This window comes from Echiichthys vipera (assembly GCF_963691815.1).
Source record: "Echiichthys vipera genome assembly, chromosome: 1".
NCBI classification, from domain to species: domain Eukaryota; kingdom Metazoa; phylum Chordata; class Actinopteri; order Perciformes; family Trachinidae; genus Echiichthys; species Echiichthys vipera.
In genome coordinates, this window is record NC_139826.1 from 4,397,695 (window position 1) to 4,655,703 (window position 258,009).

The window sequence follows — 258,009 nt, forward strand, 5'->3', positions numbered from 1 at the left end:
AATTCAAAAGTTATTAAAAAATGGTCTGATATAATAGGATTCTGTGGAAAGACTATTAAGTCATTCATTTCCACACCATAAGCCAAAACAAGGTCGAGGGTGTGATTAAAACAGTGAGTAGGTTTATGTACACTCTGACTAAAACCAATCAAATCTAATAGAGAGATAAACGCAATACTAAGACTATTATCGCTGTCCACATGAATATTAAAATCACCTACAATGATTACTTTGTCAGATTTAAGGACTAAATTTGAAAGAAACTCTGAGAATTCAGACAGAAATTCAGAGTTTGGACCAGGAGCACGGTACACTATAACAAATATAATTGGCTGCACAGTTTTCCAGGTTGAATGTGAAAGACTAAGAACAAGACCTTCAAATGAATTATAATTTAGTTTAGGTTTAGGGTTTATTAATAGGCTTGAATCATAAATAGCTGCAACGCCTCCTCCTCGACCACTGCCTCCAGGAATATGAGTATTAATATGACTGGGAGGAGGGGATTCATTTAGGCTAACATATTCTTCGGGACGCAGCCAGGTTTCGGTCAGACAGAGTAAATCAATATGGTTATCTGATATCAGATCGTTTACTAATACAGCTTTAGATGACAGAGATCTGATGTTTAAAAGTCCACATTTTATTTTCCGATATTGTTGCACTGTCGCAGATTTTGCGTTGATTTGTATCAAGTTTTTCTTTATAGCTCCTCTTCTGTTCATTTTTGATCTGTTTAATTTAAATGATCGTGGGGCAGACAGTGTTTGTATACTAAACTGAGCTGGAAAATGCTCCACAGGGAGCGCAGAGAGGTGTGTAAGACTGCCACTTTGCTTCCTGGGCACCTGCGATAAGGGCAGCGCAGAGAGGTGTATTAAACTGCGACTCTGCTTCCTGATCCCAACACTGGGTTGTCATGGTTTTAGACCGCTAACAACTGCGTCCAGGTTCTTAGATATGAGAGCGGCACCCTCCAAAGTAGGATGAATACCATCTCTCCTGATAAGACCAGGTTTTCCCCAGAAAGACTGCCAATTATCTACGAAGCCCACATTATTTACCGGGCACCATCCAGACAGCCAGCGACGGAATGATGACATGCGGCTATACATGTCATCGCAAGTCAAGTTCAAGTTTTACAGTATATCACAGTGGGATGTGTTTTATTTTGCATGAGAATGTTTATGATATATTATTTATGAGTTATTACAAAGCGAACAAATAGTTGGAATGCACAGATGCATCGTTTTCTATTGTTGCTATGGTGGTTGCCACGCACGCTGCGGAAGCCGGAAGTGGCTATAGAGACGGCGCCAGTCCGCTACATGCAAACCCTTATTTACTTAAAACTAATAAATATTGTTGTTCAAACACCTAGCATCTGAACTGTTTCTTAACATAAAGACCATATATATGAAGAGAAATCGGGAGTTAGGCTATATTCAAAATTTAAAGTATACGACACATTATTTACTACCCTTTTTGCAAACCAGAAGACTGCATACCTATTTCAAGAATACATCTTTACTTTTTGTTGACATAGATCATCTTTATGTAATCGAATTACTAATCCAGCTGTTCTAGGTATTTGATATATGTAATATATATATATATATATATATATATTTATGTATTTTGCGAACCCATTTATTTGCAAACCGGAAGAACTACAACTATGGCAGATAGTAGTACTTAGCGTTATTGCGCGGCTCATTGGAGTTGTAGTTCTTTAATTAGGGTTGTATTTTTCATAGAATTGGAAGTTGTAAATGTTGAATTGAGAATACATTGAGGAGTTTAAGGGCATAGTTTAAAATCAAATGATTTCATAGGGGAAAATTAATTTGACCCATAATTGACAAAACCCAAAATTGTTGATTGTACTCATGTTATAGCTGGGGTCTCTCTATAACAGTTGGTCCCATTTCTGTATTTCTTTTTATTGCAGAATTATAAGCCCTCAAACAGGCCCTGAGGTCAAGGTTCAAAGTTCATTATTTCAAGCCATGTATAATATTAATACTAACATATTATTACTCCCCAGGTCGAGACCTTTCCAATGATGTATTTGGTTTAGCTCTACAGCAAAGTTTTAATTTTTTCATATCATGGACTCAGGTCATCCAAACCCTACATCCAGACAGCACATTGAAGGCTCTACACATAAAAGTTTGTTTGTTTGTTTGTTTCTTTCATTCTTTGTTTGTTTGTTTGTTGACTGACATGAGTCACCTTCATATATCACAATATTCACTGTGTATGTTATTATTAGCAAATGCAAGCATTAAGAATGATGTTTTATGTATGACGCACAAATGCCGCACGCACACACACACTCACTCACTCACTCTCTCACACACACGCACGCAAACACACACACACACAGTGCTTTATTTGATGATGTAGATCAAATATCCACAGCAACATATTATTACATATATAGATTATCTGATTTTCAAACCTGTGACAAGCTGCTTGATAACGAGCACATCATTAGAATCAGGTGTGTTGGAGCAGAGAGAAACTTAAACATGCAGGACAGTGGCTCTTCAGGACTGGAATTTGGGACCTCTGATATCAACCTTTTTAATGGGATTCCATTGCTGGGCAACAGGAACGGTCATCGGAAAATGTCAAAGTTGTAAACATAAACATTCTAAATGTGTCCAAGTTTATTGCAATTATTATTTGTTGTAGTGAATGTGAATTACATCAGCTGATGGTAAGTTAACAAGGACCAAGGCTGTTGCCTAGCGCGGGAATTACATTAAAATGTCTATAGCCTGTTATCTATTATTTAGTATTTACCTTTTATTTATTTTTTGGTCTTTTTCCTTTTAATATGACAATATGATAATAAAAAGCCATTCTTATTCGGATGTGGTTCAATATTAATTGAGGAAGACACATACGAAATACGATTTTATTTTAAATATAATCAGCCATATATTCTTGAAAATATAATATTAAATTATATTAATGAGCCACTATTTTACAATCACTGGCTATAAAATGTCTCATCAACAGAGCTAGGGACGCTGACCGGCGGCAATTTGAGTTGGAATGGAGCCCATCCACGGAGGACAGCTCAAAATAGTATTCGAACACATCACTTCCGCCTGCAACACAAGCCAAACAAGCGCAACGGTGGCTGGGGGTAAAAACGTAGCCTTCCGTTATCCAACACTGACAAAATAAAACTACATTTCTCAGATCCGAAAGAAATAATTATAATCGATGGCCATTGCATTAACCCATCGTATTGTGAAGTTATCAAGGACTCTTTATCAGGAGATTTGTTGAAAATAATACTTCCTGGAGGCGGGTCCTCGGTTCTCCAATGGGACTGCAGGATGATTTAAAACCCATGTCAAGTCATAAATGTATTAAAAAACAAAAGCCCAATTATTTACTTAGTAAAGGAAAACAATTATGAGTCTAAGCTAAGTGATTCTATACGATAAAAACGTTATCCCTCTCTGGCATCTTCTTACCTTAATCTTCTGGGTGTTATTACACAGGCCAAGAATGAGCATTTCAGATGAATCGATAAGGTGCCTGTAGATCATGGTGATTGTGAATACATTTAAATGTTTTAATTTTAGCTGTGTGAACAGGATGTACTCTTCCTCTTGTCTGGGTATTGTCTTCAGCGTACAAATACATAATACATAGAAAGAAACCCAGGGGATGGAAAATTATTTCTTCTTCAAGAAATGTTGAGGGAATAAGCCAAAAAATAATTGTTTTGAATCCACCTTTTTTCAGTAAATCATTGAAAGGTTCTCAACGATCATAGAAATCAAGTCTATATGAAGGAACACAGCCAGTAACTGGTATATGTGATTTAAAATTTTAAACATTTATTTTTGCAAAACATTTTCTTTCGGCTCCCAGGAGTTTTTCCATTTGTCCCCACTGTAAGACAGAAACACAGCAAGAAGTACTACTGTTAAATTTTTCATAATTTTTGAGAATATAACTGACACTGTACTATTTACAATGAGACATGGATTATACAGGTATGCATGCATTCTTTTTTGAAAATGAGCTTTTCAATATCATGTTTAGAAAGTGTATAACAAAACTCCCCAACGTCTGTGTGAAAGGTATGGAGAAGGAATGGGGGTGACAGAACTGTTACACCTCTGAGCTGGCATTGGAGGTAGTCACAGAGACGCAACAGCACAGAGTCGAGTAGTCTGTGTAAATGGGAAATTTATATGGGGGAAAAAAAAGTAAATTTAGGTTTCATTTGCCCAAAGAATATATTGCGGGTAAGAATCTTTTTTTCTTCATGTTTTTGGCCAAGTTAAATCTTGCAGTTTTGTGCCGTTTTATGAGGAATGTTTTTTTTCTTAGATTGCATTAGACACCAGGCAAAAACTGAGAAAATTGTGGCGTTCACTTTTATAAGGTGATACAATTTTGAATCATTTCACGTTAAAGTGATATTGCACAGGGGGTTTCTTGATTTTGTTATATACTGTACTGTGAATTTATTTTAAGTCCAATGCACAATACAATGCCCAAAACATTTGACTGCTATGTGACTTGCTTGACCCTCAGACTTTGCTGTCCCTTATTAAACTGCAGTTAAAGTTGAAGACATTTTTCTATTTTAATTTTCCTCATCTACAGTAAAATAAACTTAAGAAAACATACACATCATCCAGAGCAAGGCAGCCACTGCACCAACACCTCGTCATGGTCCTTAAAAAAGAAAGAAAGATATAAGGAACAATAAGTGTGTGACACTTGATTAGAGCACAAAACAGTTTGCTGTACAAGAACATGTCAGTACCAAATGAAAGAGACATAATACCACTATGGAATCAATCAAGATTCGTTATTCCACATCAAATTGTGGAAGGACACAGTTAAAGACTGATGGGTAACCAGGTCTGCATTTTCATCCTTAGCCATGTTGTTCACGTGTTAACAAAGAAAAAAAGACTTTGCTTTGCTATATGCAGAAATATATGGCAAAAGCAGTATCTCAAAGGAGTCTTGAAAATATAGCATGCACTGTGTACATTACCGCTAAGAAGACTTTCATAAATCCTCTTAATTGTAATAAGGGCATTCCTGGCATCTTCTGTGTCCATTTCCCATGGACAGACACACTCGGCTGTAAACCCATCTGGAGCTCTGCTGGCAAGGAGGATGGGATGTCGCTCTAACAGTTGCCACTTGTGGAGCTGAAACAAAATTGGCACACAATCACAAGACAGAAAATTGGATAGATAAATGGAAGGTCATTATACATAAAAAAATATATTTTATGCTTTGATACCTATACATATAAGCTATACATTGAGACTCAGAGTGAGGTCACTATAAACTGTTTTAGTAGCAATGTAAAAAACAAAAAACCTTGGTAAAAAAGACAGCTATTCCAATTCAGTGTGAGACAAGGGAAGCATCACATGCTTCTATATCTAAAAACACAGCTACTGCTACAAACTATCCAATTACATTTTATTCATGGTATCTAATCATAACAGAAGTTGTCTCAGGACACTTTTCATAAAGAGCAGGTCAAAACCACACTATATGATATCAAAGACCGTCAGATATGCATTACGGAACAACTTCCGAATTCTAATCCGGCAATGTAAATGTTCATTTTCAGGTTTTGCTATGTATTTGAAAGTAGCTTGAATCAATCTTGCATGCTATTACATACTTTCTATGACTAAAATCTTGTCAAACAATACAATATCATATGTATGATCATATGTTTATACTCAGCTAGATTGGGCCCAGTTATTGTGGATATTACATATTATTTTTTATTTCGATCCCAAGAATTTTCTATTACATTTTCTCCTGTTTTGCCCAGTTAATCAGTCGAACAACTGTATTTTTACTTGCCCCAAGCACCTTTTAAAATATATATTTTAATTATTTTTGAAGCATGAATTTAAGATATCTAGCAGGCTAAATATCTGGAACTGTGGGGGGAGCCAATTAGAGTGCAACGCGAGTTTTGTTTGTGAGGCTTCCTCTAGTTTTTTCTGAACCTCAGCCGAGGCCAATGTGTTTATATATACGCAATAACAGCAGGATCTGGGGCCTGTTTCACAAAGCAGGTTTAGTGAAAACTCTGAGTATGTTAACCCTGAAATGAGGGAAACTCTGAGTTTTCCGTTTCACAAAGGGAGGTAACTCAAACCAGAGACAGAGGGGTAACTCTAGCCTGTTTCACAAAGAGAGGTAACTTAACCTCTTGGTCAGTTACCATGGTAACATGCTCTCTGAAACTAACCTGGTCGGGACCAGGTTTTTCTCAGAAAACCTTGAGTTTCTCTCTGTCTCCGCCCTCTTTCAGCCACACACGGTGTTTGATTTCCTCATTCATTCAGTCAGCGGGCGAGTTTTGGCGTAGTATAGTTCCATCTGTTTTTTCAGAAAATCACTGCAAACATCAGACATTAGAAGTTATATTAGGTGGTGACTATTTCACTACCATGGCATGTCCTTTTGATAATGATCCTGTGGTGCAGAATTAGTGCGCAGAGAATTAAATATTGGTCGGGAGATGATTATCAAACTATTGATTATAGATGTGCTTGCATTTCCAGGCAATTCTCTTTTTGAGCGGTACCGTTTCATATCACAGCGGATATTCTGTTGCGCTGCGTTTTTTTGCAAAAAGGAGTTTTTTTTATACAACGTATAAAAATCATTCAGTAGGCCTACAATAGAAGTTATATTAAGTGATGAATATTTACACTACCATGGCATGTCCTTTTGATAACGATACCGTGGATGAAGCTGACGCATTACTGCGCAGAGAATTAAATTTTCGTCCGGAGATGATGATCAGACCGCGCATAGACGTCCTTAATATACTGCAGCCATAATTACAAAATGAATGAAATGGATCTTTTGAGCAAGTTGAATGTATTTGACTTAGCGTTTCCTAAATATAATCCCAGCTTTTCTTGCAATTCATAGGTTCAAAAGTGTGTGCTTTTAATTGGGTTACCGGTATATAAAATACTCCTATAGCTGGAAACAACAGCCTTTTGATCCAGAATATCACCTATAATGCGAGGGGGCTGAATACGGCACAACACCGTTTCATGTCACAGTCCATCTCATCCCTCCTTACATTTCCAACATTAACAACCAGTAATGCTCTTATATCACAGCAGATATTGTGTGTTGCGCTGCGTTTTTTTGCAAATGGGAGTTTTTTTGCAACATATAAAAAAGCTACTTACGGTAATATTTACTTTACAATGCGTCACCATGAGACAGTGCTGAGGTTTTACCTGTTTGAACAATGTTTTTATGTTTCATCTTAAGCTTGCGCCAAGTGCGCTTCTCCCCCGCGGGGTTGCACTTAAATGAAATAAACTAATAGGCTCCCACTCAAGCAGTTTCCCCTGTGATATTACTGTGATTGCAACAGGACTACATTTAAACTTATGCACTGACCCGAGCAGCAATGTTCTCCCGCACCGTCTCCCTCTCTTTTGCTGCTGCAGCGGTGTAAACCTGCTCAAACTCTCCGTATCAGCGCATTAATATTTCCATTTCCAGTTGTAGTGTAGCCCTTCGCTTCCCCGTTGCCATGGTGACTCGTCGAATCAGGGCTCCACTGATGCTGTCTTTTTTTACTTGTGGTGCACGCGCTTAACTCCAGGTCAAACTACTCTGAGTTGATCAACCTAACGGAAATCTGCTGTTCTGGAACCGAAAACTCAGAGTTTCCTATCTCAGAGTAAATCAACTCAGAGTTCAGGGTTAAACTCAGAGTTTTTTGAACCTGCTTTGTGAAACGGACCCCTGATCTAGTAGTACATAACCCTGTTCACCAGTGACTTAGGGCGCACTCACACTGTCCTTCTGCACCGCGCCTCGGGCGTTAGGGTACTTGTCCCCCCTCCCTCTCCCGCCGTGCCCCAGGCCCGTTTGTACTCACACTGCCTGGGCCTCGCGCAAATGCTTCACACGTCACACGCATTGATTGACGTCATCGCGATGCGTCTCTTTGTTTACAAATCTTTCCATAGACCTCAGAGGTATTGTGCGTCTTGTCGACTGTTTTTGAATATTTTCATCCGACCAAATCTGCAGTAAACACTCCATCTCCGCATCACACCAACGTGAACCTTTCGCCGCCATTGTTGTTGTTGTTAAATGTCCGCGCATGGTCCGTCCTTCTATTTACTATGTCCGAACAGGCGCACATAAATGACGTCAGAACCGCCGTAGGCATCGTGCTCGTGCTCGTACATGTGCGTGTGCTCGTACATGTGCAAACGGGTTCTACAAAAGCCCACCTCTCTCAGGCTGGCCGTAGTTATGCGCGGAGCGGGTGCACTCACACTGTCAAACGCACTAGGCTTTAGCCAAAAAAACAGTTTTGGCCCGGTGCGGAAGGACAGTGTGAGTGCGCCCTTAGGTAGAGTGAAAACAAGACAACAAGACAAGACAATTGGGAGTGGTACAGTAAATCGAGAATTAAGGATTGTCTTGCACAATAAAACAAAGATGAGTGTTAAATTGCTGCAAAAGCAAATAATGTAAGAGAAATATAGCAATGTAAATGTAAAGATCAGCAATTAATTACATATTACTAACTAATAACTGTCTGAAAGAAAAAAAATAACCTACCAGTAGATTTGTTGCATCATACATTTTGTTGATGCTGCATTTTTTTTGTGTGTGTGTTTCCAATCGTGGCCAAATTTCTTCTTTTGATTTTCAATTTTTTTTTGTAAGGCTGGCAGGCTAGCGACGTTTAAGGAGCGTGCATTGGAATGAGTTGAAAGCCCTCTGCGTCGGGTTTGTACGTTTAAGGAGACCTTTTTAGTCAGTAACTAACGCCAAAGGCCCCTGACCAATCATCAGTTTTTGACACGTTGGGTGTGAGACTGTGTTAGTAGTTCACATACCAGGCCTGGATGTGGAGCTGTAACTGCCACAGAAATACACCAACAACAGAGAAGAAGAGACGGGGCGACACTGTGGAGAATCCAAACACTGGAGAGTTTCTCTCCAAATCTGGAGACTTCCCAAATCCTAACCCATCCTAGAGAGAAATGTGTCACTGTTTCTGGTGTTGGTGGAGACTTTTGTGCTGTTTTGGACTCTGGTGCACCATTCAATCAATCTCAAGGTGTGCTCAGACAATGGCATATAATTTAAATGGAAAAATTCCCATTACTTCATTACTCCGAATAATAAACGCTGAAAGACTTAGAGGAAACATGTTTATACTGTATGTATGTATGTTGCTAGTTAGTTACGGGACAAGCCTTGTTTTGGGCCCGGATACATTAAATTACCAAAATAAATAAATGAATCATATACATACATATTATATAAATAGAAACCTCCATATCTACTTTATTATTTCACTTAGATTGAATTAAAATAAAGTGTAAAAATATTAATAAAAAAATGTCATGAAGTGCAAAACATTTATTGAGTGTAATGGTTTGGCTTTCCGTTTGACTATTTCATCCTTAAATAATATGTAAAATACCAAACAAAATTACATTTTAACTTTCTTGGCACATTTTTACGAGTGTTTGGATTGCAATATTTAGACATTGAGTTATTGTTATGTTTCGATATTGAAATCATGAAGGGACTTTTGTCCCAAAGAGTAAGTTCATTAGAGGTTTTTCACTGTAATGAGATAAAGAAGCCAATTTAAAATCATATCAGAAACTGATTGCCATGTGACATCTGTGACATCATCAGAAGGACCCCTGAAGTGACACAGCAAAGTGAGTTTAGCTCTCTTAAATATTGGATATTTTCTTCTTTTCATGCTGTGGTAACTTGATATAGAAATCCACGTCATTCAGTGAAATGCCAGAAAACACTTTTATTGTTAGATATTCTTCTAAATAAGTGTTTTTAGTAAAAAACTGTTATAAACTCAATCAAAATCATTATTTATATAGATGGCTGTTTGCCTGTAAAATATGTTTACTTATTCAAATGTCATTCAGTGTAAAGCAGTGCCATTCATATGAGTAATAATAATGTAGTAATACAGTAATAATAATGTAATAATGCAGTATTAAATATAATGTCATAATAATATATTATTATTATTATAATTATTGATGTTATTATTACATTATCATTATATAATAAAGATAATTAAACATATTACCCTAATAGTATCTTTAATTGACATTTAAATAAACAATGTGTTTAAAGTTATTAATTTTAAAATGTTTTTAAACTTTAAAGTCACTCTTTATTGATTTTCTATATGCCTTCCAACAAATCAGCAGTCGCAAAGCACAAAGAAAAGTAGCATGTTTACACAGTACATGGTTATTTTTAAAAACAGACACATGTACCTGCGTTTGTGCCCTTTGCTTACACGCAAACGGAGAATTCGCCTCTAAAAACGATTATTTCTGAAAAAAACTCCGGCCAGCATTGAGATTCTGAAAAACTCTGGTTGCAGGTTTGCATGTAAACGGAGTTTTTGTCAGCTGATGTCACAGTATGCTCCAGAACTCGCACCTGTGTCGAAGGTGCGACCTGTGTTTCCATTTTTATTTGACTGTAGTGATCATGGATCATTGGCATACGTGGGCTTGATGATGCTACGTGAACCTTTCTGATCAGATAGTATTTTCTCAGCTTGTCTGAGCACAGACTGCTCATAGATGAACTGAAGCTTTTCAGACCTCCCCATCACCTTCATAGCAGAATGAATCAGGCGCCCAATTTTTTATTTATTATTTCATCCTGTACCTCAGAATGCTCTCTAACACTGCCTGATAAAATAAAACATAACTCTCTGATTGTCACCAAACACCGTGAGTCTGCGCAAGAAGTACAGTCTTTGCTGGAGACGAGAATACAGTTAATCAACGTGAACCTGCCAACTGAAAAGGTTATCAAGACGGATACCAAGAGACCTGTAGGAGTTGACTTGGTTGATTTCCATTCCCATGGATGCACAGTGAAGTATGGTCCCCTATTGATTTCGGTTCCAGCACGATTTCCACTGCCTTTTTAACGTTTATAGTGAGGTGATTCTCGTCACACCACTTAACAAAATTCTGTATTTCAGAAAAGTAGGATGAGGGGGCAGTGTGCTGGTACTGCAGGGGCAGTGTTGTCAAAGAACTTGAAAATAAATAATCTGGGTGGCTGCAGATACAATCATTGGTGTCAGTGATCAGTAGATAACACTTGCAAAGCACAATACATGAAGAACAGTATAAGAACAGGTACAGTACTTGAGTAAATTTACTCTCCACTGCTAACCAGTAATACTCTTATGCCATACACATGGGCTGGTTTGGCTCAGCTCAGCTCAGCTCGGCCCTCCAGCCCAGCACAGCAGGGATCTGTGTTTCCATTCCAGTGGGGCTACCTGCTTAAAGGAGTGTCTTCAGTGTCTGAGCGGTCAAAGAGCTGCTGCGAAATGGATAAACACATTTCATTTCCTCTAAATTCTTCACATTAAAGTTATTTTTATTGAAACATAAAGGTGCTCTACTCGAAATAATGGAAAAATGTTTGATTGCCTCCACACGGCTCTCACCCCAATATGTGAAATACTTAGGCCACATGACCTAACATCTACCAACATATACTAACATGATGGCCGGACTATCTATCACAACAAACAACAGAGAAACTGGGATAACAACACACCATAGACTGTCTTTAATGATGACAAGGCGTCTCCTCTTCCTCCCACTGTACAAAAGTGAAGTCAAAATATCCTGGATACGGGCGCTGCCATTTTTAAATTTCGCAACCAGAGTCTGTGCAGTAGTGACTGGACGATGGAGCCAATAGTGAGTCAATCACAGTTGTCAATCAGCATATTTCACCTTATTTTTAGAGTCAGATAAATGTAATAAAAATGTATTTGAGGTGTATTTTGAGTTTTTGGTTTGGCCCATGTCCCATCTGCTAACATGGAATGGGCGGGACTTATGACCTATACTACAGTCAGTCACCAGGGGGTGAAAGGCTTTGACTTCATTCTCTGCTCAGGATGCCATCACTCCACTTTATCTTTACACTTAGTATACTCTATACCCTGTTTTCTTGAATGAGACCATGAAACCCTTGTGGTTACAGGAACATTTTAATCAAAAAACATCCTGACAAAGCATCCAAAGATCCAGCATACGTCTCTGAAGGATCCGCATTAATGGTGTCCTACAATCAACACCATGTTCGCCAGTAACGTCAGTCAAAGTAAAAGCGGGATGGTGGCGCCTTACAATATTGCTGTATTACCATTCAGTGTGTGCGAGTCTCTGGTTGATCAAGGTAAGGTCAGGGGGGCGCTTGCTCAAAAAAGGTTGAGAACCACTGCTCTATAGTAATGTAGTAAGGAGAGAAAGTAAACTTCAAAGCACAGAGATTCAGTTAGAAGCTCAAAAAGTACTGAGAGCTGAACACAGAGACTTTTAAAAACCTCTTTCTCTCTGCTCTCCTGCTCAGACATGAGTTGAGTCTCGTGAGTCTGAGAAGGAGGGTCATCACAGGTTGGCTGATTAAATGCAGCTTGTTCTCATCAAAGCAGGTATCTGATGCAATACTCTTCAAATGTATTATCTTAAAATGCTTTTAGCAAAACAGTGATTTAATTTTATCTACTGATGTCAGAAAAAGCTAAATAATGACAGTAATGTGAGTTAGGCCTTTACTGTTTGCATTTATTTCTTCCCAAGGCCAGGAGAGACATGGGCCTTCTTTTAGTCAATCTGTGACCAGGGGAAGTGAATTCCATGTGTTGTGCATTTGGCTAAAAACACTTGTCAGCTCTTTTCTGCAGAGGGAAGATTGCTTCCTAATAATATGGTTTATGGGGCCAGTTTCTGTGGGCCTGTGTTGGATGTTTCCATTTTAAACGTATCATTAGAGCCTGCTCTCTCCACATTTACTATCTTGCAGCAAAGCATGTGTTTAAATGTCAGTGTTTCCAACAGGACCACATGAAATGAGGCTGCACTTCAGCACAGGGATGGGGTTGGGAATGGGGGAGGGGAGGAACAAGCAGAGGGGAAGAAACTGCTCTGTAATGACACACAGAAGAGGATTCTAAGCCAGGCTCATTCTTCATACACACAGTCAGTGTGTTTCTCAGTGCAGGTTTTTCATCTGCGCATGTGCCAGGGTTATAACTCCCCCTCCCCACTATGAAATAGAATAAACCAGGAAGCAGCAGTGCCGAAAAACCACGTGAAAAAAACAACAACAATAGAGCGTTACCTTTAAACCAAGAAAGGACTTTGCAACGGCAAGTAACAGCCCTACCAAGAAGACCCGTTTCTGTCCAAAAGTCGGCTATTTGTGATTTTGACAAAGATGAACCGGAAAAAAAGCCGTAATCAGTCCAGCTGTATGTTGGTGGCGCTCCATCTACTGTACCGGAGGTAGAGTCATTTTCATTCAACCCCCTCTGATGTATACGTGGGAACTTCATCAATCAAACTGCATCATGGCAAAATGTGGTCCTGGAGACTCCTGGAGGAGGTTACCAAAAAGGTGGTTTGGAGTATTTGCCAGGTGTTTATGTCTGTCTGTTTCCCTGTCTGTCTGTGGACATATTTTGCAAGATACAGTCACAAAACTTTACAGATGTGTAGTTGAGAGCAATATGAAGGCTGAGTTTAAAAAACGGTGTAGTCTGAGTAATGGTGCTGGAAGTTGGGGGGTAGAAAGAAGGGCAGGGGCCCTGGACCCCAGCTTAACACCCCTGGCCCGATTTGCTGTTGGAGCTGTGTGATCCCATTGCAAGATGGTCCTTGGTTACAATTAGTTTAAAGGTGTTTCTTTGTAACCATTGTGAAGTCCACTTTCTTTCTTCACAGAACAAAATGAATTCCCCCTTCAACAACACATGCAGCTCACAACAGGAGATTTTCCGTCTAAGGTGTGTTCTCACATACTGGAAATACATACAATACAATGTATGCTACATGTCATTTTATAGAAGTTTCTTTTACAGCCAGCGTGGTCCAATTCTGTCGCTCTGCAAAAGCAAGAACAGTATTGCAGATAAAATGATATTCTAACTCAGATTTTCTGCATCACAAACTGAAGGCAGTAGGTTCACATGGTGATGAGTACAGTTTGCACTACTGTAATATCATGGCTTCATTCTACGGCATTCCTAACGTATGACGTAAGGTTTGTAGTAGTTTTTAAAAACTGATTTAAATCCAAAACTTTGAACATCACCTGCTCTGGATGAGGTTGGCTTCAGGCTCAACGCACCTCACTAACCCATTCTCCTCCCTTCATCGTACGCCTCTCTGACATTGTTTGTATATGTTTATGTTCTGCCATACTGCCTCACCACAGGTTTACTGTGTGTAATTAGAACAGAGACAATTAGTCCTTTAATCATTTAACCCGCTGATGGAGAGAAAAATAAACTATTCTCTTAATTTATGAGTATTTGTTGCTATTTTCTGTTGTAGTTTATTTTTTAAAAATAATTTGATGACATCACTGTATGCTTTACAAAATGATGGACAGTTTTCATAATTTTCTGACGCTTCAATAAGTTATTAATCAATTAATAGAAATATATTATATAAATTACAATTTTAAATTATTAAATTAAGAGACACCTTTGCCTAGTTGATAGTCAAGCCAACATATTTCTTTGGGAATGCAGTTTTCTAAAAGCTTTTACAATTTAACTACATTTTTAAAAATAAACATGTTTAATGTAAAGCTGCACAGATTAAGCAATGAATGTTGTCAGCTATTTCAATAATCTCCAAATATTTGTTCTAACAGAGTTATCAGTTTAGGTAGTTTTTCAAAGAGAAACATTCTGATAAATAATAGCTCAAATACAAGTTTTGAGTGTGGCCGGTGGTACAGTGGTTAGGGCAGTCACCCCATGTAAAGAGGTTGAAGGTCCTTTAGGCAGGGGCTGCGGGTTCAACTCCGACCTGCGGCCCTTTGCTGCATGTCTCCCCCTCTCTATCACCCCATTTCTGTATATACATCTGTCCTGAATAATAAAAGGCTAGAAAAACTGCCAAAAGAACTTAATTCATCATTTAGTCTTAAAATAGAAGTGACTGGCAAATGATCATTACAAATTCCCGTGGTGTCGTAAAATGTCTAGTTTTGTTCAAGCAAAAGTCCAAAACCCAAACCCATCTCTAGCCAGAAGAAGCAGATTGTGGTTGTATAAGAATAGGTCACACAGCACTTGTAATTAGTGATGAGCCAAGCCAAGTCCCCCCTCTGTGTGACCGCATCAGCCTACACTCAATAATTAGGCCACAGTGATAATCCTGCTGCCTCCAAGCTTCTGTTAGGAAACAAGAGAGGTCAAATGTTCAGAAAACTATTAGAGTTGAGCAGTGGAGAGCAGCCTCCCTGCTTGCGACTGTGCGCTCCCTCCAACAGCAGAAGCAAACACATCAGGTCAGGAAGAACACGAGAAGCACACACATCGTCAATGTACCATTTTTATTGGACTTATATAGAAATACTTAAAAAAAACATGAAGTAGCACCATTACTTAAGTTTGACTTTTTATCATGTATAACTTTAAATGTCAGAAAAATAAACTCTTGATACATTTTTCAAATCTTGTCTCAGCAAATATAATATTAGTATTTGACCATGAGGTTAAAGGCCATTTATCATAAAATAAAATATACTTTGTTCTTAAACTTTGCTCAATAAAGTACATTTACGCTCAAGTAACTTCACCTACATATACATAAACAAGTGGTAAACAAATGTAGTAAAATAGAAATACTAAAACTATAGTGGTGCAACAGAAGCCTGTAATTCCCACTGGAATCTAATTCATACAAATTTTTTAGAAAGCATAAACGGTTTCTTTGTGTTCAACTTACTAAGTTTTGTACATTTCAATGTTTCATAATAATATAGAATAAAATATGCTTTATATTACTGAATAAAAAATATGCTGGGTGAAGCAGATTTAAAAGACATTTTTTGCTGAACCTATAAAAACTCCATCCCAACAGAATACTGTCAAATACAATACACATTTTGTGGACTTGGATTTCCTCCCACAGTCGTGTGATATTAAAATAATACAGTGATCGATGCCATAAGGCCATACTAAAAAATAAACAATATTTCAACCCAGCTACAAAAAGTTCACTGAACTTAAATTAAAATATCTGTAAACATCTTTGCAATAAGAAATATAATCTTTCAAGTCAAAAAAGAATAAAATACTTCAATCTGTAGTAATGTCATTTAAAACTTTCAACTTGTGGAAATTGATTCTATACATATATATGTAGGATATGTTGTTGCTCTCCCTCCTGTGGTTTCTGACCTCCAGCTGCAGTATCTTTGTAAGTCAATAGTCCTGTTTGTCCGGAAGCCCTCCGTGTTTCCCAGCCATGGCCTCCCTTCTTACTACATTCGATTGGCAAAACTGGAGGGCTCAGCCAGCTAACAGTCTACAGTTTGACCCACGTACCTACGTCCTGACCCCACTGTGTCTCTTCACTTCATAAATATAGGGTACAATTTACTAGATCTATTGATTACTATGCTGTAATATTTAAAACATGCACATAGATGTTGAAAATATTTCCCCAAGCTACAGTATATAATTAACAACTACTACGGAGCCCAAAAGGGTGTCTGTCCCTTCTTCTGGATACTGCAGCCTCTTACATACATATGTATATCTATATACACTTTCCAGACTGATGATTGATGATCCCATTAAAGCAGTATGAGGAGTCTATTTGTTGCCATCGTTGTCTGCCTCGCTGATGAGACAGTCAGAGAGTTACACTTCTTATGAAAATATACGAATAGCCTGAGTGACGCCGGTGTTGCAGACGGGGCATTTGGGTTCGTTCCTCTCGCAGATACGATTGGCACATTCCATACAGAAGAGGTTGTGCCCACAGGGGACCAGGGCAGCGATGACCTCACTCTCGAAGCACACTGAACAGTCGCGGCTTCCTTTTCGGCTGGTGCTGGAGGAGGTGGAGGAGGAGGAGGAGGAGGAGCACGAGGCGGAGGAGTCGCACAGAACCCCGGGGAGGTGAGGGCCTGGCAGGGAGGTGATAGTGCAGGAATAACCAGGGAAACTGAGAGGGCCTCCGCCTGGGTCGCTGCACACCCTCCGAGCTAACGGGTGCTCGCTGGGGCCTCCGTTTTGGCTGTGGAGGGGAGGTGACAGTCTGGGATGTGGGGTACAACCATTAACCCTTCTCTGACTCGCCACTATCCCGTTGGCATTATTGGGGGTGTTGGTGGGGAATATGGCTGAGGTGGGGGAGCTTCCTCCGGTGGAGGAGGGGGTCATGCGACTGTCGTACTGGGACCACAGGAGACCTGGGGGGGTTGATGCTGTGTCAAACCCTGACGGGGAGTCAAAAGTCTGATCAGTGCAGTCGGGCGAGATCACCTCACTTCCGTAAATAAATCCATTGCCGTTGGTGTTTACATTGATGTTATTGTTATTGTTGTTGCCATTGTTGTTTGTGGTGGTGTAGCTGAGTGCGGGGCTGGGTGGGCTGTAGTCGGCCATACGTGAGCCGTTGTTACCAAAGTAAGAATCTGTGGAGGCACTGCCCAGGGAGGAGGACGAGTCATTGCGGTAGTTGGAGAATGGTTTGCGCACTGAGGTGGGGGTCATCCCGGCACTGGGCTTGGACCACAGGGTGACGTGCCCATGCAGATCAAAACCCACATCAGTCCCATTGGCGTGAAAGTCGTTTTCATCCTGAAGCTCGATAAGGCCCCCCGTCCTCATGGCGATGTGGGCTTCAATCTCTTCGCGTGCTCTGTCCACATTCTCCGGCATCCCCGTCACCTCAAACACTGGCTCCTTGTCTCTGCTGGGCGTAACGATGTAGGTGTGGGTCTGCTGCTGGATGCGCTTGATGGTGGCCCCCTTGGGACCTACAACCAGCCCCACAACACGATATGGAACCCGCACCTGGATGGTGGTCTGTCCAGGCAGGTTAGGTGGTCCAGGGACTGGGGTTCCGCTCCCGTTTGGGCTTGTGTTCTTGTTCCTGGAGGCTCGGATCATGGAGAAGTGCTCTGCAGCAGAGATGATCTCCCTCCTGGCCATGGCAACATCCTCCCTCCTGCCTGTCACCACAAAAACAGGCTCCTCGCCTCGAACTGGGGTCTTGATGTAGGTGTTGGTCTTTGCTCGCAGTGCTTTGATCTTGCAACCTGGGGCATGGAGACAAAAGACCAGAGTGAGGACAGGATCCAAAATAACAGCTCAAAATATGTCATGTGTGAAACCATTACTTCTGGACTATTCAAAACAGCTGCTCGATGTTTATTATTGTTTCTCAAAAGGCCAGTGGCCTCAGAAATCGGATGAAACCACCCTTTTGGAGAAGAACAAATTCAAACCACATGCTGCACCACCACCAAACATACAGCAGGACAAAAATAACTCACAAAGGAAAGCTCCCTTCTGGGCATGTGATCCCTGTTCCTTTACCACAATATTGGTGGCATCTACAACAGCCTCCGTTAGACTCTTTATCTCTATTTTACACTAAGAGCACTATGGCACACACACACCTTTATCAAAATGGGACAGGCTGAGGAAACATCCAGAGCAGAATGACATAATTAGCAGAGCCAAGCCAGTAGAGTGGGAGAGGTTGATGTAAGCAGGGATGAAGAGGAGGGTATAGCACTTAAACCAGCCTATTTAAATCACTGAATTAATAATAAATTCGCATCAAACTGATTGGAGGTTAAATGAGGATAGGGTCTTTTCCAGTAGAGGCTCCCTTCCTTTTAATAATTCCAGAGATCACGTTTAATCCACTACTTACTTTCTCATTTATAACCTGATGTAACCTGACAAAGGGTTATATCAGGTGGTGAAGGGTGTCTGTTGAAAATAGATCTGCCACCACAAATGTCCCACTGTAGTCGCTTTAAAGTGGAGGGTGGGAGGTTGTGGTTCCTTTGTTTTTCTGGGAGCAGCAGCAGCAGCATTACAGGGAGGGGAGAAGATTCCGCATATGTAACCAGGCACCGAGTACCGCCCTCCAGCTCTGCAGCTTGAAGACTGTCAGCTCTGTCCGTGCTGCTCTGGGGCGTCTGCTGTCCGTGGCAGGGAAAGATTGTGACCTAATTCGATCCCGCACATCTCATTGTCATAATCACGAAATAAGGCTGGGGATTGATTTTCAAAAGCCAAAGAAACACCTGGAGTCAGTGCGATACAGTGTTCGTCTGAGCTACATAACGTTAAGGATTCAAATAACCTGTCAAGTCAGTGGCCATTGCTGCACTTAAAGGTGAAATTCCGGCATTAAATTACCCTAGGGTCTTTTTTGACAGATACACCCATCAAATAAGCCATTACGACATTTTTTTTTCCATGCAACAACTATTAAAGGAGAAATCCCGGACAGTCGCTAACACCCGAATGCTGCTAAAACTGATTAGCTCGGGGAAGCCTGTTGAAGGCATTATAACATCCTTTTAAACCACTAATACTGATGAAATAACAGCAAACCTCTGCAGTGGCATAAGAAAAGTCCCTACACAGAAAACAAGGCACCAACAACGTAGTTAGAGAACCCAGAATTTATTAAGAGTGTTTTAAAGACTTACCAACTGGCCCCTGTACCAGCTCCTCTCATAGTAAAGTCCATTCAAGTGGATTACCAAAGTCAATCCAAAAGGAAGGAGCCCATTAGTGCTTTGTTTTATGTGTAAGGAGTCTTATCGTGCTGCTGCAGAGGTTTGGTGTTATTTTGAGCAGTATTAGTGGTTAAAAAAGACACTTTAATGCCTTCACCGCACTACCCCAAGCGAATTAGTGTTAGCCGCATTCAGGTGTTAGTGACTCTCCTGGATTTCGCTGTTAATAGTCGTTACACAAAAAATTGCCTCAATGGCTTGTTTGATGAGTGTCTTTTCCATAATTCCTGGGATGATTCTACGCCGGAATTTCACTTTAAACCACAGGTTAGGATGAACCAACGATTGAGCTTAGAAACAGGGAGTGAGTTTAGCCTCTGTATTGCTGCTCTCTTTCCTCAAAACGAATCTCTATTCAAATATCTACTATATCTTGTGTATTTACATTGATAAACACGCCAGACAGCATGATTTAGTGACGGCTCAGAGTTGTTTCGGGCACTTTAACAGCTTGGCATTTATAGAAGCATTGCTTATATGTCAACTTTTTGAACGTGCCCATGCTGCTCGCTGCCGCCCACTGCTGTGCCAGTCCAGAGAAGGAACAATGAGACTAACGGGCGACACGCGAACACAAGTTCACTGTTCCAATCCATTGGGATTAAAGATGCCGAATCCACGCGTGGTTTCTACACGTTTCGATATTATTTGTTCAAAAGCAGTTGAAGCGCTCGAGCAGACCCACGAGACTGCTGTGTTTCCTCCAACGGGCGAAAAAGGAGCTGTGGACGGGCTCCTACCTGGAGTGTTTGGGGTCGTGCTCGTGTCCTGCTCGGCTCTAACACAAGACTTACACATCATCACTGAAGAGTGTAGAAAAGAGAGAGAGAAACACACACCCTGTCTGCCCACAATCTCGGCCACATGCTCGGAGCTGGGGACCGGGACGCATTCCGTCATGTTGACGCTCTTTCTTCGCGGCTCCTGGTTGTCGTACAGGGCGTTCTCGTCGTTGTCCAAGCCGAGCAGGGAGAGCTGGTCCAGGGCGATCTGCAGGGCTCTCTGTTCGTCCAGTGCATCTCCCTGGACACCGCTGTCGGCGAAGAGCGAGCTGGGCATCTCTGCGACTGTGCAGCGGTGCAGGCTCGGGTAAAAGGAAGGAGGGTGAAGAAGGAGTGATAAGGGGTTAAAGAAAGGAGAGGGGAGGTGAAGGGGAGAGGCACCGTACCAGGTTTTCAAAGACAACTGGTCAGTGCAAATAATTCAGTGCCGCTGAGGGGAAGGAGGGGGGGAACAAAAACAGAGCAAGGAGCTACAAAAAACATCCACCCCCTTTGTTCTCCCGATAGTAACTGGATGTCCCGGTCCGAGCCGATCCGGGCTGTGCTGCTGCACGGAAAGACGGGGACGGAAAAGCGTGTTTATTCCAGAGCCGGCGGTTGCAGATATTGCTAATATTCCTCCCTGACAAAGGGCCCCTCCCCGGCTGTCTTCCCTCAGGTCCTCCGGTGCTTCTGTCTGAGTTTTTGCAGAGCCAGACAGAGAGATGTGCGGTTGACGTCACCGCCTGGGCAGGGACGATGCGGTGCTGCGAGCTCATTTGCACATCCGCGAGCTGATTGGATAGACGGGCGATGAGTGGGCGGGGTTGGTCCAAAGACACGCCCCTTCTTTGTTCCCAGTCTGTCTTTGTCTCTCACTCTATTTGCTCTTAACGCTTCTATATGATCTTTTATTGGTTTGACATGTACAGTATGTATTGTCACATACAGTTGGAAGTCACAACAAATGTAAAATGAACTCAATAAATCAAGACACATATTTATGGACAAAATCTGTATGTTTTTCCTCCAGGATATAAAGAATGTTCAAAAAGCTCACATATTTTTTGTTGTGTTTAAGATACCTTCTCTCCCTTTATAACCATAGACTGTATAATAGGAAGTGCCTGACACCAGCATTGTTTTTCATTTATGACAGGGGGGCGACTCCACTGGCTCCAGTGTATAAAAGTCAATGAGAAAATAGGTGCGTTTCCATTAGGGTCAAATGTGGCCGCTGGGAAAGTTTCAGGCCACGCCCTCCAAATGGCCGCTCACTTGCTGTGTTTCCATTAAAAAAAAGGCCCCAGAGGGATTTGGGGCGCACTCACACTGTCCATCCGCGCTTTAGGGTACTTGTCGCCCCCTCCCTCTCCCCCCACTCCCCCTAGGCCCGTTTGTACTCACACTACCTGGGCCTCGGCGAATGCTTCTTGCCTGCCTATACGTCATCACGCCGTAACACGTCACACGCATTGACTGACGTCATCGCAATGCGTCGCTTTGTTTACAAATCTTTCCACAGACCTCTGAGTTTTTGTGCGTCTTGTCCAACTGTTTTTGAATATTTTCATATGACCAAATCTGCAGTAAACACTCCACCTCCGCATCACACCAACGTGAACCTTTCGCCGCCATTGTTTTAAATGTCCGCGCATGGTCCGTCCTTCTTTTTTCTATGTCCCAACAGGGGCACATAAAATGACGTCAGAAGCGCCGTAGGCCTCGTGCTCGTACATGTGCGCACGCTCGTGCTAGTACATGTGCAAACGTGCTTTACAAAAGCCCACCTCTCCCAAACGGGCTGTGGACAGCAAGCGTACCACTCCTAGGCACGGTACGGTTGCACTCACACTGGTCAAACAAACTAGTGAAACGTGCTTGGGTACGGTACGGATGGACAGTGTGAGTGCGCCCTTATTTTGATCTCCAATGTATGTGATAACACTATGCACTAACACTCCCAAATTCTAAATATGTCTATTTGGATTGGAGTTTTAGTGCAGTTTGTGATGAGGTCTCACAGGGAGTTAGACCTGTCTTTGGTTTAATTTGAAGAAGAAAATTGGTTGATTATTTATTCTTTTAATTATTCTTTTTAACTTTAACCCCAAATGATGAGGATGTAAATCCATGTTGACCAAAACAGGAGTTAGAAGAACATCAAGATAAGATTATGGTACTCAGTCAGTCGAGAATTAGATTCCATTAAATAACACATTACATAATACAGTGAATTACTGCCTGATACTTAAATACAAATAACTGTTCACACAGAACACAAAGGCTATAAAAAAGTTCATTTGCTCATGAGAACATTTTGAGAATAACAGAAATAAAGGCATAAACACCAAGACATTTACCATTTAATAGTGTTATTTCCAGTATCTCCATGCAAATTGCATGTGCTGAAAGAGACTAGCAGATGCTGTTGAGAGCTCTGGGAAATGAAGTAAGTGACTCTGGAGTTAAGCTTAATTTTGAAAATAAAAATGTCTATTAACATTGGGACTTGCAGTTTTGGCCTCCCAGCCTCTATGCAATAATGTTCTAAAAGGCATTTAATACACCTCAGATGCAGCAGTGCAGTCTTGATGACAATAGCTACAGGCCGTTTGCATATGATTTCTGCCTTTTTCTCAGTAACGTGTGGGATTATGAAGCCTCAATGTTCAGAACATTGCAGGGTGATGGGTTGGTCGCCTTTGTGAATGGCTATAGACCAAGAGAGGCGGGGGGTGCAACACAAAGGGGATTTCAAGCTGATTCAAAACCGTTGAGACCAGAAGCACTTTGTTTTGTCACCTCACTCCTGGAGCACAATACCAATGCTAATGAGGAGTCGCTCAGGAACTGGAGGAGGTGATGGGATGGGAGCCTCTTGTTAATATTTGACACCTCAGCCCCCCCACCCCACCCCCTCCCAATTCCTAGCAGTCCTGAATCTATTCCATTCTATTTAGGCAAAGTGTTTCCCATACTTTCTTAAATCGTCAACTCCAAAAAAGACGAACATCAGACCTGTGGTGACAATTGTTTTCAGAAATGAACTGGTGCAGAATGATTTTAGAAATGCTGTGTCCATGCCTTCTCCACACTGCTAGAAACAACTTGCAACCCCTTGTGAGGATCCCAACCACTGATTCAAAAGAGAATTAACCAGTGTTATACGTATATTCTTTACACATAAAAATACCATACAACTCCACATTCCTGTACTATGTTGGAGGTGGAATTATTCACAGTATTTGTTGGCGAAACAATCTCACTTTAAAGTCCATATTGTTCTGGAGCTTTCCATAATACCACATATTCTTCATAAACAGACACGTAGATGTCCAATTTCCATGTTTTATGAGCACTTCAGAATTTCCTGTCCATGTTTGGCTTAAAATTAGATCTTTATAGCCCCTGGTAACTGCTGAGAACCACTGAAAGTTAATTTGTTGTTATAGCACAGGATAGGCTATAAAGTGGGACATGACCAGCCTTCACAACTGTCACAATGTTATTGTAGACATACAAATAAGATCTTAGAAAACAATGCACATTTAAAAAGGAATCAATATTTATTTTATGTAGGATATACATATCCTATATCTCTCAGTAATATCATGCTATCTCAACACCAAATCTGATATCCATGTCATTGAGAATCAGATGATTATGTAGCTGAGATATCTAGCTAAGCTAAGCCACTGTCAGTTTGTTTGAATAAAACCCTGTATTGCTGTTGGCTGCACCTGACTCTTTTCTGAATACGTGCCTCTGTTCCTTGTAGAGAAATGAGCCAAAAGCAACACTTCTTGCAGCTGAGTTTATCTACATTTCCTTCTCTCTACCGTTTGTGGTCACAGCTCTGGTGTTAAATTCTCCCTGAGCTTTGAAGGCCTGAAATAAAGTGCAACTGAATTTAATTAAGAGCCTGGTGTTGTCGTGGCATTGCACTGGCCCACAGTGTGTCCCACTGCTGCTCTTTCTTAAGCCCAGACAGACGCTGATTGCAGCACCATCGCTGATACTTGTTGTTTGGTATTAGGCGTTAGCTGGCTGCTTAGAGGCGATTACCCGTATGCCTTTTAATGAGAGGAAGAAAAGCTTAGTCTGCTCTTACCCAGAGAGCAACAGAGACAGACAGGGCTTAGTGATGGCTCTGCCAGTCACTGCTGTAACTGCAGAGCTGCAGACACAGACACTGGGTCATGTTAAACAGCAGGTCACAGGATATAGAGTAGCCTGTCTGCACACTGCTCTGTGACATGCTGACCTCATATACACCCATGCATTCAATTCATTCAATTTAATTTATAGTGCCAAATCATAACAAAAGTTATCTCAGGACACTTTACAAAGTAGGTAAAGACCACACTCTATGACTTATTTATGATTTACATAGACCCAACAATTCCCCCGTAGAGTACAGTGGCAACGAAAATCTTCCCTATAACAGACAGACCCAGCTCTGTGGAGGACGGACATCTGTCTTGACCGGTTGGGGAGGAAGAAAGGGAGAGAGAAAGAGAGAGAAGACGGACAGATGGACAGAGAGAGACAAGGACAGACACGAAGACAGAGAGACAGGCACACTTCCAGAGATGCAAGCAACCAGAGAGTAACTATAATAATATCTATAGTAATGGGAATACTACATGCATTCTAGGGGGTCCTGCTTAATCTTTTATGCAGATCCCAGTATTGTGTTGTTTACAAACCGTGGCTGGTTCAACTATAGTATCCAAACAACTACTACTCCACAGCACTGCTTATAAACTGCCTCTCATGTAATTTTTCCCTGTAATGGACTCCTTAAAGCTGATTGAAATGGTGCTGTTCATAATAGATCAAACTTTTGAGCTTATGAGCCATTTTTGTGGATAGTTTAGGTTCTTCGGCCAGCAAACACCTCTCATTAACCTTTATATTCCAACAGCAGTTAAAGGCAGGGACACACCAAGCTGATGGTCGGCAGTTGCTCAAAGTCGGGCCGATGGTGAGCGACTATCATTGCAGTTTTTGCTCTGTGTCCCGTCACCATCCATAGACTGTATAATTAAGATGGATGTGGGGCACCTGGTGGCTCAGTGGTTAGAGCAGACACCCCCATATACAAAGGCTAAGGGCACACTGTGCCCCGTGCTTGAGGGTGAAACAAAATATGACATTCCATTTAACGTTGTGAATCAGTCACGGCTATGGTTAAGTTTAGGCCCCAAAATGATTTGGCTTAGTACAAACCCCAATTCACATGAAGTTGAGACGTTGTGTAAAACGGAATACAATGATTGGCAAATCCTTTTCAACCTACACTCATCGGCCCCTTTATTAGGTACACCTGTCCAATGGCTGATTAATGCAAATTTCTAATCAGCCAATCACATGGCAGCAACTCAATGCATTTAGGCATGTAGACATGGTCAAGAGGATGTGCTGCAGTTCAAAGCGAGCATCATAATGGGGAAGAAAGGTGATTGAAGTGACTTTGGACGTGGCATGGTTGTTGGTGCCAGACGGGCTGGTCTGAGTATTTCAGAAACTGCTGATCTACTGGGATTTTCACGCACAACCATCTCTAGGGTTTACAGAGAATGGTCCCAAAAAGAGAAAAGATCCAGTGAGCGGCAGTTCTGTGGGGGCAAATGTCTTGTTGATGCCAGAGGTCAGAGGTGAATGGCCAGACTGGTTGGAGCTGATAGAAAGGCAACAGTAACTCAAATATCCACTGGTTCCAACAGAGGAATGCAGTAGAGCATCTGTGAACACACAAGACCACCTACTTTCTAGCAGATAGGGAACTGCAGCAGAAGACCACAGTGACACTTCATTAAGAACCAGTAAACCTAATAAAGTGGCCGGTAAGTGTACATTCAATTGAATGAACTACAAAGACAAGATCTGGAGAAAGCTCTGCAGGTAAGCAGCAAGGCTGAAAACCAACATTGAATAACTGTGACCTTTGATCGCTCAGGCTGCACTGCATTAAAAACCTACATCATTCTGTAAAGGATATTACCACGTGGGCTCAGGAACACTTCAGGAAACCATTGTCAGTTAACACAGTTCCTCACTACATCTACAAGTGCAAGTGAAAACTTTACTGTGCAAAGTGAAATCCACATATCAACAACACCCAGAAACACCGCCGGCTTCTCTTGGCCCGAGCTCATCTGAGATGGACTGACCCAAAGTGGAAAAGTGTTCTGTGGTCTGACGAGTCCACATTTAAACAATTGTTTTTTGAAATCATGGATGTCGTGTCCTCCAGGCCAAAGAGGAAAAGGACCAAAGTTTAAAGCCAGCATCTGTGATGGTATGGGGGTGTGTTAGTGCCCATGGCATCATGGGTAACTTGCACATCTGCGAAGGCAACATTAATGCTGAAAGGTACAAACAGGTTTTCGAGCAACATTTGCTGCCATCCAAGCAACCTCTTTATCAGGGACGTCCCTGTTTATTTCAGCAAGACAATGACAGGACACATCCTGCACATGTTCCAACAGCGTGGCTTCGTACTAAAAGAGTGCAGGTACTAGACTGGCCTGATGCAGTCAGCACCTGTCTCCCATTGAAAATGTGTGGAGCATCATGAAGTGCAATATACGACAACAGAGACCCGGGACTGTTGAGCAACTGAAGTCGTACATCAAACAAGAATAGGAGAGAATTACACCTACAAAGCTTCAACGGTCTACTGACAGGACTCTCCCAAAAGAGGATCAAACAGCTGCAGCTGGAGTTTGAAACAGAATCAATAAATCAGATCAGATCACCCCAGTTCTTAAGACCCTACACTAGCTCCCAGTCAGCTACAGAATAGATTTTAAAGTTCTGCTACTGGTTTACAAATCACGGCATGGTTTTGGTCCAGAATACATGAATGACATGTTAGCAGAGTATAAACCCAGTAGAGCTCTTAGATCTACAGACGCAGGTCAGATAGTGGAGCACAGAGTTCAAACTATGGTGAAGCTGTTATGATGCACACAACTGGAACAAACTAACTGAAATCAGCCCCAACTGTGAGCACTTTTAAATCCAGGTTAAAAAACATTTCTCTTTTTCCTCTCTTTCTCTTTTCTGTTTTTTGTTTTTATGCTGTTTTAAAAAAATGTTTTGTCTTCATGTAAAGCACATGGAGTTGCCTTGGTATGAAATGCGCTATAGAAATAAAGATGCCTTGCCTTGCCTTCAACAGCTTCAAGCTGGGGCGGCTGTCGATCAGAGGTAGAGTGGGTCGTCCTCAATTCAAGATTGGTGGTTTGATCCCTGGCTCCTCCGCATGTCTAATGTCCTTGGGTAGGACACTGAACCCCAAATTGCTCCCCGGGTGGGTGAATGTGGTGTGAATAGTTAGATTTGATTAGATGGTTTGTAGATGTCCACAATATAAATGTCCGTGTGAATGGGTGAATGTGGCACTAGTGTGAAAGCGCCTTGAGTAGTCAGAAGACTAAGGGCGTGATCACACTGTCCTTTTGGCCGCGGCCAAAACCGTTTTTTCAGCTAAAGCCTAGTACCTTTAAGAGCGTGATCACACTGTCCTTTTGGCCGCGGCCAAAACCGGTTTTTCAGCTAAAGTCTAGTACCTTTAAGTAGTGTGAGCGCACCCGCTCCGCGCTCAACTGCGGCCAGCTGGCCCTCCACGGCCCGCTTGAAATAGGTGGGCTTTAGCGGAGTCGTTTGCACATGTACGAGCACGAGCGTGCGCACGTGTACGAGCACGAGCCCTACGGCAGTAACGTTATGTCCGCCTGTTCGGACATGTAAATAGAAGGACGGACCATGTAACAACAACAACAATGGCGGTGAAAGGTTCACGTTGGTGTGATGCGGAGGTGGAGTGTTTACTGCAGATTTGGTCGATGAAAATATTCAAAAACAGTCGACAAGACGCACAAAAACTCCGAGGTCTATGGAAAGATTTGTAAACAAAGCCACACACACGCGATCAATGCGTGTGACGTGTTACGGCGTGATGGCGTATGGACAGCAAGAAGCATTGGCCGTGGCCCAGGCAGTGTGAGTACAAACGGGGCTGGGGCGCGGGGGGGGAGAGGGAGTGGGGGCAAGTACCCTAAAGTCCGGGTCGTGGTCCGGGAGGACAGTGTGATCACGCTCTAAGCCATGTGCACCCGCTCCGCGCTCAACTGCGGCCAGCGGACCGCCCACGGCCCGCTTGAAAGAGGTGGGCTTTAGCGGAGCCGTTTACACATGTACGAGCACAAGCGTGCGCACGTGTACGAGCACGAGCCCTACGGCAGTAGCGTTATGTCCGCCTGTTCGGACATGTAAATAGAAGGACTGACCATGTGCGGACATTTAACAACAACAACAATGGTGGTGAAAGGTTCACGTTGGTGTGGTGCGGAGGTGGAGTGTTTACTGCAGATTTGGTCGGATGAAAATATTCAAAAACAGTCTGGCCAATGCTTCTTGCTGGTTAACCCTGGTTGTGGTTACATCAGCAATACATTTGCTGATGTAGGAAGTGACAGTATCTGTATACTCCACAATAGGTGCATTTCCACTATGGTGGACTACCCTGAATGAGGCGGGTTTATCTTGCCAAAAACACCCCTAATTTATTTAAGTTTGACGCCTAAACCATGTTTTGAACATGGCTCTGTCGGAGAGCAGGGCCTCCTTTGTTCCCTGAGATCTACCTGTCACGCCACAGTGAGGTCACTTGCCCTTCCTCTTGTGTCACTGGTCTGACGTCATCCCCTGATCCTTAATTGTTTCCACCTGTGGTTCCCCTCCTTTCATGTGTATAAAGTCTGTGTCTTTTCCCCTGTCCTGTGGCCAGATTATTTGCTTTACGTCGAATGTTTCCAGCACTTATTCACAGCCTTGCTCAATTCATAGAGATCTTAGTATCCTCGCGCAGGTGATTGTATTCCCTGTTTCTCATAGTAAGTTTAACCTTTTTTTGAATGCTCTTTTTTCCATTGTTTTTTCCTCCTGGTCGGAGCGACTTTGTTTTTGTCTCTTATTTTGTTCACTTTAATTATTGTTATTCCTCCTGGACGGAGCGACTTAGTTCAGCGTTTAATTTGTTAACTTTGCAGTTTGTTTTTTCCTCCCGGACAGAGCGACTTTATTTTGTACTTTGTTCTTTAACATCAATTATTGTTTGCTCCTCCTGTACGGAGTGATTTTTTGTTTGTGGCTTTTTTGCTCTGTGCCACGTTCTTGCCTCAAAGAATAAATTTCAGTTTTGATCTGCGAACCTCCGCATCTGAGTCCTCATTCCTGCCTGGGTCTGACACTACCCAGTTGCTGATTCGATGTAGCCCTCAGTTGGATGTGATATGTGGTTGTACAGACACCACAACAACACGGCAAAGTAAAGTAGACACTGTTATTCAGTGGTGTAGAAGAACACAAGGATGCTGGATTGAATTTCCTATTGACAGCTGTTTTACTCCATAATTTCCGACCTGTGGTCCTTTGCTGCATGCTCCATACGTCTCTCTCTCTCTCTCCCATTTACACACAAATGCGCGCGCACACGCACATGCACACACACACATACCGTACTGCAGTGGGGTGACAGGCTGTCAACAAACACTTTTACAGCGCCTCAAATCTTTAAGGTGGAATGTTTTCTTTCATGTTACTTGTACATAAGTTGACGTTGTGAATAATACCGGCCACTTGAAATCAAATTACAACTATTCTGTATTTCTCTGGAGGAAGAACGCGTTGCTGTTTCACTGGCGATCCAAGCCCATTCAGAGTGCTACGTCCCCTCCAGAGTCGCCTTAATCCCTCTGGGGCCTTTTTTATAGCGACTGTGGCTACGTAGTAGAGTGGATAGTCCTCCATTCGAGAGATCGGCACTTCGATCCCCAGCTCGCCCGATCTGCATGTAGAAGGGCAAGACACTGAACCCCCGAATTGCTCCCCGTGCTGTGCATGTGTGAATGTGGTGTGAATGGTTACATTAGATGGTCTGTAGATGTCCACTGTCATCAGTGTGAATGTCTGTGTGAATGTAGTAGTAGTACAGAAGTAGTAGTGTGAAAGCACCATGAAAAGTCAGAAGACTAGAAAGGTGCTATATAAGTACAACTCCATTTATAGAGCTAATGGAAGCGGTGTAGGTGGGTGCTTGCTTGAGCTTTTCCCAGTCTGTGGTGTCAAAGCAGTCCTGGAGTGCAGCAGATACACACGTATCTGCTTCAGAACTGGTTTGGTGACTTTAACCTTTGGTCTGTATGCAGGCACTAGCATGACAGTGAGGTGGTCAGAGGGCCCGATGTGTGTGTGTGTGTGTGTGTGTGTGTGTGTGTGGGGGGGGGCTTGTACTCACCTTTGTGTGAGGTGTAAACCAGGTCCAGAGTGTTACTTTCTACCCCAGCGATGATGAAGAATCTGTCTGGCTGGGCTGTCTGTCGCCTACTGATGGAATAATAAAGTTCCCAGAGTGTGTCAACTCTATCAGCATTGTTGGTGGTGGGGGGGATATAAACATCAACAAGAAGAATCGCTGTTATCTCTCTTGGCTGATAGAAAGGACGGCACTTTAAAATCATAAACTCCGCCAGCGGTGAACAGTGTTTACATACCACAACAGCGCCCCGGCACCAAGCATCACTGATGTACGAACAGACTCTGCCATCTCTCTTCTTTCCTCCTTTAACAAGGACTCTGTCCAAGCGGTGGCATGTTAGCCTCTCCCGCTGAACGGTGGAGTCCGGGATGTGGTTGGTCAGCCATGTCTCAGTCGGCTGAGGTAGTCCGAGTGCCTGCAGCTGTACTGTACTTGTATTCAGCCGTAGACTAACAAGAAGAAAAGTCATCGCCTCCATCACACCAAAAGCGATGGAGGCGATTAAATCTGCCGGAACGCGAGTATCGCGTCACTTGCTCACATTTATCCCATTTCTGATCATCGCTTCATTTGTGTCTATCGCAGGTAGCAGCCAAGGCGGCTAGCTAACTGAAGCTAACCCCCAGCTCAGCCTACTCTGCTGTTATGCTAAATGGAAGTTATGCTAGTGCTAACCAGGGGTCTAAATGCTTCTAAAAAGAACAGAAATGAGCTCTCAGAGGAAGTGTGTGGCTCTTAAAAGAGACGTTGTGTTGTAGTGAAATCAGGCCGTCAGTGATTTAACCTCCGTAGCTGTACAGGTGCTGCCCGATCTCCAGTAGATCAGACCGGAATACTCTTCACTCTTCACTGACGGCTTTCTTCTTCTTCTTCTTCTTCTTCTTCTTCTGGATTTCCGGCAGACTAAATGCCTAAAAGCACGTCGCTGCCACCCACAGTTCATAGTTATATCCGTTCTTTTATAGCCATAGGAACAGTCTAATTTCCCCCAAGGATTGCAACAATGGTGGCTTTGGTGAGTCCGGTGAGCCACTGGATGTTTCGCGGAGAACTTCGATGATGCTTACCTCAATCTCAACGCTGATTGGCTGTCACGCGATTTCGCTTGAAAAGTTCAAATTTTTCAACTTCAAGCGTCACAAGCGATGAGGCAATGGACGGGATGGATGCGATGAACGTGATGAACGCTTCATCGCATCGATCTTATCGCTCGGAAAGCGTCACCCAAAGTGACATCGCGTGTCATTGCGTCATTTACATTGATTTTGAATGGCAGCTTGGCGCTTTCATCGCCTCCATCGCTTTTGGTGTGAATTCCCAGTTAGAATTAAAAGAAAAATCTGTGCTATCGGGACAGACACACACACAAACAAGAGGGTTTTCACTTTGTGTTACAGACATTTTTCTTTTGTGATTCTGCAAAAGGTGAGCTAGCGGTTTATGTCTGGTTAACGGGGGAAAAGTGAGGTATGCGTGTTTGTTTGAGAGAGTGTTTGTGTAAACCACAGACTAACCTGATCCAGACTCAAGGTTAAACAAACAAAAATGGAACAGTTTGGTCCTGGTTGTGGTGCATTGTTACACAAGAAAGCTTCTCTCCTTACAGGTTTTTTACATCACTGGATGCAATCAGTGAAGGCCACATTGTTCTAATCAGGTTAATCATGTGGAGTGTAAACGGTATTAATCTTCCCGCCACTAATTCAAACACCACAGAAACCAGAAACAAACAAAAACCCATGAAAGAGTTGAGGCCTGGAAGACGGGAGCTGTCACTGAGGATGTCTTCAGTAGGATGAAATTGTTTTTAAGTCCAGAACATAATTAGTGCGTGTTCTGTATGACATTCAGGCAAATAACAGGTGACAAAGGAAGGATGATTCATTTCCTCTTCTTGTTGACAGCTGGAGAGGTACAGGTAACTGAAAGTGGATATGAGCTCATCAGGATGCATGCATTCTCTTTGTGTGCTTTCTCAAAAATATACTCCTAGATGTTAGTGCTGGAGAAATGAAAAAGGTTTTATTCCACATAAATGGTATGGCTGTAGCGCAGTCTGCCTCTGCCACTCTTTTCTCTCTCTGCCTCCTCCCATTCCCATCTCCTCCTCTTATCCTTTTCTCCCCCATCTGCTTCTTCCATGCCTCCCTCTCCCTCCTCTTGTCTTCCTTACATCTCTGTATCTCCTCCATCCCTCCCCTGTTTGCTCTGACACACTGAACTGAAGTGGCACTGCTTCCCTGCGCTGTGATTGGCAGCCTGCCAGACGCTTGTTGAGCCAAGCAGCACAGCAGCAGGGCAGCTGGAGTCGCCGGCCCACAATTCACCACAATGGACCGCTCACCATCCCCTCATCCTCTTCCATCATCCCACCATCCCTTCCTCCTCCTCTTCCTCCACCTTCTCCTCGACAGACAGCCACAACCCAGTTCTTTATCTTTGCCTCCCTCTCTCTCCTTCTCATTGTATATTCAGTCAATTGCTGACCAACTCATCATGTGTCATGTAGATAATGACCGTCATGTCTCATCATGGAGGAGGTGATGATCGGATAGGTCAGGTTTGATGATCACAATCAAAATCTTTCCCTAACCTTAACCAAGTATTGTTTTTCAGTATAACCATGACCTTAAAGTGAAATTCCGGCGTAATTCCATGTAACAACTATTAACGGAGAAAACCCATAGAGTCGCTAACAGCCGAATGCGGCTAACACTGATTAGCTCGGGGCAGTACGGTGAAGGTATTAAAACGTCTTTTTTAGCCACTAATACTGCTCAAAATAACACCAACCTCTGCAGTAGCATGAGAAGAGTCCTTACACAGAAAACAAAGCACCAATTGGCTCCTTCCTTTTGAATTGACTTTGGTAATCCACTTGAATGGACTTTACTATGAGAGGAGCTGGTGCAGGGGCCAGTAGGTAACACTCTTTTAATAAACTCTGGGTTCACTAACTAAGTTGTTGGTGCTTTGTTTTATGTGTAAGGATTCTTATCATGCTACTGCAGAGGTTTGGTGTTATTTTGAGCAGTATTAGTGGTTAAAAAAGCTGTGCTGCCCCGAGCTAATCACTATTAGCCGAATTACATTACATTAATTACATTTAGCAATGGTTAGCGATTGTCCAGGATTTCTCTGTTAATAATTGTTACATGAGAAAAATTGTCTTCATGGCTTATTTGATGAGTGTTTTTACCGAAAAAGACCCTGGGAAGATTTTATGCCAGAATTTCACTTTTAAAAAAACTAAGTTTTTAACGATTTCCATCTTTCCCTTTTTAACTACGTTCAATGTTTCCTGTAGGATATTTTTCAGCAGCGGGGGCATGCCAATAATGTCCCATTCCCCTTGTGATAATCCTGATGTGTGAAAGTACTCATGAGAAAAACAAAAGTTCAAAAGAATATATTGACGTGCGATCTAATCGTGTGAACAAATAATACTTTTACAATACTCTTCCTAACCTAAACTGAGTAGCATTGATCCTGACTATCTTCTAATCTTTAGCTGTTTTTTTCAATCATGATCACGCCTTTTCCCTTTGTTTTCATGATCGCAACCATTCCATTATAACCATAACTGACATCTTCTTATCTTCAACCATTATTGTGATCTTCTCTGTCCATTAGCAAGTTTTCGGAAGCTTCCCCCTTTTTGCTATGATTGCAATCTTTAACATTTTCACCACAATTTAATATTTTCATATTTTTAAAATCACGATTCATAATTTTTTCCCATCACAATCTGTGCTGAGCATGATCTTTCCCTTTTTGCCTATGATCTCAGTCCTGTTTTTTCCTGTTTCGCCATGATTGCAATCTTGCCCTTACCATGGCCAACTGGTTTGTGTTACCTAAACTCACAATAACCATAGAGATGGTTGGTCAGTTAATGCTTTAGTGGTCTGGCTTACCAGATGTACAGTGTGGATAAAATTCCTGAAAGCTAGCATGTTAAAGTAAGGGCATCGTTGCTGCATCCTTGGCTTATCACTAACTAAGACAACTGTGATTGGTTTAAAGAAATACAAACAACCCAGGGTTTTCCTCGATACCGGAATGTTAACTTGTGCAGCCGGACTTTTCCCTAATGCTGACACAGAGCTGTAGAGATAGTTCTGGCTAGGCTAGATTAGGGTAAGCCCACAGGAGCATAAATTACTCAAAACTTTTTAGTACACATGCCAGGCCTGGGTGTGGCGCTGTAACTGCCGCAGAAATACACCAACAGCAGAGAAGAAGAGACGGAGAGACGCTGTGTAGAATAAAAACACCGGAGAGTTTCGCTCCAAATCTGGAGACTTCCCAAATCCTGTCCATCCTAGAGAGAAATCTGTCCACTGCTGTTATAGGAGACTTTTGTGCTGTTTTGGACTCTGATGCACCACTCACTCTGCAGAGAAATATATGGTCGGCCTAATTCATTCCCATGCATGTGGCTCAGCATACAGTTCAGTCTGTGGGTCCGTGTCTCTCTTCACGCAGCAGCACTGCTGTTGTTATGTGACGCCGCAGGGGGTTAGAGGTCTTGAGACTTTTGTGGTGTTTTGGACTCTGATGCAGGAATCACTCTGTAGTTAGTGTCCTCAATGAGCAAAGGGTGCTGCTGTGCGACTCTTCCCCATACTGCTCTTTCCACGCAGAAGCACTGTTGTTGTTATGTGAAGCCACAGGGTTAGAGGTCGGAGGTGGGGCGATGACAGCATCGTTTAACAAAGTATGCGGTTTCGCTGTCCAGACGACAATGCCAAGGGGGGCCTTTTGAAACCTTCCCACTCTGGGACCTGGTTTAAAAAAAGACCGTTTTCAGGCTCCAATAACTCCGGCTGTTGTGGATGGTCGGGCAAAATTATACTAAAGTTGTGCGGTTACAGGAAAACGCGTCTCCATATGGGAAGCATGAAGAGAGAAACAAAGCTGCTTTTCTTATGTCCTGGAAAGTAACATTTGTAAATAAAAGGTTTTCACTTAAACAGCAGCAAAATGTTCCAGAAAGAAGCACTATTTTCCACTTTTCCAGAGCCTAATCAGTTCCCTTCTCCCAGACCCAGAGACCAACCACCAAACCCCTCCATACCCTCCCACGTCCCTCCATACTGCTTGCCGGTCACTTGGCAGCCCAGCGGGAAACCCCTTCCCTCTTCTTCACCAATTCCTCTGCCATATGAATATTCAAGGCCGGTGTATAAACAGTAACAGATCTTGGAGGAGGAAAATAACGCTCCATCGCGTCTTCTCCTGGCTCAGCAGAAATTAGTGGCCTGCACTTATGAATGAAGCGGAGAGAAAAAGGAAAACTCTTTTTCTTTTTTAAAAAAACATCCCCACTTCGAGGCTTAGCTGAATGGTTAGAGCAGCTGCCCCATGTAGGCTGAAGGACCTCAAGGCAGCAGCTGCGGAACAACTGCAACCTGCGGCCCTTTGCTGCATGTTTCCCCCTCTCTCTCTCACCCCATTTCCTGTCTGTCCTATACTGTATAATAAAGGTTTGAAAAACTGCCAAAAAAATATGTGGAGTGGCTAGTTTAAGAAACTCAACAAAACAAAACATCCCCACTTCAAAGGGAGTTTGCTCTTTGAGATGTTTTTTTCAGTGTTTCATTTTCATAACCTGCTGTGTGATGGATTAGTGTATTTACAGTGCTACGGTGTGCTACAGTGAGAATGATGAATAGTTTTGCAGATGTATGCTGCTGATACAGGCCTCTGGTTCAAAATATGTTGCTTCATATCAGACAGAATTGTCAACTAGCCACACTCTTTTTGCATCTTCAGTCTGACATTGCCTGCACTCTAACTGAATTACACGGGGGGGATTTGATTTCCTCTAACAAATCACAAGAGACTTCCGGCCTGAGACATATAACTTCCAGAATAGTGCTATGCTAACTTGAATGGGGATAAAATAATTAAATCGTGCTGCTCTTCTTCTCACTTTCCAAATCTTATCCAGCTGAATTGATCCGAATCTGACAGTGAAATAAGTCATTTTGCGGAGGCTGTGACGCTACAGCTGCAACAGTAGCGACTATAGACTGTCTAGTCGCGACGGAGTCAGATATGGAGGAGCACGGCAGAGCATGTCATAAGTATATTTTATTTTATTTAATTACTTGGTTGTGATTGGCCAGTGAGTGCTATCTAATGCTGCATTCCAGTTGAGCTTGGGAGTTGAAATTTCAACTTTAATGCCTACAGATGTCGAAATTATCAACTCCCCAGTCAGAAATCCAACATGGCAGCGCCCGTGATATACTGTTCATTCGTACATCAGACTACAGGAGTTTCAGGATGATGAATCCCCAGTTCACCCCTTGGCTTGACAGTCGGAGGAGAAATCTGGTCAGGGGCCTTGGTTGGTACTAGTGTTGGGCCCAGATTATCTGGTAATGTGGGCGGTTTACAGATCCAATCTTAAACCCCCCTAACTGCTCCACTCTCATCAGAGCCAGCCTGATAATATCAATCATGTTTGATATTTTGGAGTTCAAATCTTGATGATTACGATTATGATTACGTCAGTACAGGGACAGACAGTGTTACCAAGTAAACATTATAGCCCTTGAGCCTAACATTGGCTAGCATACTACTGACATATTAAAACTGACCTCACTACCAGGTCTCACTTAAGAACCAACAATCCATGTTGAGTCAGTCTGCTAACAATCCATGTTGAGTCAGTCTGCCTTAGAGTTGTAATCCGTAAAATTGAGATACGTTGTTTATTAGCGGTTGCTTTGGCGGTCAGATGTAACTACAGGTGAGTCTCTGGGACCTCATCTCCAAGAGTTCCTTTGGAAGCCGATTAGTGTCAACCGTTGACGTCAGCAGATTGACAGATCTTACCTGCTTGATGCCGTCACATGCTCCACACTGATAGTAGAAGAGAGAAGGAGACCGACATAAAAAGCATCACTTGCTGAGAACCACATCTGATTTTAGCACAGGAATGTCGTCACAGACACTCAGATCGTATTTTGTCGGCAAAAAAGCAAATACAAGTGCTTTCATTAGTGGGCCATATGATCAATCACCATTGTTTTAACTCACTCTGTGATGGATAGTAACTTAACAGACAATTAAATAATGACAATCTTACAGACTACAACTTTAACTCAGTGCTGAAGATTCAGAGTAACTTTGGACTGTATTTCTACATGGAAGGAGGACTGAGTATTGTTTTACCCTGAATCAAAAATGAAGTTATCCTTTATAGAAAGTATGATATGATATATGGTTAGGGGTCGGAATCTTTGGGTGCCTCACGGTTTGTTTCCATTCCGATTCTTGTGGTCACAATGCAATTCAGAATCAATTTTCCTTTAGAAACAATTTTGGGTTCAAATTCCATTCTCATCCTCAAAGCAATTTCAGTCAAAAACAACTGGACTGGTTGTTTGTCTAGGAAGACGTTTCACCTCTCATCCAAGAGATCCAATCTGAACCAATGGCTTTGTCCTACGATGTGACTTCCTTGTTCACCTGTATTCCAACCATGGAGGCCTTGGCCACGGTAAGAGAGCGGCTCACACAGGACAATTCCTTACAAAACCGAACAAATCTCAAACCAGACCACATTTGCCAACTTCTGGATTTGTGCCTGAATACCACATATTTCCAGTTTAATGGCATTTTTTACAGACAGAAACACGGCTGTGCCATGGGTTCACCAGTATCCCCTATTGTGGCAAATCTGTACATGGAGGAGGTAGAGGGCAAGGCTTGAACTCCTTTAAAGGAGTAACCCCAAGCCATTGGTTCAGATATGTGGACGACACATGGGTTAAGATCAAATCCAAAGAGGTGCAAACTTTTACTGAACATATCAACTCAGTGGACAGAAACATCAAGTTCACCAGAGAGGAAGTTAAGGACAACAGCTTGCCCTTCTTGGACTGTGACGTCCATATGGAGAATGACAGGAGCCTCCACATAGGGGTATACAGAAAACCCACTCACACGGATCAATATCTACTTTTTTACTCTCACCACCCTTTGGAACACAAGCTTGGCGTTATCAGAACACTGCAGCATAGAGCTGATAACGTACCCACTAGCTCACAGGCTCAAGGGGAAGAACGCAAGCACCTGAGAGGCGCCCTCACAACTTGTGGCTACCCCAGCTGGACCTTTGTTAAAACGGCAGAAAGAAAAAGATAACAGGAGAAACAACATCGTAATCCCATATGTGGCTGGGGTATCGGAGAAACTCAGGAGGATTTTCAACAAACATTGCATCCCTGTGTATTTCAAACCCGGTAACACACTCAGACAGAGACTAGTACATCCGAAGGACAGAACACCACACCACCACAAAAGCAACCTGGTTTATGATGTCCAATGCAATGAGGAATGCAAAGATCTTTACATTGGAGAAACAAAACAACCACTGCATAAACGCATGGCCCAACACAGGAGAGCTCACTCCTCAGGCCTGGACTCCGCTGTCCACTTACACCTCAAGGAGAAAGCCCACTCCTTTGATGACAGCAATGTCCAAATCTTGGACAGAGAGGACAGATGGTTTGAAAGAGGAGTAAAAGAAGCCATCTATGTAAAAGTGGAGAAACCATTGCTCAACAGAGGAGGGGGTCTGAGACACCACTTATCTCCAATTTACAATGCTGCCCTTTCATCCCTTCCCAGGAGATTCAACAATCTAACCCCAAAGGACAACTGTTCACACATGGCCCGGGTGACCCCAACGACTGTCGTTCAGACTCAATAGAGCACTAACGAAGTCGAAACCAACTGCCCACCAACGACTGTCACTCTAACGACGGGCGTGGGCACTTGGAGCACAAAGGGTGTCAGTGACATCATCGGCCTTGTGAGAGGTTAAATACCTGGATCTCCACACCAGTTAGTTGGACCAGTCCCAGCCTGGTCAGATGCGTACATGAACTGATGAAGCCTCTTGGATGAGAGGTGAAACGTCTTCCTAGACAAACAACCAGTCCAGTTGTTTTTGACTGAAATTGCTTTGAGGATAACGATGACCTGGACGAATGAGAACATTCACAGGCTTAATTCCATTTTCAGTTCATAACTATTCAAAATAGATTCTCTATGGGGTTTAGATCTGGACTCTGGGCTGGCCATTTCTTGTTTCAACATTCTTAGCTTCAAGGAACTGTTTAACCTTGTTTTGCAGTGTGACAGGGGACATTGTCTTGCATTAAAATTGCAGCTGATTGGGAGACATTTGCAGTGTTTTATTGCATGTTGCTGAAGGAGGATCACATAAACATTTCATTCAGGCCATGTATCTGTACAAGAGGCCCAACTCCTACTGCAGGCGCCATTGCTTCCTGGTTTATTCTATTCCCGGGTCAAAAGCCGCTGCTGCGGAGTGGGGAGCATGCGAAGACAAGAAACATGAGAATAATCCGAGAACGCTGTTTACATGCGCAGATAATTGGGGAACTGAAGGAGTTATCTATGTCTGTTAACCAGGGAATCAAAACTCAGATTTTACCCCAGGTATGGTGTTTACATGCTGTTTAAGAAACCGGGGTATGCCCTTAACCAAAATGTAATCAGGATTTTTAAACTGCATGTAAACGCACTGAATGAGAGCCTTCACATAACCCCGTCCTCTCGTGCACTTGTTTTACGTGGACGGCCGGCCTTTTTGAGGGACTTAAATGAATCTGTGTCCTTGTAAAGTTTCAATATTCTTGAAATCACAGACTGTGAACGCCCAACCTCTCTCTGATGGAGGGTCATCCCTTTGGCTTTCATCTGGACAAACTGCTGTCTCAGGGTTTCAGTCACCTTAGAGCAGCTCGCTATCTTTCAAAGTAACCAGAAGAGCTGCATATAAATAGGGTGTGTCCAAAAATTAAGTCAATTTTCACCAGGTGCCAGATTAACACCAATAACTAGAAGGGATCTGAAAGTGTTCTTTTACTCACTGTTTTTTTTCACAAAATAAAGGTTTTTGTTGAAGTGCCTTGGTTATTTAAAAAATAAAAAAAACATGCTAGTACAGCAGTGGTATAGCCACAGCTGATATTCTATCAAATTATGAACAATAAAAAATAACAGTATTAATACTTTTCTCTCTAATTTTGATCTCCAGTGTATATACAAAATGTGTTTTATACCATACCACTGGAAACAACGACTCTGCTGAGCTTACGTTTATTTGCTCTGGTGGTTATGTCTGGTCCCTCTCCCATTCAGACAGAACGCCTCATGGAAAGAGACTGAAGGTCCTCGAGGCAGCGGCCGTGGGTTCGACTCCGAACTCTGGCTTATTGCTGCATGCCCCCCCCCCCCCCGAAATAAAGGCTTGAAATACTGCCAAAAAAAATCTTTTGGGAGAGGAGCGTCGGGTCTGATGAAATGAATCAACATTCTATTATTGTATTGTATTTTTTTAAGTTTGTGACCCTGCCGCCATTTTCTTCCTGCTTCAAAATGGACCATGCACCGCCTCAGCGGTTCTAGTGTCGCTCAGGGCTACGTTGACTGGTTGTAGGTCTATCCAATTCAATCCAATGCCAGACTACCGTAACACTATACTTGCTGACATCAGAGAAAGTGGGGATCACTTACAAGGCTAAAGATTGGTTTAAGGTGGTAAAACAAAATAAACCAATAAACGATAGTTTTCCTTTAGAGCAGGTCAGGCTGTGGAGTGGAGTGAGGGGCAAGTAGCAAGCTGAGATTGTTCATCTCATCTCATCTCACCTTCAACCGCTTATCCGGGGTCGGGTCGCGGGGGCAGCAGCTTTAGCAGAGGACCCCAAACTTCCCTTTCCTGGGCCACATTAACCAGCTCTAACTGGGAGTTCCCAGGCCAGTGTGGAGATATAATCTCTCCACCTGGTCCTGGGTCTTCCCCGAGGCCTCCTCCCAGCTGGACGTGCCTGGAACACCTCCCTAGGGAGGCGCCCAGGGGGCATCCTTACTAGATGCCCTAACCACCTCAACTAGCTCCTTTCAACGCAAAGGAGCAGTGGCTCTACTCCGAGTTCCTCACGAATGGCTGAACTTCTCACCCTATCTCTAAGGGAGACTCCAGCCACCCTCCTGAGAAAACCCATTTCAGCCGCTTGTACCCGCGACCACGTTCTTTTGGTCATGAGCTGAGATTGTTGGGTCTCTGTAAATTATGAATAAGTCATAGAGTGTGGTCTTTACCTACTCTATATTTAAAGAGTCTTGACTGAACTTTTGTTATGATTTGACAATATAAATAAATTCGAATTGAATTAGATGAAATACTGAAATACCACCACTAAAAGTCATCAAGTTTCATATTCCACTGGTTACCTCTTTAAAGATACTATAAGTCAGCTGCTGGCAGCTTTAGTGTCTATATTGCTTTAGTGTCTATATTGCTTGGGAAGAAAACTCCTCTCCAGCTGAAGTGTTATTCTTACAGCACCACTGCACATTATACAGCACTAAAAAAAAACATTGGTATTACTACTGGCCTCAGAAACGGTCAAGTCGTGTTCCTAAATCCCCCCTCCTCAGCCAGAGAGCTGCAGGCTTTCTTATATAAACATTAGATCATGGTCTCTGGCTCGCTTTGGGTGGGGCTGCCTGCCCAACTGCATGCAGAGATGAAGGGATGATGGGGTGGATGGATGATCGCTCCGGGCAAGCTGGCAATGATAGTACATTACAGACGTGAAGACTGAGAATGGACTTTGAGTGATCCATGGCGGAAATCAGATCCTAATGGACTGGAGAATGGCACCAGTGGGCGAGATGCAGTAGAGCTCAGAAGCTGCAGCAATGCACTGAGAATAAAGGCTGCCTCCATTAGTGTTTGATAGAGATAACACACAGTCAGCTGCTATGGCCCTTTGGCAAACCCTTAAATCATAATGGACAGGCGACTTATGATCATGTTTTAATAATAATGAAAGTTTGCCTTAGGCTACATCCACACGACCACATTTTTATCCTAAAACTGCGTTTTAAAACAAAAAACATTTTCTGTCCACACAAGCGCCATAGCTCCGTATGAGTAATAATCTCTGTCCATATTAACAAGCCTGATAACACATATCGGTTGACCATACACTGGGCATGTGCTGTAAACAGGAAGCAGATTGTCTAACGTTACTCGGTGGTTCAAAATGATGGCTGTATATTATCCATCACTGGAGGAAGCCATGGCAAAGGGAAAGGAGCACCCACACAAGAAGGATGATCTCACAGAAGGTATGTCAGCCTACCTAACTGATAAGACTGACTGACGTGGGTGTCTGCGTCATTGTTTTAAAAAATCTCTGTTTCTGCCTGTCTAGACTAAAACATAACCCAGAGTTTACAAACTAAAACGGTGTCAGCAGCATTTCCACAGAGAGGCTTTGAAATGCCAGAGTAGTATGGACGCCAGGCATAGATGTAACAAAAGTTGTGTGTTTTTAAACAAAAAGGTAGTAGTGTGGATGAGTCTGTCCGACTGTCTCTTCTCTTCGCCACATTACCCAGGCCCCTTCATTACCATTTTCCATCCATTCACCAGATAACATCAGTCTTCCCCTCCTTTCTCCATCACCTGACTGCTCTGCCCATCTACACACAGACAACGTCGCGTCGTCATATAATGTCAAATCACATGTAGTAAAATCTGTACTACAATTGCTGAAAGGCTCAACAGCACATCATACAACAGGAGGATGATTGATTGGTTTCACTGAGGTATCAAAAGTTAACCTCAAATATATTTTAGATGAAAAATAAAGATATGTATGTCAGCTGGAATCCGTTCAAGAGCACCTGAGCATCTCTTGCTTAAGCGCTGTCTGCTGTAATCCACCAACATTACAGCTCCAGTTTCATTGTACATGTGTCATGACACGTGTGAGACGTTACATCTCCTCCTTTTACCCTCTTCACATCTGCTCAGCAGTTGCCTGTTTTTTCACCGCCCACCCCTTCACCTGCATCAGTCCCTCATCAGCCCTGCAACACTTATACCAGCCTCTTTGCCTCAGTCAGTGTCAGATTGTTGACATTTTTATGTTGCAAAGTTTGCTTTTGTCTTTGAGTTTGAACCACCCTTACCTGCCTGAATGCCAGCTTACCCGCCTAGTTTTACTTTAAACCTCCACCCTGGAACCTGTGCCTGCATGCATGTAAGCATTTGCATGTTCACCTCTACAATAAACCCCTGAACTGTAACTGTTGGCCTGCATTGTCACACGAAAATACTTTTTGTCAGGCTCCAAGTAATGTGTTTGTGCTTCAGCAAGGAAATGGAAATAGAAATGGAAAACCTTTCGACTTTTGGCGCCTGTTGGCTCAGTGATTACAGCGGATGCAACATACAGAGGTTAAAGTCCTCGACGCAGCGGCCCTGGTTCATTTCCCACCTATGCCCCTTTGCTGCATGTCACCCCCTCTCTCTCTCCTGTTTCCTGTCACTCTTCAAAAGCTGTCACTATCAAATAAAGGCATAAAAAGGCCAAAACTAATCTTGGAAAAAAAAAGGAAATGGGTCTTATTGTTAGTAATGTTACTTGCCATGGCGAAGTCCTCCCTCAGTTTATAGCTAAAGCTTGTGTTGTTGTTGTTTTTTCATGTTGTTTCGGCGCTGTTGCTTCCTGATCTTTTCTTGTTCCGGTTCAGCAACCACTGCTGCAGAGTCAGAAAGGGCAGTTATAACCCATGGAGCATATGCAGATGTCTAACCCTATCATAATCTGGGAATGCTGTTTATAATCAGGAATAATCGGGGTACTAAGGGAGTTCCCTGGGTCTCTTAACCGGGGTATGAAACTTTTACCCTGGGTACAGTGTTTACATGGCGTTTGAGAAACCAGGGTATTGCCTAAACCCGAAAGAGTGGTTAGCACTGTCGCCTCACAGCGAGAAGGTTCCAGGTTCGCATCCCAGCTCGGGCCTTTCTGTGTGGAGTTTGCATGTTGTCAGCATGGGTTTTCTCCGGGTTCTCCGGTTTCCTCCCACAATCCAAAGACATGCAAGTGTTAGGTTAATTGATGACTCTAAAATTGCCCGTAGGTGTGAATAGTTGTCTGTCTCCGTTCGTCTCTATGTGCCCTGCAATAGACTGGCGTACTGTCCAGGGTGTACCCCGCCTCACGCCCGATGTCAGCTGCGACCCCGACAGGGACAAGCGGTTGAAGATGAATGAATGAATGTTAACACACTGAATGGCATAAAAGGTTGGCTTAGATGCTGGAATAGCATCAGTTTAATCATAATTGGAGAGTTTTCATTTATTGAAAGAAAAAAACACTGAAGGTATTTCTTGATGGAAAAAAGGTTTTCTCTATCTTGATTCCAATCCAATCACCTGTGAGGTATGTTTTGAAAGTGCCTGCCCTTTCCCAATCAGTTTATAATGAGTCCTTCTCAGATGGTTCTGTGTGACAAACCAGGTTAAGAAATCTAGTCAATTTCTTTCTTCAATTAGACATAATATGTATGATATTGTTGGCATTTCTGTACACTTTTAACATCAATGTTTGTTTTATCAATACAATATGTGAGGACACACACATAGAACAGCTGAGGTTGATGGGAATGTCATTGATTTGAAGGTTTTTGGTCACTAACCAAAATTTAGGGCACCATCTAAACCAAATTGCATAAGATTCCATCCAATGGTTGTTGAGATACTATAATGGACCGAGTGGTGGGCCGACCAACACTGCCATCCCTAGAGCCATGGTGTTAGCAGTATACATGCTAATACAGTAAAACAGAAATGATTGACAATACGTTAATAAGTTTGCGAAAACTTAGCTACCATCAGTTTTTAATGGAGTTTTAAAGGAAGTCACAGAGGTAGCATGGCAAATTTGGAGTTTGACTTTAATGGCAGAATAAGTAGGATTTGTGGATTGCCGTTTGTAAACACAACATTCAAAGTTGGCCCTGGCTCAAGAAGGGTTACGGCGCTCACCAACTGGTGACTAGGCTAGTCAAAATTCACTCTGTTTTGGAACAAGCGTTTATCCGTCTGACGTTTTACCTCGCTATATTTGTGTTTTGTCAGCAGTCTGTCACCCATTTTTGTAGCTTACAATAGGGTTCTACCTGTGCGGGATTAGAACCCTTATCTAATATTTCTTTTCTTTAATACTTGTCTGATTGTATTTTTGGTTTAAGATTGTCAGGACAAAGGGATATGATACATTTCAACAGTATTTTGAGAGTATGTTTTACATTTTTTTCTACACTTTGTATTAATGCCTTTTAAAATTTGTCGGTTTTTATTTGTGTCGGGACTACAGGTGTAATTAGCTGTTGAGGTCACCCCAGCCCATTTATAGTGAAGTAAGTGGCAATGATGAATGTGCACTGTCTATCAACAAACAATACATTTTGAAAAAGAATTGCCAAAATTGATGCACCTGAGGCAGAAATATCCTCACCTTGGTATGGGTCATGCTCCATAAACTTCTACAATTCCCATTAAGCAACTGCCTGGCAAATGCTCATGTTTTTCAAACTCCAATCTCAAACACAATCTATGATAACTTTGATTACAACATCAGGTTTCACAAATGTATTATTTCTGTAAATGTTCTTATTTTGCCATGAGCACAACAAATACAGTTCCACTTACCTCCATTGTATTGACGTGGAGGCCAACATCTCATAAGCGTGGGAAATAAAACTGTCTGCAGGGCAGAAGTTAAATGTTTTATTGTGATTTGGTTAAAGGGATGCCTTAAGGTCAATGCAACACTGTCGGTCACAATGATGTAAACTGTCTTTCAAAGGGACCGACGGATGCAATATATATATGTGTATATATATATATTTCTGGGTGTTGTTGTTGATATAAATATATAACAACAACAACACCCAGAAACACCGCCCACTTCTCTGGGCCCAAGCTCATCTGAGGTGGACTGACACAAAGTGGAAAAGTGTGCTGTGGTCTGATCAGTCCACATTTAAACAGTTGTTTTTGAAATCATGGAAGTTGTGTCTCCGGGCCAAAGAGGAAAAGGACCAGATTGTTATCAGGACAAAGTTCAAAACCCAGCATCTGTGATGGTATGGGGGTGTGTTAGTGCCCATGGCATCATGGGTAACTTGCACATCTGTGAAGGCAACATTAATGATGAAAGGTACAAGCAGGTTTTGGAGCAACATAAGCTGCCATCCAAGCAACCTCTTTATCAGGGACATCCCTGTTTTTCTTTCAGCAAGACAAAGACAGGACACATTATGCACGTGTTCCAACAGCGTGGCTTCAGAGTAAAAGAGTGCAGGTACTAGATTGGCCTGCTGCAGTCCACCCCTGTTGTATTCTATTATTTAGGTTTTACACAACGTCCCAACTTAATTGGAATTGGGGTTGTAGTTGCAAACACTGAATAATTGAATTTACTGGTATGAAAATTGTTAAATTTAAACCTTATGAACAGCCTTTTCTATCAGCCATAAGCAGCTTTTAAAGACTGAAGTATAAACCTTTGAAATTATCTTATGCATCATGAGAAAAACTTTAAGAAGTGCTACCAAATAATTCACAACATTGATATTGCCATGTCGTCTCCTTGTCAGCTCCAAATTCTCCTGCTCAGGTCAATATGCTGACTGGCTGCATCTATCAGCCTCTGTGCAGAGACTTCCACTTGGGTGCACCGCATGAAGAGGTCTCCACCCTTAACTCAGCAGCCAGCTCAGATCCGAAACAAGCACCTAATTTACTGCCATGTTTTGCTGCTGCTCAAAGTGTTTTTTTTTCTTCTTCTTTTAATGGGGAGCTGACTGTAGCAGGTTTGGCAGCATGAATCCAGTCTTTGTCCCAGTGACTGTGCCTGGTCGCTACTTTGAACTGCTTTGGGTGTGCGTGTGTATGTCTCACTGGGTCCCCCAGTGCTGGTTGGATTACTCTGAAAAATGTATTCTGGGTCAATTCCAAATGTAGTCCTATACCAAACACTGCCTTTTAAAGATGTGGAATAATGAGTCACAGTCATTGACAGGTGACCAGGGTTAGGAAGAACCTTCTTAGCTCAAATTAGGAATCTGGGTGTTCTTTTTGATCAGGATATGTCCTTCATTTCACACATAAAACTAACGACAAGGACTGCATATTTTCACCTGCGTAACATTGCGAAAATTAGGAACATTGTGTCTCAGAAAGATGCAGAAAAACTAGTCCATGCATTTGTTACTTCTAGGCGGGACTACTGCAACTCCTTGTTATCAGGCTGCTCCAAAAAGTCCGTTAAGAGTCTCCAGTTGGTCCAAATTGCTGCAGCTCGAGTACTAACTATAACAAATCGAAGAGAACATATTTCTCCTGTATTAGCTTCTTTGCACTGGCTACCTGTAAAATCTAAAATAGAATTTAAAATCATTCTCCTTACCTACAAAGCTCTTATTTGTCCGGCTCTGTCGTATCTTAAAGAGCTCATAGTACCGTATTACCCGACTAGATCACTGCACTCTGAGAATGCAGGGCTACGTCGTTCCTAGAGTCTCCAAAAGTAAAATGGGAGGCAGAGCCTTCAGCTACCAAGCTCCTCTCCTGTGGAACAAACTCCCAAGTTTTGTTCAGGAGGCAGACACCATCCCCATATTTCCCCAAACTTGAAACTTTTCTCTTTGATAAAACTTAAAGTTAGGTCTTACGGGCCCTTAATGATGCTGCTATAGGCCTAGTCTGCCATGGGATAATCCTGTTCCTGATACTCTGAACTTCTCTCCTCTCTGTTTGTATCATTCATATCTCATCAATACATGTTACTAATTCAACTTCTTCCCGGAGTTTGTGCTTTCTCTCTTTCTCTCTCCTTTTCTTCCTCCCCATCAAGACAGATGTCTGTCCTCCATAGAGCTGGGTCTGTCCGACGTTCCTGCCTGTTAAAGGGAAGGTTTCCGCTGCCACTGTGTGCACAAAATAACTGTTGCTGCTCAGTGGGGAATTGTTGGGTCTATGTAAATCATATATAAGTCATAGAGTGTGGTCTATATCTACTCTGTATTATTAATGTATCCAGTGTTGTGCCCGAACGCGTTCATTGAACTATAGTTCATGAACTCATTCATATTTTGGGCGAATGAGAACTGAACTAGGGATGACCGAGTACAGCGTTATCTGTATTTGTATCCATTTACCATTTGAATAATCCATATCTGTACTCGACGTGGGCGTGGCCTAACCCAGAAGTGGGAGGGATTTAACCCGGAAGTGGGTCGAGTTGTCTTGACCCACTTTCAGGGTTCCAAGACAGACACACTTGAGATGCAATACTGCCTCAATGGTTTAACAATCACTTGTTCAAACCAGCACGGATGGATAGAGAGTTTCTGGACTGGAGGGGAAAGGGGCGGTGCAATATAGACGATCTCTTCATAGATAATAAATTCATTCTCTTCATTTGTTCAACTCCAAGTCTAATATTGCCTTCCTCAACAACACTTCTATAGCTACCATCAAGTCAGGCATTTTATATGGGAGTGTTTAAGAGTCAGATTTTTTATGATTTACTTCTCTCACAGCCTGACTCTTAATACTGTCTTTCCAAACAATGTCGAATAGATATGCCACCAGATCTGCCAATACAAGGGCCCTTCCATCCCACCTGAAGCAGATTCTAAGATCTGCAGCAGGTTGGTTGCAGCTAATTAAAATAATATTACTAAATTGAAAAGTCTTTGCATTCCCCATGTTTAGTTGTTTTGTTTTTGTTTCTTTAATTGTTGTTTTTTTGTTATCTTTCTATTGTGACTGTTATGATAAAATTTGAAAATAAAGTATTAAAAATTGTATTAAACTAAAAATAAACTTTGATGAAGTGAAAACACACAGAGAGAGCGTATAAGTCCTGAGACTTTAACACAGACAACACCCCAAAACAAGTTAATGTCCCCAATTGCCGTGGATACACATTACTAAGCCTCTATCCTGATTGACAGGTGGCTGTGTAGCCCCACCCTAAAGCATTCAATTCAATTCAATTAAATTCAATTCAATTCAATTAAAAAAACTTTATTTGTCCCCGGGAGGCAATTCAGGGCACACAGAGCAGCAAATAACGACAGTGCAACTATACAAAAACATTTTAACCTAACAACAAGAATAAAGTGTAGCAGAAGAATAAGTGTCAGGATGTTAGTGTGTTAGTACAGGTAGAATAAGTGTCAGGATGTTAGTGTGTTAGTACAGGTTAGATACAGAGAACATCGTCGGCGTGAGATGTAGAAAGACATGCGTGTATCTGATGTAAGCAGACATGTGAACAGGTGTATATGATGTAAACAATGTAAATATGCAGTAGACTGTTAAAGCAGGTATGAACAGAACTGTAGTGCAGAAAAGATATAAGTGGACAGTGATCGGATTCAGATGTGGTAAGACGTGATACATGTGTGTAATGAGCAGACGTAAACAGAACTATAGTGCAGTGATAGAGTATAAATATAATATATGTATAACTATAAGCTATGAGCAGATACTAAATAATAAAGTGATAGTGGTGCATGGCAGGAAAACAGCAGTCTAAGTATATGCTAGCTCTGTGTAACAGATGAATACTGAAAAATAAAGTGACCATAGTGCTGTGATGGATACAATATAAGACCTGATAGACAGAATAAAGTGGAGTAGTGCATTAATACCATGACAGAATCAAGTAGACCAGTAAGAACATAGTAACAGAATAAGTCTGGTGTGAACATAATAACAGAATAAATAAGTAAGTGGAGTGGTGCAACAGACCGGAGTAGCATAGTAAACAGAATAATAAGTGGCGTGGTGCAATAGACCAGTAACATTATAAACAGAGTGAACAGAATAAAGTGGAATCGTGCATTAAACCAGTAGTTCACAGCTTTGAGGACAGGAGTGGAGGTAGATAGCCAGTTAACTTGTCCGGTAAGTGTCCAGGGAGGGTGTCTGGAGTGTGTGGGGGGGGGCTGATGGTGTCCAGGGAGGGGGGGGGGGGGGGTGAAGTGTCCAGGGGAGGGTGTCAAGAGTGGGGAGGGGGATGGTCAGAGGGGTCAGGAGTTGAGGAGCTGGACAGCCCTGGGGATGAAGGTTGCTCTTCTCCTCTGTGTCCTGCAGCAGGGACAGCGAAGGCGGCGTCCTGAGGGGAGCCACTCAAACGCTGAGAAGAGAGCATGAGAGGGGTCCTGCATGATCCGACCAGCTAACCTGAGTGTCTGCTGCTCATGGATGGTCGACAGAGTTCTTACAGGAAGTCCAATGATCTTAGAGCAGACTGTGGCTATGCTCTGCAGGCGGTTTCTGTTCTGGAGGCTGGTGGAGTAGAACCAGCATGTGTTGGAGAATGTGATGATGCTCTCGATAAAGGAGTAGTTAAAGCTCAGGAGGATGTTCTTGCGGAATTGAGCTTCCTAAGGAGGTATTTCCGCTGCTGACATTTCCTGAGAATCTCCTCTGTGTTGGAGGAGAATTTCAGCAGGCTGTCGAAGATGGTGCCCAGGTACCTGTACTCCTCAACTGCTTCAACAGGCTTCCCGTGGATCACGGTGTTTGCTGATGCAGCCAGTTCCCTCTGCTTGGATGAGAAGGTCACCACCATGTCTTTGGTTTTGTTGACATTCAGCTCCAGGCAGGAGCTGTCACACCACTCCACAAACTCCTGAAGAGCTGGTCCGTGGTGAAGAGATGGGCCTGACAGCAGAGACAGGAGGACGGTGTCGTCAGCGTACTTCACCAGATGACAGTTAGGCTGTGTGGTTCTGCAGTCATTGGTGTAGCACACAGCCCTGAGGGGAGCCGGTTGAGGTGTGCTGGAGGTCGGAGAAGGTGCTGTTGACCAGGACTCTCTGTGACCGGTTGGTCAGGAAGTCCAGTATCCACAGGATTAGCTGTTGGTCCAGATGAAAGAGGGCTGAGAGTTTGTCAGCCAGGATGTGGGGCTGCATGGTGTTAAATGCAGAAGAGAAGTCTGCAAACAGGAGTCTGGCTGAGGTGTTGGGGCGCTCCAGGTGTTTGTGAACAGTGTCTATTATGAATGTTTTTGCATCATCGACGCCCCTGCCAGCTCGATAAGCGAATTGGAGCAGGTCCATCTGGGAGTGGGTTTCCCTGATGATGTGTTGTTTTATGATCCTCTCCATGGCCTTCATCACAAGAGAGGTGAGGGCCACCGGCCGGAGGTCATTCAGACATTTGACGGTGCTCTTCTTGTGGATGTGGATAACTGTTGAGTGTTTGCATTGCTGGGGGACTATGCTGCTGTCCATGGATCTTTGAAACAGGGTCTGAAACACGCCCCCTAGCTGCTCAGCACAGTGCTTCAGGACGCGGCCGCTGATGTTGTCTGGGCCAGGTGAGCTGTTACCTTGTCTTCCTGAGGGCTTTCACCACGTCCTCTGCGCTGAAGGTGAAGGCTGCTGGGTCACTGGGCTTGAGCTTGGACATTGCTTTTTCCAGCTGGGTGGTGTTGTCCTGCTCGAACCTTGTGTAGAAAGAGTTAAGGTCGTTGGGGAGAGATGGAGAGCTGCTGCCTGAAACCTGGATGGTTTTTGTGTTGCTGGCAGCAGTGTTCACAGCAGCCATGTTCTTGAGTCCCTGCCAGGCTGAGCGGAGGTTACCCTGCGTGAAGCACTCCTCCACTTTGTTCTTGTACTCCAGCTTGGCAGTTTTTATGGCATGCTTGACCTCTCTGTTGACCTCCTTTTTCTCCGTTTCAGAGCCGGTGAAGAAGACCCTTTTCTTCTTGTTGAGGATCTCCTTGAGCTCTTTGGTGATCCAGGGTTTGTTGTTGGGGTAGATAGTGACCATTTTGGAGGGGATGATGTTGTCCACACAGAAGGAAATGTACGATGACACAGTGTCCACATGTTCATTAATGTCATCAGAGGGGGCCAGGAGGTTGTCCCAGTCAGTGGATTCAAAGCATCCTTGGAGTGTGATGATGCTTTCGTTGGTCCACTGCTTGATGTTCTTGACAACTTTCTTCACCCTTCTCTTGACAGAGATGTAAGCCGGAGCAAGCAGGATGGTATGGTGATCAGCAGAGCCCAGAGGGGGGAGGGCGACAGATCTGTATGCGTCGGGTACTGAAACATAGCACTTGTCCAGTGTCTTCTCCTGGCGTGTGTGGCATGTGATATACTGTTGATAACCTTTTAATGATTTGTCCGGGGAGCAGTAGTTGAAATCACCCAGGATGAATTTGGGAGAGTCCGGTGAAATGTGGTCCAGTTTGTTTAAAGAGTCTGTGATGTGTTCAGTGGCTGTGACTTCGTTGGCTCTGGGGTGGATGTAAACCAGGATGACAAAGAGCTGAGGAAACTCTCTGGGTAGGTAGAAAGGGCGAAGGGAGACAGCCAGAAGCTCAATGTCAGGGGTGCACAGTTTCTCCCTCACGACGATCGTTGAGCACCAGCGTGTGTTTACATACAGACACACGCCGCCGCCATGTTGTTTACCGGTGAGCTCACTGTCTCGATCAAGTCTTAGAGGGGGCCCGAAGCCATCAACGTGCAGGGCATTGTCATCGTCGTTCTTATTTAACCACATCTCAGTGAAAGCAAGAACCAAGGCAGTCCTGTACTCATGCATGTGGTTAACGTTAGCTTGTAGCTCGTCCGTTTTATCCCGGAGGGATCTAACATTAGCTAGGACGATAGATGGAAGTGGCCGTTGTTTACAAGTCTCCCATTTGAGCCTGGCCCTGATTCCGCTCTTTCTCTTCCCCCTTCTGGTTACCTTATAATTCTTGTGTGTGGACTTGTGTGTGTGGTCATGGCTGGTTGAGTTACTCTGCAGTAATTCCTTCGGTAGCAAGTCTACGGTGAAGGCGTGTAGAGGTGTCTCATTGACTTCTATACAAATGGACTTCCTATTTGGAGCCAGTGCAGTCGTCTCGTGCTGATCATTAGAAAGAATGCAGGTTTAGGGCACTTCAGCATTGGCTTCATTTTCTGATCTTTATGATATGTCTATGATCCTGACCCTCATGAAAAAAATGACACAGATATAAATAATACAAAATGAAATAAAGTTGCGATACTACTTAAGTACTTTGCTTAGGTAAAAGTATGGAAGTATTAACAGAAAAATATACTTAATTTATACATAGAATTATTATTATTACCTAGAGTATTGTTATTATATACGGTATATCATATTATTCTGTCAGTATTACTTCACAGTATAAGGATTTAAATGTTGTGGCAGGTCAAGGTGGAGCCAGGTAGAGTTTAGGTACAACAGTAGCTCAGTCTGTGGTAACTTGGCTTGGGAACCGGAGTCCCCATCAGACCATGTAGGAATCTAGCAGATGACATAAGTGCAGACAGAGAGAGGTAGAGATGTATGACTTTTTCACAGATTGTCTGTCTCATTGTGCTCTCGGGAAAAAGTGACAGAAAGTAGTTTTTGCTGAGATAACCACTAATCAGCATTCAAATAAACTATTGGAAACAACAAGGCATGATGGAGATCCATGGCCACTTTACCTACTCAGTAAACCAGCCTTCAGCAGCAGTGTGAAACATGTTCATCCGTGCAAATGTAACATATCCTGGTAGTATAATAATATACAGTACAATACAATGTAATTATTGTATACTAAAACAGTACACTGTTAACATGAGTACATTGTGGCTGTCCAGCCTAGGAGATCTTTATTAAGAAAACACTCATTCATATGCAGCCAAAGCCAGACAAGTACCTCAAGTCAAAATGGAGACAGGGGAGAAAAACAGGTAGCGTCCTTTAAAGCAAAGGTAAAATGAGGGAACAATAGTGAATAATTTCCAAGATGGGGTGATGCATATCCATGCTGTGCAAAGAGACAGATGGCTGTACAGAAAAAAAGGAGCTGTGATTCTTGTTTCCATTGACTCCAGGCTGCATTGATTGGCTGCTTGGCAGATATCCAGGACGAGGCGTGTCTCCTGGCCTCTCAGCTCTCCCAGGAAGGCACTACGGCAGCGGAGGCTCGCTGGAGCTCAATGCTGGGTCTGTTCTCTCCACGTGGGTCAGGCCACCATCTGATGACCTAGCAGGTCTCAGCACACAGTGGATGGCCAAAACTCTTGTTCCTCTCCTTGTCTTATCCTTAACTGTAATCCTGAGTGTGTATATAAAGGAATGGAAGTACATTACTCTACTTGTTCAGGATTGTGCAGACAAAGAGCTAAACACTGCAGAAAACAGATAAGCTGTAGACATGTTTTCAGTTTGAAGTGCCTGAAAAAAAATCATTGTGAATTCATATATTGAAAATGTCTCTGCACCAGCCCACACAGGCCCTTCAAACAGGAAGAACTAGCTTATCTCCATCTGATCAGGCAATGACGAGCACAATGGCAATAATGAAATGAAATTATCTGTGCAGTGCTCTACCATTTGGATAAATGTAGAGAAATTACAATGAATGATGGCAGGTGGGAGCAGCTGTTCCCCTGGCTACAGTTCTTACACTCTGTGTGATTGACTCCAAGGTCCTGTTGTGAGTGGGGGTGTCAGTTCACCAAGAAAGCACTAAAGGAAAACCAGAAAATCAGGAGCCATTCAGTGATGAGGCTGAGCCTGCTACCGTCTCAGGTTTGACTTTGTCTTACATGTTCCCTGATTCACTTCACATCAGACATTTTTGTTCCCATGCTCTCACCGATGAAGGTCTCAGGACCCATACGCTGTATTTCACAATAACCTTTATTTCAAGTAAAGGGACAGCGTGCAGAAATTCTCTCTTCTTTAACCTTTCTTTACAGACAGAATTAATATTGTTTGCTCATTATTTTCCCAGATGTTACAGTTGGGCCTTCTAAGTTGCTGAGCGAATTCCAAACACCTGATACACCCACTGAATAAAACCTGATAAACTGAATTAAAAAAACTGAACAGGCCATTTAATTATGCAATAAAAAAGTTAGTTTCTGTTGTTATTTGTACCTGTGTGTGTACCTTATATCTTCCAAACAACAATAAGCCATGAAATCCGGCATTTCTGAAAAAAACCTGCTACAAACAGTAATAGACAGACCCATTAGAAGAACTGCAACAGATGTGTTATGATAAGTTATTTTGTCAAAGTTGGACGTCTATTAATCTACAGTACGTCACTGTATCACCAGTGGTGTCACACCGCGGTGAGAGGTGTCTTGTATTGGGTTTTTTGTCTTGTGAAATTCATGTTTTATTTTGAAAAGTAATCTTCTTCTGGTTTCAGGTCATTTGCCCTTCCTCCTGTGTCTCCGGTCTGCTGTGTTCCCTGATAACCTGATTGTGTCCACCTGTGTTATCCTCCCTCATGTGTATATAGTCTTCGTCTTCCCTTGTCTTGTTGTCAGAGTATAGCGTCTTGTGGTGAACCTCCAGCATTACCACAGCCTTGTATTTTCGCCGGGAATTGCCTGGCTTTTATTTCTGTTCCCTTGTGTTCCTCTGAAGAAAAGTGATTTTAAGTTTATTTGTTTGGTGTTTATAGCCAAGTCTGTTTCCTTTGTTTATTCCCTCATCCATACTGATGAGTATAGGTTTTGGTAGCCTATTTATTTATTGTTCTGTCTAATGAGAATACCCAGTGTGTCTGAATTAAAGCCTGCATTAATCGTTCCCTGACTGCATTTGAGTCCTCCTTTTGCCAAGGCCTAACAAGTGGCCGTTCGCTGTTATGGTCCCTATGGTCCTGGCCGCAGTTGAGCGCGGAGCGGGTGCACTCACATGGCTTAAAGGTACTAGACTTTAGCTGAAAAAACGGTTTGGGCCGCGGCCAAAAGGACAATGTGAGCAGACCCTTAGGGTCCCCATTACCAGCAGATGAATGGAGAGTGGGTCTATCTAGTCTGGAGGTATCAGAAGTGTGTTCATGTGATCTCAGTGATCCTCAGGAGTATCTACGCTGTCAGTGTCTCATGCTTTAGTAGGGACTCAATGTACCACTGACCCTTTCTGTGTTATGATTAAAATCAATGAACAAGGCCTCATCTGGGTTACCAAAACAGCCAAATGTCTTTCTCAGAGCATGGTTCTTGGCACACCAACTAGTTTTAATGATTGGAGACAGCTGTCTGTGTCCCTTGTCATCACTCACTTTCTCCCACATATTCATATGTTTGTTTGAATCCTTGATAAATACAGCCACATTATTCACAATGGAGAAAACTGATGCACTTTTTATCACAGCGACTGTGGTGTCTCCGAAAACCAGATTAAGCAACATACTGTATGTGCATTTGGGTAGGAGACCGAAGACGGTAAATTAGATTTCTAATTGCATTGGCCTTGCATGTTTGCGGCTCCATTTGTTGAGTTGCAATTATTGAATATCAGTATCCTGTCATGAACGGTGCAGGGAAATAACACTGGGAGACTGGACCCAAATGCAGACACGGACACGGGGTAAAAGTACAAACAAATTTTTAATAGACACGATAGAAACGGGAACAATACAGGAGAAACAGAAACACTGAAGACTAGACGGTCGAGGGTAACAGGAACGAGGAAACGACGGACGGTCAGGAAACAGGAACGAGGAAAACAGGAATGCGGGAAACTACGAGAAGAAACAAAGACAACAATGATTAACACAAACAATCAACGAGGAGCGCAAACACTAGAACGAACGAGAAACGGGAGCCAATCTGACGAAGAGTTTACCAAGGGGGGATAACAACGGTCCGGCGCTGCATGCCTGTCAGCTCAGGGTTCTTATACTCCTCAGGTGATTAGCGTAACAGGCTGCAGCTGGGAAGGAACACGACTACCCGTACCTGGACAAAAAAACACAAAGGGGAGACACATGCAGGGAAAAACAGACAGAGGGAGACAAACTCACACAAAAGGGTGAGAGGAGGGACTGAAAGAACCAACTCTTGACATATCCACCGTTTCCAGAGCTTCTTTAAGTAGCTTCACAAAATATTCCTCAGTTGCTGACTCACATTCAATCACATAATTCAATCACAGTACAGAGGGCACACAGTGCACGAATGTCAGTACACTCACTGAAGTGCACGATTTGGGACACAGCAATAGTTAGCCTCAAACTATCATTTGCTAGATGCACAAGTTTCAGATTCTCTTCCTTCAAGCATCCATTTTTTGACTGAAAGTTGAGAGAGGCAAATGGATGTGGTTTCAGCGCCTCCGATAGATGTTTCAGCGTTTCAGAGCCGCTAAGTTTTTATGATTTTGAAACCTTATCTTGTCATACTTGCCGATTCTTTTATTCATTCAAATTTAGCTGGGTGGTTAATAACACATTTTCTGTAGCGTGATAAACTGATCCCACTTTGTGATTGCTTTACACAGACTTTAGTATGTTTTTGTGTTTCAGTGTTTTGCAAATCATCACATTCTGTTTCTATTTACATTTTACACAGCATCCCAACTCTTATATAACTACAACTGTACATCGATGTAAAGGTCTGATGATGTCATTGACGTGCATATTAATTAGCCATGAGCTGGTACCGCTGAAAGAGGGAGGAGGGGCTGGTTTGTCTCAGCAGCTAAGCTGCCCAATTTTATTATCGTATACATTTTATTTATTGCACTTACAGTAGCTTTTGGTACCCATCCCTATTAAACCTACATATTGTGCCTGAATATGCTATGCCATTTTCTGTATATTGGTTAGGCCGGCAAACTAATACTTTTTGATATGTTCATACTTTAATTGGGTTTTTGTAGTTTTATACTTAAATGCTTTCCCCCTTCAACTGTAATTCTGATTTTGTCTTGGTCTTTCCCTTCTTCATCATCCCTTAAATCCCCATTATGGTTAAAGGACAACTATACATATTTGGTTTGTAAAAAGAGAGTTGTTTTTTTTATTAATTCAGAATAATGCTACTTCCTTACAATACCAAAATAGAGGTTAGAATGCCCCAATGTTAAAGCATTTTCTAGTAGGTAAATATCTGTAAATTATAATGATATAGTTCTGATGGAGACATCAAAGGTAGTTGTGTAAATGTAAGAACAAACTTCATGGGATAGAGTTGTCCAACGAATGATCCCATCTTGAACAGTGCTGCAGATATTTTACAACAGAACTGTTTTCTTGTTTACTGCATATCAGGCTATTAGCACAGCATCCTGTTATTTATGAGTTATCAGAGATGCCTGCTAGCTTGTCAAAGACACTTTTTTTGCTTACAGTGTTTGTCATTAGGAGGGAATAGTACCTGCATGGTCAACAGCAGGCTTTCAGGATCTCAAGCTTTGAACATGAAAGCAGAAGGACACTGCGGTAAAATTAGGCTTGCTTGGTAGAGCAAACATAAACTGACAGCGCAAACGAATGAGGAATTATGCAGAATGACAGCAATTTGAGGTGTGCCCAGTTGGATTATTAAATGTGTAGTAAATGTGATATAGTGCATTATATGAAATTGTAAAATTGTTGAATTTTCTGGTTTTGCATCTCTGCAAAGTCAGTAACCATTGTTTTAAGCCTAAAACACAACTGACCAAAGCTGGGAAGATCAGCAAACCACAGAATTAAAAGCTTTGTTTACAATGGTGGAAAATTCTGGGAAAAGAATAGCTGGCCAAAAACAGACAAAACACATTTTCAAACGTATTCTCCGTGTGCACCTTGACTGCACATATATCTGGTATCAGTGGTGTGGAGTGGGTGAGGGGACGATAGAGGAAGTGTTTTCTCTCCCATTGTGGTATGAAATGAACAGTATTCTCAACTTCTTATTTACTGAACACTGCAGTCATGTTTGTTAGCCATATTTGTACACACGAGCTAACCCAACCTCCCGCTTACTCTTCCTGTTCACTTACCACCTACTCATCCACCCACACACTCCCACAAAGAGTTCCAGGCCTACAGCAACCTCCCTGACTGGTAGTTAAAGCTCCATAGCTTCCCTTGAGGCTAGAGGCAATCGCTCCCCCCAGCCCCCAACACCATTAACAGACTGATGTATATTTCTGTCAGCTAAGAGCATATTGTTTACATCCTCTTAAAGGCAGGGACACACCAAGCCAGCTTCAAAGAACGAGTGGCAATCAAGGCTGACTGTTGTGTCACCTCACTGTTTCTTGTGAACAACTGGAACCTGAATACACTGCAAAGACTACAGCCATTCCAAAGATCGCCAAGACATCAGAGGCTACCAATCCAGCTCCACTGAATGGACTCATTCACTCAGTCATTGTCACACATAATGATTTGCATTGAAAATACAGTTTAATCTCATCTAAAGAAGTCAATAAAGACTAGTGAATTCAGAAAATTCCAAAAGCAATGCATACATGATTATGTTCAAGTGACAAAGCTCTCTGGTGGCTGAAGTCATTTTGATGGGAGCAGAGGAGGAAGTCAGATGACATAAATACATTTCCGTCTTTGACGTGAGGGGTGGGAGGGATCTGCTCCAAATCTGAGCAGCAGACATGTAGAAAACTGCCTATGAACAACTGAAGATGCCTCAACTTCTCCTGAAATCTATTCTTCCACATTCTCAAACTCTCAAACCTGCTTTGGCACTTCTGCTCATTGCCTTTACCTGTGGCTCTGAATTTGAAGATGGTCCTGCAGCTGCTGGCTGAGAGAGAGAGAGAGAGAGAAAGAGAGGGAGAGAGGGTAGATTTTAAAATCTACTTTATTTTGCGGTTATTTTTCAACCGTACACAATGTACAAGTTAATGCCTAATAAAATATCTTTTAAAAACGCAGTCTTGATAAATAAATAAATAAAACATTTACATGAGGAAAGAAACAACAGTTCTCCAGCTGTGACAAAACATAACATATTTTGGAAACACCACATATCTTTAAAAGAGTCCAGGTCCCCTGAAGTTTTCTAAAAACTAAAATCCACCAGCAGTCTGGCCTTTATCATGTTCACGCAGACAGGGATTAACTTTTTTTTTCCTCCACCTTTCTCTTCCTGGTGACATACACATCTTAGCCTGCCCTAAAACAAAGTTTAAAAGCTGGCTCTTGTGTTAGTGCTGGCGAGTGTATTTAAAACCACAAATAAAAACCTGCTTACTAAAACTCTCTTTAAAACTGGTAAAAACAACAAAACAGTGCTGACAGACGGTGAAACACATTAAAACAGTGGAAAATTGTCTCTCTTAGTCCACAGAATGGGCATTTCTCCTCCATAGTATCATTTATCATGGCTACAAAGGAGTTAACTGCCATGATGCCGTGGAGTAGCCTCCACTGTAAGTCTCCGTGTCTCTTGCTCAGTGGAGGCTTGTAGAGAGACCTCCACTGAGGCCTTTATATAGAGTTTTCCCCGAAGCTCCCTCCAGGGAGGCCGGGTGTGTTGCCTCCAACAGAGGCCCAGTGCAGTCTTTAAAATCCACAGCCAGAAAAGTGGCAGGAAAAGGGTGCTCCATGCTGGGGGGGGGGGGGTCTGTCTGTGATAGTTTTTAAAGCAGGGTGTCTTGACCAGTCAGTTTGTTTTTCCAGTGGTCAAGCACTTTTTGGATTACCCTGGTGGATCTCAGGCCCAACTTATCAGCCAGCCCAGTAGGGTCCTCCAGCTGGGGCTCGGCCAGCTCCACCACCTGACCCAGCGCGGAGACGCCTGCAGTCTGCAGCAGCCTGGTCAGGGAGGGTCCTGCCCAGCTTGGGTGGTCCAGCACCGACCCGTACATCACGGGCTCCTGCAGCAGCCAGTGAGGGGAGTCCCCCTGCTGATGCTTCTCTTTTTTAAGCAGGTTCCAAACAATAAAAACACTTTTGTAAAAACCAGGAAGAGATGGTGAAAGGACCTTTCCATCATTCATTAAAAACAAATTAAAATCAAGACCCAGGCTGCTAAAATGTCTCAGGATGCACCGGGATTAAGGTCTCCACAGGGTGTCCTCTGGGCCATCAGTAATCTTTGAATAAACTGCAGTCTGAAGGCAGCGCCTCTGCTGGCCAGATGGACCAGGCCCTGGCCACCCTCCTCCTTAGGAAGGAAGAGGATACTCTGTGGGACCCAGTGCATCCTGTCCCAAAAAAAATCAACTAAAACCTGTTGTATCTCTGCCAGGAGAGAAACTGGGGGATGGACACAGGACAGCCGGTGCCACAGGGCGGAGGAGACCAGGTTGTTCAGGATCAGGGTGCGACCTCTGTATGACATTTTTGGTAAAAGCCATTTCCACTTGTTGAGGCGCCCCTTCACCTTCACAACAACATTCTCCCAGTTTTTCCTTTTTATGGGTCTTGTCCCCCAGAAAGACCCCAAGATACTAGAGTCCTCCTCTTTTCTAGTGTAGGCCCCCGGCAGCCTGAGCCGAACCCCCAGCTCCTCCCCAACCATCAGAGCCTCGCTCTTCCCCCAGTTCACATTTGCAGAGGAAATAAAACCAAAGTCTTTCACAGTATCAGTTAAAACATCTATATCTCTTTGTGTATTGACCAACACAATAAGGTAATCATCATAAACAGATAGTTTAAAAGACACAGTCCCCCAGAAAGACCCCAAGATACTTGAGTCCTCCTCTTTTCCAGTGTAGGCCCCCGGGCAGCCTGAGCCGACCCCCCAGCTCCTCCCCAACCATCAGAGCCTCACTCTTCCCCCAGTTCACCTTTGCAGAAGAAATAAAACCAAAGTCTTTCACAGTATCAGTTAAAACATCTATATCTCTTTGTGAATTGACCAATACAATAAGGTCATCAGCATAAACAGATAGTTTAAAAGACACATCCCACTGGGGGAAACACACATCGTTTAAATTATTCCTAAATTTATGGAGCAGAGGCTCGATGGCCAGAGAGTACAACATCCAAGAGAGAGAGCAGCCCTGCCTCACCCCTCTCTGGACGCCAAACGGAGCACTCAACCCGCCATTTATCTTCAGGACACTCGCAATGTCCTTTTAGGGAACCCGGATCATGGCTATAAAGCCTTGGTTGAACCCAAAAGCAGCCAGAGTCTGCCATAAATACTGGTGTTCAACCCGGTCAAAAGCCTTTTCCTGGTCTATGGAAATCAGACCAGTTTCTACAGCCAATGAACTGGAGAGGTCCAAAACATCCTAAATTAAAGTGACATTATCACTTATGAGCTTGCTGGGCACACAGTAAGTCTGGTCAGGGTGGATGATGGATGCCATCACCTCCCTCAGTCTCAGGGCCAGAGCTATGGACAGGATTTTATAATCCGTGCACAGCAGTGAGACCGGCCTCCAGTTTTTCAGGTTCTGCAGGTCTCCCTTCTTCGGCAGCAGGGTGATGACGGCCCTCCTGCAGCTCAGAGGGAGTCTTCCAGTCAAGAGACTTTGGTTTATCCCCTCCAGCAGGTCCTGTCCTATAATAGACCAAAAAGATTTATAAAAATCAACAGGAAGGCCGTCCATCCCCGGAGCTCTGCCATTTTGCATGCTGGTCAGTGCAGTGAGAAGCTCCTGCAGAGTCATCTCTGCTGCCAGCTGGGAGTTTAGGTCAGCACTGACCTGAGGGAGACCACTGAGGAAGCTGCTGTGCTGGATTATTTGTCCACTCACTCTTAAAGAGGTCTCTGTAGAAACCAGCAGCAAACTTCCTGATCTCAGAAGAGTCTGAGACTTCAGAGCTGCCACCCGTGCGTAAAGAATGAATGGTCTTCCTTTGTCCATTTTTTTGCTCCAGTCCAAAAAAAAACTGGGAGGGCGCGTCCATCTGCGAGATGTTCATGAAGCGAGACCTGACCAGAGCTCCCTGTGCTGAGACGCCCAGCAGGTTGGCTATGGCCGATTTTTTTAACTTGAGGGAGTCTAAATGCCCTCGATCTCCTGTAGAAGCTGCTAAAGACTGCAGTTCTCCGACCTGTCTCTCCAGTTCCTTCATTGACCGGGTTAAGTCTTGTGACATTGTGAGTGAACTGCTGGCAAAGTTGTTTGATTTGGGTTTTCCCAAAATCCCACCACTGCTGAATGCTGGGGAAGGCAGGCCTGCTCTCTCTGTGGGAAAACCAGAACAACTTAAAAGCAGTTCTAATAGCCTGGCCCTTTAAAAGGGTCATGTTAAAATGCCAATAGACGCTCTTTACAAGAACATTTTTAATAAAAACAGAGCAGGAGACAAGACAGTGATCAGTAAAACCCACAGGCTGAATAAAACACCTTTTAAAAATATTAAAATGGTGTTTAAAACAGTAGAGGCGGTCCAGTCTGGCCAGAGATAAAAGGTTTCCCCTTGTGTGACTCCAGGTGTACTGTTTGTGATTACTGTTAAAAACCCTCCACAGGTCGGACAGCTCATGCTCTTCTATCAGCTGTCTGAACCTGTGGGATGAAGCAGGTTGTGGTTCTGGGTGATTCCTGTCTAAGGTTGGATCAACTGTGCAGTTAAAATCCCCCCCTAAAAACATAAAATCATCACTACCACCAGCTCTAGCAGTATCGCTTTAAATGTTTAAAAATGCCACCCTATCCACCCCACTGGTGGGCGCGTAGACACTTAAAAACACAAGCTTCACATTCTCAAAAACAGCCGTGACCTTTAATAAAACACCTGGGATGATTTCCTCAGTGACACACAAAACAGGTAAAAAACTGGCAAATAAAATTCCCACCCCTCCACTGAGACTGGACTTATGACTTAAAATCACCTCACCATTAAAAGCCATCCTCCAGTCACTCTCATTATCTGCTGTGCTGCAGGTTTCCTGTACAAGCATCACGTTTATTCTCCTCATCTCCATCAGTTTAAAAAGAGCAGCTCTTTTAAAATCAGCCCTGGCTCCGTTCAGGTTTAAAATGCTGATGTTAAAATCACACATGGGTGGAGAAAAGCTTAAAAAGAACACAACAGTTATAAAAACACGTCAAATAAAAGCACCTATGTTTAAAAAGCATCTTCATCGTCAATGATTTGTGCTTTCCCTCTTACTAATAATTTTCCTAATCGATAAATTTCCTTGTCTGTGAGCACTTCTTCAGCCTTCCCAGACTTCCTGGTGAGAGGCCAAGCTGACTGAATGAAAAATCTCAGGTCATCAAAATGCTCCTCCACTGCAGGAAATATGGCACCTTTTGTGCTCTCTAAAACTTTTTTATATTATCAGGAGTGTACAGGTGAGTGTGCTGCTCCTCCTGAGTGAGGCAGAAGTCACTCTCTGACTCTGCAGCAGCCTTCACCTCCTTCACTACTCTCCTGTTCTTAGATGATGATGCAACACACTAGAGACTTTTCCTTTTTTGTGAGATTTAGAAGATCCCTTCATCAGACATTTCCTCATTAATTAAATCAATATCCATTGTTTCATTATCACTGTTCTCAATACAACTATCCGTTTGTTTGTTTTCTTCACTCGTCATTTGTTTTTCAGTTTTGGACTTTTCATTTGAAGCAAGATCAGCGCTTAAGGCGCTTAAGGAGTCAACCCCGACCCCCGAAGGCTTGGCAACCTCCGCGGGCGGGCAGCGGAGCGCCCCCCGGTTACCTGGTCGTCACCGCGACGGGGAGACCAGCTGGCCATAGCGAGACAACTCTTTAGCCAGCACTTCATTCTAAATGAACAGCGGAGCATTGGATATCCTTATCTTCGTGGCCAGACTAACGAGGGGAAGAACGGGAGTGAAGGTGTCGTGTAACACTACACCGTTCTCCACCACTTCGCTAACTTTAGCGGTACTGTCCAGGAAGATAACAATGGCTCCGTTCATGCGGGAGGCAGACTTAATGCTGCTGTACCCCACCACTTCTCCCACTGCTAGCCCTGCTTCCTCCACAGAGCATTGCACTGCCGGGATGAGTTTGACGGCATGACGGCGTGTCAGCCGTTCAAACTCCGAGGCAGCCGCCGCTGCCACAGGCATTGTGCCAAACAAAGTTAATTACACCCACCACCAAAACACCAAACACCACAAAAAACACCTCTAACTAAAGACAAACTGTGAACACAAACACAAAAAGAAGAAATAAAGTTGGAAAAACTCACTTACACTGCTGAAAAGTTCAGCACGCACCATGCTCTCAGCCTTCACCACCCTCACAGCACTCCGTCCTCCATTCACTTAGAGAGAGAGAGTGGCAATCTGTTAATCACAAGGTAGCCCCACCCTAAAGCATCCCCTACTTTATGGTCTGTTTGGCTCTACTAAATGAACATCATGCTGTATTTAAGAAGATGTGAAACTAGAGATTGAGACATAAATCTCACTCATTCAGAAAAAGTTTACTGAGGTAATAAATCAGTTTAGTCTCATTTTTTCATTGACTTCTATACAAATGGACTTCTCTTTGGAGCCAGTGCAGTTCTTCACCATTGGCTTCACTTTCCAGAGCCAGAAGATATGTCCATCTCTTTTTTACAGTCTTTTTCTGAGACTAATCTGCCAGATCTGTCATCACAATATCCATATTACAGTAAGATCCAATTACAGTGCAGACAGAATCAAGATAATAAAAACACTTGTTAATACCACTTATAAATGCAGGCCCAATGATCAAATTGCATTATCCATTTGTCATATCTAATTATAGATGACACGTTGTTACAGGTAGAAATGGGGTTAGAAGTATAGAGAGTAAATGAAGCCAGAAATCAATCAAGATAATGTTGAACATACCAATCTTGTTCAAATACCAGTTTTACATTCCAGATTAGGCAAGGCCAGGCAGCTTTATTTGTATAGCACTTTTCATACACAAGGCAGACTCAAAGTGCTTCACAGCACAACATGTCATGAATTAAAATGCATTACAGAAAGACAAAGAGAATAAAAACATAGACAATAATAAAAACAGCGCAGACGTTAAAAGTGCAAAGATTTAGCAGAAAGCTAAGGTGAACATAAAAGTATTCAGTCTAGTTTTAAAGTGGTCAGAGTGGGGGAAAGTCTTACATCTTCAGGAAGTTTATTCCAGCTGTTTGTTGCAAAAAGATTAGGCTCACAGTATGCAGGCAGGTTGGGGTGAAAGGAGGTTGGAGTCTGATAGGTAGCCTGACTGAGCTCACAGAGCCTAAGGATGCTGGTCTGAGGTCATCTTAGCTTATTCACCCTTCCTGCTTTTAGGTTTGGGATTGGAGAGTGCACAGGCTGACTTGAGATTGGAGCCTTGAGGCACTTTGTGAGGCAAGTATTTTCACAGTCTGCTCTTAGCAGGAGCACAGCTGGAGGTTGAGTCATGAGGTTGAGACACTTATATCCACCACCTCACACACCCACACAAAGACTACACATCAAGTACTTTATGTGTGTGGATGTATATATATTTCTTTTAATAAACAGCTCCAAAAAAGAACAACAAACATTTTAACTAAAAAACAGGGGCATATTTTCCAATATCATGAATACGACCTTTGTCTGATGGTTTTCTAATTGGCTGTTATTGTAACCTCATTGCCTACATTCAATATACACAGACACAATTTCTCATTGACAGTCAGAATATGCAAAAAAAAATGCAAATAAAACATATCAAATGCATTATTCAAATGACAGTTTGTTAAGCACTTGAGAGCAATATGTTTTCAGAGAAAATTAATCTGAAGCTCAAGAGTACTCTGGATAATTTCTAGCTCTTTAAAATGCAAATACTTATTCTACTTTGCATGCTAAAAAGATAATACTTATGCAATGGTCATTTCAGTAACATTCCTTTCACTCGACAAAGAAGGCTAACTCTTGCATGAATGTAGCTGTGTGGGTGGATAGAGAGCTTGGGAGAGATTAAGCAATTTGAGGGGAGACAGATATGCAGCCTATCAGAATCCAAACAAGCAGGCTGAGGGGATGAGGCAATATACAGTAAAAAAAAAAACATCCATCCATCCATCCATCTTCAACGGTTTGTCCCTATCAGGGTCGCGCGCGGGGGGGTACACCCTGGACAGGACGCCAGTCTATCACAGGGCACACATAGACAGACAGAGACAAACAACCAACCACTGTGTCGCCCTAAAAGATAAACAGTCCGAAGGAAACATGTTTACAGTTTTTTTCAAATCAAGTAATTAATCAGGTTGACCAGCGGAACTTATTTATTCAACTCTATAAACCGTTTGTGTTGGCTCAAAGGCAGCCTCAGTCACGCAATCACCTCTCTGAGCTTGGTGCACGTTAAACAAGTTAATTACAGGAGCTCGGAGGAGTTTTGTTGAGTGTGGGGCATGCACTGCAGCTTGTAGCTCTTAAAATGCTAAATGAAGTGTAACGGATGGCTTCAGATTGTCATTTGTAAGAGACAGGCAGTGGAAAGCAGGAGGATTGTTCTGCAGGCTGACACCACTTTTGACACACAAATCCTGAAACAGAATAATAAGCATGTGCTCAAACTGTTTTCATATTAAAGAGAAATAAATATAATAATAAAAGAGAAATAAAAATAAAAGAGAAACATAATGACCTCAAAGAGAAACATAACAACTAAAAAGAGGAGGAAAACAACTACAGAGAGACACCAAATTACCACAAAACGACCACAAAGAGGCACAAAACGATCAGAGACACAAAATGACCACAAAACGCCCCAAAACAGACACAAAACAACCACAAAGAGACGCAAATTGACCCCAAAACGACCACAAAGAGACACAAAACAACCACAAAGAGACGCAAATTGAACCCAAAACGACCACAAAGAGACACAAAACTAACACAGACACAAAATAACCACAAACCGACCACAGAGACACAAAATGACCACAAATACACGCATAACAACTAACCTAACCTCTTGCAGAGATCTCCAAAGAGAACAATGTTTTGACAGGAGCACAGTGTGAACCCTTCACAGATCCTCGCTGCAGGGGCTATCAACACAACAACACATACTCTAGACTCTCAAGCTGACAAACTCCAAACAAAATCGAATTTGGCGTTTTTTTCGCAAAGGCTGTCAAACTGCTGTCGTACACAGAGCTGTGAGCAAATCTCAGAGCAAAGTCTTTTTGACAGAGCGGATGGAAGAGCTTGTAATTCACAGTGGGAGGAAATGATGAAACTGAAAAATGAAACACATTAATGACCAATTGCATTGGGGCAGCAGACTTATGTGACAGCATCGTGCTTTATTTAATTGCAAATTTGGTCTTCTGTCTGTTTAAACGCATGACATGAATCATTAATCAAATTAATGTCTAAAGAATAGTTTGACATTTTGGGGAACACACTAACTGTGTCATCCTGACCTTCCTAAATCTATTGAATGACACGTTTCTCTGACTGAAAGAAGGCTGTTGTTGGGTTTGCATTCCTTTTCTGATAGCCGGGGTCCAATCCAGTGAGAAGGGGTGACAACTAAGCATGGAACTTTCACAGTGATCAAGATTTATTAAGTAATTTGTCGCTAATGAGATGATGCGACAGATAAAGAAAAAAAGACCAGCAATCACCTGCTGGCTACTCTGCTGTGTGTTTAGTATATTGTCATTTTCTCGTTCAGTTGTGATAAGTCACTACAAGTCACTATGGCTGCTTGAATTTGGTAGGGCATCTGGTGTATGCGCGGTTTAAATGATGAGAATATTCTGCCTACTTGGTATGCTAACAGTGTTTGCCAGCGTGGTAATGGTGCCTGCGTCATTACCATGTGATCTGTTACTGCATTGTTTTTTTGAATCCGTATAGCCATGATTTGACAAAGTCTGTTATTACGGCTGCCATTATTTTCCTGCTTCAAAATGGCGACCAAGCACCACATCAACTTGCATGTGTCACCCAGCACTCGCCGTTTCATTGCTGTGATTGGTATGACATCCCGTTTTGTTGCTCTGACTCGTTGTTCGTCTATCCAAATGAGTCCAGAGGGATTTTGCTCTGCACTGTTGATAACGGCCTTTGGAAATCAAAGATGAATGGAGAGGTTCCAGATTAATGCACTTTGATGATGTCAGCCTAGTCTGGGTGAATGCCCCAGGAGAAACAGCCCTTCTGAGCAATATAAGCCACTGGAACAATGGCATGGCTCCCCACGTAGTTTCAATGACCATATATAGAGGCCATTATATGTGGGTTATTACATGTTTATTTTATGATATATCAACTAATAATGTTACATATGTAATCAGACTTTTTTTTATTTTACCACCAAGCAAGTTACAAGAAAATTTCCAGCCAACAAAAGATGTAAATGCAAAGTTAATTCGTCGGCAATGACTAAATGGTGGCAGCTACAGCAATGAGATTGGAACCCACCAACAGCAAACACCTTAATAATGCAATCAGCAGCGCGATTACATACGCTTCACTCGCTAGGAAAGTGTGAGTTGAAAATATTGAACTTTTCAGCTGAATCACGTGACGCTGTGGTGCATCAGCCAATCAGCGTTGAGATTGCGGTAAGTGTTGTTGAGGGAATTTGGGATATTTGTAATTCATAATCATAGTTTTGTCAGGTCAGGCGCAGTTCAGTGTCTCCTCTGTTTAACCTTATCATATGACTAGTACATAGCTTGTTTGTGCTAAATGGATAACGTAAATAACTGCCTCATGACAAAACAGGCAAACATGGCATGTTTTGTTTGGTCTAAAGACGTCACCCAACCAAGGCTTAGCTTGTTCTATCTGAGGAGCTCTTTTCCAAAACGATATAAATCCATTTTAATAGTTTTCAGGAAAATTACATTTTTTACCTAGACCCACGCATTTGGTTTATATTCAATTTATCTTGTCAAAATGGTTTATTGGTTCAGTCTGAACATGTTGAACAATAATTGTTAAATCAAACACCAATATTGTTGATAATAAATCCAATGTTTATTTTTTTTTTCAAAATGCTATAAATCCATCCTTTTTTTTTCAAAACGCTGTAAATCCATTTGTTTGTGACACAAGAGAATATATGATATCAGGGACTATAAATGAATATAAATCAAATAGATGCAAATGCATAAAATAAATAAATAACAGCTAAATAAAATAAAATAAATATTTTCAATTTCACATTTTTCAATTTCACATTTAGTGGTATTTGTATAATACACATACAAATGCCACTAATCAAATAAAAGTACAAAAATGTTAACAATACTCAAATGATTTAGTAACACATTTAGGCAAATAGTCATTCAGTGCCGAACCTGTAAAAAGTACAATAGTATTGATGACAATATTCAATAGGCAAGTTAATATATTCAGAGTCTTTTTTTTTTTTTTTGGTAGTTTCAAACCTGTAACAATTAGAACAAATTTGTCCGCTACATATGCATGAAAAAAACAAATGCTTAAAAATGTTCAATAATGACAACAATATTCAATAGGCAAGTCATTAAGTAATACATTGGCGTTCAGTAAAGTGTCGAACCGGTAAAACAGTAGGACCACTGTCCACTATATATAAAACTAATCACATAGTGTGTGTGTGTGAGAGAGAGAGGACAGAGAGAGAGAGAGAATAGCCCCATTCACACTGTCATTTGGATGTGGCTTTAGTACTACAATTCCCACCTCGGTCTGTGTGAATCTCTCGAAGGTTGCAAGGCCCATTCACACAGGAGAAGACGCATAAACGCCACAGCAGCAGTTCGTCAATTCTCCGCCGATGGTGATTCACACAGAGCGAAGCATCTCCGCCTTAAAGACGAACTGCCGTGGATTCACACAGAAAGCCAGTGCTGGGGCTCCTAAAGAGGGCGTGATGGTATACGTCATGATGAAGACGTCGGTGTGTCTTCAAGGTGTTTCCCTGGTTTCCCCCCATCAATCTGACTCCCTCACTAACGGGGACGGAGGCTGTTTTCTAGGGGAAAGTTAACTAAAGTCTCCGTCCGTCCACGGCAGCTCGTCTTTAAGGCGGAGATGCTTCGCTCTGTATGAATCACTATCGGCGGAGAATTGTCGAACCGCTGCTGCGGCGTTTATGCATCTTCTCCTGTGTGAATGGGGCTACTGGTTCAGTTCACCAATAATACTGCCCTGATAGTACCTTCAGAGGCGTGAGGCCTGAGCGAAATTTCACCCCTCGCCACCTCCGAGAGATTCACACTGAGTGGGAAACGCCGTGAATGGGCCTAGTGTGAGAGAGTGTGTGTGCGTGAGAGAGGTCTTCATCACTTAAGCATGGATCACTCTCAGTCTTCATCACTCTGGCCTGCATCGTCAGTCACCTGACACAGTGCACCCTCATAGAAAACCCTCACAACATCAGACACACCTATTGCTCCCAATAGTGCCAGCACATCGCGCTTCTTTGCGCCCTTCACAGAGGTCTGCTTTGGAAGTAACTCAGGTTTCAGGTCAGCCCACCATTTGCCCCGCTTTAATACACCATGGAAACACTACTCCCCATTGTAAGCGGTCTTGAAACCAACCTTGTTGGTACTCAAGTCAAGCATGCATGCTTCACTGATTTTAAATCTCCTCTGAGCCTTAACACAATCTGCTGTTGCTGACTTATAATCAAACGCCTCCCAGTCTGTGCCATACACGTGGACGTGGCCAAACTGCTGCAGGATGGCATGGTATTCCTGTGGTAGCAGAATTGTGTCCATTTTCCTGATCTTCTGCTCAATTCTGCCAAAGACTCGGTCTGCTGGGAGATAACTGTGGCCCCTTACTAGAAAGGTGTGCTCTATGCCAAGGTTTGGAAAACACTGGCGAAGTTCCATGAGCATGGACACCATGTTCATGTTCTTGTTTTGCCCAAAACAAGAGTCGCTGAACAGCCGAAGGCCCCTTGATCTGCTGACTTTGTCCTGAAGTCAAACCTTGAGGCAGTCACTCAGCCCAGATGCAATCATATTGCTGTCCTTGCTACCCTCATTTTCCTGCCACACGTAGAGATGAACATCATCTTTTGTCTGTTGACTGTTCTCTTACTGGTGCACAACAACACCAAACAGGTACAGATACATCTGCCGTGAGTAATAGGCCTGTCCTATTGGGGTTTTTGGAAGGACCATGTTTTGCATCATATCGAAGCAGAGGGTCACGTGACCTTCAGCAACCCTGCCTAACAGGTCATAAAACATGCAAGCTCTCCGACGATGCAACATGAATGATGCAGATTCCATCCTCTTCTCTGTCAACGTTAGGTTTGGATCTTTAATCCTGACCTTGAACTTGGCACAATCAGAGCATGCATCTGTAGCTGGGTGACCGAAGCCAAGATTGAAATCTTTAGAGAAAACCGAGTAATAGATGGAGTAGCTGGTCTGAGCATGGTTCTTTCACCTTTTCACTCGCTCCTTTTTACAGATCTACAGCCTCACTATCTCTCTCTCATATTTACAGACGTCCTACAGTGTTTAACCTCAAAGCCATTAGGGGCGCACTCACACTGTCCTTCTGGTGTTAAATTCAGACAAAACTGAAGTTATTGTATTACTGCCCGATGGCCTTCGAAATTCATAAAACTAACGACAAGGACTGCATATTTTCACCTGCGTAACATTGCGAAAATTAGGAACATTGTGTCTCAGAAAGATGCAGAAAAACTAGTCCATGCATTTGTTACTTCTAGGCTGGACTACTGCAACTCCTTATTATCAGGCTGCTCAAATAAGTCTGTTAAGAGTCTCCAGTTGGTCCAAAATGCTGCAGCTCGAGTACTAACTAAAACAAATCGAAGAGAACATATTTCTCCTGTATTAGCTTCTTTGCACTGGCTACCTGTAAAATCTAGAATAGAATTTAAAGTCCCTGTAATTATTAATAAGTCAGACTGTGGTCTTGACCTACTCTATATGTAAAGTGTCTTGAGATAACTTTTGTTGTTTTAATTTGGCACTGTAAATACAATTGAATTGGATTATATTGACACAAACACACACACACACACACACACACACACACACACACACACACACACACACACACACACACACACACACACACAGAAGATTCCAGTCATGTGTATTCTGTGTCTTCGGTGTATACAGTAAACAAGCAGGAAAGACACTCTCAAACAACTGCATGAATGGACACACACACACACTGAGCATATCTTTGTATCTCTCAGCAGAGGTCACAGCTCTATTCACTTCAGCCTGTAATGATAGGACAACTCATTTTACAGTCCATTACCTCGGAGTCCTGGACTTGTGCTGCAGCTCATCTTGCTCCATTACAAATTGTGTCGGCTGCCACACAATGGAAACTGTAACCAACTACCTAGGTTCTGTTTTTCATTTTCCTTATTGTTTTGTGTGGGAACTGAACATGTGAAAAACTTTCCCCTCTATATCAAAGCGATCAGGAATCAGCAGTGTGTTTCATTGTGCAGAAATACAGTGTCAGGAGGGCTGCTTTAGTGGAAACTGAAAGCAGTCTGCCGGAAGGGCTGGGGTCTTCAGAGAGTGTCGGCAAGTTGGCCTAGCAGAGTTTGGCACAGTCAGTGCGAAAGTTTTTGTGAAGGAATGTACTGTATGTGTACGTGCGTGCATGTGTGCTCTACTAAGAATGTACTGCACAACACAGAAAGCTTCTCTCACACACCTACACATGATTTTACCTTTTAAACCTGGATTTGTCATGAGGAGAATCTGCAGGTTTGAGAAGTGTTTAGGAGCTTTTTAATGCTACCTGGGATCTATGTCAGCAAAAGGTGTTGCAACCAACTGCTTTCTGAAAAGTGTTATTGCATTTAATGTTTCCAAGTGTGTCTATTTGCACGGTAGTGATTCGACTATTTACAGCCGACCCCATACCCACTACATTCTACTAGTATAAGAGCCAAAGTGCAGGATGGTTACTATGGGTGAGTGGGTTAACCAGTGGACTATCACACTGGAGACCCAGAGCCAAATCCAGCAAGAAACTAATCATGAAATTTTGTTGACTTATAAATTGTTACAGTTTGGATAGGTTTAGGAACAAAAACTTGTCTCAGATAACATTGTTGACTACTGACAAGTAGTATCTGCCTAAATGTTTTAATAACTGAATTTACTTTGAGATGATGTTTGAAATTGGTCATAACACATACAGTGGAGATCAAAATTAGAGAACAAAGCCTTAATTATTGATTCATTCTGAAATACTGTTATTCTTTATTGTTCATAATTTGATAGAATATCCACTGTGGCTATACCACTGCTGTACTAGCATGTTTTTTTTAAATAACCAAGACACTTCAACAAAAACCTTTATTTCGTCAAATAAAAAAAATAAAACAGTCATCAAAATGAGAGAACATTGTTTCAGAAGAGAAGATTTCAACAATGTTTTCTTCTCTAGGATTCAAAAATGAACAGGAAGTGTAGAGGCCACAACTGTGAATGACTTCAGCACATCTGCGCCCACAGGACATCACTAGTTTCTACAGGTGAGCGAGTACAGCATTATATGTATCTGTATCCATTTACCATATGAATTATCTGTATCTGTACTTTGAGTGGAAGGGGCCTAACCTGGACATGAGCAGGATTTAACCAGGAAGTGGGTCGAGTTTTCTTGAAATGGACAGGGCTTTAACCAGTATTTCATTTTAAACATGCAATTGATGTGGGTTGATCAGAAATAATTATATTTATTGCTGATTAGAAAACTATTTACAGGGCAGCATCAGCATTGAGCTTCAGATCAATGGTTTTGATTATGACAGCAAACAAACTATTTACACAAGTTTACAACAATGAATAAAACACATGAATGTAATGAACAAGAGTTTTCATACTCAACATAACTTTCTTTTTTTTATAACTTTTAATTTTTTTATGATCAGTTTTTTAATGTTTTTGGTTATTTTTTAATTTCCACACCAGTTGTGTTTGTGCAGCTTAATTAATTTGTAATATTTATACCACTACAACTTTTATTTTTATGGAATAGAGCAAGAAAGTGTCAGACACTCAGGTCCTGGTCACACGATCGAAAACAACCTTTTTCCCCCCCTCCGTTCTTGAAAAGTTTTCCGTCCATACAGACTCGGCTCAAGAAATATCTGCAACCACACGAAACCAGTGAAACCAACTGAAAACGCTGTAGTACACATGCCGGGCCTGGATGTGGCGCTATAACTGCCACAGAAATTCACCACCAACGGAGAAGAAGAGACGGAGCTCCACTGTTGTGTAGAATCATAATACAAACAACAGAGAGTTTGTCGCCAAATCTGGAGACTTTCCAAATCCTCATCTATCCTAGAGAGAAATCTGTCCACTGTTTCTGGTTTTATTGGAGACTTTTGTGGTGTTTTGGACTCTGATGCACGAATCACTCTGTAGTAACTGATCTCAACGAGCAGAGGGTGCTGCTGTGAGCCCCTTCCCCCCCCCAAAGCACTCACAGGCGGCACTGTCTCGCTACTTTTTGCTAATTTCTTGGCAACTTTATTTATAAAAAGCTACTAGCGACCAATTTTGCGCCTTATTCAGACCATTAGGGAAAAGGGAGAACTATACAGTGGGCCTAATTCATTCCCATGCATGTGGCTCAGAGTACAGTTCAGTCTGTGGGTCCTTGTCTCTCTCCATGCAGCAGCGCTGTTGTTGTTATGTGACTGGGGTCACTAGGGTTAGAGGTCCGAGGTGAGATGACGGGCATCGTTAACAAAGGATGCGTTTTCGCCACAGGAGCATTCTCAAATATTCCCACTCTGGGACCTGGTTACAGAAAAGACCGTTTTCAGGCTCCGATAATGCTGGCTGCATGTGGATGGTCGGTCTAACCGGTAATAAAAATGTGCGTATATAGGAAAACGCGCTCTCGTGTGACTGGGCCCTCAGTTAAAAAAAGAAAAAGAAAACAAATCTCCACAGGCAGAGACGCAACATGAGTCCCATTCTACCAAGCAGCACGTCTGAACGGACCAATGTTTACAGAACTCTGCTGTAAACCTTTGTGACAGACGGAGAGACAGAGAGCTGCTCTGTGAGTGTGTGAGCAGAGTGGGTATATGTGTGTGTGTGTAGCAGAGGGGTACACAGCAGCAGAGCGGATACTCGTTTCAGCTGAGTATCTGGCTCAACTATACTAGTTTCTCCCACTGCTCTGGTTTGATCTTGGTCCATTCTTTTTCAGTCTCTTCCACAGTTCAGTAACTGTAGTGGGTTTCTTAGACATTACTGTGTCACCAAGCATTTTCCAGAGATTCTCTATGGGGTTTAGATCTGGACTCTGTTCTGGCCATTTCATTGTTTCAATAATCTTAGCTTCAGGCAACTGTTTAACCTGTGTTACAGTGTGACAGGGGGCACTGTCTGATGTTACTGAAGGAGGTTCACATAAACATTTGCATTCACCCTGTCATGTAGATGTACAAGGGGCCCAACTCCTGCTGCAGAAAACATCCCACAAAAATGACACTTCCTCCTCCAAATGTAACTGTTTTCTTTACACACTTTGGGTTCAGTCTTTCCCCAGTGCTACGCCCAACATAATGTTTCCCATCAGACACAAATAACCTGACCGTCCTCTCATCACTGAAGGCACTCTGGACCAGTTCTCCTCTGTCCACACAACATGCTCCTCAGCAAAAAGTCTAGCCTTTTTATTATTTCTGCTGATGAGGTTTGGTCACTGCAGGGTGGGCTTTCAGTCCAAAACGTCTTAAACAATGAGACACTGTCTGCAGAGACAGATCCTTGTCCTGTTCAGCACTGAACTGGTGAGCAACTCCAGCTGCAGAATTGAACTGATTCCCCATTGAGAGTCTTCTCATAATCCGGTCCTCTGGTACACTTGTTTTACGTGGACGACCGGCCTTTTATAGGGACTTAAATTAATCTGTGTCCTTGTAAAGTTTCAATCTTCTTGAAATCACAGACTGTGAACGCCCAACCTCTCTCTGATGGCTGAGAGGGTCATCCCTTTGGCCTTCATCTGGACAACCTGCTGTCTCAGGGTTTCAGTCTCCTCAGAGCAGCTCACCATCTTTCAAAGTAACCAGGAGAGCTGCAGATAAATAGGGTGTGTCCAACAATGAAGTCAATTTTCTCCAGGTGCAGATTAACACCAATAACTGGGAGGGATCTGAAAGTGTTCTCTAATTTTAATCACTGTTTTTTCACCAAATAAAGGTTTTTGTTGAAGTGCCTTGGTTATTTAAAAGTACTGTTAGTACAGCAGTGGTGTAGCAACAGCTGATATTCTATCAAATTCTGGACAATAAAGAATAACAGTATTTCAGAATGAATCAAGAATTAATACTTTGTTCTCTAATTTTGATCTGTACTGTATGTATGTATGTGTAGCATGGAGTGGCTACAAGTATTTCATTGTGGTGTCAAATGAGAAATGAACCTTGTTACAGCGCTATCAATATTTTCTGATCTTGTAAAATATTATTGAACATGGAATATACATGCACATTGTACTGTACATGTAATCAAATCTGTGAATTTCTATTCAAATAAGTTCCTTAAATATATTCGGACTTGTAGGGAACGTGCAGGCAGCCTGCACGTTAAAGTGATGTAGAGAGAAGGGAAACAAAAGATGAGGAAAATAAAGAACTTTTACTTACAAATCACATGGCAATGCAACAGGGTGAACATTTGCTTAATGGATGCAGACTAAGGCGATAAAACTTACACCAAATCCATTACATGGATGTATAGAAAAGCAGAGTAGAGGCGCACACTGTGTGCTTTTCTCATCATTGCCTATTAGACCAACTTTAAAACCTTCTGTCACTTTTCAAACTCTCAGCTGCTTCTCCAGTTTCTGCTCCTCCACACTGAAGCCAGTGGAATACAGTCCATTCATCATCATCATGGAGCAATGTGATCTAATAGGCAAAAGCCTGACTAGTAAAGTATACAGTAAAATAATCATCAAGGTCTATTTGGCTGAGCTGATCTCAGCATGCCTACACACACGCACACACAATTACTAATGTTGACACTTCAGCAGCGTTGTGAAATAATCATATGTAGGTTATCAGCATCATCCAAAACCTAAGAAAATAAGATCTTAGAGTAATTCTGACTGTGTAGTTGCAGTCAAATGACATGATCCAAAAGCTGCAGGAGCAGATGTAGGGATTCAGGAGTCCTAGGCAAACTCATCGAACATAGTGACTACACAATGGGGCAAATTCACAAAGAATGGATTGTGGCTGCTGTATGTACCATGAATTGCAGAGGAAACCAGTCAAGTATTATACATACTTGTTTACAAGTAAATGGCATTTAAAATGTTACTACTTTTACTTTCTATGTACTTACAGAAACAACTTCTACCTAAAGGCATGTTCCTTTGCAAGACATAAGGGAAGTTTATCTGACAAATGGTGTAATGCTTCTCTCTGGAAACTAATGCAAATTAGTTTACAGAATGTCTGCCTGAATGCATGGTGGTACTATTTTTTTTTAGATGTGTTTAATGGTACACTGAACCCAAAGAGAGGGGGTTGAAGTTGTGATTGAGCCAGCCCAGTGTCAATTTAGAGAAATAACCAATAGGTCATTCTATCTGTTTAATAGACTGATCAGAAGAAACGACAATTGTGTGAGCCAAAAGGCAAGTCAGCCCAGACGTCCAGTCCAGTCCTGCTGACCACAGTTGCCATTTAGGATGTGGGCATTGCTGGCCTTAACCCAAACTCATACTCTGAGGCCTGGTAGAAGTCAGATGTAGATATCTAAAACATTCACACCAGACCTCAAGCATAGAAATAGAAGAACACACACACACACACACACATTCACACGCACACACGCACACGCTTCACACTGGCCTATTGGCCTGGCACAAGCTTGCACACTGGTCGGTTTATTGGCCTCTCAACACACTCCACTCCTCTACAGCATGAACAAATGAGAATGAATGAAGGCAGAGTCAGCTGACACATGAATAGAGAGCCCGCCAAAGATTTCCCTAGTAGACAATGCAGCGTGCAGCGTGACAAAGTGTTCACTTAACCACATCACTGTCCTGGCATCCATGTGAGTCTGTGAGTGTGTGTGTGTGTGTGTGTGTGTGTGTCTGTGTGTCTGTGTGTGTGTGTGTGTGTGTGTGTGTGTGTGTGTGTGTGTGTGCGTGTGTGTGTGTGTGTGTCAGTGCCTTGTCGTGTCACACCAGATGGACAGCAGAGTGTAAGGGATCTTGTGTTTTGTGTCTTTTGGGACTTGCCAGAGAGCTCCTTCAGGGCATTTCTCCAGGAGAGAAAATCAACTGTGCTCTGCAGAACACATTAGCAGAGTATTGTCTCAGCACTGAGAGATGGAGAGATGTTGAGGAATAGAAACATCTGGCTGCCTGTTGAATGAGGAAAGATAAAGACAGTAAGGTCATTCCCCGTGACAGCAGACAAAACAAGCCTTATGGAGAGCAGGAGGAGGGAAAAATCATCTGATACTACGCTCGGTGTGAAGCTTTCAGAGGTTTCACACAACACATTCCTCTTTGACTAATATATTGATTTGGCAGTATTGACATCTTATTGAAAACCTGGAACTGGATGAGTAGTTCTGTAATAACCCACAGTAAGATAGGCCTGCAAATCCTGAAATAAACAAACTGTTTGCTTTTAATTAGTATTTTCTAAGTAATGAGGGTCATAACATAAATTCAAATATGTTAAAAAAATAGTGGATGTTCTCTGAGGGTCCTCTCACCACTTACTAAAGGCACAAAATGGTTTAGTCGGCCATCATGACTCAGCACGAGAATCTGTCAGCTGATCTACTGACCAGTGACGTAATCAGGATTCTAAATACACACCTGCCAAGTCGCCAAATTCGGGTAAAAATTCATTGTGGCGGTTGTTAATAATAACATACTAGCCAGTTTGGCCGGTGATGTAGAATATGAGGCATTACATGCATAATACAAGCCTCTGTTCTCGGTCATTTATCTTGCGGTACTTCCTACATTTCCCATGAACGCTGTGCCGTAATGCTGCGTGATGACGTTTTCCATTGACTCTGTGCAATTTGCAGTGAAACCAGCGTGAGAAACCACGGAAACGAATAGAGCATCCAACAGAATACAGATGGAAGAAGAAGAACGAACAGAGTCGAAGCAGGAAAATAGACTGAAAGAGGAGGGAGTTAGCTAACGTTTGTAACGTAAAGTCAAAAGTTCAGATTAAACTAAATGACTAAAGAGGAGGGAGTTAACTTACGTTAGTAAAGTGAAGTCAAAAGTTCAGATTAAACTAAATGACTAAAGAGGAGGGAGTTAGCTAATGTTAGGAAAGTCAAAAGTTCCGATTAAACTTAATGACTAAAGTGGAGGGAGAAAGACCTAAATCTTTGTGATCAGCTCCAGGCTGGAGGAGATTCAACTGCACACTGCTAGGCTTTCAGCTGTAAACTCATCCGTGTCAAAATTAGATATCAGAGCCACAGACTCACATCAGGGATTCTTACTGGTGAAAGATCTTGTCACCATCAGAGCTGGTAGTGTGAAAACCGTAGACTGTATAAAAAATGGATGTACTGTCTCCATCGAGGTCCGTTCTCTCAACTTGATCCAATTGTCCTTGCCTACGGGATTTGCCATCTTGTCAGACTCATTTCCTCTTCCCAAAAAAGGGCATGTATGTGACGTTGGGAGGAGGGAGATACGTCCATCTGGCTGACATTTACCTCTGAGGAGAAGTGAGGGGCTAGCTGTCACTCAAGACCCAACGCCCCTAATTCTTCATAAACTTTAACCTCCAATAAAATAACAACGAGCCTGGTACAAAAATATTTTATTGTTTTTTATTACCAGGCCTTAAATAGGTTTAATGATGCTGTGAAAACGGCCTGTTTAACATGGGGGTCAATGAAAAACCGCTCTATTATAAAACCTGCCTCTAGTGGACACTCCGAGAACTGCAGTTTTTGGGACCACAATTCCAAGACTCCTGACACAAGACAGATTGTGTAGTGTGGACAGTAAACTGACCACTTTGGAAGTCTTGTAGTTGAAACTTGGCCTAAGAGGGTAGCCATCTCTGCAGTGTGTCCCTGCCCTCTCTTCCTACTCTACTTCTTCCTCCTTCTTCATCCCTCCCCTCTGACATCTGCCCTCAGGCAGGCTATGAAAGGGTGAGCCTGCCTGGGGTTTAAAGAAAATGACAACCCATAACCATGGCCGTATCTAGTTTTCTTAAGAAAAATGCGGCAATCTAAAACACCTAATTCTCCAAAAATGTTCAGCACTGCTGTGTGCAGCTTTAAGCAGCTGTTTATTCCTGCTTTAAAGGGTAAGTTTACCAAAATTAAAAACCCTTTCCCACTAGTGGCATCTAGCTAAGCAGAAATTAAATTTGAAATTTGTATCCTGAGAAAATAGTTTCTTGTATTTAGCAAATTTGTAATTGACCTGACCCTTAGACTGTCCTTTAAGGGCACACTCACACTGTCCATCCGTACCGTGCCCAAACAGGTTTTACGGGTAACGCCAAGTTCGTTTGACCAGTTTGAGTGCAACCGCACCGCGCCTAGCTGCGGCCCGCTTGCTGGACACGGATTGTTTGGGAGAGGTGGGCTCTAGTAGAGCACGTTTACACATGTACGAGCACGAGCCAAGGCCTACGGCGGCTCTGACATTATTTTATGTGCGCCTGTTCGGACATAGGCAAAAAAAAAAACGGACCATGCGCGGACATTTAAAACAAAAGGTTCCCGTTGGTGTGATGCAGAGGTGGAGTGTTTACTGCAGATTTGGACGGATGAAAATATTCCAAAACAGTTGGACTAGACGCACAAAAAATCAGAGGTTTGTAAACAAAGCAACGCATCGCAATGACGTCGATCAATGCGTGTGACGTGTGACGTGTTACGGCGTGATGACGTATGGACAGGCAAGAAATATTCGCGCCAGGCCCAGGCAGTGTGAGTACAAACGGGCCTGGCCCGCCGGGGCCGAGGGAGGGGGGGACAAGTACCCTAAAGCCCGGGCACGGTACGGACGGACAGTGTGAGTGCGCCCTTAGTCTCAAATAGTCACAGACACTCATGCTAACACTGCATGGCCCCCTCAGCTCAAAAAGAGCCAGTGTGGTTAGTGCTGGAGAAGGGAGGCAGGGGGGAGAGGGAGATGTATGAGGTAATGGCAGAGGTAGCCCAGCTTGGCTCACAGGAAACAAAGGCAATTAATTTGGGAGCGGCAGCCTCCAGCCAAGCATCGCCTTACCTCACTTCTCTGAAGACATGAGAGACACACAGCCTGCTACTGCACACTCGACACAATCGCTGCTCCACTGTGTTTTCCACACATTTCTATACTCTTTACAACCACAGTAAGAGGTTTTCTGTCAATGCTGATGCTGCTGCTGACTTGTCTGTTGAAAAGTACAGCTGTTACTAACATTAATAATGGCTCTATTAATGTTCTAAACATGTTTTTAACATGTTTACTATATCCTTTAAATGAGTAACATCAAGCACATAGCCATGTGAAACAGTGAAGCCGTTCTGTATTATTATTATTATTATTATTTTTGGACAAGTTCAATCCAGGAAAGCAGCAAGAAAAGAAGAAGAGGGAGACAGAGCAGACCTGTTTTCGGTTACATTTAGGGCAGAACAGACTCCATGATGTAAAACAACTTAGAGTGAAATTCCAGCGTAAAATCTTCCCAGGGTCTTTTTCGGCAAGATTCAAGATTCAAGATTCAAGAAGCTTTATTTATCCCGGGAGAAATTATTGTGCAACAGTTTCAATACAAAGGTGGGAAAGGATTAGAGTGACAATAAGCTAACATAATCAAATCAAAATAAAGCTAACGTAAAATAAATCAAACAATAATTAAATGTGACAGAGTGCAACGGACATTGTGGTTAAACTTAGGTATATACAATATACAACAATACGCACCGTGCAGTTTAGCAGCAAATTGAAATAAGATAAGTACAAACTTAATAAGTGAGTGATAAAGAGCGATAAGTGATAACAGTGTTAAAAATGTAGCAGCATTCCTTACTGGACTAAGTTACAGTAAAGTACAGTAAAGTGTAGCAGCATTTCTTACTGAAGTAGGTTACAGTTAAACTAAATAAAGTGATGTAGTGATGATATAAAGTGACGAAGTGACAAAAGTGACATTTTCTCAGGACACAGTGTCTCCACTGTTCCTTACCTGACCGGGGGGAAATGAATTATACAGTTTGATGGCCACCGGAAGAATGAGTCTATGACTGAAGGTGCTTTTGCTGGAGGTCAGCAGCTGTTGGAGAGGGTGAGAGTTATTGTCCAGGATGCTGTGCAGTTTAGACAGCATCCTCCTCTCAGACACCGCCACCAAAGAGTCCAGTTTGACCCCCAGGACGGAGCCAGCCTTCCTGATGATCTTGCTGATCCTCTTGGCGTCTGCTGCCTTCAGTCTGCTGCCCCAGCACACAACAGCAAAGAAGATGGCACTGGCTACCACCGACTGGTAACATCCTCAGCATGGTGTTACATACATTGAATGACCGGAGCCTCCTCAGGAAATAGAGACAACTCTGGCCCTTCTTGTAGACAGCCTCAGTGTTCTTGGACCAGTCCAGTTTGTTTTTCAGGTATACTCCAAGGTATTTGTAATCCTGGACAAGATTCACAGTCACGCCGTTGATGGAGATGGGTGTGGGGGCAGATTTACTCCTGCGGAAATCCACCACTAGCTCCTTAGTCTTGGTGGGGTTTAGAATCAGGTGATTAGCTGCACACCAGTCGACGAAGGAGTCCACAACGCCCCTGAACTCATCCTCCATCCCCTCACTGACACAGCCAACAATTGCAGAATCGTCAGCAAACATCTGCAGGTGGCAGGACTCAGAGAGGAGCTGAAAGTGTGAGGTGTTCAGGGTGAACAGAAAGGGGGAAAGAACAGTTCCCTGTGGAGCTCCAGTGCTGCTGACCACAGTGTCAGACACTCCGTCCTGCAGTCTGACATAATGTGGTCGACCCGTCAAGTAATCCGTAATCCAGAAAACCAGGAGAGGGTCCACCTGCATCGCCGTCAGCTTCAGAGGTTGAAGATGTACTGCAGGAGTCCACTCAGCTTCACATCCACATCCCGGACAGTCGCTAACAGTTGCTAACAGCCAAATGTGGCTAACACTGATTAGCTCGGGGCAGCCCGGTGAGACATTAAAACAGCTTTTTTGACCACTAATACTGCTCAGAATAACTGCAAACCTCTGAAGTAGCATGAGAAGAATTCCTACACAGAAAACAAAGCACCAATGGGCTCCTTCCTTTTGGATTGACTCTGGTAATCGACTTGAATGGACTTTAGTATGAGAGGAGCTGGTATAGGGGCCAGTAGGTAAGTCTTTATAACACTCTTTTAATAAACTCTGGCTTCACTAACTATGTTGTTGGTGTTTTGTTTTCTGTGAAGGGACTCTTCTCATGCTACTGCAGAGGTTTAGTGCTATTTCGATCAGTATTAGTGGTTAAAAAAATACATTTTAATGCGGCTGTTAGTGACTGTCCAGGATTTCTCCTTTAATAATTGTTACATCCAAAAAATGTCTCGATGGCTTATTTGATGAGTGTATTCGAAAATTTGAAAAAGAGCCTGGGATGATTTTATACTGGAAATCACTTTTAGACTGCATGAAGGGATAGTTTGGCTATTTTAAACTGTGGTTGTATGAGGTTCTTCTCCACAGTAGATGATGGTTAACATGCTGTCAGTTTGGAGAAGCAGACAGGAGTCCTGAAACAGAAGCTGCTGCAGACGAGGGCAGCAGCTAAACGGATGTTAGCCACTAAAAAACAGCGCACACCTAAAGGAAATCCATGCCTAGTGCACATTATATTTAGAATGTTTTCACAGCTTTAGCTTGCTCGTCTCTCTCATTCAGCCTTTCAGTCTCCCTCTGCAGAAGTTCTTCTTTTGACGCTGAGTGTCCGATGGGTGGGACAAAGCTCAGCATTTATCCAATGAGTGTCTAGTTTCGCTGCAGTGGAACAACCTGCTCTACGCTTCCCCATTGAAGTCATTAGAAGCTGAGCGTCCGACTGTGTAAAGCGCTGTGGAGCTGTGGGGATGAATGAGGAGGGAGTTGCTACGGATACCTGTGATAAGTAGCTGATTGAACAAAAGATGAAGGCTTTCTAGTGCGTATTTGATAAATGAAATGAACACACAGCAGTACATGTTTCACTACCTTTTCTTTTTGTTTTTGGTGACATTTTAGCTGAGCTTCCCCTAAAAAACTGATGTTGATTGTTTTAGATGGGCCTTTTTTTAAGGTGACTAAAGTACGTTTTACAGAAGCTGCTGCAGACAGGGGCAGCACTCTTCCTCAGGACTGACAGCATGCTAACAGTCATCTACTGTAGGTTACACACTGACTGTGAAGAAGAACCGTATATAAGCACACTTTAAAATATCTGAACTGTCCCTTTAAGGAAGCACAGCACTTCTCTCCTGCTCTGTGTGAAGAATATACACAAATTAAGTATCGTCTTTATCAGACACACAGCTCGGCAGGCGTGACTACACAGTGTGTGTTACTGTTTTTGTAAATGATAGGGAGACCTATTACGAACCACTCAGTTAGAATCAGCAACACACTCCCTGTGTGTGTGTGTGTGTGTGTGTGTGTGTGTGTGTGTGTCTTAAGTGCTCTCATGTTACCTCTCTGCAACCATTCATATACACATCTTTACTCAGACTGAAATTGGGAGTTGAAGGGGTGTGTGAGGACAAGCGATGAAAGAGGGATTAGAGGAAGGAAGGAAAGAAGAAAGGAAGGAAGAGTGTGTTGATGCAGATCAACAGCAGCCTGGTGTCCAGACAGTCCCACTGCCCTCAGAAACTTGAGAAGGCCACAGATAGAAGAATTAACTTCATGTTATACTGCATGCACTCAATATTATACTTGGCTTTTTATTATATAAAAGGTCACTTTACTGCTCATTAGGAGTACAATATGTGAGAAAAGTTGTATTATGCAGTATTGTTGTATTTTCTGCAGCTCTGGTTGGTCAGGAGGAAATGACCCTGATGATGTCATCAGGGCTATCTCAGTTTGTACATTGTGCATTTGACAGAAATCCTGTGTTACAAAGCAAAGGTATGGAGTTTGGAACTGGAAGACATGGGTGTTTAGGAAGGAAAGGTGAAATGAATGATGCTAAAGGGTTGCATAATGGGAAGTGGAGGATCCGGTATATTTGGAGGCTGTGGAGCTTGTCTCATTCTATCACAATAGGATGATGATTTTTTTGTTAATCTGTTTCACTGGAATAACACTGTAATGATGCCATCATGTCACACAAACACACACACACACACATACACACACACACACACAGGTAAAGCAGCCACGTCATTTTAGATTTGTGAACATACCTTACACTTAGAACCAACCTGCTGTGAGCCACTGGGATCAGTTCCTGCAGGCAAGTGTTCATTTTGGCATGCTTTTTTATTTGATTTAGTTTTAGTAGGTATTAAAGCAAAAAAAGATTGTATCTCTAAATAATGGACAGAGGAGGACCCCACCTAGGACAAGCCCTGGGCAGATGTTGTGCATCCTTTTTAGAGTGGAAAGTTATCAATTCCGGATTCCGCAACATAAGATGTCTTTTACTTCTGGTCAGAGTGGATTCTATTATTTATTTATTTATTTTTTGAAGATTTATTTTTTTTAGGCAGTTTTCGAGCCTATTTATTGGATAGGACAGACAGGAAATGGGGTAAGAGGGGGGGGGGGCAAGCAGCAAAGGACCGCAGTTCAGAGTCAAACCCGCGGCCACTGCCTCGAGGAACTTCAGCCTGTTTACATGGGCAACTGCTCTAACCACTGTCCCACTGGCCGCCTCGATTCAATTTTGATACCTATCAAATAAACACTTCAGGATACATACACATGTATTTCGTTGTTTCTCTCTCATTTAATGTTCACTCTATGACCCATGCTCATATAGCTCCTTCATTCTACAGAAATGACCCAACTCTAGAAACAGTGTTCATGATTATTAACATTATGACATTCTTCACAAATATACATTTGTATAAGCCCCCACCAGGGTGAGACACTGGAAGACATGAGCAGATGAGTCCATATTGTACACAATAAACACAATAAACAGAACAGTTATTTAACTTCAAATGTGACGCTCTGAATGCTGGCTTGAAGTGAAATGCTGGCGTAAAAATCATCCCAGGGTCTTTTTCGGCAAAAACACTCATCAAATAAGCCATCGAGACAATTTCTTCCGCGTAACAACTATTAACGGAGAAATCCGCTCGGTGGCAGCACGGTGAACGCAATAAAACAGCTTTTTTTATCACTAATACTGCTCAAAATAACACCAAACCTAGCACCAATGGGCTCCTTCCATTTAGATTGAATTTGATAATTGACTTGAATGGCCTTTACCATGAGAGGAGCTGGTATCGGGGCCAGTAGGTAAGTCTTTCAACACACTCTTTTAATAAACTCTGGGTTCACTAACTACGTTGCTGGTGCTTCGTTTTATATGTAGGGACTCTTATCATGCTACTGCAGAGGTTTGGTGTTAGTTTGCGCAGGATTAGTGGTTCACTAACAAGACCATGCCATGGTACGGAATTAGAAAGGTTTTAATTTGAAATGACCAAGGGGTGCAGGAAAAAAAGGAGTTTAGGGATGATAGGGGTCGAAGCGGAGGGATGATGCTGGTTGAAGGGGGGGGGTCGGTCAACATTGGATGGATAGGGGATGATGGGGTCGGTCGTCATGGGATGGATACGAGTGAACTGGGTTGAGGTGTGGATGTGCGTAAGGAACCTGGGGAGCCCGGCTCAGGGTGGGGTTACGCCGTCATGGTGTGCTTGTCCATTAACCAGTAAGTGATTTTCCACGGATTAGGTGATAATGGGCTGTACGGATGTCGCTTAGATGACTGTGGATGTAGCTGTGGTAGGCTTGGGAAGACCAGCGCCGGAGAATTTTGATGGTGTGTTCTGGTACCCCTTGCCTGGATCCGAAAGGAGTGACTGGAGTATCGTTCAGGAGAAATCCCTGATTTTGACAGGATTTGGCGGAGGTGGTGGAACCAGGAGCATGTTGCGATTTGGCTGGATTCTGTGATGAAGAATTGGGTCTTATGGAGAGGCGTGGTTGGATATTCTCTGATTAATGTAGGTAAGAATGGGTTCAAAGGGGCTTAGGGGAGAGTTGAGATGGAAAAGGTAAATGGGGTGAGAAATGCCATACTGGTCGGTTTTGCTTCTTTTGAGTTTGAATCTGATGGTTTCCAGGGAGTGGATGGAGATGTGGTTGAGGCTTACATGCAGCAATGGGTTGTAGATAGATGAAGAAGTGGTGAATTCTGAACATCTGAGGAACCCGAAGAATGCTAGCAGGAACATGGATTGGATGCTCAGCAACACTGGGGATCTGAGGAGGGTGAAAACACCTTTGACCCCTGTCTCCATTCAGGGGGTCCCTGTGGACACTGTAGAGGAGAATAAGCACCTGGGTGCGGCAGTAGCTCAGTCCATAGGTGACTTGGCGGGCAACCGTAGGGTTGCTGGTTCAAGTCCCTGTGTGGACCATGTGTGGACCATGTGTGGAGCGGGGACTGGTGGCTGGAGAGGTGCCAGTTCATCTCCTGGGCGCTGGGCACTGGGCACTGGCAGCCCCCTCGCTCTAACGTGCGTGTGTGTCATAATAACAGTGAAAAAATTAAATTTCCCGTTGTGGGATAAATAAAGTAATTCCTCTTCTTCTTTCAATAATAAGTGTAACTGGACTAGAAACGCAGAGGCTGTCTACAAAAAGGGCCAAAGTGGACTCTTCTTCCTGAGGAGGCTGAGGTCCTTTAACACCTGCAGCACGATGCTGAGGATGTTTTATGAGTCTGTTGTGGCCAGTGCGATCTTCGCTGTCACATGCTGGGGCAGTGGGCTGAAGGTCGCAGACACCAACAGACTGAACAAACTGATCAGGAGGGTTGGTGATGTCGTGGGGGAGGAGCTGGAAACCCTGACGATCATGGCAGAGAGGAGGATGCTGTCCAGGCTCCGGTCTATCCTGAACAATGTCTCCAACCCTCTCTACGACACACTGGCCCAACAGAGGAGCACCTTAAGCAGAAGACTCCTTGCACCCAGATGCACTACATGACCACAGGAAATCTTTCCTGCCTGTGGTCATTAAACTATGCAATGCATCTCTTGGAGAGTCTGTCACCTCCTCTCTGTAATACAGACTCAATCATAAACAATCTGTTCTTTGCACATTTGTACGGTACTTTGCACATTATTACAGTACTTTTGACCTGTATATACATAACCTTTGTAATTTTTATATTTTATATATACAGTATATATATATATATATATATATATACTGTTTTATATTTCTGTTGTTGTTAAATATGTTGTTTGTATAGCTGGAGTTTGTAACAAAAAAAATTTCCCCCTGGGATTATTAAAGTATTTCTGATTCTGATTCTGATTCTGATTCTGAGGGTTGAGTCAACAGAGGAGGAAAAGGGTCCAGCACGGAGGGACTGAATGCAGCGAAAGAGGAGGTCGGCTGTCAGGGGTGAGTGTTTTGGAGTGAGATGGGGTTCTGATTTTTGTAGGCCTTTGATTAACATGTTAATGTGTGGATGTGAAATGGAGGGGGTTGGAGCTCCAGTGAGGAGTTGGATGAAAAAGTTGATGTCGCTGAGATGCAGCTGAGGTAGACCTGGATGGTGGATGTTCTTATTTTGAGGATTGAGTGGGCGTGGGTGATGAAGCTGGTTATTGATATGTTGTCAATGGAAGGGAAGGGTAAGTTGTGTGTGTTATGGAAAGATCTGAAGTTGCACCATTTTGTATAATATGATGAAAGGGTTTTGGGGGCGAGGCTTTTGAAGACTGCTTGCTGGGATGAAGGTACCAGGGAAAGCGGAACATCTAGCTGGAGGAAGGCGGACTTGAGGGTGGAGAGGCCAAGTGAAGGGGGCGAGAATGGCTGCATGACAATGAGGAAATTGTCCAGGAGGTACGTGGTGTACGAAAGTGGTGAGCGGGGGCGGAGCTGTGGGTGCAAGAAGCCAGGTCGACCCTAGTGGAAGGAGGGGAATGAGAAAGGATGCTGGGATGGAGGGCTGTATGTACAAGGGGCGGAAGTGCAGCCTGCGGACACAGGGATAAAAGAAAACACGAAAACCAATCAGACACAGAGGGAGCAGGCACATGGGGCATACGACCTGGCCCTCGGGGAGGGCTGCTGGAGGCTGTGATGTGACGTCATCAGTGACATAATCGGCAACGTCATCGGCAACGTCATTGGCGACGTCATCGGCGATGTCATCGGCGACGTCATCAGCGTGCCGTGCGTTGACCAGATTTTACCTGGCATGTGTCAAACCCCCAAAGCACCGCCATCTTTGATTGGTGCCTTAGCCTCTTTGTACTAGTCTTGTTCACAATTAGCTTCACTTTTCAGACGTCCATCTTTATTATACAGTCTATGATTGGGACATACTACTTCTTCATAATATTGCACCTTGAACTTACTACATAAGTAGTATGTATGGTAGTATGGGTATTGGAATGAAGGATTAGTTTGTCCTAGCTGGAAAGCAAGATGCTTACTTATGTCAGTGCAAAACAGTCAAGCAGCTAAAACAACTTCTGAACAAGGGTTTTTTTGGGAACTGCAGATGACGCTTTTTCACTCATCAGGAGCTTGGCTCTACAGTTTGATTCCGCTGATGTGAGCAGGTCTTTGAATGAGACTTGGCATTATAGTCTTTATAGTCATTATAGTCTTTATGCGCTGATGAAATACGTCATACATTTCACATGACCTTTTTGTTTTTGTGTTTATATGCAAACCACTTCAGCAAAACATCAGAACATTAGCATCATTGAGGTTAACTTTTTTTGACTATTTCATTGCTGTACTGTGTAAACAGCCCCGGATGCTCCCATCCCTGATCATTAAAAGACATCTCATTTCCCAATTTCCACCTTATTTGTGTTTTCCAAATTAAAAAAATGTTCTCAAAGTCCAAGTTATGAAATTAAAAAAATCAGGAGCAGAAGGGTGGCGGAAGGCGGATGTTGAGTTCATTTGAGTCACTTCAATATAGCAAAACTGTCATATTTTGCTGGGAAAAGAGCTCTTCAATTATGCATGACCGTAAATGACTCTTTGATGCGAGTCAAGCCTGTCCTTTTTGTTGCATTAGCTGAGGGCTCACAGGAGGAGCTCATCAGCCATTAGTAGTCAGTGGACTGCAGCACAGCAGCATGGGCCTGAGCCGAGCCGGAAGGCAAAGCTCTCGATCTACCGGTCAATCTTCGTTCCTACCCTCACCTATGGTCATGAAAGCTGGGTCATGACCGAAAGAACGAGGTCACGGGTACAAGCAGCCGAAATGGGTTTTCTCAGGAGGGTGGCTGGAGTCTCCCTTAGAGATAGGGTGAGAAGTTCAGCCATCCGCGAGGAACTTGGAGTAGAGCCGCTGCTCCTTTGTGTTGAAAGAATGCGTTGAATCCTTACATCTAGTAAGGATGCCCCCTAAATAAAGACGAAGTGCTTGTGCAGGCCAAAATCCCGGACCTGAAACCGGTGCGCACTTCAAATCTCGGGAGGAAGAAGTCCGGACACTTTTTGATCAGGGCAGAACTGCTGCAACAGGGCAGACAGCTGCTCATAATGCAAACTTTAGCATGGTTTCAAACATGGCGCGGTGTACAATGTCTGCCCGGATATAAGACAGGGCTCATGACAGAGGGGGGAAGAATGGTTAGCTCAGGTGATTTTATAAAGGGTCTCCTGGGGGCAGCGCAAGTAGCTTTACCCCTGGAGCAGGTCCACCTGGTAGGGCGTCTGGTGAGCCTGCCCCGGAGCGACGTCCTCGCTATCGCAGCGGCTGCAGCTGCCGCTGTGGAGCCGAGCTGAATCCAGCCCGGGGCTCCAGTCGGACCGTGGTGGTCCATGATATTCCTCCATGAACATGACCGAGGCGTATTATTGTTGGTGGGCGAGGGGAGTGAGAGACGGGGATTGGTTACCATCCGTGAGAGGAGACCGCTCTGAGCCGCCTGCTCAGCAGAGCGGATGAGCAGCGTGTCCACGGGACTCTGGTGACAAGTGCATTGGGCGAGTTTTGACTAAATCTCTACCTGTCTGTTTGCAAAGCCATTACCATGGTATTATGAAGTGATATTTAAAAAAAAGCCCCAGGTGAAAACGAGTGTTTTATGCGATTTTCAGTGGAACTATATGGATAAATGTTTTGTCCCTATCAGGAGATGAGATCCCATTGGGATAAACAGAATTATAAGGTGCAGACAGGGGATCTTTTAGGAGCCTGATGTTCCTTGCAAGAGCCACCTATCCACAACCTATGAACATTAATACATGATCACATTCAAAATAAATCACCCAAGCTAACCATTCTTCCCTCCTCTGTCTTGAGCCCTGTCTTTTATCCGGGAGGAGATTGCACACGTACACTCATCATTATTTAAAATAGCTGCAACCAAAGCACGCACTGACCACATCTGCATGGGTCAAAATACAGGATGGTGACAGTGCCTTGATGACGTCATTCAAGTTTCATTCCATATATTCAGAGTTTTACTCAATTAAGGTTCATTCAATATATTCAGAGTTTCAGTCCATATATTCAAAGGTTCATCCCATATATTCAAAGTTTCATTCAATATATATTAATTTCCTGAATGGCATGCCATAATATATATATATCATCATATCGTCATTAGATAAATGCTGGGCTTTGTCCCACCCATCAGACGGTCAGCGTCTCTGGGGGTCTATGGGGCAGTGGGCTGGCCCGGACGCTCAGCTTCTGCATGATGATTGGATGAGCTATCTGAGGCTGAATCCTTTTTTGATTGACAGCTAAATGAGCGGATCAGCGATCTTGAAGAATAAACATTCAGCGAAGCATTTTCATTCCGTTGTTCTGAACTGATCCGGAGACTTAACCAATCCTCAGAGACTTTATCTTTGTTAAAAACGACTAGCGTTGTGTTTGGCGACTTTTTTCTGTCACTCTGCGGTTTCTTTCCCCAACGAGCAGAGGCAGCTGTGGAGCTTCTCCCCCTGTCACGATCACTCACATTCACAGGCGGCCACACTTCACAGTAGCCTGGTGCAGCAGCTCCAGCTCGACCAAGGCTGTTTAAGCAGCCTAGCTCTGCTGGGCATTGCGAGGACACTGGTCAAGTCCCTGGAAAAGACGCCTAGTTGGTACGACAAGGTCACAGATATATATATATATATATATATATATATATATATATATATATATATATATATATATATATAAGATGTAATAGCCTAGTTTTAGGATAAAAGTATTTTGACAAAATTGTTGTAGTGTTATGAGAATAATGCTATAAATTGAGGAAGAAAAGTCATATTATTCTAAGTATTAAGGACAGGCATTATGTTATTATAGAGTTCTCACACAAAAAAATCGATTGTAAGAATAAAGTTGGAAACACGTTTTTAAGAAAGTCTTGAAGTAGTGCTCAGTCATAAGATTTGTTGTCTTCAACCACCAGTGCCGATGAAAATCTATGTGGGCGATAGCTGGACATTTCCTGCAGTTTTCTGATCCCCAGTCACCAAATTAGTAAAATGTAAAAACTTGATTAATTAATGGGTGACAACTTTGTCTCTTTTAATTTCTGTTACCAGTGGGGGAATTAACAATCTACCTAGCTAACAAGCCAGCCTTCCATATATTACGGACCTGCTGTCTGCAGAGGGACAGCGGGGTGTGCTAGCTAGCTTACTTGCTAACTTGCCATTAGATGAATTGACTACCTATCAACTGTAGCAAACGTGATGAAATAAAGAGGCAGCTCATCGCTGTTATCCCTGGTCAAAACAGTAATACTAATAAAAACTTCCTGAGTATATTGAGAATTGTTGTAAAGTTATGTTACCGTATGCATCCCTAAAGGGTAAAGTTATAATTTTTCCTCTTCAAGAATAGCCACATGGTTATTAACGTCACATGGTTTGTGCGCCTCTATGACCCTGGGAGCTGTTTTGTCAGGGGCAATTTCTCCTTGTAGGGTCTCCCAAGGCAAAGTGATCCCAGTGGAAGTGCCAGTCAGCGCATTAAATATTTTTTTCTTTCACCATCAGTGTTGGAGCCATTTCAGTGTTGACCAGGGTGGCGCTGTAGGTAGCCACCATAATTTTTTTAAAGGCCCATCCACACAAAGACGCGTATTGCTGAAGTTGCACAACTTTTGTATTGTTTTTGGCCGACCATCCACACGGAGCCGGCGATATCGGAGCCTGAGAACCGGGTCCCAGAGTGGATACATCTGAAAACGCCCCCTTTGTGTTGTCATCTGGACGGTTGGATTACTCTGAGTGGCATGCATGGGAATGAATTAGGCCTACCATATATTTCTCCCTTTTCCCTGAATGAGTCGCTTAAATTGTCACTAGTTGCTTTTTATAAATAAAGTTGCTAAGAAGGTCAGGAAATGGGCTCACATCAGCACCCACTGCCCGTTGAGGACAGTAACTTTTCTGCTGTATTAACTGCCATAACATATAAGTCAAATTCACATTACTATAGATATTATAGTTACTGTTACGCTTTTGTTGCTTGCATCTCTGGAGGTGTGTCTGTCTGTCTCTCTCTGTCCATCTGTGCGTCTTTTCTATCTTTCGCTCTCCTTTTCTTCCTCCCCAACTAGTCAAGACAGATGTCCGTCCTCCACAGAGCTGGGTCTGTCCGACATTCCTGCCTGTCATAGGGAAGGTTTTCGTTGCCACTGACTCTACGGAGGAATTGTTGGGTCTATGTAAATCCTAAATAAGTCATAGAGTGTGGTCTTTACCTACTCTGTAAAGTGTCCTGAGATAACTTTGGTTAGGATTTGACACTATAAATAAAATTGAATTGAATTAACTGCAGAGTGATACATGCTTTCACATCAAAGTCTCCAATAACACCAGAAACACTCTCTAGATTTGTCTCTAGTCTCTTTGACAAAAGAAAGTCGCCAGATTTAGCGAGGAAGTCTACGGTGTTAGTATACATCGTCTCTCCGACCCTTCTTCTCCGTTGTTGGTGTATTTCTGTGGCAGCATTTTGAATCGTTTCAATGGTTCCGTGTGGATGCAGATATTTCTTGAGTGGAGGCCGTGTGGAAGGAAAACTTTTTAAGAACGATAGCAAAAAAAAAGATTGTTTTCTATCGTGCAGTACCCTAAGTGTGCCAGTAATGAACACAGGTGCGCACATGGAGGGATATACTGTAGTTATTGACCATGAGTTAGTAAAGTTGGTTTGGTTTCTTTATTTTGAGAGATGTTCTTTTGTTTTACTTCATGAATCAATGGATTGACACATCCGACCAAAGTAACTGCCTTTTGACACATTTGTTTTTGATGAAGATGGCAGAACAAAGATACTGGAAGGATGCCCTCTAACTGCCCCCAGGTGTGCATTAATGACCAAAATCAAATGGTGCGTCAACAATCAGTTCTCTGAAGTTAGCTCGGTGTGTCCCTGCCTTTAATGCTCTGTAGGTCTCTTGCTAAGTAAGCTCAATGAGACAGACACCTGTGGCAGAGAGTTGTAAACACAAGTCTTCATCTTAAAATATTCTTCCCCAAAAGAAGGGAAAACACAGAAAACTATAATTAATTTAATATTTTAATATGTATCATAATGCACTTTGACCCTGGGGATTACAGCCATGTCATACAATAGTACATCTGTAAAGCTCCACATCCAAATTCCAACACTTTTATTTATTTACTTATAATTTACCATCCATTAGGGCCTCTGATTGGTCAGTATTATTGGACCACACTATCTTTATGCATCAACATTTATTATCAATAAAAACAAGTGAAAATCAGATTTCTAAAAAAGATAACACACTTTGTAATACACATTTTATTCTCAATATTTGTCTATCATTAATCCCTAATTTATCAACTCCTAAATATGTGTATTGTGAAAGGTTTTCTGTGTACAAGAACAGTCATTACTGACTGCTGAATGAAGAGTAAGAATGTAACTCCAGTTTGTAACTGCTGCTGTGATGGAGGCATCTTTGAAAACAGAGTGGGTGCTGCATTTGAAAATCGCATCTGTCCCTTTTTTTGATGAATGTGATTGCTGGAAGAGCACAGTCCATGGTGTACAGTATGTGTCTGCAGTCCTGGATGGATGGTCTCAGACAGACTGGAGGAGCTTCTCCTGGAGGTATATTCTGTCTTTTCTTATCTACTTGTTCTTGCCAAGTGTTCTCTGCTTCTCTGCATGCTCTACTATCTTCTCCTCTACATAGAGGCCTTTGCGGCGACGGACAGCGTTCATGTATTTGAGGGCCTGGTTCGCAGAGTCGGCTTTCTCCCCAAAGTGCAGGTATTCTTCCTCTGTGGTGGGAACCCAGTATGGATCACTGCTGATAACCTGGGGCACAGAGAGGAACAGAGGGATAGAAATGTTATAAGTGATAGTTTTAAGACAACATTCCACATGTGTGCATGTCATTTTGATCCTTTTTGGTTGTTTTTACTCAAGTTTAACCACTTGTGACAGATCTTCATTCTACCAAAAGATGAAAAATGAGGCACCTGGGAATCAAACACAACAGAGCTGGAGGTATGTGATAGTGATACAGAGCAGAGAGGAAAGGCAAAATGATATGCTATATATGATGAACAAAGGTACTCAAAGGTGTACAGTACATTGGAGACACAATACCTATACAGCAGGACAACGTGGGCAAGTTTACTCCACCATTGAAAGCAACACCACATAAAGTTGCGAGTAAAACAGGAAATGGTTGAATCTCCAACAGTAGCATATTATCAGAGGAACACCTCAAGAGAAGCCTCAAGACATAAACAGTACACAGGAGGGTTAGGGTTATCGTTCATTTCAGGTTTAATGTGCATGTGTGAAAGGGGCTTAGGTTGAAACCGTGGACCTTGTATGGTCAATGTGCTAAACTAAACTAAGCAGTGGGAGTGTCTTTTATGTGAATACCTTTATATTAAATGTTCATCTGGAATTTTCTGTAGTGGTTTTAGTCATATTTAATTTACAAGAGCAACGGCCAGTGGTGAAACTCCAACACTTGACTGACCAATGGTTTAATTTCATCACTCTCAGGGAGTCAAGGCCAGGATTTACGCTCTAGCGCCACCATGAGGTTAACAGTTTTGGCATCTAGTAAAATTTCTTGTCAATTATTGGATGAATTGCGGCACAGATGATCTCCAACTTTTTATCTAGCGCCACTAGAAAGTCAAAACTTCCACTTTGAAAAGTGATTTAGTGGAGACACACACACACACACACACACAAGCAGCATATGACATGACTACAATGAGATCAAGACTGACTGTATTGATGTTGATGGATGGATGGCACCATAAAGGAGTTCAGCTGTTGAGTTAGTGTTGGCAAGTAAAGTTCCACCTACATGACTTCAAAGTTGTCAGTTCACTGTACTATTCACACTTCATTACCTGCTGTCTTGTTTTCACACTACCTGACTGACTGGCGACAAGGGCTGAAACACTTCCAGCTGCAACCATAGACTGTATAAAAAATGGACACTGCATACCCGTCGGTGTCCTCACCTATGATATTTTGTCTTGACTCTGCCTCTCTTACCAAAAAAGGGCATGTATGTGACTTTGGGGGGAGGGGCATACATCCATCTGGCTGATGTTCACCTCTGAGGAGAAGTGAGGGCCAGAGGCTAGCTGTCACTCAATTATTGATCAACTTTAACCTCCAATAAAATAAAAACTAGCCTGGTACAAAAAAAAATTAACCCCTCAGTGTTGTCATGGAGATATGACCTAAACATACAGACTAGAATGTTTTTTTGTCCCAGGGCTTAAACAGGTTTAATGATGCTGTGAAAACGGCCTGTTTAACATGGGGGTCAATGAGAAACTGCTCTATTATGAAACCTGCCCCTAGTGGACACTCAGAGAACTGACATTTTTGGCACTGCCATATTAGATCAACCAGGAAGTTGCTGTGGTGGGGGCTTGGCTGCAACCTGTTCTCATCCTAACTTTTGTCAAGACCCTTTTGCGTCTCTTGTCAATGCACTTGGAAGCCCAACTGTGACACTCCACTCTGATCTCTTATATCACCATTGATGGCTCTACAGGTTACAGTCTAGTGTGTTGATGATGTTTCTCTGCATACAGAAGGGGGAAGTGAACTCAGATCACAAGTGGTCACTGAAGACGCATGTAGAGACACATTCTACTGCCAGGTGAGAACAGACATAGTGAGAGCTGAACACTTGCAGTATTGGGCTCGTTACTCAAAAAATGTAACAAATTACAAATTACTCGTAACTCATTTCAAAATTAATATTATTACTTTATTTGTTACTCAACGAGAAAAGTAATTTGTTACACTACTCATTATATTACTTTCCCTTACCTGTTTGTCTTGAAAATTAACCATTATAGTCCGTGAACAAGCTAAAGAGCTGTCTGTATGCCGTGATATTTGACTTGAGGCTTGAAGGCAAAAGTTACCTGACTTAAGCTAGTAACTAAATGGACAAAGTAATATTGAAAAACGCTGAACTAACAGTAAAATGTGCCTTCTGGAGTGCTGCCAAATTGTCTTGAATGATTAATAACATGACGAGATACACAACAAGCTGCTGCATCACCTGAATAAAGCAGAGCAGATGTTGGCAGCTGTAGAGACAAAGTCTATATTTTTGAAAGCGTTCTTCAACTCAGCTCCCAACACAGTGGATTCTTTGTCCAGACGGCTTGCAAATCACTTTTTACCTGGGAGTCCTATGTCACCTGTGGCTAGCATTTTCTCAAGGATCTGTCTAAAAGACGGCGAGTCAACTGTGGAAATGGACATCTCATCCATCCAATATCCAGCCACAGGCTTCATTAATTGTTTGTCGCTTGTGAGATGGACTTGGTTAATGGTAAATGGACTTGTACTTATATAGCGCCTTTCTAGTCTTCTGACTACTCAATGCGCTTTCACACTACTTGCCACATTCACCCATTCACACAGACATTCACACTGATGGCTGATCTACAAACCATCTAATCTAATCATTCACACCACATTTACACACCCATGCGCAGCACGGGGAGCAATTCGAGGTTCAGTGTTTTGCCCAAGGACACTTCAACAGGGATCGAACTGCCAATCTCTCGAATGGAGGACGACCCACTCTATCACTAAGCCACAGCCGCCCAAGATCTGCGTAATGTTTCGGTGCTGCTGCTGTGTGGGACTTTTCTAAACCGTTTACCATCCATTATTAACTTATATTTCACCAAACTGGGACAAACCACAACGTTTACCTGTTTTGCTGGAAAAAAATCATCAATGGGCTCCTTCCTTAGGGATTGTATTTGGTAATCGACTTGAATGGAGTAGCTTGTATCGGGGCCATTACGTAAGTCTTTCTAAACACTCTTTTAATACACTCCGGGTTCCTTAACTATGTTGTTGGTGCTTCGGTTAATGTGTATGGACTCTTCTCATGCTACTGCAGAGGTATGGTGTTATTTTGAGCAGTATTATTGTTTAAAAAAAGACGTTTTAATGCGTCCAACTCGGCGCCCCGAGCTAACCTGTGGCACGCTGTAAGCGACTCTTCCGAAAAACTATGTTGTTATTTCAACATGTTACTATGTTATTTCATTTTAAATATACACTGATAAAGAGATATCCTTGATAAGCTAAAATCAGGTCAATCCATCAACCATGTAGGGTCTCTGTATTAGCAGGCCTTAGTGTACACACGCACGCACGCACGCACGCACGCACGCACGCACGCACGCACGCACACACACACGCACACGCACACGCACACGCACACGCACACACACACACACACACACACACACACACACACACACACACACACACACACACACACACACACACACACAGTGATCAATACAAGTCTTATTCACACGATTCTTCAGTCTGCAGATGGACAAAAGCGCCATTCTGATGGAAATCTAATGTAAACGTCCTCACAGCAGCCACTAACCCTCCAGTTACACAACAATACATACTGCCTCTGTGCTCATTCATATGTTAATCTGATATCCTGGCCATATGAAATCACTGTCAGGAAGAATGTTGACATCAGCATTGAGAAGCAGGCGAGTCCTGAAGCTGAGAGGGACGGGGGACCGAGGGGGGTTCAGGACCAACTCTTTGTGAGGAAGCATCTGCACGTAAATGAAATCAGACAGACAACGTTTAATGAAGCAAAGACAATGGCTGCAGAACAATGCTTGGGCTGGGCTGGGGTTGGGGGGTTTTGTTTGTGTGTTGCACGATGCTGTGAGATGGCGGGGTTAAAATGATGACATGATAGTCATGGTCCATGCAAAGGGCCTCTAAAGGCTCCCTCACCTTCTTGTCAAACTTAAATTGGGTTTCTTCTACCGAAATAAATGTTGTTTCTCTTTTGAGGTGAAAAAGCGGCTTGTCACTGCAACCTTTTTAACCATTTTAGATTATGGAGACCTGATGTATATGAACACCTCAGCTCAATATCTAAGGAAGATTGACGCTGTTTCTCATGCTTCTCTGAGGTTTAGAACTAACTGTAGAGCCCTGACTCATCATTGTGAGTGGTATGCTCCAGTGGGACGGCCTTCTTTGTCCACCAGGAGGCTGGGACACTGGTGCACTTTTATTTACAAGGCCATGCTTGGGCTACTGCCATCCTACATCTGTAATTTAATCACACTGAGAAGTGTTAATTTTTATGGTTTACGTTTAAATGATCAGTTGTTGCTGTCCGTTCCATTCGTTCGCACAGAACTGGGAAAAAGGGCTTTCTTCTACTCTGCTCCTTCTACCTGGAACATGTGGCAAAAAGACTGGAAATAACTGAATATTTCTTTATATGCTTTTAAATCCAGACTGAGAGCACTTGAGAAGACCTCCTTTACTTGTAACTGTTTTTTATAATTGTATTTGTTGTCTGTATATTGGAACTTTGTAAACTTTTGCTGCCTCTTGGCCAGGACTCCCTCGAAAAAGAGGTTTTTAATCTCAATGGGACTTTCTTGGTAAAATAAGGGTTAAATAAATTTTTTTCAAAAAGGCTCTCTGGAAGCTACTGTTCACTTAGTACATTTAAACCAATAATACTTTGCCTGTCATGTGAATTCAAGTCACAATAAGACTGTTGTTGGAGTAGGTGTAAAAGAGCCGGATTACTGTTTCTCTTTCTTCTTCTATCTTTTTTTTTGGAAATGCTCTTTGTATGTGTGCTGCGGTTTCTTTCCGTGCTCTGATACTTCAGACACAAACTCACAGTGAGAGGATCTACTGCAGAGGCTTTCTTTATTATATTATTATATATTAGTCAACCAAACGTTAGTCGACCAGAAAGGTCATTCACCGGACCTGGGTACAATCAGCAGAAGTCCACGTTAGGTAGCTTGTAGCCTAGCTACCAATGTCTCGCAGTGAATAGGCTATATGCACTTCCACGCACTTACTTCATTGTGAACAAAACAAAGGGCTCACTTCTCCCCAACAACGTTGACAAACTTTGCTCAGAGCAAAGGGGTAAAACTGACTGAGTCCTGTTGGCTATTGTTAGTTGTTGATAAACGTGTGCGTTATTTTATTTCGCTTTGAGATTCTGACCACAGAAAGCTCCATGGTCTAACTCACAAACCCGTGAATAAAATCAAGTATAGTTTAGTACACTAAATTGGAGGAATCTCGCTGAGTTTGGTAAGAAAGTCTAAAAAACTATAGGAGAATAAGAACAATCCTAGATTTCGTTTCAGCACTGTAGCCAGGCTGACAGAGAGCCACAGCTCTATTTAGCCATGTATACCTATAACCCTTAGTAGTAATGACTTCATGACCTTCTTTAATGACAAAATTATAACTATTAGAGACAAAATCAACTCAACTGGCACCAATTTTTTTTCAAACCCAGGAACCTTAGAAACAACTGTACGACCTGTTATATTCTTGGACTGCTTTTCTACAGTCGACCTTAACAAATTAACATCTACTATTTCTGCATCAAAGCCTGCTACTTGTCTCCTAGACTCTATTCCAACTAAGTTACTTAAAGAAGTGTTACCTTTAGTTAGCACTCCTGTATTAGATATGATTAACATGTCTTTATCAGCAGGTTATGTACCACAGTCTTTTAAAGTAGCTGTAATTAAACCTCTTCTTAAAAAGCCCAGTCTTGATCCTGAGGTTCTAGCCAACTATAGACCTATATCTAACCTTCCTTTTCTCTCTATGATCCTCGAGAAATTAGTCGCCAATCAGCTGTGTGACTTTTAACATAATAATGAGTTATTCCAGTCAGGATTTAGAATGAATTATAGCACTGAGACAGCACTAAATCATGAATAAGTCATGTGGAGTGTGGTCTATACCTACTCTGTAAAGATAGGACAGACAGGAAATGGGGTGATAGAGAGAGGGGGAGACGTGCAGCAAAGAGCCGCAGGTTGGAGTCGAAACCACGGCTGCTGCCTCGAGGACCTTCAGCCTCTTTACATGGGGCGACTGCTCTAACCACTGTGCCACCGGTCGCTCCTTTCAGAATAATAAGTTGCTTTTATTGTTCGCCAGTGATGTTAAAAGGCGACATGCTTTGTGTGTGGAAAGCTAGTTTAAAGTCATTGTCTTGGTGTTACAAGTTAATAAGATGTCATTATATTGTTTTTAAAAAATCAGCTAAATGTTATATTTTCCTTTGCTGGCTGTTCGACACATTCATTACTCACCCGGACACAGGATTCCAGGGAAATGTGTCACTCCTGGTCCTGTTTTACTGTTTTTCATTGATTGATTGATTTAGAGGGTATTTTTCATTATTAGCAGCCTGAACTAATGATAGATACTCAATAGCGTTGTGCCGATGAAATGCGGACACCGTAAATAACGTGTTGCTCAGTGTGTGACGTGCACTTGTAAATAAACATTTAGGCCATACATAAATTCTCATCTTCTGAATAGAGGACGACCCGCCGTACTTTACAGACAACGTGACTCATTACCCAACTAACCTTGTCCATATGGCCTGCAGTCGTTGAGACCCAGGCGTGTCTGCGTGGGTTTTTGCTGAGACTTGAGCAGTCAAGCAGCAGGTGTAACGGTCTAACACACATGTTGTCTATCACAGCTTTGATCCCAACTCCTCCCCTGAGGGAACCATCTCATTAACCAGAGGGCCTCACTGACCTACAGCCCTTCAAAACCTCCAGTCCCACTCCAGCTCTGTGTGTGTGTCTGTGTGTGTGTCTGCATATAATGGCTTCAGAAAGCATTGATTTGATTTCCTACATTTTTTTGTCTTACAGACTTAATTTGTCTGTCTTGAGTCGTTCAGTTGTTTACAAATGTATATACACTGGATATCAAAATTAGAGAACAAGTTATTAATTCTGGATTTATTGTGAAATACTGTTATTTTTTATTGTTCATAATTTGATAGAATATCAGCTGTGACTATACCACTGCTGTACAAGCATGTTTGTTTTTTTTAACAATGAAATGGCCAGTCCAGAGTCCAGATCTAAACCCCATAGAGAATCTCTGGAAAATCCTCTGTGACAAAGTAATGTGGAAGAAATCCACTCCAGTTAGTGGAACAGTGTTAGAGACTGAGTCAGAATGGACCAAGATCAAACCAGAGCAGTGTGAGAAACTAGTGATGTCCTGTGGGTGCAGATGAGCTGAAGTCATTTAAAGCTGTGGCCTCTACACTTCCTGTTCATTTTTGAATCCTATAGCCCAAAGACAGGGGTCTGCAAACTTTACTATCAAAAGAGCCACTTTTACCTTTTCGACCAAATAAAAGTTTCTTGAGCCGCAAAACATATTTGATACAACAGCTTATAAAGTTTTATATATAGTTATATGATATATACAAAAAGTTTAGTTTGTTGCATTTAGGATATTCTAGAACAACAATAAAGAAAACCATTGACTTTGTATTCCTTTTATTATGTTATAACAAAGGAAAACATCAAACTCTTATGAAGAGGATGCAAAAAAACACTTGCTTGCCTTTTTAAAATGAAAATAAGACACATAGCTGCAGCCGAATAGCTTTTTAAAAAAGAAACTATGTTAAAAATATATAAATAAATAAGTATAAATAAATATGCCAGTTTGTATTTTAGTTTGACTAAAGTTTATGTTTTTTTTATTCTTCAGGCATGTACGGCAATGAAGCGTTGTACCTGAACATAAAACACAACTATCATCTCTGGTCTAAAACAAATATTCTTTGCAAAATAAAAGCCTATTAAATAATAGTGTTCTTGCCTGTTTAATGTGATTTCTGTACATCACTGCACATCTTGTAAGATGTGACTTTGATTTCCATACAGCCTCTGTGAGGCGGGAGTGATATTGGATTTATGTTGTTCTTGCTTGAGAAAACCTGCTCACATAAGTATGTTGATCCAGATTAACTGCATAATATTAACAGAACTTTTTACTGTGGAATTTCAGAATAAAAGATCTTTCAAAATATACTGTAAACTAAAATATTAGATTGTATACAAAACTACAAACAGGCAAAATACCAGTTTTGCAGTATTTGTTTTGTAAATTTTTTGGGGAAATGGCCAAGATTCTGAGAAATAAGGCAGCTACTAGCCTACTGTATGATTTTATCTATGTTAATAGCACTTTTATTTTTTAAGTCACTGAGAATTAAGATATATAAAAAAAATTGTGGAAGTTTAGCATGAATAAATAACATTTGGTCATAGATTTGTGTGACTAGTGTGTTTATATTATTACAATCAGTTGATACATTTTTCAAAAAATAAAGTATAATCTAATGTTTTCTTGCCATAATAAAGATTGGAGTAAATCCTGAAGCATTTACTAATTCAAAAATTGACTGTGAGTCGGGAATCATTTTGAATTGAGAATCGATTCTGAATCGAATCGTGACAACAAGAATCGGAATCACCTCGTGATACACCCAAAGATTTCCATCCAGAATGAATAACAAGGTTCATCACCTCCATACATTCGGGGGAAATGTGGATGACCAGAACACTAACAGGTTGTGTTGTTGGAGTTTCTGCTTCTGTCCTCAGATAAATCATCGTTAGGGGCTAACAGTGGATTTAAAAATCGGCCCACCGTCACCAGGGTTCTACTGTACACCTAAACACTAGGTCAGATTAAGACATTTGGGGATGTCAGAGTAGACTTTCAACTGAATTAGCAACACCGCAAATTCTGTCTCACAACAACAATCCTCTTGATGATTTTATTTCACCCCAAATCAAAGCTGAATATTGTTATGGTATTGTCATACGTGGGTATTATAACACTCTGCTCATGTAGACCAACTGTACTCAAAACGATGGCCTAAATTGTGGCATATTTGGTACATGATTTTGTTGTGACCTATATAGCTAAGTATTGAGAAAGACATCCAATGGATTTTGGATTTCTGGATTTTAGTGCAGTTTGAGGCAATGCGTTGCTGGCAATAATTGTGTGTGTGTGTGTGTGCATTGGCGCTTGTTGTGCAGCATGTTAGAGCTGCTCACATCTTTAAAAAAAATCCATAACAACAGTACGACTTTGCGACCTTGAAGGCCCAGTGCCAGACCTCATGGTTCACTGCTTGAACTCTCTGCATTACAAAAATACAATCTTAACTGTTACCTAGAACTCCTCTCTCTGTCTTTCTTACATAACGGCGAGGCGACGACTATTATGAAAAACTTGGCAACTGTTAAAAATCTGTGGTTGTGAAACGGGTATATGTTTTTAATTATCACCTCCCAGTGGCTGAAGACCAGCTGTGGACTGGCCAATCCGCTGGTCCTCTTGCGGATCTCGTCTGCAAATCCAAAGCTCTCGGCCACAGGCAGAACGGCCTTGATGATGAACATGTCCGTCCCTTCCTTCATCTCTTCGTGGAGGACGCGGCCCTCTCGCTTTCCCAGTACACCATATACCCGGCCTGGTTTAGGAAGAGAGGTCATTAAATGGTTATTAATTTATTAAATGTTGAATTATGTTATTCAATTCAATTCAATTCAATTCAATTCAATTTTATTTATAGTGTCAAATCATAACAAAAGTTATCTCAGGACACTTTACAGAGTAGGTAAAGACCACACTCAATGACTTATTTATGATTTACATAGACCCAACAATTCCTCTGTAGAGTACAGTGGCAACGAAAACCTTCCCTATAACAGGCAGTCGCTGAGGCTATCGATTAGTCGACTAATCGCTCTAAATGATGACCACTGGTTGACCCACTTCATCTTCAGGGCGAGTATGAACAGGAGTGATGATTACAAAGACCAATAACTTTCAATAGAAATGGCATGTGACTATTGAATTAAGACTTGAAAGCTTTGAAAAAAATGGACCCCATCCTAAACCCCAACCAATGGCACAAAGTTATACAGCTCAGTAAAGCAGCTCATATAAGTGGACACAGGTTAGAGGTATCGGTGCCTCTCAAACAGCCCGATGGAGCAAAAAGTCAGGAGATTTTAAGATATTTTTCAATTAGTGAGCCTGCTGACCATTGTAAGACCAATGATATTTTCTTTGTGTGGCAGAAAATGACAACGCTCTCTTACCCAGCACCTCAGCAGTGGCCATTATCTCGCAGGTGTACATGGCAGCCATGAGCCTCTGGGGCTGAGCCTGGAAAGCGTGACGGCAGGCCTCCTTCATGGCAGCGATCAGCTGGCCAGACACAGGCCCGTAGCAGTCTGCAGAGGCTGCCTCTGGCCTGCGCCGGGCCTGACCTGGCCCTGCTGTTGTGCACTCCGCCTGGGCAGACGTCTCACTGCTTGCTTCCACTTTGCAGTCTGCTAAAACCTCATGGGATACGGAGTCTTCCTCCAAGGAGTCCTGATGTTGTGGCAGGGCTGAAGCCTGGATGTCCCACCTCTCCACAGAGAAGCAAACTCCCATCAGGGGCTCCTCACACAAGGGCCCAGACAGAGTTGCTAGCTGGAAGCCACTGACGACGCTGTTATCCAAGTCTCGTAAAATGGCGGCCTGAGCTCCTGCCTTGCCAGCTTTGTCTCCCCTGCCCAGACACTGCCAGACAGAAGGCCGCTGGTAGCCCTCCACACTGTTCAGCAGAATGTTGGGACCGTATCTGAAAACAAGAACAGTAACATGATGAATATCAGTTTACATGTCAACAAGTCATTCATTTGTGTTAATGCAAATCCAAAGTATGCAAGACAGCCTTATTTTGAAGGACTTTTTTTCAGACGACATATAATTTTAAACAAATGCTAGTTCTTATCTGCTTTGAATTGTAAAGAAATACTATAATTCAACATGTACTTAAAAGCTGCATTAACAAGCTGCATGTTTCTAATACAACCATCCAGCAGACCAAGGGCTACATTAGCATTTTTCAATATTCACCCTCTTTTTAGCTCTGTTTAGGTCTCCACAAATGACTGCATAAAATATGGATGTGCATGTGATGTCTAAAATGGACAAAGAGATGGAGGGTGGATGGAGCTAGGCGGACTGAATGAAGCTGGCAGTCTAGCCACCTGTCACTCAAAGCAGTTAGTTATGCAGAACTTTAAGCGTGTGAAATTGACTACAGTGGAGATCAAAATTAGAGGACATATCATAAATACTTGATTTATTCTGAAATAGTTATTTTTCATTGTTCAGATTTGATAGAATATCAGCTGTGATGTACTAGCATTTTTTTAAAATTACCAACTCACTTCAACAAAAACCTTTATTTTGTGAAAAAAAATAGAGAACAGTAACCACTGTGTCAGTGTCAGAAGATTTCAACCATGTTTTCTTCTCTAGGATTCAAAAATGAACAGGAAGTGGAGAGGCCACAGCTTTGAATGACTTCAGCACTTCTGCGCCCACAGGACATCACTAGTTTCTCACACTGCTCTGGTTTGATCTGCGTCCATTCTGACTCAGTCTCTTCCACAGTTCACTAACTGTAGTGGGTTTCTTACACATTACTTTGTCACAGAGGATTTTCACTACAAAATGGGCTTTCAGTCCAAATGGTCTTAGACAACGAGACACTGTGTGCAGAGACGCATCCTTGCCCTGTTCATCATTGAACTGGAGACCAACTCCAGCTGCAGAGTTGAACCGATTCCCCATTGAGAGTCTTCTCATAAGCCTGTCCTCTGGTGCACTTGTTTTACGTGGACGACCGGCCTTTTTGAGGGACTTAAATTAATCTGTGTCCTTGTAAAGTTTCAATCTTCTTGAAATCACAGACTGTGAACGCCCAACCTCTCTCTGATGGCTTTTTTTCACAAAATAATGTTTTTTGTTTAAGGTGCCATGGATTTTTAAACAAACATGCTAGTACAGCAGAGGTACAGACACAGCAGATATTCTATCAAATAATGAATAAATCAAGTATTAACTTGTTATTTAATTTTGATCTCCAGTGTATAGAGACTGAAAACAATTCATGTACCAGACTCTAAACATGTTTATTTCTGCTGTAAAGTCGAGTTTTTGGCACTTCTACGTTGGCTTAATTTATTTAGCACCAGAGGTTTCCGCTTGGTCTGCACCAACTCCTATGGAAAACAGGAGGCACCTGTGATTCCAAATGCTCCACCAGCTAGCTGCTGACTGTGTTTGTCTGCTGTTTGGTGCTGAGCAGGTTGTGTAAGTGGGTTATCAGAGCACTGACACTGAATCCAAGCATCACAACAAGTGAGGTGAAAGATGGTAAAACTCTTCTTGAGCTGAAAGGAACTACAGGGTTGGTGATATTCTTTTTATGTTTATTATGAGCGACACTTTTCATATAACAGTGCCCTAACACTCTGTAGTGTTAGGGTACCAGTGTGGCAGTTTAAGGTTATTACATGTTTTGTTTTTTCACGACTGGGCCTTATTATAGCTCTACTGTGTCTTATGCTGTTGTCAGGGGTACATAGAATATAAAATGATGCCATTCTGCGGTGTAATTGTTTATTTGACACAAACTATTGTGTGCCGTGGTGTTAGTTGTGGATTATTAACTGTAGTTATAACTATTAGTAAGAAGAGTATGCAGTTAACTCCCTTTAAATACATGCACAGTTTGTCCCGACCGTAGCACATATTACAGTATATATTTTGTTACCTATTGAAGAAATACAGCAATTGTGTCAGCTTTGCACTAGGGCTGGACCCGAATATTCAAATATTTGTTCATTGGGTAATTTTGATATTTGTCTTTTTTTTACTGCTTATAAAAAAATAATGCCTTTAATTCAACTGAAATACACATGTTGCAGCACAGTGTTTATATTACAGCTCAGTGTGAGAGTCTTTACTGTCATTTACAGTCGCTTCTCTCTCCCTGTCCTCACACTTGTTGCTGTGTAATCAACAGAGAGCAGCTGCAGGACAGTGGCTAACTTGTTGTTCTACTACCAGCGTTTGCTGCTCTGGTTCAACAGGGTAGGTTTAAAAGACGTGCAAGAGCAAGCTGATATGAGCCGCGTTGTTCAGAGCAATAACCACAAATTAGCCACTAATTTCTGAACTCCACTGAAACACTGCAGCCTGTGCACGTCGGAGTCAGGTTATAACAGAGTTGTCTGGTATGTGTGTAGAGGACTGTGTGCTTCAACTGTAGCAGACTGCTGTTGTTTTCAGGAGATTTAATGAGGATAACACTGTCTACGTCCGCACGTAATTACACACAGAGCTGTCTGGGTGGGTACTTCCAGGATTCAGGCTGCGGCTCACTTCAACACCCCATCCCACACCCCCAGAGCCGGCCACGAATATCTGGATATTTGCTTTTGAATAGTACAGAATATCCAGAGCTAAAAAATGGTATAATGGTATAGTATGGAATAATTCATATCATATGAAAAATTTAAACCAGCTGATGTGGGTATTCCATCCAACACTAGTAGTAGGCTAATTCTCATTCACTGACGAGCAGAACGGAATAATCACGCTTTCAGTCCTTTCTGCTAGTTGTTCAATTACTCTAATTCTCAAATAAATAGTTATGTATTTTCCAAAGTTCATCTTTTTAGTATGAAATTCCCCAGAGAGTGTTTCTTTGTTGAGCTGGGATGAAGCTAGCTAAACCTGTCTAACTCTGAACTACATCTCATATTAGCTTCAGCTAAATGTTGGAATGCATGTCTGCACAAAACAAGGGCCTTGTCTCTGATCACTGGAAAAGCATTATATCCAGTAAAAAGTGTAGAGGATGATTATAGATAGGCACCTGACTATTGTTTTAAAATGGACAAAAAAATGTGAACCTATCCATTAATCTGAATGTATTGAGACCAAGCAAATTAGAAATATAGACCTGTCTCAAATACAGGCCTGGTTCCTGGTTGTGCAGTTGAGGTCAATAAAGGCCAAAGTTCCTCCATTAAAGGTCTATTCTGTTCTCTGCTCTTATTACCAGCAGAATGTTATATGAATATATTTTACCTCCCCCGATTGTCTTTAAATCTATCCTGGAGGAGTCATAGTCCATATGAACCATGTCCATGTCACTAAAGCCAGAGTCAGACCTGCGAGGCCCGAAGGCCCAGATACGCTCCACGACATTCCTCCACTTCCACCCCTGCAGCAGGCTCTCCAGCTGGGTCTTGAATCCAGCGATGTCCTCCAGGGTCCTGAGGCTGACCTCCAGACTCTTCCCTTCCCTCAGGGACATGTTTACCTGCTCCAGAGTCCGAATCAGCTCTGTGCTACTCTCCAATAGCAGGGTCACATCTGACAGGAAACACATTATTGACATAGTTTCATGGAATAATGGAGTTACAACAATTTACACCTGTCAGTCTTAATTTTTAAGGGCGCACTCACACTGTCCATTCGTACCCTGTCCCGTACTCATATTACTTGAAATAATCTGGGCCTCAGCTCAAATGCGTACTGCTAATAGGTCATCCCCAAATTTCATCCGTCCAAATCTGCAGTAAACACTTCAAGCGTGCTGTGCCTGGGCGCGGAACAGTTGTACTTACACTGGTCAAACGAACTAGACTTTAGCCGTGAAGCGTGCTTGGGCATGGTACGGATGGACAGTGTGAGTGCACCCTAACTCCACCCAGTGATTGGCCAGGTGTGTGGAAAGCAGGCAGGGACTGAACCTCTCTCTCTTTTCATGTTCAGGAAACAATCGAGTGCAAAACAATGAATGCTTGTGTCTTTAAATGTGTGTCATTATTCCATTGGTAGGATTCATGGTGTTTAACCCCTCAATGTTCATATGACAAAGTTTGTTTAACTGTATACTGAGACCTTTAGCCTGCTTGGTGAGTCCAGGTCTTACCCTGTGGCAGAGGGAGCGCCCGGACGCTGACAGTGGCTAGTCTGTTGGGAGTGGTGAGGGTGACCAGAGCACTGGGGTCCACCTGTAGAGTGTCAGAGGATCGACCCCGAGAGGCCTCTTCTTTCACCTGGCATCACACGAGCATATTAGAAAATCAATCATTTGTACTGAGAGATGATTATTCAGTGTAAATGTTGAAGGCTGGTTTCTGAGTTTATCAGTAAAGGATTCCCCCTTGGTAATGTAAAACATGTCATTTCAAAAAACAACTGCAACAGGAAACAGAAGCGGTTTATGAATTGGTTATCTGTTGATGTTGGCTACAGTTCAGTGACTGTGCGGCTGACTGACCTGGTGAATGATGGCAACTTTCTGCTGTCTGCCCAGGTCTTCGTTCACCATGTCCACTTTGGGAGGACGTACCACTGTTTCTCTGAATGGAATGATGGGCTTTGACGCACTGATCTCAATTTTAGCAAACCTTTAACAAGACAAGTATGAAAATCCTGTTATTGGTGCTTATGACAGATAATTTGGTCTCCAGTGTCCACCATCAGCGGCACGCCAGTTTCATTCATATAAGAGCATAAGTTACAAATGATAGAACCTGAGAAATGAGAGTCAGATACATTTTCGAAATGGAAACAAGGCTGCTAATGTGTTCACGTCAGGTGTGTTGTGATTGTTTTACATACAGATATAATGCAAAGATTACTGTGGCCGACAACACTGTGTCATGAAAGCCTATCAGCATTTCTTCTGATGCTGCTTATTTATTTTGATTTATTTTTGCAGGGACAGTGCACAATTAAAAGAAACTGCACAAGAGTTAGATTGCATTTGATATCTCCGGGTAGGAAGACAAATAACAAAGAAACACTAATATATTATATAAGATAGCTCAAAACATTAGAAATCCATCATGGTGAGAGAATAAATATATGTAATATGTAATATGTTGTATTAGCGAGATTAATAGAATAAATACAACAAGGAAATTATTGGTGGTGACACTTTGACCTTAGCCAAGTTTCATAACACTGCAAAGCTTCCGGAGGAATTCCAATTCCTCACTACTTTAATGGACGAAGCGCACTGAGCAAAGACTGTTCTTCTGAAATGCCGTTCCCAGTCACCCCGTGTAGATGTTCTAGTACTACAGGCACTGCCAGGAGGGAATGCCATACTAAAATAATTTTAAACATCAGGCATACATCAGAGTAAAATAAGAAATTATCAAAATCAAGAAAACTGATATCACAGTGATAATGATCCCTTGGCTTTTTATCTCAAACTTTTAGGATTTGTTTGTAAAGTGAATAAACAGGTTGGAGTGTATGACAGCTACCTGTGACCAGGTTGTTGTGCAGTAGGACAGATGGGGGAAAACAGTGTACAAAAGGTTTTGCTGGGCTTAGTTTATTTGCTCTGGCAGGTACGTCTGGCCCCTCTGCCAACCATGGCAACCATTTTCAAGACGATGACTGACACAGGAGCATCATAGTTACTGATGTAACTGGAGTTCGCAGTTCAGTGCAGTTTACCAGGCTCACATAACTCTGATCAAACTGTGAAACTAGGAAGCGCTGTTCAAAGCATACTGGTGACACACAGAACAGCTGATCACAATTGTATTGTATAGTATAGTGTCTTGAAACACCGATATCTCCAAAGCGCCATTTCTCACAAAATGTTCTTTTACCATGTCCACACTGAACAACCGTTCCCATTTCTAAGTGCTTGTCTACAGACTACAGCTGACACTGCAGTGAAAGCTACAGCTGGCTTTGGCAACACAAGCAGGAAATACAGACTACAATTCAATGAAGAATTCTGAATGAAGAAATGTCTGCCAAGTTTATAGAACTTTTGAAAGATGTAAACATAAACATTCTAAATGTGTCCTAATTGATTTCCTGTTGCAGTGAATGTGAATGACATCAGCTGTTGCCTAGCAATGGAATTCCATTAAAAAAAAGTAAATATCTCAATTACTGTCATAGTTTTGAGTAAAACTAGACCTGCAAGCAGTTATCAACGGGGTCCAAACCCCCCGCAACTCCGGCTCTGTGACTTGCAGAGGTCATGCAATACGGGCGAAACGCAAATTGCAGCTTGGGCGCAGCACAGGCAGTAGTTTGAAAAAGAAACTGTTGGTATTTGTATAAGTAGATATTGCATTTGTTGAGGTTCAGCGCCTTTCAGAAAACATGTGGGTGTAAGAAATTTAAACTTGCAATATACAATGTGGAAGTTAGAGGCCAAGACGCCTTTTCTTTGATTATAGCGCCACCTTGTGATGGGCATGTGTCATTTTTGGTTAGTTCTGTGGGGGCACCAGTCTATATCTCCCCTGAAAGGTTTGTTTCCATAACTTGTACAGTTAATGCTCCAGTATGAGTGATATTCAAAACAGCACCACCTCCTGGCTGATTAATGTCATATGTTTCTCAAAGTCTTAGACGAGCATCAGAAATTGTTCTAAGTTTCTTGTTAATCTGACTTATAATTGCTAAGATATGATGAATTCTGCATAACAGCACCACCTCCTGGTTGGTTGGTGTCAAATTTGTAGAAGGCCTCAGTAAGACATAGGAAACTAGATTACCAAGTTTGTGTTGATCCGACACATTTGGAGAAGATACGCAGCACTTCCTGTTTTGACTGTAATCTATAGGAAGCTGTTCCTTTATAACTTTGGCATTTATAAAAGTACTTTGGCCTAGGAAGAGTTCGATGAAGTAGCTTTTGCATATATCGCGATCTGGTGGAAAAAAAGTCTAGGTGGAAATGGGTGTGGCCTATATCCCGAGATTCATGTAGATTCAGGGAACGCCTGAATGTAAGAATTTTGAATGTGCGGGGTAAGATGTGGGAGTAACAGGCAAAAACACGTTCAACTTGGTAATAGCACCACCTTCTGGTTGACGTGTCATCTTTGGTGTCTGCTGTATGTGCAGGGGTCTGAACCAAAGTTCAAAGTTTCACCTCTATAACTTGTATGGTGTAGGCTGCAGTATTTTTTACCAAAGTAAAAATGATTAAAAAAATATTTGCGAACACAATAGAGTTCCCAGCACCGCTGGTAGTGGGGGCCATGCTGCTGCTTGCATCCCTTGGCCCTAGCCCCCTCGGGCTTGGACCCCTAAAAACAAACTGTAAATATCCACATCAACATTAAAATGAAATCAAAAGTCATACTTGTCTGTCTACTAAATATTTTCAAGATCTTGTCAATTGTTTCTGAGTTATCCTACTGACAGAAAGAAGGGGTTACCACAAAACCCCTTTCAAAGAGGGAACAAGATATCATTTCAGATATATGAGAGAACTTGCCTATTTAATATCCCAAATAGATGTTTACATTCTGAAAGACATATGGAGCCAAACTGAATATATTATGCCTCCCGATTCATGTCCTTCGCCGTGTCTGATCCTGGAGGACTCACAGTGTATAAACAGCACAGAGCAAGGTTGAATATAATCCATGTGACACGATAAATAAATATTAATACAAACAATAACACATTGGACCTCAGAATTCATTCTAAATCCATTCACAGACACAGTGTCCACATCATTACTGTTAGCTAAGTAGTGACTTAAAATGCTAGAAAGGTTAAACTAAATAAAGCAAATGCTTTAAGGAAATCAATACAAGAGTCTATGCAAAATATTAAAATGTCTGAGGTAAAAAATTCTTTACATGGGTTTACTGAACTTTGTGATGAAATAAGATGTTTGCATGATTCTTTGATGATTTTGTTGCCACAGCAGGAAAAAGAAAGACATGAAACGTGGTTCAAGGCTAAAATGATGTTCAATGATGAATTTACTGATGAAGTTGAAATGTGGGTCAAATCAAATGAAAATCAGATGTCTGAAACTGAAAATAATGGTGATAAAGGTGTTGAAAATGATGATATAAAACCAAACGACAGTGTTTCTAATGTGGATAAAAATTCAAACAAAAGTGTCACAAGCCACAGGTCAAGCACTGCTTCCTCTGTAAAAATAAAGGCAACAGCAGAAAAAGCTGCAGTCATGGCTCGAATGGCAGCATTAAAGGAACGACATGCACTGGAGTAACAAGAGCAAAAAATAAAAAGGAAAAAGGAACAGCTCGAATTGGAGACAGAACTCGCTGCATCTTGACGCCATGTTGGCAGTTTTGCAAGCTATGGATGGACAAAGGCTCTCTCAGGCGCCAACAGATGGGATGAACTCTTATTTTGGAAAGGGAAAAAGGAAATTGGCACAACAAACACTCAACCCATTGGCCAAGGAGTATCAGCCGGACGACTGTAAAACACAAAGGCAAGTGGATTGGTTAATGCAAAAAAATAAAAAACCCTCAATGGATATGCCAACAAAACACAATAAAAAATTGTCATCTGTGGAAACATCACAAGATTTGCTGCATGATCAAACAACTGCTTGGGTGACACAAAACAGGAGACAACACTTGAATCATGGACAAAGTGATCAGACTCCACTTGGTGATATTGTGAGTATTATGTGCAAACAAAATGAAATCACAGCCTCTTTGGTGAACCAACAACGCCTGCTTTCCCTGCCACCGTGTGACATACCTGTCTTTGAGGGAGATACATTTCAATACAAAGCCTTCATAAAATCATTTAAACAAGATGTGGAGGACAAAGCAAGTAAGGCTGACTGCTTGTACTACTTGGAACAGTTCACCAGAGGGCAACCAAAGGAACTGGTGCAAAGTTGTCAACACATGGATCCTGAACGTGGCTTCATTGTGGCTAAAGCTCTGCTTCAGGAACATTTTGGGAATGAGTACAAGATTGCTAATGCATATATTGAAAGAGCTTTAACCTGGCCAGCAATAAAGTCAGAGGACGTTAAATCTTTGCAAGCCTATGGTTTGTTTCTACGTGGGTGCTGTAATGTGATGGAGGAGCTTCCTCATATGCAGGAAATGGACATGCCAAGCAATATGAAAACAATGGTTTATAAATTGCCATATAAATATCGTGAAAGGTGGAGAGCTGTTGCACATGATATAATGGAAAAATATAATCAAAGGCTGCATTTTGTTGATGTTGTTGCATTTTTGGAGAAGCAAGTAAGGATCCTTTCAGATCCACTTTTTGGAAACATTGAACCACCTGGGCTACACGGTGGCCTCGGCCGTTCTGTGCGGAGTTTGCATGTTCTCCCCGTGACTGCGTGGGTTTTCTCCGGGTACTCCGGCATGTGTTAGGCTAATTGATGAGTCTAAAATTGCCCGTAGGTGTGAATGGTCTGTCTCTGTACGTCTCTATGTGCCCTGTGATAGACTGGCGTCCTGTCCAGGGTGTACCCCGCCTCACGCCCGATGTCAGCTGGGATCGGCTCCAGCCCCCCGCGACCCCGACCTGTTAAGTCATCTGAAAATAATCCTCACATAAGCAATGCGAAGAGACAGGACATTTTGTATTGTTCTTGCTGTTCACATGCTCACCTCTTGGAGAAATGCCAACAGTTTCAACGTAAAAAGCACAGGGAAAAGATCCGGTTCCTAAAGGGAATATGCTTTGGTTGTTTAAAGGTGGGACATATAAGCCGTGATTGTAAGAAACGCTTGGTCTGTGAGGTTTTTGATCACATCCCACTGCACTTCATATCCCAAAGACCAGTGCTGATTTGCAACGCACATTGGAGCCACCTGAGGAAAATCCATCAACTTCTTCCCAGGTGCCGGTAATGATCGTTGCATTCTCTCCATTGTCCCAGTGCAAGTCAAATCTACAAAGGGAAATGAAATCATTCAGACATATATACATTCTTGGATCCTGGGAGCACAGCCACATTTTGCTCTTAACAACTTATGCAGCGATTGAACATCACAGGAAAAAGAACACATTTTCTTTTGAAAACGATGGGACAGGAAAAGGTTGTTCCCACTTTTGCTGTGTCAGGAATGGAGGTTGCAGATCTTGCAGGAAAAGGTTTTTATCCTTTGCCTGAAGTTCTCACACAGAGGGAGATGCCAGTCACTCCAGACAACATTGTCACTGCTGCTGATTTGGAAAGGTGGCCTTATTTGTCCAAGGTTCACATCTCTTCCATAAAGGCCAACGTGGACCTACTGATAGGAACCAATGCTCCCAGGTTACTGGAACCATGGGAAGTGGTGAACAGTCGTGGATATGATCAATACGCTATAAGAACAGTGTTGGGCTGGGTTATCAATGGGCCTTTAAATGGAAACTGCAGTAATAAAGTTAAGCTTTCCTCTGTCGTGGTAAATCGAATCTCAGTTTCTAATTTGGAAATTATGCTGAACAATCAGTATAAGCATGATTTTAATGAACGGCCCTCAGAGGACAAAGAGATGTCTAGAGAAGACATGAAGTTTATGGAGATAATGGAAACCTGTGCAACTCTACAGGAAGGGAGATACTGCCTCAAGTTGCCCTTCAAGAGACCAGATGCTCACATGCCAAACAGCTTTAAGGTGGCAAGGCAAAGGATACTTGGACTCAGGAAAAGGTTTGTGAGTAACCCGGAATTTCATAGGGAATATTCAAGTTGTCTGAATAATGTCATCGAAAAGGGCTATGCAGAAAAAGTGCATTTGGAACAGTTACAAGGCAGACCAGGAAAAGTGTGGTACATACCCCACCACCGCGTCTATCATCCCAAAAAAGGTTATCTTTGAGTGGTGTTTGATGGTGGAGCAACATATCAAGGCACGTCGTTGAACAGTGAACAATTGCAAGGGCCAAATCTTACCAGTTCACTGCTTGGAGCCCTCACTCGTTTCAAGCAGGAACCTGTGGCATGTATGGGTGACATCCAGGCGATGTTTTATCAGGTGAAGGTGGCAGAAGAGGACAGAGACTTCCTGCGCTTTCTCTGGTGGCCGGATGGAGACCTCAGCAAAGAACTAGCAGGCATGTTTGGGGCCGTGTCTTCACCTAGTTGCGCTAGCTATGCGCTAAGGAAACTGCTGATGATAATAGCTCTGATTTTTCTGCAGAAACTGTTCAAGCTGTTAAACAAAACTTTTATGTGGATGACTGTTTGCTGAGTTTGAGCTCCGAAGAGGCAGCAAAGCAACAAGTGAAAGATCTCAGTTCTCTCTGTAAGAGAGGTGGATTTGTCTTGGAGAAGTGGGTGAGCAACAGTCGTTAGGTGCTGCAGAGCATTGCTGAAGATCAGAGGGCGAAGGATCTGAAAGAGCTTGATTTGGACAGAGACAAACTTCCCATTGAGAGAGCTTTGGGTCTGCTCTGGTGTGTCGACTCAGACTCTTAAGTTCAAAATGGAAGTCAAACAGCAGTCTCTAACCCGACGGGGTATGTTGTCTACAACCAGCTCTGTATATGATCCTCTGGGATTTCTGTCGCCAGTAACTCTGTCTGCTCAGATGCTACAACAGGAGCTCTGCAGAAGAAATTGTAGATGGGATGATGCAATACCACCAGACATCTTGCAGCAATGGGAAGTGTGGTTACAGGAGGTCAAGCTATTGTCATCATTTAAAGCTGAACGCTGTTTAAAGCCAGAAAACTTTGGTGACCCCGTATGTAGCCAGCTGCATCACTTTGCAGATGCCAGCAAAGATGGCTATGGCACTGTAAGTTACATCAGGTTGAAGAACTCCAGAGGTGAGGATCATGTTACATTCCTTTTGGGCAAAGCCAGAGTCACACCTTAAAAGGCTGTAACAATCCCAAGATTAGAATTGACTGCTGCCGTCCTAGCTGCCAGAGTGGAAGTCATGCTAAAGGCCGAGCTTCAAATCCAGCTGGATGATTCTGTGTTTTGGACGGACAGTACGTCAGTGTTGAAATACATCAATAATGAACATAGGCGGTACCACACGTTTGTGGCAAATAGGATCTCAGCCATACGAGAAATCTCAAGCCTTGCTCAATGGAGGCACATCGGTACCAAAGACAATCCGGCCGATGCTGCATCGCGGGGGTTGAAGGTGTCGGATTTCCTAAAAAATCAAAGCTGGCTCGAGGGATCCAGTTTTCTATGGAAGTCTGAGGCAAATTGGCAAGTAAGTCATCATGATGTCAGGATGGATTCTGAGGATCCAGAGGTCAGAAAGGATGCCTATGTGAATGCCATTGTTTATGATGCACTGAATGCCACTGACCATCTCATTAGTTACTTTTCATGTTGGAGAAGACTTAAAGTGGCAGTGGCTTGGTTCCTGAGGTTGAAAGGTCATCTGTTGGAGCTCAGACGTCAACGAAAGGCCTCTGGACCACAGACTAGTCAAGTGGGAGGAAAAAAGGCTACTGTCAAACAGCAGAGCAGTGTCCTGACACCAAAGGATTCGGCGGAGGCTGAACTAGCTGTCATTTGCTACTGTCAGCAGCAAAGGTTTGCAACTGAAATTTCCTCACTGTTGTCTGAGAAGCGTACAGTAAGCAGACAAAGTTCCATTTACAAGCTGGATCCCATTTTGGAAAATGGACTATAAAGAGTGGGAGGGAGATTAAGCAAAGGAGCGATGCCGTCAGAAGAAAAACATCCCCTCATCCTTTCTAAGGATCAGCATATCTCCAAGCTTCTTCACAGGAACATGCACCAACTGCTGGGACACAGTGGGCGAAATCATACACTGTCTACACTCAGGAGGAAATATTGGATAACTAATGCCAATGCGGCTGTGAGGAAGATCATATCCCAGTGCAGCTATTGCAAACGCCTGAATGGCAGGGCCATGGAACAGAAGATGTCCTAAGGAGAGAATTGTGCCAGATCTGCCTCCATTCACGAACGTCGGAGATGATTATTTTGGACCTGTGGGAATAAAAAGAGGAAGAGCGACTTGCAAGAGGTATGGAGTGTTATTTACCTGTATGGCCAGCCGAGCAGTTCATCTAGAGGTAGCAAACTCATTGGAAACAGACGCTTGCATTAATGCAATACAACGCTTTATCAGCAGGAGAGGTCAAGTCATTCACATCAGATCAGACAATGGAACAAATTTTATTGGAGCCGAGAGAGAACTACGTGCAGCTATTGGTGAGCTGAATCATGAGCGCATTCAAGGAGCTTTAATTTCAGCAGGAGTTAAATGGAGCTTCAATCCTCCGGCCAGGTCTCATCATGGCGGAGTTTGGGAACGCATGATACGCATACGTCAGGCGTGTTCTCAACACAGTTTTACACCAGCAGACACTTGATGATGATGGGCTTCACACTGTTATGTGTGAGGTTGAAGCTATTCTTAATGATCATCCTATTACACAGCTGTCGGACGACCCAAATTACTTGGAAGCGCTCACTCCCAACCATCTTCTTCTTCTGAAGGGAAAACCAGCCTTACCGCTGGGACTTTTCAAATCTTCTGACATGTATGTTAAGCGGCGCTGGAGACAAGCTCAGTACATTTCGGATTTGTTTTGGAAGCGTTGAATCCGGGAATAGCTGCCCCTATTGCAAGAATGACAGAAGTGGAATCAGAGGAAACAGAGTTTGGCTGTTGGAGATGTTGTTGTTATTATGGGATACCTCAGCCCCTCGTGGTTCCTGGTTTCTTGGGAAAGTGTTGGAGATTTTTCCTGATGCAAAAGGCATGGTGCGTTCTGTGAAGCTACAGACTAAAAATAGTGTTATTGAGAGACCTGTGACTAAACTGTGTTTGGTGCAAGACGTGTAAATTTTGCATTGTCATATACTCGTTGTGCTCTTATTGTTATTTTCTGTATTGAATTGCCATGTCTGCCGGCCATGACAATTAGGGGCCGGAGTGTAAGAGCAGATTTATGTTAATTGTTGTGTGTGTATGGTCTGATTGTAATTGGCGGGTCATCCTACATAGTGTAGGAACCTTTGGGGGCTCGTCAGGTGTTTCCAACCGGAAAGGAAAAACAGTTTTTGACCGCTACGCTACGCTGCAATGTGCAGTATGCTCCGTGTGGATGTGTGATTTAAAGCATGAGAAGTCAAATAAATCGACTTGTTTGCATCTCAACAGGACTCTCATTCATCCGTCATGGTATAGTAAAAGCGCGTCAATTAAGTTTCCTGTTGAAATGCCTCAGTGGCTTAAAGCATTGGCTTAGCTTCTACACAAGGTATGAAATTAGTTCTTGACCCTTAACTATTTATTCTAGGGTTATATCCTGATAGACATCACTTGTCTAGAAAAATAATCACGGCCCTGGATTTATGTTTACTGCTTGCAAAAAGAGTCATAGCACTCTCATGGAGGAGTACCATTAAACCAAAACTTATCAACTGGGTTAAGGAAATATCCACAACTTTACCTATGGAGAAGATAACTTACATAATAAAAAGGAAAACTACCAATATTTCAAAACATTTGGGGTCATTTTATGGAATGTATGAAGAGTGTGGATTTAAATAATGTGGGGAATGAAGCTGACAGTCATTTCTTTTCTTTGATATTTGATTTCTTTATTCTGTGTTGACTGTACATCTAAATTTGTGTTTTTGATCCACGCACAAAAGTGAAATAACTTGGGACAACTATTGATAAAGCAGAGAAACCTTTATTGTTTGGGTTGTTGCTGTGTTTTTTTGTTGTTGTTTGTTTTGTTATACTTATACTTTCACCTAAGTGCTGCACTATGTTTTCTCATAAATACCTGACCTGTAAAGAAGGACAATTTAACTGCTGGACAACAATTTAGTTATCCCTGACGTCTTCCTTGATGTGATAGCACTCTTATTTCTGGATATTTATGTATTTTTGAAAACACTGTGAAAACTCAATAAAGATAAAAAAAAAAGAAGAGGAATTAGCAGATTAATTAATAATGAAAATAATTGTTGCAGTAACTGTTGCAGTAGCTTCAACCTGCATGGTTACTTAACTTGGTGGTCATAAATCCTCATCATAAAAATTATTTTACCGTTTTATTTCCTTGAAAATTTAAAATATTTCTGCAACTTACCCCAAAGACCGCAGTCAAAAGAGCAGTCCAGTGCGATTCTAGAATTTTCTTCATGTCCACAAATCCCATTAAAAACTAACTAAAAACAATAGTGAATTAATCCTACTACATATCAAAGCCTGATCTATCTTCTACCTCTGTGCCATAGAGCTCCATTATTGTCCATTGTTGTCCATTGTCATCAAAACACATCAATGAGCCACACTGTTGCACTGGGTGACACGTTCCTGCATTACCACAAACACACACTGGAGTTTATCAGGGCTGGGGCCCGCGATGCAAACAGCAACGTGGCTCCCAGTACCAGCGCGAGGATTTTTATATTTTGGAATTAGAATAATTTTTTAATTTTTCCATAGGTAAAACTCATACTGCAGCCTACACTGTACAGGTTATGGAGGTGAAACTTTGGACTTTGGTTCAGACCCCTGCATGTACGGCAGACACCAAAAATGATACATGTTCACCGGCAGGTGGCGCTATAATCAAGTTGAATGCCTAACTCCCACATCGCACCTTGCACATTCAAAATTCTCACATTCAGGCGTTCCGTGAACCTACGTGAATCTCAGGATTTAGGCCTTTTTTTTTCTCGCAGGATCGGGATTTATGCAAAAGCTACTTTTTCTAACTCCTCCCAGGTCGAGTGTCTGAGAAAAGTAAATGTTTGAAATTTTGCTGTTGTTTGTGCACTTACACTTGCACATAGGCCCTTCATATCCGCTATGCAGCATAGTGACAATGGGCCACTATATGTACAATAAAACTTTACAGTACTATTATATTTGATGGCCGATTAATGCTGAGTGAGCCGCAGCACACATTGCATGTAAACAGAGCAGATTGAAATATTGCTTTTCTACATGTTTATGCCTGTTGAAAAGAGTAGTATAAAAGTATAAAAGTATTGGCTCTTTACTCACGAAGGAAGGTTTTATTTCACTTACATCTGCACCAGGGACCATTGCTAAGCATGCGTTGCTAAGCATGCGTTGCTAAGCATGTGTTGCTAAGCATGCGTTGCTAAGCATGCGTTGCTAGGCATGCGTTGCTAAGCATGCGTTGCTAAGCATGCGTTGCTAAGCATGCGTTGCTAAGCATGCGTTGCTAAGCATGCGTTGCTAAGCATGCGTTGCTAAGCATTTCATACCTTATCAATACACTTGTTCAACAGGCATACGTTAAACATGTCACGTTATAACCAAGCCGACTGGTGTGTGCAGGGGTTCACTTCACTATCAGCATTAATCGCGCATCAAAAATAATAGCGTCATTAAAGTTTTATTGTACTAAGTTATAAGCGCCACAATGCAGTCTCATCCGCTGCCACTGTTTTACACACACAGTGCGCTATTCCACAAATAGCGAAATTTTGAAACAAGTTAAGGTGAAAGCTGTCTGTATCTGTTCTAATTGTTTTTTTCTGAAGTGCTATAAAGAAGCTGCTGACTGAAACAAACCAGCACATGTCTCTAAAAAATAAGTGCCACTAGAGTTTCATACATATAACGCTAGAAGCGCCACAAGAATCTCATGATTCTGCAACATTTTTTCTCAAAATGTTATCCCTCTCAGCGGGTATATATTTATGAGCTGTTTTATTTACCTTTCAGTAGGAATCAAGTGACTGAGAGCCACAGGTAGTGAAGTCAGAAAGGAGACGGACAATGTTGGTTTTGGTCTTTTGCTGACAATAACATAAATATTGAAACTATCACTAGCCTTAGCTTTTAATCAGCATATGAATACCAAATGTATTCCCCTTATGGCATTTTAAATCTCGTTGATATTAACTTGCCTCAAAAGAACAAAACAACTAAACTGTTTGCAGCCAGTGTCACTTAACGTCATAGTCCCATTACAAAAGAGCATGTTGGTGTTCCCCACGGCATGGAACAGCTACACCGATTAGGCTGTCTGTCTGTATAATAGGCTTTAGAGGTCAGGGGTCACTGGGTCATTCCTGAAGAGATGTCTGCGTCTATGTTTGTGTAGAGGTGGTGCAGATCCAGGATGAAACCATGCAACAACACAAAACACTCACAGGCCCTGCTGCTGATACATTCTCTCACTCAGTTAATGATGATTCGCAATGAGTAAAACACATTCCTAAACCCATTTGGCCGCAAGCTTGACACGTTTTCTATTTGCACGTCTTATGCATACAACACACTTCCATTTGAATTTAAGCAGTGCAGGCTTGTGTCTCAGCCACGACCTGAAGCTTGCATTTACACTTCAAATCTATTACTTGAAAATACGGTTGATGCCTAATAAAACTCTACTTCTTTAATACATTAAGACAATTTAATTCATATTTGAGCGTTTTATCATTATTTTATAACTTTAATTATTAAACTTGTATTGTATTATCTTTCATTTATATTATCTGTACCTGTTCTTTAATTTTATTATTTCTGATGGCACATTTTCTCTTTTATTGTCTTTGTTACCTCTCTAAATATCCAAATGGTATCCAGCACTGTCCCCCTTAGCTCTGATACTGAGCCTACAGGAAAATTATTGGTTGAGGTACGGTGTTTTAAAAAAGACCTTGGCCTGCCTTTAGGGACACCAGCATATGGTTCTGAGTAGTGATCAGTTCTATATAAAAAAGGCATTTTTTCAGCTTCTAAAGCGAGGGTAGTGATAGAAGCAACAGAACCTCATTCTAATGTGAGCATGGACAAATATGCAGCCTACTTGTTCGTCATAAACACCATGACAGCAGAGGTCAACCTGCTTTGGACTTTAAAGAAATGTTGCGTTTGTGTCAACTCTTGAGATCCCCAAAACTGTATATTCCTGGATGAACTGAATTATTAATCAATTGCACTACTGAACACTGTTCAACATGACAGCCTCTGAATATCTGGCACTTGACCCAGTTCTAATGGCAGAGAGAGAGAGAGAGAGATAGATAGAGAGAGAGAGAGAGAGATAATCCTCTCAGTCAGAGTGCTGGAGCTGTGATGTCACAGTCTCGTGCTCACTCGAGTGGCTGAGAAGCGCTGACCTCATTCTAAGCGTGACACGCTGCAGGTCAGGCTGTTTGCCAGCGATGTCACACAGGGCTCAGACTGCCATCGACCAGACGAGGGGCCGACCCATCACCTAACCAGCCAATGAGCCAGCCAACCAAACTGGTCAGTCATGTTTATGAAATAGTCAACGAGCTAAGAAAACATGTCACATCAAGCCATCAACGGCCTTTTCCATACAATGGGCTGGCTCGACATGTCATTTGCATTTCCATTATCTCAGGGATACTCGCTTTAAAGAGTCTCTTCAGTGGCGTGACTTTTCAGGCTATGGCTCTATAGCAGCTGTGGACATTTGGGCAGATTTTGAATCGTTAAACATCAGTATTTTGAAAGTATTGCTCATGTGACAGAAAACTAATAATTTCATAAAATGTACCTGAATTGACAAATGTGTAGGATACTGGGTTACCATAGACAGTCCTATTCTGGGCAGCCCTTTGGCCTTACTCCATCTTGGGTGTGGCCCAGTGCATAGTGGGTAATGGGAACGCAAAATCAGTGTGCCATGCTTTGGCTGGGTAGCTTTCAACTTGGCCAAAAGTGCCAATGGAAAAGGCCTACAAGTCATCCACCTATCCGATCAGGAAGCTACCCTGCAAGACAAGTAGCCAGCCAGCAGGCCAGGCCATATCCTCCTTTGCCATCTCTGTCCCGAACTGTCTGGCCTGGTTCTAAACATAGCAGCAGCGTTACACATGGCCTCCTTCCCACAAATACTGTGCGACAGGCAGCAGAGTGGAATCCTCATCCATTGACAGACAGAGGCTTATTCCCAAATCATGCCTCAGACAGCAGTAAGAACCAATTGACCTTAAGATCACTGCACTTCCAATAAATAGTGAATCTATTCATTTCTATCTTATGTCACATATATACTGTGACTAGAAAAAGAACCCCCGTATATTAAAGCAATCAAATACAACAGTCCTCTAACAAATCCTACTTTTTGCTATGTAAGCAAGGGCTTGATTGAACAATGTTTGTGTTGTAGCTTGGGGGTTGTGTATATATCTGTGTGTGCAGCAGCCACGAGCCATTTCTAGAGATGTGTTTGACCTTGTTCTGCCCACACCTGTCTGCTGCAGGTTCTCAATCCTTCCATTGACACTCTTTTCTTCCTCCTCCTCCTCTTTTGGAATTTAAAGTGTTTCTTTGAGGCTGATGTTTCCTCTTTGAAATGTGCTTGATTTCAATCCAATGAGATTAGCTTTTACGACTTCCTTTAATGGTTGATTCCACACTGCTCACAGATACCAGGCATCAGAAATTGCTGAGTGTAACACCATCCTACAGACGAGAAGTGCTGTGTCAGTGTTCTTGAGCTTCTGTGTGTGTGTGTGTGTGTGTGTGTGTGGGTGGGGGGTTAACTGAAATGCCCCTGGAACGCTGCATGTATGTTCGTCTGTCTCATAATTATAGTGCGAATATATGGACCTCAATTATGCATATTTAAAAAAATATTCTGATCTCTGAATCATCTGAAGGAGAATATTAGGGCACACTCACACTGTCCATCCGTACCGTGCCCAAAAAGGTTTTACGTGTACAGTCTAGTTCGTTTGACCAGTTTGAGTGCAACCATACCACGCCTAGGAGCGGCACACTTGCCGGCCACGGCCCGTTTAGAAGAGGTTGGCTTTTGTAAAGCACGTTTGCACATGTATGAGCACGAGCGTGCACACGTGTACGAGCATGAGGCCTACGGCGGTTCTGATGTCATTTTATGTGCGCCTGTTCAGACATAGAAAAAAGAAGGACGGACCATGCGCGGACATTTAAAACAAGTACCTTAAAGCACGGGGCACAGTACAGATGGACACGGGGCACGGTACGGATGGCAATATTCCTAATGAGATAAGCCAACAAGCACGGCCCAGAGACACCTCCAAACTTTGAAAAGACCCCAAAAGAAACAGACTTTTTTCAAAGCAAAGAAAATACTTACAATGTACTACTGATGTGTTACGGTGAGAACATATTTGAATAAGATGAAGTTTGCTTTAAAATGTTGATTCTGTAGCAGGAATGAAACTGAATCTGTTTTGGGGCTGTTGCCTCCTCCTCCTCCTCATTCTGGATTACAGATTACCAATTTGCGCTGATTTTATGTTATTTCACCCAAATTACTGTGCACTCACATACTACATCTAAGTGTATATACATGCCCGCTGTAAACCCGTTTTACAGTCTGTTTATGATACAAATCTGCACTTAGGAGGACGGTAAAAGGTTGTACTGATGTTGATGTTAATTTCAATGTTAAATCCCAATTAAATAGTTGAAGCTTTGATGGTGTTAAAGTGTGGTTTTGTTAATAATAGTTGTGTGTCCTGATTGTGAGCTGTAATTGCCCACGATTAATTAATATTTCACAAGAGTAGTCAGCTTGTGAGTAACGCTTGTTGGTAACTGCAGTTAGCTCTCAGGTACCTGGCTACAGTTAGCACCCTGTTAGCACTCTTCAGCTTCTTCTTCTCCTCCGGTAAAACACGACCGCATTGCATTGCGGTATGCGGGAGAACAATGTAGTGCACATCATATGTACACTCAAATGACTTGTGTGTAGCCTGCATGAGAATCAGTAAAAAAGGTCCACATGTGAACGTTTATTTCAACAGGGCCCTTGAGTGGTTCTTTGTTAAACCAAGGAGGATAGCCTGTAGCGACGCTACATGTCAGCTCTGACAGAAGTAGTGACTGACCACCTTTGCATGTTTTGCACTTTATTTAGCTACAATTTCATATTTTCTTCTTGTTCCAGTTGCTGTTTAGCACTTTATTTATTTATATTTGTATTATATTTGTTCTTGTTACCAATTTTATTTTGAAAAGCTTTTATTCATTTATTACAATATTTTATTATTATGTAATAATGATAAAATAAGATGGGAATATCAGGTCCCTGCACACCTGGGCAAGAGCTAGCAACCTTCGAATTATGAAACTTGAATAAGTATGACCATCATATTTCATAAATTTGTATTCTATGGGTTGTGCTCCAAGGTCATAGATTATTATTATTATTATTATTATTATACAGTATGTTTTTACAACATAGTACTGTAGGTAAAACTGGCATTCCACAGCTGATTGTTAATTTCTAAATTAATCCGGACTCTCAGGACAAAGAGAAGGCCAAAAGCCTGTTTCTGACCGCACGGTCCTTTGTTTAGCATAAAAAATGGCCGACCACCATGGTATCCTGATGGATCACACAGTTCATACTAAGGTGTGAAAACTTTCCAAGGCAACCCAACTGTCAGCTTCCATTGGTCAAAAGCCTGACCCATGACTGATGACATCACCAGGTCTATAAAACCGGTAGATGCTCCATTCGTCTTTATCTTGATCTCCACTCTTACGCTTGCTTCCAACTGCTCTCCCTTCAACTTCCTTGACTGGCTACTGGCCATCTTGGAGCCCGGCGTGGGCTGCACAGAGCATCTACAGGTTACACACTGAACCTCAACGACAGGAGTGACCTGGCTACCTTCGGTGTTTAAGAGCAACACAGAGAGGACTTTCTAACCACCATCCTTCAGCCCGGTCTCCTGACATCCAAGCACACAACTTGTGCATTTGACTTCCATTTGACTTCCTGGGTTCACACTATAAGGCAGATTGAAATTAAGCTAAGTACTTTTTTGCTAGGCCTTTCTGCTTGACTGTTACTATAGACTTTTCTGCTTTGTTGTGCCGTTTTTGATCTAGGACTATGTTACTTAGATTTTTAAGCTAGCTAGTAGCAGCTAGAGTTAAGGATACCTTGATTTGATTTGAACTCAGACTAGAACTAAGTTCTGATTTACTTTCTACCTGTCGGGTAAATTGACTATCTTAGACTTGTACTTCTTAGACCTAGACTTCTGTTTATTGATCCTTTGGGATGACTCACGCAAGGAAATTGAGATCCATTAGGTTATTTAGATAATACTCTCCTTAGTAAATAGTTAGTTTCTCCTGCTCAGTGACTCTCACTATATATCACTAATAGCTACTTAACACAGTTTCAGGGGTGTGGTCAGCACTTCTGTAGCCAACCAGCTTCAAGGATGGTTTTGGCAGCCTTTTCAGACGAAGACTCAGGAAGACAAAAACAAAGGAGTCTACACAGGAGTCTTTGTGGGAGGCTAAGTGGGAATAGTATATTCTTGTCATTGCTCCTCTCCTTCTTTAGACATGTGCATTTTCTCTATTCCTGTTCATGTGTCATCTTGCAGATACTACAAGCCTCGTACTCTTTCAAAACTATACCATAATGTTTCCACCTTAATCTATCCCACCCGCTCCACCGGTGAGTTGACTGACCATTCACTGTATCTGCATGCACTGTATCTTGTAGGTCTGTCCACCGCAACGAAACCAGGCATGTGAAACTCTCAAACTAGACCAAGATTCTCTTACTCCATTGCATATTTCCCCTAAAAATGTTTTCAGAAACGTATATTGTTTACTGTTAACCTTTAAAATGAGAACATTTGTGACCTGGCCACCATGTTGAAAACAGTAGAGCCAAAACCAAGAACCGCCGACTGGCCAGAGCGAACTGGACTGTCTTGGGTTCCAACACGTCTTTCTGTTAGTTGGACGGAGTTGGTGGATCTCCATCATTAGTCCTGACTATCTACTCACTTAGATCGATTTTATTTCTTATCTTCATTATCCATTTTGAAAGTTAAAGTTTCTTCTAGTCAGATTAATTAGATATATGGCAAGTAAGTTTCCCGGCCCGGTCAGCTGTTTTCATAAAACACGTCATATCCGGGAGAAAACAGCAGCTCTGAGTAAGGCTGGAGTACAGCCGAAACTGTCAGCTAAGAAAAGATAAGAAGACATCCTTACCTTATTACAAATTTGTCTGACTAGAAGAAACTTTATCTACTCATTTACTAAATTGACAGAGTTCAATGGTGGGGTGCATTTAAAGGAAATGAAAGAAGCAAATATGATCAGCACCAGCTGCTAATGCACTGCTCTATAACGCTTGGTAATGAAATTCTACCATTCCGTATCATGACACAAAAATACCATGTTGCACAGGGGATGGTGCACTTGGCTGCTCTTTGAGCCTTTTCCTTTAATTAACCCTATTCATTTGCTGAGCAAAAGCAGTCACCATGTTATTAAAATCCAGGGATCCAGATCCGGTTTAATTGCATAATGCACCATTATCAGTGAGGTGACCAAGAAGTCAGTGAGCACTCTAATACTGAAGCTCTAAAGCTGTGTTCAGACCGGCTGTAGGCTGCTATTTAATTGCAAGAAACGGCAGAATCGCATTGCTTTATCATATTTGGACCATCGCTCCAATCGTGTCAACCGTGTGACTGAAGCATCAGAAAGCCAAACGAGACTGATGAGGCAGTAAGATAGCAGCCGCCATGAGCGAGACCGAGGCGGCTAGCTAGCTGCAGCTAAGCCATCTCACCCTGCAGCTATACCCAACTCTGCTGCTGTGCTAAATGGGAAGTTCTGCTAGTCATGGGTGGGGGAAAAAATCGATGTGGAAGTGGAAGTTTGGATGGATGTGGAAGTTTCTGAATCGATTCACAAATGTCAAAAATCGATTTTCTAAATTGCAGCTCCCGTGGAAGTACGTCTTCCCAACTTGGAAAAGGCGAAGCAAATTACTAGCTCTATTGCAACCTTTAAAGTCAAGGTTTTGTTTCCGTACTATAAAGTCCTGTCTCAAGGACATTTTACTGACACAGCAATCCAATCAATTGGATATTCTGACCAAGCTGTGAATTTACTGAGGTTTGCTCAATCCAATTTAAATTGACATCCATTGCCACAGAATGTAATGTCACCGTAACTGCATTTTATTACTGATGAGAGATCACTGTAGTAGTGACATCCATCTGAAGTATAGGAGGCGGGATCTGGAAGACAGGCAAATGGAAAGAGCCAAATAGAGAGAGATATTTGATGAAAACATGCTTAACTGAATCATTTTCTTTCAGCTAATATGTCTTTCAGTGTCCCTGCTCCCTTTCAGATCTGTTTTGGTTGAATCGATCTCCACTGTCTCTTCAATTCATTTAGAAGTGGATTTGTTGTGCTTTGGGTCATTAAGCACTGTCTGTCAATCAAATCCAATCATTCAGGCTGCATATCAGGAGAAAGAAGCAAAATCTGGCATATTTGTGGTAGTACATTTAGTTTGTGCAGTTGTCCAGGGGGCGATACTATTTTCTTACCTTTCACAGCAGCAGAAGATCACACATGTCACATTAAAATCCATCTTCTTAGGCCCCAAATAATGAGTTTGAGTTCTGATCAAAAGCCGAGTTAGCCAATCAGCATCTGGTGAGGGGTTACTGGCAGTTGAGGGAGAAGCAGGGGGTGATGATGACACGAGAGTTGATGGCTCGTTCAAAAATTGCTGCTCTTAATGAGGTTAGCTTAGATGCTGCAATAGCATCAGTTTAATCAGAACTGGAGAGTCTTTATTCATAGAGAAAAGAGAACGACACTTAAGGATTTTCTCTCTTCATCATTCATTCTATCACCTGCCAGGTATGTTTTGAGAGTGCCTGCCTTTACCCAAGTCCATTGACGCCTTCTCAGATGCATCTGTGTAACTAACCATTACAATGCCAACATGCCAATATCTTTTATCAGGTAACATTTACCATTGTTGTTACCATGCTATTCTGTATCACATCCTTTGCATAAACAACATCTAGAGAATCTTCATGTGTAAAAAATGTATCTTTAAGCTTCTTCTCCCTTTCATAGCTGAAGTCTATTCGATAGGTGAAACCAATAAAGGATCAAAGCTTTCATTTGATTCAGGACTAGAATTGACACATACACACAGCTAACTACCTAATATAATGTGTTATTATCATTTCAGCAGTTCTACTTGGGGAGTGAATTGAGTAGGGCTGCCCGATCTTAGACGATTAGTCGACTATTCGAGTTCTTTTGGTCTTAAGGCCTTTACACACACACTCCCTTCAGCAGTTTCCCCACTGGACTTGTACCCTGAACAGGCCTTGGTAGATGAGCTGGTGCAAATATTGAAACCTTTTACTGAACATATGTCGCAAAGTGCAAGTTTTTTTTTTAAAGAGAAAAAGAACAGAGACAAAAACAAAAAAAAAACCAACACGAATCCTGCCATCCCTCCCAACAACCCCTGTCAAACACGGTCACAATAAACCAAGCCAGCAACCAAACAACACATACCATAAGTAGATAGGTAAAGTAAAAAAAAAAAAACTAAAAGCAAAAATAAAGTTATTCAAGAAGGAGGAAAGAAAAAAAAGAAAAAAAAAAGGGGGGGGGGGGGGGGTATTTACTTCCATTATTACTAATAAGGGCAAGCAGTGGATCCCAGGTTTTGTTGAATGCTGTCAAAGATCCCCTCTGTGAAAACCTTAACTTCTCTAACCTTAGACATTGTAAAATTTCACGTTTGAGGGTTTGTGTGTAGATACATCCTAGGATGCGCTGGGACACATCATCAGTGATGTTATGACCTGAGATCGACGGGTGTTTCGGGTCTCTCAACATCAAACACTCTCCCTCAGGCGACCCCGGCTTGTGCCCCAGCAGCGTTAGCCCACTTTTCTGACCTTTTAATCCAGATCCACCTGGAGGCTCTCTCTGCAGCCTCTGTGGCGGACTTGACAGCTCTCCTCCTAGCAGCACCCGAGATGCCAAGAAGGCTGTAGGCCCTGCACAGAGAGCGTGCAGCGAAGCCCCGACATCCCACCTCTATTGGCTTGCAGTAGGCTTTCCAGCCTCTCCTCTCAATGAAGTTGATGTTACACATTCTGGGAAGTTGAGCTGCCTGCCCAAGTCAACTCGCAGCTCCCAGTCTGATGCAGAGGAGAGAAGGCCGGCTGATGGTGTTGGCTTTGAGCGTGGCTTTTCTCCAGCTTTCACAAATGGAATTGACTTCCGGCTGCTGGCCTGTTGTTAGCCACTGCACTGGAGATGGTCTCGGCCACTGCCTTCAGCACCTGGCCGTGTCTCCAGCTGTAACGACCTTCTCCAAGAGCTACAGGGCAGCTGCTCATGATGTGCCTCTTCCTGGACAGTGACCGCAAGTTGGAAATTCGCTCTTCCCCCAAACATGCAGGTTGGCTGGGCTTGGTAGCACGTCATAGACTGCTTGGACCAATTTGAAATATATCAGACCAAAATTCAGAAAGCTTCGGGCAAGTCCAGAACATGTGTGCGTAAACAGCCGGGGACTGCTAACATTGGTTACAAGATCACTGTGACTAGGGTATATCTAAGCCAATTTAGCGTTGGTGAAATGGGCTCTATGAAGCACTTTCCACTGTAATAGGATGGCCTGGCACAAATCGAGGATGAGTGGACTAGTTTTAGAATGTCCCTCCACTGGACCTCAGTAATGTCTACCCCCAAATCCTTTTCCCATGCACTTTTAGGCGATACAGTGGGGACTGGGCTCAGAAGAGCAATCTTATGATAAATGACAGATATCAGTCGTTTGTATTGTACGTTAAGAGCCATAAATTGGTCCATCTCAGCTTCAGGGGGGCGGTTCGGAAAATGTGGGAATTGCTTTTGGATAAAATGTCTCATTTGAAGGTACCGAAAGAAGACTATTAGGCAGGCTGTATTTGTCCGACATAAATGCAAAGGACGCAAAAAGTAACTAGTTACTATGGAAAGTAACTATTGCCCTACTTTTAAGTACATTTTTTAAATGCTCAAATGTGTCAAAGAATTTAGACCCCACCTTCAGCCCTCTTTAAAGGAACTTAAAATACTGTACATGAAATGGACACTTAATACAATAAATTATTAACAGAAACAGTGTACACAAATCTTAACTATTTTAATGTTGCTGTGGGACAAAGTGAGACTAGTCTCCAATCCAATTTCATGTATTATTGTAGATATTATAATTACTATGTTAATAAATTGCATCAATAAAAATAGCACAATAGATATTTTGGAACGTATAATAACATTATCATATTATATAATGACATTGAAACCGACCCAAAACGCTGTAGTACACATGGCAGGCCTGTATGTGGTGCTGAAACTCTGCCACAGAAATACACCAACATCGGAGAATTGTGTGTGCGCAACCAAGCATGCTTTTGATTTTGTGTCAACAACACTCGCCAACTCTGATTGGCTTACCATGAAGTTTTGTTTTACCTCAGCCAATTATCATCACTGCGGTTGCCTCACCAAGGAAGAACAGTTTTTGCTGTCGACTTAGAGATCTAGTTGGTCTGATGAAAATATTTAGGAAAATAAAAAAAATAATTGTAGTACCGCGGCCCTTTTTTTGGCAGTAACGGCGTCATAAGGATGGTTTTAACACCGTTATTCCCATCACTGGTAAAGGCCTTTAGTCGACTAAGAGCGTGATCACACTATCCTTTTGGCCGCGGCCAAAACCGGTTTTTCAGCTAAAGTCTAGTACCTTTAAGTAGTGTGAGCGCACTCGCTCCGCGCTCAACTGGGGCCAGCTGGGCCGCCACGGCCCACTTGAAAGAGGTGGGCTTTAGCGGAGCCGTTTGCACATGTACGAGCACGAGCGTGCGCACGTATACGAGCACGAGCACGAGCACGAGCACGAGCCCTACGGCAGTAGCGTTATGTCCGCCTGTTCGGACATGTAAATAGAAGGACGGACCATGCGCGGACATTTAACAACAACAACAATGGTGGTGAAAGGTTCACGTTGGTGTGGTGCGGAGGTGGAGTGTTTACTGCAGATTTGGTCGGATGAAAATATTCAAAAACAGTCGACAAGACGCACAAAAACTCTGAGGTCTGTGGAAAGATTTGTAAACAAAGCCACACACACGCGATCAATGCGTGTGACGTGTTACGGCGTGATGACATATGGACAGCAAGAAGCATTGGCCGAGGCCCTGGCAGTGTGAGTACAAACGGGGCTGGGGCGCGTTGGGGAGAGGGAGGGGGGACAAGTACCCTAAAGTCCGGGTCTCGGTCCGGGAGGACAGTGTGAGTCCGCCCTAAGGGCGCACTCACACTGTCCGCCCGTACCGTGCCCCGGGCTTTAGGTTACTTGTCCCCCCCTCCCTCTCCCCCTGCTGGCCAACCCGTTTGTACTCACACTGCCTGGGCCTTGCGCAAATACTTCTTGCCTGTCCATACGTCATCACGCCGTAACACGTCACCCGCATTGATTGACGTCATCGCGATGCGTCGCTTTGTTTATAAATCTTTCCATAGACCTCGTAGTTGTTGTGCGTCTTCTCCGACTGTTTTTGAATATTTTCATCCGACCAAATCTGCAGTAAACACTCCACCTCCGCATCACACCAACGTGAACCTTTCTCCGTCATTGTTTTAAATGTCTGCGCATGGTTCGTCCTTCTTTTATCTATGTCCGAAAAGGCGGACATAAAATGACGTCATCGCGATGCATCGCTTTGTTTACAAATCTTTCTAGAGTTATTGTGCGTCTTGTCCAACTGTTTTTAAATATTTCCATCCGACCAAATCTGCAGTAAACACTCCACCTCCGCATCACACCAACGTGAACCTTTCGCCACCATTGTTGTTGTTGTTAAATGTCGGGGCATGGTCCGTCTTTTTTCTTTTTCTATGTCCGAACAGATAACACATAAAATGACGTCAGACGCTCGTGCTTGTACATTTGCAAACACGCTTTACAAAAGCCCACCTCTCTCAAGCAGGCCGTGGATGGCCAGCTGGCCGCAGCTAGGCGCGGAGCGGTTGCACTCACACTGGTCAAACGAACAAGGCTTTACCCGAAAAACCTGTTTGGGCACGGTATGGAAGGACAGTGTGAGTGCGCCCTCAGATTTCTTTAGTCGAATAGTCATTTCTTATGCTTTTTTATGTTGAATGACTTATTTCTAAGAAATGTATGCGCACATCTCTGGTAAATACAATCTTTTAAGTGGTGCTTTTGCAATATTTATTGTAGCGAAACTCAGTTTTACAGATCCGTCCATAAAAACAACTAATTGATAGTCGACAAAATGGTACTGTTAGTGAGTGCTAGTCGAATATGACTTTCTTTAATTGAAGACAGCCCTAGAATTGACTCATTTCTATTCCCCTGCTGAGATGGCAACAGCTGAGATGAATGAACACAGACGCACAGCTTCTCAAAACAACAACCTATGATGAAATAGATGGCATCAACACACTGATGAATAGATGTTTTTTTCCCAGCTAAAGCTAACAACATTCTGTCAAACACGGTTTGGGACAAACAAAAGCTGATGATACAATGTACAGGCAATCTGTTGGATAATAAGGTTAGTAGTTACAATTTATAAAATGTGCTACCCTCAACCTCAAGAGAGTCACGCTAGTTCCATAAAAGACAACCCACACTACTTTGATGGATTACATTCATGACAGATGCATTTTCCTTTAATCAATACTCTGCGTTTTACAATGCAGAAGAGGTTTAGAAGAAGATCAGGCTGAAGGGCAGGGGAGGCCATCCATCTCTGAGGGGATTTACCACAGTCTGTCTGCAACCAGCAGCCTTTTATAATGTCACATGAGAAAATAATTTATCTCCAATTTCCCACCTATGCATTATATACAATAGGTCCTGGTTGTTCTGTATCTTGGTGACATAAGCAAGCTGTATCTTGGTGTACTGTGTGTCACTGATAAGAGGGCCACTGCAGGCAGCTACATTGAAAGACGAAACTAAGGTTACAGTGCCTATCGAAAGTCATGATACCCTTTTGAAAGAGTCACTTTTTCGTTTTACAGCCGGACACGATAATCTCATCTCATCTCATCTAATCTGCAAATATATTTTTACAACGTGATTTACACATTTTGAGTGAATTTTTTTTTTCTAAATTAATGAAATTCCTAAAAATTAAAAACTCCCCAGATGTAATACTTTGTGTAGGCACCTTTTGCTTTAATTAGATCCATCAGCTGTGCGCATGCGCAAAAAGTTGCATGCTGCCTGTTTCTACTCCAGCCTTTGTGTTCGCTTTTTTAAACTTTCTTAACATTTATTCTCTTTTGTTTGTTCTATTACTTCACCCTAACTTCTGTGAAGTTCAGCCCTCTACAATGAGGTTACTTTCGCTAGTTTTCGTGTTGTTTTTATCAATGTCGCTTCCACCGGGACACGCTGCCTTTGTTTACTCCGAAGAACAGCCGATCGCGCTATTGCCGGCCGGCATAGTGGCCAGACCTGCTTAATTCCACCCAAACTCTTGAGAAAAACACACCAGGGACGCAGAGGTGGGAAGAAACATCGGGGGGCTATAGAGCAGGGTCGAGACGGGACGGGCTTATGGAGAGGAGAAGATTTAAGCCGTGTCTCCCCTCTGTTGTTATAGGCAATGTACGGTCTCTGTACAACAAAATGGATGAACTGACGGCGCTAACATGGAGCCACGGGGAGTACCGTGAGTGCAGTCTGATGTGTTTCACGGTGACATGGCTGCACAGGGACATTACGGACCAGAACGTCTCCGTTGATGGCTTCTACACCATTCGGACTGACCGGGACTGCACAGAGAGCGGCCATTCAAGTAAACAGCAGGTGGTGTAATCCTGGTCATATTACAGTTAAAGAACAGCTCTGTAGACATGTCATCATCGTTGTTTTGTACATCCCTCCCTCTGCAAACCTGACATCTGCCTGCAGCATCATACAAACCACCATCTCCAGACTCAACACCCTAGCGCCCTCATCATCATTTACTTTAACCACTTCCAGTTCTGCCGACCTTCCAACAGTACGTGAGCTGTTCTCACAAAGAGGAGAGGACTCTGGACCGGATGTATGCTAACATTAAGGATGCATACATCTCCTCTTCTGTCCTCCTTCTGGGCAGGTCAGATCATAACTTGGTTCACCTCAAACCCTGTTATGCGCCTCTGGTGAAGAGGAAGCCTACAACCACAAGAACTGTGAGGAGGTGGTCTGAGGAGGTTTATGAGACACTGCAGGGCTGCTTTGAAGTGACTGAGTGGCCTGCACTTTGTTAGCCCCACAGGGAGGACATTGATGGACTCACTGAGTGCATCGCAAACTACATACATTTTTGTGTGAACTGCAATGTCCCAGCTCGGAAAATACCCTGTTACGCTAATAATAAACTTTGGATCAACAAGGAGATTAAGGCCATCCTGAATGAAAGAAGAAAGCATTCAGAGATGGCAACCGCAAAGAGATGAGGAGAGTGCAGGGGGTTCTCAGATTTAAAATCAGGGAGGCTAAAGACAATTATAGGAGTGAGCTGGAATATAAACTCCAACGTGACAACACAAGGGATGTGTGGAGTGGCATGAGGACCATCACCGGGTTCCAGAAGACTGGTAGCATGTGGTTGGAGGCAGGCCAACGAACTGAACGTATTTTTCAATAGGTTTGATACTGCGGCCCATCCCCCACATGACTCTGCTGCTGGCTGCCCCTCAACTATTGCCACTTTACCTCCCCATACTCCTCCTCCTTACAGACCCCTTACCTTCCCCTCACTTCACACCTACCAATTCCAACCCTCCCCCCTGCTCTACATTATGTCCTCCACAACCTGACGACCTCAGCCCTCCCCCAACGGACACCTCCACAGTGTCCTTCACGCCTGACCTGGTGAGAAGACAGCTGACAAGATTCCACTCTGGCAAAGCTGCAGGCCCCGATGGTGTATTTCCCAGGGTGATAAAGCCTGTGCCCCCCGGCTGTGTGGAGTACTGAGTCAAGTCTTCAGCCTGAGCCTGCACCTCCAGAGAGTCCTTGTGCTATGGAAGACGTCCTGCCTCATGCCTGTGCCAAAGACGCCGCGTCCCAGTGGCCCTCAGGACAAAAGACTGGTGGCCCTGACGTCCCACATCATGAAGACCAAGGAAAGACTCGTCCTCGAGCAGCTAAGGCCTATGGTCAGGCTCTTCACTGATCCACTACAGTTCGCCTACCAGCCCCGCCTGGGAGTTGAGGACTGCATCACCTACCTGCTGAACAGAGTCTACACTCATCTGGACAAGCCTGCGAGCACTGTGAGAGTCATGTTCTTTGACTTCTCCAGTGCATTCAACACCATCCGTCCGGCTCTACTGGGTGAGAAGATGGCTGCGATGCAGGTGGAGGCCCCCATCGTGTCCTGGATTGTGGATTACCTGATGGGCAGACCGCAGTATGTACGCCTACAGAACAGTGTGTCTGACAGGGTGGACAGCAACACTGGGGCCCCACAAGGGAATGTCCTCCCTCCCTTTCTCTTCACCCTCTTCACCTCAGAGTTCAACTATTGCCACTTTCAGAAGTTTTCTGATGACTCAGCAATAGTTGGCTGCATTGGAAAGGGGGATGAAAGTGAAGACACGACTGTTGTGGGCAACTTTGTCACTTGGAGTGAGGTGAATCATCCGCAGCTCCGCGGATGTGATGTGTCTTTTAAACTGTCTGTTTATGCTGATGACCTTATCGTGTTGGTCAATACACAAAGAGATATTGATGTTTTAACTGATACTGTGAATGATTTTGGTTTTATTTCTTCTGCAAAGGTGAACTGGGGGAAGAGCGAGGCTCTGATGGTTGGGGAGAAGCTGGGGGGTCGGCTCAGGCTGCCCGGGGGCCTACACTGGAAAAGAGGAGGACTCAAGTATCTTGGGGTCTTTCTGGGAGACGAGACCCATAAAAAGAAAAACTGGGAGAACGTTGTCATGAAGGTGAAGGGGCGCCTCAACAAGTGGAAATGGCTTTTACCAAAAATGTCATACAGAGGTCGCACCCTGATCCTGAACAACCTGGTCTCGTCTGCCCTGTGGCACCGGCTGTCCTGTGTCGATCCCCCAGTTTCTCTCCTGGCAGAGGTACAACGTGTTTTAGTTGATTTCTTTTGGGACAGGATGCACTGGGTCCCACAGAGTGTCCTCTTCCTTCCAAAAGAGGAGGGTGGCCAGGGCCTGGTCCATCTGGCCAGCAGAGGCGCTGCCTTCAGACTACAGTTCATACAAAGGTTACTGACTGGGCCAGAGGATACTCTGGGGAGACCTTTATCCCGGTGCATCCTGAGACATTTTAACAGCCTGGGTCTTGATTTTAATTTGTTTTTAATGAATGATGGAAAGGTCCTTTCACCATCTCTTCCTGGTTTTTATAAAAGTGTTTTTAGTGTTTGGAACCTGCTTAAAAAAGAGAGGCAGCAGCAGGGGGACTCCCTTCATTGGCTACTGCAGGAGCCCGTCCTGTATGGGGCGGTGCTGGACCACCCAAGCTGGGCAGGACCCTCCCTGACCAGGCTGCTGCAGACTGCAGGCGTCTCCACGTTGGGTCAGGTGGTGGAGCTAGCTGGGCCCCAGCTGGAGGACCCTACTGGGCTGGCTGTAAAGCTGGGCCTGAGATCCACCAGGGTAATACAAAAAGTTCTTGACCACTGGAGAAATAAACTGACCAGTCAAGACACCCTGCTTTTAAAAAATATCACACACAGATCCCCCCCCCCCCCCAGCATGGAGGACCCTTTTCCTGCCACCTTTCTGGCTTTGGACTTAAAAGACTGCTCTGGGCCTCTGTTGCAGGCAACACACCCGGTTTCCCTGGAGGGAGCACCGGGAAAAACTCTTTATAAACTATTGGTAAAGACACTTAACAGGAATAAACTGGATGGGCGAACAGACACTCCTTGGAGGACTTTTTTAGAGCTGGACCTGGGATCCAGGCCTCAGTGGAGGTCTCTCTATAAGCCTCCACTGTGCAAAAAACACGGAGACTTACAGTGGAGGCTGCTCCACGGCATCATAGGGGTAAATGCCTTTGTGTCCATGATAAATGATGCTGTGGAGGACAAATGCCTGTTCTGTGGCTTAAGAGAGACAATTTTCCACTGTTTTTATGAGTGTCACCGTCTGTCAGCACTGTTTCTGTTTTTACAAGTTGTTTTTACCAGTTTTAAAGAGAGTTTTAGTAAGCAGGTTTTTATTTGTGGTTTTAAATACACTCGCCAGCAAAAACACAAGAGCCAGCTTTTAAACTTTGTTTTAGGGCAGGCTAAGATGGCAGTGTATGTGACCAGGAAGAGAATGGTGGAGGAAAACCTGCAGGTGGAGTCGGTCCCTGTGTGTGTGAACATGATTAAGGCCAGACTGCTGGTGGATTTTAGTTTTTATAAAACCGCAGGGGACCTAGACTCTTTTAAAGATATATGGTGTTTCCAAAATGTGTTGTGTTCGGTCACAGCTGGAGAACTATTGTTTGCAGATTTCCTCATTTAAATGTTTTATTTATTTATTTATTTATTTATCAAGGTTGCATTTTAATTTTTTTACCTGTACATTGTTTACAGTTGAAAAATGAATGCCAAATAAAGTAGATTTTAAAAATCAAAAAAATCTCTCTCTCTCTCTCTCTCTCTCTCTCTCTCTCTCTCTCTCTCTCTCTCTCTCTCTCTCTCTCTCTCTCTCTCTCTCTCTCTCTCTCTCTCTCTCTCTCTCTCTCTCTCTCTCTCTCTCTCTCTCTCTCTCTCTCTCTCTCTCTCTCTCTCTCTCTCTCTCTCTCTCTCTCTCTCTCTCTCTCTCTCTCTCTCTCTCTCCACTACCGTTCAAACGTTTGGGGTCACTTAGAAATTTTAGCTGGTTAGAGAAGCTATAAAACTGACCTTCCTTTGGGCTAGTTGAGTATCTGGAGCATCACATTTGTGGGGACGATTAAACGCTCAAAATGGCCAGAAAAAGAGAACTTTCATGTGAAACTCGACAATCTATTCTTGTTCTTAGAAATGAAGGCTATTCCATGCGAGAAATTGCCAAGAAACTGAAGATTTCCTACAACGGTGTGTACTACTCCCTTCAGAGAACAGCACAAACAGGCTCTAACCAGAGTAGAAAGAGAAGTGGGAGGCCCCGCTGCACAACTTAGCAAGAAGATAAGTACATTAGAGTCTCTAGTATGAGAAATAGACGCCTCACATGTCCGCAACTGGCAGCTTCAGGGCAGAGTGGCAAAGAAAAAGCCATATCTGAGACTGGCCAATAAAAGAAAAAGATTAATATAATATTAATATAAGTTTGAGGTGTTTGGATCACACAGAAGAACATTTGTGAGATGCAGAACAACTGAAAAGATGCTGGAAGAGTGCCTGACGCCATCTGTCAAGCATGGTGGGGGTAACGTGATGGTCTGGGGTTGCTTTGGTGCTGGTAAGGTGGGAGATTTGTTCAGGGTTAAAGGGATTCTGAATAAGGAAGGCTATCACTCCATTTTGCAACGCCATGCCATACCCTGTGGACAGCGCTTAATGGGAGTCAATTTCATCCTACAACAGGACAATGACCCAAAGCACAGCTCCAAGTTGTGCAAGAAGTGCCCATCCAGCCAATCCAACTTGTGGGAGGGGCTTCTAGAAGCATGGGGTGAAATTTCTCCGGATTACCTCAACAAATTAACAGCTAGAATGCCCAAGGTCTGCAATGCTGTAATTGCTGCAAATGGAGGATTCTTTGACGAAAGCAAAGTTTGAAGGAAAAAAAATATTATTTCAAATAAAAATCATTATTTCTAACCATGTCAATGTCTTGACTATATTTTCTATTCATTTTACAACTCATGGTGGTAAATAAGTGTGACTTTTCATGGAAAACACAAAATTTTCTGGGTGACCCCAAACTTTTGAACGGTTAGTGTATATATATGTACACTGTTTTTACAAATATGTTATCTGTATAATATTGTTGTTGTTAAATATGTTGTTTGTATAGCTGGAGTTTGAAACAAGAACAATATCCCCCTGGGATTATTAAAGTATTTCTGATTCTCATTCTGAGTTTGATCAGTCTGTTTCGATATGTCTCTACCAGTTTTGTGCACCTAGATTGGGAAATATTTCCCCATTCTTCCAGCAGAACTGTTGGAGTTCAGTCAGATTCTGTGGTGAGCGGTGATGGACCACACTCTTCAAGTCCATCCACAGATGTTCTGTAGGATTCAGGTCAGGGCTCTGACTGGGCTACTCTAGAACATTCACCTTCCTGTCCTTTTGCCACTGCGTTGTTTTTGTGGCGTTGTGTTTTGAGTCGTTGTCATGCTGGAAGGTGAACCACCTGCCCATTTTCAAGTGTCTAACAGAGGGCTGCAGGTTTTCCTCAAGGATTTGGGTGTACTTGGCAGCATCCATTTTCCCTTCAGCCCTGACCAAGTGCCCAGTCCCTGCTGAAGAGAAACAAGCCCACAACAAAATGCTGCCACCACCACGCTTTACTGTAGGGATGCTGTGTTTTGGGTGGTGTGCTGTGTTTGGTTTCTGCCAAACAGCACTTGGAGTTCAGCCCAAAAAGTTCAGTATTGGTCTCATCTGACCATTTAACCTTTTGCCACATGGCATCAGAATCTTTAATATAATTTTTATGAGACTCACAAGAGGCTTCTTTCTTTTCACCCTGCCATACATGTAGAACTTGTCACATGCACAGATCGACCAACCTCTGCCATTAAGACTTGTTACTCCTCGGCCTCTTGGTAACTTCCCTGATCAATCTTTTCCTGGCTCGGTCATCTAGTTTGGAGGGGTGGCCCGAACTAGGCAAGGTCTTGGTGGAGCCATATGCCTTCCATATCTGGACAATGCTCTGAACGGTCCTCAGAGGAGGAGTTAAAGCCTTTGAAATCTTTTTATATCCTTCTCCTGAATTGTGCCTATCCACAACTTTATCCTGGAGTTCTTTTGAAAGCATCTTTCCAACCATGGTGAATTCTTTGTGTTACCATGCTCTACTAGGAGTGGAATCCTCAAGGAACAGCTGATTTTATTCTGATGTAAAATCAAAAACACCACAGTTGATGTCAGGTGGAGGCCAATTACCTTGGTGTGTGATCTGGAAGGTGATTGTTATACCTGAGAATGTTTATAATGGTTATTCTAAAGGGAGTATTCAGTTTGCCAACACTGCTATTCTAGTTTCTTATTTTTTATTAATTTTCAGAAACTTTGAAAAACAAATTCACTTGAATGTTGTAAGGCAAAATGTGTAAATCACGCTGGAAAAATAATTTCTTTATGTATTATCATTTCAGGCTGTAAAACAAAAAAAGAGACTATTTCAAAAGGGTATCATGACGTTCTATAGACACTGTAGAAAAAGACACATATGGAGAAGAATGAAAATGGAACACAAGGAAAGCAGACCCCATGTAAGGAGCAGGTATTAGTAGTGCTACACTAAATGAGATGAGACAGGTGTTAACTTTCTCCTGACTGTGGCACAGTGATAAAAGCACACAGGCACAGACACAGCAACGTTTATCTATCTATCATGTTGTATAATTCCACTATTTATCATTCAGGTGAATCTAGTAAGATAAATACATATTGAATCATTAAGTTAAACCTAAAGGAATAGGTCATGAAGGAGTGAGAGAAGAACAGCAGGCCAATGTGTGTGTGTAGGCTGTGCCTCACGGAGGATACTGAGAGAGAGGATGGTTCCACAGTGTATAACAATCCAGATTAAGATGAGATGATCCTGATTGAGACCAAAAGATGGTAGCATGTGATACATGTGAGAAGTAAAATGATTGGTAGATGGTGGAGGCTGATAGACAACAAGATAATTTCAGTCATTCTGTCTGATCAGACTTGGCTCACTGATTCATTTTGGATGTATTTTTCAAGACTTCCGGAATAAATCGCTTCACCTCAGAACTCTTCAGACTCCAGCCTTTTTCTTCAAAGTGCTTCTCATATCTTAAAAGTGTGATTTTAAAAAAAGTTTTCTTTAGTGTTTTTCTTGCTATCTAAACTAAGACAACAAAAGAGACAACAACGACACACACACTGACCGGTCTCTGAGGTCGTCCAGGCAGCGTTGGAGATGAACCTCCCCTGCAGTGACTAGAACATGTTCTCCTGTTTCCTGGATCAGAACCTCAGCACAGGGATCTGCCTGGTTCAACAGTCGCATCCCACGCACCAGCTTTGGCATCTCACCTAGCACACAGACACATGAGGTGGACCAGTTTATTGATTCGTCTGTATTAGTAGTTTATTGGTCATAACATCTGGAAAAATGGAACCAGTGTAACTCTAGTGCAATAGAAGGTGACTCGTCCTATTTAAATGATGCAAACACAATGACCATCACAGACTGGCAGGTCTTGGGCACACTGACAGCATTGGCGTTACTAAGTGCGTTTATATGAAGTTTAAAAAACCTGATTGTATTTTGGATTCAGGGCATACTTTGGCTTCTCAAACGCCATGTAAACACCATACCCCGGGTAAAATCAAAGTTTTCATACTCCAGTTTCTTAAACATCATTTAAACACCATACCCCGGTTAACAGACCTAGATTACTCCTTTAGTAACCGGGGTATTCCTGCATGTAAACATCTTACCCAGAGTAATATCAGGTTTCCGGTCCACGCATGTGCGGGGCTTAGAACTCCCCCTCCCCACTGGCTTTTGACCCGGAAATAGAATAAACCAGGAAGCAACCGCACCGAAAACAACGTGAAAAAAACAACAATAGAGCGTTACTTTTAGACCGAGGGAGGACTTAGCCATGGCAACTAACATTACTACCAAGAAGACCCGTTTCTGTCATAATTCTGTCCAAAAGTCATTTCTCCCCCCCCGTTTGTGATTTTGACAAAGGTGAACTGGAAAAAAAGCTGTATTCAGATCAGCTGTATGTTGGCAGAGCTTCACCTACTGTACCGGAGGAAGAGTTACTCTGTAATTTTCCTATTCAACCTCCTTTTCATGTGCACAAGGGGAATTTAAATAATCTGATTATTCCCTTAACCGGGGTAAGACCATTTGCATGTTACTAATGTGCATGTAAACGCACTGACTGATGTTAATATTGACTCAATCCCACATACACCGTCCTGCTGCCCCAAATACTCACTAGAGCCCCAAATAGGGTATTACTCCTCCGCTGAAAATCGACGCCAACAAATGCACTTTTTCTTCATGTTTGAGTAACATTTGCCAAGTGACCAGCTGTTTAAGGGAAAACACTAAAACTATATGTTTGTGATCGTTTTTTAAAATGTAATGTTTTCATTAGGATCCAATGTGACTGGGAGAGAATGCCATTGAAAGCATTGAGAAAGGGACTAACACAATGTTGGTTTTAGTTTATGTGATTTGTTGACTATAAGGAAAGATAAACAAAATAAAAAAAAAATAATAAAAAAAATCACAGGGTTCCTACACCTTTTCCAAAGTCAAATTCATGCACTTTTAAAGCATTTCCAGCGCCTTACAGCTGTGGTAAACTACATATTTGTGTACTTTACAACACTCAGTATTCAGTAAACTTATTATTGCACTTGTTCATAACATTACATTAGACATTATTGTCCTACAAACAACCAACATGATGTTTTGAGACAGCTTTCTACAGAGGGGTGACAAATGAAAGGGAAACTAACTCAACAAATAGATGGACAGAAATATAATCACCAACTATTTTGATCATCTGTTAACTGTCAAGTCATTTTTCATGCAAAAATGTCAGAAAAGGCTGTATTTAGTCCCTCAAATATGCAGATGTTCTTTTCTCTGTTATATCAAATATTCAATCCTATATAACATGAATTTCAAGCAGTTTCAGGCCCTTTATTCAAAATCCAAGTACTCTTCAAACCTTGAAAACACCACACTAAAATTTAGGGCTGCACCCAGATAATCGACCAAGCACTGGTTAACCAAAAAATCATTAGCATACGAAAAAAACAACAACATTAAACATAGTAACGTTAGACGAACATGACCTACCACCTTAAACATGTCAGTAACGTTAGACAAACATGACCTACCACCTTAAACATGTAAGTAACATTAGACGAACATTACCTTCCACCTTAACATGTAAGTAATGTTAGACGAACATGACCTACCACCTTAAACATGTAAGTAACATTAAAAGAACATGACCTACGACCTTAAACATGTTAGTAACATTAGACGAACATGACCTACCACCTTAAACATGTATGTAATGTTAGACGAACATGACCTACCACCTTAAACATGTAAGGAATGTTAGACGGTCACTAAATGACGATTGGTCGACCAAGAAAACCTTGGTTAGGGGCAGCCCTACTAAAATAAAAGTGTTTTCAAGGATTTCCACCACTTGTACGAACCCTGATATCAGCCTTATCATGTTATCAGTAACAGATGTGTTCACCCTGCTGAGACTTGTCTCGTATAAAGAAGCAGACGTGTCCTGTCATTGAGCTTAGTGAGCAAACTGCACTGTTTTTTTACAATGTGAATGGTTGTCTGTCTCTGTTCGTCTCTATGTGGCCTGTGTGTGTGTGGCGTCCTGTCCAGGGTGTACCCCGCCTCACGCCCGATGTCGGCTGGGATCGGCTCCAGCCCCCCCGCGACCCCGATAGGGACAAGCGGTTGAAGATGGATGGATAATATGGTGTTTACTATCTATAGATGTTTATGACTCAATACATTATTCTAAAAACAAAAATGCCCACAATCTTTGTGAATGTGAAAACTAGGTTTGTGTGTGCCTTTCAAGACCTACTTGGATGTTTGGGTTCTATGGCAACCCGTACGATGGGCGTGGCCTCAAAGTTGAGCGGGATAAAGGGCGGGCAGGCAGGGGAGGACGACAGGGTGGCTGACTTCAAGATGCACTCCTCAAGACCTCCGATACCTGACAGGAGGGGATAGGAGAAGAACATTAACAAAAAGTGAAAAAATTACAATGTTGGGAAGAAGTAAATGGCGATCAGCTGATGGGCAGATCTTGGTTTTGGCACAACTACTACACAAACTTTCTCATTTTACAGCTAAATAGTAACTAAAATATGTTTCTGAACACACTATGTGAGAAATAGGCAATACAGTAACAGAATCTTGACTGATATTTGATCAGTGCTGTCTAAAACCTTCTGTGGGTGTTACGGTCACTCAAAAAAGGAAAGTAACAAAATCAAAAATATAAGTACAAGATACAGACAGAACTTGCTAGAACATCGTGAGATTTACTTGGAAAGGGATGAGAGCCTTCAAGAAGAGAGGGACTGTGTCTTCGCAGACTCTTAACATCATCCGGTTCCACAATGGTCCACATCTCACATTTCAAGCTAAATGGGAATACTGTAGGCAGAGCACCGGACTGGTTTATTTACAGGTCTTAGTGCCATTCTACTCTTCTTTTCACAGCTCTGCACAAGAAGAGCAATGGAAGTGCATTCACTGGAGTTTAATTTTGTCACTGACATACAGGAAAATATATTTCAGTTAAGAGCATACTTTGATGTGACACAAGATGTGTCAGTGATATTATAGCCTGTGCCGAAAAAAACAGGAGGAACATGGAACAACAAAAAAAACTCAAACTTCCTTCACCTTTAAAGTTTAGGATAACAAACAATAGACTCTTCTCTTTATTAATGTTTGCAAATGAGCTAAGACATGAAACTAATTAGATACTGACTTGAGTTACAAAAGTAAAACTTGGCTAGGACTTGGAGTGTTCTGAGAGTTGACATGCAATTGTCTCGATTGACTTGAGACTGCTCTTGGACTTGTCACTAATGACTAGAGTTTAACATGTTTTAGTAATGTAATTTGCCAATTGATTATATACACAGGCCCCAATTTATTATTTTTTATTGAAAGTGTTTTTTGTTGCAAAACAGTTTTTGTCTGTGGTGCCGTTGAACTGTATTGTATTTTACAGAGAGGTGTGTCTGTTAGTTAGCCTGCTGATATAAATGGGGTGGACAGAATAATAAAAATACCTGTCAGTACAACAAAATACAGTTTAACAGCACCAAACCTACAGCCTTCAAAATGACCTCTCTAGAACAGTCTACAAAACAGACTTGCATTAATAACTTGAGATATGACCTGGAAATATCTCAAATTACTTCAGTCTTGTCTCTAATGACTCAAAAGGCAAGTGATCAAGTGAAGCTCTGATCATCCTCCAGCCTATTCCAGTAACACCTGTCAAGATCTGTTCATCAAATGAAAGTGATCAACTTGAGTACCAGCGATCTCTTCACAGTGTGCAGAGGATTTAGAATGGAGAAAAAACGTGGCCATGCTCCTGAGCACAACTGTTGTGGTCACTGTTGCTAGTACAAATGTACATCAGCATATAGCAGAAGGGGTTGAGGTAATGTAAATATTAATTAATTGAAGGGATCTGGAGTTGTGTTTGGTCAATTAAAAAAATTGGAGGGCAAGTTTACATATTCAATATATCAGGTCTCCCGCGGCTTATAAGTCATAAAGTGTGATCTTTACCTACTCCATATGTAAAATGTAAAAATAAATAAAATTTTATTGAATTAATTCTTCAAATTGTTACAACTAGGAACGCTGTAAATGTGTTCTTGAAATGCTTTATTTTCATATCACTGTAACAGTTCACCAGAACTCGATATTGTAAAAAATCAATGCCTGAGTTCCTCCGTTTTTGTGGCTTGGTTTTACGTTGTCAGTGCAGATAGACAAGTTCAATCACGGACCTACAGTGTTAAATGGGAAAAGAAAAGACACAATAAAACATCTGTTCTTTCACAATTTTCGCTATTTAAACTCAGATTACACATTGTGCTTTATGCACAGTCACAGTGTTTTCATCTTAAAAAAGGACATGCAGATGCCATGTTCTGAGCTGATGAGTGACTTGATCCTGTGTAATATCTTCATTTTCAAACAAAAACTCACAGCACATGAAAAACGGTAACTTTAAAAACCATATCCAGTTTTAATCAGGCTGTTCAAGACCAACGGCCAACTGAAGAATGCAGCACAAACAGCTTATAAATCCTACCAACATATGATCTAGTGCATTTATCCTCAAATTAGATCTGATCTAAGATCTGTCATTATGAAAATTAAATGTGTACTAAATATAGACTACTCAGCAAACACACGTATACAGTTGTATCTGGAAAAATACTATATTGTATAAAGAAAAACAGCTGAGCAAATGTACATAAATATACTATGTGCCACATTAACACTAGCTAAAGTGGCCATTTTGGTGGACAAAAATTGATTTAAAAACAGTCCTGTGAATTTGAGTCACCAGAAACACGGCAAGACACGGTTATCTCAGATTTCAGTTAATGTTTACAGCTAACTGTCATTGTCACTGTCACGTAACTTCTTCAGCTTTTTATTTCCTGTGGAGTCAACATGCAGAAATACTGAGAGCCCACTCTGTCATTGCAACCCACTTTGTGGTCAGAGGGATATTTTAATAACTTTTTATCAAGGTGATGTCAGGATAATTCCTGCAAAGTTTCGTGGTGATAGGACTTTCAGCTTAGGAGGACTTAGGAGGCATTTTTGGCGATTTTGTGGAGAAAAATACTTGGCAGAAATGCCTGTGGCCTGTTTCACGAGTAACACGTTAATTTTCAATATACGATGTGGGAGTTAGAGCCCTAAAAACCCTCTCCTTGATGATAGCACCACCTTGTGGTGGACGTGTCATATTTGGTGTGTTCTGTGTTCTGTGGGGGCCCCATTCTATACCTCCCCTGAAAGTTTTGTTTCCATAACTTGTACTACAGTTAGTTAGTTAGTGCTCCAGTATGAGTGATTTTCAAAACAGCTCCAACGGCTGGCTGACTGAAGTCATAGTTTTCTCCTAGCCTCAGACGAGCATCAGAAACTATTGTTCTAAGTTTCTTGTTAATCCGACTTATAATTGCGAAGATACGCTGAATTACACATAACAGTGCCACCTAGTAGTTGATTAGTGTCAAATGTTGTAGCAGGCCTCATTAGTACATAGAAAACTGCGTAGATTACAAAGAAAATATGCAGCACTTGGCCACCAGCCCTGTCAGGCTTGGCTACCTAATAAGAAAACATTGGTAAATGTCAGAATCTGAGTGAGTTTCAAGAGGGCATTTGGTGGTGAATGATGCCCAGTTTTTCAGAAAAAAACTGACGCCTTCAAAAAAAAAAACATTCTTTGGGACTGAAGAGGCAAGGAGGGACAATTTGACATGTTTTCACTTTTAAGTGTAACTTCGGATAACGGTCATACCCAGTGCTATAACCCAGCATTTGTCTCAGTTGTCACTAAAGTTTTTTTAGAATACTTCTCAGAAGAATAACAACATGGAAACCTTGGACCCTTTCTGTGTGGATCCTGCTTTAGAAGACATGGCCCTGTCCACTGTGTGGATGGAACTATCAGCAGACAGCAGAAAGCGTCAGCTGACAGGCCACTCACTCATTCCACCACCACTTGATTTCATGATTTCCCTGAAGCAAGCCTAAGTGTCTCACTCGTTTACATGCAGTTTAAAAACCTGATTATATTTCTGGTGAAGGGCATACTCTGGTTTCTGTTTACACCGTACCCCGGATAAAATCAGAGTTCTGATACCCCGATACCCGTTTAGTAACCGGAGTTCTCTGGCATGTAAATGCTTTACCCGGATTATTATCGGGTTTCTGGTCAGTGCATGTGCCAGGGTTAGAACTCCCCCTCCGCACTCCATGGCGGTGGCTTTTGACCCGCAAATAGAATAATAAACCCTGCAAATAGCGCAGAAAACAACGTGAAAAAACAAAACAATAGAGCGCTACCTTTAAACCGAGGGAGGACTTCACCATGGCAACTAACATCACTACCAAGATGTAATTATGTCCAAAAGCCATTTTCCCCCATGCTTGTAATTTTGACCGAAGTTAAACCGGAAAAAAAGCTACAATCAGTCCAGCTGTATGTTGCCGGAGCGCCACCTACTGTACCAGAGGAAGAGTCATTTACCCATTTAACCCCCTCTGATGTATACTTGGGGAACTTCAATAATCCAATTTTTCCCTTAACCAGGGTAAGGCCATTTTCAGGTTACTGATGTGCATGGAAACGCAGTGACTGAAGTTAAGCACAATATTTATTTTGCTCATTACAGCTGACAGTAGCATAGCACATATTTATAGCTCAGTTTATTTCACATTTTTGTCAAGTTATGTTTTTTTTTTCTCATTTATTTAGGAGGGTGGCCGTAAGACTATTTTTTAAAAAATGATTATTTTGGGGGGCTTTTGCCTTCATGACAGATACAGCTTGAGGTAGACAGGAAAGTTGGAGAGAGAGGGGGTTACTGGCAGGAAGGGGCCGTCTGATTGGAACCCTGGGCCACCACGGTAAAGACTCAGCCTTTTTGTACATGCTCCCCCCTGACAGGTCAGGTCAGACAGTTTTAACAATCAAAAGTGGGTCTTATTTCAACGGTCAATATCAATGTTCACTGGTCACAAATGAGAGGCCTGGGAAAGGTGTGCACAATCCTGCTAAGGCAACAATCAAACCAACTATAACTGTGTGAGTTAAAAAAAAACAACCTGTAGGGTTGTCAAGCAAAAGAAAAAATTTCCGATCAACTTTTGCAGCAACACAATTTAAAGATTGCCAAAAATCCTCACTCAAAAATGCACTAAGATATTTCTTTAATGATACAACAAAATCATGTGATCATAATTTTGACTTACTTTCATTTCCACAACTCGTTCTCCCTCTCTCCCTCATTTCTTACTTACCTTAACTTTCTCTCAGCTCTTCTAATCACTCCCTTCGCTTTCACTTCCTCTCTGAGCTAAATTATTTCTGATGTGATCAAAAAAAAAAATCAAAAAGTGAATTATTACACAAGGGACTGATCAGTATTCAACACTGGGTTATATGCTTAAAGATTTCACACACACACACGCACACGCACACACACACAGCTGGCTGACTGCTAGAGCAGATGCAGGACATTGTTGGCAGCCTCTCGCGTAACTTGACACTCTAATTACCCTAAGGTGACTCGATCCCTACAGGTCTTCCAAGCCAACAAAGAACAATAAAACTGAAAGAGGGAAAAAATGAACTCAGAGAACCCAGACCAGCCCACAGCCCCTTCTGCAGACACACAACCGACTTGATTTAAAATGAATTGTGTAGTGGCAGAGCTGCAGCTCAGGCGATTCTCAGAAGGTTGTAACAAAGCATCCTTTGAATGTGTTTCACTGCAAAACAAGCGTACAGTACACAACATAATCTCACTAGCTTCAACACTAGCTTGTTGACTTACAGAAAAGCACGGCCAGAGGCAGACATACCAACTCCTGCACTAAAAGAACATTTCAATCAATTATACGTTGGAAAGAAGTTTTTTTCAGGCAACATCTGAACTGTATCATCATCAAACAGCAACTTCCAGGTCTGAAAAATGAAACCAATGCTAAAGTGCCAAAAACTGCAGTTCATCGAATGGCCCGAAGGGGAGTCAACCCCCATACAGCCCCTTGTTAAAATGACCTACACAATAAACATGTTTACAGCCTGGTACGGTTTTGGTCTCTATAACTAATTTCCTAACATCCCTGTTCACGACAACTGTACAGTTATATAACTCACCCATTTAAATTATAAGAGAGCTTAAATTTCTGCATAATTAGGAGCGTGGATGCTCTGAGTGACAAGTGGGTGCCTTCACAGGTGGCTAGCATAGACTGTAGGCTTCATTCCAGCCGCCTCAGCCCATCCACGCTCCATGTCTTTGCCCATTTTTAGTTTAGCTGGGAGCAGGTGGAGTCAGGGACTGCCAAGATGGCGACGGCCGGAGCCACTCGGAGGGCGTGTCTAGATGGTAACCCAAGATTTGCGAAAGTCTTACAAGATGATTTAGGTTAGATGGTTAGGAAATCAAATGGTTAAGGGAGTTTTCGCAAATCTAGAGTTTACCATCAAGACACAACGCCACTGGGAGCCGCCCAGTTTAAAGTGAGATTCTGGCGTAAAATCATTCCAGGGTCTTTTATCGACAATACACTTACAATTATTTTTACGTGTACCAACAGTTGCCAACAGTCGCTAACAATAATTAATGTAATGTAATGCGGCTAACACTGATTAGCTCGGGGCAGCTCGGTGAAGGCATTAAAACGTCTTTTTTTAACCACTATTACTGATCGAAATAACAGCAAACCTCTGCAGTAGCATGAGAAGAGACCCTTCACAGAAAACAAAGCACGAACAAATCCTTTTGGATAACCAAAGTCAATCCAAAAGGAAGGAGCCCATTGGTGCTTTGGTTAATGTGTAGGGATTCTTCTCATGCTACTGCAGAGGTTTGCTGTTATTTATAGCAGTAAAACCTGTATTTGACCAAAAAGACCCTGGGATGATTTTACGCCGGAATTTCACTTTAAGCTTCATTTTGACTCTTCAGAAATCCAAGGTCCAAAACCGACATGCTAACTCCTATACAATGGGCATAATGCACAAATGTTTTCAATGTGTTCTCTTAAATGTCTTCAGAAAAACTGACTCAGAAAAAATTATAGTCATGCATCTGATTCAAGAAACATTCAACAACTGTTCTTAAACACGCAAACATCTTAGTGAATAAGCATTGTTTGGGTAAGTGGATTTTGTTTGAGGAATCAACTCACCTTATGTACAGTAGAGTGAGAACAGCAATCCTTACCGCCTATTACAGCTATTACCTTGTAATGTGGCAATAAATGTTTGGCACCAGACACTCCCGAACAAAATCTTAAAACCAGGGGAAAATTACAAATATTTGCATTTCACAGTGGTGGATCACAACCAGGTTGTAAGTAGAGCTTCAAAATGAGACAACAATATAAACTAGGCCATTCATTGAAAATGCATTTTAACAACAGGCTGATTGGCTAATCAAAGGTTTAGAAACATAGCCTTAAAAAGTCAAAATCTGCGCTAAAATTTAACATGTAACTAATTTGAAAAGCCCCCCCCCCCCCAAAAAAAACAACCTCACACACACACACACACACACTGTATGCACAACACACATCCCAGGAACCAAACCTTGTTATGTCCAACTGCAGGATGACTCAAACTTGAAGACATTTCCTCCAACCACAAGTAAGGTTGGCTGTGACTCTGGTTATATAAAGATGATATTTGTTCCCATCCCCTTCAACCTCCATTAAAACTCTCTCTCAATCCAAAAAGAAGTGAGGGAGAGGCAAGGTAATGGAAATGAAGAGTGGGCATGAAGTGAAGGAAAAACACACACAGAGACATACAAGAAACTCGTCTTGAGCTCTTATCTCAGGTTGTTTTTGCAGTGGCTTTCTGGAAGTATACTGATGACATAAGATTGGAGAGACTACAAAAACATACATTCTAGCATCTGCAAGTGAACCTTTGAAAGCACACAAGCAATGATTTGTAAGAGCAATTTAATTTGTAGGGCAAAATCAAAAAATGAGCGTAACATGAATTGAGGAGAGTTGTGTAACTCCATTTGGGCCAGCAATAGAGGTTCTCATGCTGGTCACAATCAAAGCTGCACATAAAAACAGAACAACAAAATAAAATGAATTATATACATATACACAGAGTCAATGAATATATTTATCATAAACTGCGGCACAAAGTGGAGCACAACTGTCATTGCTAGTTTCAGACTGCTGCAGTTGTCATTTACACCCACGTTGTGTGTTTTATCACTTATCACTCCTTATCACTTATTTAGTTTGTACTTATTTATTTCAAAATGCTGCTAAACTGCACAGTGCGTATTGTTGTATATTGTATATACCTACGTTTAACCACAATGTCCGTTGCACTCTGTCACATTTAGTTATTGTTTGATTTTTTTATGTTAGCTTTATTTGATTTGATTTATGTTAGCTTATTGTCACTCTGATCCTTTCCCCCACTTTGTATTGAAACTGTTGCACAATAATTTCCCTCGGGATAAATAAAGCTTCTTGAATCTTGAATCTTGTGTCAGTAGCAATATACTTGCACTAATCTGTGCGCCCATGGGTATGCTGGTATTAAAATGAGGTGAGGTCAGGCGCATTGTTGGTGCAGAAATCTTGAGGCAGCACAAAGCAATTGTGCCATTGACCAACAAAGACCTGGTCTAAAGTCAAAGCTGTAGTGCTTTCCTGCTATTTACAGGGTTCATTAGTCATAGTTAGAATAGTGATTCATAGACTGCAGTTATACAGTATCTGTGGCTATGTGCTTAATCAACAGATTGTTCATAAAAATAAACATTCTGATTAATAATGGATGGTTTATACGGTATATCGTTAATGAGGAAAATATTAAATAACATTTTTTTAAATGTACATGGAGTCGAGAGCAGAGCTGCTCCTCTGTGTGCATTTACAAACGAGGAACAGTAACTCCCTTCATCATTTCAGAAGTTTAGTTCTGTATCCTCTGGCAAGTTTAAAACTACCGTTTTTGTTTTGCTGTTTAAATGTCCCACAGTATTTGCTGCAGAGTCTTTACTGCACGCATGGAAACATTTATGCTGCGATCACACCGCCCATGATAGAAGCAGCGCGTTTACATACAAAGTCAATCTACAGACGCGGTTTCAAAGCGGGCGGCAAGTTCCTCGCTTTGCTTGCGTTACCCGCAACGTGATAGATGCAAAAATCGATTTATATTCTCCTCCAACGGTTGAGTTGAAAAAATTTAACTTTTCATCATGCATCGCGTGACGCTGTGGTGCGTCAGCCAATCAGCATTGAGATTGGGGTAAGTTTCATATTATCAGGGGGATCACCGGGGGATCACCACAGCCGCCACTGTTGCAGTTCTTGACTGCATCAAGGAAACCAGACTGTTCCTATGGATATAATATAATGGATCTGTTATTTTAAGCATTCAGATCCCTGGTAAGCACTAGCATAGTATAGCTGCAGGCAGCTAGGCACTGGCTGCTACCTAACTGCCTCAACGCTACAAACGCACAATTGGTGCGATGGTCTAAATGTGATCCAGATATGATCAAGCGGCATTTTACTCGCTTTTCTTGAGATTTCATCGTGTCTATCGTGGGTCGTGATCACACCTTTTACAGTCACTGAAAGCAGCCTCTAATCATTAAATTAATCACTAAAGAAAACACTCATCAATACAAAGACTGAAAATCATTCATTTAGGTGGGTGGCAGGTGGATGAGGTAATGTACTGTATAACTGGACATCAGAGTGGCATGTGATGCGTGTTGTTTTTCTCCTCCTTAAATAGGTTATTGGTGTATGCTCATATGCAGTCAGATGGAGCTCAGGGTATATGCATGAATCCTGAAGTTGACCTCAATACCTTTTTAAGATTTTTTAAAGACCTTCTCAAAATATTTTAAGACCTCTTTGCCACTTCACCCTGTAATCAGCAACATATCTTTAACTTGCTAAACAGTTGTAGTTTGCAATTAAAAATATAGAGCAAAACCACACAAAAAACTGATAAACTTGAAAGGAACAAAGCTTAAAGGAAAAAATTAAACCAAAGGCAATTTAAAAAAAAAATATACCTTAGGTCCAAACCAGTGGTGTTAAGTAACTAAGTACATTTACTCAAGTACTGTGCTGATAAAAGTCTGACCAATCATTTTATTCAGTTCAAATGAAATGATTTGCCGAGCTTCCTGTCCGTCATCCATCGCAGTGTCCCTTCCAGTTGCCTAGTGCTGTAAGTTGTTTATGTTAAGATTTTTACTCAGTGCTGTGTGACATGCCATAAAGGTAAAAATTGCTGTAATCTATCAATAATTATAATCTGTGCTCGGCGAGCTGTTCTGGAGAGGAGCGATGCAGAAGAACACAAAGAAGAGTGGAGCGTTGTTGCCGCGCGCCCAAAAGGAAGCACGTGGAGCAAGTCTACTAGAGTGCCGGTATTTAACGCGCTGAGACTGTGTTGCGCGGAGATGCGAGAGAGGACAGCAGTCAACATCGGCCATCGCAGCCATGAATTATTTTTTTGAATTGGCTTTTACTCAACAGGTCAGTAAATATTCCCTCGCGGGGCCAAAGCCAGTTGAATAGCCCTGGCTTAAAGGAATAATGGTGTTCATGTGTTTCTTTTAATGACAGCAGTCAATATAACAACCTAACAATTTTTGAAACTTAACATTGGAACATTTCTTTTTATGACAATTATCCACAAAGTGTGCAACTTTTGTCACTGCAGTATAAATTTCTTGGGTCCTGGAAGAATGCAGAAAGAGCATAAAAAAAAAAGTCAACATAAATAGCGCCCGTGAACGTGACAAGATGGATGCCTCTGAAAGAAGAGGCTCACCTGCAGTTATGATGCTAAAAACAAAATATATCAATTCTTATAGAGTACAAGTTTAAGAACTCTTACAAGTTTCTCCAATGTGACAACTGTGAATTACCACAGAGTAGTGAGTGATGAATATTCAATTACTTGTAGCATCTCAGATAAATTATTAAAACATTTTGGGGAGGTTAGTGAAGTGTTTATATGCACTCCAAAGGACTATAATACAGCGTTATGTATGGTAGGGAGTAGTGTTCAAAAAATCATCTCTCCATGTTGTTTCTACTGAATCTATTTGATTCCTAATTGTGAAACACAGGTTACATACAGGCTAGGACCAGGTCAAATGAGGAGGTGGGACTTTGCCCAATTCATGGGTATTATAGAGTAAGTCTGACTGTCATTCTCAGTAAGCATCACAGAGCCAGATGTATGGAATCAATTAGGTTCTACTTTTTGTCACCTTACAAAAACTATTTGGAAAAGAAGTAAAGCAGTGGAAAAAACAGCAGACTGAAAGGCAATAAATACATGTGGGGCTGGAAATTGTTAAATGTTCTGTGTGGATCGTGTTTTAATAAGTACAAGGTCAGAGCCTCAAAATCTGCTCCTTTTAATGTCCTATGGAATTTCCCTTGTACTGGAAAGTCCCAATACAGCTTCAGTGAGCCTGTGTGAGCATGTGTGTTTGTGTGAGCGCAAGCGCCTATAGCTTAGATATGATATGTATTGTTAATGCATTGGTAGTAGTAGGGAAGCTGTACTACTGGCCAAATAACACACTGATTATTATATCACTACTGCAGGGTGATATGGCTGCATATGATATCACAATAGTTTAAAGCAGATGCAATTTGCACGCAGGTGTCAGATAACCTCTCACCAGAATGAATCACAACTGTCACTTCTCCGTTACGTCACATCTATAAAACCCCTGCCCGGCGGTCCTGATTGGCATGACCACCTTAAATCACTTTCCTATGGAGCTATCCCAGATGGTGGATAGGAGCAAGGCGGAACAAAATTCCTCTGCCGATAGTCAGGTTAGGTGTCAGCAGCCAACAATGCAATTTGCATGTAGTTTTGTTTTCTAAACCTAACCAAGTAAATTTTGTTTGCCTGGTAGGTGGGTTTGCAGTACACTCTCGACTGCAAACCCACCCACCAGGCCAACACCATTTTAAAGTATGCAGATGACACCGTTGCGGAAGTCAGGATCAAGAGTAACAAGGCCACCTACAGGGCTGAGGTAGAGAAGAACCTGATCCTCAAAGTAGATTATTCTGGACTTCAGGAGGACACAGAAGCACTTCGTCCATCAGCCCATTAACATCAAAAGAGAGACAGTGGAGGCTGTGCAGAACATGAGGTGCCTTGGGGTCAACATCAGCCATGACCTGACATGGACTGTCAACCACGTCGGGCAAGAAAGGACATCAAAGGCTTCACTTCCTGAGGTGCGTAAAGAGGGCACGTCACCCACAATAGATGCCGATGAGGTTCTACAGGTCAGTCATTGAGTCAGTTTTGTACTCTGGCTGCAACAGGAAAGCTCTCCAGCGCATCATTAAGACTGCTGGTAGGATCACCGGCACCGAGCTCCCCACACTGGAGGACATCTAACGGACCTGTTGCATCTGGACGGTCGAGGGCATCATTAGAGAAAGCCCTCAGGAAGACGCACGACAAGACTGAAAAACAGCTTCTACCATAAAGCAGTGACACTACTGAATATATATTCTGTATGTTTCTAGTTTAACTGTTATTTTTTTGACCTGTTTTCTATTCATATTGCAGTCAGAGGATTGCTCCAACAAACTTTGTTTTCTTGTGCAATGACAATAAATTATTCTATTCTATTCTCTTTCAATAAATCAATGGAAGGTCTCATATTTGTTGCTTGGAGGGTGTGTTCAGTCCGGCCGTGCTCACTGGGAACTCTCTTTCTTTCGGAACGTCCTCATAAATGGGCTAGTGGATCTATTAGCTCACTCTGCTTGGACTGGGAGCTCCCAGTGACACGGTTGAATCAGGGCCGAACACTATCTCCAGTATAATGGAGATGGTGCCGAGGTGGTTTTCTTGCTAAGTTTTGCTCGTGGCATTGTTGACACTGTTAACACATTTAACATTAAATTTAAAAGTGTAATAAAATCTAATGACATCTTTATGACATGTCCAAATTGCACCACTGTACTTGAGGTAAAAGAACATACTGTATTTATGATACAATTACAATGGTCTTGTATTGACCTTAAGTCATTAATTTAACATTGTTAAATATATTCTTTAAATTATTCATGAATGCCTATGTCTGTTTGGAAACACAGTTAAACAAGTTTCTTTGCTTATTTAATATTATCTATCCATTTTCACGATGTCACTTCCGCTTTAGTCGTTTTCGGCCTTACTTTCGGTTTTATCGAGGACATCGCGTTGCTATGGGTTGCTATGGGTTGCTATGCTACAATCTCTACAGTGCCATCAAAACCCTGCGTGGATGTTGTTTGTTCAGGCTAATCGTCCTGTATCCTCTATGAAGCATTAGAGAGGCAACACCGTAGGTTAATTATATGACATTATATAAGTTAGTATATTGGCCAAGCAGGGATTTCATTTACATTGTTTGATAAGTTGTACAAGTTAAAAGCCATGCTAGCAGCTACGGTTAACTGCCAACTTCAGTGCAATACAGAAAGGTATAATTGTAACTATGTACACTGTAATGTGTATGTACAGACGTTGATCATTTTTTTAATGTTTATTTGCAGTTTTCACCACATGTTAATGGGTAAGTGTGACAGTAATTGGTCAAATTGCTACGACTCAGTCTTCAATGGCTGTGGTTTGACTCAGTGGTAAGTCAGCGTTTCAACACCCTGCACGATAACACTACAGTGAAAAGAGCGACTTTAAATGCTTCTACGTTGTCAAAATGACTACAAGCAGCAAGTCGTCTGCATCCAGCGTCAGGAGCGCCAAGACATCTGCATCATCAGCGAGCATGGCCTATAAAACAGTTGTAAACAATAAGAATAGACATAGAATTGGAAGTGCTAACAATACATACATAAGCTGTTGCAGCTGTGGTGGAGGCACAAGTACTAGAGGATTCTAAAGAAATGCAGATGGAACTAAAAAGGGAAATCAGAATCAGAAGAGGTCAAAATTGAACACACCAGTGTATACGTCTGATCTCAAAAGGCCCTTCAGAATCCACACCTACTCAGTGCTTCACACGACAGCTTCATAACATGGGATCCACCTTTGAAAGGCATCTCACAACCACAACCTACTGCAAAGTTGGAAAAAGCTGACAGCATGCATGTACCTGCACCAAACCTCATTTGTCCAACTAGAGTAGAGAAGTTTGAAATGGAAAAGACAAACCCCACCATGAACGTATACACCCAGTCATATACACCTTAACATATTCCTCCAGCTAGCACACCATCTCCAGTTGATCCGTTGGCATGACATGCCCTTATCACTTCAAGACTGTACCAATTCGACAATAATAATAATAATAAGCCAGAGAATAACCTTGTATTGAACTCCTCACCTCACAGCAACTCAAGAACTGGACCTTATGATTAAATGGCTGGGAAAGGAATCTGGTGAACAGGTGAAATGCATACGCTCAGTGCATGCCAGCAAACCTAATCTGGCTTTACTGAAAGCATGGGGTCTATGCTGCTCCCGAAAATCATCCAAAAGTTATTGTTTGATCAGTTGGACAGTTTAACTAGGATTTCCATGCACAATAAACCCCATTCACTCCGGAAATGCAGCACATTCAGAAACAAACTCTTCAATGAGTGCAAGGCCTTCCTCAAGGAGAAAGGCATATGTTTCAAATGCTGTTCTTTGAGCACCCACATCGCTGAAGACTGCAGGTCCTCTGTGAAGTGCTTTGAATGTGCACCTTTCAAGAATCGGCCCATCACCTCAAAGCACCAAGGCTCCTTCACCACCACAAGAGAACGACGGGGAGGGACAAGATCATTCTAACACATCTGCCATTAGAACAAGCGACAGAGAAGTTTGGAGCCATTCATGTTCAAAGATCTGCCTAGCAAAGATATACCCCAAATGTTCCAAGGACAAGGCCATCAAAGTCTATGTGATTCTGGACCAGATTCACAAATAAAGCCATCAACCCTGAGAATCATAGAACAACAACACAGAGACTTGGTAGTCTAAACCAGACAGCAAGTTTTATTCCTTTCAACTTTGACAATGGCAGAACATACCACATATCTACTCCTTCTGTTCTTACCTTTCACAATAAAAGCCAGAGACTGCGAAAATGTTTACCTGCATTTCACATTTTTGTGTGTCTTATTTTTCACGCCCCTGGTGTGTAGGCCTTTATGCACACCCCTTTTAAATAAATTGTTGCCATATTAGGTAAACCGTGGCTGATTAGTCAAATTAAGCGTACCAACTAAATGCTACACAAGGTATTTGTAGTTACCACTGGATATAATATCTGTGCAGTGGCTAAATAAAAATCTCTCCACCTGTCTCCTTTTCAAATCTGTGTTTTTGTTATACCAATGAATGAAATTACATTGTGAAAAAAAATGTGACAATGTCAAAAGAGTCACTCATGTAATTCTGACCTAAATCTGTAGCTCCCTTCAGCTCTACTGGTTACAGCTCATTGTTTAGCTGGTTCTATCTCGATGCCTTCATAGCATTGTTCTGGGCCGTAGCAGGCAGTGTTTTTTTTTTGTTGAGAAAAAGCTCTAAAAAAACCCATGAACACTGCTCAGCAGCAAACAGCAGACATACACAATTAGAAACTAGCTAATGAACACAGTGGAGCATTTAGCAGCTAAAGAACCAGATATTTCCCTCAGGAGAGACAAAAACAGAGCTAAAGCAGAATGAAAATTGGACTTCATCAGGTGGACACAAACACAACTCAAAATTATTGATTAAGTTGCTCTGTAACTGCTGGATAACAAGTTCACCGTATTATCTTAAAGGTAATGATATGTCAATGTTGAGTTTTCAATCAGTGAAAAGATAGTAAGCACACCTACCGTCAAGATCTTCAGGGTTACGCCTAGAAACCTTGTTAGGCCTGGTGGCATGTTTCTTTTATTGACAGTAGGCCGGCACAGGCCAGTGACAGACTGGTGGCAGCATTAAGGTAGGGCCCTATACTGTAGTTCTGTGATAACATAATCATGTATATGGAATCGTGAAATTGAGAATTTCAAAAAGCTATAGCATTGAATCCATAGGGCCCTACAAGATTTGAAAATATGACTACGTTAAAGTTTCCAACCACTGAACCCCACTTCCCCAAGCGCAGGGCGCGCGTCCAAACAACGTTTTTTCACTGTCTCTATCAATATCTCAACGATAATACAATGTAGAAATGTGATTTGAATATTGACGGAATCAGCAGAATCTCCACTTTGGCATTCTTTTTATCGTGAGCCCATACGTCACACACACACGGCCAATTCAAAGACAAGAAAGAGAGCGTGTGACCCTTGTCATCTGCCTCTCCCTGCGTAGTTGGTGGACTCGTGTGTCTGTCAACATTTTTCTATGAAACTAACCAACAGACACCTACCTAAGTATTACTTTGTAATAGTGATTTAGTTTTGTAATAGTGCGCTTTACTTAAATAGTTTAGATGAATGGATATATTTTGACCACTATTGTAGCACACTGTTCTGTGCAGATGAAACTGTCTTTCAAATAACTGTATTTATTTATGTGATTTTTATACTGAATGTAAAGTTGCCACAAGGGCCCAGTAAACAGCAGCCACCAACTCCTTTTCTGCCTGCCACCAGGTCCAGATCATCCTTGGCAAAAGTGTCTGTGACTCCACCACAGCCATCACCACCACCAGCAAAGAGCACAAGTACCTCCCCCACAACCACCAGCACAAGCACATGGCACAGCTGAATATATGAAGCATAAAAACATGCAAATTATGTAAATAAATAAACTGTGTTTTTTGTATATAGTAAATGTTTGGTTTGTAAAATAAACTTTTGTAATGCACATTTTTTTCATTTGCACACATCCCATGAAGCAAGATATGTAGTATGAAGTGAGATATAAAGAATTTGGAAAAGTTAAAAATAAATTTTGAGCCTTTGGGCGAAATAATCTCTTTACACATTGCTCTAGGTCAAATTTGGGCCTCGTTGTACATAAAGCGGAGTTTGTTACGAACATTTCCATCAGTGGCGATTGCTCTTAGACCGCAAGCTTCCCCTAAAATGTCACCAAAAAAAGAAAAAAAAAAGTGGTGAATATAATACGCGCTAGAAAGTCTTCATCTTTTGTTCAGAATCAGCTACTTATCACAGGTAACCGGCACAACTTCCTTCTCATTCATCCCAACAGCGCCACAAAGCTCTACACAGTCGGACGCTCAGCTTCTACTGACTTCAATGGGGAAGCGTAGAGCGGGTTGTTCCACTGCATCCAAACAGACGCTCATTGGATAAATGCTGGGCTTTATCCCTCCCATCGGACGCTCTGCTTCTGCATGATGATTGGATGAGCTGTCTTAGGCGGAATCATTTTTTGATTGACAACTAAATGAGCGAATCAGCGATCTTGAAGGATAAACATCCATCTGAGCATTTTCCAAGTTTTTCATTCTGTTGTTCTGAACTGATCCGGAGACTTTACTGATCCCCAGCAACGTGTTTGGTGACTCTGTTCTGTCACTCTGCGGTTTCTCTCCAGCTGCGGAGCTTTTCCCCCCGTCACAACCACTCACAAGCGGTCACACTTCACAGTAGCCTGGTGCAGCAGCTCCAGCTGGGCCAAGGCCGTTTAAGGAGCCTAGCTCTGCTGGCCATTGAGAGGACACTGGCTAAGTCCCTGGAAAAGACGCCTAGTTGGTACGACAAGGTCACAGATCATTTTCTTAAAAAGGAACAAAGGGTGGAATTTACATATAAATAAACAAACACATTTATAATGTAGGCCGGAAAAATGCACCCGCCACTGATTTCCATATAAACACTTGGGTATTATGTATTGTGTATGTATGTGTATGCAAGTACCCTTAAAAGGGAAATTTAATAAAGTATGCACAAAAACGAGAAAAAAGCCTTAGACCTCAGAGGGTAACTGGATTTAAAAATTGTCTAAAAAAGTTTAGTCTAGTCTAACTACTGTTTCCAAGGACAAATATGAACTTTATGCCAACTTTTGGTCGGATAACTACCCTTCATCTGTTGAGTTTGCATTTCATTAATTTTTTTCCCTTAAAGGACATGTGAGTGATTGAAATGTTCAGGTCCAGTCTCCATAGCCATTGAGGACTCAGAACTACTTTCACTCATTATTTCATGTAAAATGCAATGTGCATTTCTAACTACATATAGTCAGTAATATTCTGACAGTAAAACAGAAAAAACCCCAACATCCACCCGTGATTTACCAATATTTCAATGATGCATGTGTGACCTACATGGTTGCAGTTTGACAGGCTCCTCTGTGACTCCGTCTGAACACCTTTCTCATGACTCAACCAAGGTCTGCTTACATTGACTGAACATGTGTCCGTGTCTGTGTGTGTGTGCGTGTTTTACTGAGTGAGATGGTAAGGGGGCTGGTATCCTGACATACGTCAACAGAGTGTGATGCATGTGTGGGCAATGAACAGAACAGCCCATACATTCACACTGCAGACACCTTTGCTTTTTAAAAGCTTGGGGGTCTGACGCATGAACACTCTGACAATTACAACGTCCCCCATGTTTCAGGTTCCAACAAGGCCTAATTTAACTTGCACTTTGACAAATGATTCACATGTAAACTAGCTCTAGTTTAGGGCTGCTATTGTTTCACACTGAGCAGTCTGTGCCAGTGACAGATGTCATTTCACTGACTTAAAATTCGAGGCATGCTTTTGTCTAATTCTGTCTAAGATCAAGGAAGCCCTAATTTTTGTTTACAAAATTTCATAGCAATATCAAGTGGCAAGTGTTATTGTTAAGTTATCATTGTGATCAACATATGTGCTGCGCTAGCAACACTTCAACAGTACGATATCAACAGTCATACCTTACGGTTGCATGCTTCCACCAAACAGTCAAGTTTCAGTTTATAGCCAAACCGTCCAGAACTACAGAATATATGAAGAGAAGACTCTTTAATAAGATGTATTAAGGGCGCACTCACACTGTCCGTCCGTACCGTGCCCCATGCTTTAGGGTACTTGTCCCCCCCTCCTTCTCCCCCCGCGGGCCAGGCCCGTTTATACTCACACTGCCTGGGCCTCGCGCGAATGCTTCTTGCCTGTCTATACGTCATCACGCCGTCACACGCATTGATTGACGTCATCGCGATGCGTCGCTTTGTTTACAAATCTTTCCATAGACCTCAGAGTTTTTGTGCTTCTTGTCCAACTCTTTTTGAATATTTTCATCCGACCAAATCTGCAGTAAACACCTCCGCATCACACCAACGTGAACCTTTCGCCGCTATTGTTTTAAATGTCCGCGCATGGTCCGTCCATCTTTTTTCTATGTCCGAACAGGTGCACATGACGTCAGAGCCGCCGTAGGCCTCATGCTCGTACACGTGCGCACACTCGTGCTCGTACATGTGCAAACGTGCTTTACAAAAGCCCACCTCTCCCAAACAGGCCGTGGACGGCAAGCGGGCCACAGCTAGGCGCGGTACGGTTGCACTCACACTTGTCAAACGAACTGGACTTTACCCATGGAACCTGTTCGGGCACGGTATGGATGGATAGTGTGAATGCGACCTAAGTGTATTTTTTGGTGAAATGTGGATGCTTTACACATATTCAGATCTCTACAATCAGCACAGTTTAAAGACCAGTGTCACTAGTTCAGTATCCAACCAAATGTCTCCCTTCTGTTCCTGAGTTATGAAACATTATGATTTCAAAGTGAAGTTGACCTTTGACCTTTTAGATAAAAAATGTCATCACTTCATCAGGTAATCCTGTTAGACATTTGTGGGAAATGTTGTCAGAATTAGATTTCTTGATTTAATGAATGTGTGGACACAGTGATCTTTGACCTCGAAAATCTAACCATTGTCTTCATCCTTGTGTCCAAGTGGACATTTGTGCCAGTGGTTTTTAACTCTTTGCTGTTGTATCTGCCTCAAAAACAAAGCAAGTCTGTCATATCCAAGACATGCATTCTGCTGTTAGACATTTAGCTAAATAAAACATTGAAAACCTATGTTCATGTATCATTTATTCACAGACTGTGTTTCAGTCAGTCATAAAGGCAGGGACAGCCTGCAAATGTTTGCATATGTTTAACTTTAATCCTTTAATCATTACAACAGTGTGGTTGCTTCTTTCCACTGGATCCAGTTTCCCTTTACAGCAGTATTTACAATGCCTTGATGCCTTGCTAAAACCACAGGGGTAAGCCTTACCCCACATTCAAAACAAAAGCGATGGAGGCAACTAAAACGCAGAGAACGCGAGTATCGCATCTCTTGTCATTTGTCACATTTTTGATCATCGCTTCATTGCTTCAGTCGCAGGTAGCAGCCGAGGCAGCTTACTAACTGCAGCTAGCCCCCGGCACAGCCTACTCTGCTGTTGTACTAAATGGAAGTTATGCTTGTGCTAACAGGGATCTGAATGCTTTTAAAAGAACAGAAATGAGCTCTCTGATGAAATGTGTGGCTCTTAAAAGAGCTGTTGTGATTTAACTTTCGTAGCTTTCGTAAGTGACTTAACTTTCATAGCTGTACAGGCTGCTGCCCGGTCTCCGGTAGATCAGACCGGGATAAGCTTCACTCTGCATTGATGGCTTTCTTCTTCTTCTGGATTTCCATCGTATCGCTCTTATCGCCCGAAGCGACATGGCATGTCATCGCATCATTTACCTTGATTTTGAATGGCAGCTCTGCGCTTTCATCGCCTCCATCACTTTTGGTGTGAATGTACGGCTAATGTTAGCCAACACTGTCCAGGCTAAACATATGTTACCTGCTTATTAACAACCTTCTTTTGAGACCAGTCCATAGAGAAAGAATCGTGAAAGGGCCTTGGTGGACTGGAGTATACAATGCCCATATAATGTACAGCTTCTGGTTCTGGTTGAGGGTTGCAAGGACAGATAAGTTTGTCTGTGGAAGATGTAGAAAGCTTAAGGGAGGGGGTGTGAGAATCTGAAGCCTCATTCTTCACTTAGAGCAACCCGAGATGATAAAGGAGAGGTAAGAGACTCCAGTCACTAAGCTCAGTGACGGATTGCATAATGCAATAACACATCCAACAACACTGTCTCTGGTGATGGCTCTCTCTTCTCCCTAGTTTTTATTCTCTGCCCTCTCAGGCGAGGATGATGACTGATGGATTTATTTTTTCATGATGAGGATTATGAATATAATATTGTCGATCATTACGATGATTATAATTCTGCTGCTGATAATAATTATTATCACAGTCCCTATTGTTGTCATTATTATTTATACCATGATCTGGGTGAATACCTGATTTGCATTGGTTGCAGGGTGAAGGCACCCACTAAATGTGTGTCCGTTTACAGTTTATTAGCAACATATTAACAATCTAACATCTTGTTTCCAACACTGACCGTAGTCTTTCGGTGCCTCATGCTCTGAACACCATGGGATGGAGACTAGAGATGTCACGATACCAAAAATTCAGTAGCCGGTGCCAATATCAGTGAAATTACACGATTCTCGATGCCAATTCAATACCACAATAAAAAAATAAAAGAAGGGGTTTTTAAGATCCCATTTACTTCAACATGAACTTCTATATTAGCAAATTTGCTAAATATTAAAGTACCATTTCTATAACAGACATACACAATATAACATAACAGAATACTGTACAGCATATATATCTATCTATTTGTCTGTCTGTCTGGAATAGCCAAGTTTGAACTGTTCTAGAGGGGATCCGACCAACCTCCTAAAGGTCTGGGGGCGGCCTAAAGAAGGAGAGAGAAAAGACAGCAAAGACAGCCAGGATGAGGAAGGAGCTCCAACATTCGACCAAACAATGGTGAGACTTCATCACTCACTCACTCACTTTCATGTTTATAGGGTTGGCTCCACTTTGCTGCAGTCAAGCCAAACAGTTTTCATCACATCTCTGAGCACAGTTAAGTGCTTTAACATGTGTGGGTCTATACAAGGTAAAGGACAGAAATTGAGAACCGATCAGGCCTGTATGATAGACTTCCTGTTTTTCTTATGGACTATACACAAAGCCAGCATCTCAAACATTAATCTCAATGCTAGTAAGATGTCTGTAATTTCCACTTCTGCAGAACTATCAGACCCTTGTTGATTTCTTTGATATTGTTCCAAAAGGAATCAGGGCCATTGCTATTTAAAGGCTAAGAAAAAAAAGCCACTCCACAGAGATCTTAATTTTTCTTTTATAGCCACAGACTACATATTTCTTTTTCTGTCCTGGCGAGATAGATGAATGACTCACTGAGTGCTTCTTAAAAGAGCCGGCTGAAATGTCAGAGTAACTACTGGCTTTAAAGTAAAGTCATATTTTTAATAAAGCTGAAATTATTTTCTGAAATGATCTGTTCACCCAAATCACAAAATATATATTTTCTTACTTATCTCAAGTGGTCTAGTTTTATGTGCAGAGGTTTTGAGACCCCCAATGCTAAGACTACTGCAGACAATAAAATATCACCACCCCATATAAAGGGAGGAAGTTGTATTTTGGCACTGGAAAACTGTAAAGGGGATGTTGAAGAAGCAGAACGGCAGACAATAGTGCAAAAAAATATGGTATTAACAGTAACTAGGGACCATCCTGTGATGGATCACAACAGCCACAACGTGAAGTTGGGCCAGAGGCGTAAAGTTGTTGGGCAAAGGCCCCTTCCCTACTTCCTTCCCCCGGCTTCTGACGCCCTTGTTTGGACCAGAACCATCTTTGAACTCTGCCTTCAATTTGATCTCCACTACACACCTAGAATGAGCTAGACTGATACAAGACTTTCAAATGATACAGATTTAAGAGACATTAATAGAGGATTTCTCTGTTACTGCTGATAATAACCATTCCTATGGGCACACACACACACCGATAACTGCATATAGAATGTCATGTAACAGTTTTACTCCAATTCCCTCAACGTGCATTGCATGATGGTTAGTTTTTTTGTCCGACTTGCCCTGGAGGCTCAAGTGAAACTCTTCAACTGGTTGCAAACATTTTACTCCACCACTCACAATTAAATGACGACACTTCCATTATCATTTTTCATCATTATTCCACAATGTTTAACTATATGTACTCAAAAAACCACTGAGCAAACTTGTTTGGCAAAGTAATATGCGATTATGCCTTTTACACGCAGTATTCATTTTGTGGATTTGTTTAAAATGAAGACACACTTCACAAATTAATTTGTAATAAGGTGTTATTTCTAACAATTCTCATCTAAGGTCAAACCAAATCAATTCAATCTTTACAAAGGGTCTGGTAATTGTTCTTTGCACTACAGTTGTTAAGCTTTCATTACACATACATCCATGTTGTACACATCATATAGCCAATAATAAAGTGCCTACTGAAGAATTCAGCTTTGCACCGACAGGAACAATCACCTACATCTAACAACACAGCAGGTCAACTCGTGTTCATTAAGCTCATCTTTCATATTGTCAGATCTGAAGGGGATCTGATAGTGTAGATGGAGGTTGCACCTTCAGCTTTAGTCTGTCAGACTCCATCAGATTTCCAAACACACAGAGAAAGGAGCATTTCCACTTATGGTACCCAGTCAACAGTGTGGTTTCTCATTACAACTATCAATTAGCAAACCTACATAAGGCAATCGAAAGCACCAGGAATGAAGAATGCTAGTGTTACTTCCACCATTGTAAGTGGAGTCAAGCCAACTCCAAGCTGTTCGACTTCAGGCACGCTTTTTGATTCCTCCCGACTGCACTCGACTAGTCTAGAACTCTCCTAAGGAAGTAAATCTATTGTTGTTCCTTGCTACATATACAATCTATATATGCACTTCATGATAAAGCAGCATTTACATACAGTAGATGCCTTGATATTTATAGGAGGATGTGAGTTCAATCTGTATCTTACGAACAATAACTGATGGGGGATGATTTGTGTTTGCTTTGGATTAATGATAAGTGAATTACATACCACTAATCTATCCCTACAATTCTGATGAAGATTAGGATCATGTACAGTGCCCAACATCCACAACCGTGCTGTATCATCTGAAAACTTCCAATGTATTTGGAATATCAGTTATACAATTGTCTGTATAATATAGTATAATATGCAGCTCAATATGTAGATTCTCTCAGCTTTGCTAATGCTGGTGACGCACGAAACAAAGTTGAGTCATCTGCATACAAAACTACATCAGCATTTTTAATATCATATGGTAAATAATTTAGGGCAGATCAATTAATCCAGATATTAATAGGGATAACAATTTTGGCATCCCACAATTAAATTAACATTATCTAATGCGATACTGACTAAAACTGCTTCACAGCGATGGCCAAGGATTTTTAAGAGGAAAGGCAAAAAGCGCACTTTCGCGCTGATGGAGGGTAAAGAAAACTGCAAAACAACAAGTGAAAAAAGTACCACAATGTCTGATTAAGTATTAAGTCCAAAGACCAGAACTGATCTCAATGAGCCATTGGCTGATTGATGACACAACTGGCTGCAAAACACCAAGGACACAATGGACAGGAATACATTAAAATGCAGAATTTTAAACTACTGTCAAAACTTCATTTATAACTAGAAAATTCTGAGAATATGTGTAATAGGTCTAAATTACTTTGTCATAGCGATGCCAAACTAACGTTTAAATATGCTCTTTGGCTCAGATGAGAACACAATTCAAAAAAGTTTTTAAAATTCTGTTTTTGAGATAAACCAACAGTGACCTCAAGTGTTGTGATTTTTTTCCATGAACATCAGAGATTTAGTCTCTCTCTGTCCATCTGTCCGTCTTTTCTCTCTCTCTCTCTCTCTCCTTTTCTTCGTCCCCACCCAGTCAAGACAGATGTCCGTCGACCATAGAGCTGGGTCTGTTCGACGTTCCTGCCTGTTATAGGGAAGGTTTTTGTTGCTACTGTGCGCACAAAATAACTGCCGCTACTCATAGGGGAATTGTTGGGTCTACGTAAATCAGACAGGGTGTGGTCTTCACCTATTCCATACGTAAAGTGTCTTGAGATAACTTTTGTTATAAATTAAATTGAAAATTGAGGGGCGGGTGGTGGCACAGTGGTTAGAGCAGTCGCCCCATGTAAAAAGGCTGAAGGTCCTCGAGGCAGCGGCCGCAGATTCGACGCGACTCCGATTCTGTTATTCTACAGTATCTAAAGAAAAGAAAAAAAAGAATATATCTGAATCCAAAACTGTGAAAAAAAACTGTAAGAAAAAAAATGAAAATACCCAACGAATAAATATCTGAATAATCAAATATGCAACCCAAAATAAATACATTTTTAGCATTTGTTGGTGATATTTAAACATTGCTGCATGTTCATTGGTGTGTTTAATTGTGTGCACACAGGTTTGAAAGACAATGGTGAAGCTAATTAAGTTGTGTGACTGTAGAAACATAAAATAATTTTGTTTTGTTACTGTCATCAAGCTTTTTTTAATGCCAAATTTCATTATTAAGCAGATGTTCAACTGTTCAGTGTAACTCCGGCGAAACTGGTCTTTTTCGTCATGATTATACATCAAATTGTCACACCGCGTTGAGGGGTGTCCTTTCTTGAGTTTTTTGACTTGTGAAATTCATGTTTTATTTTGAAAAGTATTCCTCCTCTCGTTTCAGGTCACTTGCCCATAGGGGCCGACAACTACTTTTAAAGGTAAATTTTGAACCCTGTCTGAAAAAAAAGTCATCCTTACACCAACTTTACATATTACCAGATGAAGAAGAATCTCTTGATAAATATTATCAATAATATAATTATCAATCATTTCATACTACTGATACTTCACTACTGAATAGTCAACTGAATTCACTCCAGACGTGTCTCTTTATCGTGTTGGCTTCTCTGTGTCATTGTCAAGACTGTTAAATGTTTAGTGCAGGCAGTTCCAGGAATAATCTACTGCAGTTATCATGTTAGGTGAGATTCCAGCAGCAATGCAGAGCTGTGCTCCAAATAAATCTGTAGAACACTGGTCCCTGCTTGGTGTAACTTCATCTGTGTATGTTACAGCAATCAGCCTTTGTTCCTCCGGTCTCTTTGTCTGGAGTGAGCCAAACAAGTTCAGCAGCCATCCACTTTTACTCCTCACTCACGCCATCTATTGGCTGTGTTAGCTCTGCCAGCATCCCTGTAATGCATGGCTCAGACAAAGAATGAGGGCAGGCAGCCAGCAGTCCTCCTACTGAACAATAGAGAACACGCCATGAAGATGCTTATTATGGCTGATTGCTCTGAGATGTCTATGATGCTGTGGGATGAGGTCAGCCAGGCCTCAAATCAGTGTTTGAGACCAGGTCACTGCTGTACAGAGGTAAAACAATGGAGGTGAGCAAGAAATAGAGGTTAGCAGCTAAACCCAGGGGGGCTGTGACGCCATGCTCAGCAGCCATCTGCATGCAGTCAACTGCCAGAGAAAGATCCCCTCCCTTCTGCCCTTTCACACTCGCATGCACGCACGCACGCACGCACGCACGCACACACGCACACACGCACACACGCACACACGCACACACACACACACACACACACACACACACACACACACACACACACACACACACACACACACACACACGTGTACTGAATGGTGACAAGATACATTTGATTGTAGAAAGATTGTGGTAGCCATAATTCCAGGCTGCATCTCTTTGCCATCCACACACAAACAGTGATACAAATGAAAGAGTCCAATCTTATACCTGGAAATTTTGTTTAACAGCAGTCTCACTTTTAAGCAGCCTGTGGAGCATCTAGCATTCAGATTAGAGATGAAAATGTGTTTCTATTTGGAAAAGGAAGTCTTGGCAGATATTCGGTGGCTACATCTTAAATTCTGAAATATTGTCTGTTGCCTGGGTAAATCAATGTCAGACTGATTGCTGATGAGTTGAGAGAGTGCTGTTTTGAGGAGAGGAAAAGGATTGCCCAGTCAACCATCATGTCTGTGCTTCCCTGGTGAGATATCCTTTATACACATGCTGCTCACTTCCTTCAAACAACTTGAAATAGTGTACCATTGTGCTCTGCGCTTCATTCTAGGAGATAAACACTCTCTTCATCACTGCATATTGTCATGAAATATTAGGCTGCTCTTCACTACCAACAAAGAATCCTGCCAACAAAGAATCCTGCCAAATCCTTTTCTCAAATATTAATCCACTGCTCACCCGAGCACCACCAACACTGTTTAACTGTAAACCGAGTTTAACCTGTTAAAGCGTAATTCTGGTGTAAAATCATCCCAGGGTCTTTTTTCGGCAAATTCGGTCATCAAAAAAGCCATTGAGAATTTTTTTTTGTGTATGAATGCTTAACGTAGAAATCCCGGAGAGTTGCTACAACACCGGCAGTGGCCGGCTGTTAGCTAACACTGATTATCTCGGGGGAAACAGTGAAGGCATTAAAACGTCTTTTTTAACCACTACTACTGATCAAAATAACAGCAAACCTCTGAAGTAGCATGAGAAGAGTCCTTACACATAAACTGAAGCATCAACAACGTAGTTAGTGAACCCAGAGTTTATTAAAAGTGTTTTAAAGACTTACCTACTGGCCCCTGTACCAGCTCCTCTCATAGTAAAGTCCATTCAAGTTGATTACCAAATGCAATCCGAAAGGAAGGAGCCCATTGGTGCTTCGACTAATGTGTAAAGACATTATCAATGTCAACGTCCGGCTGTTAGGGACAGTTAGTCATTCATACACGAAAAAAAATTGTCTCGATATTTGATGACCGAATTTGTCGAAAAAGACCCCGGGATGATTTTACACATGAATTACGCTTTAACCTGGCAAACAGTACTGGTGCTGCTGTTCAGCCCACATTTTATAATCATGAACTTGTCTGACCAAATAAACCTATATATAGCTTTATGAGGACAGCTGTGATTGATGAGTACTGACTGCACACGACTAACCAAAATAAAACTAATCAAATGGCCGCTTGAGTTGAAGAATCTCAGCCAACTGAGTCTCCAACTGATGTTCATTCTTCGACTTTCAGCTAGTTCTTGTCATAACGAACACCACCATAAAACAGATATTAAGCCTAACTGTGGGAATCACATGGGAAGAGGTAACTTGTTGCCAATTGTGTATAGTGAAAATGATGTGGAATGACTGTAAATGAAGGGGAATCCCCGTTCATTTTCCTTTCCTCATCCATCTCTTTCTTCCTAGCTTCATCTCTGCTCAAACAGACTAAAAGACTCGTTAATGTGAGCTTCAAAGACCTGAGACTGTTTCAGGAGAAAAGCCAGAGAAGAAAAATTTGGAGCAGCCATGATGAGAGAGAGTGGGAGGGAGACCTAGACAGCAAGAGAGACAGTGAAGAAAAGTGCAGTGGGGGAGAAAAAAGAGAGGACAGTAGGGGACGTGAGGGAGGAGGTGGCCGATACATTTCCAAGGGGAGAGCGGAGGACTGATGAGGTGGAGAATGTTTCATGGCTGTGGGATCCCAGCAGGGCTCAGCTGGGACTGGAAACTGTGTCAAGGACGACTGAGGAAGAGACAGATGAGTCAGGAGCATCAGAAAAACTCTCACACCACTCACAAGCAGGCCTGGTGTGTAGCAAAAGTGACCCAATTCAATCTCTATTCGTATCAAAGTCAATTCATTACTGATTCTTGACAAATACATTCATTAACAGTAGCACTTCATTCAACCAAAACCAGTCGACATGGGACAACAGGTGCATTATGTCCTTTAAAAGACAAAACAAGAATCAACTAAGGTCTTGTTGCCTCCCTTTGTCAAGTTTCCTCTCAAATCCAAAGCCATCACTAGCATGGAAACCACAATAATCTGCTGAGCTCATGTTTCATTTACTCTGGCCCTCCTCAAATTCAGAGAGATCTCTAGCATCTTGAGCTCTAATAGACCAATAACAACCATTTAACTCATGTGGGGCGGGTTTAAGGCGCTGACTGACAAGCGTCATGCTTGAATGTAGTAACTGAACATAGCGCAGTGTCCAGCAACAGTGTCTTGCCACAGATCAACATTTGTGCTGATATGTAGGAATATGGAAGTTCTAAGAAAAGGTACTCCCAAATAAAAGCAGTCTGCTGGCTAGTGGTGAAAACACACTGTATATAGCATACTCTTACACTGATATAAATTATCTTACGTGAGCCATTCATCGTAGAGTGCTTTGCACTATAATTGAAGCCTAGGTTCAGAGAAATTAAACACAGATTTATGAATAGAAAAACATAGAAATATAAGCGTGACAAAAAATTTGCGTTACAAGCCCCTTTCCAACAGAGTTAAGACGCTGTGTAAAACATACAAAAGCAGAATTTGATGAATTGTAAAACATTGAAATCCCATATATCATTGAAAATAAAAATATATAGCTCAAAGACAACATATCAAATGTCCCTTTTTAGAGAAGGCCTTGCTTATTTCAGCATGACAGTGCCAGACTACGTTCTGCACGTATTCAACAGCTTGGTTCCATAGTAAAAGAGTCAAGGAGTTAAACTGACCTCCTGCAGTCCAGATTTGTCTCCCATCGAAAATGTTTAAAGCATTATGAAACGTAAAATAGGACAAAGGAGACCCTGAACTGGGAAAAACATTCCACTTTCACGGTGATGGCATTGAAACGTCTTTTTTAACCACTAATACTGCTCAAAATAATACCAAATCTCTGCAGTAGCATTATAAGAGTCCTTACACAGAAAACATTGCACCAACAACGTAGTAAATAAACCTGGAGTTAATGAGGATATGTTGCCTTTGTGCAATTTTCAATTAAATATGGGGTTTCAGTGTTTTTCAAATCATCACATCACATTATATCCTTAACCCTAACTCATTTGTAAACAGGGTTTTACATCAGTAAATGTCAATACTAAAAAGCAGTTGTAATAAAAAAGGTTAGGTTGAGAGTTATTGGTCAAATCACTCCTCTCATCTATACTGGCTATTACTACTGTAGTATAACTCCATTAAACCTAGAAATTATATTTAGAGACTGAATGACTGATTGAATGACTTAAACAGAGCCGTAAAGACAGCCTGAGGTCTTGAGGATAGAGAGAGGATTTGGCTTTTTAAATAGACCTGATGTGGAAAATAGCTACTAACAACCACAGTTAGTTAAATTTGAAGGCAGAATGATTTCTGAAGTCTTTTCTAGCATGTGTGTGGACATTTGAGACAGAGGCCCAGAATGTTGGTTAAACCACTAATGGAAAAGATGGGGCTGAGGATGAGAACCATTCATTTAACTGTGGAATGGTTTCAGCCATCCAAGCTTTTGAAAAGGTGAAACAACAGTCCGAACATCAACTGCTCCTTTAACCACAATCAGGCCAGGAAATGCAACAGCTCTAATTAACGATGCAGGACATGTGCTTACATAAGCACTGACAGGACGTTTATTTCAAAATTCATGAATAAAAATGATTCAGAATATCTGGTGTGTGTTTTGCTGCCTTGTTATTCATTTGCCTGGGTAAACTGTAGATTATGTGCACAGGACTTTGGGGAGCACGTTGGTAGCTTCATTACATTTCCCAGTAACATTTGGGTAGTTAGTTTAAGAATCATGTATTATTTCCAGGAGTGCAAATTTATTTCCAGCATAACCAAAAGCTAAATTGCTATTTACATTTTCTTATGAAGAAACTGGAATTATCACCCTGCAGTCAGGTTTCAGTCAGACAGAGTAAATCAATATGGTTATCTGATATCAAATCATTTATTAGATGACAGAGATCTGATGTTTAAAAGTCCACATTTTATCTTCTGATTTTGCTGCATTATCGCAGATTTGGTGTTGATTTATATCAAGTTTTTTCTGTATAGCTCCTCTTCTGTTAATTTTTGATTCAATTAATTTAGATGATTATTTAGGGCCAGAAATAATCAGTCGCTTCCCTGTGTCTAGCAATCGTTACCTGAGACGCATTTTTGTGTAACAGCTAATGTCCGATTGACCTCAAATTTTGCACAGAGCCTGAAGTTACCATGGACAAATATCAGTTTAATGTTATTAGGACTAATAATTGGGAAGATATACAATACTTCCTGTTATAAGTACAACATAAAGGAAGTTGTTTCTTTAGAAAATACACACATTTTGGACTATAAGCATTCTTTTGATAAGTTTGTATCAAGATGATTAAAGGATAATTCCTGCAAAGTTTCGTGGTGATCGGACTCTTAGCCTAGGAGGAGTTCGAAAATAATTGTTTTTTTATTTTTAGCAATTTTGTGCAAAAATACTCGGCAGAAATGTGCCGTGTTCTAAATCCCAACATTCAGTGCCTTTTAGAGAACATGTGGATGTAGAGGCCAAAGAGCCTTGTCCTTGGTTATAGCGCCACCTTGTGGTGGACATGTGTCGTTTTTGGTGTGTTCTGTGGGGCACCAGTCTATACCTCCCCTGAAGGTTTTGTTTCCATAACTTGTACGGTTAATGCTCCAGTATGAGTGATATTCAAAACAGTGCCACCTCCTGGCTGATATATTTTTCTAAAAGTCTCAGACGTGCATCAGAAACTATTGTTCTAAGTTTCTTGTTAATCTGACTTATAATTGCTAAGATATGATTAATTATACATAACAGCACCATCTAGTGGTTGGTTGGTGTTAAATTTTGTAGAAGGCCTCAATAAGACATAGGAAACTAGATTACAAATTCTGTGTCGATACGACACCATTTGAGGAAGATACGCAGCAGTTCTTGTTTTGACTGTAATCTACAGGAAGTTGTGCCTTTATAACTTCTGCATTTATAAGAGTATCAAAATCCTTTTTATAATTGTTGGTCAGGACCGTCCAGACATTACATGAACCAAGTTTCATCTTGATCAGACACTCGGCTTAGGAGGAGTTGGAAAAAGTAGCTTTTGCAAAATCCTTGTGAAAACAATACCGCTGGTACTGGAAGCCACGCGATGCCCCCTCGGGCTTGGACCCCTAATAAACGTTTTGCTAGGTTTTGTCAGGGCTGAACGTGCTCCAGTTGACAGATTGTAACTGACTCTAGCAGAGAACTGCTGTTGAAGCAGATGACTTGTCTTAAGGTCTAAAACCAGCTGCTTACGACTTGACAAGCTGTGTCACAGGTGACCCCAGCCGGCTTGAGTTGAGATGAGACGGTTTACACCATTGAAGCTTTTCCTGCAACGTTCTAGATAGGTTTAGTGCTGTTATGAATCTTTGGCCTGAACTGGGCTTCAGATCAGCAGAGTCTGTTGGATGTTTCAAAAACATCTACAAACCCACTTCTTTAGGTTGGCTTTTCTATCATTTCAAAGGTTGATCTGGGTGCTGACTGGTTGCTGGATTTATGATGTCTTGTTGGATTTGTGCTACATTTGTTTCTGTTCTTTTTAAAAAAAATATATATGCCCTTGTATGAGTGTTACACTTGATATTTGTGGTTTTCTTTGTTATGATGATGTAAAGCACTTTGTAGCCTCTGTTAAAAACAGTGTAATATAAATAAAGTTCTACTTACAGTATCTTTGCTCTAGAAAGTAAATAAATGATGATAGCACAAAGATGAAACTGATAAATCATCAGAGTGAAGCAGCATAATAACTCCAAAAGATTGAACTATTGCTTTGAGAAGAAAAACCTATACGTTTTATGCTACTAGGCTAAAAATAAACAAGAATTTAATGCCACAATTCCCAGACAGAAGATTAAAAAGCAAAATGTTATCCTGCTTGAAGTGGAACTGTTCAAGAGACAGTGTCATTATTCATTATCTGATCTGCGCTGCACTGAGATGAACCCAGCATGCCTCTGCCATCACCCCTGTGTGGCTGACATCAGTAAAATCATTCAGTCAGTGCGTTCTGCAAAAGATCTGGGTCGCTCGTCACCGCTGGCACGCAGAGAGAGAGAGGCCTAATGCAAAACAAATGTTTTCATAAAGTCGCTCAGTGTTGAATCAGCATCATTCATTTTGCTCAGACTTCTTTTTTCCTTTTTTTTTCCTTCCCTGAGGACTGTCTTGGATGACTCGGACTGGCTGAGTCTCTTCAGACAGCTGCTTCACATTAGGCCCTGATGATGAGAATTTGATGTTGCCCACGTCTTTAACCCCTGTGACAAACTGCTGGCCTTACTAAGCTCCCTATCAAACACCAAGAGCCGGCTCTGTACTCTCCCTCAGCTGCAATCACAGATAAATCCCCACTGGCCGGGTGTTCGGTATTAATAGAAAACACTGAATAGAATTAAACAAACGACCTTTGTTAAGGTAGTCAGACACTTTCCACCGCTTGAAGTGTATCTGCCCCAATACATGCAATTCTGTCTTTTATGAGGAAATATTACACCCAACTGATCAAAGATCCTCCAATTTACTGAGGATTTTCTCTTATCAGCAAAGACTTAAACACAGTAGAGAAAGTGAAAGGTGAGCCGAGAGAAAAAACACTTCACCTAGCACACATCTGCTCTACAGGCTCTTTGAGAGGTGGTTCTTTCTACTCTGCTGCCCTCCGTAGTGCACTTTAATACACAGGACCTGTCAAAGGTTTGGATAGCTTTACCAAGAGAATGAGAATGCGTGTCCAAACTTTTGACTGGTACTGTATATGTATTCTACAAATACACTATATGGCCAAAAGCATGTAGACACTTGAACATCACAGCCAGATGTGATCGTGTCAACCTGTCATTCCCAAACCATGGGCTTTAATCTGCTGCTATTTCAGCCTCTGCTCTTCTAGTTTCAGTCTTTCCACCTGATGTTGAACCCTTTGCAGGGATCTGATCCCATTCAGCCACCACAACATCAGTGAGCTCTCACACTGATGATGGGTGATAACATCTCACTCACAGTTTCAGCTTATTTCATGTTGTAACATGAAATGGCCTTCCCCAAAAGGGCCATTTCACTCACATTAATGAGGCTAAAATTACATGTCAATTTCTGATAAAAAAACGAGACTTGTTATAACTATGCACTCATGACTTGTTGACAAGAATAACAATAACAATAATCAGATAACTAAAATGCTACTAAACTAACGTGATTTTTCTTTAAAACAATAACGCTAAAACTACATTAAAATCAGGTCTCAAATGGAACACTGAAGAACACTATGTCTAAAACATCATTGTATGCTGTAGCAATAAGGTAAGATAATTTTCTAGTTAACCAGTCGACGGTACATTACACAGTCTATTCGCTATGTTTGTCTTTGTGTGTGTGTGTGTGTGTGTGTGTGTGCGTGCGTGCGTGCGTGCGTGCGTGCGTGCGTGCGTGCGTGCGTGCGTGTGTTTAGGAAAAATCCTCCGACAAAACCTTGGCTTTCCTTGGTTTAGTTTCATTTTCGGCCATGGCATCAACACAGTATACACAGTCTAATCACACTGTACCAGCCAACAGACAGGCATACACAGCTAGACAGCTGGGGCCTCATTTATAAAGCCTGCTTTGCACAAAAACCTTGCGTAGACAGGCAGAAATGTGTGGTAAAATGTGTGGTGGCAAACGTTGGTATTTATAGAAAATGTATTAATTATTAAAAAATTTTTTTTTACATGCGTATTCCTATGCCAACTATCACCCGTGAGTAGAGCTCCCGCAAAGTTTTTCCAACTCGGGAATCAGCGACACTTGATGGAAACACCATGGAATACAGCTGACTTGGCAGAAAAAGCACTATACAATAATATATATAATATAGGCAGCAAATGTTTTTCCCACTGTATAAAGCCTAGTTGTAGTTGTGGAAAGGCTATACTAACATAGGACTATACTGTTGTCACTCAGTTAAGATGCAGTTTGAATTAATTATCAAGTCTACATGTTTATGAAATGATTCCATTCATGTGTTTTCAGTCAAATTTGACCTTGCTGAGATAGGAAGGATGTGTGGACCTCACATGTCTCAAATAATGTTCTGGAATATCATCTTTTCTAACTTATAAACACATTAAGACCTGCCATATTATACACAGTTTTTAAATAGCCCTTGATATTTTATATTTGAATAAGCTAAACTTCCTTACAAAGAATAACGGCTGAGTTATCTTGATTCACAGCTGCGGTGACATGTTGTCACTCTCTCTGTTTATATGTATTTGACACATTTTTCTCTACTGATGCTTCCATTCAACACATTTTTGCGGTGCTCAACCTCCGTAAAACACCTCCATGTCCTTCTCGGGGAACCTTGCTTTTTCAGCCTTCTTCTAAGTCATTTTCCTTACGTCAGTCAATCGATCATCCTCATGAAGACAGCATGCAAGACATTTATGGTTTTGTGCAAATGCATTGTTTTTGGCAGGATTCTACGCCTGGTTTTATAAATGAGGCCACTGGGCTCTGGCATCCAAATTTGAGGGAATGTTGATTTTTTTTTGAAACAGGTGTCTACCCGATATCCGAATGTATTCTCAATTTACTTATCGTTTATCAAGTAAATATTAGTTATCACCAAAAGTTATCAAAGATAATAATACAATTTAAAATTTACTCTAGTTAAACCAGTTCCTCGGGGCACCACCGTCATAGACGGAGTGACAACTAATATAAAAGTCTCATTAAATATATTAAACTACTAATTAAGGGTTGAACACGGATAAATGTAATAGTTTAATCAGTTGAAGGATTTATAAGTTCTTTTCTTAGTAGAGGCTGGCTCATTCATCTTTGTGTAATATTAAATAAACAGACATATGGTAAACACAAACAGTTTTATAGACACTGATGATGTCATCACCAGGGATCAGGTCAGCCAATGAACTAACAGTTTGGGGGTCCCTTGAAGGATTCACACCTGAGTATGACCTGTGGGGAAGATCGCATGGCAGGCCTTTGTTTGTGACCATGCCCTTAGAGACAAAGGCTGCCAGGCTTTGGGCCTAGTCTTTTCCCCTTTGTCTGAGCAAGGCTGGGGCCTTCTCATAATCAAACTGAAAGTTCACGTTAATCCAGAAATGAACAATCATCTTTGGGGTGCCGGTTGCACCTACATATCCCCCCCTATGTCCTTAGGACTGCACCCGATGTGCGGTTTTAAGGGCATCTTTCACAGTCCATATATGTACATAGTTCATTCGTCAGTTAATTTAGTGTCTGCAACATTTTGGGCAGTTATTTCACCAACTGGGAATTGGCTAAACACTACTAATATCTCGGCTAGGCGAGAACAAAAGTTACAAAACCAAATCTAAACATGACAATGGCACTATACGAAATACATAATAAACATTGTTTCTCAGCTACTCTTGAGGTTAGTGAGAACAGAAGTGTTGGTTATGTAAATGTCTTAGGGTGAGATACAGATGAGACGCGGCTGTCAGTTGCGAGGCGACAGGTGTATGACTGGTGTGTCAATCATGAGATGTATCCTTAACTAGTGTTTACCAGTGAGCTTATTACAAAATACAAGGAGCTGATCCAAAAGTATTTGCGAAGTTATAAAAGGTGTTAAGTCCAATTACAATTTGGGTCTTATTGAGTTTGCTGCGGCTGCTAACAAATCAAAGTTTACCAATTTAACTGTAAGAAAAAGGCTGCTGAGCTTGCATTAATCAGTGCAGACGGACTGTTACCTACAGAACCGAGAGGAGTGGACTCTGGAGCTCTGTTGTTTGAAGTTCTTCTTCACTTGTGGCTCAGGGCTGTAACGCTGCCTGTAGCCGTGTACATAAAGACACTCAGAGGCATTGAGCAGGTCAATTAGATTTTGATCTAATTCCTTTAAATGGTCCTCAATGTTATGATCGCAGTTGTCTGGATCAAACACGCTCATATCTTTAGCTAGAAGCTCAAGCTCTTCAAGGCGGGGACATTGTGAGGTCACCGTTTGTGAAGGCAAGACTATGCTAGCTCTGTCATCACTCTCAAAGGGATGCAGTGAGGTGGTAGAGCGGGACTGAAATTTCCTGGTCTGCTCTGGAGAGGGTGTTAATCTCTCATTGAGGCAGAAATTTGAATTCGAAAGGCCAGAATCAGCGTGGCTGAATGACTTTGGTGGGGCAAGAGCTTCTGATCCGAGCCCTAACAATTTCTTTTTGTGGGAGAAGAGCTCTGACTCTTCAATCTTCTAAATAACGCAGGACTTTATGATTTGCTCGAGGCTCTGTGCTAGGGAAGAAATTAAATTATCTACACGTGTGTTCTCCACTGTGTGCTAAAATAGAAGGTGAGATTAAAACTAGTTGTCTAGTACAGCAATGCAATTGTTTTGGCTCTGGTGTTGCTTGGCAGACACCTTGTGATGTGACTTGGGCAGTACACTAGCCCAAAACAACAGTTTATCTGGGCTACACTATGTGGGTAGCTTTCTTCCTGCATGGGGAGGGGCAGCAACAGCACTATGTGATTCTGGGACCAGAATTTACACTAACAGAGATGCAGGGCAATCAGTCAGGTAATTATATCTGTAAAGCACAACTCAAGCTGAGACCCATGGAAGAAACAGCTGGGTATGTAACTTTAATTCACAGGGCTGGTAGCACACTGTGGCTATATCTATCTCCACTCAGGTTGAAATGCAAGGCAGTTCCAACAAAGTTCAAGCTCTCTGGTTCATAGGGCCGGGGGCACGCTATGAGTTAAGGGGAAGGAACACTTAATTTAGCAACAACTTATGACAAGACTCATTAGATTGCATTGAATGTGACATTCCAAATGCTAAACCAAACTTGAATAGCTAGCAGCAATAGCAAAATCTCAAGGGTAACTATCAGGCTTACAGAGGTTATCGATATTCTCAAATCGCTTTAGCTAAATTTGAAGAATTAATCAAATAACACCACTTTATACTTGTTTGTAAGTACAGCTGGGTGTCTACTCCTGTGGAAGAGTTCAATAAAACGACTTTTGGAAAATCTTGGATGAAAAATCCAAAATTTGTAAAATGTCCAAAAATATGACAAATATTAATATCACACAATTATGAATTATTGCCAACAGCCAACATAACTAAGCCTCACACGGGGCACCAATGTAGGTACTTTAGGTTCATTGGAACAAAAGTGTGACTATTAAATGAATTATTTGATAAAGAAAATGAATAAAGAAAAATTACTAAAAATTCATAACTTTAATTTATTTAAACTTCACACAGAGAACCAATTAAATGTAGGGCCTTGACTCGCGGTCAGATTATGAGATTGAGTATTCACAATAAACGTATCGTTAATCAAGTAAATATTAGCTATCTCCAATAATTTATCAAAGATAAAAATTACTCTAGTTAAACCAGAGTTCCTCGGGGCACCACCGTCTCATTAAATATATTAAACTACTAATTAAGGGTTGAACACCGATAAATGTAATAGTTTAATCAGTTGAAGGATTTATAAGTTATTTCTTAGTAGAGGCTGGCCCATTCATCTTTGTGTAATATTAAATAAACAGACATATGGCAAACACAAACATTTATTAACAAATTAATAAATGCAACAAACAAAACACAATAAACTAACTAAAGCTAAAAGCGTTTGTGTGTGCGTGTGTGTGTGTGTGTGTCTGTGTGTGTGTGTGTGTGTGTGTGTGTGTGTGTGTGTGAGAGAGAGGTGGGGGCTTGGACCCCTGCAGGGATGGTGTGAACATTTAAGTTACACAAAGGCCAGCAGGCTGAAGACCTCAGAAGTTAGAATCAGGTTATAACAAAGTTATAGTTCTATCTAGCCGTTCATACAGTCCTATAACATGTAGTAATGCCCAGTTGGTGATTAGTTACCAGTCCATGAGATGGAAGATAAGTTGCCTTGCTTGATGCCAGTGGCTGAAGAAAGATTCTTGTCTTGGTTGTTGCTCTTAGACTAAAAGAGGACTCAGATTGCTCTTTGTTCCGCTCAGTTGTGTTGATAAACTGGCTGGCTGGTGATCCTACTCCATAGGCCATTTTCAGGGCCTAGGGACAGCGGGCAGCTGGTCCCTGGATCCAGCAGTGTGGAAATTCAAAGGAAGAGAGGCCAAGAGGGAGGTATCCAAGAGAGAGGGAGGAAGGGTGTGGGCTACATTTTTATAGACACTGATGATGTCATCACCAGAGGTCAGGTCAGCCAATGAACTAACAGTTTGGGGTTCCCTTGAAGGATTCACACCTGGGTGTGACCTGTGGGGAAGAGTGCATGGCAGGCCTTTGTTTGTGACCATGCCCTCAGAGACAAAGGCTGCCAGGCTTTGGGCCTAGTCTTTTCCCCTTTGTCTGAGCAAGACTGGGGCCTTCTCATAATCAAACTGAAAGTTCACGTTAATCCAGAAATGAACAATCATCTTTGGGGTGCCGGTTGCACCTACACTTAAAAGGGGAATTTTTGGCATTTTGCAAACCTGTAGCCTTGCTGCTGTGAACCCGGCTGTAATATAATCAAACAGGGCAGGAAACAACCATCATTGTACAGCATGTCCACTAAAAGTCGTTTTTTTTAACTGACGTGTTGCGCAAAGTGTAGCTTCACAAACCATTGTTTTAAAAAAATAATCTTTAAGTTAGCACAAGGCTTTCCCATTCTCTTTCCTAACGCATCAAACTCTCCCTGCCAGCGCTTCTTTTTCTCTCACTCGAGTTCCATACCCATCTTCCCAAAACAAGATTTCCGAATGAGATTTCTCCATCTTTAAAAAATGTAGTTAGTGATAACAATCTGAGCCTGTCAGTGGGAAAAAGAATACTTTTAGTGCACATATATTGTTGGTGTGCAGGTGTCCTGTTTCATTACATTGAAGCCCTGTTCACAACGGCCAGGCTGCAGTGCTCAAACTCAACACTGGACCGTTGACATTAGTCACTTACATAGAAATATGTCGGGGGTCTAACATGGGAGAGTCCATGTTGAAAAATACTAAAACTCCCCTTTAATGATCAGTTTATGAGGGTCGGCTATCCAAATTAGCATCCCTAGTTAAAAGACTAGAGCTTTGGCCTGAGTTGCATATTGGTTAATTATTCTCTCTGGGTTTGTCTTTATGGGCGACTCCTTTAACAAAACACGTCATTTCATCCACTCATCCATAGAGAAATAGATTAGTGCTGCTTTAAAACCACTATGTGAGGTACTTTGGTGCCATGTGGTGGTCGTATCAAGAATGGCCACTGTATCACAGCGATGCATGTCGCTATTCCAAAGATCCTTTGTGAGGCTCAAACAGGTTGTTTCGTTTTTCATTTTCTAAACAATTACAATCACAAGTTGAGAGTTTAGAGCCAGTTTCATACTTAAAAATTACAAGTTGGCTGACGTGGGAACGTGCTGACGTGTTACGGTGACGTATTACGTAATTTCCGGTGCTTGTGTGTTGGTCACTCTTTGTTGTTTCACTGTTAGCTGCTCTCACTAAATTCAACTGTTTTTGCTATAATATTCACCACAGCGGCTAACTACCGCTTAACATTTAATCATCACTAGTTCTACTCAAGCACTCACAGCTCTCCTTCTTTCAGCTGCTTTCTTGCTAATTAAACGTTACACGCTGTTAGCCACTTTAGCTTAGCAGTTAGCTTCACGGCTGGTGATGGCTTCCCCCGCTCTCTCTCTTGCTCTCTCTTGCTCGGAGTGTCGTATGTTTAGCTACTCCTCTGCCTCCTTTAGTGATAATGGTAAGTGTAATAAGTGTAGTGTACTTGTAGCGCTGGAGGCGAGGCTCAGTGAGTTAGAGGCACGGCTCCGCACCATGGAAGCTCAGTCTTACGCTACAGTAGCTAGCCGGCCACCTATAACTTTAGCCGTTGCGAAGCCACATAGTGTAGCGTTAGCTCCTGCTAGCCCTCCCCCGGCAATCCCTGAGCAGCCAGGGTCCTCCTAGGTGACTGTGAGTGGTTAACCATCTGCCCGTTCACGTTTCAAACAAGTTTTCTCCACTCAGTGACACACCTGCTGAGGAAACAACACTGGTTATTGGCAGCTCCATTTTGAGAAACGTGAACTTAGTGACACCAGGGACCATAGTAACATGCATCCCAGGGGCCAGAGCGGGCGTCATTGAATCCTATTTGAAACTTCTGGCTAAGGAAAAACGAAAAAATGGTAGGATTGTTATTCACGTCAGCGGTAATGACACCCGATTACGTCAATCGGAGGTCACTAAAATTAATGTGGAGTCGCTGTGTGCTTATGCAAAAACTATGTCGTAATTTTCTCTGGTCCCCTGCCCAACTTGACTTGCGATGACATGTATAGCCGCATGTCATCATTTCGTCGCTGGCTGTCTGGATGGTGCCCGGTAAATAATGTGGGCTTCGTAGATAATTGGCAGTCTTTCTGGGGAAAACCTGGTCTTATAAAGAGAGATGGTATTCATCCTACTTTGGAGGGTGCCGCTCTCATATCTAAGAACCTGGACCCAGTTGTTAGCGGTCTAAAACCATGACAACCCAGTGTTGGGATCAGGAAGCAGAGTCGCAGTTTAATACACCTCTCTGCGCTGCCCTTATCGCAGGTGCCCAGGAAGCAGAGTGGCAGTCCTACACACCTCTCTGCGTTCCCTGTGGAGCATTTTCCAGCTCAGTTTAGTATACAAACACTGTCTGCCCCACGATCATATAAATTGAACAGGTCAAAAATGAACAGAAGAGGAGCTATACAGAAAAACTTGATACAAATCAACGCAAAATCTGCGACTATGCAACAATATCAGAAAATAAAATGTGGACTTTTAAACATCAGATCTCTGTCATCTAAAGCTGTATTAGTAAACGATCTGATTAGCCTAAATGAATCCACTCCTCCCAGTCATACTAATACTCATATTCCTCGAGGCAGTGGTCGAGGAGGAGGCGTTGCAGCTATTTATGACTCAGGCCTATTAATAAACCCTAAACCTAAACTAAATTATAATTCATTTGAAAGTCTTGTTCTTAGTCTTTCACATTCAACCTGGAAAACTGTGCAGCCAATTATATTTGTTATAGTGTACCGTGCTCCTGGTCCGTACTCTGAATTTCTGTCTGAATTCTCGGAGTTTCTGTCAAATTTAGTCCTTAAATCTGTCAAAGTAATCATTGTAGGTGATTTTAATATTCATGTGGAAAGCGATAATAATAGTCTTAGTATTGCGTTTATCTCTCTATTAGATTCGATTGGTTTTAGTCAGAGTGTACATAAACCTACTCACTGTTTTAATCACACCCTCGACCTTGTTTTGGCTTATGGTGTGGAAATTAATGACTTAATAGTCTTTCCACAGAATCCTATTTTATCAGACCATTATTCAATAACTTTTGAATTCATATTACAGGACTACTCACCTCTGGGTAAAAGTGTCTACACTAGATGTTTATTTGATAGTGCTATAACTAAATTTAAGGAATCGATTCCATCTGCATTTAATTGAATGCCTTATTCTAATATTCAAGATTCCTGCACTAACGTTAGTTTCTCTGAAATTGATCATATTGTTGACAGTGTTGCAGGCTCTCTACGAACAACACTCGACTCTGTTGCTCCTTTAAAAAAGAAGATAATAAAACAGAGGAAGTTAGCTCCATGGTATAACTCACAAACCTGTGAATTAAAACAAATATTGCGAAGTTGGAAAGTAAATGGCGCTCCACTAAACTGGAGGAATCTCATTTATTTTGGCAAGAAAGTCTTAAAACATATAGGAAGGCGCTCTATAATGCGAGAGCAGCCTATTACTCATCTTTAATAGAGGAGAATAAGAACAATCCTAGATTTCTTTTCAGCACTGTAGCCAGGCTGACAGAGAGCCACAGCTCTATTGAGCCATGTATTCCTATAACCCTCAGTAGTAACAACTTCATGACCTTCTTTAATGACAAAATTATAACTATTAGAGACAAAATCAACTCGCTTGACACCAATTTTTCATCAAACCCAGGAACCTTAGAAACAACTGTACGACCTGGTATGTTCTTGGACTGCTTTTCTACAGTCGACCTTAACAAATTAACCTCTACTATTTCAGCATCAAAACCTTCTACTTGTCTCCTAGACTCTATTCCAACTAGGTTACTCAAAGAAGTGTTACCTTTAATTAGCACTCCTGTATTAGATATGATTAACATGTCTTTATCAGCAGGTTATGTACCACAGTCTTTTAAAGTAGCTGTAATTAAACCTCTTCTTAAAAAGCCCAGTCTTGATCCTGAGGTATTAGCCAACTATAGATCTATATCTAACCTTCCTTTTCTCTCTAAGATCCTCGAGAAATTAGTTGCCAATCAATTGTGTGACTTTTTACATAATAATGCGATATTTGCGGATTTCCAGTCAGGATTTAGAGCAAATCATAGCACTGAGACAGAACTGGTGAAAATTACTAACGACCTTCTAATAGCTTCAGACAAAGGACTTGTCTCTGTGCTTGTTTTACTAGATCTTAGTGCTGCCTTCGACACTATTGACCATCACATCCTGCTACAGAGACTGGAGCATCTAATTGGCATTAAAGGAACCGCACTGAGCTGGTTTAAGTCATATTTATCAGATAGATCTCAGTTTGTACATGTTAATGACAAATCCTCCATGCACACTAAAGTTAGTCACGGAGTCCCACAGGGTTCTGTCCTTGGACCGATTATTTTCACCTTATATATGCTTCCCTTAGGAAATATTATAAGGAAGCACTCCATAATTATATTTGTCAATCAAACCAGAAGAAACCGATCAGTTGGATAAACTTCAAATGTGCATTAAGGAAATAAAAAGCTGGATGACCTGCAATTTTCTGATGTTTAAAACTGAAGTTATTGTACTTGGCCCCAAAGGCCTCCGAAACTCAATAGCTAAAGACATTGTTACTCTGGATGATGTTGTGTTGTCCTCCAGCACCACAGTAAGGAATCTGGGTGTTATTTTTGATCAGGATTTGTCCTTCGACTCTCACATAAAACTAACGACAAGGACTGCATATTTTCACCTGCGTAATATTGCGAAAATTAGGAACATTGTGTCTCAGAAAGATGCAGAGAAACTAGTCCATGCATTTGTTACTTCTAGACTGGACTATTGCAACTCCTTATTATCAGGCTGCTCCAATAAGTCTGTTAAGAGTCTCCAGTTGGTCCAAAATGCTGCAGCTCGTGTACTAACTAAAACAAATAGAAGAGAACATATTTCTCCTGTATTAGCTTCTCTGCACTGGCTACCTGTAAAATCTAGAATATAATTTCAAATCCTTCTCCTTACGTACAAAGCATTTATTGGTCAGGCTCCGACGTATCTTAAAGAGCTCATAGTACCGTATCACCCAACTAGATCTCTGCGCTCTGAGAATGCAGGGCTACTCGTCGTTCCTAGAGTCTCCAAAAGTAGAAGTGGAGGCAGAGCCTTCAGCTACCAAGCTCCTCTCCTGTGGAACAAACTCCCAAATGTTATTCGGGAGGCAGACACTGTCCCCTTATTTAAGAGTAAACTTAAAACTTTCCTTTTTGATAAAGCTTACAGCTAGGATTTACGATAAGATTTTATTCTGCTTAATTATGCTGCTGTAGGCCTACTCTGCCGGGGGATAATACTTTTCCTGATACTCTGAGCTTCTCTCCTCTCTGTCTGTATCATTCATGTCTCATCAATGCATGTTACTAATTCAGCTTCTTCCCCGGAGTTGTTTGTGCTTTGTCGTCTCGCAGGTCTCTGCTGATCGTGGTGGTGCCTGCTGCAGTGGTCCTACATGACGCTTCCTGCTGCTATTATCACTGTTACTCATATATACTATCACTAGTTTAATAAACTATAAAATTTGTAGCTGTATCGTAGCTGCTATTGCCACTACTCATCATTGATCATGTTTGCCACCATAATTATTATCATTTTCATATTCTGTCACCTTAGCTGTGCTTGTTTCTACTATTCTGTTGTATTAACTGTCTTAACATATACTTCATATTCACATTACTATAAATATTATTATAGTTACTGTTAGGCTTTGCTTGCATCTCTGGAAATGTGTCTGTCTGTCTCTCTCTGTCCTTCTGTGTGTCTTTTCTCTCTTTCTCTCTCTTCCTCCCCAACCGGTCAAGACAGATGACCGTCCTCCACAGAGCTGGGTCTGTCTGACGTTCATGCCTTTTAAAGGGAAGGTTTTCGTTGCCACCGTACTCTACAGAGGAAATGTTGGGTCTATGTAAATCATAAATAAGTCATTGAGTGTGGTCTTTACCTACTCTGTAAAGTGTCTTAAGATAACTTTTGTTATGATTCAACACTATAAATAAAATTGAATTGAATTGAATTGAAGTGATACAGCTTCATTTACAGCTTCAATTAATTAAAGAAACATCCTCATCATTGCTGGAGATCATTTATCACAGCTCATCCTGACCAACCAACCAGTTGCTGATGTTTACATGGAGCTTGCATGAACCAGAGAAGGGACGGCAGAACAATACAGTACATACAGTACAGCAGCTGCTTCTCCTTTGTCTGTGTGTGTGTGTGTGTGTCTGTGTGTGTGTGCATCTTGTCTGTTATTAATTTAAAAACAACCACAGTAGAGGGGCTTTCAATCCCATGACACACTGACTTGCAGACACACACACGCACGCGCACACGCACACACACACACACAGATAGACCGTGCAGTGTACCGTCGACTGGTTAACTAGAAAATTATGTTTCCCACATCAAATGCTGCTTTGTGTGTATATTTGTGTGAGAAAGTTGTGTGTGTAGTTCTTTCCCTCTCCAATTATTTGCTCCAGCCGTCAGATAATAATGGGGGTCTAATCAAGGCCAAGCCTTGTGAGGTTTACACACTGGTGCTCTGCTGGCACTTCCTCCCTGCCTGCAGTCCACTAACAGGACAGGAATGATGACTCCCACATGGCCCAGCCACACAGAGACACAGTGTGTTTCCGTGGATGTGCAAATGGCAGAAATTGTTTGCACACTGACTGCTGCTAGTTCAACTTTCTGCATAGTCATCAAGCTTCTTAGTGGAGATCCCTGGGGAAAGGGGCTGATTATGTATCACTCCATCATCACTAACCATCACAGTTCAAAAGAAGAGATAGCACACTCCTCCCTCAGGTGTTCTTAAACTGAAGCAGTCTGCAGTGAACACCCACTGGCTCTGAATCTGCAGCAGTCATTGTGCTGCACAAAATCAGAATATCTGAGGGTGCAGCAATAGTGAAAACAGGATCTTCAAATGACAACAAATGTCATGTAAGAGGCGAGGAGGGGACTTTTACAGCCATTCTAGCAGCTCTGAGAGGCTGTGCTTCGACACAGTGATGCTTTGAGCGAAATATGAGAGATGACCGTGATGACAGGGTTTATGAACCTGTGGCAAAACTGGTGTTACCGATTACACCGGGCATTTTTACAAGAAAAGTTGGAATAACTTGTTTCAACCAGATGAACCAAAAAGATAAACAAAAAGGACATTTGTAAACTTAATGTCACATTTTCATAATAAGGCTGATGTATACTAGGCAGGGCTGTAAACTAACTTTTTTGGCTCACCTGCCAAGGTGAAAGAATAGAATAGAAAGAATCTACCGGCCCAGTCCATTTTTTACCGGCCAAATAATAAATTGCCTCTTTTTGTTGCAGATCCATCTGTTTCAGCCCTTTTCATTGAGATACTAGTATTATAGCAATACATCCTTAGAAAGGAAGCCAAAGTATTATTTAGAAATACATTTTAATATTATTAATTGAACTTTAAAACACTGAAAATTAAAAACTTTAAAAGTGCAAAACTTTGACAAAGGAAACACTCATTAATGTTCACTGTCTTCAGCAGACACCATCTGTGCACCAACATCCATATATAATATATAATAATAATATAACAGGCTGCCTGCTTCTAACTGAGCTTTGGTGCCACAGCATCATAGGTGTGCTCAGATCAAATCAAATTGGGCTCCAATCAAAGTCACTGCGCCAAACTTTTGAAGAGCAGTGACGCGTACGCTACGGTGCCTCTGAGAGGAACTATTTTCTTCAGCTGTGACGTCGGGGGAGCTCAGCGCGACACACAACAAATCACCAACGTTTGCTATTGTCATAATTTATCATTATATATCTACTACAATGTTTTGCTATATCAAGCATAATTTATTGCACGAGCACGAGCATTGTCAAACATTTACCCGCCCCGTGGCATGGACCCCTCCAAAACTAAGTCACCAGGGGAAGGTTTAGTCACATTTGACGAGTGGCGACCACTAGTTTACAGCCCGGGTATTACGGCTGTGCCATATGGTAAAAATAAAAATAAATAAATAAATAACATTTTCTCCATTTCAAAATATACAATATATAGCTCGATATTTTGAAATCTCCTTTAAAAAACCCTATGAAATCGTACTTTTACCCATTACTGTTCTCACTACAATCCCTGCAGATTATATACCATCACATCACAAGTGATTCCATCAAAACATTTTATATTTTCATTGTAATTAATCACAATAGAGCTGAAATAAGACTATTTTTTTTAATTCAAATTGCAAAAAAAATCTTCTACATTACAACAAAGGGGCGATATAAAACAGAGCTGCTCAAGACGCAGAGCAATAAAGTGCAAACGCAAGTGGAAATCCAGAGAAAGACAATTAAATAACAAAACATGCTTTCATGAAATAATTTAGTATATACAGTGCTCTCCATAATTATTGGCACCCCTGGTTAAGATGTGTTAAAAGCCTTAAAATAAATTCAATTTTTATTGTAGTAGCATACTCTCACACTGTAAATTGTAGAAAAATGTAACCTTTAACTCAAATGAATTTTAAGGTGGGAAAAAAAATCCCTGAATAAGAAATAATTATTCTTCATACAATCACCAGTTCCACAATTATTGGCACCCCTAACAATTCATAGGATATAAATGTAATTAAAGTATTTCTGTCATTTCTGTCATTTCAACAGTAGTTTACAAAGTTGATCAGAGTATGTAGGAACATTTAATTAGTAATTCTTAACATCCTGTTTCCCTGGGGTATAAATATGATGTGACACAGAGGCCATTTCTCTTCAACATGGGAAAGACAAAGGAACACACCGTTCAAGTAAGGCAGATGTGTGTCGACCTTCACAAGTCAGGCAATGGCTACAAGAAAATAGCCACTTGCCTACACCTGCCCATTTCTACGGTCAAAGGAATCGTTAAGAAGTTTAAAACAACTGGAACAGTGGTAAACAAGCCTTGAAGAGGACGCAAGTTTATTTTGCCACCACGCACAGTGAGGAGGATGGTAAGAGAAATAAAAAAATATCCAAAGCTCACTGTTACAGAATTGCATCAAATGGTTGCATCTTGGGGTCACAAAGTCTTCAAAACAACCATCAGGCGCTATCTACATGCCAACAAGTTGTTTGGGAGGCATGCACGGAAAAAACCTTTTCTCACCCAAAATCATAAGCGCAAACGTCTGGAGTTCGCTAAGCGGTACTGGCCCTTCAACTGGGACCATGTGCTTTGGTCAGATGTGACAAAGATAGAGCTTTTTGGCAACAAACACTCTAAGTGGGTCTGGAGTAACAAAAAAGATGAGTATGCACAAAAGCACCTCATACCCACCGTGAAGTATGGGGGAGGATCGGTGATGCTGTGGGCCTGTTTCTCTTCCAAAGGCCCTGGGAACCTTGTTAGGGTGCATGGCATCATGAATGCTTTGAAATACCGGGACATTTTAAATCAAAATCTGGTGGCCTCTGCCCGAAAGCTGAAGATGGGTCGTCACTGGGTCTTTCAGCAAGATAATGACCCTAAACATATGGCCAAATCTACACAGAAATGGTTCACCAGACACTGAATCAAGTTCCTCCCATGGCCATCTCAGTCCCCAGACCTCAACCCCATTGAAAATCTGTGGGGTGAGCTGAAGAGGAGAGTGCAGAGGAGAGGACCCAGGTCGCTGGATGATTTAGAGAGATTGTGCAAAGAGGAATGGTCAAAGATCCCTCTTTCTGTTTTCTCCAATCTTGTGAAACATTATAGGAGAAGATTATGTGCTGTTTTGTTGGCAAAAGGGGGTTGTACAAAGTATTAACATCAGGGGTGCTAATAATTGTGGCACATATGATTTGATGTAAAATAATTTTTTCTTAATGTGGGATTGTTCTCCTTTTGAATAAATGCGGCCCACCGATATTATCGGCCGATATTGAGTTAAAAATGTAATATCGGGAATTATCGGTATCGGGTTTTTACAACCGATGTTAGTTCTGTAGGTTTCAGCATTTCCGAGTCTACATGAATGCAACATGGGACGTTTACAGGCGCGTGCTTGATGACGTATAACAACAACAACACGCTAGACTCGTAGGTTGCCAACCGTGGCTAACAAGCTTGCTCGCCCGGTGCATGAGATGTCCGTGGTTTGGAAGTATGTCCAAGTGTCACCTACTAACAGTAAATGTGCGCTTTGCAATGACTGCAAGGCGTTGGTTATGAGAGGAGGAAACAAGGCGTCTTCCTTTAATACATCAAATTTGATAACCCACCTCAAGAAGAATCATGCGGAGTTATACGCTACATCTGTGCAGCAAAATGATGAAAAGAAGCAACAGCCGACAACGAGAAACAAACTTTTTCTATCGTTCAAGCTGCCGGATTCACCAAACTTGTCTTCCTTGAGCCACGTTATGTCTGTATAACGGCCAGTCGCAAGTATTTCTCAGACCAGTGCTTATCCGAAATGTACAGCCTTGTCTACAGTCAAGTCGAGAAGCTAATTTCTGGCTCTGTATCCATTAGATCCAATACAGGTTAGCATGTTGAGCTTGACTGCTAATTTATTGATTGTATTATTTGCCAAGTTACGGCTCAGTTGTAACTCAGTCTGGAAAAAGAGGACTATGTTTGTTTACTACTCTGGACTGAAGATATGCATCTTCCTTGTTTTGATATTGTCTGTATTGTTGTTTGAGGCAAAATATTCTCTCTAAAAACACAAACAAATAAATGAATGGCACTTTTTTCAATAACTTATTTTGTACAGACTGTGTTTACATTTGAAAAGCCATGTTGCATTTATGTATGCATCCAGTGGGGCATCACAATAAAATTAGGCATAATGTGTTAATTCCATAATAGGTGATATGTGATGTTGGTGTAAAAAGGCTGCATATATCGGTATCGGGTGATATCGGTATCGGAAATTAAGGGTTGGACAATATCGGAATATCGGACATCGGCAGAAAAGCCAATATCGAGCATCCCTAATTATAAGCTAAAGAACACATCTTAATCAGGGGTGCCAATAATTATGGAGGGCGCTGTATATAAATAGAGGTAGATCCCCAGCTATAAACCTTATGCAGATCTGTCGTGATCTACACACAGAGAGTTTAGATTAATTTATACCTTTGTATAATATTTACAATTTTGATCAAATCTAACACCGTGCCCTAACAGCACGCGAAGCGAGCGGGCTTCAGCGATAAAATCACTTGGATGACATTGTTTCCTATTGGAATGTCCTAACTGGCAGCGAGCGATGCTGCACTTTTGTCGGATGCACAGTTTTTATTTTATTCACGCGCGCGTTAAAACAGAACAGATGATTATGAAGTTGAAATGATGACTTATCAAATGAGACGTCCTCATTTCACAACGAAACCTAAATACATCTGCTGTTGTAGCAAAAAAGGGCAGAAAAGGAGGAAATTACTCTCACTGCAGTGTGTGTAAGACTGTGTCTGTGTGGCAGGTTTTGAAGGCGGCCTGTGAAGCGATCGCTCTTTGTTAAATACATTAGTAGTCTGCTGGTGCACGGGACATATACCTCCTTGCTTGTTCCACACATTCTATGAATAAGTGTGGATAGAGAGTGTTGTGTTGCTAAGGTGGCCGCCTAAGTTGTAGAGTGTTGCGGGAAACCCTGTAATAGATTGCACGAACTGAGCCGGCCCGCGCTGCAAACAGGCTGCAAACAGGCTGCAAACGGAAAGAAACTAGAAAATAAGTTCCCTCCCTTCCGCACCAGATGTCACGTGGATTGGTTGGTGAGTGTGTGATGCAAGTGTAAGTTACTGCCTGAGGGAGAGGGAGAAAGCCACCGGAGAATGTTTTCAACAGGAGTCTCGGCTGCCACTAGAAAAATGACAGATGATCCTAAAATATTTTATACATATTTATCTATTTTGGAGATATATCGAGCATATCCAATCTATTCAATCAGATTCAATCTATCCGCAGCCCTAATGTATACCTGCACAGTAGCTTAATTACTCAAAATATAAGAAAATTGGCAATCGTATTTTTTGTTTTAGCTGGTGTCTGGTTGCCATCCTAGCAAAAGGAATGTGTGTACAAATGAAAATGTAATAGTTTCAAGATGTTTCCATGTGCACTGCAATGGTAAACCAACTGACACTGCCATATTCAGGAGAAAATACAAGCGTCAACTCAGATGTCCTACACGAGAGGTATGGTTTAGAATAGAATAGGATAGAAATACTTTATTGAGCCCAAGCTGGAAAATTGCAGTTTATCGATTTCCTGGTCACAACATGATACTATTTAACAGTACTGTACTTTGATTTTGAGCAGGGATCTGTTTTATACATAGTATCATTACAAAGTACTGTACACTTACACGAAAACATGTACAGTTCAAAGTATCTGGTGCTTGTGAGCAGAAATTTCACTGTAAGTGTTTTTCCAGCTTGGTACCTCAGATGCTCAAGAGGTAAGGATTTACATATTGGTAATTCCCATTTCCAACCATAATCAAATACAGGATTATAATACCATTAGTATTTCATAGCATATTAGTGGTTAAAGAGTCACAGAGTCTGACCATGATAGATGTAAACCATAAAGTCCATCCGTGTGCAATCAGCCAAATAGCTCTGGGCTCCAGGTTCTGTGCTGTGAAGGCCACTCCCTAAATCCATTTACAGCCCATCTGTGAGCTGACAATCCAAACTAAATAAGGAGCAGAGGGATCTGTGGTGCTCACTCAAGGGGCGGACTATTGACAACTTGTTCCTGTTATGCGTTCTGCTTTTCGCCCGTACTGACTGATGACTGTGCATCAATATCCTAATGCACATCTCCTTCATAATTCATGACAGGCTCAATGGAGTATATAACGCAGGTCAGTGTTTGCAGCACTCTGCTCAGAGTGCTGAGGAACATGAATGTGAGGTCACATCAATACTGCACAAAGTAACAATCACTACACGCCACATTATACATATGCTATACAAGCTGTTCACCTGTATGTGAAATTCAACACTGGTGTTAGAGGAGGAGCAATCACATACAAATAACCTAAAGGGAGTGAGGTCCTGAGGTTTATTACTCCACTTCATGAACATCAAACATCCAAAAGTAGAGAGATTGAAACTCAACACTGTGTAGCTAATGAAGAAGAAAAAAATATATTTAAGTCGCAATGGATTATAAGTCGCATTTTTTAGGGGGAAATTTACTTTATAAAATCAGAGACCAGGAACAGAAATTTCATCAAAGGAGAAAGTAATTTGTATTCATCGCCTTGGCAACAACCTGGACTCTGGCACTAAACTTAAACAGTGATTAAACAAAACTGTAAAAGATATCCAATTGAAACATCATACAGGAGTAGCTGAATGATTTGGAAATGTTTTGAAGTTTGAATGATGTCTATAGGTGGAAGTATGTGGACGCTGAAACTTTTGGAGAGAAAGTGGAAGAATCCCGAAGAGGATTAAAAATCAATTTAAAAAAATGGTTAAGTAGCAGAAAAAAGTTGAAGATGAGCCATAATGTCCTTAAGAGATGAACAGTTTGATCGTTGAATGGTTTTTGTAGGTGAAAGTATGAAGCAGTAGTAGGAAGCCAAAAAACGAACGGAGGAAGAAAAATTAAACGGGATAATAATAAAGATTTGAATACCATATACAACATGTTTCACAGGCTCAGTAAGTAGATCTCCCCACAAAAAGTGAACTGTTCTTTATGTATAAAATGAAGATTAGAGTTGTGATTGTGTGCAATAGGGCAAGATTATAAACTCGATCCAATAAAGCAGGGAACAGCCACTGTACTGCAATACCCAGAAAGAAGAAAGGGACATATTTACCCAGGACATTTCCTACAGGGACCTCCTCCAGCTCCTCCAGCTCTCTGCCCATCAGCAGGTAGAGGCGGTCCAAGGAACAGCAGAACAGATGAGGCACCTCAGGTACACCCTCTGAAGCACTGCAACCCTCTGGAAGCTGGCAGACGTGAGAGAAGGAAAGTGTCAAAGTCCAGTGGAAACAGTAAATGGAACTAGAAAATTCTGCAAGAAATTTGAACTGTGGGCTTGACTTTTACCCGTTCTGATACTTGGTGCACATCCCAATGCTTTGGTCAAAAGTAGTAATAGCAGAAGCTGGCTAGTAGTAGTAGTAGTAGTAGTAGTACTAGTAAAAAGGCTATAGTAGTTCATGATGGACCAGAGGTGTCCAATCCTGCTCCTGGAGAGCTACTGTCCTGCACGTTTTAGGTTTCTCTCTGCTCCAACACACCTGAGTCTAATGATAACGAACAGATGTGTTACAGCAGGGAGAAACCTAAAACATGCAGGAGCAGGACTGGACACTCCCTGTAACAGACTAGAAGTTAAGAAATCTGTCCAGATGCAGGATGTGGTAGCATATGTGGCACTTAGGCATCATAAACAATAACCTCTTGGCTCAAAATCCAAAAGTTGCATCTAAAAACCTATTTTCCTGTGAACAACAGTAGGCTTTAGTTAAGATGCTGACTTTTATGTTTACATCAGCCTGATACAATATAAAGTCCAAACAAAAAAACAAAGGGCCAATCAGAGATCTATTGGTAATGTCAACTGGTTGGCAATCCTGTCGACGGCTCATAGAGTTAAATGTGTGCGCAAATAGTAACATGCCTGCGACGAGCACTCATTTTCCTATATTTTGACTTAAATTGATATAAGAAGAGTGAAAATTTTGGGAGATAGAGCAAGTTGTTAAGAATTTTTTCAGAATATTTTACAGTTCCTCCACACTCTAGCTGGGATGCCACCCACTCTAGGTCTGAACATTCAACCACATTCACAACCATTATAAAATCTTACACAGCCTGAAAAACTAATGAAACCAAAACTGTGATTTTGCGAAAACCGTGCCTGCTATAAAAATGCCCATTCAGCCCGAAGATGTTGCAAATCTCATGACCCGTTTAAACTTTTAATTGGTGTTCCACGTTAAAGTATGGCAAATTGGTGTGGCCCCAAAGAGGGGTGGGTTTGAGCTTGGTCCACAACGATTTCCTATTGTTGTATATGTGGAAATTTGGTGCCGTTTTTTTGCGATTTTTGTGTAATCTCCGCTAGAGACACAGGAAATAAAAAAAAAACTGACTCCCGTTTCCGGAAAAATCGTGTTGTGTTAGCCTAGCTCCCAAGTGGTGGTGCTAATGTCCCTAATTCAGTATACGTCAGGTATATGTCAGCAAGATGGAAGTATCTCCCTCCCCACAACAACACATTAATGCCCTTTTTTGGTAAGAGGAAATGAGGAGGCGTCAAAGTCTGACAAAATGGCGAGTACGATTGGATCAAGTTTAGAGAACAGACCTCGACGGAGAGGCTAAATCCATTTTTTATACAGTCTACGTTGTGAACAAAGAAAATGATCCGACCTTGATTCAACTCAACTACCAGATATTATCTGTAAGTCTTAGCTTAACAGCTCCTGTAGTCAGGTCTGCTTTGCAATCTGCAATGGGCGTCTATGTTTGAAAATGGTTTGTAGTGATGCATTTTGGTTGGTTTGGATTTCTCTGAGTGAAAAGAAACCAAGTTTACAAATTCATCAAGTGATTCGGAGCAGAGCAAACAATCTATAGGTGGAACACGAACAATGGACCAGTTTTTCTCTTGGTCTAGGTCAACTGAACCAAACCAAACATGTGAAACAATAGAATAGAATAAAAATACTGGCCAAATTTACGAAAATAGTCTAATATTTTACCTGGCCTTAAAAAGTAATTCACTTCACTTCACCTCGGAAGAGAAGTGTGGAACAGGAACTGTGAAGGCTGAATGATAACTGTGGGTTTACCATAGTCAGGCCCTGGGCAGGATCATACTTTGGTCCCAGTACAAACGCTCTCTGCCCTTTCTTGACCACGCCACTGTAGACCCGAGCGAACGCTATGAAGGTCTGCTGCTCCTCTTCCTCCCCTGGCTTTGAGTCTGTCAGTGTCAGACCCTCCATCTTAGCTGAAAGGGAGAAACAAGATACTCAAGAACAGAACATGCTCCTGTGAGACTAACACAGGACTATCGTACTTGTATGTACTGACACTGGCTGTTGGATCTTTTTCTTTTTTTGTCTTTATTTAAAGTGAAATTCCGGCGTAAAATCATCCCAGGGTCTTTTTCGGCAAATACACTCGTCAAATAAGCCATCAAGACAATATTTTTTCATGTAACAACTATTAACAGAGAAATCCCGGACAGTCGCTAACAGTAATTAATGTAATGTAAAGCGGCTAACACAGATTAGCTCGGGGGAGCATGGTGAAGGCATTAAAACATTTTTTTTAACCACTAATACTGCTCAAAATAACACCAAACTTCTGCAGTAGCATGATATGGTCCTTACATATTAACCAAAGCACTAATGGGCTCCTTCCTTTTGGATTGACTTTGGTCATCGACTCCTCTCATAGTATGGACTTTACTATGAGAGGAGCTGGTACAGGGACCAGTCTTTAAAACACTCTTTTAATAAATTCCAGGTTATTCTAACTACGTTGTTGATGCTTCGGTTAATGTGTAAGGACTCCTCTCATGCTACTGCAGAGGTTTGGTGTTATTAGTGCAGTATTAGTGGTTAAAAAAGATGTTTTATTGCCTTCACCTTACTGCAGTTTTAGCTGCATTCGGCTGTTAGTGACTGTCCAGGATTTCTCCATTAGTAGTTGTTACACTAATTATAAATGTGGCTTTTTTGATGAGTGTATTTGCTGAAATAGACCCTGGGATGATTTTACACTGGAATTTCCAGAATTTTTGAACATTTAACAATGTTAGCTGCGTCAAAAGAAAGATAAGCCCTTGTTTTTTTATATCCATGTAATTTTTAGTGATCATTTATTAAAATGGTATTAATATTTTCATTACCTAATCCAGCCTTTTGTAAAACTGTTGTTCATTTAGAGTAATAAAAAGACAGATGAAAAGTGAGAAATATATATGAGTCAGCGAGTCAAGCTGACCTGTGTCCACTCCTGCACGTTGGCCTTCCTTGTAGCTCTCTGCTGCTGTCTGATCAGCTGCCATCCTGTCAGCATGCCTCTGTCTAGCCAGCTCCCTGCGCTGGGCAATTTCCTCCTGGGTTAACGGCCTTAAAAAACACACACACACACACACACACACACACACACACACACACACACACACACACACACACACACACACACACACACACACACACACACACACACACACACACACACACACACACACACACACACACACACACACACACACACACACACACACACACACACACACACACACATACACACACACACAGAGATCAGAATCATAGACTGTATAAAACATGGACATTGGTCGTCACCATCTTTGCGGTGCTTGACGCTGCCTAATTCCCAGCTAATCCAAAAAGGTCAAAGAGGTGGGTTTTGGTTAGAGCTGAGGTGAGCCCAATGAAGCTGACAGTCTGGTATCATATGGAACTAGACAATCTGAAGAATTCATTGATACCAACCAACATGCTAGTTTCTCAGGAAGGAGGCTAAACATTGTTGGCCATTTTTCAAAGGGATACCATACCACCACATTACTAAAACATTGACACTTCTTGAAGTTCTTAAATTTTCCAGATAGGTACCTCAGGGGTAGGCTTTAACACAATTATCCCTGCATTAGTTTTTCTACATGGCCTGTGTGTTTGTGTGTGCGCATGTGCAGTGTGGTTGGAGTGTAAGCATATGCGCACACTCTTCAAAAAGACCCAAGTGACTTTAGCAACACAGCTGCTCACAATACGCCTGAGTGACGGCATGAGCATGAGTTCACCTCCATGATGACAAACCACTTAAAACAGCCCATAATTTGGCCCCTGACAACAGCAGCAGCCCTGCCGGCTCACTGAGACTGATTGCACTTTACTTTTGCATAAATTTGATATAAATGGGGCAACAGCCTGAATTCAGGATTCCAATAGGAAGCCACAAAAGAGAAAACGCCGCTGGATGTTGGCCCGGCCTTACAGCTTCAAACTGTGTCAGTCAGCTCACTCAGTAAAGCTCACTTATCATTGCCTCCAAAACCAGAAAGACACATAAACCAAAAGCAGATGAAGTCAAAGTGAAGGTTATCAATGCATTTATTTGAGCCAAACATCTAAATAAACACATGGCCGGAACATACAAGGCCTTATGCTTCCCATCAGACTACAGCAAGTCACTGTTTTTACTCCTTCCTGAGGTTAAATCAGTCGCTCAATGGTAATAATGGGAATGCCAGGACTTGGTTTCTGCGGGTATGAAGTAATGTCTTCCAAACACTGAAGCCGGACGATCACAACCACAAGCAGACCTTTTAAAATTGTGTAGAGGAAGGAAAATGTGTGGTGGAAAATTAAACAATATATTGATATTAAAGCTGTCTGCTAAACGCACTTCATCGCTTTATACCGCTTAAGGGTTTTCATTGAAGATGTTTTCCATTCTGGCTGGAGTGTATGAAAATGTAACTGAGCACTAACTGAGATGATAATCTTTCCGACATACGCATTCTGAGAAATAATGAAAGCAGAATGTATCAAGCTCCAAGCCATCTTATTAGCTGCCGTGATGGAGCAGACTCTTCTATATACGGAGTTCTGACTGAAAATATAACCTGCAGGTCTACAAGTATGCTACCTGCTACTTCCGTACCTATGAGTTGGCGGAGTTGTTCAGAAGTGACAACGAGGAAGAAGAGTTCATTGGATTTAGTGATTAGGAGTGACAGATTGTTTGGTAAACGTATAACGGTAGTTTTATCTGCATATGATAGCTTATAATTCTTGATCTGTTGATTTCACCATTTGTAGTCTTTTCTGAATGTTTTTCAGTGACTATTTCAAAAGGATATCAGAACTTTCTGTAAGCTCTAAATAATAACAGAAATGATCTTCTCCATTAGCCTGGGAACCAGATCAGTCTTCTGAGCTCATAATTCTTTTGCTCTGACACATTTGTCTGGCCCCTCTCCCATTCAAACAGATTACCAGCATACCAGGACCTGGCCGCCATATATCGTATGTGGGGCTGATTTAAGATGATGACTGACAGAGGAGCATCGTAGCAACGGAACTGGAGTTCTCTGTCCAGTACATACTACCAGGATCACAAAACTCAGATCAAACTATGAAACTAGGCAGCACTGATCAAATATGAATCAAGATTCTTTAGCTGAACTATTTCACACCTGGCCTCACTCCGGAGAAGACTGGTGCAGTAAAATTATTAATGGAAACATACGCATGAGCGTGGTTCGGTTCAGTGCAGCAAAAAGTGCCAATGAAAAAGGCCATTCGATTATTTCAGCTGTAATTTGACGTTTGTTACCCAGCCCTCATTTTTTTCCCTGCTCCAAAAACGGACCAGGCAACCTGCCTCAACTTGCATGTGTTGCTTAGCGCTACGTTGTTTAGTTGCTCTGATTGGACTGGTAATAACAAAGAATTCCACCATTTTCCCATATCAGATCTATTTCTTGGGCTTAAGGTGTCGCACAGTCAAACCAGCCATTGACTGTACGCTGTACGGTATTTGTATATGAGCTACTCCTCTGATGGCAGCTGTAGCCATGAGCTGCCATAGAAATATCTATCATAGGATTTGTCTTTTCTGGCTCACAGACTGAGATGACCTTTAACTCCTTCTTTCTACTGCCTTTCTTCTCTCTCTCTCCCTCTTTCACATATATCTCCTCTTCCCCATCCTCTAACCCATCTCTGACAGCCTGTCTATATCTCCACTCCTCTGCTTGCTGCTCTGTTTCTTTGGGAGTGCATTGGCAGAGTCTGCAATTAGGATCCAGTATTGTGACAGGAGGTGGAAGGAGAACAGAGATGATGCCAGCCAGAGGGCTAAAGGAGGATCTTTCAACTCTGCATCAGATATGCTGGAGAATAAGCTGAATACAGAGGGGAAGTCATGGAAAGGGAGTGCAGGGTGGCTGTGGCTTGGTGGCAGAGTGGGTCGTCCTCTGTTCGAGAGATTGGTGGTTCGATCCCCATCTCCCCCCGGTCCACATGTCGAAGTGTCCTTGGGCAAGACACTGAACCCCAAATTGCTCCCTGTGCTGCGCATGGGTGTGTAAATGTGGTGTGAATGGTTAGATCAGATTAGATGGTATGTAGATGTCCACTGCCATCCGTGTGAATGTCTGTGTGAATGGGTGAATGTGACAAACACTGTGAAGCGCCTTGAGTAGTCAGATGACTAGAAAGGCGCTATATAAGTACAAGTCCAAGTCCATTTACAAGCACATATACTGTATGCTAACCATTTATTTCACACCAAGAAGAAACCAGTTGTTTTCACTCAGACATCCAAGGTTCTAATTGAGTTCAGATGATCAAGGTATGTTTTGTTACATAAAAAAATGCATCCCCTGTGGGAGAAATCTGTCTGACCCCAGATAAACCTACACTGCACTGTCTAAACTCATGAATCAGCACTCTCAGGTTGGATAGGCCACCTTGTTACCTGGATGCTGTCGTAGTTAATTAATACATTACTGGCAGTGGTCACTGTGTGAGTTCAAGTGGCTCACGGCGTAGAGCAGCAGCCTGTCAAGTTTATGTGTTTTGCTCTGGTGAGATTGAATCCAGCTGGACGCGATCTTTCAAACATATTTTCTGAAATACATTTCCACAAAGGTTGCAGTAATGTAGTTTGCACTTATACAATCATTTCAGCCACAGTAGATATGAGATGCGGCTTGAAAATCACCGCTAAGATGTTTGAGCCTGAGAGAGGCTGAGCACAGCTGCTGCTGGTAGAGAAACACATAATAGGGAAACCAGTTGGTGTGGAAACCAGTAGGGGCATAACACCGGTCGACTCATCGGTGGGACCGGAGAAGCAGCTCTGTTCCTGACCTGCTTTGAGGAAAACACACCGCCACGTTAAACTGCAGTCGCAGCTCCAGCAGGAGACAGAGGTCTCAACATCAGTCGGAGCCGACCTTCGCTGTGGAGTGGCGAACACTGTTATCATATTCGACAGGAAAACACACACCAGCCCCCACTGATGAAGGTACCAGGGGGCAGCTGCATCTGTCTGTGGCTGTACGCAACAGTTGCATTGCGTTCTCACTTTTTATTCCACGTTTAGAGGAGCGTCTTTTGGGGGGGGAGGGGTCTGCGTGCATAGGGTCCCACAAAAGTGTGTGCAATGCGATGTAGTATGCACGCCAGGCCACAAGGTGGTCCTTTGAAGCACTGCCACACAACACCATCAAGATTTCACTTCTCTCCCTAGTAGCGGAGAAGCAGGAAGCCATACAGTGTGACACGTTGACATAGAAAAGGAATGGACAGTGGACAAAAAAATGGCACCCATTCATTCCTATGGAAAGCTGCTCAGCTCACTTACCAGATGTAGAAATCTTCGAGTTCCTCAGTCTATTGCAGAACGCCAAGCAAAACAGCACAAAGAACAACGAAAAACTATAGAAAAAACATCTGACACAATGCACCAAAAGTGGTAGGTGCAAAAGCCTTGCACTGGGCTCTACAGAGACAGGACCTAAGCTGTTAATGTGTTTAACTAAGGCTCTTTTTAGCCGCACTGCCTCATTCTCCTGCCTATAACTTGATTTTGGTAGGGTCTAAAATTATGGCCACATAAACACAAGAGCAGTGAAAATGTTAGTTAGTTTCATGATCTCAGCAATTACTAGTTACATGTTGGAATAAACTGGAATCATTTTAATTAAAAGAGCTGTTCTCAAAATAATAAAAAACACAGTCTGGGATGGCCTATACACAGCTCTCACGGAACTTTTCCAACATGTAAAAAACTGACGTTTTTTACATGTTGGACCACATGCCCTAACATGCATGCTAACAACCATCTATCACAACAAAGATCAGAGAAACTCAGACTCCAACACACGCACAGAGAGAACACCATTACTCAACTATATATTTACATAAAAATAATTGTTTTCTGCTATATTAATGCTCTGAATGTTGAGTACAGCTCCTTTAAGGCATGTTGCAGAGTTCAAACGGTCAAACTCGTAATGCTGGTACAAAGTTTAGTTGAGGACAGCAGTAATGCTCGTCATAGGAGTTGCTGTGGTGCTGTTTACAGCTTTGGCAAAATTTAGCAAATGTGAATCACTCTATAGTGCATAATGAGGCGGAGCGAAGACAGTTGGCTCTCTCTGGACCATTAATAACTCATACAAGTGGTCCACAGGCCAGAGCATTAAACCAAAACTGGGAGCAACACTGAAATGGCTCCCCAACATCAATCCTAGTCTCCTGAAAGCATTGCTTCCAATGTTTGCTATACATCTTATCCCAGCTTTATAAAGGTATTGAAGACTAACTAACTAGACTAACAACACTAATGGTCCAGACACTGAAGGAGGGAGCAATGTGAAGTTGGAGTGCATTAACATCCTACAGCGAGACAGACAGGCCAGGCTAACTCCATCTATGACTGACTGTGGAGGAGTCAGGGGGTTGTACCGACAGTTCACCTTCAAAGACACACAGATCAGAGAGGGCTAACAGCTGGATCTCTCTCAGGGAGAGAGAACCAAAGAACCTCCTCAAGTAAAAAAGAAAAACTGGAGGTTAAGGTGCACCAGTGATAGAGATCACAATACTGAGAACAGATGGTAGACTACATAACTTGTATTATACCAATATCCAATCGTCAGAGACAGGTCATGTCTGCTTTGATTTTCTACTGTGATCTTAACAAGTGCTTCCATGACTCATTTAATTTCTTGTTTATTCTTGTTGAAAACCCCAAATCACATGAAGTTGGAATGTTATGTAAAACGTAAATAAAAACAGAATACAATGATTTGCAAATCCTTTTTAACCTATATTCAATTGAATACACTACAAAGACATGATATTTAATGTTTAAACTGATAAACTTTATTGTTTTGTTTTTTTTTTGCAAATATTCACTCATTCTGAATTTGATGTTCAATGTTGGTTTTTAGCCTTGCTGTTTACGTGCAGAGATTTCTCCAGATTCTCTAAATCTTTTGATGATATTATGGAATGTAGATGCGGAAATCCCTAAATTCCTTGCAATTGTACGTTGAGAAACCTTGTTCTTAAACTGTTGGACTATTTGCTCATGCAGTTGTTCACAAAGTGGTGAACCTTGATGAGCCTTTCAAGGATGCTCTTTTAGAGCAGGAGAGTGAGGGAAAAATGAACAGCTCCACGAGCTATGAGAGGAAGTTGTCACAGCTCACATGCTCTTAATCAGCACACAGTGCCCATACTGCCAAGACAAAGAGCTGGTTTAAAATCGGCAAGCTATGCCTTTAAGGGAGTTGTACCAAAAGCAATAATGATGATTAAGAGTTAAAAAAATCTGATAACGACATGTTGGCCACTGTGCATTATTTTTACAGGAACAATACATAAACACTTTAATAAGGAACCCTTGAATTTGGTTAGAAGATATTTGGCCAAAATATTTACAGTTAAAAAAAAAAAAATAATACCAGTTCTTTTTGATGGGCAAATTATGCCCCAGAGATTATGTAATGTAACAACTAATGTAAAGTCTCTACATTACCAAAAGCAAATCTTTCGCATTTCTCTGACGGAATTTCCTGTCACCTACTGGTCAACATATACACCGACACTGATATATCGGTGATAAGCCAAGTTGGCTGATATATTGAGACAAAGGATTCATTAGCCTAGCTCTTCTGGAAAGCCACCCTGAAAGTGACAATAGCATTAATGCTGCTAAACAAGCCACAGTTGACTATATTGTCTGGCTTTTTAACCACCATTTATATATTGATGTTTAAGAGTGAGGATTAATCTTGACCTTGGGAACACATATCTGTGCCGGTTCCATTTGAAGAAGGCTGTTGGATACAGGAAAGCCTCAGGAGTAGCTGAGTAAATGCTTTTAGAATATTTACCACAAAACTTGATGTCAGTACAACAACAATGCTCAGTGTGACCAGCAGCTGATTAGAATGGTTGTGGGCCGATCTTCAAAAAGCAGCTGCATGCAGTTGATGCAGCTGCGGCCTGTCTATGATGTTTCCAATTTTGGAAGGTATGTACCAGGTTTGTGAGCCACGTGCAAAACGGAATTTAAAAAGTTTGTGGGTAAGCCTGCAAAGACGAGTGCAAAAAAACATGCAGAAGCCATTCATACTGTGCCATGTCAAGTTTACGTCACATCATTTGACACCAAGAGCACACACTGAATGCACCAAAACAGACAAGAAATAAAAGAACAGAAAAAAATAGAGTGGTTGAGATAAGTCAATCTGGTGAATGAATGTGATAAAATTGGTGCTTCCCTGGATGCGACAAGCATTAAGTTATTGCCTGTGTATGAAAACAATGGGTCTGTGTTGTGAGGTGTCATTTGGGTGAAACAACACTCTAAATATTCTTATGTATAAAGTGTTAAAACTATTTGAACTACAGTGTCAGCAGTGATTTGACACTAAATAGCAAAATGAATTTTAACACTATGAAACAGTTGTGTCACTGTAAGGTTACTACACATTTTCCATTACATAATTCCATACTTTTCTAGACTCAAACTTCCAGACTTCTCAGAGGATTTTACACCACAGCATTTTATTCAAGCTAAATGCTAAAAGAGTGAAATTAATAACTGTGTACCTGCAACCCCTACAGACCGGAACAGTAGGGATGTTCAATTACCAGGAACGACAAAGGAAAACATGAATCTTTGCTTCATTGACTTTAGATGCAGTAAACATACTGTAAATAAATACATCTCATCTCATCTTCATCCGCTTATCCGGGGTCGGGTCGCGGGGGCAGCAGCTTTAGCAGGGGACCCCAAACTTCCCTTTCCCGGGCCACATTAACCAGCTCTAACTGGGGGATCCCGAGGCGTTCCCAGGCCAGTGTGGAGATATAATCTCTCCACCTAGTCCTGGGTCTTCCCCGAGGCCTCCTCCCAGCTGGACGTGCCTGGAACACCTCCCTAGGGAGGCGCCCAGGGGGCATCCTTACTAGATGCCCGAACCACCTCAACTGGCTCCTTTCAACGCTAAGGAGCAGCGGCTCTACTCCGAGTTCCTCACGGATGGCTGAACTTCTCACCCTATCTCTAAGGGAGACTCCAGCCACCCTCCTGAGAAAACCCATTTCGGCCGCTTGTACTCGCGACCTCGTTCTTTCGGTCATGACCCAACTTTCATGACCATAGGTGAGGGTAGGAACGAAGATTGACCGGTAGATCGAGAGCTTTGCCTTCCGGCTCAGCTCTCTTTTCGTCACAACGGTGCGGTAGAGCGACTGCAACACCGCCCCCGCTGCTCCGATTCTCCGGCCAAACTCACGCTCCATCGTCCCCTCACTCGTGAACATGATCCCGAGGTACTTGAACTCCTTCACTTGGGGTAAGGACTCATTCCCTACCTGGAGTAAGCAATCCACCGGTTTCCTGCTAAGAGCCATGGCCTCAGATTTAGAGATGCTGATCCTCATCCCAGCCGTTTCACACTCGGCTGCGAACCGATCCAGTGAGTGCTGAAGGTCACTGACCGACGATGCCATCAGGACCACATCATCTGCGAAAAGCAGAGACGAGATCCTCAGCCCACCGAACTGCAACCCCTCCCCACCACGACTACGCCTTAAAATCCTGTCCATGAAAATCACGAACAGGATTGGTGACAAAGCGCACCCCTGGCGGAGGCCAACCCCCACCGGAAACGAATCCGACTTACTCCCGAGGATCCGGACACAGCTCTCACTTTGGGTGTACAGAGATTGGATGGCCCACAGAAGTGACCCCCTCACCCCATACTCCCGCAGCACCTCCCACAGTATCTCCCTAGGAACCCGGTCATATGCCTTCTCCAAATCCACAAAACACATGTAGACTGGATGAGCATACTCCCAGGCCCCCTCCAGGATCCTTGCGAGAATGAAGAGCTGGTCCGTTGTTCCACGTCCAGGACGGAATCCACATTGCTCCTCTTCAATCTGAGGTTCGACTATAGGACGAACCCTCCTTTCCAGCACCTTGGAGTAGACTTTACCAGGGAGGCTGAGTAGTGTGATACCCCTGTAATTGGCACACACCCTCTGGTCCCCCTTTTTAAAAAGAGGAACCACCACCCCGGTCTGCCACTCCCTTGGCACTGTCCCAGACTTCCACGCAATGTTGAAGAGGCGTGTCAACCAAGACAGCCCCTCACAACCCAAAGTTTTCAGCATTTCTGGACGAATCTCATCAACCCCTGGGGCTTTGCCACTGTGGAGTTGTTTGACTACCTCAGTGACTTCCGCCAGGGATATTGACAATGATTCCCCATCAGCCTCCAGCTCTGCCTCTACAAAAGAGGGCGTGTTAGTCGGATTAAGGAGTTCCTCAAAGTGCTCCTTCCACCGCCCGATCACCTCATCGGCTGAGGTCTCCAGCGTCCCGTCTTTACTGTAAACAGCTTGGACGGTTCCCCGTTTCCCCCTCCTGAGATGTCGAATGGTTTTCCAGAAGCACCTTGGTGCCGCCCGAAAGTCCTTCTCCATGGCTTCTCCGAACTCCTCCCACACCCGCTGCTTTGCCTCTGACACAGCAGAGGCTGCAGCCCTTTTGGCCTGTCGGTACCTTGCAACTGCCTCCGGAGTCTTCTGGGATAGCATATCCCGGAAGGCCTCCTTCTTCAGTCGGACAGCTTCCCTGACCACCGGTGTCCACCACGGTGTTCGAGGGTTACCGCCCCTTGAGGCACCTAAGACCTTGAGGCCACAGCTCACCGCTGCAGCTTCAGCAATGGAAGCTTTGAACATTGCCCACTCCGGTTCAATGCCCCCAACCTCCACAGGGATGCCAGAAAAGCTCCGCCGGAGGTGTGAGTTGAAGATCTCTCGGACAGGGGCCTCCTCCAGACGTTCCCAGTTCACCCGCACTACTCGTTTGGGTTTACCTGGTCTGTCCAGAATCTTCCCCCATCCTCTGATCCAACTCATCACCAGATGGTGATCAGTTGACAGCTCTGCCCCTCTCTTCACCCGAGTGTCCAAAACATGCGGCCTCAGATCAAATGATACGATCACAAAATCGATCATCGACCTTTGGCCTAGGGTGCTCTGGTACCACGTACACTTATGAGCATCCTTATGTTCGAACATGGTGTTAGTTATAGATAATCCGTGACTAGCACAGAAGTCTAATAACTGACGACCACTCGGATTTAGATCAGGGAGGCCGTTCCTCCCAATCTAAATAAATAAATAATAAATAAATACAATAATAATAATCAGAAATTTAAAAAAAATAAGTCAAGTATGGGAAAAAAAATAAAATAAAAATGAGATTCGCAATTGCACAGCAAAGGGTAACCATGGTAACCCAGCACCATTTTACAGCCAGCTTTAATGGTTTCATATCATCTACAGATCGGCTGTGTAGTGTTAGTAAACTTGTTTTAATTATTTGTATATATTAATATATTTTATTTTAGAAAGAGAGATAATTGTCAACAACAACACAAACATTTTTCCATACTTAGCCAGACCCGGAAATTACTCAATTTAATTTCCATACTTTTCCATACTGCGTAGGAAACCTGGTAAGTGGTATTTAATGATTAACCTCAGGCCCACTCTGAGCCAACTCCTCTCCCTACTTTAGATCCAATACAAAGCAGACATACATATTCACAGGACATGAGGGAAGAACAGGACTGCAGCACCATCTACTGACTACACTGTCTGTACACACACACGCACGCACGCACGCACGCACGCACGCACGCACGCACGCACGCACGCACGCACGCACGCACGCACGCACGCACGCACGCACGCACGCACACACACACACACACACACACACACACACACACACACACACACACACACACACACACACACACACACACACACACACACACACACACACACACACACACACACACACACACACACACACACACTTACCTCTGTCTGTTCTGAGGCAAGGCCTTGGTATCAACAGCAAACATTTTGGACACAAAGATGATGAGCGGATCACTTTCATCACTCGAACACTGGAGGAACACTGAAAAGCAACCAAGAGGAGGACAAAGAGTCAAACACATCTGAAATGACGACACAGGAGCCAGATTACAAAGTCTTTGTTAAACCAAAGTAAGGTCCTAACACTGCTAGCTTTCAATAAGCAATATGGGAATTAAATACATTATTTAAATATAGTAATCATTTAAGATCACACACAACACATACACCCTCTGACAATAGATTTCTTGAAGGTAGAAAGTGAGGGGGGGCGATGTTTTTTGGTAGTGAGTTCTCGAGGGTGGGTGAAGCAATAGTGGACACCCTGGATAAAGGACCGGGGATATGTAGTGACGGGCTTGGTAGGCAGTGAGAGGACGACCTGATGAATTCTGAATATATTGTCATTTCTTGAGAGCTTTGAGGGTGAACTGTAGACGAGACTATCGCAGCAGTCCAATCTGGAAGTGTTGGATGCATGGATGTAGGTTTCTGCAGCTGAATAAGAAAGGGATGAACAGACGTGGACAATGTTTTTGAGATCGAAAATCATGCCAAGGTTATGGACGTGGGAGGAAGTAAGCACAGTGAAGCTGTCAATAAAGAGGGAAAAGTTACAGGTGGATTAGATGAGGGATTTGGGACCAGTGAGGATGATTTCTAAGGTGTGAGTGGCAGAGGTGATAGCTTTGGTGAGGAAGTGGAGCTAACCATCGTAGCAGTGAAATTGTCCAAGATTTGAAAAGGGCGCATGTATAGAATGAAGAAGATGGGGCCTAGAACTGAACACTGGGAACACCATGGGAGAGGGGGGATTTGCAGTTGTTTATGTTGATAAACTGATATCTGTCATATAGGTGTTTTTTGAGCCAGAAGAGCGCACTACCAGAGAGGGTTGGAATGGTTGTTGGTGTCAAATGCTGCGCTCAGGTCCAGTAGGGTGAGGATGTTAGGGTTGTCGGCATCAGAGGAGAGGAGAAGGCCATTTGTGACTTTGAGAAGGGCTGTTTCAGTGCTGTGTGGGGAATGGAAACCAGCCTGGAATGATTGATAGAGGTTTTTGACAGAGCTTTGACTGAGCTTTGAGTTGTGAAGCGACAGCATGTTCCAGTAAACCTTGGGTCCAGGTTGTTTTTGTTTTTTTAAATGGGGGTGACAACGGAAAGGTTGAGGGAGAGTAGGACAGAGCCAGTTGTAAGGGAAGAGTTAATTGTTGTGGTGATCAGTAGTGATAAAGTAGAAAGGCCGGCCTTGATAAGATTGGATGAGATGGGGTCCATGGTGCAGGTGAAAGCTTTCATTGCCGCCATGAGATCTGGTCTGTGGGGAAGATGTGGGGGAGCTGAGACAAAGCAGACAGGTTAAACATGGGCAAGGAAGTGGAGGAGGGAGAGATAGAGTAGTGGCCAGGTTGTTATAGATGGTTTAAATTTTTTCTTGGAAAAATTACAGCAAGGAGATGGACTTGTTGACTGTGAAGGATTTGCAACCATTGTCCAATGGGTTGAGGAGTTTTTATTGTAGAGAATAGTTTTTTAGGGTTTCCGGAGCCAGACTGTATGAGCGAGTGAGAAGTAGGTGCTCGGATCGGGGGCATATTTATATTGTTGAGAGTCTTTCCAATTGACTGCCCCTGGCTTTCATCTGGTGATGTCTGGAAGTAAACCATGGAGCAGAGTGGGCAAGGAGAATGTTTTGTTTTAATAGGTGCAAGCTGTTCAAGGTAGGGGGAGAGAGTGTGGTTGTAGTAGTTGGCGATGTCAGAGCGGGTATATAGGTCGATGGGAGGGGAGGTGGGAAATTTTTCAATGAGAAGGGATACAAAAGAGGAGGGAGAAATGGAGTGGAGTTTGCAGAAGTTTATTGTGTGTTTTGGCTAAGGGAGGAGGGTGGGAATGTCAATGTCAAAGATGACAGCTAAGTAAAGTTGATGTATAGTGAGCCCAGTGGAACACACCAGATCCAGTATGTGTCTGTGGTTATGGGTGGGGAAGTTGAAATTTTAAGTGAGATTGAAGCAATTAACTATTTCAATGAATTTAGTGGTTGCCGTAGAGACTATGGGGTCAAGATGTATGTTGAAATCACCAAGAAGGGTGAGAGAGGGCAAAACTGAGTCAGGAAGTCAGAGAGGAACGATTGGTTAAATTTAGGTGAACGAATGTTAGTACACAACAGCCGTGACTAGCTCCGTGGTGCCAGAAAGTTTAAAATCCTGGTGCTCAAATTAAGGAGCAGATAGGATGGAGAGGAAGCTGGTCTTGACATACTGTCAGTGTGCCACAGCAATACCGCCCCCTTGACCCTCAATGGGTAGTTTGCTGATATATTGTATGTAAATCCATTGGGTGTAGTCAGATTCAGTGAGAGGTAGTTCAGTGGTTGCTGTCAGGTTTCAGTGAGACAGAGAAATCAAGTTTGTTCAGGTGTTGAACAAAGCGAATTTCATGCGGTTTTACATGTGTAAACATCTTGTGAATCCGTGACCAGGGGTACTTGTTATCCAGGGGGTACGTGAAAAGACTGTGGAGCAGCTCAATGAATTTTGAAAAATTTGAAATGAGAAATATCTTTAAGTAATGAAAAAATGGCTGAAATTAATAGCTATAGGTTTACTAAAAAACTTCAAATGATTAGCTAAAAGTAATGGATAAACTGTTGAAATAGTTAAATTAACGTAATGGATAAACTGTTGAAATAGCTAAAAGTAATGGATACACTGTTAAAATAGTTAACTTAAAGTAATGGATAAACTGTTGAAATAGTAAGCTTCATGTAATGGATACACTGTTGAAATAGTTAGCTAAAAGTAATGGATACACTGTTGAAATAGTTAGCTAAAAGTAATGGATACACTGTTGAAATAGTTAGCTAAAAGTAATGGATACACTGTTGAAATAGTTAGCTAAAAGTAATGGATACACTGTTAAAATAGTTAACTTAAAGTAATGGATAAACTGTTGAAATAGTAAGCTTCATGTAATGGATACACTGTTGAAATAGTTAGCTAAAAGTAATGGATACACTGTTAAAATAGTTAGCTAAAAGTAATGGATACACTGTTGAAATAGTTAGCTAAAAGTAATGGATACACTGTTGAAATAGTTAGCTAAAAGTAATGGATACACTGTTGAAATAGTTAGCTAAAATTAATGGATATACAGTTGAAACAGTAAGCTAAAAGTAATGGATAAGCAGTTAGAATATATATAAGCCTAAACATATAAAAATGCTGTTATTAAAAGAGGAACTCTGATGTAGCATTACACTGCCATTTACAAGAGTCAGTGGAATCACAAGAGACAAATGTGAAAAAGGAGATACTATTTGATGCATCAGATGTTGGGATATCCTGACTTTTAGTCCCTAGTATGAGTCTAGCTCCAGAAACTACATTTCACATAATGTGAACATTAGCATCTTTCAGATAGCTTCCCTGCCCAGTAAATGCCCACCTCTTCAAATGCTCCACCCCCAGAGCCACAGAAGACAAAGGCAGAGAAACATTCTTTACAAATACATAGCTGACCTTAATGTTTAACATAAATGGAGGTGTGTGTGTGTGTGTGTGTGTGTGTGTGTGTGTGTGTGTGTGTGTGTGTGTGTGTGTGTGTGTGTGTGTGTGTGTGTGTGTGTGTGTGTGTGTGTGTGTGTGTGTGTGTGTGTGTGTGTGTGTGTGTGTACCTCTTTTCAGCTCTTGCGTCCTTTCAGGCAATGAGTCAAACCTTCGCACTCCAACACTCATCAGTTTCTCCACCCTCTCTGCCGCCATGTCTAAGGGACTTGGGAGTTTCTCACACACCATCGCTTAAGTCTGTGTTAAAGAAAACTTGGTACCAAATGCACAAACATCACCAAAAAAATGCTCAACTGAGGCAGCCGGGCAAACATAGACTTCTCCACAGACATTTAGCTGCTGTCAGATGAAGACAAAGACAAAGGATACAGAGGACAGCCTGGGACACAGGTAACCACTGGCTGCAAATGGCAGAAAGGAGGACTTTGGGGTCAGAGTGACGAGAGTCCCTGGCCATCACCTTTACCCCAAGGGATGTCATCACCTTATCCACCTTCTCCTTGTCTCTGGTCACAGAAACAGGACAGTCTTTGCAGACACACTGCAGAGCATGGATAGCAACACTTCTAGCTATTCATGAACACTAATATGTTATCATGGAATAACATGATCTAAGAATAGCATGACAGGAGACACATGGTGTCATTTTCATTAACTACTGCTGGATGAGAAAGTGAGACTAAATCTTTTTTATTTTGGAATATTTTTTGCTCTTGGCTTATTTTCTAACAACGGAATGTTTCTCCTTGGGGATCAATAACTAATATAGTATGTCTTTAGTTAAAGGTGCAGGAGGCTCACGCTAATTCCCAATATACGTTTGCTTTTACAAGTCCTTGTTTCCCCCCATTTATACAACAGAGGTGACAAGTTTGAAGTTAGCACCACCCATAGTCACAATAGCCACATTTATAGGAAATATGCCAGGTTGATATGGATTTGAAAATGTTGCTGTTTGAAATGCTGGTCTTTCAGCAAAGACATTCAAACACACCTGGTTGGAATGTCACATATCTGCGCCAACTGATTCGTATCTTTTCATGTTGTTTTTTTCCTCTCTTTTCACCTTCTGTCTTGTCTTTTTACTGACATTATGACCTAAAATCTGGCATCTCCTGTCCTGGAAATAGATATAACTGCTTGATCTTTTATTATTTTTTAAATATATGCTAATATACATGCATTGTCCATAATCACCATCATGCATTTATTGGACATTATAGTTCTGCAACTCTATATTTCCTTAGAAGAGCTGTCTTTTTGAGCTAAAATAGTGTATTCTCAGTAGTTACCTCATTATCCACCAGTATTGTAAATATAAATTTAAAAAATACATGTCACATAATAAATCAGAATTGACATTACATTGGTTTAGACCACCTCATTGTACTACATCTTATGTTTAGACATCCCACTAGAACAGAGAATACATTGAAGTAAGAAGTTTCAGGCTAGTATCCTTCACCCACCTCCTAGTGACGACAGCATCATATAAACTCCAAATGTTATCCAGCACAAGCTGCACAAACAGTTGCTTCTTTCCTTTGCCCTGCAGCAGAGAGAACACATCAGAGTGAATGGAAGAGATATGGAACAAGAGTTTCAGTGAACACTTGTTGATTACCCAGCTTAGATTTCAAGGCCACTGCAATGCAACACTTTGTGCCTATACTACTCTTTATTTTCTCTATAGGTGTTTGTTGATGGTATTGGCCATACTAACAAACTGTATGACTGCAGTGCACCAGCTATATAAACTTACTTAGTTGGTATAGAGCAATGCTTGTGTTAATAAAGAGAAACTGCATAGTCAGGTTGGGCGATGTTGTACCAATATATAACCAATATGTCAGTGACAGCTGCAGTCTTTCAAGGAGGGGAAGCTAATTTTCCCGGCATACATCATAAATGCGTTTGTTTATCTATATGTAAATTCTACCCTTCGTTCCTTTTAAAGAAAATTATCTGTGATCTTGTCGTACCAACTAGGCGTCTTTTCCAGGGACTTGACCAGTGTCCTCTCAATGTCCAGTAGAGCTAGGCTGCTTAAACAGCCTTAGCCCAGCTGGAGCTGCTGCGCCAGGCTACTGTGACGTGTGACCGTCTGTAAGTGTGAGTGATCGTGAGGGGGGAGAAGCTCCGCAGCTGCTGCTGCTCGGTGGGGAAAGAAACCGCAGAGTGGCAGAACAAAGTCTCCAAACACAACCCTAGTCGTTTTTAACTAAGACAAAGTCTCTGGGGATCGGTAAAGTCTCCGGATCAGTTCAGAAAAACAGAATGAAAAACTTGGAAAATGTTCCGGTGGCTCCGATGACCCTCTCAGCCATCAGAGAGAGGTTGGGCATTCAAAGTCTGTGATTTCAAAAATATTTAAATTTTACAAGGACACAGATTCATTTAAGTCCCTTAAAAAAGGCGGGTTGTCCACGTAAAACAAGTGCATGAGAGGAAAGGATTATGAGAAGACTCTCAGTCAATGTCTAAGAAACCCACTACAGTTAGTGAACTGTGAAAGAGACTGAAGAAGAATGGACCAAGTTTGTGCCCCCCCTAATGTAATGGTAGGGGACACACTGTCGCTAATTCTGCTCACTGCTTTTTTTCCCACAAAATAAAGGTTTTTGTCGAAGTGCCTTGGTTATTTAAAAAGGAAAAAAACATGCTAGTACAGCTATGGTATAGCCACAGCTGATATTCTATCAAATTCTGAACAATAAAAAAATAACAATATTTCAGAATAAAGTATTAATACTCTGTTCTCTAATTTTGATCTCCACTGTATATATATACATATACACACACACACACAGTATATAGCTGGGCAATATGTCGATTTTGATTATAAAACCAAAACAGCAATTTTCAAATGATAATCTCTCAGGTAGATCATAGAAGTTTGAGTTTGACAACTTAACTGAATATCACAATAGCTTGATATAGAATTTCATCACAAGACGATTCCACTGAAAGACAATACATTATCATATTGAATTATTGCACAGCCTTACCACAGACAGACAGACAGACAGACAGACAGACAGACAGACAGACAGACAGACAGATGGACAGACATACCTGGCAAAATACTTAAAATCGAAAGTGAAACCAATACCAGCGTTGCCACTGGCAAAAATTCAACAGCACCAATAGAATTGGATTAGAAAATAAGGAGGTTTCATACTAAAATATGGCTGATTAATTAACTTATCAAAGAGAGAGAATTAAAAATAAAAAACTAACCTCTTATGCTTATGCTTCAATAAATATGGGGTAAATATAGAGCCCAGTCAGTATTTGATAAAGGTAAATATTAGATCATCAACAATACAAGCAGCCAAAATGATGTAAGTGCCTGTATTCTCCTGAATACACAATGGTTGTGCCAGTATAAGTGCTAATGAGGGAGATAGAAGACTTTTTTATCTCTCTGCACCACCCACGCCGCACACAAATACACACAGATCTTTCAACATGCAGAGCCTATTCCCATTCTGTGTTTGCACGGCTCTCTAAAAACACTTAATTTCATTCATGACCCCAAATGCCAGTGAATGGACGAGTGAGCTTAAATAAGCGGTCAACCTCTCCATCACTTTGTTCTGCAGGAATCGTGGCCTCCTCTGCTCACACTTGACAGCTACAGTGCTGGCCAGACAGAAACACACTAAAACATTCATCGCTCAATATCTGGGAGTTGAGCAACAGCTGAATGTTTGAGTGACTTCACAAACAGATGCACTTGAAACTCTCAAAGCACTCACAAAGAGTGAAATGTGCTATATGCACATATCGAAATGAACAACATATCTTGTTTTGAGAAATGCCGTTTTGTTTTTTAAAATGGGTTTTCTTAAATGCCGTCATGTTTTCTGAAATGTTCTGTTTTCTGAAATATCGGTTTTGTTTTCAAAAATGCTGCTTCATTTTCTGAAGTTGTGTTTTCTGAAATGTTTTGTTCTCTAAAATGTGTTGTCTGAATGTGGTTTTGTTGTGCTCTTATTTAATTTGTTCAGGCATATAGTGTATGTCTGGCTCCTCTGCCAGTCAGACGGATTTCCAGTAACCAGACAAAGTACAGACCGATGAGGTGGGTCACCGTCCAGTCTGCAGCTCCATTCAGCGCAGTTTTTCAGGCTCACAAAACTCAGATCAAGCTAGACACCGCTGATCAAAATGACTCGATATTCTGTTTCTTTATTGATTATTATTCACATAAAAAGTTTTCAGGAGAACATTTTTACCAAGAATTTGACAACGTTTCTTACCCAGTCGCCATTGTTGTGGACTGAGCACTGCTATTTTGTTGCTGTGATGTAATTTGTTCCATGGCTCTGATTGATTGTAGGTCTACTCTACCCAGTTGCGTCCAGAAGCATTTTTCTCTCTATGGTTGATAATGCCTCTTGGAAGTAAACTGAGAGAGCCCAGACTAATTAGCATTTCCAATAAGTCTGGTGTTCCAGGCAACATTAGCTTATCTTTTGTGAATCCAACCTTGAGACGGGGGAAAGATATCAGTGGCAAGTGATGCACAAATTTCATGGTGCTGCGGCCGCAATTCATTCTTTGTTAATTCGCCCAATTTTTTCCAGGGAGCACAGGTCATTGATTGATCCGTCAGTGACTTGCTTAAAATTAAATGGAACAATCACATGTGACAGCAGGCATGACTGCATGTATGCATTTAATACATGTCATAGGTTATCCATTAATGGACTGTAAGAAAGGAGAAATTGCTTTGATTTTTGCTGCACTTTCATAATGGACAGACCATTTGAAACAAATGTTCCAGCCAGCTCAATGTTAGCATTAGAGTCAACATGCGAATCTAGTTAACATCTACTGAGCCCAATAGGTCTTGTGGTCTTGTGGTTTTTTGTCACGGTGGGAGCAGAGCATGTAGTCTCCAGCAGGTAAAACAAAAAAGGTTGATGTTCAATTAGCCTGGGAGCAAAGTAATTCATGAAATAAAGGAAGGACTTCCTCAGAATCCCCACTGAGTAAGAGAAGGCTTCTCTATTGCAGGATCATTCTAATCTTTATGTGTACATCCAGTAATTCTGTTCTCAATGAAGACTGAACTTCAATTGAATTGGTCAATTACTGATGTTAATATCACAATATTAAAGGGGAATTTCTTTATTTTTTAACTTGGACCCTATTTTACTGTATATTCCAATGTAAGTGACTAATGGCAACAGCTTTTTTAAAAAAATTGGTCCAGGCTATTATGTAATCAGATGGGGCAACTACACAATGGGTACGTCTAGTGAGTTTTCCCCACTGACAGGCTCAGATTGTTATTCTAAGTGTCCAACTACGTTATGGAAAGATGTTGACGTCTTATTCTGAAGTCTTGTTCTTGTTGTAAAGGACTTGTTGCTAGAAGACAGCGGTGTGGAACCATGTGGAGCTGCAGTAAGGACAGAGGCTCACTGGCAGGGACAGTCTGTTATGAAGCATAGCTTTTTGTTATATCAAAGATTTCTGATAAAAACAATGGTTCATGATTTTGCATTTCCAAATCGTGCCAACAATGTGGAGGTACATTTACACTAATGTTACCTTGGAATGTGTAGAGGCAGAAACTGTATGTAGTTGTACCACAAATGGATCCTAATAACTTCGGAACATCTGGCCTGCAGTTTGACCAGGACATCACTGCCAGACAAAGAGCAGAAGACATCCTACCAATCCTACCCATCCAGTAGCTACACACCAAAGCATTGCAGGAGAGCGGAAACTTCTCCATCTTTCCATAATGTTGTCAGACACTAACAATAATAATATGAGCTGGTCAGTGGCACAAACAAACACTTTTAGTGGACGTATAGTATATTGACGGTTGTTGTTGTTGCCTCGTTTGATTACATTGCAGCCCGGTTCACAGCAGCCAGGCTGCAGCTCTTCACTTGATACTGGACACATTTATAAAAAATGAATAAATAAATTTAAAAAAAAAACTGTTGCCATGAGTCACTTACATAGGTATGCATGGGGAAATAGGGTCCAGGTTGAAAAATACTGAAAATCCCCTTAAATAGGAATATTTTTAATATAATATGATAATATGGTAAATGTACACAAATACACCTTTAAAATAATCATACTGGTATTAAAGAAAAGAACTGTGGGCCACTGTAATACAATGCATAAGACAAAAGTCTTCAAATGTGCCAAATGAAAAAACTCAATTATTAAATGACTTTTAGTTACAACTCAGCCATTAAATCTATTTATTTAATTATCTGTCTATAGATCATTTCAGTGTATGACTTTTGATGTTGTTTTTTGTATAAAATGAAAATACTTCCTCAGCCATGCAAGTAGCTTAGGCACAGTGGAGTTATGAAATATTAAATAATTTCTGGATTTTGTGGATGAGAACAATTGTGATTTGAGATACTGATTTTGACAAAGCCCAGTTACCAGTCTTTAAAATCAATTTGAATGTAATTCTCAACCAAAACAAAATAGGAATAAATAGACAGCACACAGTTTTGGATGAATCCCCATCAAAATAAGAGTGAGAAACACTGGTGCCTTAATACCATCTGTCCAGTCCTCATTGGACTGATTTCTCATCAGAAACAATGTTCTAATGACAGCAGAGAAGTGCAGTACTGACTGACCACAGACTGACAGGCGACTGGAACGATCTCCTTCTGCTGGTCAGATAACATCAACCTCAGGCCAAATTGACTTCAGGAGTAACTCCTGGTGAAACGGCAGATAGATGATAACAAGCTGTGTTTCTAAATCAAGTTCAACCAGGCCAAGGGTCGCTGCAGGTTCAACAGGAGTCCTCCCCTCTCTCCCCCCCCTTTACTTTCAATCTTAAGCTGTACTAAAACATAAGGGCATGAAAAGCCAAAAAACATGCTCCACTGCTCTTTGTCACTGTGAACTGGAAGACACAGATGTGTGTTCAATTTAGGGCAGGGTAATATAACCAGAATCTCAAGTCACGATATAGGTCGTTTCAAATCCCGATAACAATATACAGTATATCCCAATATAGCACAATTTTTGGATTTAAGAGGCTAACATACCATACCAGAAGATAAGCCCCTTTCTCAATCTGCGTACTTGTCTGTATTTGTGTTCTCATGGTTCCAATTCAATAGTCTGCATCCCGCCAAGTCCAAATGCCTGGATGTGACTTGCTCCGCCCATTTTATCGAGGATGCATTGGAGGTGACTTGTGTGGACTTAAGACAGCCAGGTATCCCAGAATTCACCCTAACATCAGCGAAGATGGCGCAGAGGACAACACACAACTTTGATTTATAATTTTCGAAATAAGAGTATTAAATATTTTCGAGTATTTGTGTTTATAACATAAATGTGTTCTTTTTGTATCTGTCTTTGACAATACCTGACGGTATTATTAAGGACTCTAGATTCGTGTTCACGGCGCTGTGTCACACTGTCAGACTGAAGGCACAGCAGTAATTAGCAGATCATTCATTGATTTCACTAAAACACTGCAGCCTGTGTCGAAGTCACACACGGAATGTCTGGTGTGTGTGTAGACTGGTGGTGTGTGTGTGTTAGGGTGAGGGTAAGACAGTGGTTTTCAATGTTAGCTAACAGCCGGCCACTGCCGGTGTTGTAGCGACTCTCCCCAATTTCTCTGTTTAATCGTTCATACGCGAAAAAAATGGCTTATTTGATCAGTGTATTTGCCGAAAAAGACCGTGGGATGATTTTTCACCGGAATTACGCTTAACAAACAAGAACAATGGACCTAATGCAACAACATCAGCTTGACATCAAAACTTCTTAGCTAACCCCCTGAGTATAGTAAAGTGAGCAACATTTGCAACTTATTGCCTATGAATTCAACTTGGCGGCTATATCGTCTCCGTTTTAGGTGCTATCAGACAGTGAGCTGTGAACGTACTGATGACAACAGCTTTGGCACAATGTGGCACACTGGTGTGCCTTGAAATTAGACTTATTTATGATGATTTATATAGAATCACATGTGATTGTGAGCCTTGGAAATGCTTGTTTTCATAAATGGTGATGTTATTTTTAAGCTGATTTTGTTCTGCTTAATTATGCTGCTATAGGCCTAGTTTGCTGGGGGATAATACTTTTCAAGATACTCTGAGCTTCTCTCCTCTCTGTCTGTATCATTCATGTCTCATCAATGCATGTTACTAATTCAGCTTCTTCCCCGGAGCTGTTTGTGCTTTGTCGTCTCGCAGGTCTCTGCTGATCGTGGTGGTGCCTGCTGCCGTGGTCCTGCATGACGCTTCCTGCTACTATTATAATTTATAACCATAGCTGTGTTTGTTTCTACTATTCTGCTGTATTAACTGCCATAACATATAAGTCATATTCACATTACTATAGATATTATTATAGTTACTGGAAGTGTGTCTGTCTCTGTCTTTGTGTCTGTCTTTGTCTCTCTCTGTCCATCTGTCGTCTTTTCTCTCTTTCGCTCTCCTTTTCTTCCTCCCCAACCGGTCAAGTCAGATGGCCGTCCTCCACAGAGCTGGGTCTGTCTGACGTTCCTGTCTTTAATAGGGAAGGTTTTTGTTGCCACTGTACTCTACAGGGGAATTGTTGGGTCTATGTTTATCATAAATAAGTCATAGAGTGTGGTCTTCACCTAGTTTGTAAAGTGTCCTGAGATAACTTTTGTTATGATTTGGCACTATAAATAAAATTGAATTGAATTGAATTACTTCTACTGGAGTAGATAATGATACTTGAGTTAAATATACTTACTAAGTCACAGACACATTGTGACATCCTCGGCTTTACACTGCAAGATTAACCTTTTTTTGTATATACAGGTGGTCATTTTCTCAGTTGAATAACCATTGATTAAACTCTTTTTTTCAAAAAGGAACACATTTGAACAGGTTTCACCCAGATTTTATGTTTCCCAACAACCAAACCTTCCGTGTATTTAAATTTGATTTAATCCCTGTATTTTACTTCAAAAAATATAAATTTAGGAATGAGATGGGATACATGCTGTAATAAAGAGTAAAGAGAAAAGGGACAAACTCAACTAATCTGCTGACTATATGTGATATGGCCTAAAAATAAAATCAGATTTTTTCACACCACATCCGTTTTTTTTTATTTCTTCTGAAAAACAAACATGAAGGCAACGAAATTATTCAAATAAATGTTTTGTTTATATTTTAACAATAACAATGATTAGCAAAAGCAAATAGTCCCTATTGGGATGAATAAAACACAAACCCAACTTTGACCACTGTGTGGGTTGCCATGGTATTGATGTAGGCGTCAGTGACCACGTAGCTACGCTTGTAACGCATCTTTCCAGTACTAATGCATAGCATTGCTATCACCTGATGAGTGACAACTTTGTTCAGCTCTTTAAACAGTGTAGCATGAGATCAAGCTAGCTAACTAGCCAGCTGCTAGTTGACTCCCCCAGTTCCGTTCCATAATTGCCCAAGTTAAAGTGAAAATCTTTTATCAGTTTTAAACATCATCCTAAACCATAAATTTAAATTCATTCATAAAATTGTTGAATCGCCCAGCTCTAAGCCTAAGTAATTAGAAAATAATATTATCAGTTGCGTTATAAATCTGGCTGTCAGCTACGTTTTTGTGTTATTTGTTTTTGTTGTTATTTCTTTTATTAACAAAATAAATGCATACATTCCTGAATTATTATATTTTAGGGCAGCCCCAGAATAGTCGACAAAAAAACAATAGCCGACAAAAATTTCATAAGTCCATTGGTCAAGGGGGAAAAAACAACATTTGGAGCTGTGTCTTGTCAAAATGAAGTAAAAATCTATGTGACTGGCGGCTGGCCTAAAAGGCTGGAGGGCTTTTAATTTGAAGGGCCAGCTATAGGAAGTTGTAACAGGTCCAGGTCTCTTCGACATCGCAGTTAGACAGTTAATAGTCGGGAAAGACAATATGGGATCAAACTTGGCCGTAATGTTAGCCTAGCTATCTGCCCATGTTCCCACAGTCTCCTTGCTGATTTTTTTCTGAAACATTCAGAATTAGATTCTGAAATAATTTGCCGGTGTCATTAACAGGCAGCAGACTTTTCACTGTAAATGACGAACAAGAAAATCCTTGGCCGAGGGCAGTCCTATTATATTGTATCAAGAAAAACAACTAATGATCCCTGAACAAAGATTAAGTGTTGAATTAATGTGCAGTGGATCAACAATATATGTCCAGATTTACCACCCGAGCAGCATCAGCTGGAGTATTTGGTAAAACTGTGATTTCCTTCCTTTATATTTCTTTGAAGGTTAAAGAATAATGCATGGGTATGTGGTAGAAGAGAATAACACAGGAGAAATACTGATAATTACTCATAACTAATTACATTACCTGAGCTCCTTTCATGATTTTCTTTGCTTTTGCGTTGAGGTAGTAATCTCCCCACAGGGTTTTGAGCAGCACCTCTGCTTTAATCCCCATTCTCTGGCTGTAGATGTTGGCAAACTGCTGGATGCTACAAAACACACAATCAAACTCTTAGTCGGCCACTTATATTTTGATTCAGTTTCACTAACAACAGAAAGTGTTAATGGGGGGGGGGGGGCAGCTTTTTGAATAAATTGGAGTTTTTATGACAGCTCTGAGAGATTTTAAAAGATCAGAGTGAGAATGATTGTGTAGTTGTCTGGATCTCCTCTTCCTCCTCTTTTGCTAAAGATGGTAAATGAGTGTCTCAGGTTCAGAGGCGGAAAACACTCAGTTGTCTCCGCTGGGACTTCATTGGTTTATTTATAGCAGAGTGATCACAAGGGCACATATACCCTCTTTTTGTCCTCAAACACCAAACCACCAGTACAGCATGGAGACCTTTGACTTTGAAAGTAAAAAGTATGAAGTCTTTTAATGCAGTAAACCGTTTGCTCTGTTGTCATGTTGAGGGTCAAAGAGAGTCACATGTATTGAATCTGAGTTGACAGCACCATCTTGTGGACTTGTGGTGTGTCTAAAGATAGTGAATGAGTAAACAACAAAACTGATTTTGTGTGATTCCAGGGCCGAATAAACAAAATATGTGGCCCCAGGGCAAAAATACAGGCCGCAGCTCAAACGCATGAGCCACAATACTTTACAGTTTACACAGTTTTCTACTATTGCTAAAACACCATTTATGAGACCAGGCCCTCTTCTACAAATTATATTTTTACATCACAACTTTACACACAAACCCCCCAAAATAAAGCTCTTTCCACACGCCAACTACACACTGATGTGCTGAGTATAAAACACTATTATCTAGAGTCTGGCATTTTCATTTATACAGATATCGGTCCACATAGATACAGTGAACTGAAATACAGTAGCAATATTGTAATAGGCAATATAAAATGTAACACACTTGTACATATAGTTTACATAGCAAACCTGAATCCTATTTATAGCTCTCATTCAAAGGGATTGCATTGGTGGTTTGACAGGTGCATTCTGGGTGCAGGTGACTGATGATTGAGTGTGGTATTTCAAAGTGCTTAGCAAACAACACACAAAGGCTTTTAGTTTTAATTTACGTGTCTAATGTAGATAACTGTGTGTAGTTTTTTGCAAAAAGATTTTGAATTTCAAACTCATGCATGAAACAATTTAACACAAATTTGGTCTTAAATTGTGTATGAACATTACAGTATAAGAACTTCTGTGGAATTCATCAATACATGTGTATCTCTGCTTGTTCTCAGCTAAAATCAGAATGGAATAGCGCTCCGGCCCATATGCACAAAGTCAACTTCCATTTTATACTGTGAGATAATGATGAGGATGTGTACGCATGCGCACATACACACATGATAGAATATCCGCTATGGCTATACCACTGCTATACTAGCAAGTTTTTTTTAAATAACCAAGGCACTTCAACAAAAAACTTTATTTTGTGAAAAAAACAGTGATCAATATTAGAGAACAGTAACCACTGTGTCAGAAGAGAAGATTTCAACAATGTTTTCGTCTCTAGGATTCAAAAAGGAACAGGAAGTGTAGAGGCCACAGCTTTGAATGACTTCAGCACATCTGCACCCACAGGACATCACTAGTTTCTCCCACTGGTCTGGTTTAGTATGCATCCATTCTGACTCAGTCTCTTCCACAGTTCAATAACTGTAGTGGGTTTCTTAGACATTACTTTGTTGCCAAGGATTTTCCAGAGATTCTCTATGGGGTTTAGATCTGGACTCTGGTCATTTCACTGTTTCACTATTCTTAGCTTCAAGGAACTGCTTCACCTGTTTTACAGTGTTACAGGGGACATTGTCTTCATGAAAATTTCAGCTGTTTGGAGACATTTGCAGTGAAGTTGTGGCATGTTGCTGAAGGAGGTTCACCAAAACATTTGCATTTACCCTGCCATGTAGCTGTACAGGAGGCCCATCTCCTGCTGCGGAAAACATCCCCAAACCATGACACTTCCTCCTCCAAATGTAACTGACTTCTTTACACACTTTGGGTTCAGTCTTTCCCCAGTCCTACGCCCAACATAATGTTTCCATCAGACCCAAATAAACTGAACGTCCTCTCATCACTGAAGTCACTCTGAACCAGTTCTCCTCTGTCCACACAACATGCTCCTCAGGAAAGGCAAGTCTAGTCTTTTTATTATTTCTGCTGATGAGATGTTTGGTCACTGCAGAGTGGGCTTTCAGTCCAAAAAGTCTTGAACGACGAGACACTGTGTGCAGAGACAGATCCTTGCCCTGTTCAGCACTGAACTGGTGAGCAACTCCAGCTGCAGTGTTGAATCACTGTGTTGTTGAGAGTCTTCTCATAATCCTGTCCTCTCGTGCACTTGTTTTACATGGACGGCCGGCCTTTTTGATGGACTTAAATGAATCTATGTCCTTGTAAATTTTGAGTCTTCTTGAAATCACAGACCGTGAACGCCCAACCTCTCTCTGATGGCTGAGAGGGTCATCCCTTTGGCCTTCATCTGGACAACCTGCTGTCTCAGGGTTTCAGTCTCCTTAGAGCAGCTCACCATCTTTCAAAGTAACCAGGAGAGCTGCAGATAATTAGGGTGTGTCCAACAATTAAGTACATTTTCACCAGGTGCAGATTGACACCAATAACTGGGAGGGATTTGAAAGTGTTCTCTATTTTCGATCACATTTTTGTTGAAGTGCCTTGGTTATTTTAAAAACATGCTAGTACAGCAGTGGTAAAGCCACAGCGGATATTCTACCAAATTATGAACAATAAAAATAACAGTATTTTAGAATAAATCAAGTATTTATAATGTGTTCTCTAATTTTGATCTCCAGTGTAGTTATTACTACTATCACTTTGATGTTACTCTCAGTATGCATATTTTGTGTTCTCTATAACATTGTAAAAAATTACAACACATAATATGCAGGTGGAGGCTTTGAATAAGCCTCCACCTGCATATAATGAGTTGTAATTTTCTGTATTTTAAATTGTGCAACGATCTAAATCTAAAATAAGAATATCAACTCCCTCTCAATGATCAGTAAATTCAATTTAGTAATCCTAGTCCACAGTGCAAGCTACTTCATTTAGCACTTTGTTGATTAATGTTGCAAAGAAAAAGGACAGAGTGTGCCCACATCCAGGCAAGAAAACAAAAACTGCACTGCACAAAAGAGGTCTGAACACTGTTAGGCTCCCAATAAATACATCATTTATTAATTTCTTTTACATGTAGGTAGTGTTTTGATCTTCCTAAGGCAAGTGTGAAAGAGAAATACAGGCATTTCTTAGAGGCAGAAAACAGAAACACCACAAGATGGCAACCACAGTACAATGCTACAGTTTTTTACAATTGCTGACAATTCTTTTGTTTTTTTTAAATACTTTTAACGGTTTTAAAAGTTGAACATACTCATACTCTCTACATGCTTGAACTTCTTTTACAAACTAGCTCAACTAAGACCAAAACAATGAGTTTTTAGTGTCACATTTACAAATTCTTCCACACTATGTGTCAGAACAGAAGACATCATGCTCGAAACCTAACTTAGAGGCTAAAGTCAAAGTGAACAGCTGTTCATATTAGATACCAGGTGTGATGTGGATGAGAACATGTGGCCAAATGCAGAATACCGGGCAGATTAGATGGGGACTTTTTTTAATTCTTCTGTGGCTTTTTCTGTTTGAATATGATTTATTTTCACACATACAGTAAATGGCAGCTATATTGCATATTACCACCCTCTTAAAAATATTGGCCCAAGTCATATTTTCATGTTTTTTAAAAAAGAGAAAAAACTTAACCAAATATATAGTACATGATTTTTATTCATGATTTCACACAAAAAGGTTATGACAGTAGATTGACGTACAAATACTGCTGTCAGTCAGTTATGCAACATAAAACAATTAACAAACATGCCTTTGTGACTTCGGCAATTTTTTTTCCCCATTACTGCTTAAAGAGTTTAGGAAAATTATTCATAGTATTAAATGTTATAGTGATCGGAAAAAAAAACTGTAAGACAGGACACACTGGGTTTTATTCACCAATATCTTCCTAAGCTTTCTCTTAAATTTGTTCTTAAGAAAAGTCTACATCAGATTCATGAAGGTGTTCTTAAAGCGGAGAAACTCTGTTCTTATAATGAGTCCAGGCCTTTGATGCATGCTGTCCTCTTTTCTCTGACTCTCTTCAGCTGGACTATCCAATAAAGGCCAACAAAAAAAAACTATTTAAAACAAAGCATATTGCTTTGTAAAATAATGAAATTGATTATTGAAAATATTATAAATTATAAAAAATGTGATTGTAAAGTATAACCTATTATGTCTGTTTTATTATCAGCACTCAAATGTGTGTATGTATCTAGACGTAGGGTCTGGCAACAATCAACAGACCTTCTCAACTCAAGGGGCGATACCAACGAGTGCATTTCAAAATGCCACTGCACGCGATTGGATAGCACCACAACAAATCAGAGCAATGAACAAGGTGACGTATCTAGCCGACTTCGACGGCGCAGTACTGTCGTCATCGGTCTTTCATAGTTAATGAGCTCAAGAGACGGCGGCAGAGCAAATTGAAATTTTCTAGTGGTGCGTCTGGATTTCCATGGTAGTGTAAGCGAGTTTTAAGAAGAAATTCCTTCTTTAGAATAGTTGGTGAATGAGACCCAATGTTATCATGACAGAACCTGAAAACACACAGTAGTCATTAAGGAAAGAGGTGGTCAAAAATGTATAGTTATCAATACATTTACAGACAGATGTCTTAGAACCTACAGGCTAATCTTCAAACATACATACTAGGGTTGTCCTCGATCAAAGGAATTGTTAGCCGATTAAAACTCATACAATTTTGACAAATATATTGATTTGTTGATTTAAGCAGCAGATTTGTAAAAATGTTAATCTTGTGATCTCATCAGTTTCTTGGAAATAGGTTTAAAAAATGACAATGAACTAAATCATTGACTAAAATGGAGCAGCCCCAATACACACACACCATATCAGTGTGAGACCAATCATCTATATGGACATCCATATCACACCCGACAAGTGAAGAGACACTCTAATAGAAATTAAACGTAGGACACTCAAGGTATTCTGGAAAGAGGTTCTAGGGCAGACTTCTAAATTGTCAGATATAGTTAATCCCATTGAAGCTAAAATGTGTTTATTACACATATACCCTGAAGATTTCCCAGTGAATGAAAAAAAACGCAAACTAATAAGTTTGTTGCAAGCCAAATGTGTAATTGCCTTGACCTGGAAGGATACTCAGCGACCTGACTCTAGAAAGTTGGTTAAGGGGATGTCTTGCAGTCTGGCACTATTAAAAACTGACCTACATAGCAAGAGGGAAAGTTGAGGATTTTTATGAGATATGGATGCCTTTCTTAAATTTTCTGAACCACATGACTATACTAATGGCTAGAAACAGAGAAGAGCTGGCACTGTTAGCAATACCACTCCACCACAGCTAGAGTACTATTGATATGAATCGGGGTAAAGAATAGGAAGACAGAAGAAAGTGTTATAAATCTGCTTTAAACCATCTCATCATATTATTATAATTATTATTATTGTCATATTATCATCATCATCATCATTATTAGCATTTTCACTGTTATGCTATTGCTTATTAATATTGTTATTATTATCATCCCTTTTTTGTTTCAATTTAATGTACTTAATGTTGTGTGATTTTATTATTTATTTAATTTTATTATCATCTATTGTTTTTACCTTATTTACCCACTTATTTTTCTCCAAAAGTTATGTTGGTTAAGAGAGGAAAGGATGGTATTTGCCGACTGTTATTGCTTGTTCATTGTGTATTGTTAATTAATAACAAAAAACTCAATCAACATTTTGGGGAAAAAATAAATTAAACATAGGAAAACATGGTGATTTGAGCTGATTACTGCCTCTAAGAAATGCCTGTTTTTCTCTTTCACACTTGCCTGGGGAAGATCTTGCAGCAAAATGTTGCCTTCATGAAAGAAAATAAATAAATGAAGTCTAAGTGCAGCAAATGATTCATATCATCACAGAAACTGCAGTGCACACCACTGATGTCATGGATGCAGCCTCACCTGAAACCCCATCCATCTATGGCACTGGCAAACACCACGTTTCCTTGGTCAGGAGAAAAGTAGAGTTGGGAGTCGTCAGCTTCCTCCAGCCCGGCACTCCAGTCATAAATCTGATCCCCACTCGACATCTCGCTCTCTTTCTCTTTCTCCTCCTCCTTCTCTGCTCGCTCCTCCAGCACTTTGGATGTGAACAAACTCCCTGTCACTGCATTCACCTGAAAGGAACAACACACACACAAACACTCAATCACACAATCGCAAAGGGGGCAAAAAGGACATTGTGGCTGAGAGTGTTACAGAGGACTATTCTGATGGTGGCATGTGTCTAATTAGAGCTGGGTCCCTTACCTGTCCCAGGATCTTCTGCAGGTGGGAGTAAGCTTCCTGAGAGGTGAGTTTCAGCTCCATGATAAGTCGGTCTATCTTATTGATGACCAGAACAGGCCTGATGTTCTCCATCCATGCCTGTCGCAGCACAACCTGCGTCTACACGCACAATACACAGGCACAAGATCATATAACAGATCAAATAACAACCACATCTCACATGTGTACATGCATAGGTTTGACCAATGTATTACATGGCACACCACCCATAATTTTTTGTAAAATCCTATACAGGGTCGGCAGCCATACGGGACAGGACACCCAACAGTGGACCAGAAACAACTCCCGGTGTGGTCGGACCCCTGGAGGAAACACTGGAAAACCGAGGGGCCAAGACAGTAAAATAAGATAAAAGGAATGGAAGCTAAAAACTGAGGGAATAAAACAGTTAAAACAGTGAAATAAGATAAAAGGTACAGAAGATAAAAACTGAAACAAATACAACCCCCTTGTATTGATGATGCATGTTAATTTTAATGTTAAATCCCAAACAAATTGTTGAAATTTCAATGGTGTTAAAGTGTGGTTTTGTTAACAATGGTTGTGTGTCCCAATTGTGACCTGTAATAGCCCTCAGTTCATTTATTTCACTAGCGAGTAACAGTAGTCAGCTTGTGAGTACTGATTGTTGGTAACTGCAGTTAGCTCTCAGATAACTGGTTACCATTAGCACCTCTTCTGCTTCTTCTACCAAACCACCTGAACTGAAACATTTTCTGTGGGAAATCCTGCTATACATAATATTAATAGTGATTCAAGTAGTAATGGTAAAGGATACCACAATTATAAACTTTGATACAATACAAGTATAAAAGAGTGAGTGCTGTGCTGGTTCAACATGTAATTAAAGTATTTATTCTAACTGTGACAAAACAATCTTTGAATACAAACAACAAAGTTGTCTCATCTGGTGACACGAGTGTGTAGATTAAGCATTCATTTGTTCACTCTTACTCATTAAGCAGCTGGCTGGCTGGTTAGCTAGCTTGCTATTCCCACCATGCTTTAATGCTATACTGGTTAAAGAAAATGAGCCGAGCAGCGGGCTGTTTGCCAGATGGGGGGGTCCCTGAAGGTAGGAAGCTCTGGAGAGCACAGATGGAGCTTCAGTTAACGGCTGTTGCTACGGTTACAACAGCTGTGCTACCGCCACCACATACCTTTCTAAAATGTGATGTTACTGGTTGCCAATGGTCGAGTGTGTGACGTGTGTGGTTGCTTGAGGTGTTTTATGGAGCAGATCTGTTCACACCACACAAAGATATGAGTCACATCAAACACGAATGGGAATTGAGCATTAAAGCGTAAACCCGGTTTAAAATCATCCCAGGGTCTTTTTCGGAAAATCCGGTCATCAAATAAGCCATCGAGACAATTTTTCGTGTATGAACGATTAACGGAGAAACATCAATGGGCTCCTTCCTTTTAGATTGACTTTGGTAATCGACTTGAATGGACTTTTTTTATGAGAGGAGTTGGTACCGGGGACAGTTGGTAAGTCTTTAAAACACTCTTTTAATAAACTCTGAGTTCACTAACTATGTTGTTGGTGCTTCGTTTTCTGTGTAGGGACTCTTCTCATGCTACTTCAGAGGTTTGCAGTTATTTTGAGCAGTATTAGTGGTTAAAAAATAAGCTCTAATGCCTTCATCGTACTACCCCAAGCTAATCAGTGTTAGCCTACAGCCGGTCACTGCCAGTGTTGTAGCGACTCTACCGGATTTCTCCGTTAATCGGTCATACATGGAAAAAATTGTCTCGATGACCGAATTTCCAGAAAAGACACTGGGATGATTTTAGACTGGAATTACGCTTTAAGCCTGTAATGTAATAATAAATAGGGATGTTTACCTGTGGACACACTCCCTCCACAGCATCAACAACTACAATGGCACCGTCACAGAGCCTGACAGCAGTGGAAACTTCTGAGGAGAAGTCCACGTGACCAGGAGAGTCGATGAGATTTAGTAAGTAGTCCTGATCTCCTGAGGAGACAAAAGGCACACAAACACCATTTAAAGCCTTCTCCACAACACCCCCTTGTTCAGACAGCAGTAAACTGATCAACTTTCTAATGTAATGTTTATCCTTAGTCTCTGCTCAATTCTCAGCTTTTTGAAAATATTCAAACAATAATTAGTAGGGACATTTGCTAATTCATGAGAGACAATAAAGTCAATGTGATATGAGTCTGAGTCTATTGTTTAAGACCACTATTTGGTTGAAATTTTTCACATTAGAGACCATAATAAAGGACAGCTCAACTGTATTGTACTGTATGTGTGTTGATGTTAGTCCCCATAGGAGCCATTTCATTGTATTGAGAGCATTTTGTGTCTAGACTGATCTGTTGTGACCTCCAGGATAATCACAGCCTCATGAAACTTTACAAACATAAACTATAGAGACCAAGAACTGGGATTTATTAAAAGCAAACTTGACAGGAAAATGTGCGGTCCTCCACGCACACTCTGACCCAGTCTATACATGTCTATGAGACACCCAAGGTAATAAGCCCTTATAAACTTTCCCAATTTATTTTAATTAATTAATTAATTAATATATATATGTTTGTTACACATTAGTGACTAGAAAACCATAACACAGTGCTGAGCTGCATCTCAAATTAATCTTTCAGGTTCCAGCTTTCAGAAGATTTCACTTGATTCTGGCATCTACTGTAGACCTGCTGTCTGCCTCTGAACATCCCTTGTACCTTGTAAAAATGGGCAGAATGGGAAGGTGTTAAAAACAATTTACACTGGAGATAGAGTTATTAATACTTCATACTTGATTTCTTTCTGAAATGTTGTTGAAATGAAGGCCAAAGGGATGACCCTCTCAGCCATCAGAGAGAGGTTGGGCGTTCACAGTCTGGGATTTCAAGAATATTGAAACTTTACAAGGACACAGATTCATTAAAGTCCCTCAAAAAGGCCGGTCGTCCACGTAAAACAAGTGAAAGAGAGGACAGGAATATGGGAAGACTCTCAATGGGGAATCGGTTCAACAATGCAGCTGGAGTCGCTCACCAGTTCAATGCTGAACAGGCACTTTCAGCGTTTTTGGATTAGAAATATTGATATTTTGCTCTAACTGTTTTACCATAATCCCTATGCTCTCTGCACCAAAACAACTAATTACACAAGGCTCTAGTTCTCTCTCTTCTGTCAAATGGAGTACATGATCCTAAAATCAACATACAGAGTACAGAGCACATCGAAGACGATAAGGCAGACTGGTGTAGAACCAGAAAAATAAAAACAGAGAAATTACAGCACATCATCACAGAATTAGTCCTAGGATGTAATGAACACTACAGAGTGGTAAAAGTGAGAGATATTGAAGTATGGATTTGACTTCAAGGCTAATCAAAGTGGGCTTACCATTTCTGTAATGCAGAGAGATGGCACTGGACTTCATTGTGATTCCTCTAATCTGTTCATCCTCCCTGCTGTCCAGATACCTCAGCTGGCAGATAAACACACCAAAAAAATAAGCACAAATAATGTCAAAACAACTGAACAGCATGTTGTTGACATGACTGTCAAAAAGGTCTCAAATAAAGTGGGTTACCTTCCCAGCCAGCCGACTTGATATGATGCCATTACTTGCCACCAAGCAGTCAGCCAGAGTTGTTTTCCCTGCGAAAGATACAGATAATTCCAAATAATTTCACTACCTGACAATTTAGAAATTAATAAAATGCTTTTACTGAAATCTGTCACAGTAATCTGAAAGATTAAGGTAATATACAGTGGTTAATGTTAAGCAGCATGGTAGGTGAGTGGTTTGCACTTTTGCTTCACAACAATCTCCAGTTCCCTCCCACACCAGGAGGGATTTTGTCAGTGATTACACACACACACACACACACACACACACACACACACACACACACACACACACACACACACACACACACACACACACACACACACACACACACACACACACACACACACACACACACACACACACACACACACACACACACACACACACACACACACACACACACACACACACACACACACACACACACACACACACACACACACACACACACACACACACACACACACACACACACACACACACACACGTATGTTAAGCAATCTATTCTTGTTCTTAGAAATGAAGGCTATTCCATGCTAGAAATTGCCAAGAAACTGAAGCTTTCCTACAACGGTGTGTACTACTCCCTTCAGAGGACAGCACAAACAGGCTCTAACCAGAGCGCAGCTACCAGATCTAAACCCCATTGAGCTGTTGTGGGAGCAGCTTGACCGTATGGTATGCAAGAAGTGCCCATCCAGCCAATCCAACTTGTGGGAGGGGCTTCTAGAAGCATGGGGTGAAATTTCTAAGGAGGAAAAAAAATATTATTTCAAATAAAAATCATTATTTCTAACCTTGTCAATGTCTTGACTATATTTTCTATTCATTTTACAACTCATGGTGGTAAATAAGTGTGACTTTTCATGGAAAACACAAAATTTTCTGGGTGACCCCAAACTTTTGAACGGTAGCACGCACGCGCACGCACGCACGCACGCACGCACGCACGCAGGAGGCCAGGTTATCTGGCGCAGCAACCCATCACTCTCCTTCTTTGTCAAATAGCCCTTACACAGCCTGGAGGTGTTTGGGGTCATTGTCCTGTTGAAAAATTAATGATAGTCCAACTAAACGCAAACCGGATGGAATAGCATGCCGCTGCAAGATGCTGTGGTAGCCATGTGATTCAGTATCCCTTCAATTTTGAATAAATCCCCAACAGTGTCACCAGCAAAGCACCCCCAAACCATCACACCTCCTCCTCCATGCTTCACGGTGGGAACCAGGCATGTAGAGTCCACCTGTTCACCTTTTCTGCGTCGCACAAAGACCAGAGATGGAACCAGAGATCTCAAATTTGGACTCATCAGACCAAAGCACAGATTTCCACTGGTCTTATGTCCATCCCTTGTGTTGTTTAGCCCAAACAAGTCTCTTCTTGTTGCCTGTCCTTAGCAGTGGTTTCCTAGCAGCTATTCTACCATGAAGGCCTGATTCACACAGTCTCCTCTGAACAGTTGTTCTAGAGATGTGTCTGCTGCTAGAACTCTGTGTGGCATTGACCTGGTCTCTAATCTGAGCTGCTGTTAACCTGTGATTTCTGAGGCTGGTGACTCGGATAAACTTATCCTCCGCAGCAGAGGTGACTCTTGGTCTTCCTTTCCTGGGGCGGTCCCCATGTGAGCCAGTTTCTTTGTAGCGCTTGATGGTTTTTGCGACGGCACTTGGGGACACTTTCAAAGTTTTCCCAATTTTTCAGACTGACTGACCTTCATTTCTTAAAGTAATGATGGCCACTCGTTTTTCTTTACTTAGCTGCTTTTTTCTTGCCATAATACAAATTCTAACAGTCTATTCAGTGGGACTATCAGCTGTGTATCCAACAGAAGGGGAAACCATTTCAGGTGACGACCTCTTGAAGCTCATGTAGAGTATGCGTGCAAAGCAGTAATCAGAGCTAAAGGTGGCTACTTTGAAGAAACTAGAACATAGGCGATTTTTTTCAGTTGTTTTACACTTTTTTGTTAAGTAAATATTTCCACATGTGTTAATTCATAGTTTTGATGCCTTCAGTGTGAGTCTACAATGTCAATAGTATATGAAAAGAAAGGAAACTCATTGAATGAGAAGGTTTGTCCAAACTTTTGGTCTGTACTGTATATATATACACACATATATGTATGTATATATATATATATATATACACACATATACATATACACACACACACACACGTATATATACACATATATTTGTATAGATACACACATATATACACACACACACACACACACACACACACACACACACACACACACACACACACACACACACACACACACACACACACACACACACACACACACACACACACACACACACACACACACACACACACACACACACACACACACACACACACACACACACACACACACACACACACACACACACACACACACACACACACACACACGTTTTAGGAAGGTGTGAATAAACGCTTTAAAAAAATATAAATAAATAGTTTATTTTTATCAATTTACAAAATACAGAGTGAGCAAACAAAAGAAATATCTAAATCAAATAGATATTTGGTGTAACTACCCTTGACCTTAAAACCAACATCAATTCTTATAGGTACACTTGCACAAATTCAGTGATTTTGTAGAATTATAGTCAGGTGCATGAACCAATTATACCAAACAGATGTTAATGATCATTAATTTCACATGTAGGTTGAAAACAGTCATTAAATGACAAAGTAACAGCTGTGTAGGAGGTTTCAAACTGACTGAGGAACAGTAAAACTCTGCTACCAAGGTGAGGCTGTGGAAGACAGTTTCATGTCACAGGTCATATACCATGACACTGAGCCCAGCAACAAGACACAAGGTAGTTATGCTTCATCAGCAAAGTCTCTCCAAACACAGATTTCAAAGCAGACTGGGGTTTCAAGATGTGCTGCTCAAACTTTTATGAAGAACAGGCGTCATTGAGGATCTTAGACGCAGTGATCGGCCAAGGAAACTTAGTGCAGCAGATGAAAAAAACATCAAGCTTATTTCCCTTCGAAATGTGAAGATGTGCAGCAGTGCCATCAGCTCAGAATTGGCAGAAACCAGTGGGACCCAGGTCCGCCCATCTACTGTCCCGAGGAGTCTGGACAGAAATCAGTAGGATTTGAGGAAGTCTACATCCACAGAAGATCTGTGGTTAGTTCTCCAAGATGTTTGGAACAACCTACGAGCCGAGTTCCTTTCAAAACCGTGTGAGTGGAACGAAAAGAACTGTTGCTGTTTTTTAGACAAAGGAAGGTCACACCAAATATTGATTTGATTTACATTTATCTTCTGTTCAGTCACTGCATGTTGATAATTAATGAAAATAAACTTAACACTTCCATTTTTGAAAGCATTCTTAGGTAACAGTATTTTTAAATGCATATATATATGTGTGTATATATATATATATATATATTCACAGATCAAATTGAATTCATCTAATATGAGGTGTATCATAGTGTATGTTAAGCAATGTCTATTTTAACAGCTGTTACAGTTGGTTGTACTCAGTGGTTGACCTTGTAAGACAATGCAAGCTATTAACAATAACATTTTATGTAAATATGTGTTGTATGAGGTGCTGGATATCAAACGGAGAAGTAGTGAGAACACTGTACAACAAGAAAGTAAAGACCAGGTAAATATGACCTGGAGTATGGCTTGCCATCATCTGTACAGTAAAGAAGTGTGCACAATCAGGGCTTGCTGCTGCTGATAAAAATATGTCATGTCAGCGTGTTGACTCACCATGGTCAACATGTGCCAGAATGCACAGGTTTCTGATGTTGGCAGGGTTTCTCTGCAGTGCTATGATCTTATCCAGGCTGGTGTGTCCCATTGTGAACACCTGAAACCAATGAAAATACACTTTGGATCTTTAACATTCTGTTTATTTATTTAACTGTCTTATTATATTGTTTGTATGGTAAGTTTTATTAATATGAATAGTAAGTTCTAAATACGTTCCTTCTTGCTTGTTTAATTCTTGTGATTTACTACTGTAAATTAGGTTGCACAATTAAAACTTTTAAAATGTCTAAGATAGACTTTAGTCATGTGTAAACTGGCTCCTAGAAAACGATATTTAGCAGCATCCAATCAAAAGCAGTCAACTGTGTAAACAGGAAGTCATCAGAAGCTGCAACATGACTGCTGTGCTATTATATGACTGTTTCTTCAAGAAATAATGGATAAATAGAGTTTCTGGTTTAGACATTTTCATGGAGTTAAGAATGAATGGGAAATGTCATGATCATAACGCAACCGTCCACTGCTTCTCGTTAAGTCTCATGTTTTGTCATTTGAGGTATAACTGTTATTTGTGAAATGTCATTGAAAATCTCCCCATTTGACATGATTATTCAACAGTATTTTGAGCAAGTATTCGGTTGGACGTGTCATCTTATAGACCTTTCCAAAGATGTAAACATTCTAAATGTGCCGGAGTTTATTTCCTGCTGCAGTTCATATGAATGACATAAAGTGAAAGGAAGTTAAGGGCCAAGACTCTTGCCTCGCAATGGAATTCCGCTAAAAAGGGTCCACTCTTCACTATGATCGAGTCATATGTTAGCATCTATCAGTATCACTGGTAACTGACGTCACATGCTTTAACCCGATAATATTTTACTAAATAACGTCACGACACAGTCTACGCAGTAATGTACAATGCGGACTTACCGCGCGGTTAAGTTGCACGATACAGTTGGAACAGTGTTGTATTTTTTTACCTTGAGTAATGTGACTATGAACGCAAAGGGTGAAACTAAAGTGGACCTTCTGCAGCGACACTGTGGCTAAGTTAGCCTAAGCACAGTGCTCACATAGAGAACAATAAGACCCAACCTGGCTTCTACGGGCTCCACACAGCACCATTAACACGTATTAAGCTGCTGTGTCGAGTCAAATACAACGGTTCTGTGAGAATAAGCACATATTTCACACATTTTAAAGCCATGTGGACAACTCACGCTGTTTTCCCCGGAAGTTGATAAGGCACGTTGAACACGCCCGTTTGCTACCATAGGTGCTGCATTCACAGAACATGGTAAAAACGGACTTTCATATAGAGCAGAAAGTCATGATTACAAAAGAAGAATACTGTTTACTTCAGCTTTCAAGGCTGTAAATACTGCTAGAAATTAGCAATAATTAGATTCGGCATAAAATATTAATTTGAGACTTTCTACAATGAAGAAAGTGTGCATTTACTGACTTTTTGATTTATTTAGATATCGCAGTGAATGCAGCACGTCGCTCAATGGCGTGACGCTCTGTGGTTGCTGGGTTACCAGATGAAGAACACATTTGTAAAGCTGTGGGAGTTTCATTTAAAATTACAACTAGACAATGCAATGTCTGACGAAATTGCGTTCTGGGTGATGAGTTCTGAATAGCATAAACTACACTGCAATGATGACTTGAATGTGTATTAAGAAGGTAAAGTAGTATGAATAGGTGTGAACGTGGGAATGAGTTAACAGTTGAATAATACCATGAATGTAAGAGAGATTTGCAATGTTTTAAGTTATGATGCACAGCTTACACGGACGACACGGTGATGTGGTGGTCAGCACTGTCGCCTCAAAACAAGAGGGTTCGAATCCCAGCTGGGGCCCTTCTCTGTGGAGTTTGCATGTTCCCCCCAGTGTCTGCGTGGGTTTCCTCCCTGTTAACTGATGACTCTAAAATTGTCTGTCTCTGTTCGTCTCTATGTGCCCTGCGATAGACTGGCGTCCTGACCTGACTTGAATATGTAAGAAGAAGGCTCAGTAATAGGAATAGTAGTTGGGAATGGGTTGAATTTGCTGTGTTGAGGATGAATTAAAAACATGAATGGGATTTTTATAGTGAAAGTAACCTTCTATGTATTATTGCACAACATCAGGAGGATACGTCCTCTTCTGACCCAGAAGGCAGCACAGGTTCTGGTCCAGGCTCTGTAACTCCCTCCTGGCTGGTCTCCCGGCCTGTGCCATCCGACCCCTGCAGCTCATCCAGAATGCAGCGGCTCGACTGGTCTTCAACCTACCTAAGTTCTCTCACACTTCACCTCTCCTTCACTTCCTTCACTGGCTTCCTGTAGCTGTTCGCATCCGTTTCAAGACACTAGCACTTGCTTATCGTGCTACTAACAGATCAGGCCCAGCTTACATCGAGGACATGATTAAACCTTACACCCCTTACATCTCTGCTCTGCATCGGCAAGTCTGCCACTCCCTCACTGAGAGGAACACAGAGTCAAACAACTAAGACACAACTGTTTGCTGTCCTGGCTCCCAAATGGTGGAACGAGCACCCCATAGACATTCGTATGGCAGAAAATCTACACATCTTCCGCCGCATGCTAAAAACGCATCTCTTTTGGTTGCACCTTGGCTAAGAAGATGATTTTTTTTTTTTAAAGCACTTATATGTAGAACTCTATAGATCGGCTTATTTGAAGCTACCGCACTTACTTACTAACTTGCTATTCTGGTTTGTACCATGGACTGTATATGGTTTGTACCCTAATTGTTGAATGTACATATTGTAAGTTGTTCGGACAAAAGCGTCAACTTAATGAAATGTAATGTAATATTTTGAAAACCTAGGTCTATCTTAGTTTCCTGTGAACATGTAGTGACCGGGGGCTTATTTTTAAAAGACTGATGAAGTTCCAATCTTGGACTCTTATTTTGAAGGATGGTCTGACTGCACAGATGATGTCATATTAATCACCTGTCTCCAGTCTACAATTATACACATAGACACCAAGTTGACTGCTGCCGTCCATTAGAGCGGCGTACCTACAGGGCGGCCATCTTGGAACAGAGACACTCGCTCCTACAGTGCATCCATAGACATGGACATAGACAAATATAAACATCCATTCACATATATACATATAAACATCTGTAGGAGAGTAAGCTTACCTTTATTATGGATAAATATATATTATATAATATAATATATTAGTCGCTGAATTAATTATGAATTAACTCGACTCGTTAAAATTTAGGATTTATTTTACCTCAAAGTAGGGCACCACACCAAAATAAGACAGGATGTTTATTAAACTTTGGTGAAGGTTTAATACCTGTTAGTAATTTAAAGTAATTGATTTTATCAGTCTTGTCTTGAACGCGTTAATTTGTACCACAGCTTTTATCAGTGACCAAACTTTCTGTACAGAACGGAAGACTCTCACAATGACGTAAGGTTATAAACATTTATTTGACTACCTAACAAGGAGAATACAGGATAGTGCAACACTGAATAGACAAGTTAAAAGGGTTAAAAGTAGATATAAAAAGCTTAAGACCAGAGTGATTCGGGCCTACGGGGCTGATTTATAATATTACTGGCGGTCTTAAAACTGGCTCTAATTAGCCTGTCAACAGAACTCGGATCAGAATTTAACTGTCACCAACGTTTCAACCATGAGTTGCATTTAAAGGCCAACCTTACTTTGCCGTTGATATTACAGTCGCTCTGGCGTCTTACAGTACCGATGCAGGTTCCGTAGGTCAGAGTCCCGGTGTTTGGCGGACCTGGGTTCTGGGGTTCTGTAGACTGGGTCAGCTGCGTAGTTGGATCAGCGGGCTTGTCTGCTCCCATCCCGGCTTGAATTTAACTCTTCAGGTGGCTTGCCTCTGGAGGTTGTTTGTGGGTTGACAAAAATTCTGACCGGTTCTGAACTAGAGTTTGATGCAATTTGTCGGCCGGACAAAAGGGAAAGGACAGCACGAGGGGTTTTACTATACTTATAAAAGATGAAAACGTGGCGTAGAAAATTTATAAAGTTGCCCGATAAAAATAGATTAATAAACGAAAACACTTTAGTAAGAAACAAAATATAAAGTAACGTCTCTTGCTAACTTTGGGATAACAAAGTTGAACAAAAGAAATAAAAGTAACAAAATGCAGGAAGCGCAGAAGAAGGGGAGAGAGAAGTGCAGGAGGTGAAGTAAAAGAGGGGGTCAGAGGTGCGAAGAGAGAAGAAGAGATGCAGAAGAGAGTGTGAGACAGCAGTCTCTTCCTTTTCTACGGTAGAAAAGGGGGGGTCGTGGCATAACCCAACCCTTTGGCTCTGGGCGAATCAACTGCTTTTTATGCCGGAATTCTAACAGGGAAGATTAAACTATCTCTGGTTGATTTTCCATTATTAAGCTTTCTGAAATCCAATTTAACCAAAATCTTTAGGCAGACAGTTTTAACAGATGCAGATACTGAGTGACGGGCCTATTATTAAAACACAAAATATTTCAGGAATTAGACATTGAGAGACTTTGCACTTCTGAAACCACATAAACATAATCACAACAAGATTCAAATAATGCATATACTGTTACACACTTGCAAGAATGTCTTTGAACAGCCAGTTGCGATGAAACATCGTACTTTAACTGTTTTCCAAACTTTTACACAAAGTTCTGTTGTTTCGATTTTATTAATGAAAGTCTCTCTCTGTCTCCCAAGAGAGACCGCTCCTCCGGTTCGAATTGCGGTCAGATTTGACGTTGATTTAGGTTAAAAGGGTTCTGTTTTTTTTTTTATTACTCTAGGAGGGTTTGAGGTTGTAAAACACACCTTATCTCATATTGAAACAAGTATTAAACGTTGTATCTCCCGTTGCCTTCCTGTGACGCTGGGCAGAAAAACCAGACACAAAGAACTCATTAAACAGCACTTCCTCTCGATGTCCTACACATCCGTAGTCATATATACATGTAACCATCCATACATATAAACATGTAAACATCCATACACATATATACATGTAAACATCCATAGACATATAAACATGTAAATATCCGTAGACATATATACATGGATTCACAGAGCTGTGCCAGACTGTGTTGGATTAAACGTCTACAATGAGCAAGACTTAGACTTGAGACTTTATTGTCCCCAAGGGGAAATTATTTTCCATTTCACCTTATGGGCATACATTCACAGGCCCTCCTTCTTATCTCTAGGAACTTTAATCGTGCCTTTCCATCCTCAACTCTGCCCACTTTCACCCAGTATGTTACATGCTGCACCAGAGACAATAAAATACTGGACTTGTGTTATGCCAACACCATACACCTCATCACCCCTCCCTCCCTAGGAAGATCTGAACACATCCTCGTTCATCTCTGGCCTGTGTGCAAACCTCTGCTAGACAGGCAACCAGCTGTGGCCCGCACAGTGATGAGGCTCTGAAGGACTGTTTTGACACAACTGTGTAGGTGCATGAGTGTATTTCTTACCGTACCAAAACCATGTGCAAAAGTCAAGAATGATGTACATGAAAACTTGCTAACAAGTGAAGAATTAATAATCAATGAGTGAAGTATCATAATCATGTGTTAGCGTGGGTATTAGTAATGATTAATGAGAGTGTGATAATAAGACGCAATAAGTATAATCATTTAAGAGTGTGATAGTGTGATTGTTAGGTATAATCATTTAAGAGTGTGATAGTGTGATTATTAGTCCAGGCTCGAGCTTTTCTGCTTTCTGCAAAGCACACAATTTTTTGGCAGCCAGTCAAGGTCACAAGACAATGAAATAGCCAGCTTACACAAACGCACCTGGCAACTAGTTGAGATTAGAGAATTGCCGTTCGCAAACAACAACCATATAAGGAGGCAGGAACAACCATATAAGGAGGCAGAGGACAGGGAGGATGAGAGTATGTGCTTCTTTCACAGATAAAGAAGAAGAGTCATGCGGAAACAGAGGTTACCCCGGCGCGCAGGGAGGAAGATGGAGGCTGGAGCAGCGGCTACTTTTGAAATACACATATGCATGCACAAGCAGACACATAAACCACACCTTTGTAACAAGCATAAATGCTGGAGTAGTTAGAATAGATTTCAGAACTTCTTGCCTCTGATCATGAGTACTGTGTTGCACACAGTTACTCTAGATAGAGAATAGAACATTTCTCCAGATGTCTGTATCATCCGATGTCCATCTACTAATAAATGCCTGCTGGCGCACTTAATTGCCAATGACTGTGCTGACTCCAGAAAGCCTCCTGTAGAATTTGAATTACGCAATATATACTCTGTGAGGTCCTTCTGATTTGACTAAAGTATTGTGTGTAAAATTCCTACAGAGAAACTTGGTGACCCCGACGTGATTCTAACAAGGAGGAGTAGGTAAAAGGAGCTGCAGAGGTTGGACCGGTGACCAAGGGGAGTCACTGGGAACCTCCTGGGACTGACTGAACTTCTCCACAAGGGTGCCCACCACTAAGAGAGGTAAGCAGTCACCTTTTCTTCTTAAGAAGTAAAGACTGTGATTTGGCCTTAAAATCTAAATTGGTGGAGAAAGTCAGTATGTTTCCTAGAGGTTAATTCGATCCAAATTTAGCCGGTGGACTGACAATCCGAAAAAAAGGCCTGGTAAACTGATTTGGAATCAGTATAAGAGTAAAAGGTAAAGGAGTGTTGGGATCTTAAATCCCGACAGGTCCTAGGCGCATAAACGGTGCTCAGTAAGTAGTTCAGGGAACGCAGAAAGGCCGGAGGCTGTAGAGACCCTCGAATATACATTAGGCATTAAGGACTAAAAGCGCCACGGGGGGATAGCCCCTAGGTGAGCCTACAAAGCCACCGACTTGTAGCTCTGGGAGCTAGGTTCTGGGAACCAAAGAAAAATTGTAGGTCTGGGACCTAAGGTTCTGGGAACCAAAGTATAAGAAATACCTAAAAGTTGTGTTTATTTGTGGGATTGTTGTGTGGGAGGTTTCGAGGATAATAGAGAACACAAACAGATAAAAGTGTGAGTAGGTTTCTGTGATGGTGGATACACCCTGTCTGGAGCCGCTGATAGTGAAACACTGTCAGTAGAAGCTTGTTGCAGACATCACGGAAAAGCCTGAAGATTAAACTCACCACTGGTCTTCTCTTATCTGGGGGTACATAAATAACAGGGCTGTGACACTCTGCCTATGGTCATTAAAACTGGTGATTTATTGTCTCACTCCGCTCTATCACGGTAGCTTGAGTGAGGGGAGGATCACTGGGGACTAGATCCACTGACCGGATAACGAGTGTGTGTGAATAAAGAATAAATAAATACCTGTGAATAGTACTTTAACAGCTGAAACAACTATGGCAGGCCCAGGATTACGTTGGGATGAATACTGGCAGCAAGTAGTAGGACAGGCCATTTCCGGAAGGCCTACTCATAGTCAGGATAAAAAGAAACATAAGACTAGATTGACAGATTTGAAGGAATATTTAAAGATGTGTAATGGTTGGGGTGAAGGCGAGCCAGAGAATATGGTAAAAAAATACTTCAGTTAGAGGAGGACAGAGCATGTGAAGAAGTAGTGGTAAACAGAAATAATGGACCTAGTAGGTTGTGGCATAAGAGAAAGAAGGAGGAGAAGGAATAGGAGAAGAGGGAGGAGCGAAGAGCAGATTTGCATATGGCCGGAATGGCAGCTGAGGTGGTGTAGAGACAGCTGAGAAATAGGGCAGAAAAGAAGGAGGCAGAAACAGTACCCCCACCCTATCCAGACCCACCCCCATCACCATCAGCCCCTTCAGCAAGTAGAATATACCCAGATTTGACATTACAAATGCCTACTATTGAAGCAGAAGGGAGTATGAGAGTGAGAGTAAGTAAGAACGAAGATTATGCAGAGACAAGAAGGAGAGAAGAGAAAGAAGAAGATCATCGGATAGTGGAAAGAGAGGTTCAGAGGATGAAAAAAAAAAAACAGTATGAGAAGGAGAGACAGTATAAGGAAGAGAGTATGAAAGGGAACATGGGAAGTCAGGAATACTAGGAGAAGAGTTAGAGGGAGAAACAGAGGGAGCAGCAACAAGGACAAAACTGCCATTTATTTAAAAAGCACCTACGGAGACACAACGCAGGAAAACCCAAACCTGAGACTGACTTAACTGACTCAGACCACTCTGACTATGACTGTAGAAGCCAGAAAAGCGACAAACACGGGAGAAAGAGAGAGGGATTTAAAAACAAACACATAAATCTAAAAATCAGTATGATGAGTTCTGGCTCAGAGGGGGAGGAAGAGGAGATACTATGGTCAGAATGCGGAAGCGGAGGACCAGGAACTAAGCCTAGACGAGACATGAAGGAAGAAAGGAAAAGAAGGGGCGGGGAAGTAAAGACCAGGGGTGATGGTCAGGATGAGGGAGTATATATGCAGGAATTAGTAGAGATGCAAGAATTAGTGGGAAAAAAATGACGAGAATAAGAAGATGAGTTACGACTTCTGGCACAGTATGGAGCAGATGGACCGGTAGCGTTTAGAACACGTGGTAAATGGTCTCACATGATGCCTCTAGTGCGCTCTAAAGGGACAGGACCGCCGATATAATACCATTTAGGTTAGCAGACAAGGAACACATGAATGCGCAACTACCACCACTTAGTGACGGAGCTGGAATATGGTTACAGAAATTAGCTGGTCTAACCGTAGGCACAGAGCTCACCATAGGTGATGTGAGAGATTAATTGGACAGAAATACGGATTAGGGACAACAGACCAATTTGATTTAGATGCAGGAAAGACTGGCAGGAAAGGTCAGAAACAAACCCAGGGTCAGATCCACTGCAGGGATCAATGTTTAAAGCGCCATTATGAAAGGAACAGATAAGGAAGTGCAGGCAAAGATGGAGGATGACCCCAGGGCAGACACAGAGCCACTACACATATGGATGAGGACACTCCAACATCACATGCTTAGAGCAGATGAGAGAAAAGAGGCAAGCAAGACAGAGGTAGAGAATTTGAAAATACAACTGACTAAATTACAGTTAGCAAAAGCTAGAGAGGAAGGTGCGAGTCACAAACAAGCAGCCAAAGCAAAGACACAAGCACAAATGAGCCAACAACAGGGGGAGCCAGCGCCAATGGGAATCCCCAGTTCCAGTTGCCCCAGTTGCAGGCCAATTTTATACAGGACCCCCTCCCCAGGGACCGTGGAACCCGCCAGGACCATGGGGCCCACCACAACCACATTATAGAGGAGGAAGAGGACGAGGCTTTAATCCTCGAGGAGGTTATGGAAGGGGCAGGGGCGGATCACCGGGGGCTAGGGACAATGGGTGTTTCGTGTGTGGAGGTCATGGACATTGGGCACGAGACTGTCCACAAAACCAGAGAGGGCCACCAAGAGGGTGACCCCCTCCACAGCAGCAACAACAGCATGTGCCACCGCAACCACAACTGGCCCCAGGTAACCAGTTGCCCCAAGGCACCTGGTATCCAGACCAATACTAGGGGTGCCCAGGGTCAAGGGCAAGGGGAGAGGCTGACCCCTTGCTACGGGGAGAAGTGAATGAACGAAAAGTGGACTTTTTAGTCGATACAGGAGCAACACATTCGACTCTGATACAACCTCAGTTCGGTCAACAGCTCTCCAAATATTTCATAGGAGGACAGCAAATGCCACTCCCTTTCACAGAACCCCTCCCCACTAAATTAGCTGGTTACCAGTTTCATCAAAGCTATGTATATTCGCCACAATGCCCAATCTCACTGTTAGGAAGAGATGTCCTAGTTAGATTGAAAGCATCTATCCTATGTGGCCCACAGGGGGTGCAAGTTCATTTCCCTAATGGGGTAAAAATAGACTGTTCAGAGACAATTACTTCAAGATGTAACAATGAACAATGGAGTCTAGGGGAAGATCCTGATCAGCAGCAACAGTCGGCCAACGTTTACTGGGCTCAATTGAAAGAGGACCCAGACCCGCCAATTACCAATGTTTTGAACCTGTATCAACAATGGAAACTGTGGATTCACTCAGTGCACCCATACGAACCGGTCCCTGACGTTCCCCACTGTACTCTTCTCTATGACCGAACCCAAACTGAAGAAGTGTATGAGGAAAGATTTAGGGAAGTGGAGGGTTCCCCTTGGACACTGACTTCGGACTGTATATATGTATCAAAGAAAGGAGTAGTAGCACAAGTCCCGCTCACTGCAGAAAGGAGAGAGTGGTACAACATGGGTGACACTGCAGCACCCCATATTAGCTTAGCATTACGAGCAGGAAGTCAAGCTAAAGATTTAGGGCCCATGGAAAAAAACGCCTCTCAGTTACAGGACTGGGAACAAATCACAATCCCGGCAGTCACATACTCCAAAGAAGGACAGGTGTACAAGATCACTCATCACACCACCTCGCAGTCAGAATTAGAGAAAAATGTAATCACACGAAGACATGGCAGGGAAAGTACAGATCATGAACAGACAGAAACCATGTTAGGAAGAATACCTAGCACAGTGTGGGCACAGGGAAAGAATGACGTAGGACGATGTGAACCGCCAGAGCCACCCAGATTTAAGGTAAAACCAAGTCCGCCAGTGTGGGTACCCCAGTACCCCACAAATGTAAAAGCAAAGGAAAAACACCTAGTGGCAGGGCATCCACTCCAAATTTTGACCAGGCATAGTGTAATAGCGTTAATCTCATCATCTGCTTTTACTCTATCAGGCTCTCGACTGAGGAAAGTAGAGGACGGCTTAAATGCGCCAAACATAACGTACACACACGAAGGAGTTAGTGCAGCGAGCTGTTTAGCCTTTCCAGATGACGAAAACCCACATGACTGCATTCCACTGACAGCGCAAGCCATTAAAGTGAGATCCGACTTGCATGCAAAACCACTGGACCGACCAGACATGGACTTGTATGTAGACGGCTGCTGTTTCAGAAAAGGTGAGGGAAAGAGAGTAAACATATATACAGACTCAGCGTATGCCAGTGCAGCAGTGCATTGTCAGCTAAAAGAGTGGGAGAGAGCAGGGTTTGTGACAGCTTCAGGTCTGCCTATTAAGCATGAGGAGGAAATGAGGAAAGAGAAAATAGCAAAAATGATGGCAACTACAGGTCTATCATGGTTAGACTGCTTGACTATGATATTACACACCGATATTACACACCGAACCAATCAGCGTTGGTTTGGAGGCGGGTCGAAGTGTGACGAAACAAGAAGCGACTGTTCAGTATAAACAACATGGTGACTTACGCGGATGAGATGAGAGCAGCTATCGGGCAAGCTGCTCACTAACTCTTTTTTTCCCGAGATCCTTCTGTTGGAATATGGTCCTGGCTACTGAAATTGTGCCTTTTATCCATAAATTAACGTTACACAAACGGCAAATATCCTTTACCCACATGTTGTTTACTTTCTGAGCTTTGCCTCAACGCTGTTAGTACCTCATACGCTTTGTTGATCTGATTGGTTGTATGTTGGTGATAGATAGTTTATCCAATCAGCAACCAGTATTTCCGTCCCTTCCCAAAAGATCTCCAAACAAGAGTTCCCAGATGGATTTGCAGGGAAAATGCCAATTATGCAAATCAATCCATCCGGCAGTGTCAGGTTAATAAGGAAGTGCCAAAAATTGGCAGTTGTAAGGCCCATTTCCACCATACGGTGAATACGGATATGGACCCTTTCGTCTGGTCCCAGAGGTCATTTTGTCTGTCAGTTGGTCTGTCGCCTTTGAGCTTACGAAGTAGTAGTGGACATCCTAAAGTATTGGAAGTGCCTTTCCTCATCCAGCTCTCTCATCGGCAAAACCAAAGGAAAAAACTTGCCATTAAAGTGTCTGTTTTCATTGAGTGCCACCACCGCGTATACTTTTTGCCCCCTCTTTACGCCCTTTTTGCGCCCTTTTTGTGCCCTTTTTGTGCCCTTTTTGCGCCCTTTTTGCCATTTTCTTGTGGCAAACAGTGGAATCCTCTCCTCTAGAGATACTTCCGGTTCCGGGTCGCTGCTCATGTGGTCGACCGGTGGGAGCACAGAGCAACTTTTAGCGTTATTTAGCATTTATTACGTTTTTCTACTTGTTTTATGTATATATTTGTTACTTTTTAGTTTACCCTTTGCATGCCATACATGCAAAGTGTGTTTTCTAACTTTTCAACTACATTACATAGACGAAGCAGACTTTTTTTCCCTCGCCCATCCCCTCGTGACGCTCTCTTTGTTTACCTCCCTGTTAACCCTGTGACTGCCGGACAACGCGGAAGTTCTTCTCCTTGTTTTTCTTTTCCTATTTCACCTGGCACTTTAATTCTCCATTCGGCATGGATATACCCGTGTTTTTCATGGCCATTCTTCAAGTGTGGTTTCTCCTGGAGTTTGTGACGGCGAGCAGAAACAACGACAAGCGGAACACGTACTCCAGAGAGACCCTACTGTAGCTCGGACTCCATCCTCTACACGCCTTCGCCGTAGACTTGCTACCTAAGGAATAACTGCGGAGTAACTCAACCAGCCATGACAAGTCCACACTACCCCTAAGGGGAAGAGAAAGAGCGGAATCAGGGCCAGGCTCAAACGGGAGACTTGTAAACAACGGCCGCTTCCATCTATCGTCCTAGCTAATGTTAGATCCCTCCGGAATAAAACGGACGAGCTACAAGCTAACGTTAACCACATGCATGAGTAGAGGACTGCCTCGGTTCTTGCTTTCACTGGACGTGGTTAAATAAGAACGACGTTGACAATGCCCTGCACTGCTGATCACCATGCCATCTTGCTTGCTCCGGCTTACATCTCTGTCATGAGAAGGGTGAAGAAAGTTGTCAAGAACATCAAGCAGTGGACCAATGAAAGCATCACCACACTCCAAGGATGCTTTGAATCCACTGACTGGGACAACCTCCTGGCCCCCTCTGATGACATTAATGAACATGTGGACACTGTGTCATCGTACATTTCCTTCTGTGTGGACAACATCATCCCCTCCAAAACGGTCACTATCTACCCCAACAACAAACCCTGGATCACCAAAGCTCAAGGAGATCCTCAACAAGAAGAAAAGGGTCTTCTTCACCGGCTCCGAAACGGAGAAAAAGGAGGTCAACAGAGAGGTCAAGCATGCCATAAAAACTGCCAAGCTGGAGTACAATAACAAAGTGGAGGAGTGCTTCACGCAGGGTAACCTCCGCTCAGCCTGGCAGGGACTCAAGAACATGGCTGCTGGGAACACTGCTGCCAGCAACTCAAAAACCATTCAGGTTTCAGGCAGCAGCTCTTCATCTCTCCCCAACGACCTTAACTCTTTCTACACAAGGTTCGAGCAGGTCAACACCACCCAGCTGGAAGAAACGATGTCCAAGCTCAAGCCCAGTGACTCAGCAGCTTTCACCTTCAGCGCAGAGGACGTGGTGAAAGCCCTCAGGAAGACAAGGGAGAACAGCTCACCTGGCCCAGACAACATCAGCGGCCGCGTCCTGAAGCACTGTGCTGAGCAGCTAGGGGGCATGTTTCAGACCCTGTTTCAAAGATCCATGGACAGCAGCATAGTCCCCCAGCAATGGAAACACTGAACAGTTATCCCCATCCCCAAGAAGAGCGCCGTCAAATGTCTGAATGACCTCCGGCCGGTGGCCCTCACCTCTCTTGTGATGAAGGCCATGGAGAGGATCATAAAACAACACATCATCAGGGAAACCCACTCCCAGATGGACCCGCTCCAATTTGCTTATCGAGCTGGCAGGGGCGTCGATGATGCAAAAACATTCATAATAGACACTGTTCACAAACACCTGAAGCGCCCCAACACCTCAGCCAGACTCCTGTTTGCAGAATTCTCCTCTGCATTTAACACCATGCAGCCCCACATCCTGGCTGACAAACTCTCAGCCCTCTTTCATCTGGACCAACAGCTAATCCTGTGGATACTGGACTTCCTGACCAACCGTTCACAGAGAGTCCTGGTCAACAGCACCTTCTCCGACCTCCAGCACACCTCAACCGGCTCCCCTCAGGGCTGTGTGCTCTCACCTCTGCTCTTCATCCTCTACACCGATGACTGCAGAACCACACAGCCTAACTTTCACTGGTGAAGTACGCCGACGACACCGTCCTCCTGTCTCTGATGTCAGGCCCATCTCTTCACCACGGACCAGCTCTTCAGGAGTTTGTGGAGTGGTGTGACAGCTCCTGCCTGGAGCTGAATGTCAACAAAACCAAAGACATGGTGGTGACCTTCTCCAACAAGCAGAGGGAACTGGCTGCATCAGCAAACACTGTGATCCACGGGAAGCCTGTTGAAGCAGTTGAGGAGGTACAGGTACCTGGGCACTATCTTCGACAGCCTGCTGAAATTCTCCTCCAACACAGAGGAGATTTTCAGGAAATGTCAGCAGCGGAAATACCTCCTTAGGAAGCTCAATTCCTTTGGAGTCAGCAAGAACATCCTCCTGACCTTTTACTACTCCTTCATCAAGAGCATCGTCACGTTCTCCATCACATGCTGGTTCTACTCCACCAGCCTCCAGAACAGAAACCGCCTGCAGAGCATAGCCACGGTCTGTTCTAAGATCATTGGACTTCCTGTTAGAACTCTGTCGACCATCCATGAGCAGCAGACACTCAGGTTAGCTGGTCGGATCATGCAGGACCCCTCTCATGCTCTCTTCTCAGCGTTCGAGTGGCTCCCCTCAGGACGCCGTCTTCACTGTCCCTGCTGCAGGACACAGAGGAGAAGAGCAACCTTCATCCCCAGGGCTGTCCAGCTCCTCAACTCCTGACCCCTCTGACCATCCCCCTCCCCACTCTTGACACCCTCCCCTGGACACTTCACCCACCTCCCCCCCCCCACCCCACTCCAGACATCCTCCCTGGACACCTCACCCCCCTCTCCACCCCGGATATCTCTCCCATCACCCCTCCTCCTCCCCTCTCCAGACACCCTCCCTGGACACCATCACCATCACCCCCCCTTCCCACCCCTGACAACTTCCCTGGACACCTTCACCCCCTGGACACCAGCCCCCCCCCCCCCCCCCCGGACACCCCATGGACACTTACCGGACACGTGAACTGGCTACCTACGTCCACTCCTGTCCTCAAAGCTGTGAACTACTGGTTTGATGCACTACTCCACTTTATTCTGTTCATTCTGTTTATATTGTTACTGGTTTGTTGCACTACTCCACTTACTAATTTATTCTGTT

At 42.0% G+C, this 258,009-nt stretch overlaps 2 protein-coding genes across 2 annotated transcripts; both read right to left on the reverse strand.

Annotated features, from left to right (window-relative positions):
* Nucleotides 1-15,444: 15,444 nt before the first annotated feature.
* Nucleotides 15,445-21,112, reverse strand: mex3b (mex-3 RNA binding family member B). Its single transcript, XM_083913270.1, has 2 exons — nt 20,523-21,112; nt 15,445-18,180 (listed from the first exon to the last, which is right to left on the reverse strand). The coding sequence occupies exons 1-2, from the start codon at nt 20,740-20,742 to the stop codon at nt 16,784-16,786; spliced, it is 1,617 nt and encodes a 538-aa protein (XP_083769396.1). The 5' UTR covers nt 20,743-21,112; the 3' UTR covers nt 15,445-16,783.
* Nucleotides 21,113-96,079: 74,967 nt separating this feature from the next.
* On the reverse strand, nt 96,080-242,912 carry efl1 (elongation factor like GTPase 1). Its single transcript, XM_083913245.1, has 22 exons — nt 242,819-242,912; nt 239,025-239,092; nt 238,835-238,919; nt 237,300-237,433; nt 235,410-235,547; nt 235,062-235,276; nt 228,874-228,997; nt 219,990-220,069; nt 218,890-219,026; nt 218,628-218,750; nt 214,887-214,986; nt 203,926-204,053; nt 202,764-202,924; nt 200,774-200,909; nt 148,103-148,234; nt 145,388-145,535; nt 112,032-112,161; nt 111,681-111,807; nt 110,914-111,118; nt 106,993-107,522; nt 106,174-106,358; nt 96,080-96,805 (listed from the first exon to the last, which is right to left on the reverse strand). Exons 1-22 carry the CDS (start codon nt 242,907-242,909, stop codon nt 96,617-96,619), a joined length of 3,366 nt encoding a protein of 1,121 aa, XP_083769371.1. The 5' UTR covers nt 242,910-242,912; the 3' UTR covers nt 96,080-96,616.
* Nucleotides 242,913-258,009: the final 15,097 nt, after the last annotated feature.

Coding starts and splice junctions, on each gene's coding strand:
- mex3b (XM_083913270.1), bottom strand. CDS start 20,742: ATGCCCAGCTCGCTCTTCGCCGACAGCGGTGTCCAGGGAGATGCACTG. Junction 18,181..20,522: donor CGAGATTGTGGGCAGACAGG/GTGTGTGTTTCT, acceptor TCCATGCCCCAG/GTTGCAAGATCAAAGCACTG.
- efl1 (XM_083913245.1), bottom strand. CDS start 242,909: ATGGGACACACCAGCCTGGATAAGATCATAGCACTGCAGAGAAACCCT. Junction 202,925..203,925: donor ACGTGCAGGAGTGGACACAG/GTCAGCTTGACT, acceptor TCTCCCTTTCAG/CTAAGATGGAGGGTCTGACA. Junction 112,162..145,387: donor CTGGACGACCTCAGAGACCG/GTCAGTGTGTGT, acceptor GTCTTGTTAAAG/GTTTGCTAAAATTGAGATCA.